At 46.2% G+C, this 283,684-nt stretch overlaps 11 protein-coding genes, 1 long non-coding RNA gene, 1 other non-coding gene and 1 pseudogene across 35 annotated transcripts in view; 6 read left to right on the top strand and 8 right to left on the bottom strand.

The window, feature by feature from the left end:
* Positions 1 to 32,996: 32,996 nt before the first annotated feature.
* On the bottom strand, positions 32,997 to 34,507 carry LOC118535811 (uncharacterized). Its single transcript, XM_078074147.1, has 3 exons — positions 34,494 to 34,507; positions 33,465 to 34,402; positions 32,997 to 33,351 (listed from the first exon to the last, which is right to left on the bottom strand). The coding sequence occupies exons 1-3, from the start codon at positions 34,505 to 34,507 to the stop codon at positions 33,287 to 33,289; spliced, it is 1,017 nt and encodes a 338-aa protein (XP_077930273.1). The 3' UTR covers positions 32,997 to 33,286.
* WASHC1 (WASH complex subunit 1) lies at positions 33,405 to 50,348 on the top strand. Of its 7 annotated transcripts, XM_078075467.1 has the most exons (13): positions 35,520 to 35,649; positions 36,152 to 36,326; positions 37,169 to 37,322; positions 37,891 to 37,979; positions 46,218 to 46,329; positions 46,525 to 46,671; positions 46,838 to 46,974; positions 47,227 to 47,362; positions 47,569 to 47,770; positions 47,861 to 48,028; positions 48,770 to 48,928; positions 49,771 to 49,839; positions 49,997 to 50,348. In XM_078075467.1, exons 2-13 carry the CDS (start codon positions 36,160 to 36,162, stop codon positions 50,134 to 50,136), a joined length of 1,680 nt encoding a protein of 559 aa, XP_077931593.1. In that variant the 5' UTR covers positions 35,520 to 35,649; positions 36,152 to 36,159; the 3' UTR covers positions 50,137 to 50,348. The 7 variants fall into 7 exon arrangements, with proteins under 7 accessions (XP_035948329.1, XP_035948328.1, XP_035948326.1 ...); XM_036092432.2 differs by lacking the exons at positions 35,520 to 35,649; positions 36,152 to 36,326 and adding an exon at positions 34,424 to 34,547; XM_078075468.1 differs by lacking the exon at positions 35,520 to 35,649 and having other exon boundaries at positions 36,130 to 36,326.
* A 5-nt stretch (positions 50,349 to 50,353) lies between these two features.
* On the bottom strand, positions 50,354 to 84,227 carry DDX11 (DEAD/H-box helicase 11). Of its 5 annotated transcripts, none has more exons than XM_036092423.2 (28): positions 84,100 to 84,227; positions 80,086 to 80,270; positions 79,694 to 79,841; positions 73,524 to 73,772; positions 72,963 to 73,049; positions 72,501 to 72,655; positions 66,339 to 66,384; positions 65,378 to 65,485; positions 65,070 to 65,157; positions 64,455 to 64,660; positions 62,699 to 62,851; positions 61,500 to 61,546; positions 61,094 to 61,173; positions 60,191 to 60,235; positions 60,013 to 60,080; positions 58,436 to 58,474; positions 58,067 to 58,178; positions 57,779 to 57,910; positions 57,213 to 57,325; positions 54,537 to 54,609; positions 54,078 to 54,181; positions 53,270 to 53,419; positions 52,911 to 52,979; positions 52,702 to 52,802; positions 52,190 to 52,274; positions 51,788 to 51,866; positions 51,470 to 51,624; positions 50,354 to 51,381 (listed from the first exon to the last, which is right to left on the bottom strand). In XM_036092423.2, the coding sequence occupies exons 3-28, from the start codon at positions 79,835 to 79,837 to the stop codon at positions 51,352 to 51,354; spliced, it is 2,718 nt and encodes a 905-aa protein (XP_035948316.1). In that variant the 5' UTR covers positions 79,838 to 79,841; positions 80,086 to 80,270; positions 84,100 to 84,227; the 3' UTR covers positions 50,354 to 51,351. The 5 variants fall into 5 exon arrangements, with proteins under 5 accessions (XP_035948316.1, XP_035948317.1, XP_035948315.1 ...); XM_036092424.2 differs by having other exon boundaries at positions 84,053 to 84,185; XM_036092422.2 differs by lacking the exon at positions 84,100 to 84,227 and adding an exon at positions 83,762 to 83,896.
* Positions 83,711 to 200,804, bottom strand: LOC118535837 (uncharacterized). Its single transcript, XM_078074148.1, has 25 exons — positions 200,669 to 200,804; positions 200,199 to 200,309; positions 166,109 to 166,224; positions 165,034 to 165,125; positions 163,518 to 163,676; positions 162,361 to 162,453; positions 161,761 to 161,915; positions 161,258 to 161,398; positions 153,869 to 153,967; positions 150,518 to 150,617; positions 150,244 to 150,288; positions 149,290 to 149,433; positions 147,817 to 147,860; positions 146,923 to 147,082; positions 146,355 to 146,407; positions 141,765 to 141,881; positions 136,792 to 136,871; positions 135,820 to 135,955; positions 134,675 to 134,764; positions 106,466 to 106,624; positions 105,964 to 106,086; positions 104,984 to 105,089; positions 103,060 to 103,126; positions 84,084 to 84,247; positions 83,711 to 83,730 (listed from the first exon to the last, which is right to left on the bottom strand). The coding sequence occupies exons 14-25, from the start codon at positions 146,957 to 146,959 to the stop codon at positions 83,711 to 83,713; spliced, it is 1,152 nt and encodes a 383-aa protein (XP_077930274.1). The 5' UTR covers positions 146,960 to 147,082; positions 147,817 to 147,860; positions 149,290 to 149,433; positions 150,244 to 150,288; positions 150,518 to 150,617; positions 153,869 to 153,967; positions 161,258 to 161,398; positions 161,761 to 161,915; positions 162,361 to 162,453; positions 163,518 to 163,676; positions 165,034 to 165,125; positions 166,109 to 166,224; positions 200,199 to 200,309; positions 200,669 to 200,804.
* Positions 169,765 to 187,981, top strand: LOC118535819 (large ribosomal subunit protein uL11 pseudogene; annotated as a pseudogene).
* LOC118535848 (small nucleolar RNA SNORA70) lies at positions 183,778 to 183,910 on the bottom strand. The gene has a single exon (XR_004917376.1). It is a non-coding gene; the product is annotated as a small nucleolar RNA SNORA70 (small nucleolar RNA).
* On the top strand, positions 200,727 to 209,233 carry FKBP4 (FKBP prolyl isomerase 4). Its single transcript, XM_036092453.2, has 10 exons — positions 200,727 to 200,974; positions 203,054 to 203,198; positions 203,646 to 203,788; positions 204,612 to 204,732; positions 204,987 to 205,143; positions 205,768 to 205,858; positions 205,955 to 206,038; positions 206,204 to 206,389; positions 206,833 to 207,072; positions 208,421 to 209,233. The coding sequence occupies exons 1-10, from the start codon at positions 200,870 to 200,872 to the stop codon at positions 208,526 to 208,528; spliced, it is 1,380 nt and encodes a 459-aa protein (XP_035948346.1). The 5' UTR covers positions 200,727 to 200,869; the 3' UTR covers positions 208,529 to 209,233.
* Positions 207,551 to 214,875, bottom strand: LOC118535840 (uncharacterized). Its single transcript, XR_013449056.1, has 2 exons — positions 214,739 to 214,875; positions 207,551 to 207,809 (listed from the first exon to the last, which is right to left on the bottom strand). It is a non-coding gene; the product is annotated as an uncharacterized LOC118535840 (long non-coding RNA).
* On the top strand, positions 214,856 to 226,145 carry ITFG2 (integrin alpha FG-GAP repeat containing 2). 6 transcript variants are annotated; one of them, XM_078075471.1, is made up of 12 exons: positions 214,856 to 214,988; positions 219,352 to 219,447; positions 219,997 to 220,038; positions 220,213 to 220,384; positions 221,122 to 221,261; positions 221,687 to 221,889; positions 222,265 to 222,368; positions 222,542 to 222,595; positions 222,688 to 222,779; positions 223,519 to 223,636; positions 224,904 to 225,077; positions 225,158 to 226,145. In XM_078075471.1, exons 1-12 carry the CDS (start codon positions 214,893 to 214,895, stop codon positions 225,259 to 225,261), a joined length of 1,395 nt encoding a protein of 464 aa, XP_077931597.1. In that variant the 5' UTR covers positions 214,856 to 214,892; the 3' UTR covers positions 225,262 to 226,145. The 6 variants fall into 6 exon arrangements, 5 of the variants coding, with proteins under 5 accessions (XP_077931597.1, XP_077931598.1, XP_077931599.1 ...); XM_078075472.1 differs by having other exon boundaries at positions 222,265 to 222,362; XM_078075473.1 differs by having other exon boundaries at positions 221,741 to 221,889.
* A 259-nt stretch (positions 226,146 to 226,404) lies between these two features.
* On the bottom strand, positions 226,405 to 234,562 carry NRIP2 (nuclear receptor interacting protein 2). Its single transcript, XM_036082066.2, has 6 exons — positions 233,850 to 234,562; positions 230,103 to 230,255; positions 228,952 to 229,034; positions 228,505 to 228,623; positions 228,269 to 228,321; positions 226,405 to 227,937 (listed from the first exon to the last, which is right to left on the bottom strand). The coding sequence occupies exons 1-6, from the start codon at positions 234,105 to 234,107 to the stop codon at positions 227,845 to 227,847; spliced, it is 759 nt and encodes a 252-aa protein (XP_035937959.1). The 5' UTR covers positions 234,108 to 234,562; the 3' UTR covers positions 226,405 to 227,844.
* Positions 234,563 to 252,227: 17,665 nt separating this feature from the next.
* Positions 252,228 to 253,920, bottom strand: TEX52 (testis expressed 52). Its single transcript, XM_036082071.2, has 2 exons — positions 253,849 to 253,920; positions 252,228 to 252,782 (listed from the first exon to the last, which is right to left on the bottom strand). Exons 1-2 carry the CDS (start codon positions 253,918 to 253,920, stop codon positions 252,228 to 252,230), a joined length of 627 nt encoding a protein of 208 aa, XP_035937964.2.
* Positions 253,921 to 254,604: 684 nt separating this feature from the next.
* On the bottom strand, positions 254,605 to 266,923 carry FOXM1 (forkhead box M1). Of its 3 annotated transcripts, none has more exons than XM_036082069.2 (9): positions 266,617 to 266,923; positions 264,104 to 264,652; positions 263,392 to 263,537; positions 261,836 to 262,027; positions 260,644 to 260,772; positions 259,928 to 259,972; positions 259,222 to 259,291; positions 258,861 to 259,036; positions 254,605 to 256,614 (listed from the first exon to the last, which is right to left on the bottom strand). In XM_036082069.2, exons 2-9 carry the CDS (start codon positions 264,603 to 264,605, stop codon positions 255,589 to 255,591), a joined length of 2,286 nt encoding a protein of 761 aa, XP_035937962.1. In that variant the 5' UTR covers positions 264,606 to 264,652; positions 266,617 to 266,923; the 3' UTR covers positions 254,605 to 255,588. The 3 variants fall into 3 exon arrangements, with proteins under 3 accessions (XP_035937962.1, XP_035937961.1, XP_035937963.1); XM_036082068.2 differs by having other exon boundaries at positions 259,222 to 259,294; XM_036082070.2 differs by lacking the exon at positions 259,928 to 259,972.
* RHNO1 (RAD9-HUS1-RAD1 interacting nuclear orphan 1) lies at positions 266,904 to 273,677 on the top strand. Of its 5 annotated transcripts, none has more exons than XM_036082084.2 (5): positions 266,904 to 266,982; positions 269,215 to 269,336; positions 270,037 to 270,155; positions 271,124 to 271,381; positions 272,463 to 273,677. In XM_036082084.2, exons 4-5 carry the CDS (start codon positions 271,214 to 271,216, stop codon positions 273,060 to 273,062), a joined length of 768 nt encoding a protein of 255 aa, XP_035937977.1. In that variant the 5' UTR covers positions 266,904 to 266,982; positions 269,215 to 269,336; positions 270,037 to 270,155; positions 271,124 to 271,213; the 3' UTR covers positions 273,063 to 273,677. The 5 variants fall into 5 exon arrangements, with proteins under 5 accessions (XP_035937977.1, XP_035937976.1, XP_035937980.1 ...); XM_078075477.1 differs by lacking the exon at positions 270,037 to 270,155 and adding an exon at positions 268,567 to 268,702 and having other exon boundaries at positions 266,913 to 266,982; XM_036082083.2 differs by lacking the exon at positions 270,037 to 270,155.
* Positions 273,678 to 274,971: 1,294 nt separating this feature from the next.
* TULP3 (TUB like protein 3) overlaps positions 274,972 to 283,684 on the top strand; it is a 60,957-nt gene continuing 52,244 nt past the window's right edge. The window contains exon 1 of one of the 2 annotated variants that reach the window (XM_036082081.2): positions 274,972 to 275,070. In XM_036082081.2, the coding sequence (XP_035937974.1) occupies positions 275,030 to 275,070 (41 nt within the window). In that variant the 5' untranslated portion in view covers positions 274,972 to 275,029. The other variant, XM_078075478.1, reaches the window with a different exon arrangement.

Here is a 283,684-nt window from a genome sequence, read left to right on the forward strand (position 1 = left end):
GGTGGCAAAGGAGAGAGAAATGTATTTAAAAGGAGGAAGTCATGGGACTCGGAAAGGTCACAAATTCTTTTTCCCACGTCCAGCCATCCCAGAGGTTATGGGTCATCTTAAAGTCCTTCTGAGGAGAGGCACACTTGCCTCCTTTGTACTCAACAATCTATTCTGCTAGGGAATTCCCTGGGATGCAAGGATCATAGAATTATAAGGGACTCTAGAGAACATCTAGTCCTTTATTCAGCCAAGAGGAAACTTAGGGTGGGCAGTCTGTTTATGTTGGGTTTTCTCTGGGAATGAGACCTCAGGACAGTTTTGGCCACTCTAATATGAACATTAACTAAATAAACCAGGTCCTGTGTGTCATGGTTCATGCTTCCAGAAACTTCTGAAGAGATCGTTCTGTTTGAAAAACATTTATGCAGTGCATTCTCCTACAAACACCGGGTTAGGTGGTGGTAAGATCAAGATGACTAGGATGGAATCTAGTACAACAGATATGGTGTGCACCTAAATAACTAAAATACAAATCAAAATTTCTGTTAGAGCTCTTCAAGTTTCATAGGAGTTCAGGGGAGGGAGAGGTTGTGTTTGACTATGGTAATCTGATCAGGAGGAGGTGTTATTCAAGCTAGGCTATGAAGGATGGGAAATTTCAACAGGTAGACAGAACAGGGGAGCAGAAGATGAAGAGATATGTCAGACAGCAGGAAAAGACTAAGGAATGGAAATAGAGCACTTTAGTTTAATCTAATTTGACAGAAAAATGACCCTTTCCTTTGGGCTGTGAGTGCTCTTAGCATATCTGTTATTCTCCTGTTCTATTCTCCACACAGGTTGTTGTTTCCCCAGGGAAGGCATAGCTGTGGATACCATGTGTCCAGTGAGCTCGGCCAGCCAAGCCCATCTGGTGCCAGACTTGAATGACCTTATGGGAAAGGGTATGTACTCTGCAAATATATTGGTTTCTCTGCACCTGCAGTGTGTTTTTATTTTGCTTTTCTCCCATTTATTTTCCTAGGAAACTTCCTTCTATAAAGAATGAGTGAAAGAACTTATCCATAGCTGAGCCAACAGTTAGGAGAACAGAGCACCGGGGAGGATCCTTTGGTAGTGATCAGTATTCCAACTAAAGAATGGAGGTTGGGGGATGGAACGAGGGCACACAAAAACTCAAACATTTTTCTTCTGAATTTTCTTTGCTCGCCTAGTCAGTTTGTTTTCCATGAGTTGGGTGCCCATAGAGACAATACTATTTCTACAAGTAAAACAGCCTGCAGCATAATTATCCTTAGGGCTTGTTTGAAATGCAGATTTCCGGGCCCCATGTTAGTCCTGCTGTGTTGGAATCACTAGGAATGAGGCCCAAGTGCATTCATTTTTTGACTTTTTTTTCCTTTTATTTAAAAAAAAATCAACTTTATCGAGTTACAACTTACATGTAATCATATGCATCCACTTTGAATGCATGGTTTAATGAGTTTTGACAAATACATACACCCATGTAATCAAAATTTCCATCACTGTAAAAAGTAACCTCATGCCCCTTTACAGTCAGTTGCTCTTATCCTCAGCCCCAGTCCACCATTGATCTGCTTTTTGTCAAGATAAATTAGTTTTGCCTGTTCTAGAATTTCTTATAAATGGCAATCATAAAATATACACTCTTTTGTGTATTTTGTTTTGCTCAGCATAATGCTTTTGAGGTTCATCTACTCTGTTATGATATCAATAGTGTGTTCCTTCTTATTTCTGAGTAGTCTTATGTGGTATGGATAAAAACCATAATTTATCTATTCACCTGAAAATGGACATTTTGGTTGTTTCCAGGTATTGGTTATTTTGAATAAAGCAGCTGTGGACAAGCTTAATGGACAAGTCTTTGTGTGGACATATATTTTCATATGTTTAATTGGGAAGAAAAATCTAGAATTGGAATTGTTGAGTCATATACTAAATATATATTTAACACAATAAGAAGCTCTCAAATTGTTTTCCAAAGTGGTTGTACTATTTTTTATTTTCGCCAGCAGTGTATGAGAGGTTCAGGTGTTTTACATCCTCACTAACACTTGGTATTTTTAACCTTTTTAAATTTTATCACTTTGAGTGAGTAGTAAGTATATTAATATGGCTTTAATATTTTTCTGTTAACTAACACTGTTGAGCATTTTCTCACGTGCTGTTGGCCATTTATCTGTTTTATCTGCCCACTTTTCTTTTCTTTTCATTCAATCTTTCTTTTCTTTTCTTTTTTTAATTAATTTTTCTTTTTTTTAAATTTTATTTTATTATGTTATATTAGTCACCATACATTACATCATTAGTTTTTGTGTTCCGTGATTCATTGTTTGCGTATAACACCCAGTGCTCCATGCATTACATGCCCTCCTTAATACCCATCACCGGGCTAACCCATCTCCCTACCCCCCACCCCTCTAGAACCCTCAGTTTGTTTCTCAGAGTCCATAGTCTCTCGTGGTTTGTCTCCCCCTCTGATTTCCCCCCCTTCATTTTTCCCTTCCTTCTATCTTCTTCTTTTTCTTTTTTTTTAACATATAATGTATTATTTGTTTCAGAGGTACGGGTCTGTGATTCATCAGTCTTACACAATTCATAGCGCTCACCATAGCACATACCCTCCCCTATGTCCATCACCCAGCCACCCCATCCCTCCCACCCCCCACCACTCCAGCAACCCTCAGTTTGTTTCCTGAGATTAAGAGTCTCTTATGGTTTGTCTCCCTCTCTGGTTTCATCTTGTTTCATTTTTTCCTACCTTCCCCTGTAATCCTCTGTTTTATTTCTCAAATTCCTCATATCAGTGAGATCATATGATACTTGTCTTTCTCTGATTGACTTATTTCACTTAGCATAATACCCTCTAGCTCCCTCCACATTGTTGTAAATGGCAAGATCTCGGGTTTTTTGATGGTTGTATAATATCCTATTGTGTGTGTGTGTGTCTGTATATACCACATCTTCTTTATCCATTCATCTGTTGATGGACATCTTGGCTCCTTCCATAGTTTGGCTATTGTGGACATTGCTGCTATAAACATTGGGGTGCATGTACCCCTTTGGATCACTACATTTGTACCTTTGGGGTAAAAACCCAGTAGTGCAATTGCTGGGTCGTAGGGTAGTTCTATTTTCAACTTTTTGAGGAACCTCCATACTGTTTTCCAGAGTGGCTGCACCAGCTTGCATTCCCACCAACAGTGTAGGAGGGTTCCCCTTTCTCTGCATCCTCGCCAACATCTGTTGTTTCCTTACTTGTTAATTTTTGCCATTCTGACTGATGTGAGGTGGTATCTCATTGAGGTTTTGACTTGTATTTCCCTGATGCCGAGTGATGCTGAGCACTTTTTCATGTGTCTGTTTTGTCTGCCCACTCTTTCTATTGAATTGTTTCTTTTATCTATTGAGTTGTAAGAGTTCTTTATATATTTTGGAAAGCAGTCTTGGTCAGATACATACATACATATATTTTTTGAAGATTTTATTTATTTATTTGACAGAGAGAGACACAGCAAGAGAGGGAACACAAGCAGAGGGAGTGGGAGAGGGAGAAGCAGGCTTCCCGCGGAGCAGGGAGCCCGATGCGGGGCTCGATCCCAGGACCCTGGGATCATGACCTGAGCCGAAGGCAGACGCTTAACGACTGAGCCACCCAGGTGCCACGGTCAGATACATATATTAACAAATATTTTCTCTAGTCAGTGGCTTGCCTTTCATTTTCTTAACATTGTCTTTTGAAGAGCAAAGGTTTTTATTTTGGTAAAGAAAAACCTCACTTTTTTTTTCTTTTTATAGCTCATGCTTTTTGTGTCCTATCTAAAAATTATTTGCCTAACTCAAAGCCAAAAACATGTTCTCCTGTGTTTTCTTCTAGAAGTTTTATCATTTTTGCTTTTATGTTTAGGTCTGTGATCTATTTTAGGTTAATTTTTGTATTTAGTATGAAGAGTCAAAGTTCATTTTTTCCTTAAACTTTTGACAGAATTCATCACTGAAGCCATTCCAACCTGGAGGTTTCTTTGCGAGATTTTTAACTACAAATTCAAGTTCTTTAATAGATACGGGGCTTTTTATCCATTCTATTTCTTTGTATATCCATTTTGGTAATTTGTGTGTCTGGTAGGCAGAATGACTACCAAAGATGTCTATGTCCTAGTCCCCAAAACCTGTGAATTTGTTTCCTTACGTGGCAAAAACAACTTTAAATATGTGATTAAGTTAAGGATCTTGAAATAGAAAGATTATCGTGGATTACCTGGATGGGTCCAATGTAATCACAAGAGTCTTTGTAATGGGGATGTGAGAGTGTCAGAAAGGAGACGTGACAACAGAAGGAGAGGTCAGAATGAGGCAATTGCTATCTGGGAAGCAAAATTCAGAAAATACAGGTGGCATATAGAAACTTGAAAGGGGGGGAAAACAGATTCTCCTCCAGAGCCTCCAGAAGGAATGCAGTCCCACCAATACCTTGATTTTAGCCAGGTGAAATGCATTTTGGCCTTCTGGCTTCTGGAACTGTAAGATAATTGTGCTGCTTTAAGTCACTATGTTTGTCGTAATCTAACAGCAGCAATAGGGAATGAATACAAGTGTCTTTCAAGAATGTATCAATTTCATCTAAGTTGTCAAACTTGTTGGCATGAAATTGTTTATATGTTCTTATTAGACTTTTAATGCCTGTAGGCTGTGTAGTGATGTCTCCTCTTTCATTCCTGTTATTGGTAATTTGGGTATTTTTAAAAGTCAGTCTGGCTAGATATTTATCCATTTTTATATTTCCATATAACTAGTTTTTGGTGTCATTGATTTTTCTCTATTATTTGTCCATTTGCTATTTCCTTGATTTGCTCTTTTATCTTTCTTTTTTCCTATCTACTTTTGTTTCCATTTGCTTTTTTAAAACTAGCTTCTTAACATAGAAGCTTAGACTATTGACTTTAAATCTTTCTCCTTTTTAAAAAAATTTTTTATTAACATATAATGTATTATTTGTTTCAGGGGTACAGGTCTGTGATTCATCAGTCTTACACAATTCCTTTCTCCTTTTTTAGTATAAGTACTTAAAGCTCTGAAGTTCCCACCAAGCACTGTTTTACCTGTATCCTAAATTTTTCATATTTATTCAGTGCAAAATATTTTTAAATTTCTCTTTGTATCTCCAAATCTTGCTATTATTCATTTCCAATTTAATTCCTTTGTGGTCAGAGAACATATCTATATGAGTTCAATCTTGTAAAATTTATTGAAATTTTGGAACTTTTTTATGATCTAATTTATGGCCTATTTTGATGAATGTTCTATATGTAATTGTCTGATAGTCACTCCAGCTTTCTCATTATTAATGTTTGCTTGTGTGGTAGGCAGAACAATGGCTCCCAAAAATGTCCATATACTGTCCCAGTAAACTGTGATGATATTACCCTACATGGCAAAAAATACTTTGCAGATGCCATTAAAATTAAGGACCCTGAGATTGGGGAGATTGTCCTGGATTTTGTCCTCAGCACACCTGTGCCCAGTCTAACCACATGATTCCTTAAAAGCAGAGAACTATATGTGGTTGTGGTCACAGGGAAGTGTGACTACAAAGGAATGGTCAGGGTAAGGTGATGTGAGAAGGACTCTGACCTGCTTTGCTTGCTTTGAAGATGGAGGAAGGGACCATGAGCCAAGGAATATGAGTGGTCTCTGGAAGATGGAAAAAGCAAGGTAACTGATTCCCCCCTAGAGCTTTCAGAAAGGAATACAGCCCTGCTGACACCTTGATTTCAGTCTAGTGAGACCCATGTTAAATTTCTAACTTACAGAACTGTAAGATAATAAATTTGAATGACTTAAGCCATTACATCCGTAATAATCTGTTACGACAGCTACAGAAAACCAATACAGCATGTTACATTTTCCCCCATTCTTTTCCTTTTAATCTATGTATGTCTTTAAATTTAAAGTATTTTTTTTCCCTATAGATAACATTTAGTTGGATCTGACTTCTTAAAAATCTAGCTTGAGGGGCACCTGGGTGGCTCAGTTGGTTAAGCATCCAACTCTTGATTTCGGCTCAGGTCATGATCTCAGGATTGTGAGGGCAGGGAACCTGCTTAAGATTCTCTCTCAACCCCTCCCTCTATCCCTCCCCCACCAAAAAAAAAAAAAAAAAAAAAAAAAGAAATCCAGCCTGACATTCTTTCTTTTAATTGGAGTGCTTAGATTATTTACATTTAATTTAATTTATTTATCAATATGTTTGGAATTAAATCTGTCATCTTGTTATTTTATTATTTGTTTCATTTGTTCTCTGTTCTTTTTCACCTTTTCCTGCCTTCTTTTAGCTTGAATATTTTCTGGTATTCCATTTCACCTCCACTGGTGGCTTATTGACACCACCTCTTCATTTATTTATTTAGTGATTGTTTTGGGTTTACAATATTTGTTGTTAAATTCTCATTGTCTATGTCCAAATATTGTATTTCACATATAATGTAAAAACATTACAACAGATTATTTCCATTCCTCCCATCCTCTGTGCTATTATTGTCATAGATTTACTTCTGTATTTATTATAAATTTCATAATACATCATTATAATTTTTGCCTTAAAAAGTCAATTATCTTTTTAATTTTTTAAATTTTAATATCTTTTTTATTTACTCATATATATATACATATATGTATATGTATATATATACATATACACGTATATGTGTGTGTATATATATACACATATACCATTTTGGCCACTTGCATTTCTATATAGATCCAGGTTTCCATTTGGTATCATTATCCTTTCACCTGAAGAATTTTCTTTAACATTTCTTATAGTCAGGTCTGTTGGTAACACATTCTGTCAGGTTTTTTCTTTTTGTCTGACAAAGTATTTATGTCTCCTTAATTGTTTTTTTTTTTTAAGATTTTATTTATTTATTCATTTGAGAGAGAGAGAGAACACAAGAGAGGGAGTGGCAGAGGGAGAAGGAAAAGTAGGCTTCCCACTGAGCAGGGAGCCTGATGCAGGGCTTGATCCCAAGACCCCAGAATCATGACCTGAGCCAAAGGCAGACGCTTAACTGACTGAGCCACCCAGGTGCCTCTGTATCTCCTCAATTGTTAAAAATTTCTTTTTCATGGATATAGAATTTTTTTACTTTGATTTTTTTTCAGCACTTAAAGATATTGTTCCAGTGTCTTCTGGCTTGCATTTTCTGGCAAGAACCCTGTGGTCAATCTTATCATTGTTGTAATTCAAAATGTGGAGAAAAATAATCAATGGAAACAAGATGTGAAATGAAAGAGAGGTGAAATTAGCAAAGATTTTAAAACAGCTGTCATAAATATGTGTAAGGATTTAAAGAAATACAAGAACACAATGAGGAGAGAAATGGGAAATATAAAAAAACTAAATAGAACTTCTAAGAGGTAAAAATATAAATCTGAAATGGAAGTTTTACTGGGTGGGAGTAACAGCATATATACACTGCAGAATTAAAAATCAGTAAACTTAAAGATATAGCAACAGAAATTTTTACCTAACCTGATTAATATTGATCCACAGGTCTCTGAGCTTCAGTTGTTTTTTTTTTTTTCCCAGTCTTTTTTCTCTCTGTGCTTCAGTTTAGATAGCTTCACTTCTAGAAGTTCCATTTAGCTCCTTTTTATATATTCCATTTCTCACCTCATTGTGTTTATGTTTTCTTCTAGTTTGGGGTCTTACTTTCTTGCTTCTTCACATGTCTAGTAATTTTTTCATTCTATGCTAGACAGTTTGAATGTGATTCTGTTGAGTGCTGAATTTTGTTTTCCCTTAAACAGTGTTGGACTGTGTTTTTGCAGGTAGTTAAGTTACTTGTGGATCCACTTGATCCTTTTAAGATTTGTTTTAAGCTTTTTATAGGGCAAGTCTAGAGTAATTACTACTCTTGTCTAATTTATCCTGACTACTATGGCGTGATCATTCTGTCATCTGATTGAATGTCATCAAGATCTTTGTAGTCTGACTGGTCAGAACTCTAATTTTTCCAGCCTGTGTGAGCCCTGAACTTATTAAACATCTTAAACCCCCACAGTCATTATTTACTCAGTCATGTAGGATTTCACTCTCTCTATATATGGCTTAGTGTTCAGCCGCAGACTCAAGGAGGGCTATCTGCAGATTCCTGGAGCTCTTTCTTTATATAACTCCCTCTTCTCTGGCCCTCTGCCCTGTAAATTCCAGCCACTTCAGCCTCCTCCAATCTCTATGTCCTCAACTCAGAGAGACCATCATGTTCTGCTCTGGCTCCCTCTCCCTGCCCTGCAATCTTGAAGGTTTCTCCAGGCAGTGAGCCAAGATGATTGTAAGGCTCACCTAGTTTGTTTTCCTTATCTCAAGAATCATAATGTTGTGCTGATAGTTTTCCGATTCTGGAAATTGGGTTTTTTTTTTTAATTTTTTTAAAGATTTTATTTATTTATTTGAGAGAGAAAGAGCACACAATTGGGGGGAGTGGCAGGCAGAGGAAGAGGGAGAAGCAGGCTCCCCACCAAGCAGGGAGCCTGATTCGGGGCTCAATCCCAGAACCCTGGGATCATGACCCAAGCTGAAGAAAGATGTTTAACCGATTGAGCCACCCAGGCAGCCCTGGAAACTGGTTTTTAAATGTATGTTTATATTGGAATATAACAGTTTTCTAGTTGTTGATATTGGAGGGCAAGTGCAGTACCAATTTTTGGCTTCTGGCCTTAAAAATTGGCCAGAAGACAAAAAAAAAACTACATTTTTAATAAGCACCCAGGTAATTCTGATGTATTCTAAATGTGGAGAACTCCTGGCTAGAGGGAAATAAAAGTAATGCCTTACTTTTGTGTGGTACTTTCCAGTTTGCAAGACCTCTTCATATGCAATATCATTTAATCCTCACATCCACTCTCTGAAGAAGGCAGGGATGGGATTATGATTCCCCTCTTAGGACACAAAATTTGAGGCCCAAGGATGTTGTGACTCCACAACATGGTTGGTAGATAGGACAGCTGGAGTTGGAACTCTAGTCCTCAGACCCTAATGCACAGACTCATCTCCCATACATTGTGAGAAGTGAGGAGCCCTGGAAGAGTGAGCTTGGGATTACCCTTCCCTGAACCATGCCACTTGTTTGCTCCCCAGTGCTCAAGCTGTTCTTTTTCTGTCACTGCATTGTAGCCTGTCTTCCAGCATTAGGTCCCATCACTTCTCCTAATAAATGTTAGGTTCCAGCCAAACTGGACTATTTACTCCTCCCCAAATCCGACAACACACTTCTGTCTTTCTTGTACTTTCTACTCTAGCTAAAGTGGCTTTCACACCCTGAATCCCTGCATGTCCAAATCCTGTCCCACCAGGGCTCAGTAAAAATGCCACTTATGCCATGAGTATCTTCCATTTGCTCTTCTTTCTTTAGATTCTCAAAGCACCTTATCTATGTGTCTTTCCCTGGCATTCACTACTCTCTTTGTTATATAGTTACCTGTAAGGTGTTTTCTCCTCCTAGACTGCAGTCTTCTGAAGGGCAAGAGTTAGTACCCCTCTGAAACTAACAATATACTATATGTTAATTAATTGAATTTAAATAAAATAAAATTTTTAAAAAGTTAGTGCCTTATAAATCTGGGCACCCACCCCACATCCCTATCTACACTAATTCCAGGGCCTGGGGCACAATGGATGTTCAAATAATGTGTTTAATAAAAGAAGAAATGTGGCGGTGGGGAGAGAGGATAATGAGCAATTATGCTTAGTTGTAGGGAAGAATTCAGCCATACAAAACGGCTCTTTACCCCTTTGGCCTCAGATGTCTCTCTTTTAAAATGACATTGTTGTTCGGATGCCTGGGTGGCTCAGTCAGTTAAGCATCTGCCTTCGGCTCAGGTCATGATCCCAGGGTTCTGGGATCGAGTCCTGCATCGGGCTCCTTGCTCAGTGGTAGCCTGCTTCTCCCTCTGCCTGCCGCTCTCCCTGCTTATGCGTGCTCTCTCTCTCTGACAAATAAAGTCTTTTAAAAAAATTAATAAATAAATAAAATGACATGGTGGGATCTTGGTTAAATTGTGTGTGTGTGTGTGTGTGTGTGTGTGTGTGTGTGTACTTTTCTACATGTATATATAATCAACAATAAAATGTTTAAAAACAGATTGTAGAACAAAGTCATTTCTACATTTCCTCTTAACTATGACATATACATTTTAAAGTCATAATTCTAGGGCAATTTTATGGAAGCAGAAGGGATATTAATGATGCCTTTGATGACCAATGACTAGCTGCAGGAATAGCAAGGCATTTGGTTTTTCTGGCCCAGGGTCTGAATTCAGTACCTCTCTTCTTCCCCACCTATTTGGTCAGAACAGAGGGTGCTGCCGCCACTGCCCACAAGCTGCATCCCCCCGGTGAGAAATCCTGTCCTGTCAGCACAGAAGGCCCACAGATTTCCCACCTCCCTCTGATTGGACAGTTCTCCAGACAGGCAGGTGGGGCTAAGGTATTGCTCCTGTCCAGATTTGATGGATTCTAAACAACTGGCCAGGGCGTTCAGGGTCATTTCATCCAGCTCTCTGCCTCCGGGTAGAACAGCAACTAAGCCCCACAGATGACAAGAAGTTCTCCTGGCTCACACATATTTCTTATGTATACCGTTGCCAGGACTGGAAATACATCAGGCTATCAGCCTATAGGGAAGTAAAGCAAATATGGCCTCTTTTTTGCCTTATTGTTCTATGGTAATAGTGATGATAATCCTAGCCAGCATTTGTATTTCACATTATGCTTTTAAATATCTCTGGGCCTTGGTTTCCTCAACTATAAATTGGAGATAATAACCGAATCCATATCATAGGTTATTTTAAGGATAAATAGTACATGGGATGTGCAATCACATGTATTCATTTTATTTGATCCTCAGTGAGTGGTAAGCAAGATTTTTCAGATGTGGCAAATGAGGCTTATAGAGGGTGGGTAGTTTTCTTGAAGTTACACAGCCAGTCAAGCCAGAATCTGGACTAGAACCCAAGTCTCCTAGTCTAAGCCCCTACCCCTTTTCCTTTTCACCACATATTAGGGCATACAACATGGAAGGAATACTTTGGGGGAGTGTTGACCAGTAATGACCTGTACTTGTGTGTGTGATTAAATGAGATAAAGCATGTGAAGCATTTAGAACAATGTCTGGCACAGAGCACTTTTTTTTTTTTTTTTTTGGATGCCTGATGTGAGATAATAGCTCATTGTTGTCTTGGTTTGCATTTCCCTTAGGACTAGTGACATTGAGCATCTTTTCCTGTACTTGTCCCCCTTCTGTAGATGTGTCTTCTTTGAGAAAATGTCCATTGAGGTCTTTTGCCCTTTTTATTTTATTTTATTTTTTTTTGCCCTTTTTAATTAGATTATTTTTTACTGTTAAGTTGTAGGAATTCTTTATATATCTGGGATATTAACCCCTTATCAAATAAATGGCTTGCAAATATTTTTCTCATTCCGTAGGTTGTCTTCTCATTTTGTTAACAGTTTTGCTGTGCAGAAGCTTTTTAGTTTGAGATAGTCCCACGTGTTTTTTACTTGTTGCTTGTGCTTTAGGTGTTATCCAAAAAATCGCTGCCAAGATCCATGTCAAGGAGCTCTTTTCCTAGGTCTCCTTCCAGAAGTTTCATCATTTCAGGTCTTACATTTAAGTCCTTAATCCATTTCCAGCTAGTTTTTGTGAGTGCTTTAAGATACAGGTCCTGTTTCATTCTTTTACATGTGAATATCCAATTTCCCTAGCACCATTTAAGAGACGGTCTCATGTCCATTGAGTATTCTTGGCTCTCTTGTCCTATTAGTTGAATGTATATCCTTGGGTTTATTTCTGTACTCTTGATTCTGTTCCATTGATTTGTTTATTTTTATGCCAGTACCATATACTGTTTTGAGGACGATAATTATGTAATGTAGCTTGAAGTCCGGAAGTATAATGCCTACTGCTTTGTTCTTTTTCAGGATTACTTAGGCTTTCGGGATTTTTTGTGGTTTCATTTAAGTGTTAGGATTTTTTCTACTTTTGTAACAAATGCCATTGAAATCTTCATAGGGATTGCATTAAATCTATAGATGGCTTTTGGTAGTATTGATATTTTATCGATATCAATATTTCCAATCCCTGAACACATGATACCTTTTCATTTATTGGTTAGACTTAATTCTTAATGGTTTACAGAAACTGACCTCATGCCATATGCATCAGGTTGTATACAAATGTCTATCAATGTCCTTTCATGTTAAGTATTTTCAGGATCATTTTTGCATGGTTTCTCTGTCCCAACTTTGACATTCATTTGAGATTACCAGGAAGATAAGGACAGTGCTACTCCTTGTAATTTTTAATTTTCAGAGGTCTGCTTCTTCCTGTATATTGTATTTCTTAGGTTTAACACATAATATCTTCACATTAGAATCACCAGGGAGCTTTGAACATGCTGATGATTAAAGCCCAATCCCAGAGATTTTAATTTAACTGATCTGATCCAGGTATTGGTAAAATTAAGAGTACAGATACATGATCTCATTTAGTCCTCACAAAATGCCCATGGAGTATTTTTATTAACCCCATTTTACAAGAAAGGGAACAGGGACATGAGGAAATAATGACCTGCAGGGCGCCTGGGTGGCTCGGTTGGTTGAGCGTTTGACTCTTGATTTCGGCTCAGGAATGCCACATCAGGCTCTGCGTTGAGCATGGATCCTGCTAATGATAATGATTCTCTCTCTCTTTCTGCCCCCCCCCAAAAAATAGTGACTTGCCCAAGGCTAGAAAATATCAGAGCCAGAAATCCCACTGACACCACACTGCTCTGGGGTTTTTTAGCCAGAACTTCCCTTAAATGCAGCCTGGGAGGGGACTTTTTCTTTTTTAAGATTTTATTTATTTATTTGCCGGGGGCGGGGAGCAGCAGGCTCCCTGCTTAGCAAGGAGCTGGATATGGGACTTGATCCCAGGACCCTGAAATCACGACCTGAGCCGAAGACAGACGCTTAACCGACTGAGCCACCCAGGCATCCCAGAGGTGACTTTGTCCACATCTCATATAGCAAAGGTCAATTGAGGGGATGCAGTTCATAGTATGGGCCTCAGAAGGAGTCTCTGAGGCCTTCTTGCAGTCGGCCTCTGGACTAGGGAAGGCCTATTCATCCCTAATTACCCACCTGTTGGATTATGCCAGTCCTGCCAGGTCTGAGACATTCTGAAGGTATCTCAGGCTTTCTGGCTTGAACAGACCCCCCCTCAAGCCCCTTCTCCCAAGATACTATTTTCTTGGGGCTTCTCTGAATTTAGGAATAATGGAACAGAGTCATGGACAAGAATATGAGTTCTGGAAAAGGCAGATGTGGGTTTGAACCCTCATTTTGCCCCTTCCCACCTTTGTGACCTTGGGGAAGTTAGCTAATGGGTCTGAATCTCTATGCAATGGGTATTGTGGGGTTGTTGTAGTAGCACAATATCTGGCATAGAGTAAATGCTTAATAGTTTTTAGCATTTAGTAGGAGTGGTAAAGACTTTCCTGGAGTCAGAAGACTGAGTTTACCCCTCTGGTCATGGTACATGGGTGAATCACTTACTCTCTCTGAGCTTCCCATCTTCATCTGTCAAATGGGTCCATGAATGTTCTATATGAACTGGAAAGTAGTAAACAAATTGTTTGGGCAGTAAACCCAGATCCAAACAGAACCTGTGAGCCCAGCTGAAGGTAGGAACACCCCTCTCTCATTGTTCCTCATCTCTAGCCCCAGTAAATGGCCTGTCTTGAATTTGGAGAAGGTCATAGCCTCCATGACAAGCACATTGAGACAATCCAGAAAGACCTGTAGTGAGAAGGGCATAGGAAGAATTTTCCTCCTTCTTTGACACTCTGTGGGGTGTCATTGAGAATACCTGAGAAAGTTTCGAGCTGGAGCCATGGTTCTAATCTGTTCTCTCTGTTCCTGAAAAGCTACCAAGCTGGGGCCAGAGGTCTCTCCTTCTCTGGACCTCAGGAGCCCCACAGTGGAGTGAGGGGGTGGAGGTGGAATCACCAGATCTAGGAGAAAGGACCCAGGAGCTCACCTACTCTAGGACCCCCTAACACCCAAATGCAAGCAACCCCACCACATCATTCTTGGTCACCAGGCTCTGCCCAAATTTTCCCACAACAAACAAGTCCCTAACCATCACAAGATGGTTATCTAATTTTAGGATGACCAAAAAGCTAGGAAGATATTTCTGATATTGAGCTGTGATCTGCCTTCCTTTCCCTTTCTCCCATTGGTCTGAGTTCAGCTTTCTGTAGTCTCATTATCCAAGTCAATCCCTAAACCCCCTCCAGCTCTGTTTTCCCTGGAGGAGAGCGGGAGATGAGAAAGAGGGAAGGAGGGGGGAGACCAGATCCAAACTGCCTGAGCTTTCTTACATAGCATCTGTCTACATACAAGCTGTGGGTGTCACGTTTGACAAATTGTTTTAAAATATTCTGTTTCTGATTGCTGCCAACTCTTCATCACCCCCAACCCACAGAAACTGCTCTAAGAATGACCCAGAAAGTGGGAAGCAGTCACAGCACTCCACCCCCTGGGGTTTCTCCAGTTTGAATGGTGATATTCAGTATTTTTCAAATTTTTATTATTTTTTAATAATTTTTTATTTTTTTATTTAACTTTTTATTATATAAACTCTTACACGGAACTCAGATGGCTGGATGGATGGATAGATGGTTGGATGAATGGATTGGTGGATGGTTTGGTGGATGGATAGGCAGGTAGTTAGATAAAATGGGAAGAGTGTGGTTAAGTAGGTGTATTCTAGAGCCAGGGTTCAAATCCCTGCTCTGTCATTTACTAGCTATGTGGCCCTGAGCAAGTCATTTAATTTAGCTCCTCAGTTTCCTTATCTGAAAATGGGTAAGATCAATCTTACAGGAATATTGTGATGACTAAATGAGTTAATGCACACAAAGCACTTAACACTTGGGGCGGTGAGTGCTCTGTAAGTGTCTGCCATTATTATTACTGTTGTCATTCTTATCATTATTATTACCACTGACTGAAGTTGGGGAGACTCTCTCTTCCTCTAACCAGTGAAATTTCTGAGACATTGGAGGTTCTGGGAACACTACTTGTAGACCACTTCTCTAGTTCATGTTCTCATTTGACAGAGGAGAAAATCCAGCCCAGGAAGGAAACATCACTTGCCTAAGGTCACATAATGGAGTGTGTAGAGTAAAGCCAGATCTTGAGCTGAGGTCATCTAACTCTTGGCCTTTGCAATTCTCAGAGATCTTTCTGCACATGCCAAACTGTGGACCGGAGGCCAAGGCCAGGGACAAGGAATTTGAGCATCCCCCCAGCAACCTGTGGGTCTGACCTTAGCTGAGCTGCTCTGCGCCCCATCCCCTGCAGGATGGGTCCCAGAGGTCCTCTGCTAATGAAGTAGAACCTTCAGCTCTCTCTTGGAGCCAGGGTGGAGGCTGAAAGGCGGGGAGGAGGTGGATGAAGGCAGTGAGCTGTGAAGCTTAATTCACACTTAGGCCATGTCGTAAGAGCGCAGGCTGCAAGATGTTACGTGCTGTCAGTGCAAAGTGCAGTGATTAATTGACAGGCGAGTCTCGTCAGGTTTTCTCTGCCCCCCACTCCCTTCTCTCTTACTCCACTTGAAATATTAGAGGAAGTGTCTCTCCCCGGGACAGGGAATTCCAGGTAGTAGTGCCCACCTGAAGTTTATATTGAATCTCCAAGGTGGGAGAAGAGGGAGGTTTTTATTTATTTTTTTTGTTGTTTATTTTTTTTGAAGATTTTTATTCATTTATTTGGCAGAGAGAGAATGAGAACACAAGCAGGGGGAGCGGGAGAGGGAGAAGCAGGCTCCCTGCTGAGCAAAGGGCCCGATGTTGGACTCGATCCCAGGACCGTGGGATCATAACCTGAGCCAAAGGCAGCCACTTAACCCACTGAGCCACCCAGATGTCCCGAAGAGGGAAGTTTTTAGTTTTCATCAAAACCAAATGAGCTGGGAGCCTGGGTGGCTCAGTCGTTAAGCGTCTGCCTTTAGCTCAGGTCATGATCCCAGGGTCCTGGGATTGAGTTCCTCATCAGGCTCCCTGATCTGCGGGAAGCCTGCTTCTCCCTCTCCCACTCCCCCTACTTGTGTTCCCTCTCTCGCTGTGTCTCTCTCTGTCAAATGAATAAATAAGGGGCGCCTGGGTGGCTCAGTCCTTAAGCGTCTGCCTTCGGCTCAGGTCATGGTCCCAGGGTCCTGGGATCGAGCCCCACATCGGGCTCCCCGCTCTGCGGGAAGCCTGCTTCTCCCTCTCCCACTCCCCCTGCTTGTGTTCCCTCTCTGGCTGTCTTTCTCTCTGTCAAATAAATAAAACCTTTAAAAAAAAAAAAAAGAATAAATAAAAAAAATCTTAAAAAAAAAAATGACCTGGGGCACCTGGGTGGCTCAGTCGTTAAGCGTCTGCCTTCAGCTCAGGTCATGATCCCAGGGTCCTGGGATCGAGTTCCACATCGGGCTCCCCGCTCAGCGGGAAGCCTGCTTCTCCCTCTCCCACTCCCCCTGCTTGTGTTCCCTCTCTGGCTGTCTTTCTCTCTGTCAAATAAATAAAACCTTTAAAAAAAAAAAAAAGAATAAATAAAAAAAATCTTAAAAAAAAAAATGACCTGGGGCACCTGGGTGGCTCAGTCGTTAAGCGTCTGCCTTCAGCTCAGGTCATGATCCCAGGGTCCTGGGATCGAGTTCCACATCGGGCTCCCTGCTCAGCGGGAAGCCTGCTTCTCCCTCTCCCACTCCCCCTGCTTGTGTTCCCTCTCTCGCTCTATCTCTCTGTGTCAAATAAATAAATAAAATCTTAAAAAAAAAAAACAAATGAACTGTCTCTTCTTAAATAAAATCTTAAAAAAAAAAAAAACAAATGAACTGTCTCAAGTGACAACCCTTCATTCACTCATGTAATGTGTATTTATTGAGCATTGTGAATGTTCACAAGGGCCACCTTCATGAGTGTGTGACCTGTGCAGCCCCACAGGGTCCTGGGCTTGAGAGAGCCTTGCACTTGGTTTAATGCTCTGATGTCACCATCTTGAAATCATTAATAATTTTAACTTGCAATTTGTGTTTTCTAACTGACGTCCAGTGGGACAAGGGTTCATGCACATAGACAGAGGAGATCTATGTCATATGAGTTCTGCCATTCCTAGACACCTGTTCCCATGCAGCCTTTTCAATGACCTGGGAGCACAGAATTCTTGTGGACCCACGCTATGGAGGGAGCACAAGGAAGGGGTGTTAGGTCTATGACTGGTGACAGGGACACCCAAAGACCTGAGAGGCCACACTTTCCATCCAAACCAGAACTTATACTATACACAGAAAGAAGGCAATGACCTTTGAGGACACACAAATGACCAAGAGAGCTTATCATATCCTTTCCAACTGTTGTTACATCCCTATATTAACCAATACTTAGGCTGAAAATGGTGACACAGAAGGACGGGGAGAGACAGAGTGACCTACAGCTCTTTTTCCTTTCAGTCCTGCCTTACTCATCAGTAACCCAAAGGCATAGCATGTGGGTAAAATATGTGTGTGTCAAGAAGTGAAATAAAAACATTTGAGTTTGTTTTGTGCAGCATTTCCATTGTACTATAAGAACAAAATACATACACATGTACAAGCTATGAAATGTGAATTGTGTAATTTTAGTGATTTCACATATGAGTTAAATGCTCATATTTCCATTTAAAATTTGCATCATATAATATAAATATAAATGGTGGGCGCCTGGGTGGCTCAGTCAGTTAGGTGTCTGCCTTCAGTTCAGGTCATGATCCCCGAGTCCTGGGATCGAGTCCTGTGTGAGTCTCCTTAGTCAGTGGGGAGTCTGCTTCGCCCTTTCCCTCTGCCCCTCCCCCATGCCTGTGTGCTCTCTCTCTCTCCCTCTCTCTCTATCTCAAATAAATAAATAAAATCTTAAATAAAATAAAATAAAATTTGCAGCCATGCAAAAGGCTAGAATAGGCACTTTACAAAACAGATTATCCAGATAGCCAATAAGAACATAAAACATGCTCAATATCATCAGTCATTAAAGAAATGCAAAATGAAGACCACACTGAGATACCATTTCACTAGAATGTCTAAAATTTTAAGAGACCAACAAAACAAAATGTTGGGTAGGATGTAGAATGACCAGAACTCTGGTATATTATTGGCAGACATGTAAAATTATACAACCATTTCGGAAAACAGCAAGGCTATTTCTTCAAAAGTTAAACATATACTTACCATACAACCCAGCAATTGTACTCCTCACTATTTACCCAAGAGAAATAAAACATTTGTCCTCACAAAGACTGGAAAAATAACATTCATGGCAGTTTTATTCATAACAACCCAAAATGGAAACAACTCAAATGTGCATCAATTGTTGAATGGATGAACAAGTGGCACTATATCCATACAATGGAATACTGCTTTTTATCAAAAAGACACAAACTACAAGTACACGTAACAATGTGGATGAACCTCAGAAACATTATATGTGCTGCCGAAGCAAGCACAACAATGTGGATGAACCTCAGAAATATTAAGCTTAGTGAAAGAAGTCAGATATAACAGAATGCATATATATAATTCAACCTATGTGACATTCTAGAACAGACAAAACTAATCTTCAATGATGGACATCAGATCAGTGGTGTAGAGTGTGTGGGGGGGGTGGATTGACTGCAAAGGGGTGGGAGGGCACAGATTTGGGGGTAGATGAAAGTGTTCTATGTCTTGATTGTGGTGGTGGTTACTTGACCACACGCATGTGTCAAAACTCAGAACTGTACACTAAAAAGTGGGAGAATTGTACTTATGTAAATTATACCTTAGTAAAAATGTTTTTAAATTGAAGCCATGAGTATCAGTAAGAATCACTAAGTGAAGAGGTTAGAGAGAAGAGAAGAGAACCATGGGCTGCTAATCTTACCAATGGCTAAGAGGTGTGGTTATCCCCCATCTTACATGTGAGAAAAACAGGGCTCAGAGAAATGAAATGACTTTCCCAAGATCACACAGCTACTAAGTAGTAAGACTGGGGCCAGAAGCCAGAACTATGTGGTATTAAGGTACATGTTCTATTCAGTCTGCCGCATCCAGGGGCCTGGGCCCGGGGCTGAGCGTAATGACAAGGCAGAGAGTAGGACCCCAACTCCTATTCTTTGAGGAAGACAGGCAGCTGCCTGAGGGCTGGGCCTGGGTCTGAAAACCATGTGCTGTTCTTTGTGGAGAAGAATGGAGAAGAGTGTATACTTAAAATGGAGGGTATGGGGATCACCGTGAGGATGGCCTCCTGCCATATTCTCTCCACCAGTCCTCACCATACCCAATGGAAGCCCTAGCAAGATGACCGGCCAGGGTTGGGGGTTCTGCCTGGGCCCACTGGACACCCAGGGGGCAACTGAGATCCACTCCAGGGGAGAAAGCATCCCCTGCCCTGATTCTCCAGGGATCTCAACATCGCCACGGACAGCATTTTACACTTCCCACGTGCAGAAGCATTTGCTAAGGACAACTACATTCAAAGCTCTTCCTGGGGCTCATTGATCAAGCCCAGCCCTGGTGATGGGTGAGCTCTCTCTGGACTGTGACCACGCAGCTACATGATGGCTCACACTCCCTCTCACCCCCCCACCCCTTCTGCCCACTCCCTCACTGCCACGAGAGGGGCTTACGGGACCAAGGAAGCTGTGTCACTACCTTCTTCAAAAGATCTTCAACAGTTTCCCATTGCCGAGGCAGTGCTTTGCAAAATGCAGGCAGTAGTAGATCATGAGATCAATGTAATGGGTCACTTAAAAATATGAAATCAGGGCGCCTGGGTGGCTCAGTTGGTTAAGCGACTGCCTTCGGCTCAGGTCATGATCCTGGAGTCCCTGGATCGAGTCCCGCATCGGGCTCCCTGCTCGGCAGGGAGCCTGCTTCACCCTCTGACCCTCCCCCCTCTCATGTGCTCTCTCTCTCTCTCTCATTCTCTCTGTCTTAAATAAATAAATAAAATCTTTAAAAAAAAAATATGAGATCAAATAGAAAAGGAAGTAGAGTGTATCACGTGTGCTAAGGGTAAATATTATCTCTTGAAGTGTCTGATTCAGTTAGGTCTATCTATACATATATGTGTGGATTTATGTACTGACCAGAGATATAACATGGATTTCTTGCTGTGGATCACAGTCAAAAAGGTTTAAAAGCCTATAAAATCTTGCTACGATGGGACAGCAATTACCTTTCTTGCTTCTCACTGTATGTATATGTCCCCACATCCTACGTCCCAGCCAAAGCAGGACGTTCCTCCAAACGCCCATCCCTCTTCATGCTTACAAAGCTTGACTCAAATCTCTTCCTCCATCTTTGTCTTTCCCTTGCCCCTTTGCCTGTTGCGATTCTGTTTGACGACACACCTCTGAAAAATCTCAACCTTCTCCCCAATCATAGCTCATCACATATTCCTTTTTGTTCCCATAGTACGCTTTCCTACACCTCTCTTTAGCATTTTTTATTCTGGTTGAATAAAGGTTAAGACAAATGTCAGTTTCTCCCAGTTGCCTTGAGTTTTGAGCACATATATAATCCATCTTTGTTTTCTTCTGCAACTAACACAGTGCCTGGCACGTTGGAATCACTAGGGAATTGCTTATTTGATTGAACTGAATCCTCAAAAAACCCAGCGAGGTGGGTATTATTATTTCCATTTTGCACATAAGGAAAGTGGGACTCAGAGAAGTTAGGTGACTTGCCCAAAGTCACACAGCTAGGTTAGGAGAGGAGCAGTGGAACAGAACAGGTCGATCGGTTTTCTCACACTGCACTCCCGACCTTTGGGTGTACCTGGTCATTGGAGTGTGGACCCCAGGGCAGACGCCTCAGTCACTGACCTGGCCAGAGAGAAGTCTGAACAAAGCACTCCCCATGTACAGGAATTACTTCAGTCCATGCACACACTCTACACAGAATTGGTGGAAACTCCCCGTAGACCACAACCAGCTCTGGGGTGTCGGGAGGGGAGTGCTGCCCCTCAGAGGCTGGGCTGGAGGAGGCTGAGAAAGTCAGGAAGAGGGGCTCCCGGAAGGAGCAGGATGGAGGCAGAGATGATCCAGAAGGCACTGAGAAACCAGACAGGTGAAGATAAAGAAAAGAGGAAACGAGAGAAGGAGGGACAGAGCAGAGGAGGAAGTTAGGCAGAAGGAGGAAGGAAGGGGAGAGAAGGAAGTGCACAGGAAGACTGACAGAGAAAGGCCTGTGGAGTCCCCTGTGGATTCCCCAGTTTCCTGTGTCTGGCCAGCTTCCAGAGGGCCCTGCTCCTCTGTGGGTCAGGACTTCTTGCCTTTCCATGTGTCCACCAGGGGCCTCCAGCATCCGGCAAGTGGCAGCTCCCTCATCTTCTCTGTCTGGTCAGAAAGCGACCTGCCTTCAGCTCAGAGGATGACATCAGCTTCTCCTCCAGGTAGACAAAGCTTGCCTGGGATATGTGGCACTTTGGTGGCAGAGCTGGATTTGAACCCACAGCTGCTGCCTCCCACTCCAGGGGGTGACTGCTCCTAGAGAAGCTTTCGTGGTAAGCCACTTCTCTGACTGTGGACTGTGAGACCTCCTTTCTGGTTCCTAGATCCGGAATGAAATAAATGAGTGACCTTGTTCAACTTGACTGACTTCTCTGGATCTGGATGTCCTCATGTGTCTAATGGATCGGATGAGAAGCAGATCCATCGCTACTGACCACTTACTAGGAGTTAATCCCTATTGCTATTTTATAGAACATAGGGATAGACCCACAGCTGACTCTGACTTGCAGGATTGGATTTTCTATAATAAGGAGTATGTCCAGGAAAAGTATCTTAGAAGTTAGACTCAACAGAAATCTACCAACCAGAAAATGTCCTCCAGCCTTACATGCTCTTCCTCTTCATTATCCTAGCCATCCCCAACATCCACAAATCCCCACGGTTCATTTATTTTCTCTGCTGGTACTTAATGAGCACATCCCATGATCTGGGAATGCAACAGTAAAAAATAAAACATGCAAGAATGATGACGATAAACACACTGGAGAAAAATAAAGAAGAAAGGGAGGTAGAGAGTGTCGGAGACAGGTGGAGGTGTGCTGCAATTTTCAAAAGGGTGACAAAGGAAGACCTCACCGCAATGGTGAAATTTAGGCAATAATTTGAAGGAGGCAAGGGAGTGAGTGGTGCATTTATGTGCAGGGAGAGCATGCCAAGAAGAGAGAACAGCAAGTGCCAAGACCAGGACATAGGTGCTTCCTTGGTGGTTTTGAAGACCAGCAAGGGGCCATGTGGCTACAGTGGAGAGAACCAGCAGCAGAGTGGCAAGAGGGGGGAGGCTCAGACTGAGGAAGGCCTGTGGGCTGTATGTGTTCTTTATCGCTGCGTCATGAATTACCACAGACTTAGCAGCTTCAGATGACACACTATCTCACAATTTGTGCAGGCTGGAAGTCTAGGCACAGCTTAACTGGACTCCCTGTAAGGCCGCGGTCAAAGTTGAGCCAGCGATGGGTTCCTGTCTAGGGTTCAACTGGGGGAGGATCTGCTTCCAAGCTCATGTGGCAGCATGCAGTTGTTTGCAGGCTACTGGATGGAAGGCCTCTTCAGCTGGATGTCAACTGGTAGCATCTCTTAGCTCCTTACTGCATGGTCCTCTTCATATGGCGGCTCACAACATGGCATCCTGCTTCTTCAAAGCCAGCAAGCGAGGCAGTGCCCTGGCAAGACGGGTGTCTTATGTAACCTAATCACGGATGCATAATCACATATAAACTGTCTCCTTTACTGAACTTTATTGATTAGAAGCAAGGTACGGGGCCTGCCCACACCCAGGGGAAGGGGATTATGCAATGGTGTGAATACAAAGAGGTGGAAAGTCATGAGGGTCACCTCAGAGTCTGTCCACTTTTGCCCTGTCCCCTCAGTGACTCATGTCCATTGTACTTGCAAAATAAAATCGCCACCAGCCCCCCAAGATCAAAGCCCAGAGAGTTATCTAAAACAGGTTTAGGTATAGATGAGGTTCCTGTAGGTGTTCCTCTTACTTGATTTGTAAAACTAAAGATACGAGTTATCTGCCTCCACAGACATAACATACAACAGTGGGATAACAGCTACTGATATTCCTGTTCAAAAAAGGGTAATATTGGGGACGCCTGGGTGGCTCAGTCGGTTAAGCATCTGCCTTTGGCTCAGGTCATGATCCCGGGGTCCTGGGATGGAGCCCCGCATCGGGATGAGCCTGCTTCTCTCTCTGTCTGCTGCTCCCCCTGCTTGTGCTCTCTCTCTCTCTCTTTCTGACAAATAAATAAATAAAATCTTAAAAAAAAAAAAAAGTAACATGGGAGGTACAGAGGAATCACTGGTCCACAGCAATTCTGAAATCCGGCCAGGCAAATGTTGGGTGTTCCCTGATTAGGTCTTAAGACCTGAGAATACTTCCATGTCTCTTGGCTCCACTTTCTGGGCTTCTGCCCTCTGGGTCATCCTTCCTTTTCCATGAAAGATAGCATGTGTTTGCATCTGTAGTTTTATCAGCTTTTGTCTTGCCAGTAGAATTTGGGGGATCCTACAACCCCCTCTCATTTTGCGCTCTGTCCCTTGCAGTTCAAGTTGGCAGTGCACTTGCTGAAATAGCTTTCTCAAAAACTTTGTGTGTCTTCTGTGGATTTCAATGGGGTTTCGTCCATTAGGCAAAAGCTACACCCCAGATCTTTGTGAGATAAGCCCTTCTCTACCCAGCTCCTGCTGAGATGGCCAGGGGATAACTCACTTATACCTCCTCAGGGCCCCATGATCAGATTAAGAGGTCTTGGGAGGCACATCCTTAATCTCTTGGAACAGTCCTTTGTGCGACTCAGTACTTACCCTGATCCTTTGATCTTCACGATGTTTTAACAAAAGATTATATCATCACACTCTCTGCTTTTTTTCTAAACCAGCGTTTATCTCTATTCCATGTGCATGGAGGCCATTTCTTAATCTTAGCATCTTTTGCTAGGTAGGGAGGATGGGAATTTTCAAAATCGTCAAGTCCTGGGGCACCTGGGTGGCTCAGTCAATTAAGTGTCTGCCTTTGGCTCAGGTCATGATCCCAGGGTCCTGGGATCAAGCCCCACGTCATGCTCCCTGCTCAGTGGGGAGCCTGCTCCTCCCTTTCCCTCTGCTCCCCCCTTGTGCTCTCTCTTTCAAATAAATAAATAAAATCTTTAAAAAATCTTCAAGTCCCCATGCCTATTTAACAGTTTTTAAACAATTTTCCCCCTCAACTTACCTCTCCCCTCTCACATTTGACTAGAAGCAGCAAGAAGCAACCTGGCGGCGCCTCAGTGCTTTGCTTGTTCATCTCAATTATAGGAGCCAGTTTATCACTTTCATGTTCTACTTTCCACGTAACTGCAGAAGACAATGTTGCTAAGCTTTCTGCCCTACCTAACAAGGACTACTTCCTCAGGTTGCTATCAATAAAATCCTCACTTCCTTTCAATCCTTGCTGGCAAGTCCGCATTGCTGCTAACAGTCCAATCCAGGCAATCCGGGTTTTCTCTACCACCTCCTTAATATTCCCCCCAGCTCTGCCCACCGCACCATTCCAAACCACTCCTGTATTCTCAGTATTCGTTACAGGAGTACCCCATTTCCAGCACCAAAATCCGTATTAGTTATTTATTGCTGTGCAATAACTTTACCACAAACTTAGAGGCTTAAAGCACCCACATTTATTTTCTCACAGTTTCTGGAGGGCAGGAGTCTGGGCATGAGGGAACTGGGTTCTCTGTAAGGCTTCGGTAAAGATGTCCCCAGAGATAGGAAGGAAACGAGTGGTTTCCAGTGGCTGGGGGAGGGGAGAATGGGTAATGACCTCTAATGGGTATGGAGTTGCTTTCTAGGGTGGCAAAAATATTCTGGAATTTGATCATGGGTGATGGTTGCCCAACTTCGTGAATATCCTAAAAACCACTGAATTTTATACTTTAAAAGGGCAATTTTTTTTAAAAAAAAAAGGGGGGGCAAATTTTATGATATGTGAATTATATCTGAATTAAAAACAATAAGTGTTGTCCAGGGCTGGGTTCTTACCTGGGGCCTGACTGGGGAAGGATCTGCTTCCAAGCTCACATGGCAGCATCCTGTTCCTTGCAGGCTGCTGAATGGAAGGCCTGCATTCTTGAGGCAGACTGAAGGCCTCCTCAGCTCCTTGCTGTCCGGCCCTCTCCGCATGGCAGCTTGCAACATGGCAGCCTGCCCCTTCAAAGGCAGCAAGGGCTTGCCCCTGGCAACATGTTATTACAATTTTGCGTTCTTTTTTTTAAGATTTTATTTATTTATTTGAGAGAGAGAGAGCGTGGGCATGAGTGGTGGGAAGGGGCAGAGAGGGAGAAGCAGGCTCCCCACTGAGCAGGGAGCCCGATGTGGGGCTCGATCCCAGGACCCTGAGATCATGACCTGAGCCGAAGGCAGACGCTTAACCGACTGAGGCACCCCGGCGCCCCAACCCACATAGACAATTTTAAGGGACTAGAGCTTTACTCTGAAATAAGGGTTTTGGGCTGAGGAGTCACATGACCTGGCATGTCTTTAAAGGACACCTCTGGCTGCCATGTTGAGACTAGATTGAGGTGTCTAGAGTGGAAGCAGGAGACCAGTTAGGAAGCTACTGCAAAATAACAATCCAGATGGAAGATGGGCTGGGCGGCTGTTATTGGATTGACACAAACACAGTCCCCTTCCACTTCCTAGGGGTCCCTGGAACTTCCCCAGGGATGAGGACAGCCCTCCTCTAGCCCCTCCCCCTCCCCTTCTCTCTGTCCTCCTCTTTCCTTAAGGTCTCTTAAGCCCCGCACACACTTGTTAGCCCGCTGAAGCGAACAGCAATCGGGCTGCCATTCCATCTGTCAGCAAAATACTTGCTAAGTGTCTTTTGTAACTCTGGCATGATGTTAATACTGTGAATACAAGGGGGAAGAAGACACGACCCATGTGCTGGAGAAGAAGGTTATGCCACCAGAGGTGAGATACACTCTGGCAGCACATGAGCAAAGATGGGGGCGCAGTTGCGGGGGGGCAGGAGGCCCCAGGGGGCACTGAGGGGTGCAGATCTAGGGGTTGCTAAGAGATACCTAAGCCTCAGGACAGAAACTAACAGACATGGACTGCCCCCCGAAACACATTTTTAACACTGCCAGGTCAAGTTGTCTCTATCCTCCCATCTCCCCTAAACACCCAGCAGAGCAATTGCTGGATCGTAGGGCAGCTCTATTTTCAACTTTTTGAGGAACCTCCATACTATTTTCCAGAGTGTCTAGTAGCCACATTTTTAAAAGTTTTTTAAAAGTGAAATTAATTTTGGGGCATCTGACTGGCTCATTCGATGCAACATGTGACTCTTGATCTTGGGGTTGTGAGTTTGAGCCCCACATTGGGCATAGAGATTACTTAAAAAAAAACTGGGGAAAAAAAGAGAAATTAATTTGAAATAATATATTTATTTAACCCATATGTCCAAAATGTTACCATTTCAACATGGAATCACATAAAAAATTATAAATGATACTTGAAAAAACTTTTTTCATTTTAAGTCCCAAAAGTTTATTGTGTATTTTACACTTACAGCACATTTCAGTTTGGATGCTAAATTTTTATTGGAAATATGTGGTCTGTATTTAGATTTCACAAAATTTATGTTGAAAAAGTAAATTCACATGCGAAGTTGTCTCACACATTACTTAAGTTTTCCAATAACCAAATCAATTTTAACATTTCTTTCTAAATGAGTTAAAAATTAAGTAACATTTCAGTTCCTCCGTGGCACACAGAAGTCACATTTCCAGTGGTCAGTGCCCACAAATGACTAGTGGCTCTCCTAGGCCTCTCCAGTCTGGGCCCCAGATCTACCACTCAGCTTCTGCTTTCTCCAATCACCGAGTTTTACCCAGACTCTACTGTCCAGGGCATGTCCACCCAGACATTCAAACAACAGCCTCCCTTCCCCCTTGTACCCCATCTCCAACCTGCAGGAGCCACCCATGACTCATACCCATCCCTGGCTCCCCTGGCCCATTTTTCACCTGGTCCTTCTATCGGGATTCTCATTTCTATGCATACATATTAGCATACCGGAAAACCAATTTGCATACTGATTAGGCAGATTCACACACTTTCAAGATCAGGAGGCCCAGACTGAATGGGGCCCCAGAAAAATCAGGTCTTGCTTTTTTTATCACCCACTGGAGGAGACAGGATTTACAGTATTTGCTTGGTTTATGAGTTAGGAAGGAGAACAGAGAAGCTACCTGAGCATGGATGGTAGTGTGTTGGGGTTGAAGGTGGGTACCTGTGGGTGTGTGTGGGTGGGAAGAGGACATTTCACATATGGTTCATTGTGTCAGAATGATCTGGTTGTTAAATAAGCACTTTAAGGGATTATTTCACATTTCATACTTTACAATTTTTATAATTTAAATTCTTTCCCCCAGGCTGGGTTTTTTTCAAGCTTCAGATCTCTGCCTGGAATTGGCTTGATTTGCACAATCCCACCTCTGAGATTTAGTCCCACCCCTCAGGACCCCCTCCTCGCCATGCCCTGTTTGGGACCTCTGCTGGATATTCACCTTCCCCAGTATTCCCACTTTGGGCAGCCACCCTGTTCTGGCCTCCTCCTCCCTGGGAATGAGCCCGACTGCGCTGCAGCTGAGAGGCTGGGATAATCCTCCCTGAGCTATTTCAAGGATTAGTCCTGCTGCCCTGTGCCCAGCTCCCACACAAGTGGGATTTCAGAGCTGTGGACACTGGGTCAGGAAGGGAGGGGTGCAACTCCTGTGATGCAGATCCATGCAGGGCAGAGGCACTGGGGGCCAGGTTCCATGTTTTTTAGAGCCTGTCATGATATGTGGAGTTCAGTGAGATGGACACTGGCAGCCTGCGACCCTAAGTATGACCCTAAGTCTAAGAGCTGGAGACATGAGAGCCCAAAGTCCTGGGGCCTCAATCTGTGCCTTGAAACACACACACACACACACACACACACACACACACACACACGCACTCTGAGCCCAAAATGACTCACTTGAGGACCTTATAGCTCTCCTATCACCCCCAATTCTGGCTTCTACAGTCTTGGTTGGTTTGGGCTCAGAGAAGGGCACTGAAGTTCCCTGTCCCCTCCCTCTGAAAATGGAGCCCTCCCTTACCCAGGAGAGCCAAGTGCTGCCCCAAGAAGAATGCATGCATGGTTTCATGAAGGTCTTCCTGTCCTGCTGCCACTGATTCCAGGTAACTCCGAGCAAATCTGAGGGAGCCCAATGTTGGCATCAGAAAGAGATGGCTTCTTCCAAACGTACTGGCTATGATCCCAAGGTTTCAACACATGCTGGCTCAAGTCCAGACTCCTTACTAGGACCCATGAGACCCTCTTTGAGAGGTAATACAATATAGTGGATGGGAGTGCTTATTAAGAGGTGGAACTGCCAGACCTTGGACAAGTTCTTAAACCTCTCAAAGGCTCATTTTTCTCCAACTCTTACATGGAGATGATGGGAATATTTTCCTCACCAGATTCCTGTAAATATTCAGTATTGTACATGTACCTTTATTTTGCATACAATAAAGCTCTATACACTTGCTGGGAAATAAGATTGTCATGCAAGGGGCACCTGGGCGGCTCAGTCGGTTGGGCATCTGCCTTCGGCTCAGGTCATGATCCTGGGGTCCTGGGATAGCGTTGGGCTCCCTACTCAGCAGGAGAGTCTGCTTCTCCCTTTCCCTCTGCCTCTCCCCCTGCTCGATCTCTCTCAAATAAATAAATAAAATCTTTTTCTAAAAAAGGAAATAAGGGGGCGGCTTAGTCGTTAAGCGTCTGCCTTCCACTCAGGTCATGATCTCAGGGTCCTGGGATGGAGCCCCGCATCGGGCTCCCTGCTCAGCGGGACGCCTGCTTCTCCCTCTGCCCCTCCCCCTGCTTGTGTTCCCTCTCTCGCTGTCTCTCTCTGTCAGATGAATAAACAAAATCTTAAAAAAAAAAAAAAAAAGAAATAGGATTGTTATGCAAGACAAATACACAAAGGCGATACCCCCACCTCTTCTCCACAACTCAGATACCCAACATAATTGTGATTATATATGTAAAGTACCAAGCACATTGCCCAGCACAGAGTAGGAGCTCCAAAAATGGTACCTAGTATTGTGGTGTGGTTCCCACCTACTTCTCAGTCTCATCCTGACCCCTTTCTGTCTTGAACTTTGGCAACATCGAACTGCTTATGGTCTTGTCTTCTATTTCCCATTCCACTCCCAAGTGTACCTTTTCTCACCTCCTGATCATTGTTGCATAAACCAGCTAGCTCTTCCTCCTGGGAGTATAGATAAACAATATTTCCCAGCCTCCCCCGCAGTTAGATGTGGCCACTTGAACAAGCTCTAGCCAATGAAATATGAACAAGAGCGATGTATGCCATTTCTGGGCCCGTTCCTTCAAACCTCCCACATGCTCTTCGTGCTCTTTCCTCTTCCAAGGAGAGCGGGAAACTTGAAAGCCCCATGTTGAAGATGGCAGAGCCACAGGTAGGAAGCACCAACGTCCCTAAGTTAAAACATGAAGGAGAATCATCCAACTGATTGGGATGTTCCACTAATTAGTGAGATGTCAACTTCCATCATGCTTAAGCCATTATATAATTTTGGTTTGATGCAGCAGCTAGGCTTACCTAAATTAGTACCTCCTGCTGTCTCATGTCCCTGGAATGCCTGTGACTGCACCCTGCTTCACGAACTCCTGCTTAGCCTTTAAACTTCATCTCTGGCATCACATGCTACGGAAAGCCTTCCCTGAGCAATCCCCCAACTCCTAGACTCGGGGTGAGATATCTCTAGGAGACATTGCACAGTTGACTACCCTTTGTTCATTCTCCCTTACTTCCTAGTAGAATCTCAATTTTATTCAGGGCAGTAACATACCCAGTTAAAAATACCCATTTGTCAAGACTCCCTCGGAGCCTGCAAGTCATGTGATCCAGTCCTGGCCAATAAAGTGTAAGAGGAAGTTGCTGGATAGAGATTCTTAGGGAAGCTTTTTTTTTTTTTTTTTTTTTAATGTAGGCTCCACACCCAGCATGGAGCCCAATGCAGGGCTTGAACTCACAACCCTGAGACTGAGATCAGAGCCAAGATCAAGAGTCAGACACTTAACCAACTGAGCCACCCAAGTGCCCCTTTAGGGGACCTTTTTTAAAAAGGAATAGATTGGGCTCATATCTGCCCTTTACCTTTTTCCTTTATGCTTCCTGCCTTCCCACCTAGAACTCAGATGCAATGCCCGGGAATGGAGCATACATTTTACAACCATAAAGAAGACAGCCATGCACTAAGGCAGAGTAGAAAGAAGATTCCAGGTTCCTCAAGGAACCATGAAGCCATCGTACCAGCCCTGTGCTGCCTCCATCTGGTTCTCCTATAATGTGGAAATAGAAACTCCTAACGCTTAAACCCTGGAGCGAGGTGTCTATTTGGCCCAACTGAAAGCAATCTTAACTGAAAGCTCCGAGCTCCTGAGCCCCCTACGCTCCCCTCACTGTTGGATGGAAACACGGTCACACTCTGGAATCATCTGCTTGAGAGTCGGTTTCCCTGACTTGTTGTTTGAAGGCATGGGGCAAGCACTGTGTGCTGAGGGGATGGGGACGAGGGACGCTGTTGTGTCTTCCTCCGCCTCGTTCTGACACACAGAAAAGGCCTGCAGCCTATGGCCTCCTTGCCCCCTCTCTCCTCCATCAGCCGAGCATCGGCTCTATGACCTCTGAGGTAATTTCAAGCTCTCGAATTCTCGGATTCCATCCCACATCCAATACACTCTCCACACCGAGGAGGCTACCAAAGCATAAGACGCAGGCTGGGCCCTCCGTCCGGCAAGTCCAGGAATGCATTAGGAGAATGACTACAGCTTACACAGCAATTCGTTTCTTTTTACGTGAGGCGAAAGTTATATAAAATGGGCCATTTTAAAGCAAAGAATTCAGTGGCATTTATACCTCCACAATGGTATGCAATCACCCCTTCTATGTAACTCCCAAACCTTCCCATCACCCCGAAATAAAACCTTGCACCCGTGAGCAGCCACTTCCCATCCTCCCCTCCCCCCAGCTCCTGCCAACCACCAATCTGCATGCTGTCCCTGTGGTTTCCCTATCCTGGGTATCTCATAAAATGGAGTCGCACAACAGGCCAGCAAGGGCAGGTAGGGCCTCAGCGTTCACACAGTAGGATGACATTTAGCTTTTCTTCGCTCTGACCGAGGTCTATTCCCACTGCAGCTCGAGTGGCTGAGGTTAAATGTCTTTGCCATCCAGCTCCTAGGAAATCTTTAAAAATAGGTGTGGGATGAGCCTCAGTAGATTAGGTAAAGAACTTCTATGAAGTGGAGGGTAAACTGAGGGTGAACTGGGTGGTCTGGGTGAACTGGGCTGCTGTCTAGCAGCACTTCTGTGAGAAAACACAGCTAGTTTTGGTATGTGGCGGGGGTGGGGTGCATGCGTGCGTGCGTGTGTGCGTGTGCGTGCGTGTGTGTATGTAAACAAACATCCTGGAGCACATACAAATTTCCTTTCGTGTACGAATAATCTTTACAGATCACAAAGCTCTTTGATATCCTTTCTCTGCAGCTCCCAAAAGGAGGCAGGACAAGCACTCTCCAGCCCGATTTATAAATGGGGCAACCCCCATTAGGTGACTTGCCCAGAGTCGCACAAAGAACAAGTGACAGAGCCCCAAGCCTGCATGCTTTCCTTTCGGAATGGCACACTTCCCCTTCTTTGATGTGTTTTGAAAACCTTAAAATACCTTTAAGAACCTGCTCAGTCATCGCTCAGGTGGAGTGAGGAGAAAATGTGTTTGCAGGATATATTCGTCAAAAACAAAATACCATAGGCTGAGTGGCTTAAACAGCATACATTTATTTCTCACTGTTCTGGAGGTTGGAAATCCAAAATCAAGGTGCCAGCAGATTTGGTTCCTGGTGAGAACTCTCTTCCTGGCTTGCATATGGCCATCTTCTTGCTGTGTCCTTACATGGTGGAGAGAGCTAGAGAGAGCTCGAGAGAGCCAGCTCTCAGGTGTCTTTTCTTGTAAGGGCTCTAATCTCACCATGAGGACCCCACCCTCCTAGCCTCCCTGAACCTTAATTACCTCTGAAAGATCTCATCTCCAAATACCATCAAACTGGAGGTTAGTGCTTCCACATATTAATTTGAGGGGATGGGGACAAAAACATTCAGTCTACAATACAGGTGGAAACCCATCTCTTCCTCATCGTCAGTAGGGACCGTATGCTGCAAGCCAGCAAGACATTGGAATGTGCTTGTCAAAAAAGACAATTTAACCTAACTCTAGGATGGGGGTGGGCAACAGGGAAAGAGGACAAAATTCAGAGAGTTTTAAGAAGAGAGTAAGTTTGCAAGATTTAGCAAACAAAAATATCAAACATCTACTTAATTTTGAATTTCAAGTAAACGGTAATTTTTAAGTGCAAGTGTGTCTCCTGCCTAGTTTGGGATATCTATTTCTATATCTGTATCTATATTCATTTTTTATCTCAAATTCAAATTAACTTGGTGTTCTGTATTTTTATCTGGCAACCCTAAAAGACAGGGGCCAAGAACTTTGAGACGAAGAAATGGATTTCAGGAGGGACTGCTGCAGGATCTCTGGACTGATGCTTCCTTTATATATTTAGTTTAGTCTTTTAAAAATACCACCTGGCTTTATTTCTTATTGTAACCCGTGCATAACATAAATGGACCATCTTAACTATTTTTAAGTGTATGGGTTCAGTGGCATTAAGTACATTCACATTGCCGTACAACCATCACCACTACCAATCTCCAGAACTTTCTCATCATCCCAAACTGACGTGTCAAAGGAAACCAGAGCTACACAGTAGCAGTAGAAAGAGATTTTATTCAGGACTTTGCAACAGAGGGAGAGACCTCGGTACAGAAGCAGGGTCACTTGCAAACACAGCATGGACGAGTGGGGATTTATAGCCAAGGAGCAGGCCGGGGCGGGGGTGGGGGCGGTGAATGGAAAGTCACTAGGAGGGTAGGTAATTCTTTGCTCAGCTGACCAACAGGATTCTTGCTGAGGGCAGCCGGGGCGAAGGGCTAGCAGCGGGGGGATCGTGGGGGATGAGGCACGTGGTCAGAAATGGAGGGTGATTTGACGTAGAGGCTAGGGGATTCCGCTACAGCGACTTCGCAGGGTTCTCGCTACAGCCTGGCGATGCAGGTCGAAGCCTGTTTGGGCAGAGGATTCAGAGGAGCCTGAGTCCAACGCGGTCAGAGAAACCGCAGAGAGAAACAGAAAGTCTGTACGCAGGAAACCATCACCCCTCCCGCCGCACGCCCACCAGAGGCCAAGCCGGGCAGCAGCGCGCGCGCGGGCGGAGGGAGGGCGGTTCCGGGACCCGGCCGGGGTCGGGCGCCGGGGCGGCGCTGAGGGGTGGACGGGCGGAGGGGGCGAGCAGCCCGGGGCCGGGCCCGAGCGGAAGGCGGCGAGGAGACGGGGCGCGGGGAAGGGCGAGGGCTCGCGGCGGCCCGGCGCCCCGCAATACGCGCGAGGGGTGCGGCGGGGAGCGGTTCCGCGCCGGGGCCCGCCACTGGCCACCCAGAGCTCCGCCGGCCGGCCGAGCGCCCGGAAAGGCGGAGCGGCGGCGCGGCGGCGGCGGCGGCGCCAGGACCCGGCGGAGCGGGCGCAGCGGAAGCGCGGCGGCCGGAGCGGCGGGCGGCGGGTTGCGGGCGGCGCGCAGGTGAGGAGCGGGCGGCGGGCGGGCCGGGGGAGGGCGCGGGGCCGGGCGCGGGGACGTGGAGGGGCGGGACGCGGAGAGGCGGGGAGGGAGGGGCTCCGGGAGGCCGGGCCTGGCGGTGGGAGCCGGACGGCGAGGCCCGGGAGCCGCGGCGCCCCTTCCTCCGCGGGAGGCCCGGCGCCGAGCCCAGCGTCCGCACAGGCCTGCGCCCGGGCTTCCATCCCACCCCGCCGCCCCGCGCGCCGCCCGCCCGGAAGCGGCGCCGGGCCTCTGCCCCCAGTCTGACGGGCCCCTCCCGGCTCGCCTGCGCCCCGGGAGCCGCTCTGCCCCGCGGCGTGAGGCCGAGGCCGGGGCCGGGGCGCCGGGAGGGCCCTGCCGGCCCGCGGGACTCGGGGCCCCGGGCTCCAGCCCTCCCTTCCTTTCGCGGCCCGCCGGGTCCCGTGACCCTCACGTGCCTTTGCCCCCTCTGGGCCCTGGGCCCTGCAAGCGGGCTCAACTGAATCCTCGGACCCCTTCCCTCCCCCGCCCCTCTTGGTTGACCTCTCGCTCACTGCTTTCTCCGCGCCTGCTTCCTGACTGCCCACGCCGTTGCTGGTAACCTGGGCTGACGACCCTGGGCGCTGCGTGGTTTGCCGGAAGGATTCCATGCACTTCCGAGATGATAAACAGCCCTGGCAGGCGCGTATGGTGTCTGTTCATTTTCTGGATAGGTCCATGGTTTTTACTAGATCTGTAAGGTCGTGGCATCAAATAGAAATATGATGTGAGCCCCACATTTACAAGTAAAAAGAAACAGGTGAAATCGATTTAGTAATAGATTTTCTTTAACCCTGTGTATCTAAAATATGGTCATTTCAGCCTGTAATCAATATAAACATTTTAACGGGATATTCTACATTTTTTTTCCTACTAAGTCTTTGAAATGCGGTGTCCGTTTTGTACTTACACTACACCTCCACTCGCGCAGGCCACATGCAGCCAGAGGCTACCATATCGGACAGATGGGGCCTAAGGGCTTCAGAGCAAACTTCTTACGGCGGTTCGCAGTGTTTATCACAATCTGGCTGCTTTATTTTTTCCTGCTAATGGCCCAAGGATAGTTATACCCTTAGCCCTCAAGACCACTTGCCGTTCCCTACACGCCTTTGTTCAAGTCCTTCTACCTGGAATGCTCTCCCCAATGCTCTCCCAATAGGGAGATGCGATTTCTGCTGAGAGGCTTTTGCTGACTCCCGTAACCTCTGGAGGGATCGATCACTCCTTCCTCGGTGCTTCTTCCCTAGCACTGTATTGTGGCTGAATTAGAGCACTTATCATGTCCTGTTGTTTTTGAGGTAGTCTCTATGTCGAGCATAGTATCCAATTCATCTTTGTTATGGTCCTGGCCGGCATCTAATAGTTGATCCATAGATGTTTGGAGACAGAAGGAGTAAACCAGGGGCGCCTGGGTGGCTCAGCCGTTAAGCGTCTGCCTTCGGCTCAGGTCATGATCCCGGGGTCCTGGGATCGAGCCCCGCATCGGGCTCCCTGCTCGGCAGGAAGCCTGCTTCTCCCTCTCCCACTACCCCTGCTTGTGTTCCCTCTCTCACTGTGTCTTCCTCTGTCAAATAAATAAAATCTTTAAAAAAAAATTTTTTTAAAAGGGAGAAGTAAACCACTAACCAGCTGTACTCAGTCTCTTAATTCTTGAATGGACCTGCTACTTCCTTGTTGAGATTTGTTCCTGTACGACCCCCTTCTGTGCACATACACACGCAGTTGGGGTAACTTACAAGGAATGCATCTCAAGGTGTGCACAGAGAGTATCTTATACCTTTTACCCTGTCCTGAGCTTACAGATGGGAAAACTGAGGTACAGAATTAAGTTAGAGAGGCCAGCAAGTTTGCATCAATATGAATATAAATGGGGGGGCTTCTTGAAAGGAGTGTGGTGGTCTCAGAGGGTTGGGTTCCTGGGTTAGGCGTCAGCTGGCCCCACTTTGGCCATTTGATAGGAGGGAAGAGAAGTGGGGAGGCGAGGAGTAACTCCCCGGCCCTGATGAGGATTCTAGGCAGCTTCAGGTCTGGGAAGCTGAGGATGTCACTGCCCGAGAAGAAGTGGAAGAGCAGACTGGTCATTTCAGATCTTGAGGAGTCCCAGTGTGGCCGGGTAGGAGAACGGGTAAGGAGGCCGGGGTAGAAGGAAGGGCTGGGGAAGCCAGCAGAGGGAGCAAAGGAGTAAGTTCCGGCTTGGAGAAGATGGTGTGCTGCGTTGGGAATAACCGCATCTTAGAGAGTGGTGTCATTCTCAGTCTGCAGAATGGGAAATGGGAAGAATCGGAGATTCAGAGAAGGCAGGCGACTTACCCAAAGTCACACCGTTCTCGAAGCCCACGTGAAGCCTCCTCAGCCCTCCCTGCCGCACTTACCCTGCCCCACCTCCACCTCTGTTGCACTCGGGCCCCACCGTGGTGCCGAAGAGAACAGGTCTGTAGCGCAGTGCCAGGTCTGACTAATGTCTTCCTCACCATCTTCTACTGAGGGGCTGTGATTAGGCCTATTTCTAGGGGCCCGGTGCCTTAATATTCTGCCCGGTACGTCTCTTGCCAATCCAATCAGTGCCGTCTGCGGCGTGACTGCTGCTTCAGTGGCACCAGGGAGCCGAGTGAACTAAGCCCAGTATAAATAGACTCTGCCCTCATCTTGCAATTGGAAGGAGTGTTTTCCCTTCTTGGCCCCCACCCCCGCATGCCCCTCCTTCCTCCTGGCCCCCCTTAGCCATAGCCTGGGAGAGCAGAGCCCAGACCCTGGCATATGCCGACTCACCAGCCACTGCCTAGCCTGTCTCAGGAATAGGTCCTGAGTTCCTTGGGGTCAAAGTGAGAAGAACCCAGGAGCCCGCATTTCCTGTGCTTCTCTAGACCTGGGTGTCATTTGGCAGTTGACACAGGCATCCCCCCCCCCCACCCCCCAAATCCATCCCTCTGCTTCCAGCCTCTTTTTAACTCTGCAGCCAGGTTTTCTTTCTTGTTCGGCCAGGCTTGGGAGGTTGAAATGAGATCATGTATGGAAAGGGTACCTAGCCGAGCAGCAAGCACCTTCTCTGACCACTTCTCTTCAGTCTCTGTTGTCGCTACCACTTTCCCTCCCTCATTTACTCCACGAGCATCAACAGAGTACCAGCTCCTGGGAGCTCCAGGCCTCCCACCCACTGCTCTGTCCTCCACTCCCCGCCTCCACCGGCTGGGCCTGTGGCAGACAGTTGGGGCGGGGGGCAGGGCTCTCTTCTCCCGGCACCTGGCCCCTCATGCTCTGGTTCCCCCCCACAGGCACCATGACTCCCACGAGGACCCAGCACTCGTTGGCGGGGCAGACCTATGCAGTGCCCCTCATCCAGCCAGACCTACGGCGGGAGGAGGCCATCCAGCAGGTGGCGGACGCCCTGCAGTACCTACAGAAGGTCTCTGGAGACATCTTCAGCAGGTGGGTGCTGCCACCCACCCGCACCTGATTAGGGGCTGGGCAGTCAGCGTGCACCCTGTGGCCCTTTTGCTGACCTTGGTGATTCGGCTGGCTTCCCTGTGCCCAGGGGGCCCAAGGTAGGAGGCCATCGTAGAAGCTCTTTCTCGTAAGTGCTCGTCGGAGCTCACTGCTTACTGTCCCACTTAGTCCCCCCGGTTCCCTGTGGATCCATGGGCCCCAGAGGTAGTGCTCCTCTCCCAACTCCTGCCCTTCTCCCACGGGGGTGCGGGGGGTGGGGTGCCTATGTCCTCACTCATTCCTGCATATCACTCGTATCCTGAATATTTATTCAACACTTGTGTGCAAGGCATCATGCTGCTGTCTTTAGTTATAGCAAGGAGTCAGGCCGTGTCCCTGTCCTAACTGGAGAGTATACAGCTTTCCCCCACAATCAGAAAGTTCACGTTCTGCCACTTTTCTTTGATGAAAGACCAGACATTCGTACCTGGGTTCACTAACTGGAAGAAATCCGAAGCAGATTCTCACTTTTATGAACTGATCATTGCTTCTTCACTTCACGTCATTTTAGCTTACCGGAGGTTTCTCGGGAACACTCTGCTGTGGAGAGTGGGGGAAGCCTGGACTCTGGCAGGAGACACAGACTCTGATTAACCACAGGCATGATTAGTTCTTTCATTACAATTGTGATTAAGACCTATTTATAATAGTTTTGTAAAAACTGATAGTCATGTAGCATGAACCGTGTGCTACCGTGGATCTGAGTGTGTTAACTCATTTAACCCTCAGAACAACTTGATGAGAAGGTGCTGTTTTCTCCATTCTGTAGATAAGGAAACTGAGGCACGGCGAAGCGATTTGCCCGAGTGGCAGAGCCGGGGCCCACGCCCAGGTACTGTGGCTCCGGACTCTGGCATTACTACTGTCTGTCTGTGAAGGGGAGATAAGGTGTTACAGGAGTTGGTCTGGGGGGGGCGGGGATCGGGGAAGGCGTATGTGAGGAAAACACGTCTGGGGAAATTGAAGGGTGAGTCGGAGTTATTGTGAGAAGAAGACTGTTCCAGGAAGAAAGAAGGGCATGAGCTAAAGCCCTGAGGTGGAAAGGACCTGAATGGAAACCGGTGTGGCCGGAGCAAGGAGTGAGGGGCTGAGGGGGTCACAAGGCCGGCGAGGTAGGCAGGGCCCGAGGGGTGATGACGGTTTTGAGTGGGAGAATTTCCAGTGCTCATCTGGCACAACCCTTGGGCCATAATGATTTTCACTCCGTGGTTATTTAACATGAGTTAATGGTGTTTGCTGTTTCCTTGCAAAGGTCCCAGGTTTTGTCCCGCATACAGATCTTTGTCTTTCTCTGGCTGTTAAGAAGCCTGAGATGGGGCTCAGATCTCCTTCCTGGGGCCCACCCCATGCCTTCTCACAGGGCCCTTTTATCCCACCCCGTGTGAAGTCGTTGTCTGATTGGGGTCCTCCCGTGGTCCAAGTCACCCCCTCACCCTCCCCAGACCAGGAAACCCCAGCTACTTCACCGCGCAACCTCCCCTTCACCACCGGGAAGCCGGCCTCCTCCCGGAAGCCTTCCCCAGTGGGAGCAGAAAATGGGTTCACTGTCTTCGGTTAGACTTGGTATAAACACCAGACCGTCTTACTCTTCAGCCTCTGACGTGCCCACTGACTCCCCTCCCTGCCCAAGCCTACCCAGACTATAAATGTAAGCAGGGGGCCATGCCCCCGAGTGGTGAAAGGGGTTGGCGTGGGAGCAGCCTGCGGGGCCTCCAGTCTGGCTTCCCCACTGGCTTGCCCTGTGAACTCGAGCAGGTTACTTAATCTCGCTAAGCCTCAGTGTTCCCATCTATCAGATGGTGTTAACGATGCTACCTTCCTCATAGGATTGTGCTGAAGATTAAGTAAATTGAAACTTGGGAAGGAATTAAAGCACCTGGCAGCTAGTAGGCATTCAGGAAACATTCCTGCTTTTCACCCACTACTGTCAGCCCCGATCCTCTGCTGCCCGTCGTGGCCCCCCATGAACTTGCTATCAGTAGTACGGAGAGTGTTATGTGCCCTTTCCGTGCTTGTATTTGTGCTAAATATGCCCAAGGAACACCTTAGCAAGAGGACCCAGGCCTTTAAGAGCCATCAGTCCCAGATGATAGACTCCCCATGCCCAGTGACTGAAATGGAGGCAAGAAACAATCCGTTTTCTCACCAGGACTGTGATCGTATGCTTGCCTTTGTCTAAGGGAGCACTGGAGTTTTAGCGTACTTTCCTTTCCGTTCCTGGTATTTGGCGCCTGTAGACAGTGTCATGTCCCTGTGCCCAGGGATGGAATGAAAAGAGGGCAGGAAATCTACCTCTTGGGAGAAAGCGGTGAGTGATGGGCCCTCCGAGCGGCTAGGCATGGGCCAGGGGGCTTAGGGTGCCTCTCAGGAGCCCAGTGCCTGGTCACTCCACTGACCTCCCACCATGTGCCAAGCCTGCTGGACCCTGAGGGGTCCCGACGATGTGTGCAACCTGGTTCCTGTCCTCAAGGATCTTATAGTCTAGAATGGGGGAAACACTAAGTCTAGATGGATTCTTCATTGTGTAGCATGAACTGTGTCGGCTTCTAGGAATCCAGAAAAGAGACAGTAAGTAGGAACTGGAACTCCCCAAACCAGTTTAGGCAAACAGTAACCAATCAGTAGAGCAGGATTTGGAGTTGCAGGGCTTAACTGGTGTCGTCAGGACGTGATTCTTCTTCCATTCCATCCAGCTCGCTGCTTCTCCGTCCGCCCCATTCCCAGAAAGGCCTTGCTCTCCAGCAGGGCCGGAGCTCCTGCACTCGCATTCAGGTCTTGTAGGAAAGAGGGCCACTCTCTGTGTCAGCATCTCCTCAGAAGGCCCATTGGCCCGGCTGGGTTCTCATGTCTATCCCAGAGCCCATTGCAGGGGCAGAGGGCATGACACACTGATGGGCTTAGACCCCCTAACGTGCATTACTCCTGAGCCCTGGCTTTAGCCCCACCTGAAGTGCAGGGACTGAGCCTGTGGGAGCAGCGGGTTCCCCAAAGGAAAGGGGGGCCCTTACTTGAGTAAGGAAGAAGTGGATGCTAGAGACGAAACCTGCCTGCCTACCACACATGGTCAAGGGAGGCCTCCTGAAGGAGAGGGGCATGGACCAGGCTGTAGGAGGGATAGGTCGTGGTCAGGCAGGGCTAGGAATGTGGGTGTGCAGGGCCTCTGGTGGGCTCTAGAAACGGGTGCCAAAGGCTCAGGGGCCTGAATGGGAGCCTGGTGTCTCCCAGGCTCCCCAGGGGAGGGTGGCCTGAACGGGCGACTCTCGTCCTGGGAGTGTAGACGCTGCTGCTTGCCCCATACATCCAGCTCCTGCACGGCACCACAGGGTGTGAAGAGTCACCTTTGTCTGTGTCCGCGGGCCTTGCTTCCCCCTCTGATCGTGCGCCCTTGGGAGCTGGCCCCTGCCTTCTCTCTGTGCTCCGCAGTGCTCCGGGAATGTGCCAGGGCAGAGGGAGGGGGACGGATGGTGGGGCGAGTGAGCAGTTAGGGTAAGTAACTTAGGGCCCGTGAGGGCTTCCCCTTAACAGGACAGGGCTTTGCGCTTGATTCGGGCCTTGTAGGGAGCCATGGGAGGCTCTGCGGCAGGGAAGGGTGCGGCAGGAGGGCTGAGGGAAGGCTGAGCCGGCAGCCATCACAGAGTGGCTAGGAGGGGAGGCAGGGGCTTCCCGGGACGCACTGAGAACTGTTGCTGCAGCCAAGGCATGGAAGGGGTGAGGCTGCAGTCCAGGGGGGCGGCAGGCAGGGAGGGCTGGATAAGAGACATTTCAGAGGGAATAATGACAGGACATGATGACAGATTGGGAACAGGATGAAGGAAAGGGAGGGCTCGGGGCTAGCGAGGGTGGTGCTGGCCTAGACCCAGCCTTATTCGCCTGCTGCTCCCACCACCCCCCCCATCCTGCAGCAACCCACACACCCGTGGGCTTTTCATTTTTCATGGGCTTTTGTGGGGGGAAGTGACCCCGGCTTGGAATCTTCCCCCTCAAACTTATTCCACCAGCTTGAAAACCTCTTGTAAAGAAGAGACAGGTGGGTATCTGTCCCCTCCCCACCGCTCCCCCATTTCAGGCCCAGGCCCCTCAGCCCAGGGGCGCCTGTGCCCAGTTCGGCAGGTAGGGGAGCTCATGGGAAATTAGCATTCGGAGCTGGCCTTCTTCCTCCTGCTCTGCCGCAGCGGGAGCCTCCGGGAGCCTGAAGAGAATGACAAGTGCCTCTCAGGCTCTCCTGGACCCGCGCCTCTCCCTGCCAGGCCATCCGCCCTTCCCTCACCTGGGAGAAGCCAGGCCCCAAAATAGCCGCCCAGAGACATCACCTGCTTCACATGACTTAGATGCCGAGGCAGAGGGGCCTGGAGGGGCGGAGGGAAGAGGAGCTGGACAGCTTCCGTGTGTGGAAGTTGGGGTGCCGTCACTTGCCTTTCCCGTCATCCCTCATGTGGCGGGGAAGCCGCCGCCTGGGGAAGGATTCCTTTTCTCTGCCAAGCTTTTCCCCTTCCTCTCCTTTGTCTTTCCAACCCCTCCTTCCTCCCTTCTTTTCCTCGTTTCCCTCCCCGCCCTTGCTATCCTCTCCCCGCTGCCTCCCCTCCCCCCCTTCTCCCTCCGCCGCCGATTGGCACCTGGTGACTCCCAAGGTTAGGAAGCACTTGGTCAGCTGCCTGCATGATTAGCACAGCATTCCTCAGCAGCGGGAGCGGAGGAGGGAAGGCCCGGGCAGGTTCAGGCTCCGCAAGGCCAAGGAGAGGCTGGTGCTCCCTCCTCCCCAGCAGCCTCTGTGGGCAGGTGGGAAGGCGTGCAGGGGTGCTGATTGCAGGGGGGCTGTGGCTGTGAGGGAGTGGGGGGGTCAGCATGGGAGGTGGGGCCCCCAGAGCCCAAGCAGTGGTCCCTGTGGGGCTTGGGGGAGGGCCTCCCCCGCAGGAGCCGCTTCCGGTAGCCCTGTCCTCTGCCTCCATGGTGTTCCCTGTGAAGTGCCTGCCTCCTCGGCCTGGACCGTCCTCCCCCATGTCTGCTCAGCCCCGCCTCTTCTTGCTTTCCTCTGAGCGCCTGGAGCCCTTCATCCCCCCCCCCCAACCTTGTGGGTAGTAATAGCACTGAGGACCCATCTGCTAGTACGGGAACACTGGGCACACAGTTGCTCATTCTAACCTTTACAGTAATTCCATGGTATAGAAGCCCCGTCCCTGTGTTGCAGCTGAAGAGGCCCGAGGCATAGGCCAGTTCAGTGACTTGCTCAAGGTCGCACTGCTGCTAAGTAGATGTTAGAGCCAGGTTTGTGGGGCACACTAGTCACTTATCTCCCTGGGGGATGTGTGCTCCCTGATTCATCTCCGTCCCAGGCTCTGAGCAGACTGAGCCAGTTCCATTCCTGACGCCCACAGAGGCGGCCCTGGGGTCTGGGCAAACGGGTTTTGGGGACTTGGCTTCAGTGATAAGCTTGGAAACTGACCTGCCTTGAAGCAGACCACCAAGCCAGGGGGCGTAGGTGAGGAACGACAGACAGATCGCCCTCTTGCCGCTGTTCCCCCACCCGCGTGGAGGACACTGCTGGTCGGTCGTGGCGCTCTGTCCCAGCCGCATGTGGCCTGCCGGTCCTTCCTGCTGCCGCCTCTGGCACTGCCACTGCCTGTCCTTTCACCCGTGCTCTGCGCTCTCAGCACCGCGGCTCCCCCCTGTGGGAGACTGGACTGGCTGGGGGCTTTGTCAACAAGCAGGCCGTTACTTGACTGGTGGGCTCCTGGAGAACCCTGGAAATCCTCTCTTCTTTCCCCTGCCGCCCACAGCAGCCTCCCTTGGAGCATTCCTGACAGGTGCTCATCCTGCTGGAATCTGATTTGCAAAGCTCTCCTAGAAAGAAAGTTTACTAGAAAGTTCTCCTTGTGCAGAGCCAAGATCTACTTCCTTGTAACTCCACGCACTGGTCCTCATGCAGCCTGCTGGGGCGACAGAATAAGTAGCAATCGCTTTTCCACCTGCCAGCACTGTGTTGGTTTTGACATATGGAGGGAATTACCATGTTGTCTAAGTCACCTCCCCTGTAGCCAGAACACCCTTCAGTCGTCTTTGTAGGACGTGAGTGGCTCCTTCCTCACCATCCTCATCACCCTCCTTTGGACGTTCTTGAACTCGTCATTTTACATTCAGCCGGTATTTGTTACATGTCAGGCACAGTCCCAGGTGCCAGAGACACAGCAGTGAAGACAGACCTTAGAGTTAGTCTAGAAGGAATTCAGAGTCCTCTTAAAATGTGGATCCAGTTTAAAGGGGATGCCGCTGTGGAGAGGTTGGTGCCCAGCACAGATTAGCTCATTAATCTGGGGTCTGTTTTCTCTCTAGTGCCCCCAAGAGAGTGGATGTCCCCTGTTTACTGAAAGAAGGGAGGAGGGACAAGGAGCTGTGTGCCCCAAAATCCCATTTCCTTCTCAAGCTGCTTAACACACTTTTAGCTCACACTGAGCTCTAGTTAACCAAAACCTCAGGCCTTGCTAGCCCTCCTTCTGTGTTTGTGCACTGGACTTTTCACACCTAAATGCTGGACTTCATCCCTTGTCAATTTCATCTTGTTGATTGCAGTCCATCCTTCAGGCCCTCAAGATTATTTGAGTCTTGATTCCCCATGCAGACCGTTTTGACCCTCCACCGTTCGATATCCCCAGTTTACTAACCCAGGGTTTCGTGGGCTGAATGGGGCTCTGCCAGAGACCTTTGTGCAAGGCTGAAATCAGTCCGTTCTTCAGCGGTGCCCTTTGGGTGCTGTTGCTCATCTGGCTCTGATTTTTCCTAAGTGTGCTCTCCTCCAACCCCCATAGCTCCATCTTGTCCACAGGATTTTGTGAGAAGCTGTCAGAATCCTTGCTGACTGAAGGTGCACTGTGTTTAAGGTTTTCCCCTGATACACCAGTCTAATGAGCCTGTCAAAAAAAGAAATGCTGTGATTTTAGAACAATGCTGGCCCCTGGGATCTACCTCTTTCTCTTCGAAGTGCTTACAGACCTTCGATTTAATAATCCATTCTGGAACTTCGCCAGAGTTTATGGTTAAGCTTTATGTTTGCAACTTAGAGAGATCAGTCCTTCTCTCCTTGATGGAAGAAGCGGAACAGAATAGCCTTTGTCCCTCTCTAGTTCTGCTGTCCCTCCCACTCTCCACGTTGACTTCAGGCCAAGTCGTCATATAACCACTGAGGTGGCTTCCGCACCCCGGGGGCAGAATGTAGTCGGGCTGGGAGCTGGAGGAGGTAGCTTGCGCGTGAGTACCCTTTCTCAGCACATGGAGACCTTTCTTCCTGCCAGAAGAGATGGAGCTCATGCAAGTCTGGTTCTACGTTCTCTCACTGGAAGGAAACTCGGCCCTCTGTTCTCTCTCTCCTTTGCCACCCACTCAGCGCAGTCTGCCAGGAAGACTAAGCTGCTTTGGGTACCTGCTTGTACCTCAGCCCCCCACCTCACTGAGCCCCCTGCACATAAGGAGCCAGGAGTAAGCAGGGAGACTGCAGGGAACCGAGACCCCTGGGCTGTGAAATTGGCTGATCTGGCGGGTTCTCTGGGGGACCAGAATCCTCTAGAGTTGGTGGGGTTTGATTTAGGAAGATTGGTCCAGAGCCTTGGCCGTTCAACCTTTAAGGAAGTCCTGGCGTTCCCTGGGTGCATCGTCTCTGACCCCAGAGACCGTGGGGCCCCTCTGCTATCCACTGCGGCTTCTGCCTTTTCCCCGTAAATTTGCAATCGCGGCTCTGCCTCTTTCTCAGTTGCGTGCTCCCTCCTGCCAGGTGAGTGCCGACGTGCGCCCTCTCTGAATGTGAAGCGTGGCGGCCACGGGCAGGGGCTGGTGTTCTTGCAGGCGGGGGAGCGATTGGGAGGAGGATGCCCTGACCCCTGTTTAGCCAGTCAACTCTGCAGGGAGAAGGCCCTTGCCGTTGCTCAGTAATGTGGGACAGCGTGAGGCTCCTGCGCATTTACGTTTAGGGCACGTGGGTGTTAGCCATTCAGGGAGCCTCTCCAGGTGCCAGCGCTGGGAAAACAGTGGGAACAAAGCCGAACCCTCACCCCCTCGGAGCACAGATAGGCAATAGATGCATGTCAAGTGGCTCTGTGTGGAAGGGGGTCGGAAAGTAACAGGTGCATGTTTAGAGTCGGTGGGCGGGAAGGCTTCAGTGAGGAGCGTGCCCGTGACGCAGCCAGCCCCGTGGGTGTCTGCAGGGACGGCACTCCATTTGAGGCAGAGGCCACACGGTAATACATTTGGCACATTCGGGGAAGAGCAGGACACCGGTGTCACTGGGGCCTGCTGCACCCCGAGCGAGCGCTCTGACCACAGCCACCAGAACCATGGTGAGGACTTTGGATTTGCACGTGAGCCATTTATTATGTGTCAGGGCAGTTCCCCGTGATTGGGTCTGGGACTTGATTTAGACCCAGCTTTGCCCGACCCTCCTCCTTGGGAGCTCCAGTCTCCTCATCTGGAAGTAGGCGAGTAGGTACAGGAGTCATGACGATTTTCTCTCTGCTTGCCCCTGCTTGAGGCTGTAAACTCCTGGAGGCAGGGGCCCTGTCCCCGACAGGTAGCACATCCGGGTACCACCTTGGGGCCAGGGTGATTGCCCATTCCTACCCAGAGCTCCAAGAACTTGGTAGAGCTCATTTCTAGACCCTTCAGGTTAGAGACCCTGCAGAGGTCACCTGGACAGTTCAAGGTCAGTCGTGACAAGCAGGTAACACTGTATTTTAAGGGCTCTTGCCGAAGCCCTTAGCTTTGCAAGTTTGCAGATAGAAGCAGGGTTGCAGGAGACTGCAGGGGCTTGGGGAGCAGCCCTCAGCCCCTGTGTTTTTGTTTTTTTTCCCATGGCAGGATCTCTCAGCGAGTAGAGCTCAGCCGGAAGCAGCTACAGGCCATTGGAGAGAGGGTCTCCTTGGCCCAGGCCAAGATTGAGAAGATCAAGGGCAGCAAGAAGGCAATCAAGGTAGACCGTGTGGCCCTGAGTCCCCGTGGCTGGCAGGCAGTCCCAGAAATCCCATCCCTGTTACCTCCTCATGCTCCTGACGTTGCCCAGGTCCCTGCCCGCCTTGCCCAGCCACACCTCAAGCCTTCCTTCTGCTCAAACCACCTCCCCCCACCCTAGACTCTCTGGAGCACCTCGGACTCCATGTGTCCATAGGTGTTCTCCAGTGCCAAGTACCCGGCGCCAGAGCGCCTACAGGAGTATGGCTCCATCTTCACGGGTGCCCAGGACCCTGGCCTGCAGAGACGCCCCCGCCACAGGATCCAGAGCAAGCACCGCCCCCTGGACGAGTGGGCCCTACAGGTCTCATGGGCTCACACACTTAATGGGGGGTGACCAGAGGTGGCCCTGGCTGTCGGGGAGGAACTGAGGGTTCTGTTCCCTAAGAGGATTTGGACTGGGATGGGTGGTCACTTTGGCCTGGCCCCGAAGCCCACCATGCATGTGTTACCACCCCGGCCCCTGCCAGGAGAAGCTGAAATACTTCCCCGTGTGTGTGAATACCAAGCCAGAGCCTGAGGACGAGGCCGAGGAGGGGCTCGGGGGCCTTCCCAGCAACATCAGCTCCGTCAGCTCTTTGCTGTTGTTCAACACCACTGAGAACCTGTACGGCACACGGCAGGGCCCTGGGAGGGCGGCTGGGTGGCCTGGCCTGGCTTCGTGGGGGCCCGGGGGGCATCAGACTCTGGTGCAGAAGTCTGCAGGCTGCGCAGCCCGGAGCCGAGCAGCTTGATTGACCTTGTGAGGCCTCGGAGTCCCCAGTACAGACTAACTGTGGCCCTGATGAAGTAGGAAAGCTGGGTCAGGACCATGGGCCTTGAGCAGATGGACTGCCCGACACCCACCCCACCTCTGTAGGTACAAAAAGTATGTCTTCCTGGACCCCCTGGCTGGTGCTGTAACAAAGACCCACGTGACGCTGGGGGTGGAGACGGAGGAGAAGCTGTTCGATGCACCTTTGTCCATCAGCAAGAGGGGGCAGCTGGAGCAACAGGTAGAGCCGGATGGTGCCTGTGGGGGGGGCTGGAGCGGACAAGCAGCGTGGCCCGCCAGCGTCCCCTAGGTGACGGGTCCGTTGAGCCCCTGCTCCCACCCTGCTGCACATGGGTATGCACGAGGTCCTGCTCACTGCCCCAAGGTCAACCTGCAGGGCCCAAGCCCCCTTCAGCCCCCACCCGTGCCCCCCACCTAATCCTGCAGGTTCCAGAGAACTACTTCTATGTGCCTGACCTGGGCCAAGTTCCTGAGATTGACGTGCCATCCTACCTGCCCGACCTGCCAGGCATCGCCGATGACCTCATGTACAGTGCTGACCTGGGCCCCGGCATTGCCCCCTCCGCCCCTGGCACCATTCCAGAGCTGCCCGCCTTCCACACAGAGGTGGCCGAGACTTTCCGGCCGGGTGAGCTGAGAGTAGGAGTTGGGCAAGAACTCTCTCACTTGGCCACTTGCTTTCCTAGGCGCCTCACACTTTCCCACACTTCTGTTTCAGACCCAGAAGATGGGGTGCTAACAGCACCCCCCCCGCCACCGCCGCCGCCTCCGCCTCCCCCAGCTCCGGCTGTGCTGGTCAGCGCTCCCCCACCCCCACCCCAGCCCGTGGCCTCCCCGGGCCAAGGTGCCAGGGAGGACGACAGCAGTGGTGGCGTGTCTCCTTTAGGTAAGAGCAGCACCAGGGTTCACGGAGGGGTCAGGGTGAGGGGGCGTGTGCTCTTTGAGGGTGCCTCTAATTTCTGGATCTCTGAAGGGTTTCCTGTAGGTTTATGTGACCATAAATTCTAGAAAAGTTCTAATTTCAAAATCTTGTTCCACTGGGTTCATGAAATAGTGGCTTTCAAACTGTAGCCCCCCAGAATTCTCATCTCTAGGGCACAGGGAGCCTGGACGTGGACAGGTGGAGCTGTGGTCCCCCATTCCCACTTACACCAGTGGGAAAAGGGCGGCTACTGAAAACAGTAGAAAGCTTCAGCAACAAAATATCCGTATCCTTAAATTGCAGGATTTCAGTTTTAGCAGGACATCTCCTGGTCTATCTCCAGCACCCAGAGGCGGCACAAAAACCCCATGTTGGCTCATGTGTCAAGTTCAGACACTGTCTGCACAGCAGCAGATTCCCACAACCCACCTCTGCGCTGGCCCAGGTGGCGTTGGAGAGGGACCTGGGGTGCCTAGACATAGGACTTGCTGAGCTCAGGCAGATGCAGGCAGCATCCGGGCTGTGGACGGTCTCCCAGGGCTCGGCTTCACCCACTGGCTTCCTTTTTCAAGAGGAAGAGCCCGTTCTCACAGCCAGACTTGAGGGGAAGCCTCTGGACCCCCAGAACCTCAGGCTGGGCAAGGCTGTCCCGCAGCGTGGCCTGCCTGAGCAGCCCTCTTCCTCACACCCTGCCCTCACATCCAGCTACAGTCCAGGGAGCTCCCAAGGAAGTGGTGGACCCCTCCAGTGGCCGGGCCACTCTGCTGGAGTCCATCCGCCAGGCTGGGGGCATCGGCAAGGCCAAGCTCCGCAGCGTCAAAGAGCGCAAGCTGGAGAAGAAGAAACAGAAGGAGCAGGAACAAGGTGAGGATCCTCAGCCCACTCCGGGAGGGGGGCTCTAAGGAAAGGGCCACCTTCTGTAGCCTCCACCAGACTCCCAACAGGGTGCTCTCTGCCCACCCCAAAGGTCAGAGGGGCAGCACCCAGCGCACCTGCCCCATGCTTTCCCCAGGCTGTCTGCAGGAAGCCCTGGGCGGCCATCCCTAACATTCCCACCCTTCCTGTTTGGGCTATGGGTTCCTTCCCGGTTTTGTAGCCTGCTTAGAACCTTCCTCTCTAAACTAATAGGAGACAGAGCCTCAACCCCGCTCAAACTATAACAGAGCATTTTCTTAGATTCTGCCAGGAGCTGTCCCAGGACATGGGTGGGGACCTGAGCTGCTGTAGAGACTGCGGACCTGAAGGGTTAGCTCAGTCCCGCTTCTCCAAGCCTCTCGAGGCTGCAGGTTAGGCGTGCTGGGCATCCTAAATGCAGCACGAACAGAACACCTGGGCCCAAAGCCACAGTGCCCTGGAGTCCCGAAGTTGAGTTCCAGCTAGGTTTCTGAGCTTTGCGCTCTGACCTCAGGCAAACTGCCCATCGTCTCTGGGCTGGTTTCCTCGTCCATACAACGGGGCCCCTCCTACCTCCCTGCTTTGTCTCACAGCCAGTTTAATAGTGCCCCAGTGCTGGCCCCACTGATGGCCGGCAGCTCCAAGAGTTGGCCGTGATGCAGTGGCAGCGGGGGGGTGGGGGTGGGGGCGCTGGCTGGCAGGTGTGGATAGTGAGCAAAAAGAGAAATACGACCAAACCCTGAGGAGGTCACTCCAGGGGCAGATTTTGTCCTTGGTCCCCTCATCTGACCCGTGACTTTTTCCTGCCACAGTGAGAGCCACAAGCCAAGGTGGGGACCTGATGTCGGATCTCTTTAACAAGCTAGTCATGAGGCGTAAAGGTAGGAAGCAGAGCCTGGCTGCCCTCCCTGGGCTGGGAGCCTCAGGGTATTTTGTATCCTGCACCTTCTGCCTCTTCCTTCCTGTTTTTAAGTGTCTAGCAGCTGGGTGAACTGGTATCCCAAACTAACCCCCCTCACCCTCCACCCCCCCTCCCAGGTATCTCTGGGAAAGGACCTGCGACAGGGGCCAGTGAGGGGCCGGGAGGAGCCTTCGCCCGAATGTCAGACTCCATCCCACCCCTGCCCCCGCCACAGCAGCCACCTGGAGAGGAGGAGGAGGACGACTGGGAATCCTAGGGGCTCAGCCCCTCCTTCCCCGCCGGGACGTGCACACGGCCGCGACAAGCTGCCCGTGGAGCAGCGGGGATCATGGAGGACTGTCCCAGGCCTGTGCCTGCACCTTCTTCAAGGAGCGAGGTGGCCAGCTTCTGAGGCCAAGGGGCTGGGAGGGGGGAGCCCTTGTGCTCTCCTCCAGCCACAGACTAAAATAAATACATGAATCAATACAACAGTATCATGCAAGAACCACTTTTAATTAAGGAACCCTAGCTGTGCGGAGGGCAAGCGTCTCCTCCAAGCCGGCACCTGTCCTCCCGCTCCCCCTGGGCTCCAGCGGTGGGGGCAGAGCACCGAGTAGACCACAACCCGTCTCTGGGTCAGGGAGAGCAGAGAGGTGCAGGCAGTAGGGGCGGCTGTTGCAGATGGAGGGACGGAGATTTTCACACAGGGAAAAATGCCTCCGTGACAGACACGGGGTCTCTAAAAATAGTCCTGCTGGGAGCCTAATGGCCCTTGGCATCATTGCTGAAGTCAGGGGAGGAGGTGTCGTGGAGTTTGCTCAAGTGGCTGAGTGGGAAGGAGGTGCCACTGCCTCGGAGGAGGACGTGGAGCCAGGCCCAGGGAGCCAGACATGCTATGGGACAGGTTAGGGGCCAGCACTGTGGTTGGGGGGGGGGAGAGACCAGCAGGTGGGGGAGCCAGCACATGGCGCTCTTCCCAGTTCTTAACACACAGACAGAAGGTAGGCTTGAGGTGGGCAGGGGCCCCTGGGCAGGAGCCCTATGGGCACCACGGAGCTGGAAAACAGGGAACGTTCTTAGTTTTGAAGAGAAGGTGAGGTCTAGTACAGCAAACTAGCCGGAAAGGCTGGAGGGCATGTTCCGCCTCACGCCTGAGTGCGCAGGCACTGAGGGAAGGACAGAGCTGCCGCGGGGGAAGGCTGGCCGGGAAGCTGGACTCTGGGCCGTGCTGAATATGGGCAAACATTCAATTCCGGGAGCAGAACTGCCTCGGGATGGGTCCCAGGATGGCCACGACCCACCATTTCTTCAGGATCAACCTGATGTTCTCCTACTGGTTTTTCCACCTGTGCCTGGTCCCGGCAGCCCTCTGATTCCAGAAAGGGGCTGGTCTGGTCTCCAGCTGGATCCTCGCAGAGCAGGCCCAAGACAAACCTTTCAAGTGGATAGCAGGAAGGAAGAGCCTGGCACCCAGGCAGTGGTGGGCCATCCATCAGGAAGGGACAGACTTCTCACGATGAAACTGAGGCGACAAGAAAGCAGTGAGGCACGAGACCTCGGGGGTGGGGTTCCCGGGGGGGGGGGTGAGGGGAGGGAAAGGCAGGACCGACCTTCCTCATAGCAGCAAAGGCAGGACCAAAGGTGGCTTTGACCTCCACACGGTCTCGGATCCAGGCTGGCAGCTTGCCCAGGACAGGTGGGCGGGCATACCGCTGATCCAGAAGCACTATGCTGGCAAAATCCTTCTGGTGCCTGATGGCCCTGCCTAGATGGGGACAGAGGTTGGGGCTCTTAGTTAAACCAGCCTCCCCCGCAGTACATTTCTGTCATGCCCCCTCCTTCCTCAGAAAGACAAGGAAAACCTCTCCTTCCTGTCACCCCATTCTCCCACCATGCATCCCAAGAGCCAGGAGCAGTCCCAGGCCTACCTATAGATTGGTTGACAGCCTTCATACACAGGTTCTCCACCAAAGCCTTCCCTGGTGGTGGCTGACCCGGGCCTCTGGGCTGGGGAGGGCAGAGCAGAGCACCTGTTAGCGTTTTCTTGCCCGCCCCCCCCGCTCAGTGTTCTGAGAAAATGGCACCGCTCGGCGTGGGAGCAAGGGCAGGCGTCGCGGGCACAAGGCCAGCAGCGGCTCTAAAAGAGACCGCAGAGCGGCTCCAGAGGTTAAGGGGGTGCGTCCCATCCCCTGGAGCGGACAAGAAACACTGGCACGCATCGGGGCAGTGGGCAGGTCACAGCGGTGCGGCCCTGTTATCGCAGCCCCCGAGGCGACAGCAGCTTCTCCCCGGCCGCCTCCTCCCACCCTCTGGACACTGGAGGTACTCACTAGGGTCTGATCCAGATAGGCCATCTTCTCTTGCAGCTCTGGAGACTTGATGTTGGGGTAGGGCATGCCTACCATAACCACACACCTAGGTGGAGGGAACATGAGCCCATGGCATGTGGGCGGTCAGGCCCCCAGCGCGTTTGCCAAGGGCCAGGATGAAGGACCCAGGCCTCACCCTCACGTCATCAACAGCTACATCCAGCGCTCCTTCAGCCCCCTCAAGTTGTGCTTGCAGCCTCCGCCTCCCCCTCCCCACCTGGAGTAGGTGTGCTAAATCAAGAGACCCAGTGTAGACCACATGAATGGAGTCCTGATGAGATTATGCTCTGCCTAATTTCCACCTGGAACCTTTGGCCAAAAGGCCAAAGCTACCTCCCCACACAGCTGAGTGACCCAAGCAGTCAGCCGGGGGTGCAGACTCCGACGGCATCAGCTTGTAGGCAGGGACCCAGCTGTTTTTTGGAGTGAGGGGTGATGAACAGCGGAGCCCAGATGAGAGGCCCACAACTTACCGGCCGAGGTTGTCAGAGAAGTTAATACCTTCACTCATCTTTCCTCCAACCACAGAGAGGAGCAGAGCACCTGTCACTGTGCCTCCCGCCTGGCCACAGCACTGTGGGAAATACCAGCCCAGGTTGTGGAGCCAAAGCTTGGATGCCACACAAGATACTGGCAGCTGCCCCCCGTTCTCTGGACCCAAGGCCTCGGAGTTACTTCTCACCTTAATGCACCTGGAATACTCCATCAGCACCTGCTCCACCTGGTTTGCTCTCTTGGGTTCCTGAAATATCTGAAGGAAAACAGACAATGTCTCCCAGAAAAGGGTTTCAAATGCGTGGGTCCCAGCTCTGCTCTTGGCCTTTATGTTTTCCAGGTTGGGAACAGGAGAAGCCCCCAGAGTAAGGGATCTAGGGAAATTCTCCAAAGGTGATCAGGGGTTACAAGTGGTGGGGGTAAGGAACTAACAGAGGCCCAGACATGAGGCCTAACCTTCTGGTCTGACATGCATGAGAAATCCTAGCAGGAACTCTGGGTGCCACTGTCCTCACAAGTGGGAGTTCCAGCTGAGAGGTCACTCACCTTTTTCCTGACAGCCAGGCGGGCCAGCAGACCACTCTTATCCCAGTGGGCATAGACCTGGCGTTGGTACTCGTAGGAGGGGAAGAAACAGACCACCCCTCCAGGGACCACAGTGCACAGGTTACACAGAATGCGACCGGTCTCATCCATCTAAGGAAGACAGAGAGCCCTCCCTGGAGCCATTCCTGAGGCCATATCCAAACAGTGCTTCCTGACTGGGACTCAAAACCAAGTATAGAGATCCAAGGGTGACTGCAGTCATGGGGGAGACCTGTGGCCCGGAGCACCCCCCTCCCTATCACACACATCACGATGCTAAGTGCACCAGAGCTAAAACTTATTGCTGGCGTGCCGCCAAGGCCTCCCTGCTCTGACGCCCAGTGCCTAGTGGGCCACTGGGGACTAAGCACCATCTACACATCGGCCACTGAAAATCCCAGGTGCGCCTCTCGCGACAGGCCCCCAAGCCCTGCATCCCTGCCCAGGGCAGGGACCGATATAACCAAATGGCAAGAGAACCAAAGGAAACAAGCAGCTTTCTCATCAGGTTCATCCTGAAAGGACGCCTCGAGGTTCTAAGGAAACATATTTAACAGTCTTAAGGGGTGAGAAGAGGGGGAAGCTCAGACCTCCCCTGAGGAGCATCCAGATGGACACTCTCCAGCCTCTGCCGGCTCCGCGGTGGAAGACCCCAGCACTCATCTCCCCAACACCCGAACACTAAGCACTAGCCAGGGTGCCCAGCACCCCCGAAACCACTCTCCTGCCCCGGCAAAGGCTGTGGTAAGGCGAGCAGGCTGGCACTAACCATCTGCGGCAGCTCTCTCTTCTGGTACGTGAACTCCAGCTGCTGGCTGGAGGGCCCACTGCAGATGACAAGGGGTAAGATATTGTCTGGAGGGATCACGTGACCTGCAGAAACCAGGGGAGGGGCTGAAAGCGAGGTGCTGACGATTCTGTAAGGCATGGTCCGGAAAGAGCATTCCCCAACCCTGTCTTCCATGCCAGGAGGAGCAGTTCCCACTCTCGCCCACCCGCCTGCTTCCACAGCACACGTGGGCGGTACTCAGACCTCTCCACGGAGGCCAAGGACATGGTGCGGGAGCACAGAGAGACGTGAGCTCACGCGAGAGCTGACAAAGCATGGAGCTCCCACTTCATGGTCTCCTCAGCCCCTTGGGCCTGATAAGAGCACAGGGTCAAACTGTGACAACAAGGGGCTGGAGTGTGACGCGTGGCCCATCCCACCCTGGACAAGGATTCTCACCACAGGAAAACTCCACCACTCGCTCAGCTTCCACCCCAGCACAGGCCAGCAGCTGCTCCCGAAAGTCAGACACCTGCAGACCACAAGGCAGGGCTCTGTGATCCCCCAGGGGGCTGGGGGCTGCAGGCCTGAGCAGGCAGGGGGGCCTTGGCAGGGAGGGAGGGAGAGCGAGCCACACGTCGGGGAAGACAAAAGTCTGGGCTGGGAGGTGGGTAAGTGCATAAGAATAGAGAAAAAGAGGTAAAAGGTAAGGCAGATAACAAATTGGCAAAAAGAAAAAAAAATTAATGATACCCAGATGTTGGACAGTCTCAGTGAGACTGTGGGAATAGTAAAGGAAATCTGGTAAACTGGGCAAAGTGCTTCTCACCCCTGGCTATGAAACAAGATCACCTGTGGGAATTCAAGACAAAACCTGCACACCGAGGCCCCAGCCTCAACTACTGGAGAAGAACCTCTGCGGGGGAAGACATACGCATTTGTGATTTTAAAGCGCTCCAGGGTTTTCACCTACTGAATTGGCAAAAATCCAAAAGTATGACCCCTCCGTGGAGAAAGAGGCGCTCACACACTGCTGGTGGGAGACAGAACTCCAGCTGGAGGGGAACTGGACAATAGTTAATAAGTTGCACGTATTTTTACTTTTCAGCCTGGCAGTTCCCCCTACCCAGGAGTGCCCCCTGAAGATACAGCTCCACGAGCCAACACATGCACAGGGACAATCCTGCGCAGTGATCTGTGAGCGCCAAGACCGCCCTTCAGGAGGGCCCGGTGAATGCGCTCGCCGCACCCTCCCAACCATGGCGCCGCGGCCTTTGATGTAAGGAACAAGGAAAGGAGAAAAGTACATATATTTGCTTAGTTTTACAGAAAAATGCAATGAAACCGTGCAAGGAAAGACCAGCAGTCATAAAAATGACTGCCTCTGGGCACGGGGAGCAGCTTGGAGACGGACAGAAGTGGGACTTTCTGAAGGCATCTTTCCAGATGGTTTCGACTTCTGAACCATATACATGTTTACATATTTTAAAAACAAAATTAAGTCAGAAATAAAAAAGCAAACTCTAAAACTGAAAACAGATGGCAACAAGAAAGCCTGTCTGTCACATTCACAAGAGAAGCACACAAAGAAAAGCCTGACTTCAAGTGACTTCATATCCTTAGTGACCATACATCCTTAGTAGGATATACTCTCAGGGCAAAAAATAAATGCAAAGAAATGAAATTTCAATCAGTAGTTTACTGTTAGAATAATATTGATAGTATATGAAAGTATTTGAAGTATGCTGTGGGATAGAGCAAATAAGTAATAAGATACAGCAAATGTAATAAGAAACGAAACGTTCAGCTCAAGAGAAAGGAGATACAGTGTAAGGTCAAATAAATTCACTGATTTTCATTTAGAAATATCAATATGGACTCATGATTTCTTAAAACCATTCTCCCCGGTCTGTCTACAGAAGGCCTAGAAGCAATTACAATCCAGGAGCAGGACAAACACCCAGAACCAAGATGTGGTTTCCACACACCAATCCCCAAAGAAGCCAGGTTATCTTGGAGAAATGAAGGATTTCAGCTCTGGGGCAAAGAGTATAAAGTGACCTGGGACATTCTGCATTCTGTCATTCCAAAAAGCAAGAAAGCATCCCAAGGCTAATGGGGCCTCGTCAAGGACCAAGGGCAGCATGTAGGGGCTCTAAGGGGGCTGAGTCTGAGACACCTGAGCATCAAAAGCAGCAATGACTAGAAATGATTTTAACAGGTGAACAAAAATCTACAAGTTTATACAAAAGAAAGAAAAATGGAAAATAAAGCGACAGGGGTGGTTCTAGCAGCTGAGGAGAGGGACCAGAGTGCGTGAGTGCCGAGGAGCTTTCCACGGGCTCAGTCCTGTGCCAGGGGTACCTTTAGGACAGGACCACTGTGCACAGACATGGTTCTATGTGCCCCTGTGTTGCTTAAAACAGAGAAAAACTGGAAATCACCTGAATACCTAACAGAAGAGTAGTTCTACAAAACAGAATATATTCACGTAGTACAGCCAGAGCATGGTGGAATAAATGCGTCCGTACTTCCTGAAAAATGTTTATGGTATTTTGTTGCTGAGTGAAAAAACCAAATCGTAGCAACAGCATGTAGAGATAGAGATTTTTGTTTTTAAAATATGTATGTAGATTTGTAAAAATTATGCACACAAAGACTATAATGACATACACTAAAATAAATCTTTGCTGGTGGAATTATGATGTTTTTTCCTTTTGTTGGTCTCTGCTTTTTACAATGAAAGCATAATACTTTCCTACGTACGTGTGTGTCTATGAATTTACAGGAGAGGGAAAGTGGCATCTATGGTGGGTCTAAGAAAGGAACGGCGCTAAGGCACCGAATGGGGGCCTGCAATTCCAGAACAGCTGTCTTTGGGAGAAGTGAGGTCCTGCGGCTCCAGAAGCGCCAAATCCGCAGCAGTGCCCTTGCCCCCCCCTCGCCCAGGGCTAAAGGCCCAGGCATGAGACAGTACAGCAATGCCACCTGGTGGACGCTGCTCAGCCTGCTCAAGCTGACCCCTTTCTGGTCTGGGGGCCCACTGGACGGGAAGAGGCCTGACGGTGCAGCTTTCCCCTGTTGCTGTCCTGTCCCAACACCTGGGGTACAGGAGGCTGGCTCTGGTCCCCTTACCGGTTGCATGGTGCCCCCCGCGATGACCACGGCCCGGCATTCCTTCACCACCTGGGCAAAGTGCACAGCTGGATTCAGGAGCAAGAATTTGAGGCTACTCTGACTAAGACTTCCTGAAAAAAAAGACAGAGGCAGCTCCATGGGGCAGGAGGCGGGCTGCAGGCCCAACAAAGACTTCCGTGAGTCTAAGGCAGAGGGGAGCTCAGCTGTGGCTATGTAGGAGCCACGAGAGATACCACTTTCCTTTTTGATTAGATCCCACTTAATCTCCAGGACAACCCTGAAGTAGACAGCACTATCCTCTCCCTTTGCACATTTATCTTCAGAGAGATAAAGAAACACAGCTTGGAGGTGATGGAATCAAGACTCAAACCAGAACCCACCTACCCATCTCTCGCAGCCTGGCCCAAGACGCCCCACCGTGCTACCGCCTCACACCCCTCCTCACCACACTTCCACGGCCACCACCCCACCAGGCCACAGGGACCAGTCAGCACCACCCGGTTTCCTGATCCAGTCTTTCCAGGCTCTGGCTTCGCAGCGCCACGCCCGCTCCTTGGGCTTACCTTGGCGGCTCAGGATGACCCTGCCATCCTGGTTGGCAGTGGTGAGGGCTGCTAGGAAGGATTCGATGTGCATCAGCGGGGAAGCCGGCCGTGGCATCCTGGCCTCGCCCTCTTCCACAGGGGTCACAGAGGCTGCACAGAGCAGAAGGAAGAGGCTCTGGGACCCCAGAGGCGGCAGGGCCCCCTGCAGCGAGGCTAAAGCCATTCTCCCAGGGAGTGGAGTCCAGGCGTGAGGCACGGACGTTCCCGTCCCCCGCCTGCAGCCCCTTCTCCAGCCTCCTGACTCACTCTGGGTCACTGTGGGCTGCAGGCTCTGCAGGAAGTGCTGGAACCCAGCCAGTGTGGGGTGCTCCCTGGAGGGTGCGAGGACTGTGCCGTACCTTTCTGTGAAGCCAAAGAGCTGGGACAGGGTAAGAGAGTGCAGGGAGGAATGAGGGTGCAGCAGTGGGAGCCCCAGCTGGAGGGAGGTTCTGCCGCACCCCAGACAGCCCACAACTCCCCGCCCGCCCCCGCCAAGCCTCTGGGAGCCCCACGCCCCCCAGCAAGCAGCACTACAGGAAGAAGAAGGGAGCAGAGGTGACCTGAGTGTCTGAAAGGCCGGGGGGCAGCACTGGGGCGCCGCAGAGCCCGGCCAGACCCAGGAAGGGGAGGGCGCACCTTTCTGCTGACCATGCTCCTCTCACAGTAGCGCCGCACCTGCAAAAGCAAACCCGCTGCAGGCGCCAGCAACAACTAGCTGGAAGACAGAAACCGCCACCTTCCCGAACCCCAGGGATCAGGACTCCCCGCCACCTCCGGAGGAGCCCACAGCCTCCTTGTGGCCAGGCGTGTCACCCTGCTGAGGTCACGCCTCTCCTGCTGCCCCCACACACAACGCAGTGCTCTCCCACGAGAGCAAGCCTCATGCGTGCGGTCCCCTCACAAACGTGTGTGCACGGCTCCGACCCTCTCTATAGGTACTGGTGACAGGTCCCCTCCGTTCTCCTTCAAAAGCTGAATCTTGAAAGATCAAGAGTCAAAAAAAACCTCTAGGAGCTAAGGCACGAGGAGGTACAGCCTGGGGCTTGTTGGGGGACGTCGGGTGTGTACACTATGCGCGGCCTGGGAGGGAGACAGGGAGTTGAAGCCTCTGAAGATTTCTAAAGAGAGCGCGATCTTTCAGTGGAGCTCCACTCGCCTATAGTGTAGGAAAGACATCAGAAGGCAGAGGGAGTGAAATCAGGGAGAGCAGGGAGAAGGCAAGAGGAGAAGAGCCTGTCCTGACGTAGCAGCCATGGGAATGGAAAGGCCACGGAAGTTCAAGAGCTATTTCCGGCTCTGGGGCCCGGCAACTGTTTGGATGTGGGACCCAAAGGGAGAAGAAAGGAATCAAAAGGCCTTAGATTGCCAGCCCGTCTGATGGGGTCATGGCAGTGACAGGACCAAAATGGGTAAGTTGGGGAGGTATGAAGACAAATGGGAAGGCAGGAGGGAGAGCGAGCAGGATCAGGAGTCCAGGCCGGGGGGCTCACACGCCAGGCACCATCTGCTCACTTGTGTGCGGCCTGTGCCTGTCCCTCCTGGGGTGACCTCTCCCAGCCTTGGGTCCCTCTGCTTTTGAACAGTGATGGTACCCCCTACCCTGGAGTCACAGAACCTGTTGCGTTGCCTTGAACGCAGTAAGTGCTCTGTATTATTAGTACTTTAGAATCCCTGAGTCGTGAGTCGAGCGAAGGCGACAGTAGCCTGCAGTGAGCCCGGAGCGAGCTACCACAGGAGGCTGCACTCAAGCCCAAGGCCGGAGTGGGAGGAGGCGAGGGAGTTCTCAGCCACCTCAGCCCAATAGCAGGATCACGCTCCTGAAGTTAACCTCCTGCTCGGACTAGAAGCCCAGGGCAAAGACTATGCCGGAAGAAAGATGGAACAAGGCAAAGGACCTGGGAATTTCTATTTGTGCTTATTTGGGACAATGAAAGGAACCTTTTCTCATCAATCCCTAGGACCCTTCAACCCTGGATTGAAGATTATTTTTTTCTTGCTGATGCAATGCTTTAAGGGTTAAGTAATTAGAGGCAGTGGTTTTAAGTAATTAGAGGCAGTGGATCTATTTATGCTATAGATCCTCAGACTTCTAGACTGCTTAAGGACAGAAGAAATTTACTTTCTATTCCTCTGTCTTCACAGTGTTCTGCTCACAGGTGGTAATACAGATAAGAAAATTGGATGTGCAGACACAAAAAGGTGAAAATCTCTACCTTGAACAGGTTGATGTTGTCGATCTGGCTCTCAAAGAGGAAGTCATTAATGGTCTTCAGCTCTGTCCCTAGGGGTAAACAAAGGGCCTTGGAATCCTTACTCTGAAGACCACGGTCCCTGAGGTGAGCTCAGAACCGGCTCAGAGCAGCTCTGGGCCTCTGAAGGCAGTCCTCTTACCTGTCTCCGAAAGGCTCTGTGTGTTGGGATTTTGCTTAATGTTCCCTAAAACAGAGTTCAAGCAGGTCAGGATGGTGCCTCTCTGACCCCCCGCTTCTCACACTGAACACTGTACTCCTCAAATAAGAGCATGCATATTTGAACGGATTTTTTGCCATTTATAAGCACCCAAAAAACCCACTGAGGACAGGAGGCTCTAGGGAGCCTCAAAATCTGACCGTTTACACATGGGGCCCAAAGCCTTGTGGATTTCATTCTTTTCACACCTCCTCCAAGGAGGCTGGGACCAAGTGACCACCCTACTTTATGCAGCCGCAAGGAGACGCCCAGGGCACGAAGGAGAGATGGAAGGGAAAAGCACCAGCATTTGACAAAATCCCTCCTGCAAGATGCTCCCCTGGCTTCCTGGAACTTCAGCATGTATGTAAGCCTTCAGGTGGACAGCCATGCAGCAAAGGAAAGGGTAGGTGACAGAGAATTATGGGACTCAGAGCCACTAGAGTCCCCCCTACTAGGTTCATGAAGCAGAAGCAGGTCACATCCCTGCTCTGAGCTCTAGTTTACTCATCTGTCAAAGAGGGTGAGCGTCCTGCTCTCCTCAGAGGCGCGCTCCAAAGTGACTCCACACAGTCCTGTTACACTACGCTGTTATTACTACCTGGGGAGTAGGGTATGGCAAAATAAAAAGGACTCAGAACAAGGAGAAATAAACCAGGAATCTAAAAAGGGATCTAAGGTCAGACAATTCAATGTCTGAAGGTATAAGAAATAAGAATCTTCTCCATCAGTGGCCAAGACAATTCTTGAGGACGCAGAAAACCCAGGTGTCCTGACTGGCATCCAGGGAATGGACCACAGCAAGCTTAGCAGGCCAGGGGTTAGGGTGGGCATGGTGCTCCTTACCACCCAACACAGTCACAAACTTCTCCAACAGATACAGGATCTGTTTGATGTACATCAAGTTCTTGGCCTTCAGACGCTTCCTGAGGAGACACCAATGGACATCAAGTGGTAGTACTCCACAAGCAACTTCCCTTCCAAGTGCTTCAAGCTGATGCCTTTCCATCTAGTGTCTTTCAAAGCAGGCCATGAGTGATAAATATGCCCCCAGAAAAGGCGGCTTGCCATGGCCCTAGCCAGCTATTGTGTCCCGAGCATCCTCCGCTCGTGTGGGGTACACACCACGATGAACAAGAGGGGAACAGCATGCTGGCCTCCCTGGCACTGGGCCTGGGCCAGAGATGGAGACCCCAGGGCTTTCAGAAACTGAGCAGGATTTTCCCTTTCCCCTCAGGAGACAGCGTCTTACCCATATCGTTCCATATACTGAAGCAACTGGGAATGGGCCTGGCAGAGCTGGAGAGAACAGAGAATGGGCGTGAGGGCAGCCCAGGCTCTGGGCAAGCAGCTGAGAGCTGTGCGAATGACATCTCAGATTATGCCTAGAAAATGCCAGCCAGGCCACATGGGAAGCAGGTAAAGAGAGTAGGCCTGGGTACAGACAAAAGGCCTTGAGGCTGCTGGGAGCTGAGAGGCGAAGGAAGGGGGATTCTGCTGCAGTATCCACTTTGGGTCAGGGAAAAAAGCAAGAGGCTGAATCTCTCAGGTAATGAATCTCCCTACTAATTTTTACTGGGTTGGGCAAAGATGTGTTTTAGACTAAGCAGAGAGGTGGTTCAAGGTAGCCATTACACCCTGGCCTAAGGTCAACACAGGCAGAAGTGATGGGGGCACCTGGGTGGCTCAGTCTGTTGAGCGTCTGCCTTCGGCTCAGGTCATGATCCCAGGGTCCTGGGACTGAGCCCCGCATCGGGCTCCCTGCTCAGCGGGGAGTCTCCTTCTCCCTCTCCCTCTGCCCCTCCCCCTTCTCATGTACACACAGGCACTCTCTAAAATAATAAAATCTTTAAAAAAAAAAAAGTTGTGGGATGCCATGTGGGCCTCAGGGTCAGAAACCAGTGGTCAAGTCCCAGCTCCACATTCATGAACTGTATGACTTTCAGCACATTGCTTAAATGCCCCCTGAATCTCAGAGTTCTCAGTGTTAACTAGGAACACCAGCCCACCTGGAGGCAGTGTGAAAAGTCACGATACCGCCCATGGTGCATGGCACAGAAGAGGTAATCAATCCATTGTGGCTCTCAGAAACCCGAGCATCCCTCAAAGCAAGGCTAACGACATCGAACTACGTGAGGACCCCTGCTTCCTTCACTTCTCTGACCTAGAGAGAACTAGGTATTAGCATCCTGTGCTGGAGGGACTCAGGATGACTGACCTATGACAGTGAGGAGCAAGGAAATGAGCCACCTCGCCTGAGTTGGGTCCCCCTAGTTCTACAACCTGCTGGAAAGCCAGTCAGCCCCCGGATGAGGCCACTGCCTTGACTCAGGGCACCCTCTCCCAAGCCATTGCCAGACCAATTCCAGGGCTTAGAGAAATGATCCACATCCCTCCACATCCCTCTGCCCCACGACAGGCCCTGGCCCAAGAAAGGACAGCCCAACCCACCTGGGAACCGCTGACCTCCGCACTGTGGATGCCCGTGATGGTGTCAATCAGGTTGTGCGCCTCGTCGATGAGCACCACCTGGCCCTGCAGCCGGATGCCCGCGGCCTGGCGGGTGGCCGCGTGCAGCAGCATCTGGTAGGGCAGCACCACGAGCTGGGGGGAGGGGCAGCCGCCTGAGCAGCTGGGAGGGGGGGCTCCCTGCTCCGGCAGGTGTGCCCCACCTACTCTAAGTGCCTGGTGTGAACAGTTTTTAGTTCCCAGCCAGGATGTGCGCAGGGACAGCTATAGCACGGTACTGTGCTTTTAGCAACAGACCCTTGCCTCAAGTTTTCTGTGGAACATCAAATACGAAACAGATAAAACCGGAGCCAGTCTCTGACCGAACCAAGAGTGGGGGTGGGGAGAAGGGAGCAGAGAGGAGTGTGGAACTCAGCCTCATCCGTACCCCCGAGGTCGCCCCCAAGGCACCCGAGGTTCCTCAAAACACAGTGAACACCCCTGGTATACTAGAAGGTAGCCCTGCGTTCTGGTCCTAGAGCTGCCGCTTCCCAGCTGTGTGACTCCGGGAAAGTCACTTAACCTTTCTGAGCCTCAGTTTTTTCGTGGGCAAAACTCTATCTGAGATGATTTTACTGGCTTTTTCTAGAGGCAACAAAAATAAATGCATTCTATAAATTTTTAGGTGCTACTTGTGAGGATGATTTTCCAGTTAAAAGAATACTGATAAAGTGAAACTCCAGAAAACTGGAAACTTAAGGCCCAGCTTTAATCCTGGCTCCATTATCCACCTGCTGTGAGAAAACAGATAAATTGTTTAGCCATTCTGGGCCTGTGTCCTCATGTGTATGTATGAATAATACCTGCCTTTGCTTTTTCAGTGGGATACTACAAAGCAAAAATGAGGCAACAAGTGTCTCAAAAAGTTAAGATCATGAAAACCTCAGGACATCTTACCATATCTACACACAGGTATCTATGGCACTGATCAGGCGACGTGGCAGACAGACCCCAGGAAGGGCATGCAACAACGGTGGGGGCTGGGAAGGTTCTGGAATTTCCCTCGAGCACCCATGCAACACAGTTCAGGGCAGTATACTAACAAGCATTTAACTGCTGTGTAAAATCATTACTAACATTGTTCCCTGAATCTCTGAAAACCTACCTCATCTTTTCCTGCTTATATGGAATTCTCCACAAATGAAACCCTATTTCCAAAAGTCACTGGAATTAAGCAATAGCAAGAAGACAGTAAAATCATACCAAATAACAATATTTTTGATCTGTCAAATGGGCAGTTTTTCTCTGTGTGTAAAGATGAGACTCAACATGGCAAGTCTAGAGAAGACAGTCTTCTCCCACACTGGCAGGTAGGTGCCTACATCAGGACGGTTCGTCTGAAAGGCCATTTGGAAACACATTTCTGTTCCTCAGCACCCTGACTGCATCCTCTCAGCTTCCCGCGGCCCCGCGCCCCCGGACTCTGGTTTCTCTAGGACTGCACACCCCTTCCCAGTTCTTATGTGCTGTCCCCAGTAAGGCCATCTGTTCCTACAACCCAGAGCCACAGGGGACCGGGGGCCGCCCCCACCCCCACACACTGGGACAGAGGGGGTGACAGGTCACCAGGGTGCTGTGCGCAAGTCAGTCCAACCACAGCCAGGGACATCCTCCCGAATTAAGAGGAATGAGGAAATCCCTCGTGGCTGAGGCCACAGTTAGAGCCAAGAGTTACTGCCCAACCCTCCAGGGTCTTTACCTGGGCTGCTGGAATGGCAGACCGGCTCCCATAATAGGGACAGGCCCGAGCCTCCTTCCCCAGGGCCACCAGCTGCTCAATGTCCTTCACCCCCACCAGGACCTGGTCTCGGAGGAGCTGCAGCTGCTCGTAGCCATAGAAGGGGCAGGTGGCCCGGCGCTCCTGCCTTCTCCTCTTGGGCTTCTCCTCCTCAGCTCTGCTCTTCTCTGAGGGGGCAAAGGCACAAGGAATGAGGCCTGTCCACGCGGTGGCAGTGGGTCCATAATGTCAAGACCCAATTCCATGGGGTGGGGTCTAATAAACCCTTCCCGGTACTGCTTAGGATGGTCTCACCATTCTGGCATTTAACTTTGTGTTCTCTAGAAAAAGCCAGGAAAATCATCTCAGAGCCAGGGTTCTGGACTAGACACTGACCCAAAAAGCAAAACGCCTTTTCCCAAGGAGACGATCTTAAGGAAGGACCCAGCTGCCTGCTCTGCCCTCACTGCCGCTTAAGACACTATCTCCCAGGTCCCTGGTCCGCTTCCGGCCTGCTTCCCACCCCTTCTCAGCACTGCCCAAGGCTACACGACCGTCCCAGAGGCTCTCTGCACAGCTCCAGGCGCTGGGGGCTACCGTGTTTGCTTCTCTGCATCTCCATGCAGCGGTCATTGATGAGCTGCGCAGAACCCAGGGTTTTCACATCTTCGTTTATACAAAGATTCTAGAAGACAGAAGACAAAGAGAGAGTCACAGCGATGGCTACACAATATACAGCAACCCTCCGGGGCCTGCCCAGCCCTGCCAAGAACCAGAAGAGGCCAGTCCTCCCATCGCATGGCCTGCCCTGGATCCACCATCCTTCCACGCCTGGAAGAGGAAGACAAAGGCCCAGAAGAGGGAGCAGGATGGCACCCAGGCCAAGACGCAATGCCTCTGCGTACCTGCCGAGAGCCGAGGGAGACAAGCCGGGTGTCCTTGCCAAAGGGGCTCCTCTGTACCTCGTGCACAAACTGAGCCAGCTGGGAGTGCGTCCGACTGCAGTAGTAAATCTGCTCCGAGGAGAAGCATGGGATTTCAAAGAGGAGACTACAATATCTCCATTCTCTGCACATCAAGGAACACATGGCCTAGTAGGCTGAGGGACTGGGGAGAGTGGCCACAAATACACACACCTAAAGCAACGGGACTCCGTCCCACAGCAGATCTCAGCTAATGCAGGGCCCAGGCAGTCCCCACCTCCCCCTCAGCTCCAGAAGTTTACAAGAACACCCACAACATGGAGCTCCTCCCATCAGTCCTGCTCAGCCGAGAATCCAGCCACTTCACAGGGCTTGGTCATCTTAGGACAGGCTGCCTCCCTGTGCTAAGGCTCCCAAATGGGAAAGATTAGATTTTGGGGAGCATGTCTGGGGTGGGCTGTCCACACACACCGCCCAAAGGACTTGGGGGGCCAGGCTCGCAGTAGGGCAGGGGGAGCTGAGCTGTGTTCTATGCTCCTGAGATTGAGAAGAGCAAGAAGAGGAAAAGAGACATAGGGGGAAAATATCTTTCAGCAGAGAATACAAGTGTCTTACACGAATAAACCAAATGTTTTTAAACATGACAGGTGTCAGAACCCTTCGTACCTCAAAGCGCTCCGTGCCAATGAAAACACAAACAAGAGAAGAGGGAGCCAAAGGGCAGGGTGCTCTTGCTCAGGCCTGCCCTCACCCCCCACCACCCCCAGAAACAGACACCACCAGTCCATGGGCCTGCCAAGTGAGCCCCTCAACACCGAGGTCTGGGGAAGAGTCATGAGGCTGGAGGTTCTTTGTCGATGACAGAGTGAGAAGCAGCCAGGGAGGGGACACAGAGCCCTGGACTCAGGACCAATCCCAGAATACCCAGGACACAATGTCTCACCTTAGTTACATGTTCTTCCTCTGGGTCATCCTCATCCTCGTCCACTCTGAGAGAGAAAATAACACGGAAACTCAGAGAACTCAGTCAACTAAAAACACACTTACTGAGCATCTACTGAGTGCCAGCAACTAGCCCTGGACCTAAACCAGCAAGATGCAGTTCCTGTCATCGGAGGCCAGCACAGCTGAGGCTGGAGCGCTGAGCCAGAGGGAGACAGACACATTCCAGCAACAAAGTTCCACCAAAACAAGGGCTTGTTTGCTTGCTCACTTGGTCAGAGAGACGTGCCGGGCTAACACCAACCCCATCCTCCCATTCCCATTCATGAAGGCAATGAGAAAGGGGTACGGTATTCCCAAAGCCGAGGTTCGGCGTCTGACTCTGTCCTTACTGTCCGCCCGCCAGCAAACTGGAGTTCTCTCAGCTCCCCACAGAACTTTGTTCTTACCACCTCAAAGCCTTGGACATGCTGTTCTCTTCGCCTGCAAGGCGCTCTCCCCTCACATCCCCTTCTACCTAGCCAACTCTGTCAACCTTGAGACACCCACGTAAACACTGCCGCCTCTGGGCAGCCTTCCTCAACCTCCCTAGAGGCTCAGCTGGCCCCTCAACACACTGCTGTGGCCCCCGCACCTGTTCTTTGCAATACCCATCTCGTTCAAAACCACTTATTCTTGGTCTGTCCACCTCTCCAGACTCACGTCCACAGGCAGGACTCAGGGGTGTCTTGCTTCTGTGAGGGCCAGGAGGTCCCACCCCAGGGCCTGGCACACAGCAGGAATTCCATGCACATTTCCTGAGGGAAGTCACGACTGACTGACTGACTAAAAGATGCTGTCACCCAGAACCAGACAAACTACTTCTCTCCTTGGCACCTTACCCTTCCCAGCAATGAATGAAGAGCCCCCGTGCACTGAGGAACTGGGAGGGAGGTCAAGCCTGCATTACAAGGCTGAATGGTTAGTCAACATTGTTAGTCTAGGCTCCCCAGGAAACAAAATCTTTTACAGATACACTCCCCCTACAGGGCCATCACTGGGATTCTTTCTGTTCATCTGGCAAATTAATTTTTCTTTTTTAAGGCAGAAATATTAATTCCCTTGGGCAATCAGAAGTAGAGTTATTTATAGGGTTGCCTTTCCGGTCAATAAATAAATAATTGTTCAGTCCGCTTTATCTCACAGGCCTTGATTTAAATCACATACAAGGTAAGCAAACTCAACAGGATCTAGATAAGAAGCTGGATGTGTGAAGAAATGAAGAGGAAAAATTTTATATTCAGAACTGGTTGGGGCGCCTGGGTGGCTCAGATGGTTAAGCGTCTGTCTTCGGCTCAGGTCATGATCTCAGGGTCCTGGGATTGAGCCCCACCTCGGGCTCCCTGCTCAGCGGGGAGTTTGCTTCTCCCTCTCCCTCTGCCACTCCCCCTGCTTGTGTTCACTCACTCTCGCTGTCAAATAAATACATAAAAGCTTTAAAAAAAAAAAAAGAAAAAAAAGGAATTGGTTGTGTTCTAAGAGAGGCTCCTGTCTCTCGAAATGCCAAGACATGGAAGCTGTAGAAGTTAATCTGCAGGATTAATGGCTCAGGCCCAGGCCCTGAGTAGCATTTTGTTTCTCTAATGGTCACAAACTCCACTCAAGTTCTTTCTCTTGTCCCCAGGGGGGCTCTCGAGAAGTACAAGAGCAGGCAAGTAACCCTGGAGGCAGCTGGCAAAGGGTTTACGGAACACTCACTGCTCCTACCTCCCCGAGGTGGGATGCATAAAGAGGTCTGGCCATCTCAGCCCTGGCAGGGTCAGAAGTTTTGGTTCTAATCCAGGTCCTGAAATCTGCGCCTAAGGGCAGGCCTCTAGCACCAACAAAGAAAAGCCCAGGGCCAGATGATTTCACTGGCGAATTCTACCAAATATTTAAAGAAATGATGCCAACCCTTCTCCAACTCTTCCAAAAAACTGAAGAGGAGAAACACTCCCAAACTCATTTTACGGGGCCAGCATCAGTCCAATACCAAAGCCAGATAACGACACTACAAAGAAAGGAAACTACAAGCTAATATATATGCCCAATAAATATAGATGCAAATGTTCTCAACAAAATATTAACAAACTGAATTCAACAGCACATTAAAAGGATCATGCCCCATGATCAAGTGGGATTCCTGCCTGAAATACAAGGATGGCTCAACATATGCAAATCAGTAAATGTGATACATCAATCACAGAATGATAGATAAAAGTCATATGATCATCTCAGTAACACAGAAACAACAAATGACAAAATCCAACACCTGTTCATGATAAAAACTCTTGACGTATGAAGTACAGAAAGAACGTACCTCAACAGAACAAAGGCCATCTGTGACAAGCCCACAGCTAACGTCATACTCAGCAGTGAAAGCTTTTCCACTAGGACTAAGACAAAGGTGCTCACTTTTACCTCTTCTCTGCAACACAGTGGAAGTCCTAGCCAGGCCAATCAGGCAAGAAAAAGGAAGAAAAAGCATCCAAACGGGAAAGAAAGGAGTAAAACTACCTGTTATCAAGTGATATGATTATACATAGGAAAAGCCTGAAGACAGCACCAAAAAACTGTTAGGACTAACAAATTCAGTGAAGTTGCAGGATACAAAATCAACACACAAAAGTCAATTTCGTTTCCGCATACTAACAATGAACTATCTGAGAAAGAAATAAAGAAAACAGTCTAATTTACAATGGCATCAAAAACAGTAAAATACTTAGGAGGTACAGACTTACACATTCAGAACTACAAGACTGATGAAAGAACCTGAGAAGACACAGACGACAGAATGTCCCATGTTTGCAGGTCAGAAGAATTCATGTTCCTAAAATGTCCACTCTACTGAAATCCATTTACAGATTCAGTGCAATCCTGTATCAAGAGTCCCACAATATTTTTAACAGGTATAGAAAAAAAAAAAAATCCCAAAAATCATATGGAGCCACAAAAGACCCCAAACAGCCAAAGCAATCTTGAGAAAGAACAACAAAGCTGGAGGCATCAACGTTCTGATTTTAAACAGTATGATAATCAAAAGAGTACAGTACTGGCATAAAAGCAGAGTAATCAAAGCAGGATGGTACTGGCATTAAAACAGACATATAAGACCAACGGAACAGAACAGAACCCAGAAATAAGCCCATGCGTATACAGTAAAGTAGTATTTGACAAGGGAGCCAAGAATACTCAATGAGGAAAAGACAGTCTCTCCAATATGGTGCTGGAGAAACTGAACAGTCACATGAAAAAGAATGAAACTCAATCCCCATCCTACACCACTCACAAAAACTAACTCAAAATGGATTAAAGACTTAAATGTAAGACCTAAAATCATAAAACTCCTAGAAGAAAACATAGGGAAAAAGCTTTATGACATTGGTCTTCACAGTGATTTTTTCAATATGACACCAAAAGTACAAGCAAAACAAAAATAAGCAAGTGGGACTATGACAAACTAAAAAGCTTTTGCACAGCAAAAGAAACAATCAACAAAATGGAACAGGAACCAAAAAATGGGAGAAAATATTTGCAAACCACCTATCTGATGATAAGGGGCTTACAACCAAAATATGCAAGGAACTCCTACAACTCAACAGCAAAAAAGCAAATAATCCAATTAAAAATGGGCAGAAGAACTGAATAGACATTTTTTCAAAGTCATACAAACGGTCAACAGGTACATGAAAAGATGCTCAACATCACTGATCCCCCAAGGAAATGCAAATCAAAACCGCAATGAGCCATCACCTCACACCTGTTAGAATGGCTACAATCAAAAAGATAAGTGTTGGCAAGGGGCGCCTAGGTGGCTCAGCTGGTTAAGTGGCTACCTTCCACTCAGGTCCTTCCGCTCAGGTCGTGATCTCAGTTTCCTGAGATGGAGCCCCATGTCGGGCTCCCTGCTCAGTGGGGAGCCTGCTTCTCCCTCCGCCACCCGCCCCATGCACACAGGCGCACAAACACACACTTGCGCACTCTCTTTCTCAAATAAATAAATCTTAAAAAAAATATATATATATATAAGTGTTGGCAAGACTGTGGAGAAAAGGGAACCCTGTGCCCTGTGGGCAGGAACGTAAATTGGTGCGGCCACTCTGGAAAAAAGCATGGATGTTCCTCAAAAATTAAAAGTATTAAGTAGCATATGATCCAGCAAGCCCACATCTGGGTATATACCCAAAGGAAACGCAATCCATATCTCAAGGAGATCCCTGCACCTTCCTGTTCACGGCAGCAACTAATGAAAACAACCAAAGTATCCACAGATAGATGAATGGATAAAGAACGAGTCACACACACACACACACAGCGTAAAATAGCCATAAAAAGGAAGGCAATTCTGCCATTTGTGACAATACAGATGAACCCTGAGGGCATTATGGTAAGTGATGTAAGTCAAAGGACAAATTTTGTGTCATCTCGTGTGGAATCTAAAAAAACCAAACTCCTAGAAACAGAGAGTAGATTGCTAGGGGCTGAGGAGTGGGGTGAAGGTAGTCAAATGGTACAGATCTTTTGAATATAAATAAGTGACTATCGTTAACACTACATTGTGTATTTGAGAGGTGCCAAGAGAGCACATTTTCAAAGAAATGTTACATACGTGAGGTGATGGTTCTGTTAAGTAACCTCATCATAGTGATCATTTTGCAATACTCGCATATCAGACCATCATGGCACGCATCTTAAACTCACACAATGTTATATCCCTATTATATCTAGAATAAAGCTGAGGGGAAAAGAAAGAAGTCAGGGCAGCCGGGACACTGAGCGTCTGCGGCGAGGTTAGTGCACGGCAGACAGACTGTGAAGGTTTTCTCCATCACCAGTCAATGGAAGGTTTGAGACCCTGGAGTTACTCTCTACACACATGGTCACCACAGTGTCAATGACAACATGGGACACATGGGACCTGGAGTCACCTTTAGAGGAGCAGGAAACACCCCTTCCAAGCTGAGAGCCCAAGAGGAATGACCTCTAGAGGCACTCATGCCTTGGGGAGAGCCATTGATGTCAAAATGACCTTAATGCCCTTCCTAATGCCCAAATCAGGTCACTCCCTTGCCTGTAACGGCCCACAGCCCCGCAACATGGAGAGAGATACCCAGACCCCTCAGTGGAACTCTGAGGTCCACACAAACTGACAGCTGCCTCTTCTTTGCCTCTCTTCCTCGTTCGCTCTTAGCCCCTAGGCCTTCTCTGTGTCCCTCAAACCCACCAAACCTGCTCCCCTTTCCAGACCAGGGCACCAGCAGGCCTCTGACTAGACCTCTCCTCCCAGGTCTTCCCATGGCTCTTTCTCACCCTTCACCACCTCCTCAGAGGCCTCTCCTGGCTTCACCTAGAGATGCAACCCCACACTCTACCCGCTGCACCCGGTTTTATTTTCCTCCTGAGCAAATGCGCTCATTTCACGCAGTTACCATCTGTGTGTTTGTCCACCACCCCCCGCCCCCAACCACATGCAAGCTCTCCATGGGCAGGGGGCATATCCAGCGTACTTGGCATCTGGAACCACGCCACACCTAGAGCAGACCCTCAAAGGTCATCTGTGCAACTAAAGCGTGCATGAAAAAGGAGGCTCCCACGAGGGGAAGCATGACCTCTGAAAAGCCTCGCTGTCATCTTCAGGGTCTTCTACTCCACCCAGCAGCTTACTGCTCACAAATCAGAAACCCAGACAGAAACCAGAGAGTGGAAAGAGCAACTCAGGCTAAGGATACGTTGATGGTTTAGGTCCTAAAGCTCCCACGGTGTAGTCCGGGGGCGAAGAGCACATGACTAGAGCCGGCCCGGCTGGGTGCAGTCCCTGCCCCTCTGCCTCCTAGCCCCGTGGCCTCGGCTAAGGCGCAGCCCCTTGCCGGCCGTGACGGGGAGACACAAACCTTGCGAGGCTCCCAGAGTTCATGCACACGAAGCCAGTGCTGGCACAGGGCAGGGCTGGCCACCACCGTCACCACCAGTGACACACGCTCAGGAGAAGCCTGGCTGAGAGCAGGGGCAGGTGGCTGGCATTCCATCCCTTCAGATGCCTTGTGAGGGACAAAGCAGCCTGCCTCTGGGCACAGGAGCTGCTCCCGTGGGAGCCCCCGTGTCGACGAAGGCAGGGGCGGCGGGTGAAGGAGAAGCGCCATCTTACCCACTAGCTGCTCCCTTCTCCTCGTCGCTCTCATACTCGGCGAGGACCAGGTCCTCCTCCCCAGCCGGCTGCTCCCACGGCTCGGCCCCTGCTCCTGCCGCTAGCGCCTCCCTGCTGAGGCGGAGGACACGCTCCATTTCTTCTTCCTCTTGTCTCTGTGTAGGAGCACCCCAAGTGGGAAAGAGAAAGAAATCTCAGTCCCGGCACTCCCGCCCCCCGCCCGAGTTTGCCTCCGAGTGGCTACCACGGAGGACAAGGCAACGCCATTACCACGGGCCTCGCTCTCCTACCGGTGTCCGTACCCCCGGTATCAGTACCTCAGCTCAAGCTGCAGCTACTGGGCGATGAGAACTTAGCCGGCGGGGGGCAGGGCCAGCAGACTGAGGTCCTGGCCACTCCCCCACAGGAGCGACACCGGAAGGCCCCGCGCACCACCCCTGCCCCCCAGCAGAGGACGCTCACCATGCGCTTGGCTGCATACTTGAGCTGTGCATTGTGCCGGATCTGCTGCAGCCGTTCCTCTCGCTTCTTCCTCCTGACCTGCTCCTCCTAGAGGGTGGACAAGCCAGAAAGGAAACTCCTGCCGAAGTCCCCAACCATGCCCTTCTTGAAGAGTCTGGGGCTCAGCCCAGGGCCTCCATACACGGGGCGGGGCAGTTCTTCCGGGGACTGCAGCATCCCTGACCCTCAGTGTGGGAGGTCTGCACACTCCCTCCCACAGCCACACACTCTCAATCCAATTCATTCCCTTAATGGAGTTTGCAGCCACTGAACCGCGTTGCCAATGGCAACGGTGAGGTTCCTTTCCCAGGTAGGTAACGAATGGAACCGTCCACCCCCGTCCACCCCGTCTAGAGAAGGCCTGTTGACGTCAGCTTTAAAAAGACAGCACGGGCGCAGTACCACAGGCTCAAGAAGGCACCGCAAAGGCAAAGGACGTGCTAACTCCCAGAATCAACCCCAAATTACCAGCCCAGCCCTGTTTCCTGGATGGCTCCCACCTTCTGTCACCCCACAGCTCACCTTCAGTCGGTCCACCAGGTCCCTTTCTTCTTTCTTCTGCACAAACTGAGTCACCCAGTCAGGCTCTCCCACAGGCCTCAGGGTGTCTGGGGTCTCTTTGCAGGAGGATGAGAGAGACAGGGGCTGCTCCTGCCCGTCACTTAAGGGGACAGTTCCAGTTTCAAGGAGACGTGCCTCTTCTTGATGTTTCTTCTGCTCAAAGTCACGGAGCCAGGAAAGGGCCCCACAAATAAGACTTAAAGATTTTCCCTACAGGAAGAAAAAGGTCTTCAAAAACGAGAACAAAAACCAAAGCTTTCCAAATGATGTTTCCCATTTTAATAAAGCCTTCAAGGAAGGTCTAACTTTAAATATTAGAAGGCACTCTAAGACCAACCTGGGAAAGGGCAGGAAGGGAATTAGCAAAAAGATAGCCAGGAAAAATAGGAAAAAAGGAAGAAAGAAAAATAAAGTTCTTGGTTTAATTATATAGCTCACTGTTCCTAAGATAATTTAATGTGGCTTATCAGGTTACATATAAGTACTGCAAGTTAACATAATTAGAAGCTGAGGAATTAGATAAAAATCCCCAAAAAAGAATTAAGGCCAAAAAATACATGGCTTGAAACCCTATATACTTGCTAAGGGGGAGCCACATTTGGCTCTATGCTTTAATACAGCCCATGTGCAGACAGAACATGATCAGTCCCATGAGTCCCAGTCTTCAAAAACTTTTTAAAGCAAACTAATTGCTCCGGAGAACATAATTCTTAATTCAAACACTAGAATTTTCCCTGTGGGTCCTTGCTGTGGGTTGAATTGTGTCCCCCCCTCAAATTCATATGTTAAGTCCTAACCCTGAGTGTCTCAGAATGTGAACTTATTTGGAAATACAGTCACTGCAGATGCATGTAGTTAAGAAAGAGGGGGGCCCTGATCCACTAAGACTGGTGTCCTTACCCAAAGGGGAAATTGGGCCACTGAGGCATGCCCAGAGGGAAGGCGATGCGATAAGACACAGGGGAGGATGGCCACCTACATGCTGAGGAGAGGGCCAGAACAGTCTCCTCTCACGGCCCTCCAAGAGAACCCTCCCTGCCTCAGAACCCGAGTCTGCACTTCTGGCCTCCAGAGCTGTGAAGAGTAAGCTTCTGTGGTTTAAGCCCCCAGCCTGTGGAACTCTGTTAGAGCAGTGGGAGCACTAACACAGTCCTTCTGGGGCAAGAAAAAAAATGAGGCATGTGTGTGTGTGTGTGTGTGTGTGTGTGAGAGACAGAGAGAGAGAGAGAACCTTCTTCAGAGCTGCTGCAAGCATTAAGTAAAAGCTAATACCTACTCCAGGATTAGAACAATACCTGGTACATAAGCAACAGGAGCTAATTTTTTTTGCTATTATTAAGTAATAATAGTAAGATTATTACATCCTGCAATAAAAACCTATTTCATGAAATTCTTAAAAGGCCCTATGACAGAATGGCACTTCTGAAGAATGAACAGATGACATATCTTTGGAAAAGCCCCATATAGACCATTTGTCTCAGCTTTTGATAAATAAATATACAATGGCAAAGACTTCCAAACAGCACTCCCCAGCAGCAGCTGGACAGCAGCCATTCTGTACGCCAGTAAAATGGGGAGCCACCGGCTTTAGTCATCACCAAGCTAGGGGCCGGGGAGCCATCCCCCTAAAACAGTGGCCCAGGGTCGGACACCCGGTCAGAGAGCCAGCACCCTCCACTGGAAAGTGAGCTGAGGAAGTTCCCAAAGGGAACGTCAAAGTTATCTTCCCACAATTGTGAACACACTCTATCACAGAGAGAAAGGAGAACTGAGGCCTGCAATTCTATATCCTCTAGTAAGACAACAAAAATTTAAACTGGAAAACGTTAAAAGGATGTATGACCCAATGCTTGCCTCAGTTAATAAAGTACCCACAACATAGCTAGCTTTGAACAATGTTATTTCGTGGAGTACCATCCAAGATATCACAGTTATACAAACACCCACACTGTAACAAGCACTGGACTTGATGTTGGGAAGCAGAATTCTCTAGAAAATGCCCACAGGCACAAACTTTACACACGAACCGCGGGGCATCACATTTCCCTGGGAAGCATGGGCTCCAGGTGGAGAGGTCAGCACAATGTGGCGGACTCATGAAAGGCTAAAATGGGGAGGGACAAGAGAAGCAGGTATCATCAGGAACTAAGTGGGGAGCTTGGCCACTGAGGTAGAGGTCTAGCAGGTGAGGCACCGCGTGTAATGGTATGGCACCCCTGTGTGCAGTGGGGCACCAACGACAGGAGGAAGAACTTACTAGAGGCAGGATTTAGACAATGTCAGAATGGGATGGTAACTGAAGTCACAAAGACAGGAGGCCCTGGAACCAAGAACATCGACAAGAAAGGGCTGAGCAGAGGAACAGGCAGAGGGCTGAGATGGGGACCTAAGCCTTCAGGTTAAACAGGGCAGAATGAACACATGCTCTTCTGTGTCCTTTTCTGAAACATGCTAAAATTACACCAAAGGAATAAAAGAGGCTTAATACCCACAGAAACAAAGAAAGTGGAAGAAGGGAAAGTAACAGGTTTTAGGAGAAATGGAAAGCAGAGAACTGGAACTGAGAGGAGTAAAGGATGCTAAGCCTAAGTGCCTGCAGAGATCCCCCCGATTCCTGCTCAGAAGCCCCAAAATTGCCAAGGATGTCCCCTCCCTGCAGAAGACAGGATGTGTACCCTCTGGAGGAGCTGAGCCAAGAGGGTTCTGGAGATGGCGGGTCAAGTGAAGGGTGGGGAAGAGGGCCAGACTCAAAGCAGGACGCTAAGCGAAAGCCCACGCACCTAAAGCAGCTTTCCCAGAACACCCTCAAGAATAATGGCCATCAGGCTGGGACCAGAAGGCAAGAGCTTAAAGGAACCTTCTCTGGAAAAACTGGATGGCTTGAGAGAAATCACACAGTGACTGATCACTAGAGGCCCCAACAGAGAGGCTAGCCCATCAGCCCACAGCCAGCCTGCCCCACAGCCTGTCAGTCAGCCCTGTGGTGGCTTTTTCTTGAACACCAACAGAAGATAGCCAAGGATGACCAGACATTTGAGGAAAGCCTCTCAACAAAACACAGAACCCAAACTGGGGGAGGGAGAAGGATGGACAATGAGACGATGCAGGGTAGAAAAAATTCAAAAATGCTACTTTAATTGATATCCTCAGAAAGATATTATTTCCATGAAACAAGAACAGGATGCTATTTTTAAGAAGCAGAGAATAACAATAAGTTCTTAAATATTAAAGATAGGATAACAGAAATACACTGAATAGAAAGACTGGACAACAAAGTCAAAGGAATTCTGAAGCAGAATTCAAAGCAAAACAAGAACAAACCAATATGCCCAAAGAGACAAGCAACTAGAAGAAAACATAATTGGGGCACCTGGGTGGCTTAGTCGGTTGGGCGTCTGCCTTTGGCTCAGGTCATGATCCCGGGGTCCTGGGATCAACTGCCGAATCAGGATCCCTGCTCGGCAGGGAGTGTGCTTTTCCCCCTCCTTCCTGCTCATGCTCTATCTCTGTCTCTCTCAAATAAATAAATAAAATATCTTAAAAAAAAAAAAAGAAGAAGACGACCAGGAGGTCCAAACTCAAAGAATGGGAGTACCAGGAAGATTATCAAATGTGCGAAAACATCTCAGAATGGAAAGATAGAAGCCTCCAGATGCAAAGTGCCCATCAAGAGGCCAACACAAAAAACTAAACACACTCATCCAACCCATCGACATGAGATTTCAGAATACAAAGGATAGAGGATATCCTGAAACTTTGGAAGGTGGGGTGGATCAGGTCACCAAGGACTGAGGTGCAGGTTGCACTTGATGTCCCAGTAGCAACAATGGAAACCAGAGGGTAGAGGAAGCAACTATTAGGGAAAAGCATTCTGCAGCTAGAATTATATACCCAACCCAACTATCACTATCAGTCAAGTGAAAAGGCACATCAATACATTCTCAGACCAGCAAAGTCTCAAAATCTTACCTCCCATACACCTTCAGGAACATTCTCTACCAAAATAAAGAAGTGAACCAAAAAGATACGGAATCCAGGAAACAGAGAATCCAACAAAGAACACACACAACAACGTGGATGATCCCCAAAATATTATGCTGCCTGAGCAAAAGAAGCTAGTCACAAAATAGTACTTCTATGTTTCCATTTTCATGAAATTTTAGAAAGACAGAATGCATATACAGAGATGGAAAGTGAACCCTGACTGGCCGGGGTAGGGTGGGGTGTGAGGGGGGAACAGCAGCCAAGGGTACAACAAACTTTCTGGGCTGGTGGAACTGTTTTGCATCTTCACTGCAGTAGTGGTTATATGGGGGTTTACATCTGTCAACACTCACTGACTTGTGGATTTAAAAGGGGTATATTTTATTATATGTCAATTACACTCCATAAAGTTGATTTTTTTAAAGGAGAGAAGGGAAATCCCTAGCATTACAGTTGTGAAGTAGATCTTAAGAGTAAACTGAGAACTTCAAGAAGGAAGTCTCCAGGGTACAATGGAGTTAGTAATTACTACAGACTGAATTATGTCCCCTCACAAATTCATATGTTGAAGCCCTAACCCTCATGTGACTATTGGAGAAAGGGCCTTCAAGGAAGGGATTACGGTTAAATGAGGTCCTAAAGGTAGAGCCCTGATCTGATAAAACTGGTGTCCTGATAAAAGGGGGAGAGACACCAAATCTCTCTCCACCATGTGAGGACACAGTGAGAAGGGGGCCCCCTACAAGCCAGGAAGAGTCCCTGCCAGAAGCCAGAGGCTGCCCAAACCTTGCACTTCCAGCCTCCCAAACTGAGAAATAAATTTCTGTCCTCTGAGCCACCCAGTCTGTGGTACTTTGTTATGGCAGCCTGAGCAGCCAGACTAAGCTGTAATTTTATGGATGGAATATCATACGGAGAGGCCCCTGGATGGTGTGAGAAAGTGGTGTAGGTATATTAAAAACTAGACAAACTTTAAAAGGCAATTATCAACTCTGGGAAAACAAAAATTATTCAAGAAGAAAACCCATAATCAGGGCATACTGATTTAGCAGAGGCTAAAATTTTCCTAACTACACCGGGAGGATGGGGCGAGGGAAGGAAAGGAGATAGTAAGAGAGCTACGTCTTAGCTATCACAAGAGGAAGGCACAATCACTATAATGAATAAATCAAGAAACAGCACCAAGCTTACAATTTCAGATATGCTTTTCAGAATATACAGGATTTCAGAATATACAAGTATATTTCTTAGGAACCAGTTAAAAGAATTAAAAATACCTTCCCAAAGAACCAAGTTTGATAAACTTTTTAACTTTTTAAATAACATGCATTATTTTTGATTAAATTTTTTATGACTTTAAACAAAGGAGAAGGATATGTTCAATGATACTAACTGCTGCAGAGAAATCAAATAAGGACTCGAAACACCCAAATCTACTAATCAGGAAGTCACTGCTGAGACTAAAAACCAGTCTGCGAGGACTGGTAGGGGAAGAAGGCCTGCTGCACCAGGTTAGAAGCCTCCTGTGAGCAGAACTCACCAAGCTCCGCGGGATGACAGGGACAGAGGAGGACCTCCAGGAGGTCGCGGCCTGGCTGGGGGACCTTCGAATCAACACACGCAGCTCACTACCACATAGTACTTTCTAAAGGAGAGGCAGGGACTGCTCACTACAGCCCTAATCCTCCTCCTGGCCACCCTCTAATAAATCCCTCCATCATTCCACTCCTGGAAGGAAAAACTCAGGGGCCTTTGGTTGGATCTCTCCAGCACTCAGTAACTTTGTTCCTGACAACGAAACCAGTATGTTTATAATCTGTGAAAAAGCCAAGGTAATTTGTTTCTCAACATCAAAGCAGCTGTGTGCCCAGAACAATGTGGAAAGCTTCGGTGCCATAGGTCTTGGTTTCTACAGGCATTCAAATTCTCCTTTGCCTTCAGCGTAACTGTTCTCAGACCCTGGGGCTGCATTTAACATTTAACAGAGGAAGTGACTGTTACTCAGAAAGATAAACCAAGGGAACAACTTCGCCCAACTTCAAACCAAGAAAATTTCTGCCTAGGTTAACAAGCATGCTAGGTGGCTTCTGCAGTGCCGTAATCGGGGTCTCTCAGGACCCTCTTGGCCCCTGACGAGTCATACTTACAGTGCCAGTCGGACTCTCAAATATTCCAATCTTGCCAGCCTCCAACACCCGATACAGCTCTGCCATGAAGTCTTTCTGGATGGAATACGGTGTGAAGGGAAAAGGGAAATGGATACCACCAACCTCCTGGGTTTTATTAGCCATGGTCCTAGGGGGAAAAAAAAAATAGGCCTGAAATCTAGAACAGTTCCTAAGACCAGTCTCAATACTAGTTACGGAATTTCTCCTCAGGTTGTACACTTTTTTGCAAGCAGAGACCATGTTCTCCCCAAGGTGCATGCCCTCATGAAGCCATACCCAGCTCATGCAACCCATCTAATGACATTTATCAGAAATGGCTATGCAGAACGCAGCCCAGCAGACCCGAAACAGAAACCGCCCTGCCATTTTACCTGGGATTCCTTGCTTCTTGGACACCCTTCTAATGCCTCCAGGGAAGGTGTAAAGACTTCCTCTCGAGGTGTGCCCCTGAGGTCAGGGGTGTTGCTCCTGACTAGCTGTGCAGCACAGTTCTGCCCATGTCCACAGCGCAGCCTTTGCCTGGCAAAGCCGCCTCACTTAATCCTGCTGCCAAGACCTGTAAAATCATGACACACAGGCAGAGAATCACCAGTACAGTTCTTTACGTGGCACAGGTGCACACATACATCCGTATTTCATAGGGATCTTTAGTTTGCTTCTTTGTTCGTCCTAGCCTCCATTTCCAGGATAAACCAGAGCCTCCTCCTAAAGCCTTCCCAGCATCAAGAAATAAGAGCTTTTTGTCTGGTTGCAGACTGGGAGAACTCTCCTGACAGGGACTAAGCCCTGGCTGGAATTCCAGAGCTCCCCAACACTGAGACCATAGCATTTCTCTTTCCTTGCCAGGCCAAGGTCTAAGAAGAACTTCTCAGCTCCGTGTTTTATCTTTTTTCCCCTCTTCTGAACCAAATTTCTCTAAGATAGCTTCTCCATACCCTTTCTTCCTTTAGATTTTTTTTTTAATCTTTAAGTAGGCTCCATTCAATGTGGGGCTTGAACTCATGACCCTGAGATCAAGAGTCACATGCTCAACGGACTGAGCCTGCTAGCCGCCCCAACCCTTTCTTCCTTTCATTACCATGTGGAGGACTGACCCTTCCATCCTGGTTCCCACACTCTCTTTGGAAGTCACTGCTCCAAACTATTTGGCAGGCCCATCTCTTCTAAGTACAAGTACTAATCAGTCTGAAATCCACTTACAATCCTGCTACACGACTGGCCTCAGTAAGACTAGTGACAGTGTCAATACATTTATGAAGGGAAAGGTAGTTGCCATGATATTCTTCCAGTTATAGTTCAGGAGCACCTACCAGGACGACAGAGGTGAAAAACTACAAGAAGGGTGACTATTAAAAACTAGGACCATTCAATACTGAGAGGGAGGCATATAAAAAAAAACAAAACAAAAACAAAAACAGGAAGAAAAGAGGAAGGTGTCTAACAAATTTTGATCACCTAGTATGTGTTAAACACTCCACAAGCCTTTTTACTATTATCCCAGTTAACCTGTACAACACTGTAAGGATACAGTTGTGGGGTAATCATGCTTCCAGACACTAAATAATTTTCAAGGGCAGAGTTAACAAGAGAAAAACCAGGGATCCACACCAAGGTCCACATGGCTCTCTTTTAGTCAGATTCATCTCGCAAGAGATAATCAGCAGAGCCAGAAGGGAGATCTAATGAAAATATACATATTGAGAAATTACGCAAAATCTGCGAAAACCTACAACAGAAGCCGCTGACAGAGTGGGATTTCTAGAACTACAAAGTAATCCAGATCCTAAGAGAGCTCCAAGAACTTCCCCACCAAGTAAACACCCACAGATTGCCCTTCTGCTGCTCAGTCACATGCCAGAGGGAGCCACTCACTGACCTCCTCCGCTTACTCATAGCTTCTGCTTACCCCAAACTTTGGGTGGCACAGGGCCTCTTCGGCGCCCTCTACCTGTGAACTTGCCTGGCAAATGATGGACATTTAGGACAGCCTTCTCAGAGAAGCCTCCCCCTCTATTTGGCCACCCTATTCGGGTCAAATACCACTCCCTATCCAAACACACATACACCACCCTGCTTGAAGTCACTCTTTTGTCTCATTACCCTGTATTTAATTTCTTCATAGCTCTTAGCACTAACTGAACTTATTTTATTTATAATCCTTTCATACCAGAATATACATGGCGTAAGAGGAGGAACCCTGTCTGTCTTGTTCTTCCCTGCCCCCAGCACCAGAATAGGTACTTTGGCACCTAGCAGGCATTCAAATAAATTTTGATGAAATGAATGAATAGCCAGCTTGATATGGTGGCTGTAGGCAGAGGTTTCTGTTCTTCAGAGGCGTGGGCAGAGGAGGTCCCACAACTAAAATATCTAGTCCAAGGGCCAGTTCTTTAATGGTTTCCAACTGCTTTCATGTAACCTCACAGCAACCCTGTGTGATATTTTTATTAGCTCTATTTTATAGATGAAAACACTGAGACTCAGAAAGGCTGAGACTTGACCAGTCACTCAGCAAGTGCTTGAACCCAAGACTTGAACCCCCATGTGCCAGACCTCCAAGCCCCTGGGTTTTATAGTTCATCCCTCTTCCTCCCACCAGGGCAAGCCTACTGAAAAGAAAGACTTGGTTACTAAACTTCAGAATGACAACATGAAACAATATAGAAGAAAGGTAATTATTATTTCACTTCCCTGTGGGTGGTAATTATGGATCTCATTATTCCAAAAGCAGCACAAGCTAAATCACAAGTTAAAGAAGCATTTGCATAAATGCTTGAATAATGGATTCACTAAGTGCTATTAAGGATATTTGGTGTAACTTTTTCTCACCTCTTCAGGTTGGTTGTGTGGTGGACAACCACGACTCCACAAACAAGTTCTCCCTAGAATTTCCCACCAGTGCTAAGGCACACACCATACGCTTATTAAATGAGATAAAATACATGAAAGTATCTCAGGTACTTGTTAGTTCTCAAAGTTCATTTTCTTCAGTTCTCAATCATCACTCATTATTTACTTGCGTATAAACTATAGCTACAGACTGAATTGTGTCCCCCCAGCAAAATTCAAGTGTTAAAGGTCTACTCCCCAATACAGACTGTATTTGAAGATAGGGCTTTTAGAAGGAAACTGAAGTTAAACAAAGTCATAAGAGTGGGGTCCTAATCCTTCTAAAGACGAGTGACCTTGTCATGATCCCGGAGTCCCGGGATCGAGTCCCACATCGGGCTCCCTGCTCAGCGGGGGGTCTGCTTCTCCCTCTGACCCTCTTCCCGCTCGTGCTCTCTGTCTCTCATTCTCTCTCTCTCAAATAAATAAATAAAATCTTTAAAAAAAAAAGACGAGTGACCTTGGAAGAAGGGGAAAGAGGGAACTCTCCACACCATGTGAGGATGAGGAAGAAGGGGGCCCTCTGCAAGTCAGGAATAGAGCTCTCACAAGGAACCAAATACACCAGCACCTTAGACTTCCCAGACTCTGCAACCGTGAGTAAACAAGTTTCCGTTAAGCCCCCCAGTCTAAGGTACTTTGTTATGGTAGCCTGAGACAACTGCCAGCCAACTATTGTGCTGTTAGGTTCCTAAAATACTTCAACTTCACACACCTGGGAGACAACACAGCCCTAAAAGAAGAAAAGCTTCCCTACACCGGCTGCTAATCGAGCCACAGCTTGGTGCACAGCTGCAATGCTCCAGATCTGGAGAGACAGCCCGGCCCACAACCCCCACATTCTCACCTTGCTGGAGCCTTCTATCTCCCTCCCAGCTCCATCCTCGGAGCGCTCACGCTATGTAAGAAGAACCTGCTACTTATTAGCATTTATTTCCACTTTTATGACACCTCCTCCAACAATCTGGTAAATTCCATTCATCCCAGTCCTCTAGACTGAACCCTACTCCACTTTGATTCCCTGACGGGCAGTAGAGCGGAGCCTTTAACAGTATGGGAACTGGGCTCCGGTGGCCAAGTCTGGGATCCCAGCTTATGTTAATATCCCTAGGCCTCAGTCTCCTCATCTGTAAAAGAGAAACAGGTAACAGCACTTACTCATAGCGTTGTAGTGATCACTGAATAAGGTAATTTATGAAAAGCGCCTTAGCACAGCCGGGCTAAATTGAAACCCCCTGACGCAGGGTAGCTGTTCTCACTCCGAAGCGCAGCTCCAAAGCCACTGCACGTCCCACCCTCATTGGTCTGCCCTTTCCCCTCGCATTGGTTTCTAGCCCGCCAATCACACGTTGGCCCCGCCCCTCCGACCTCAAAATCTTTTCCCGCTCCCGACTCGCCCTGCCCCTCTGCACAACAGCCCGCCGCGTTTGCGTTTCCACCGGCGTCTACCCTCTCTCCTGTAGCTTCGCCTCGTCCTCACGCGGTACCGCGCTCACCCTCTTCGCCGGCGGGACCGCTTCGCTGAAGCCGGGCGGATGAGGCGTTCGAGCAAAAAGTCGCGTAATTTCAAACCGCGGCGCACCTCCGTCGACGTCGGCCCCCAGGAGGAGCGTGCTGCGTTGCCACGCCCCCGCGCCACTGCGCCTGCGCAACCCGGAACTCGGAGGGGCGGGGTGGGGTGATTCGCCTTTTGTACCTCTGCGCTTGCGCAGCGGGTTCAGAGCTGGGATTATTTTTCTGGCGCTGGAAACCGTCGTCACGACAGAACCCTAAAGGCTGGGGTCAGGGTACTGGGCTTTCTCCCTTTGCCCTCTTGCCAGGTGCAGGATGTTTCAGTGATACTCCTCCGATTGGCGCCAAATGTACTGAGCTCAACAGTTCCTTGACTTGATCAAATTGACCAAACACGCAAACGACGAGATGCTGTAGCCAAAAATCAGGAAACCCGTATTCTGGTCCTGGCTCTTGTCAGGCTTTATGAGTGAACCTCAGTTATTTTACCTCTAAAATGGACGGCATCTGCCCTGCTCACCTCGACAGGGTTGGGTTGTGCAGGGTCTTGGATATCTTGAAATCGTGTAAATTAAAGCACTCTAGAAGAAGAGTTTAGATTATTGCTCCCACGAAGTGCCAGGTACTCCCCTGAGGGGGCAAGGAAGATAAAGCACCAGCCCTACCATCAGGGAGCACACCTTCTAGTTAGAACAAACATGTCACCTTCACCTCTCTGGACTTGGGTTCTCCTTTGTTCACTCTGGGAATTAAGACCTATATCTGATCCCTACCAACTTTCTGAAAAGTATGTCCAGTGTGTGTTTTTTCCAACACCACCAAACTGAACTAATTTCTGACACTATCTGGAGATAGCGTTAGATCCTACAGGTTAAGGGCTCAGTCCTACAAGACTGCTCCTGCCCCCACTTCAGGCACCAATTACAGGTCTAGGTTGTTACCGGTGCTTCTGACCCACCAGGCTATAGTTGATGGGAGGTTCCCATGACCCCACCCCCATCCCAGGCGGATTAATTTGCTGTAGACGCTCAGGGAAATATTTTGCTTACTAGGTCGCCAGGGGTTTTTTTTGTTTTTTTGTTTGTTTTTTTGTTTGTTTTAATAAAAGGCTAAAACTCAGGGACAGATGAAAAAGATGCATAGGGCAAGGTTACGTGGGAAGCTTCCATGCCTTCTCTAGCTATGCCACTCTCCCAGGACCTGCATGCATTCACTGACATAGAAGATCTCTGAACCCCCTACTTTTGGGGTTTTATGGAAGTTTCATTACTCAGGCATGATTGATTAAATCATTAGCCATTGGTGATTGAACTCTATCTCCTGGCCTTTTCCCTTCCCAGGAAGGCTGGGGGGTGTCCCACCTTCTAATCTCTTGGTTGGCTCCTCTGGCAACCAACCCCCCATCCTTAGGTTACCTAGGGGCCTTCCAAAAATCACTACATTAACATAACACACCTCCATCGATCTCAGGAAATTCCAAGGATTTTAGGAGTTCTGTGCTAGGAATGGGGACAAATACCAAATATATATTTATTGCCACAATATCACAGAATGATTCTAAGAAATGATAAAGGAGGGGCGCCTGGGTGGCTCAGTTGGTTAAGCGACTGCCTTCGGCTCAGGTCATGATCTCAGGGTCCTGGGATTGAGCCCCGCATTGGGCTCCCTGCTCAGCAGGAAGCCTGCTTCTCCCTTTCCCACTCCCCCTGCTTGTGTTCCCTCTCTCGCTGTCTCTCTCTCTGTCAAATAAATAAATAAATAAATAAATAGATAGATAGATAGATAGAAAGAAATGATAAAGGAGGCATTTTATACTAAGTGCTCCCCCTGGAATGACATAGGTAATTGGTGTGATTTCCCAGCAGGATCAAGGGATGTTAGGGACAGTTTGCTGGAATTTGAAGGAAAGGCTTTCAGGGAGAGGAACCAGTGTTAAAAACCTCATAAAAGCATAAAAGTTAGGGCGCCTGGGTGGCTCAGTTGGTTGAGCGACTGCCTTCGGCTCAGTTCATGATTCTGGAGTCCTGGGATCGAGTCCCACATCGGGCTCCCTGCTCAGCGGGGGGTCTGCTTCTCCCTCTGACCCTTCCCCTCTCATGCTCTCTGTCTCCCATTCTCTCTCTCAGATAAATAAATAAAATCAAAAAAAAAAAGCATAAAAGTTAAAAACTGCATAAAAGTGGGAGTTTACAAAAGGTGATTCTGATTTTGGAAGGAACATTAGAGTTCGAAGCCGATGGCCAAGAAAGAATTCTTGAGACGTCTTTGGTGCAAAAAGGTGGTTTTATTAAAGCACGGGGACAGGACCCATGGGCAGAGAGCTGCACCGGGGTCATGAAGAGTGGCCCATTATAGACTTTCAAATTGGGAGGGGGCTAGGGATAGTGTAAGTCTCTAAAGAATTTTGGAAGCAAGGTTTCCAGGACCTTGAGGGGACTGGCTATTGTTGGGAAAAGGCCATTTATTACCGTCTAATAAAACCTTAGTCATAAGACCCTTCAGATGGATATCGGTGGGCCATATTCTTGGGGGATGATTGCCAACACGTATCTTGGGGGGGTAGAGATAAAGAAAGTTTCAAAAAGAATTTTTATATGTTAAAGAAGGCTTACAGGATCCGGGGGCGGGGGGCAGCTAGGATTGTCTTTTGACCTTAGCAAAGTGTCAACATTGAGGCAGTTGAGTCCCTAGAGGAATGTCACTCTACCTGTTTCAAGGACTTGTCAGTGGGCTGTAGGTAGTAAGGAAATTTAATAATTTTCCTTCTTCGTTTCCCACATCAATTCCGAGGTCAGTTTTTTATGAGTACTTATGACTACCAGTGACGGGTAGTTTGAAGACGATAAGAAAGTAATAGGGTCTTGAAGTGTGGCCCACCAAAATCCCGAAAAGCTCTGTGATGCCTTGGTTTTAGCTTTAAAGTTGATGTAATGTTGCACTCTACTCTATAGCATGTTTTTTGTTGGGTTTTTTTTGTTTTTTTTTTAAGATTTATTTTTTGATACGGAGAGAGACAGCGAGAGAGGGAACACAAGCAGGGGGAGTGGGAGAGGGAGAAGCAGGCTTCCCACGGACAGGGAGCCTGACTCAGGACTCGATCCCAGGATCTTGGGATCATGACCCAAGCCAAAGGCAGACGGTTAACGACTGAGCCACCCAGGCGCCCCTATAGCATGTTTTAGACAAAACAAAAAAACAAACAAACAAACAAACAAAAAACTTTAGAGTAACTGTCATCTGGTAAACTTGACACTTAGAGATAATGTTCACTACGTTTTGGCCCTATTGCATCAAAGGTCCCTCTCCCTCCTTGCCACACACACACACACACACACACACACACACACACATACACACACACACACACACACACACACACACTCCTAGGGTATTGAAGCCTCTGATTTCAGAAGCACCATTTAAGGAATAGGAGAGGGGAAGACATGAAGGTAAGTCAGGGTCTGGTTGCAGAAGACTTTAAAAAGCAAGATAATACATTAGACTTCATACTTGTTAAAAACAAAACAAAATTCAACCAAGTAAATTTGAAGATCTAATTGGCTTTTTTAAACAATTCACGCATCCCATCTAGGAAGCAGAGAGGAGTTCCACTGAGTTAAACAAAAGAAAGGTTTTTAAAGACAAAGAAGGCATTAAAAAGGAAGAAAGGAATTTATTAGCGAGGAATGAATTGTTTTGGCAAGGTTGCCCCCCGGACTCCACCCCAAAGGGAGCAGAAGGGGTCTATCAGTAAATTTCCTGGTCATTGACCAGCAAATTCCCTGTTGACTGGTTAAAGGTTACATTCCTGGGGGTTCAAACTGCAGTTAGGTTAGGTGTTGATACTTGGTTTATTGATTTGGCCTACGTGACAGCATTTTAGGCCTGTGGTTTCCTTTTTAAGCAATTTGCAAGTCACTGAAATGTTTTTGAACAGAGGGGCGAAATTGAAAAAGCAATGTCTTGGAAATATTAAGCCAGAAGCAATGTGAAAGTGATGCCAACAGACCAGGTCCTGGGACTCAGAGGGGGGTCCCACTGGACCAGCCAGGAGGGCCCCTGGCTGCATGCAGGATAGAAATCAAATGTGAGCCAAGCAGAAGGTGAAAGCCGAGTTTATTGGAGGTATTGAAAGAGTGCAGATACAGAGTGTCTGGGAGACTCAGAAAGGAAAGAAGAGAGTCTTGTCTATGTTTAGGGTCTGGGGTTTTTATTGAGGAGGGTGGTCTGGGGTATGTATCCTCTCAGGCATCCAGGAACCAGTTAGAACAAAGATGAGGGCCCAGGTGTTATTCCTTGGAGCCAGGGGGTCTTAGTGTCAAGATGTCTAGTGCCCATGGTCTGGAACACACATGGGATGACTTCTTCCGGTCATGCGCACCTGGTCCTTCCTTAGATGTTAATTATTCGAAAGAAATCATTAACTCCGTTCCAAAGGAGGACCTACATTATTTGCACTATGAGGCATGGGTAAAGTGGGGGTGCAGGTCCTAGCAAAGATAGAAGCAGGAGAAGAAGCAGAAAGCAGATTTTTTATGAAGTCCCTCAGTTTCTCTGTCTCAAAGGATGTTTTGGAGCGGAGAGACCAGAAGCAAGCGAACAAGCCAGGTTGTGCAGTAAACCCGACCATGCAATAGGGACGCGGACTTCAAGAGTGGCAGCAATAGGAATGGAAAGGGTAGAGGCAGTTCCTATGAGCCTATAAACCTGCAGGTGACCCTCTATCCTCTTCTCATCCCTGTTCCAGGCATCATCCTATAAGATCCACACTCCTAACATTAGACCCTGGGCTTTGTCCCAAGGGTAAAATCAGGACTGTTAGACCTATGGGGAGCACCTCTGCATTTCTTATTAAACAGCCTCAGATGATGCCATTCATTGAATTAACTCAAAGACCTTCTGAACAAATTCCTTGCTAAACTCAAGGCCAGGGAGAAAAAACTTTCCACTCATGTACAAATATGCTTTCTGTAACTCAACAGTGAGAGCTGGTGTGATTGGATGTTGGGGTCCAGGAGCAAAGGGTCACGAGAGGATTCTTGAGACGGTTTCGGTGCAAAAAAGGTGGTTTTATTAAAGCACGGGGACAGGACCAGTGGGCAGAAAAGCTGCCCTGGAGTTCTGAGGAGCAATGGATTATATACTTTTAAATGGGGAGGGAGGTAGAGACAAAGGAAGTCTCCAAAAGGATTTTCATATGTTAAAGAAGATTTGCAGGATCCTGGAGGCCTAGCTATTGTCAAGCTAAGGTGGTTTTTCCCTCTAGCAAGGCATTAACATTAAGAAAGTTGGGAGTTGCTGGAGGAACGTCAAATTCTGCCTGTCTCAAGTATTTGTCAGTGGGCGGCAAGTTAGAAGGAAATTTAATTGTATCTATATTTCCTTTTGCCTTTGTTCTCCACATCAAGAGCTACTTAAGCCCATTATATATTCCTCTTTGCCTCTGCTGCTAATAATCTCAAAACTCAATGTGCATTGTTTTAGTTTTTCATTGGCCAGTGGTTTTTTTGTTTTTTATTTATTTATTTTAGAAAGAGAGAGAGCGAGCGGGCGCACTCGAGTGCCCACACACGCAAGTAGGGGGAGGGGCAGAGAGAGACAGAGAATCTCAAGCAGACTTCCTGCTGAGCGAAGAGCTTGATCTCACGACTCAGGAGATCATGACCTGAGCTGAAACCAAAAGTCAGACACACCAATTGAGCCACCCAGGCGCCCCCGATTGGCCAGTGTTTTTTGATACTTATTTTTCTGTTCTCATTACTTCTTGATAATTTTAAGTACACGCTCTAGTAGTCAGACCATCTGGATTCAGATCCACTGTTAACAGTCTCAGTGACCCTGGCAAGCTGTTTAAGGCCTCTGGGCCTCAGTTTTCTCAGCTATAAAATGGAGATAATAGCAGGACCAACCTTACAGGATTCTTCTGAGATAAACGAGATTCATCTTGGTAACATTGAGGGCTTAGCTCCTGGCATGCCATATTATAAAAGCTCAACAAAGGTAAGTACTAATATGAATTGGGTTTGGTTTTAGTAATCCTATGCTTTTATTATAGGTTTTCTTAGATCCCTTTTAGATACAGCTGCGATATATATATAAATCTAACAATAAATAAATAAAATCTAATAATAAGTAAAGTTGGGTCCTAACTGTGAATCAAATTTTGAGATTTAGGCCTTTGGCAATTGGAAAAGCAGAAATAAGGAGGTCAGGAGGGATAATGTATTTTGAAGAGGGGGATGGGAATATTCTATCTTTGAGATATTTGAAGTTATGCAGTTTGATGGGGTACACATTAGTTACATGCCATGTTACAAGCAGGACCAGGGCCTCTCAAAGGCATCTTTTTCCAGGGTATAGCCTGGCCATCATATTCATTCATTCAATAAATACCAACTGAGCATCAGTCCAGAAGCTGAATTATCTTAGTAAACTCAGAAAGTTTACATCATACAAATGCATGATCACTATATTTACACCCTTGTCAATGGATTCATTTATAAAGGAGCCATTTCCAGTAAGTAGAATAATTGATCTCTTCCTATTTGGGAAGCCAATGTGAATTGGACGATTGCTTGGTAAGCATACAATCAGAACAAGGAAAACATAGGAATTTGAGTGTGACATATCACCTAGGCACTGGGAAACTCCATGAAATGTGCCTGTCATATAAGAGAAAGCCTTCAGGGGCACCTGGGGGGCTCAGTCCATTAAGTCTCTGACTCTTGATCTCAGTTCAGGTCTTGATCTCAGGGTCATGAGTTCAAGCCCTGTGTTGGGCTCCACGTTGGGTGTGGAGGCTACTTAAAAAAAAGAGAGAGAGAGAGAAAACCTCCAGAGACCAGATTGCTCCCATCCCCAAGACTCCATGTGCCTCTCCCTGGAAGAGTGCAAGATGCACCATAGTAACATTTCTCTGAGCCCTAATGTCTTTGATTACTATGTCCAATGTATATCTAGGTATATAACTTTTCCTCATTAAGCCACACTCTAGTGGGCATGGGATACATTCTGTTTCCTCACATAATAGGTCAATCTTAGGGGAGCCTGGGTGGCTCAGTCAGTTGAGTGTCTGCCTTTGGCTCAGGTCATGATCTCGGGGTCCTGAGATCAAGCCCTGTGTGGGCTCCCTGCTGAGCGGGGAGTCTGCTTCTCCCTCTCCCTCTGCCCCTCCCCCAACACACAAGTGCGCACTCTCTCTGTCGCTCTCTCTTAAATAAATAAAATCTTAAAAAAAAAATAGGTCGATCTCATTTGTTGGACTGGATTTATAGGCTGCCCCCCCTCAATGTTTCCATGAAACATTGTTTGAAAATGGAGGACTAGAGTTCAGGAAAGAGGTAGAGGCTAGGTATATGGATTTGATCACCTCTGGGTAAAAGAACTAAAGCCACAGTGAGTTATAAAATTTCTGAAGGTGTGAACAGTTTAAAAAAGGGGGGGGAGGCATCGACATGCAAAAAATGAAGTTGGATCCTTACCTTATACCATATATAAAAATTAGCCCAGGGGTGCCTGGGTGGCTCAGTCAGTTGAGTCACCAACTCTTGATATCAGCTCAGGTCTTGATCTCAGGGTCCTGAGTTCAAGCTCCACACTGGGTTCCATGATGGGCATGGAGCCCACTTAAAAAAAATTAACCCAAAATGGATTTAAATGTAAAAGCTAAAAGTATAAAACTCTTTTTTTTTTTAAAGATTTTATTTATTTATTTGACAGAGAGAGACACAGCAAGAGAAGGAACACAAGTAGGGGGAGTGGGAGAGGAAGAAACAGGCTTCCCGCGGAGCAGGGAGCCCGATGCGGGGCTCGATCCCAGGACTCTGGGATCATGACCTGAGCTGAAGGCAGACGCTTAATGACTGAGCCACCCAGGCGCCCCTAAAAGTATAAAACTCTTAAAAGAAAACATAGGGGATTTGGATTTGGCAATGATTTCTCGGATAGGATTCCAAAAGCACAGGGAGCAAAAGTAAAAATGGATAAATCGGACAACAATAAACTTTAAAACTTCTGTGCCTCAAAAGACACAATCAACAGAGTGAAAAAGTTGCCTACAGAATGGGAGAAAACACCTGCAAATCCTATATCTGATAAAGGGCTAATATTTAGAATATGTAAATATCTCCTACTGTTGAGTTGTAGGCAACAACAGCAACAACAAAAACAGCCCAATTAAAAAATTGGCAAAGCATCTGAACAAAGCTATTCACATGACCCAAATGGCCAACAAGCACATGATAAGATGCTCAACATCCCTCACATCACTCATCACTAGGGAAATGCAAACCAAAACCACAATGAGATACCACCTTACACGCATTAGGATGGTAACTGTGAGAACACACAGAAAATAACGAGGGTTAGTAAGGATGTGGAGAAATTGGAACGTTTGCACACTGCTGGTGGGACTGTAAAATGGTGTAGCTACTACGGAAAACAGTAGGATGGTTCCCCAGACAATTAAAAATAAAATTACCATATGATCCAGCAATTCCACTTCTGGGTATCTACCCAAAAGCAGTGAATGCAGGGACTTGAATAGGTATTTGTACACACATGTTTATGGCCACATTATTCACAATAGCCAAAAGGTGGAAGGGACCCAAGTGTCCATCAACAGATGAATGAATAAACAAAATGTGACATTTATATACAATGGAATATCTTCGAGCCTTAAAATGAAAGGACATTCTGACATATGTTACAACATGGATAGTCAGGGTTATCCAGAGAAACAGGTTCAACAGGATGTGTATAGAGAGAGATTTATTTTAAGGAATTGGCTCACATAGTGGAGGTTTGGCAAGGCCAAAATCTGATGAGGTAAGCCAGCAGGCAGGCTGGAGACTCCAGTACAAAGGCTGTGGGCTGGCACAATCTCTTCTTGCTCTGAGGAATCTCCTCTTGTTCTGTTAAAGGCCTTCACCTGATTAAATGCAGCCAACCCACATTATGGAGAATAATCTGCTCTACTCAGAATCCACTCATTTCAATGTCCATCTCATCTAAAAACCACCTTCACAGGGCGCCTAGGTGGCTTAGTCAGTTAAACGTCCAACTCTTGGTTTCAGCTCAGGTCATGATCTCAGGGTCGTGAGATCAAGCCCCGAGTCAGGCTCTGTGCCGTCTGCTTAAGAGTCTTTCCCCCTCCCTCTTCCTCCCCCCTCTGCTCCTCCCCCACACACACACGCTCTCTCTCTCTAAAATAAATAAATAAATTAATTAATTAATTAAAATCTATTAAAAAACAACAACAACAAACCATCTTCACAGAAACATCCAGAATAATGTTTGACCAAATATTTGGACACCATGGCCCACTTCAAATTGACACAAAAAACCAACTATCACATTGTGATAAGTGAAATAAGCCAGTCACAAAAAGACAAATACTGTATGATTCCACTTACATGATGTACCCAGAGTAGCAAATTCATAGAGACAGAAAGTAGAATGGAAGTTATCAGGGCCTGAGTTGAATGGGAAATTGGGAATTGTTGTTTAATGGGTAGAGAGTTTCAGTGTTGTGAGAAGAAGGGAGTTCTGGACATCAGTTGCACAACAAAGTAAATGCACTTACCACTAAACTGTACACTTAAAAATAGTTAATCAGTTAATCTTATGTTATATATATTTTAACACAATTTTTTTAAAGATTTTATTTATTTATTTGACAGAGAGAGACACAGCAAGAGAAGGAACACAGCAGGGGGAGTGGGAGAGGGAGAAGCAGGCTTCCCACAGAGCAGGGAGCCCGATGCGGGGCTCGATCCCAGGACTCTGGGATCATGACCTGAGCCGAAGGCAGACGCTTAACGACTGAGCCACCTAGGTGCCCGAACACATTTTTTTTTAAAAGAGGATAAAATCAGGGAATAACCTTTAAGAAATGGCCCCATCCACCTGGGTGGCTCAGTCGTTAAGCGTCTGCCTTCGGCTCATGTCATGATCCCAGCGTCCTGGGATCGAGCCCCGCATCGGGCTCCCTGCTCTGCAGGATGCCTGCTTCTCCCTCTCCCACTCCCCCTGCTTGTGTTCCCTCTCTTGCTGTGTCTCTCTCTGTCAAATAAATAAATAAAATCTTTAAAAAAAAAAAAAAAAGAAATGGTCCCATGTGGGGGGAAGGAAGTGAGAAATTGATTGACTAGAGCAGTAGAGGGCAAATTAGGGTCATCACGAAGGCAAAAGAGAAAATGACCAAAAATATTGGGTACAGCAAGGTCAAGGAGAACAATAAGTAGAAAAAAATCCACTGGCAACTTGAGGAGGGAGAGTTAGTACAGTAGTTGGAACAAAATCACTTTGCGAGGGTTAAGAAAAGCCTAAATGATGAGAAGGTTGGAGGAGCAGAAGTACTGCACCCATTCAAGGAGTCTGGAGGGGAGGAGAGGAACAAGGGAGGGATGCGTGCTGGAAGGCAGGAGGGGGGCACTGTGCAAAGGAAGACAGGATGCTAACACTAGGACCAAGTGAGAGTGCAACCTCTCCCTCTGCCGTTGACCAGCTTCCTCTGCCGGGTAGCTGATTTGGTCAAGGTCCCCCCAAATACAAGACTAGGGGCCCTACGAACACCTGGATACAGATGGGGCAGCTGTCTTCATACAGAATGTGCAGCCAGGGAGTGGTGGCAAGAATTAGAGATCATGACAGGGTTGGGGGTATCCTGAGAAGTCCAAGTTCAAAGGAAATTGAAATAAAATTCAGAAAGTCAAAGAGCATAAAGCTAGGCTGAAGGCCAATGGGGCACATGCCAATATACAAAGCACTGGAAGTCTCAGTGCTTTGGTTCAGAAGCTAAATCTTTAAAGTTTAGCTTTCCCACCAACTCCCACCAACTCCACCTTTGTCATCCCCAAGTATTGACACTTTTCTATTGACTCAGAGGATGCTGCCTTATACCTGGTGTATTAGTCAGGATTCTCCAGAGAAACAGAACCAATAGGATGTGTGTGTGTGTGTGTGTGCGTGTGTGTGTGAAGAAAGAGCAAGGAAGAAAGAGATAGATTTAAGGAATTGCCAATTATGGAGGCCAGCAAGTCCAAAATCTGCAGAGTGGACCATCAGGCTGGAGACACAGGGAAGAGCTCATGTTGCAGTTCAAGTCCAAAGGTCATCTACTGGCAGAATTCCCTCTTGCTCTCGGGAGGTCAGTTTTTTATTCTATTCAGGTCTTCAACTGATTGGATGAGGCCCACCCACATTATAGAGGGCAATCTGATTTACTTACTTACAATTACAATGTCAATCTCATCCAAAGGCATCCTCATAGAAACATCCAGAATAAAGTTTAACCAAATATGCGGGCACTATGGCCCAACCCCACTGACACACAAAATTAACCATCATACTCAGGTAATAATGACAGCCATTGATTAAGCACTTATTTCTATACCTATACCAAGTACATGGCTATCTCATTCATTCCATAAAGCCTATAAAGTAAGTTTAAATATTCTCATTTTTAAATATGAGGAAAACAGTTTTAGAAGGACTTTATATAAAAGTTCATAAAATTTTTAAAAAGTTCATAAAATTTAGAAGCAATCAAAACCATTCTGATCATGGTTAACTTCAAAGAAGTCAAATTAATCAATTTGACCAAAGTGGGAACTAGTTCTTTGGTCTTTCCGCATCTTTATTTTTTTTTCCAACCTATTGTTTTTTGTTTATAAGTAGGCTCCACGCCCAGCATGGAACCCAACGTGGGGCCTGAACTCATGACCCTGAGATCAAGACCTGGGCTGAGATCAAGAGTCAGAGGCTTAACCAACTGAGCCGCCCAGGTGCCCCTCTTTCCACATCTTTCAAACTTCTCAGAACTGAGTTCCAATAGCCTAAATGTCAGGGCCTTTGAAAAAAAAAAAATTATTGTCCTCAGGGCTTCTGGGTGGCTCATTCAGTTGAGCATCTGACTCTTGATTTCAGCTTGGGTCATGATCTTGGGGTCATGGGATCGAGCCCTGCGTCAGGCTCCGTGCTCAGCAGGGAATCTGCTTCAGGATTCTCTCTTCCTCTCTTTCTGCCCCTCCCCCTGCTCCCTCTCTCTCTCTCTTAAATAAATAAATAAATCTTTAAAAAAACTTTTTTAAAGTTAGAATGGACTCCAAGTTATCCCAACAAGAATGTCACTCCATCACAATCCAAATGCTCTTTCTTAAGTGAGAGAGATCGGGCTGGAGTTATTGCCACCCCAAAGTTTACACCCACAGCCCACCTCTTTCTTCTCCAACCTGAAATCTGAATGTGCCCTGCAGTGTGTCAGGCCTAGGAATTTCATCCAACGTGTGTGGAGGTGAAAACAATTGATTGGACACTAGGTGCCACGCTGTTCTGCCACCCTACTCTTCCTCCCTCTTATCATTTGAAACTTTACCTGAAGGTTGAAGGAGATACTTCCAGAGCTGTCCCTCTCATTCGGGTTTCTCCCCAATCCCCCAAAACTAAGATGAAAGTCATCTTGTCTTAGGATGAGAAAATAAGTTTTATTGACAAATGCGTATGCTGATAGCCAACAATCCCCTAGGGAGAGAAAGGACCAGAAACATACTGTGTCTTCTAAGATCCAAAATGCCTCCTTGGGTGTAATCCAAAGTAGCCCATCCAGTTGGACTATGGTAGGAGAGCTACTGGGAAGCAAAGTACTGACATCTGGACAAACAAATGGAAAAGGCTTTAGTCCCAGAGCAATTAGGAGCAACTTATTTGGCGGCAGGCCCAGCTTCTACAGGTGGACTTTCAGATGTCGGGACCTGTGACCGTATTGACTGTTTCTCTGAATTGCCTACTACGAGTGGAGCATTTTTCACCCTCCTATTGGACTGGTTGCACAATGAATTTAGAGGGCTTTGAAGCCACTTCCAGATTTTCTCTTTCTGACTGTCATCATTATCATCTCTTTCCCATTTGACACTCTTAAACAGTCGCTTCTTTCTTTTGGGGGTTTTCATGCCAGTGACTTTGAAGATGTTATTGCTCAGCTGGCTCATCCTGGAAGTAGAGACAGACCCGGGGTTAACATAGTCATCAATTTTTTTCAGAGTAGTATTGACCAAAGCCTGGATAGACTCCACAGGATCGTTCCTCAGACTTCCAATAGTGAAATCAGAAAGGAGGTCAACTCAGACTCGATCTCCAAGGACTATCTACCCAAACCCCTTTATTTTCCACCCCACACACCAGGTTATTATTATATAACTTCATTTAGAATAATTTTTGTCACTGTAAAAGTAATACCTGTTTTACTCTAGAAAAATGTTTACATAGACATCATTTTTCTAAAAGGAAAGAAAGAAAAATCACTTATCCGCCCCCCTGAGACAATACTGTTAATATTTCCGTACCTATCCTTGCAGTATATATATATTTTTAAGTCATCTCTATGCCCCACGTGGGGCTTGAACTCATGACGCTGAGATCAAGAGTCTCATGCTCTACTGACTGAGCCAGCCAGGCGCCCCTGTGGTATTTTTTTAATACCAAATATGGACACTTCTTTTTACAAAAATAAGATTTACATTTTTTCATCCCATAAAATATTCCTCTATATAAGGTAATATCCAATCACATGATTCTATCATAATCTCTTTGATGAAGTCTCTACTAGTGAATAATTAGGTTGTCTGCAGTTTTTCACCATTAGAAACAATCAGCACTGATTCATTTGACAGCTATTACGGACCACTACGCTAGGTGCTGGGGATGCAGGGGTGAACAAGAAAGGTTCCCTACCCTCAAGAACTTAACGTTCTAGTGGAGGAAAGACAAAAACAAACAAGGAAACATAAATGAAGTACAAAGAATTTAACAGCGTAATGACAGTGAATAACCAGGAAAGACCTCTTTAGATAGGCGGGTCAGGGCCTCTCTGAGAAGGTGACACGTGAACTAAGAGGCAAGAAGCCACGTGAAGAGCAAGGGCAGAAGCATTCCCAAAGGTCAGGGAGGCGGCACCTACTCAGTGTAGAAAGTAACCAGTGTGGCTGTAGCTTCTAGTGAGAGGGGAGGTGCCACAGGCTCTGGGTGGAGAGAGTCAGAAGCTGGCCCAGTCAGGGCCTTGGGGCCAAGCGTAAGGGACCAGACTTCGACCCGAAGAGCAGTGGAAGGCCACTGAAGGATTTTAAGCCAGGGGTGACATGATTCAGTGTACATGTTTCAAAGAGAATCTGGCTGCTGTGTAGAGAAGTAGAGAGAAGCAGCAGATGTGGGGGTTGTTAGAGCGGTCCAGTTAGGGAAGGGCGGCCAGGGGCTTAGATTCGGGTGGGAACAGAGGGTGCTAAATTGCTTAGCACCCAAAGGATAAAGAGAACAGGAAGAATCTTGGCTCAAAAGGGCCTTCAAGCCCATCAAAGTCTACAGCTTCATGTTGATCTCATTTATACTTAGAACAGGAGAAAGAACTCGGCTTCAGCTACACAGCAGATATATAAATCCTGTGAAGAACCATTTCTTGACCACAAGGCTTGTTAGGCACTGGAATGGCTGTAGACTTAACTGGAATTACTCTCCTTGGGAAAAAGTCCCTCTTGTGTCGGTAATGTAGGCAGTCTTTCCTGGAGACTGGGTGGGATGAGGAAGGCAAGATGAATTCTCTGGTATACTGAGGAGTCTAGGGTTTTCATTCTAAAATACTTCCGCTGAAATTCTCCAGTTGCTGGGGATAGGGGCCCACTGCCCTGTAGAGACTTCAGTTGTAAAAAATGAGGAGAAGGCAGTACAGGTACAAAATGCCGGGGTCAGAAGCCAGGGTTAGAGCCCTGAGGGCACAGATGCTACTACCTAGTCACTGGAGGGCGGGAGAGAGCACGGCTACCGTCAACAGCGGCTAACAAACTCATTCCTCCTTGACCAGAGGTCCAAGTACACTCCTTACCTGCCACTGCCGGCACCTTGCCCCATCTTAGCCCAGAAGCCTGCGTCAACTCAACACAAAGGTTTTGTGGGACACCTCTGTGCTAAGCAGAGCGTCACGCTTTACACGCATTTGTCTCTGATACTTAAACAATGTTTAAAGGCAGCACTATTATGCTCATGATACAGATGAAGAAACTGAAGCACAGAGGCAGTAACGTGCCCAAGTTCACATGGCTCATTACGGAGAGAGCTAGTATTTCAGACCCGGCTGGCTGACACTGGAGTCCATGCTCTTCATTACACACTGACTTGGAAGAAAGGACCCTTAAAAGTCGTTGACTTCACCACTTTTTCTTCTCAAGATAAAGAGCTGTAATAAATCATACAGGAAACGAGAACATGTCTATCTGCAGATGTCTGCTGGGCATGTCCTCTGAAGTATGATGCCACTATGCCTTCAAAGGCAGCGTATCCAGAATATCAGCTTGAAGCAGGTGCCAGAATATGAAGTGGGCTCCAACCGGAGGGCAAGTTCCCGAGGACAAGCATATGCAGCACCAGAACAGCACGAGCAGCACAGCTGGGGCACAGACATACACGCCCATTCTTTTATACAAAAGCACTGGCACCCAGGGGCAGGGCTATAAAAGCCAACATTCCCTCTATCTTATCTCTCGATCAAAGGAAGCAAACTGTGGCAGGGAAGATCGTGAAGAACAAATAATTCAAACATCATTTCTATCGGGCGCTTGAGTGAATCGCCTACCCACCACCTATCACAGACACCCTAAACCCTTCCCACCCCCTTAGAGGAGTTATGAACTGTGTTTCCCCAAGTACCCTTACCACCCACAGCAAAATCCTCAATCTTCACCGCGGCCGAAAAGCACAGTATGATTCTGGCCACACTGCGCTCCTCCCTGCTCATCTCCTGCTCTTCCTTTTGCTCACTCCACGCCAATCACAATGACTTCTTGTTCTTCCTTAACATGCCAAGTGCTCTTCCGTCAGGTATCAGGCGGTTCACGCCCTCACTGCCCCTGGGTCTCTGCTCCAGCACCCGTTCTCAGAGGGGCACCCCTGCCCTGCCCTCTGACCCTCTGGCCCCTGGCCTTGCCTTACTTTCTCTATAGTGCCTGTTCACATATATGTACTTGGTTACGGCCCCTCCCCTCCTCCGCTGGGGGGGGGGGGTGCGAACAGACAACATCAGTTTCGTTTGCTGCAGTATCCCAGTGCTTAGAAGAGTACCTGGTACCCAGTAGGTTTTCAATAATTAAGAAACTCATTTAATTGCGAGCAAGGGCAGAAGTACCTGCGATAGCAAACACAGGTGTGGCTGTTCGGCTATTTTAGGGACCAAAGGGTTTTGAAGGTGAGGTAAAATTTCTCTTCTGATATGCTTTGGGAATATCGGCTCTTCTTCTGCCACACCCCAGATTCCCATTCTCTCTTTCTCGGACTTTGGTCAAATTAAAGGACAACGGAGTGAGCATGAGTTAGTGCAAAGATCCCTGAAGTGGAAAGTTGAGCTCTTGGCTCGCCCAGTAATTCGCTTCTGTGATCTTGGACAAATGACTCGGCCTCCGAAATTAGTTCAGGATGAGGAAATGCTTCTCTGAAGTACACCTAACTTCAGAGGCAGAAGAGAATAAGTTGGTAACCTCCGGGGTCTGGATGAGTTACCTCAAGTCCCATATAGTCTACAAATGCTTAGAATCTCTTTTATCTTAAAAATTCATGCATAATTTGCATTGTACTCCAAAATATGTCTATTATTAAAACATTATTAATGTTTTAATTTAATTTAATTTTTTTAAGTTCATTTTTTTTTTAAGTAATCTCCCCACCTAATATGGGGCTCAAACTCACAATCCCAGATCAAGAGTTGCATGCTCTACTGACTGAGCCAGCCAGGCACCCCTAAATGTTTTAATATTAAAAAGAGTATCATTTAGAAATATATACTAAAATATTTATAGATGAATAATATGAAGTCTGAGGTTTGGTTCAGAATAATCTGCAGGGAGGGGTGCAGGTAGAGAAATAGAGAAAACAAGATAACCATGAGTTGATACTTTTTGAAGCTGGGGGGTGGGGGGGTATTATACTATTTTCTGGACTTTTAAAGAATGCTAAAAACTAAAAGAAAAATCTTAAAACAGCCAGAGAAAAGGGCTAGATTACCTGCAATGGAACAAAAATTAGAATGACAGCAGGCTTCTTTTAGCAACAAAGAAAACCAGAAGACAATAGTATGGTATCTTCGAAGTGCTGGGAAAGAAACTGTTGGTCTAGAATTGTGTCACTAGTAGGGGCCCCTGGCTGGCTCAGTCAGGGGAACGTGCGACTCTTGATCTCAGGGTTGCGGGTTCGAGTCCTACGTTGGGTGTACTGATTACTCTTAAAAAAAAAAAAAAAGGATTGTGTCACTAGTAAAGCTACCTTGCAAGAATGGAGGTAAGAAACAGTCACTACAAACAAACAAAAAGCAAGAGAGCATAACATGAAGATACTGGCACTAAAGAAACTTCTAAAAAGTGTACTTCAGGATGAAAAAAATGAAGGATGGTCAGGGATACAACAAGGAATGGGGAGCATATAACACTGCACATAAATCTACACTGTTTGTATAAAGTAACAACAATAATCATAGTATCTAAATTCTAGGTTAAAAAAAACTAAAATAATCACTAACAAAAGCCTATAAAGTGGGAGGGGTGGTGATTAGAATTCGTGTCAACACTGGAGGGAAGGGTTAAAATGTCGTTTCACTTTAAACCCTGTTAAGCTCAATAGGTATGAAAAAAGTCTACTTTCTGGACAAATACCATATGATTTCACTCATATGTGGAATTTAAGAGACAAAACATATGAACATAGAGGAAGGGAAGGAAAAATAAAATAAGACGAAAACAGAGAGGGAGACAAACCATAAGAAACTCTTAACTCTAGGAAACAAACTGAGGGTTGCTGGAGGGGAGGTGGGTGGAGGGATGGGGTAACTGGGTGATGGACATTAAGGAGGGCACATGATGTAATGAGCACTGGGTGTTATATGCAATTGATGAATCACTAAATTCTACCTCTGAAACTAATAAGACACTATACATTAATTGAATTGTATTTAAATAAAAAATTTTTTAAAAGTCTACTTTCTTGTAACTAGCCTGAAGAAATACTTACACCTATATACAAAGAGATGAATATAAAAATGTTCATGGTAGCATTGTTTGAATAGCAAAAAACTGGAAATGATTTAAATAACAATCTACCAAGGGTTATAAGATTGTAGCAGATCTGTATGTACCAACATACTGAGTGGGGAAAAAAGCAAGTTGCGTATATCTATGCATCTATCTATATGGTATATATCATAAATTATATAGTATATAACATATATATTCTATGTGTACAGCAAAAGAATGCAGGACTACAGCAAACAGACAGGGGAAAGGGGAGAGGAGCCAGACTTGGGGGTGAATGGAACTTTACCCTAAAAACAAAAACAAAAACTTCATCTTTATCAATAATGTTTCTATTTTTTTGTAAACAGACTATACTCATGTATTTCTTCTGTAAATATAAATTAATTTTAAAATATTTTACTGCAATAAAAAAGAACATAAAACTACAAGTTCTTCAGGGACAGGGTGTTTCTCCCTTGAATACTGCTGTAGCTAGCAGCTGACGGCACATGATAAATGTTGAGTGACTAGAACATTTTTGTTAGCTGTGTTTTTCCCTAACTAGCATGACAATGGATAACTCGTTTTCTTCCTCCTACTTAGCTCAATTTTCTACTTTTATTTATTTAGTCTTTCAAGATTTTATTTTTTTAAGTGATCTCTACACCCAACATGGGGCTCAAACTCACGACCCCAAGATCAAGAGTCACATGTTCCTCCGACTGAGCAAGGCAGGTGCCCCATTTTCTACTTTTATATATAACATTTACAATAGTAAAAATATACTTTATTTGAAATAACAAAATATGGCCTTAAGGAGACGCCCACCCCCCCCCCCCCGGCTTTCTGTCTTGCCCCATTGTCTTGTGTCACCCAGAGCTCAGGGACAAGGCTCGGACTCACGATTCTGTAACAGCTCCAACATCATCCTCATGTATTTGACTCATGTTTAGCTTCTTAGCTATTAATTCTAAAGACAGGACAGATGCAGTCATTCCAGAATTCCTGGACCTTTGGGCCACCCTTACCCCCTCTGTAGCAAACAAGGAAGCTTGAAAACCAGTTCTAGCAAGAAATGTTTCTATGAGATGCCTTGTAGCCTACGTGTTGGCGTTCTAGTGGAAGAACAACGCTCAGAGCAGCGGTGACCCAGAAAAATGTTGTTGGCAGGTGACAGGTAGGACAGGAACCCAGGGTGTCAAACTCCATGGGGTTCCCACACCAGTAGAAAAATAGACAAAGGGTATGAGGCAATTAATTTGCAAAAATAAAATATGCATTGCCAATAAACAGGAAAAGAATATTTCACCTCACTTCTGATAAAAAGAATGTTCCTCAGAACAACAGCAACTCTTTTTGCCTATCATATTGGTAATGATTTTTAAAATATTACCCAGAGTTGGCAAATATTTGCAAAATGGATACTTGCCTGCAGTACTGGTAACAATGGAAAACGATTCAAACTTTTTTTTTTTAAGATTTATTTTATTTATTTCAGAGAGAGAGAGAGGCACTCAGGGGAGAGGGACAGAGGGAGAGGGAGAGAGAAACACAAGCAGATTCCATGCTGAGCATGGAGCCTGGCGTGGGGCTCGATCTCACGACCCTGAGATCAGATCTGAGCTGAAACCAAGAGTTGGATGCTCAACCGACTCTGCCATCCAGGCACCCCACGATTCAAACTTTTTAGAGGGCAGTTAAAGCACCAAAATCCTTAAAATTTTGCATACCCTTTGGGCCTAGCAATTCTACTTACTAAGAAATTGATCTTAAAATAATCATGATGGCATGTAGAGATTTAATCACGGTGTCCCGGCTTATAAAAACAAAAGATGAGGTGGCCTACTTAAAAAACAAAAAACAAAAAATGACACAGTCTCAATATTCAAAAATACGGACGGGTTAAATAGTTCCATAAACCGACCCATAAATGGAATTAATATTACGCAGCAGTTTTTTGTTTTCAAAAATATCCTTCATCTGTAACAGTTGAAATAAAACCTGCCCAACCTCTTTCACATAATTGTAAGGCTCCAATGGGATAATGGATATAGAAGTGCTTTGTAAACTGTAAAGTGCTCTCCCTATGGAAGATAATAAACATCAAAATCCAATGGTATGTATTTGTGACACAGCAAGGGAAAACAACGGTACACCAAACTTCATGTTTTGAAAATGGCTTCATGTTTTGAAATGAAAATGGCCACACATAGCCATTTCATTGGCCGAGATCTTCACCTGGTCCCTCTCCTGCCATACAGAGCAAAATGGAGCTAAGGCGGCTGTGGTTTCACTCTCGCCCTGGCTGGCCTGGTTTCCATACCATACATGAAGTGTGAGTGTATTCTTAGGGGAAAATTCTAGAATGTTAACAGTGGTTAACTCCAAATGCTAGAATTTCTGGCATTATGTATTTTCTTCTTTTTTGCCAATCTGATTTTTTTAGATTTTCTAACATTAACACATACGGTACTACGATTCTAGTTTAAAACAAAAATATTTTTGAAAATCCACAGGGTTCCCGTGGAAGGAAGAGTTTTTCCCCTTTCAAACGAATATGGTTCTCTTCTGCACTCTGCAGAGTGTAGACAGTGTGGGTGGACCCTCACAGCGCGGGGCAAAGGCACATGGCCTTTTCTTCCTCCTCCAGCCTTTCTAACAGGGACTTTGAGCCTGGTCACAGGACAGCCTCTCTAATCAGATCAGGCTAGGGAAGGAGGTGACCCGCTTCACGGGACCATCGTTCTGGCTTAGCCCTTGCCGAAGGTCAAGGAGGACTCCCCTGCTGAAGAGAAGAGGGAGGGGTCGCCAGGAGGAAGCACCTTACCTATGAAGTTGATGGCAGCTGCCCGTAGGAAGGACTGAGGGCTCTTCAGGAAGCCAAAGCTCTGGGACAGTAAGTCCCCCACCAGCTGTATTTTGCTTGTGTTCACCTGTGAAGCCAAAGAGGGGTGGTGCTGACCAGGAGCTGGGGCTGGGGGGCCCTGGGAACGCTCCTAACCCTCTCACCCTGTCCACAAGCAGCACTGTTCTGTCTTCAGCCAGCTGAAGGTGCTCGAACTTATAGCTGCAGACACCCCCATCCCAGCAACAGGGCAGACTTAGCAGGAAGTTCATAGAGAGAATTTTGCTCCTTCATACCAACATAAGGGAAGAAACAACTGATGTGGAGCCAGGAGACCCAGGATTGAATGCTGGCCCTGACACTGGCCTCACTTTTTTCATCTGTAACAGTTGAAATAAAACCTGCCCAACCTCTTTCACATAATTGTAAGGCTCCAATGGGATAATGGATATAGAAGTGCTTTGTAAACTGTAAAGTGCTCTCCCTATGGAAGATAATAAACATCAAAATCCATTGTATTAAAATTACTAATGTTGGTTCCTAACCTACTTGCTTAGCCCTTAAATATTTACTTTTCCACAAGGATTCCTGATCTGCCCTGTTCTCAACTTCATAGGAAGTAGGACCTTAACACCATGACCAAAAGCCCAGTGACTCCTGCCTACATCTTTTTCTACCAGCTGTAACCAGAAAACCTCTGTCCCATTGCCATCTACTACCCTCACATGACCTTCCTCGCCTCTGAAAGCAGAAACTGGGATACAGCTAAGAGAATCAGATATGAAGAATGAGGGACTGGCACCCCGAAAGTGCATTCTCAGAGTTTGCTGATGATGGAGAATGAGAATTAAGGAGTAGAAAGAATGTACCTTCTGTCAGCCCTCCCCTATTTAGCCTCTCAGCCTACCTTTGAGTCCCTAACATGAGTATTGTGGCCTGGCTTCTCAGGGACTCTCACTCACCAGGTACTTGCACGTTTCTTCCAATACCTGGATGTGATTGCTGAGGGTGGTATGCCGGAATATCTGTGTGAGTGATGACCAGCCAATCACATTGGTCCACTCAGTCAGGGCACCTCCATAGGCCTACAGGATGGAGAGAAGGGAATTCCCAAAGCCTCACTCCTACAGCTCTACAGAGCCAGGCCAGGAGGCTAAGTGGAAGATCACGAAGCTAGCCCCCAAGGGGCTTGGTTGAGGGTACGTAGCTGGGACCAGGTGAAATATGGGACCTTATTCATGACATGGGACATAAATAGCTTTAGGGAGCAGAACCATATCAGGATAAGATCAATGGCACCCAAAAGAGGGTATAAGTGCTCAGAGCCAGCCTGGAGGATGACACAAAGAGGTGGATATAAAATGTACAGCCAAGGCTGGGCTCATGAAAAAGAGCCAAAGGCTATGCTCTAGCAGAAAGAGGGATGAATCAGGCTGAGCTTGGCAGGACAGAGGTCACCAGTACCTTGACTACCTTGGTGTTGTTATCCAGAATGCTAAGCAGCAGTGGGACTAGAAAAGTGTAGATCTCTCTTCGGGTGGAGAGTCCAGGCTTGTATTTGTCAACTTGATGCAACATGTAGCCCAGGGCAGAGGTGGCTGAGATCTTCACCTGGTCCCTCTCCTGCCATACAGAGCAAAATGGAGCTAAGGCGGCTGTGGTTTCACTCTCGCCCTGGCTGGCCTGGTTTCCATACTCCCACATCTCACTTCCATATCCAAAGTACACTGATGGCATTATGTTACATAATGCAAAGGCATCATGGTTTATGTATCTGAGTAATTCTCTTTAGAGCTGCAGAGCTAATAAGTCCCTTTGTAAAGGCAGAGAGCTAGGGAAACCAAGACCATAGTTTCAGATCTGCCCTGGACCATATCTACAGCTTGTAACTTAATTCTCTCCTATGGATTTAGCTTTAAAATATATGTATGTATTTTAAAAAATACATATAGTTATCCTAGTTATGCTGTGAATAAAATTACTTAATCTATATTGGTTTATATTAATTAACAATGATCATAAACAGCTAAATTATACGCTTCAAGAGTATATTATATATTAATTTAACAAATGTTTACTGAGTAGCTATCATGAGCTGGCATAGTGCCAAATAACAGAGACAGGGTGGGACAAACAGATAGTCCCTACACTTGTAGGATTTGGGAAGCAGACATTTTAACAAATTGGATGTACACATTATTATTTTTTGCCCAGTGAACATAATAGCCAAACAGAGAGATAATTCAATGTTAGTATGTTAATTCAAAAGTATCACAGGCAGATCAGCTCAAGATCAATGATTGAGTATTACTTCAGTTATCCCTTCCTGCCCCAAATCCCTGAAAGAAATAGTAGAGATATAGTTTTTTTTAAATCCATTATGAATCTGAAATAATTGATGGGATCCCCCCATAGAGAACTAGAGTATCCCTGAAAAACAAACAGCAGACAGGATTGGAATTGACGTTGAAACCACAGCCTAAAGAGTGGGCAAGAACAGACTGCTGGAGGAGGTGGGTGTGTTCTGGGAACATTCCAAGCTTAACAGCTATGAATACAGGGAGCAGAAGGGGATGCTGGGCAACAGACATGGTAGTCATTTGGAAGGCTATCGTTCAGGCATACAATCTCCTTCCACCTTCTCCTTGCACCCTGCCCTCCCAATATCCTCCTTACTAAATAGCAAGCAGCAAGGGAACATACCACCCAACAGAGCAGGGAGTGTGCTTTATAGACCAGAGAGATGAGATGGTGCCCTGGGTGTCTGGGAATACCCAGGAAGAGCAGGGAGCCTTATAGTCAAAAGACTGGCTATTGGCACATCCAACGGACCACGTATCTCTGGCCACTGCCCCACAATTACTGAAGTCTGACTGCAGTAATAGGTATTACTTTCACAGAGGGCCGTCCAAGAGTCAGTAGTGCAAAATTTCCAGAACTCACTGCCAAGACTCACCAAACGTTTAGGAAAATCAGCACCACAAGAGAAACAAACAAACAAAAAACCCTGCAATATCCAAGGCCACAATTAATAATATAATCAAAACAAAACTTTGGAGAAACTATAATTGAATCCTCAGGAAGATTATGTAAAACAAGTTATTGAGGACATTTTTAAAGCACTTGGAAATCCAAACTTTGAAATTCTAAATAAATAAGCAAACAAATAAATACAGGCAAAGGTAAGGCAGTGTCCCTATAGAATAATGTAATAGCTATTCAGATATCACACCATCAACCAGAAGAAAAAAATAAAGAGGACCTGCTTCATAAAAAAACCAAAAATAAATAAATAAAAATTCAATAGATGGGTTGAATAGCAGAATAACCACAGCTAAAGTAAGAGGAGAATCAGTCCAGAAATTCTTCCAAGGTAGACAAAGAGGTGGGAAATAAAAAACAAAAATTAAGAAACACAGAGAATGAATCTAAAGAAATTCCAAAGAATAGAACAGAGAGAAGAGAGAAAAGAGGATACACCAACAAAATAATAGAATAATATTTTACAAATGATAAAACTACTGAGCTTTGCCTAAGTAAGTTCCTATGAGTAGGTGAGTGGTAAAGCAGCACTGGGAACCCAGATCCTATGGCCTTTGGGTCAGTGTTCTTTTCATTCTGCCAGGTTGTCATTGTGTAGATGATGACAATTTACTATTTCTTGATTAGACCATAAATCAACTTTTCATTCTAGCAATATGGAAGAAAAGATAACCTGACAACTTTCCCACTATAAATACCTTTAAATGCTAGATAAAATATACAAAATACTTTTCTTTAATGCATAGCTGAGCTTTAAGAAAGTAAGATCTCCAGAGGCCAAAGATGAAGAAGTTGCTGACCCTCCAGCTACTGTGCGGGCAGGCAGATGCCACTGGTCTCAATAACCTAGGGTCACATCTGTTCATACCTGCTGGTCTCCCTAGCCTGCTTCACAAGGCAACCAGAGGCTGAGAAGCAAGCATCATGGACAGACAGACAGCTCTAAGAGAAGCCTTCTGCTTGATGCTCAAAGAGCCAGAAAGGGGAATCAAAATGCTCAAAGAGAGTGGGGAAATCCCTCATTTCTTTTTTCTTCCTTCTATTCTCTCATATCACAGTTCCAAAACAAGCCCCATGGGAGTCTATAGGAGCTAAAACTCTAAGGGAGGGGAACCTCACTCTTCATTTGAAGGAGCTGAGGGCCCAAGAGAATGGACAAACTCCCATTGCTTTATTTCCTCTGCCCTCATGTCACTTGGCCCAGTTGTGGGCACAGTCACAAAAGTGCCTGACATTGCAGAGTAACTAAAGCACCAGCTTTTTTGCAAGACAACTGGAAAAAGGGAACCCCAAAGAACTGTAAAACCAGGGAAGTCACAGAGAGGGAGGAGCTAGGGAACGTGACCCTATAAAGTTGTTTATGAACTCCTGTGCTCACTCCATGCATAGATCTGACCCTAAACCACATACTGTAGACTTTGAAAACTGAACTACAGGAAAGACAATGGTTCAGATCCCAGGCTGGTATGGGTGGGTGGCATAAACTCAGAATAGCAAAGGCTATGAATTCAAAACTGACATTGAAATCACAGCCCCCACACACAGAAGGCTAGTCAGAACTTGCAGCCTGAAGTTAAACAGGTCAATTTCTGCTAACACAATAATATCAACATTCTCCATAGGATTTAAGTGGCAGCCAGAGTCATATAACTTAATATTCGTAACGTCCATGATACAATACAAAATTACTCAGCATGCAAAGACCCAAAGCAGTTATTACACAAAATGCTCAAAAAAACAACAATGAACACTCTTGAAATAAATACAGGAATAAAAATTTTCAGCAAAGAACAATATATCAAAAAGAAACTTGAGAACTGAGAAATACAAGACTGGGTACATTTATTGACAAAACAGATGTCAGAGGAAAGAATCAGTGAACTTGAAGACAGAGCAATAAAAAGTATCCAGTCTGAACAAAAAAAGAAAAAGTGATTGAAAATGAACAAAATCTTGGGACCTATGGGACAATAACAAAAAGCCTAAACATTTGTGCCATCAGATTCTTAAAAGGAGAGGAGAAAGTATAGTGCTGAAAAAACTTGGAAGAAATAATGGCTGAAAACTTTCCAAGTTTGGCGCAAGACATAAACAGAAATTTCAAGAAACTCAGAGAATCCCAACCAGGCGAAGCCCAAAGTAATCCATGCCAACGCCTTCTAAACTACTTAAAGCTAAAGACACATGTGAGGCAAAATAAAGACATTTCCAGACAAAGACTGAGAGTGTTTCCTATTAACAGACCCTTGAGGAAGAAAACACAAAGGAAGAAGAAAAAATATATATCCAAAAGGGAAGAGAGACCTGTGAGAAGAAAAGGAAGGCAAGGATGTTTGTCCACATTTATAAATAGAAGGAAGTATTGACCATACAAAACAATAACAACAATGATGCTGGTAATGATGACATAAAGACCAAATCCAGGGATTTTAAAAGACTGTGGAACTAAAATCTTAGACAATGTTAATCTATAATATGGGAGGATATCATCATAGTTAAATCATTCTTTTTTTTTTTTAAAGAGTTTATTTATTTATTTGACAGAGAGAGACACAGCAAGAGAGGGAACACAAGCAGGGGGAGTGGGAGAGGGAGAAGCAGGCTTCCCACCAGGCAGGGAGCCCGATGTGGGGCTCGATCCCAGGACCCTGGGATCATGACCTGAGCCAAAGACAGACGCTTAACGACTGAGCCACCCAGGCGCCCCAAATCATTCTTTTTTAAAAAGATTTATTTATCTTAAAGAGAGAGAGAGCATGAGGGTGGTGGGGGGAAGAACAGGGGGAGAGGGAGAGAGAGAGAATCTCACGCAGAATCCCCACTGAGCATGGAGCCAGACACAGGACGTGATCCCATGATGCTGAGATCATGACCAGACTGAAATCAAGAGTTGGACACTCAATGGATTAAGCCACCCAGGCACCCCAGAATTAAAGCATTCTGTGGTCCTTATATTGTTTGGGTGGAGGATAAAGATATTATCTTTAAGCTTTGTTAAGTATACATGGTGAATTTTAAAACATGTAAAAATGGATGAATCAGGGGGTGCCTGGGCAGCTCAGTTTGTTAAGCATCTGATTCTTGGTTTCGGCTTAGGTCATGATCTCAGGGTCATGAGATCAAGCCTCACATCTGGCTCCACGCTCAGAGGGGAGTCTGCCTGAGATTCTCTCTTTCCCTCTGCCCCTCCTGCACCTCAAATAAATAAATAAAATCTTAAAAAAAAAAAAGATGAATCAGACATTGACCCTGCCATCATGGAGCGTCCAGGCTCACAGAAGAGATGAGACCAATACAAAACTAATTCAAATCCAAAGTTCAAAAATTAAAGAGTTATAGATGCCAGAATAGGGAGGGGCATTGAAAGCATGCATGTCTGCTGTCAAGTCTCTTTTGGCTCTAAAATTCTATGATCTGTAGGGAGGCTAAGACATGGGGTGGATTAGTATTGCTCTGGGCAGTTCAGATTCCTGAGCCTTTGGGTCCTTTCGACAAGATTGCTAGCATTCTGGGGTCCCTGTGTTGTCTGGGAAGAGGGTAGAGTTGTGAGTGGTCTCCCCACTCTTCACTCCAGAACCAATTTCATAGCAGCGTGTCACTTTTTTTCCTTCAGTGGCTCCTGGTGAGAGAATAGGTAGATGAGTGTGTGCTAGGTCTGTCTGCAATAGGGAATGCACTGGGGACAATCCTATGCATGGCTTCAAGTAGCCAAGTCTCCTCTTGGCTGCCCCTCTATGACTTCAGCCTTCCACCATAATCCCATAGCCCTGCCCCAGTACCCTCAGCTCAGTTTCCAGGATTCCTCATCAGCCCCAGCCCATGCTGTTCCCAACTAATCCTAGGGATCCAGGCCCATACATCATTGATGAGTGGACGCAGTTGCTTGGAAATGCTGCAAAACACCACCTTGGTCTCCCTTCCCATGACAGATGATGTTCCGTAGGCTCTTTACTGCTTGCACTGTCACTCGCGCTTCATTCTTCAGGAAGTCTCGCAAGAATGGAACCTGGCCCTTCAGAGATTCTGACTGTTTGGAAGAAGGCAGAGATCACTCACCACCTGGGGATCATGCAACACTCTGGGAACAGGGTTTTGGGAAAACAGATGGTGTCTAAGAGAAACAGACATGGGCAATCCAGGAGCTGGATGTGCCCAGGAAGTAGAAGGCTGGTGCTCACGGGGTTTGGGAGGCCTGATGACCAGTCTATGTAAGTCTACAAACCAGATGTTGTGCTGCCCTAGGATGAGATGTTGGGGAACGTGCTAAACCCAAGATAACTAAGAGACCCAAGGGAGGTAAATTAAATGTTTCAAGGACTCACATTTGATTCCCATTTGGTCCTCCCCACTCTTACTTGTCCTGGGTGCAGTGCCAAGGTTACTGATGCCACGAAGCCCAACTTCCTTCATAATGAGGTTGGGCTCTTTGACCCACTTGATCAGATTGCTCAAAAAGTCTTGCCCCAGAGTCTAAGCCACTGATCGTTGCCAGAGGAGCTGTGGGTATGAGGAGACTACAGCTATGGATGGAGAAAATGTTATGAGTACCCAGTACCCACCTCAGTCCTCCCTCAGGTCCCAAACTCAGGTAAGGAGTATGTCCAGTTGAGAGCAGTGGCAGATCTATACACATGGGGTGGAGACTAAGGGGGTTATCCTGATAGGAGGATAGAGGATAATGCTGATAAGGTTTCAATTTTGAGTCAGATGCTAGGATCCATGGATCATTCTGGAGGTTGAGCTACTGGCCCCCTCCTCAGGTTTTCCTGCCTCCTTTAACCAGGCACCTGAAGTGCCAGAGAAGGGAACCCCACTTTAAATGGCTCAGTCTTATTCTTTCCTCTTTTTGGGACTAGTTATTTAACATTTTTGTTAAATGTTCCTCAGCCCAGGAAATGAATGGGTCAGACTGTGGACCTTTCCCCAGGCTTCACCTGTGCATAGAAGGTCCTGGCCAGGATCTTCCGATGAGAGTTGGAACTATAGAGGAAGTTCCTGACGAGGTTGAGGATGTGGTGCAGGATGGCAGGTTCAGAGTTCTTCACAATGCCACTGGGGTGGGACACAAGAAGCCAACAGTTGCTGCAGGGAAGGTGGCAAGGGACCAGTGTGCATGGAACAGGGAAGACGTGAGGGCTGAGGAATCAGGAGACCAGAGGGCTGGGAGGTCGGGAAGGGACAGTTGAAGGCTGGGACTTGGGAAATTGGGGTCTGGGGACTAGAGTGGTGCCAGGGTTATTGGGGAAATAGCCTCACCTTGTCAGGTCCATGATCCCTATGTAGTAAAACTTGGGGCAGGACAGAAGGTCCCAGCAGTGATGCTGATTTGCATAGACCACCACTCCGTCATATGCAGCAGCCAAGAACACCAACTTCACTACCTCCAGGGCACAACTGAAGGTCACCACCATTGGGTTTGTGAACAGAAAGGGACAAAAGGATGGACAAGGCATTATGCCCTCATTTGTATCCTGTGCTGGGAAGCCAGGAGACAGTTTCCTGCTCTGGTAGCTGTGTTCTGCTTTCCTGCTGACAAAAATCTGTGGCTCTGTGAAACCCATCTCAGATTGCCCATCCACTCCTTCAAACCCTGGCCCTCATTCAACCACAGGGTCCTATAAAGGAGACTCTAGAGAGATCTCAGTGCTGTGGTTTTCCAGTTTTGCTCTCCGGGGCACAGAATGGGGTTAGGATATCTTTTCACCTCCACACCCATCTAATCAGAATGTCTCTGCTTATTGGTTTGATTTCTTTTCATTTTACATAAGATTTCATTTGAGTAGAATGTCCTGAGGTTTAAGAAAAAAGTATGACAACCACATATTTAGGAGTCCAACCCCCATTTTCAAGATGAGAAAACGGAATCCCAGTTGTGACTTGTGCAAGATGGCAGAGCTAGCGACAAAGCCAAGCCGGAGGTCAATGAGATTCGAACGGCCACAACTGCATGGAGCGAATGACATAGGTGTGGGCTTGCCCTGTCACCTACCATCTAGTTGAATCTCTTTGTGTACAGTTATGAACATGGACATGAAGTGTTGAATGAATCAGCCGAAGCGTGCGTACAAGAAGAGAAACGAGAAGCTTGAAAATACGTGAGAATATTCTAGCATATGGGTCGTCCAGGGCCCTCTGGAATGGACTAGTCCCAGCCATCCATCATGAGAGGGTTAAGCTTACCTAGTGGGGTCAAAGGGCTTGCTCTTGCTGCCTGGGCCCCCCTCCTTGCTAAAGACCACCATCTTCTGGGGGACATTTTGCTCAATCACCCAGCAGAGATGACATAGTATAGCCAGTAAGAGCCGGGGATAGAACTCCTGGATGGCCTCCTGGCACAGGGACCCTGACAGCATCTCACACAGAGCACATGTCACCTGGGAGACAGTGGAGGAAGACATAAGATGGTCCCATGGCCCCATACACTGAGTCCCACCCTGCCCTCCCCATCATTGCCCAAAGGGCACAGCTCACTCTGACTCAGGCTTGTAAGAAGCACCCAGACTGAAAGCCCACCACTCTTCCTTAGGGAAATGAGACTGCACACATGCAATCTGCTTTCTCTTCACTCCCCTGACATTAAAAACAGAATGGGAAGCAACTCTAACTTTTTAGCAGAAAATTATTTGGGGACTACTTTGTCTACCCCTGGCAACCAAACCTCTTCCGCCTCCAACCCTCATGCCACCCCCCCAAGCCCTGGAGCGCCAGCCCCAGAATCAGGAGACAGAGAAAGCGGCTTAGCTCTAAACATCAGTTTCCTTGTCCATAAAATGGGATCAATCCCTGTTCTCTCTACATCACTCAGTTCTTAGATATATAGGTGGAAAAAGGAGGTTAAATCGAAAGTATAGTATTTTTTTTAAGATTTATCTATTTATTTTAGAGAAAGAGAAAGCATGAGCTGGAGGAGGGGCAGAGGGAGAGAAAGAGAGAGAATCTCAAGCAGACTCCCCACAGAGCATGCAGCCCAACAGGGGGCTGGATCCCACAACCCTGAGACCAGGACCTGAGCTGAAATCAAAAGTCGGACGCTCAACCAACTGAGCCACCCAGGTGCCCCTCGAATGTACGGTATTAGTGATTGCTCCTCTCTAAGACCTACTCCTACCCTGTGGCCCTTGACCTTCAGCTCTGCCCCTAAGTCCAAGAACAGTAAGTCCTAGGCTCCCCCTGCCCCCATGCTGACTGCCACAGGCTGGAAGGCCATCTCCTTAGTTTCCTCCGTGGAGTGGAGTTGTTCCAGGATGCCTATGAGCAGCTGCAGGACGCTGATTGTGGTCTCTCGCTGGGTGCCAAAGGCCTTCCACAGGGCCAGATTGGTTCTGCAGGACCCAGGGACAGCTGTGTCATGGGCCCGGGTGACCAAGTTCCTAGGAATAGTCTGGTCTCGGGCCCATGAAGGGCCAGTTCTCAGGGCCTAGACTTGGCCAGAGAACACAGAGATGAAGTTTGAATCGTGTCAAAGGGAAAGCATCCATGTGCGGTGATTTTTGGGCTAGGCTCGGGCTCAGGGAGGGGAGGGTTTATTGGGCTGGAGAATGGGTTCCCGGGCCATGGGAGAGGTACCTATCCCAAGGCAGGGCCTTGTTGAGAAGCAAGGGCATGACGTTGTGGGTGTTGTTGCCAGCCAGCAAGCACATGGCCCGCAGGGTCTCCTCCTTCGCGTTGGGCTCCAGCTGTGAGTTGAGCCGTTCCAGAATCCCCTCCACAATTTCTTCAATCTAAAGGGAAGAGCTACAAGAGTCTCAGTGATTGTTTCCCTGCTTCCTTCCCTCCTCCTCCCTATCTACCAACTCCCAGACTCAAGGGGCTACTTGCACTCCTGCCAGTGACTCTTCTCAAGGCAGAGTTCTAGCATGCCAGAGGCCAGACCAGCAGGGATCACAAAAAGAACTCCAGCAGCTCACTGAGGCCCACTATAACAAAGGCCTGCCCACAGCCCAAAGTTCAGAGAGTTGCTCCAAGCTTACTCGGGAGACACATGAGACTCCAGGAAGGAAGGCAAAAACCCTGGAGATACTTCAGGGCTTCCTCTCCCCACTGAAATCAACTTTTGACCCATGAAACTGCAGGGACAGTGGGCATTGGATGTGGGGGTACCATAGGACTCTCATTTGGCCCTCAGATTCCTGATATACGGGTCTCTGGGAAGTCCATTTTATTCTAATACCTCTAGAACACACCTCCATTTCTGGAACTTAGACCAGGCAAGTCACATAAATGAATGAAGGCACGGGTGTCAGGGGATTCAGAGAGAGGAAGGTCTGGAGAGCCCATGCCACATATAAAAGGCACAGTGGCCACCCAAAGAGTTGCCCTATGTGGCCTCATTTAAAATTTTTTTTCAGTGATAAATGTGGATTTTTATATGTTATCCCGAAAGAAAATTTACTCAAAGGTCAGTCATTCCATGAGTTTGCTGGTTTACAATCCATAGCCTTACCCTTCACAGAAATCTAAGCCCCCTAACACCCCTGGCAATCAAGGTGAACCCCTCCTACAATGCTTCCTTGTGCTCTAGCTACTAGGCCCTGCAGCTGCTTATCCTCCTGCATGTGGCTGTTGTTAACTGAGGAACCAGCCCCTCAGATAGAAGGCACTGCAGTTCTGAGCTCAGGATTACAGATCTCAGAGCTCAGTGGGACCACAGAGAAAATCTTGCCCAAACCTGCACTTTAGAAGTGAGTGAATTAAGGCCTCTAGAGGAGGGGGACTTCCCAAGACTCTTCAGCTGGTTAGGAAGAGAGCCAGGAGAGAGCCCAGGCTCCTGGTGTACAGGGCAGAGCTCCCACCACAGCACCACACTACCTTTATCATGTCTCGGCCCCGCTCTTTCATGACAGCACTCATCAGCTGGGTTGCTGCCAGAGACACCTTGGCCCTGCTGTCGGTTAGGCCCTCCATGGCCGTCAGCACCAGGGTGGTGAGCTGCATCTGGGTGAAGTACTCTGCAAATGCCTGCAATAGGGTGGCATCAGGCTGCCTGCACCTGGGGCCTCCTGCTTGAGATAGCCTGTACCATCCTTCCTAGTTAGGGTAGGTGGAGAGAGCCTCTCTCAGGAATATGATGTGCTTTTGTCCTAGGCCTGTACTGTCTGCCTAGCTCCTAGAAGACCCTTTCACTGGGAACAGAGTCTTTGGGGATGGGAGGGAGAAAACACTGACCTCAGATGCACTGAGGGGCTCATAGGTCAGAGGCTGCAGAGGCAGAGTGCTGGGAGAGAAGGCCTGAGACCAAGATCCTTAGTGACATATCTTTGAGACACGGGCTGAATCTACACATTGCTCACAAGGCATCATTAGCATGAAGAAAATGCTTCTGAGCGGACAGGTAAGAAAGCAGAATTAGGACCCATGATGCTTAAGGGGAAGCATGTGATAGCATGTGGAAAAAGTTCCCCAAGGAAAAAGTTCACATGCAGCAATGGAATGGAAAAGAAGATGGGATAAAGGAGTCCCACCCCAGGAGTCTATGATATGATGTAGGTGAGAGTCCTAGGCTCTTCCCACTTTGTCTCTGGCCCTGCCCTCTCACCTTGGCAATCTCAGAGATGTTGTTATAGAACACGTTGGTGCTATAGACTTCAGTCTTGCCCTCTTCTTCCCATAAGCCCTGTTTTTTCCTTCCCATCTCTGAAACAAAGACACCCGACCCCACCCCTCAGACACTCAGAAGGTGTCTTAGGTTGCCCTCTTTCCCATCTGCCCAACCCAAACCATCCACTGAACTAAGTCAGCTTGAGGTAATGTATATCCCATGGGGAAGGGAGTAGAGAAATGGGCAGTAAGATAAGGAATGGTGAGAGCTAACGTCAAAGGAACCCCCCATGTTGCCTGCCTTAGAGCAGAGACAGAGTGGGGTCAGAGTATAGGACTCAGCCGGAGGAGGAGAAACTAATTCAAAAGAACTGTTTTCTGAGTAGCTATTTTGTCCCAGGAGGGTATATGTAGTAGAGGTCTAGGAGCAGGTTCCTCATCGGAAGTAAAATGCTCAGATAACTTCTTAGCTGTCACTCTTCCAGGACAGTGTGTGGGGGAATGACCAAACCTAGGTGGGAGGCCGGAGCAGAAGTGAAAAGAGGAGATTCTCCCTACGCTTTTGCAGCAGGAGGATACAGTAGAGGTTGTAGACAGCCTGTGCAGACAGGAAGCAGATATTGTCCATTGGGTCCTGGCAGCGTATGGCCAGCAGGCTTACCAAACGCCCCAACCAAGTAAACTCGATGTCCATCTGTGGAGGAGAGCTGGAAGTCACAAGTTACCCCAGCCAATATCTTAGCCTGAGTCAAGGCAAGAAGAGAGGAGGAGGAGATGCATGACAGATATGAGAGGTGAGGCTAGATGAGGTTAATGGGAATGGAATTAGACAGGTGAGTTGTAGCTATTAAAAACTGGTGGGATCATAGTTTTGGAATGACTTTACACTGTCCCTCTTCTTTGCCTCTTGACACTGCACTCATTCTTCAAGCCCAGCTCAAATGTCCCCTCCTCTATGACGCTTTCCCTTCACTTGTACTTCATTTGGTTTTGATCTTTTATTCCTACTATATTTGGTTTTTACGTTCATTATCACCTCCTATTTAAGTTTGTTCTATGCATGCCTCTCTCCCCAGTGGACTATAAAGATCCATGAAGACAGGAAACTGTCTTGGTCATCTATGTAACCACTGAAACACCTAGCATGGTGCTTGGCACAAGGTGAGTATTCAGTAACTGCTTGTTGAGATGAGTGGAATCAAACTGAACCAAGTGAAACAGAATTGAATTGGTGGGTAGGGAAAAAGACTAAGGGAGAAAAGAGAGATGGTGGGATGCACAAGAGAAAATAGAGGATGGGGCCAAGGAAATAGAAGATAGGATGAATAATTGAGGCTAGGTAATATGTGATGAAGTTTGGGGTAAGGGTAGGGATGAGGGCCCAGGCTCCAGGACAGGCTTCCACTCACTCCGAAGTTGTTCATTTTTGCAGTGAAGCCAAGAATACGGGCAGCACACCACATGGCCCGTTCCCTCTCATTGTCCTTCTGGGAATTCAGCCAGGTGTCCAGAAGCTAAAGGAAGAAGAGAATGAGGTGAGGGGTGAGGGTCTGTTCAGCTGCATTCCAGAGGGTAGAAATGTAACCCGAACCTGACTTCTGCAAAGGATCAGGACAAGACTTCTGAGAATAGGACTTCTTTTGCCTACAGGCTGGTTATATATGAGTTTGACAGCAGAAGCCTTCATTCCTCCAACTTTTTTCACAGAAATGGAACAATAATCCTAAAATTTGTGTGGAACCAGAAAAGACCTCGAATAGCCAGAGGAATGTTGAAAAAGAAAACCAAAGCTGGCGGCATCACAATTCCGGACTTCAGGCTCTATTACAAAGATGTCATCATCAAGACAGTATGGTACTGGCACAAAAACAGACACATAGATCAATGGAACAGAATAGAGAACTAAGAAATGGAACCTCAACTCTATGGTCAACTAATCTTTAACAAAGCAGGAAAGAATGTCCAATGGAAAAAAGACAGTCTCTTCAACAAATGGTGTTGGGAAAATTGGACAGCCACATGCAGAAGAATGAAACTGGACCATTTCCTTACACCATACACAAAAATAGACTCAAAATGGATGAAAGATCTAAAGGTGAGACACTAATCCATCAAAATCCTTGAAGAGAACACAGGCAGCAACCTCTTCGACCTCAGCTGCAGCAACTTCTTCCTAGAAACATCGCCAAAGACATAGGAAACAAGGGCAAAAATGAACTATTTGGACTTCATCAAGATAAAAACGTTTTGCACAGCAAAGGAAACAGTTAACAAAACCAAAAGACAACCAACAGACTGGGAGAAGATATTTTCAAATGACATATCAGATAAAGGGCTAGTATCCAAAATCCATCAAGAACTTATCAAACTCAACACCCAAAGAACAAATGATCCAATCAAGAAATGGGCAGAAGACATGAATAGACATTTCTTCTGCAAAGAAGACACCCAAATGGCCAACAGACACAAGAAAAAGTGCTCAACATCACTCGGCATCAGGGAAATACAAATCAAGACCACAATGAGATACCACTTCACACCAGTCAGAATGGCTAAAATTAACAAGTCAGGAAACAACAGATGTTGGCGGGGATGCGGAGAAAGGGGAACCCTCCTACACTGTTGGTGGGAATGCAGGCTGGTGCAGCCACTCTGGAAAACAGTATGGCAGTTCCTCAAAAAGTTGAAAATAAGCTACCCTACAACCTAGCAATTGCACTACTGGGTATTTACCCCAAAGATACAAATGTAGTAATCTGAAGGGGCACGTGCACCCCAATGTTTATAGCAGCAATGTCCACAATAGCCAAACTATGGAAAGAGCCCAGATGTCCATCAACAGATGAATGGATAAAGAAGATGTGGTATATATACACAATGGAATATTATGTAGCCATCAGAAATTGAAATCTTGCCATTTGCAACGATGTGGATGGAACTAGAGGGTATTATGCTAAGGGAAATAAGTCAATCTGAGAAAGACAATTATCATATAATCTCACTGATACGTAGGCTTTGAGAAACAAGGCAGAGGATCATAGGGGAAGAGAGGAAAAATTGAAACAAGATGAAACCAGAGATGGAGACAAACCATAAGAGACTCTTAATCTCAGGAAACAAACTGAGGGTTGCTGGAATGGAGGGGGGTGGGAGGGATGGGGTGGCTGGGTGATGGACGTTGGGGAGGGTATGTGTTATGGTAAGTGCTGTGTATTGTGTAAGACTGATGAATCACAGACCTGTACCCCTGAAACAAATAATACATTATATGTTAATTTAAAAAAAGTTCTGAACACCACAAGAGGACAACTAGACATCATGTGCTTCTTGGTGGAAGAAGATAAGACTACTTCTGAAGTAATCTTGCCAAAAATTGATCAGATTCATGATCTAGATCTAATAATTAAAATTAGGATCTAACATAGTCTAGATCTAGCAATTTATAGGAAAGATTTGTACAGAGGAATTTGTTACGTGGCCCCTAAAGGTTGTAATCAGCACAATCCAGAATGTGGAAAATGTAGAGAACAAATGTCTAGGTTTCTTCAACAAATAAATTTCAAGGAAAAAATGATGGAAGGGCAATCTATAGATTAAGAGAATTAAGAGACAAACCAATCAATTGGAATGTCTGATTGTTTAATGACATCAAGAAATGAAATTACTTTCTTTCATCAGTGTTTTATAGTTTTCAGAGTACAAGTCTTTCACTTCATTGGTTGATTCCTAGGTATTTTATTATTTTTGGTGCAATTGTAAATGAAATTGTTTTCTTAATTTCTCTTCCCGCTACTTCATTATTAGTGTATAAAAATGCAATAGATTTCTGAATATTAATTTTGCATCCTATAACTTTACTGAATTCATTTATCTCTTCTAGTAGGGTTTTCTTTAATGGAATCTTTAGGGTTTTTTAGGGTTTTCTATATATAGTATCATGTCATCTGCAAATAGTGAAAGCTTTACTTCTTTTTTTTTTTGAAAGCTTTACTTCTTCCTTACCAATTTGGATGCCTTTTACTTATTTTTTCTGTCTGATTGCTGTGGCTAGGACTTCCAATACTATGTTGAATAAATGTGGTAAGAGTAGATATCCTTGTCTTGTTCCTGATCTTAAAGGAAAAGCTCACAGTTTTCCACCATTGAGTATGATGTTAGCTGTGGGTTTTCATATATGGCTTTTATTATGTTGAGGTATGTTCTCTCTAAACCTACTTTGTTGAGGGTTTTTATCATGAATGGATGTTGTGCTTTGTCATGTGCTTTTTATGCATCTATTGAGATGATCAGATGGTTTTCATCTTTTCTCTTATAAATGAAATCTTACTATTTGCAATGACATGAATGGAGCTAGAGAGTATTATGCTAAGTGAAATAAGTCAGTCAGAGAAAGACAAATACCATATGATTTCACTTATATGTGGAGTTCTTTTAATTTTAATTTTTTTATATGCGAAATTTAAAAACAAAACAAATGAACAAAGGAGTGGGGGGAGAGAGGGAGACAAACAAGAAACACACTGATGGTTACCAGAGGGGAAAGGGTGGGTGGATGGGTGACATAGTTGATGGGGATTAAGGAGGGCACTTGCTGTGATGAGCACCAGGTGATGTATGGAATTGTTGAATCACTATATTGTACACCTGAAACTAATATTACACTGTATGTTAAATAACTGAAATTTAAATAAAAACTTTAACAAAAATTGAAATCAGCCTCACAGAAATACTATGTTCCAATCAGAAAAGCACCATTTGGAAATTTCAAAGGAGAGAGACCCTGTGGGATATAATAAAAAGGATACTTTGCCTTTCAAACTTATCAAGCAAATTGATATTTATTAATCTCTTTGAGTTGCTAAGTACTATAAAATTAGTCTATAGCTACGCTGCATGATTGTGAACAAAAACTCTATTGGTGGAATGGAGAGGGGAATTTACACTAAAATGAAGTAGACTCATTCTGATTTATATGTAATGTACTAACAATACCAAAATGGAAGAAGCTAAGTGAATGCCAGGTATCCTTAAGCAATTTTATGGCTACTAACAAATGTTTCCATAATACACTTCTCCAAAGTTCCAACAGGGCGCATTCTAAGGAATACATCTTGCATGAATGACCTTATTATAGAAATGTGTAATTAGCAAAGTTTAGCAACACCTATGACTGAACCCTGGGGCATGATCTGTACTTTGCAATATGTGAACTCAAATTACTGTTTCTTGTGATATTAATTAGGTAATAAATAAGCAAAATGTTGCTGGGGGGGAAGTTTTCTGTCTAAAAAAACATTGAAATAATTAGGTATATTTTATTGCAATAAAAAAATAGTATAAAGGAAAAAGTGGCAGAGGGAATCTTTTGAGAGTAATGGGATTGTTCTGTATCTTCAGTGCGATTGTGGTTTTGCCAGGATATAAAACTGTTGAAACTCATCCAATTAAATAGATTCATTTAATTGTATAAAATTATTGCTCAATAAAGTTGATAAGGGGGAAAAAAGACACCAAAAAATTTTAAAAAATAAAAAAACATTGAAACAAAACAAAACAAAACAAAAAAACATTGAAACAATAAAAAGTATGTTCTTGGACCATAAAGGAATTAGATCAGAAATCAATAACTATAAGAGAATAGAAAATTCTCCAAACATTTGGAAATTAAACAGCACACTTCTAAATAATCCATTGGCCAAAGAGGAAGTCACAAGAGAAATTAAAAAATATTTTGAACTGAATGATACTGAAAGAACAACATCTTTTTTTTATTTTATTTTATTTTTTTTTTATTTTTTAGATTTTATTTATTTGAGAGAGAGAGCATGAGAGGGAGGAGGGTCAGAGGGAGAAGCAGACTCCCTACTGAGCAGGGAGCCCGATGCGGGACTCGATCCCGGGACTCCAGGATCATGACCTGAGCCGAAGGCAGTCGCTTAACCAACTGAGCCACTCAGGCGCCCACAACATCTTTTTTTTAAATTTTATTATTATTATTTTTTAAGGATTTTATTTATTTATTTGACAGAGAGAGAGAAAGCGAGAGAGGGAACACAAGCAGGGGGAGTGGGAGAGGGAGAAGCAGGCTTCCCGCAGAGCAGGGAGCCCGATGCGGGGCTCAATCCCAGGACCCCGAGATCATGACCTGAGCCGAAGGCAGTCGCTTAACGACTGAGCCACCCAGGCACCCCAAGAACAACATCTTAAAATGTATAGGATGCAGCTCAAGTAGTACTTAGAGGAAAATTTATAAAACTAAATGTTTATATTAAAAAAGAGAAAGGGGTGGATGAAGCGGCTGGTACACAGGACTGCTGCACTGTCTCCACTGTGGGAGGAGGTGTAGGTGACCTGACCCCTATACTCCAAGCATCTCCTCACTTCCCAATGGCCGTGGTCCTCATTTCCCTTCTTCCCAGAGATGTATTTTAGAGGATTCCTGGGAAGATGGCTCACCTCATCCCATGAATACAATTGGATAACCCTCGCATCAGTGTAAACAACCCAGAAAATGACCCAAAGCCTGTCAGAACAAACTCCACAACTAAATGCAGAGAAGAGGCCACATCAAAGAGAGTAGGAAAGGGAGAGATATGGTGGGGAGCTAAACAAACCTGGGGGACTGTCCACTGGAAGGAGGGATTCATGGACAGAGAGGGGAGAGAAACAGACTATCACACCAGAAAGCCCTCACAAGGAAGACAAATCCCCATAACGTTTGGCTTTGAAAACCAGAGGGGTCAAATTTCCTCAGTTCTTACAACCAGGAGACTTGAGACCTAGAATTTTAAACATCAGCGGGGCTTGGCTTTGGGAGAGCTGGAAGGGTGCTCTTAAAGGGACAGCACAACAAACAGTCCAGCAGTTTGAAAAATGCCTGGGGCATTTGGGAGGGAGAGTTTACTAATCTCAGAGTATGTCCTAGAAGGACAGAGATTGTTGGGAAGCTCCTCCAGGAACAAAGAAGTGGACAGGTGCCATTTCTCACCCCTGACCCCCAGCATAAACACACAGCCTTCTGCGGGAACCAGTGCGGCACCCCTCCCTATCTAACTTGCTAATGCCACACATCCTGCCCCCTCCCCATCCAAGTCTGCAGATCCATTCTCTCCAGCCAGGCATGCCCCAGTCCCTGTGCTGTGGGTCCCCTCCCCCAGCGGACCAGCTCATAAACCTTGCTAACCCTGCACTTCCTGCCCCTGAGCACATTGAAGATCCACCTCCTCCAATATACTCTTGGCCTGAGCCCATGCAAAGTGGTGCTCAATATAGCTTCAAATCGGGCAATGTGATGCCCCCAGCTTTGTTTTTCTTTTTCAACATTTCCTTGGTGATTCGGGGTCCTTTCTGATTCCATACAAATTTTAGGACTGTTTGTTCCAGCACTTTGAAAAATGTCATTGGAATTTTGATCGGGATGGCATTGAAGGTATAGATTGCTCTGGGTAGCATAGACATTTTAACAATATTTATTCTTCCGATCCATGAGCATGGAATGTTTTTCCATCTTTTTGTGTCTTCTTCAATTTCTTTCATGAGTGTTCTGTAGTTCCTAGAGTATAGATCCTTTACCTCTTTGGTTAGGTTTATTCTGAGGTATCTTATGGTTTTTGATGCTATTGTAAATGGAATGGTTTCTCTAATTTCTCTTTCTACAGTTGCATTATTAATGTATAAGAAAGCAACTGATTTCTGTGCATTGATTTTGTATCCTGCCACATTACTGAATTGCTGTATGAGTTCTAGTAATTTGGGGGTCGAGTCTTTTGGGTTTTCCACATAATGTATCATGTTGTCTGTGAAAAGAGAGAGTTTGACTTCTTCTTTGCCAATTTGAATACTTTTTATTTTTCTTGTCAGACTGCTGTTGCTAGGACTTCTAGTACTATGTTGAACCATAGTGGCAAGAGTGGGCATCCTTGACGTGTTCCTGATCTTAAGGGAAAGTCTCTCAGCTTTTCCCCATTGAGGATGATATTCGCTGTGGGTTTTTCATAGATGGATTTTATGAACTTGAGGAATGTTCCCTCTATCCCTATACTCTGAAGAGTTTTAATCAGGAAGACAGCATGGTACTCGCACAAAAACAGACATATAGACCAATGGAACAGAATAGAGAACCCAGATATGGACCCTCAACTCCATGGTCAAATAATCTTTGACAAAGCAGGAAAAAACATGCAATGGAAAAAAAAAAAGTCTCTTCAATAAATGGTGCTGGGAAAATTGGACAGCCACATGCAGAAGAATGAAACTCGACCATTCTCTAACACCATTCACAAAGATAAACTCAAAATGGATGAAAGACCTCAGTGTGAGACAGGAATCCATCAAAATCCTAGAGGAGAATATAGGCAGTAACCTCTTTGACATCGGCCACAGCAACTTCTTTCAAGATACATCTCCAAAAGCTAGTGAAACAAAAGCAAAAATGAACTTTTGGGACTTCATCAAGATAAAAAGCTTCTGCACAGCCAAGGAAACAGTCAACAAAACAAAGAGGCAACCCACAGAATGGGAGAAGATATTTGCAAATGACACTACAGATAAAGGGCTGGTATCCAAGATCTATAAAGAACTTCTCAAACTCAACACCCAAAAAACAAATAATCAAGTCAAAAAATGGGCAGAAGACATGAAAAGACACTTCTCTGAAGAAGACATACAAATGGCTAATAGACATATGAAAAAATGTTCATCATCATTAGCCATCAGGGAAATTCAAATCAAAACCACATTAAGATACCACCTTACACAAGTTAGAATGGCAAAAATGGACAAGGACAGAAACAACAAATGTTGGAAAGGTTGTGGAGAAAGGGGAACCCTCCTACACTGTTGGTTGGAATGCAAGTTGGTACAGCCACTTTGGAAAACAGTATGGAGGTGCCTCAAAAATTTTAAAATAGAGCTACCCTATGACCCAGCAATTACACTCCTGGGTATTTACCCCAAAGACATAGATATAGTGAAAAGAAGGGCCATATGCACCCCAATGTTCATAGCAGCAATGTCCGCAATAGCCAAACTGTGGAAAGAGCCGAGATGCCCTTCAACAGATGAATGGATAAAGAAGATGTGGTCCATACATACAATGGTATATTACTCAGCCATCAGAAAGGATGAATACCCAACTTTTGCATCAACATGGATGGGACTGGAGGAGATTATGCTAAGTGAAATAAGTCAAGCAGAGAAAGTCAATTATCATATGGTCTCACTTATTTGTGGAACATAAGGAATAACATGGAGGACATTAGGAGAGGGAAGGGAAAAATGAAGGGGGGGGGAATCGGAGGGAGAGATGAACCATGAGAGACTATGGACTCTGAGAAACAAACAGGGTTTTAGGTGGGGGAGGGGGGGTTGGTTAGCCCAGTGATGGGTATTAAGGAGGGCACGTACTTCATGGAGCACTGGGTGTTATACAAAAACAATGGATCATGGATCACCACATCAAAAATTAATGATGTATTGTATGGTGACTAACATAACATAATAAAATTTAAAAAATTAAAAACAACAACAACAACAAAAACAAAGTGGTGCTCAAGCCTGGCAGTGTACAAGCAGCTAAGTCAGGGGCCAGCACCACTCCAAAGTGACTTCTGCCCTGGGAAGAGGGAAAGATAACCACACACACCAGTTAAACTGCTGTCCCAGGAGTGGGTTGGGGCAGGCAGCTGGTCTGACTACAGGCCCTGCTCGTCAACAAAAACTTCTTAGGGGCAACACAGGGAAAGTACCTTGAAATTTGGTGCTATTGCATGTCTGACAAATGCCTGGTCTGATTCAACTCAAACCCAAGGTGGCCCCAGACTGATTTACTAACCTCACAGGGACGAAACCCTACCCACAACAGGCAAATACGCATCTGCCATTGCAGATGACTGGATTGAATGCAAAAGAAACTCAGCCACAACAGCAGGGTGCACACATCACACACAGGAGATGCCTCTGAAGCACCAGATTCTGGTGAACAGGGGAGACTACAGGGCACTACAGCACACTACAGGACCTCTTCTTCATAAGGCCACTACTTTCAAGAGCAGGGGACATAGCTGACTTTCCTAACACAGAGAAACAGACATAGCAAGTTACACAAAATGAAGAGACAGAGAAATATGTCCCAAATAAAAGAACAGGAAATAATCACAGCAAGAGACCAAAGTGAAATGGAGATAAGTAATATGCCTGATAGAGAATTTAAAGTAATGCTCATAAAGATAGACTTGAGAAAAGAGTGGAAGACATCAGTGAGACCCTTAACAAAGAAATAAAAAAGAATGAATTAGAGATGAAGAACACAATAGATGAAATTAAAAATACACTAGATGGAATAAATAGCAGACTAGAGGAAGCAGAAGAACAAATCAGTGACTTGGAGGACAGACTAATGAAAAGTAATCAAGACAACCAGGTGAGAGAAAAGTAAATGATACAAAATGAAAATAGACAAAGGGATCTCGGTGACAACATCAAGGGTAATAAGATTTGCATTATAGTGATCTCAGAAGGAGAGAGAAAAGAGGGCAGAAAATTTATTTGAATAAATAATAACTGAAAACTTACCAAATCTGAGGAAGGAAACAGAAATCCAGATCTAGGAGGCACAAATCAAAATCAATCCAAGGAGGTCCACACCAAGATACACAGTAATTAAAATGGCAAAAGTAGTGATAAAGAGAGAATTTTAAAAACAGCAATAGAAAAGAAAAGTTATGTAAAAGGGAAATCCCATAAGGCTAATGGTGGATTTTTTAGCTGAAACTTTGCAGGCCAGAAGAGAGTGGCATGATAGACTCAAAAATGCTGAAAGGAAAAAATCTGCAGCCAAGAATACTCTATCTAGCAAGGTTAACATTCAGAATAGAAGGAGAGATAGTTTCCCAGACAAATAAATGTTAAAAGAATTCATGACCCCTAAACCAGCCCTACAAGAAATGTTAAAGGAGACTCTTTGAGTAGAAAGGAAAGACCATAAGTAAGAGCAAAAAAAGTAGGAAACACAGAAGCAGTAAAAATAAGAATATATGAAAAAGAAAAGGTATATCTGTAAAAATCAGTCTAGGGACTCACAAAATAAAAGGATGTTAAGTATGACACCATATACCTAAAACATGGTAGGGAAGTTCAAACTTAAGCGACCATCAACTTAATATAGACTGCTATATGCAGAAGATGTTATATACAAACCTAATGGTAAACACAAATCAAAACCAGTAGTAGATATGCAAAAATAAGGATAAAGGAATATAAGTATATCATGAAAGAAAACCAACTTATTGTGAGAGAAGTAAGCAAAAGCAGAAAGGAACAGAGAAGAACTACAAAATCAACCATAAAATAAGTAATAAAATGACAATAAGTACATAATGATCAATAATTACTTTGTAAATGGACTAAATGCTCCAATCAAAGACATAGGCTGATGGAATGGTTAAAAAATAAGACCCACCTATTTGCTGCCTACAAGAGACTCATTTCAGACCTAAAGACACATGCAGATTGAAAGTGAAGGGATGGAGAAACATTTATCATGCAAGTGGATGTGAGAAGAAAGCCAGAGTAGCAATACTTATATTGCACAAAATAGACTTTAAAACAAAGACTGTATAACAAGAGGCAAAGAAGGACACTTTATAATCATAAAGAGGACAATCCAACAAGAGGATATAACAATTGTAAATATTTATGCACCCAACATGGGAGCACCCAAATACATAAAACAGTTAATAACAAACATAAAGGAAATAATCACTAGAAATACAATAATAGTAGGGAATTTTAACACCCCACTTACATCAATGAACAGATCATCAAAACCCAAAATCAACAAGGAAACAGTGGCTTTGAATGACACATTGGATCAGATGGATTTAATAGATATATTCAGAACATTCTATCCTAAAACAGCAGAATATGCACTCTTTTCAAGTGCACATGACATTCCCTAGAACAGGTAACATTGGGCCACAAAACAAGAATCAACAAATTAGGGGCACCTAGGTGGCTCAGTCGTTAAGTGTCTGCCTTCAGCTCGGGTCATGATCCCGGGGTTCTGGGATCAAGCCCTGTTTCGGGCTCCCTGCTCGGTGGGAGGCCTGCTTCTCCCTCTCCCACACCCCCTGTTTGTGTTCCATCTCTCACTGTCTCTCTCTCTGTCAAATAAATAAATAAATAAATTAATTAATTAATTAATAAATAAAAGAAAAAGAAAATAAAGAAAAAATAAAGAATCAACAAATTAAAAAAGATTGAAGTCATACCATGCATCTTTTTTTAAAAAGATTTTATTTATTTATCTGAAAGAGAGAGAGAGAGAGAGAGCACAAGCAGTGGGAAGGGCAGAGGGAGAGGGAAAAACAGGCTCTCCACTGAGCAGGGAGCCTGACACAGGGCTCAGTCCCAGGACCCTGGGATAAGGCAGATGCACAACCAACTGAGCCACCCAGATGCACAACCGACTGAGCTCCCATGTATCTTTTCTGACCACAATGCTATGAAACTAGAAATCAACCTCAAGTAAAAAATCTAGAAAGAGCACAAATACATGGAGGTTAAATAACATGCTACTAGGGGTGCCTAGGTGGCTCAGTTGGTTAAGCATCTGCCTTCTGCTCAGGTCATGATCCCAGGGTCCTGGGATTGAGCCCCACCTCGGGCTCCCTGCTCAGTGGGGAACCTATTTCTTCCTCTCCCCCTTGCTTGTGCTCTCTCTCTCAAATAAATAAATAAAATATTTTTTAAAAAATAACATGCTACTAAACAATGAGTGGATCAACCAAGAAATCAAAGAAGAAATCAGAAAACACAGTGAAACAAATGGAAATGAAAACACAATGGTTCAAAATCTTTGGGATGCAGCAAAAGCTATTTTAAGAGGGAAATTTACAGCAATACAGACCCACCTCAAGAAGCAAGAAAAATCTAAAATAAACAACCTAAACTTACACCTAAAGAAGCTAGAAAAAGAAGAACAAACAAAACCCAAAACCAGTAGAGGGAAGGAAATAATAAAGATTAGAGCAGAAATCAATGAAATAGAAACAAAAGACAGCAGAACAGATTAATGAAACCAGGAGCTAGTTTTGACAAGATTAACAAAATTGATAAACCTTTAAACAGACTCATAAAAAAAATTTTTTTTAAAGAGAGAGGACTCAAATAAACAAAATCAGAAATGAAAGAGGAGAAATAACAACCAACACCACAGAAATACAAAGGATTGTAAAAGAATATTATGAAAAATTATATGCCAACAAATTGGGACAACCTAGAAGAAATGGGTAAATTCCTAGAAACATAACCTCCTAAAACTGAATTGGGAAGAAATAGAAAATTTGGACAGACCAAATACCAGCAATGATATTGTACCAGTAAAAACAAAATTAATAAAGAACTTATACAACATGACACACACAAAAACAAAACAAACAAACAAACAAAAACTCCCAATAGATGAAAGTCCAGGACCAGATGGCTTCACAGGTGAATTCTACCAAACATTTAAAGAAACTATTTCAAAAAGTAGAAGAGGAAGGAAAACTTCCAAATTGATTCCATGAGGCCAGCATTACCCTAATACCAAAACCAGGTAAGGACACTACAAAAAAAGAGAACTACAGGCCCAAATCTCTGAACATAGATGTAAAGATCCTCAACAAATATTAGCAAACTGAATCCAACAATACATTTAAAAAACCATTCACCACAATCAAGTGGGATTTATTTTTGGATGCAAGAGTGGTTCAAAATTTGCAAATTGATCAACATGATACATCATATCAACAAGGAGAGGATAAAAACCGTATGATCATCTCAACAGAGGCAGACAAAGCATTTGACAAAGTACAATATCCACTCATGATAAAAGCCCTCCACAAAGCAGGTTTAGAGAGAATATGTGTCAATATAATAAAGACCATATATGAAAAACCCATAGCTAATATCATACTCAATGGTGAAAAACAGAGCTTTTCCCCTAAGGTCAGGAATAAGACAAGCATGTTCGCCCTCACCACTTTTATTCAACATACCACTGGAAGTCATAATCACACCAATCAGACAAGAAAAAAGAATAAAAGTCATCCAAAGTGGTAAAGAAGAAGTAAAACTTTCACTATTTGCAGATGACATGATACTATATATAGAAAACCCAAAAGACTCTACAAAAAACAAAACAAAACAAAAACTACTAGAACTGATAAATGCATTCAGTAAGATTGCAGGATACAAAATCAATGTACAGAAATCTGTTGCATTTCTATACACCTATAATGAAGCATCGGAAAGAGAAATTAAGAAAACAATTCAATTTATAATTGTACCAAAAAATAATAAAATACCTAGAAATAAACTTAACCAAGGAGGTGAAAGATCTGTACTCTGAAAACTATAAAACATTGATGAAAGAAATTGAAATAACACAAACAAGTGGAAAGATATTCATGCTCATGGATTGGTAAAACCAATATTGTTAAAATGTCCATACTACCCAAAGCAATCTCCAGATTTAATGTAATCCCTATCAAAATGCCACCAGCATTTTTCACAGAACTAAAACAAAGGAACCTAAAATTTGTATGGAACCACAAGAGACCCTGAATAGCCAAAGCAAACTTAAAAAAGAAAAAGGTTGAAGTATTATAATTCTAGATTTCAAGTTATACTGCAAAGCTGTAGTTATCAAAACAGTATGGTACTGGCCCAAAAATAGACAAATAGATCAAGAGAACAAAATAGAAAGCCCAGAAATAAACCAATGATTATACAGTCAATTAATCTTTGACAAAGGAAGCAAGAATATTCAATGGGGCAAAGATAGTCTCTTCAACAAATGGTGTTGGGAAAACTGGACAGGTACATGCAAAAGAATGAAACTGGACCACTTTCTTACACCACATACAAAAATAAACTCAAAATGGATTAAGGACCTAAATGTGAGACCTGAAACCATAAAAATCCTAGAAGAGAGCACAAGCAGTAATGTTTCTGACAACAGCCATAACAATATTTTTCTAGATATGTCTCCTGAGGCAAGGGACACAAAAGCAGAATTAAACTATTGGAACTACATCAACAAAACAAAACAAAACAAACAAAAACAAAAACAAAAAACAAACTTCTGCACAGCAAAGGAAACAATCAACAAAACTAAAAGGCAACCTGTGAATGGGAGAAGATACATGCAAATGACATATCCCATAAAGGGTTAATATCCAAAATTTATAAAGAACTTACACAACATGACACACACAAAAACAAATAATCCAATTAAAAATGGGCAAAAGACATGAACAGACATTTCGCCAAAGAAAACATTCATATGGCTAACAGAAACACAAAAAGATGCTAAAATCACTCATCATCAGGGAAATGCAAATTAAAAGTACAATGAGATATCACCTCACACCTGTCAGAATAACGAAAATCAAAAAGATAAAATTAATAAGTCAGGAAACGACAGATGTTGGCAGGGATGCGGAGAAAGGGGAACCCTCCTACACTGTTGGTGGGAATGCAAGCTGGTGCAGCCACTCTGGAAAACAGTATGGACTTTCAAAAAGTTGAAAATAGAGCTACCCTACAACCTAGCGATTGCACTACTGGGTATTTACCCCAAAGACACAAATGTAGTGATCTGAAGGGGTACATGCACCCCGATGTTTATATCAGCAATGTCCACAATAGCCAAACTATGGAAAGAGCCAAGATGTCCATCAACAGATGAATGGATAAAGAAGATGTGGTATATATATACAACAGGATATTATGCATCCATCAAAAGGAATGAAATCTTGCCATTTGCAACGACGTGGATGGAACTGGAGGGTATTATGCTGGGCGAAATAAGTCAATCAGAGAAAGACATGTATCATATGACCTCGCTGATAGGAGAATTCTTAATCTCAGGAAACAAACTGAGGGTTGCTGGAGTGGTGGGGGGTGGGAGAGATGGGGTGGCTGGGTGATAGACATTGGGGAGGGTATGTGCTATGGTGAACGCTGTGAATTGTGTAAGACTGTTGAATCACAGACCTGTAGCTCTGAAACAAATAATACATTATATGTTAAAAAAAAAAAAAAAAAGAAGAAGAAGAAGATAGAAGGAAGGGAAAAATGAAGGGGGGGATATCGGAGGGGGAGATGAACCATGAGAGACTATGGACTCTGAGAAACAAACTGAGGGTTCTAGAGGGGAGGGGGGTGGGGGGATGGGTTAGCCTGGTGATGGGTATTAAAGAGGGCACATACTGCATGGAGCACTGGCTGTTATACGCAAACAATGAATCATGGAACACTACATCAAAAACTAATGATGTAATGTATGGTGATTAACATAACATAATAAAAAAAAAAAGATAAGACACAACAAAGTGTTGGTGAGGATGTAGAACAAAAGGAACCCTTGAGTACAGTTGGTGGGAATGCAAACTGTGCAGCCACTGTAGAAAACAGCATGAAGGTTCCTCAAAAAAATTAAAAATAGAACTCCCCTATGATCCAGTAATCACACTACTGGGTATTTACCCCAAAAATATAAAAACACTAATTTGAAAGGTTATATGCACCCTATATTTATTGCAGCATTATTTACAATAGCCAAATTATGGAAGCAGCCCAAGTGTCCACTGATAGATGAATGGATAAAGAAAATATGAGATAAACACACATACACACAGACACACACACACACACACAAAGTGAAATATTATTCAGCTGTAAAAAAAGAATGAAATCTTGCTATTTGTAACACCATGGATGGATCTAGAGCATATAATACTAAGCAAAATAATTCAGCCAAAGACAAATACCACATGATTTCACTCATATGTGAAATGGTATGTCTATAAACCAAGGGACACCATGGGCTGCCAGGAATCACCAGAGGCTAGGAGAGATGCATGGAACAGATTCTCCTTCAGAGCTTCCAGTAGGAACCAACCCTGCTGATACCTTGATTTTGGACTTCCAGCATTCACAACTGTGAGAGAATATATTTCTGTTGTTTGAAGCCACTCAGTTGTGACACTTTGTTACAGCAGCCCTAGGAAACCAATATACCAATTTCAGGGGCTCCTTCCCACTGACCTCCAAGCAGTGCTGGATCCGAGAGGGCATCTCAACAGTAAGTGTCTCCATTAGCCTTAGAAGGGATTGCAGGGTCTCCCTGAACAAATCCTGAGGGGAGAAGAGAGAACTCAAAGAGTTGCTGAGATGTCGGCCCCATCCCTCCTTCTAAACTTAGCTCCGTGCTCTAGCTCTCCCAGGAAGCTTTCCTTGAGAAATTCTGCTCCACAAGTTTCCACCTAACATTTCAAGTGCCATTTGCCTGCTATTAACTTAAACAAATTCCTCTGTTGTTTTCAGCAGAGCACAAATGTCTGCCTGATGTGCAGTTTGTCCTAGTGGACTGGGAGTTCCCAGTTTGCCCCAAACATGGGCAAATCCTGTCAAAATACCTTCCCTCCCTAACCAGACCTACATTGAGGAAGGCCTCATGGGGATACAACCAGAGGAAACCCACCTCAGCCTTCTCTGTATGTACCAGTCCTTCCTTCATAACATAAATAAATATGAACTGACAAAGAAGGACCATCAGACAGCTGATGAAAAGGCCCAAATAAACAAACAGACCAACTGACCCTAAAAAAAAAACTAATTCAGTAAATAGAAACTTTTATTTTTTTAAATTCTTATTAATATCCTCAAAAAATCAGGAGATTGTGGCATCAATAAAACAAGAACAACCAATCAAGATAAAGGAGTAATCAGAGAACATGAAAGAATTCCTAAGAATTATACATACAAATGCAAATTAGAAAAGTGAATCATTCTTCCTTCCCTCAAGGAAACACTATAGGCCCTGTGGGAAATGGATTCAGCTCCCTTGCCCCTGGGACTCTCTAAACTTATTTACCCATGGGACTTTAGTAAAATCATGTTGAACCTTTCAGTCTGGTTTCAGTTGTACAAGAGTTAAAAATTAAAGAACCGCGTGTTCACCTCTGGGTCAGAATATTAAAGTGTGACAGCAGTAATCAATGCATGCTCTCAAGAAGGAAGTACATCTCATGAGTTGCATTCAGACTATATGACCTAGTAACCTCTTCAAATGATTGTATTTTTATCAACGAAGGTGGAAGAGCCTTACCTGTAACTGCCAAACCTATACTTCTCATCCTCTCCAAAGTAAAAACTGAATACAAAGAGACAAACATCAAAGAGTTAATTACCACAGTGGTGTGGGCCTCCTGGGAACTGGATGCCTCCTTCTGCAAAATTTCTGTAGGTGGCAGGCAGAGCACACTCTTACAGCACATTCGGAGTAGCTCTGTTCTTTCTTCTACTTCTATGAGGGGACGGAGCTTCCTAAGATCCAGGAGGAAGTAGCAAATATGTAACAAGACAGTAATGGCCAGGAATAACAGCTGAGGAAGGTACAGAGAGAGATGGTGGAGACAGAGGGACAGGTGGTAATAAGAAGTTACCAGAAGAAAAAGTAACAAAAGAAGAAAAGGAGGAAACTAGCAAAGTTTTAAAATGCCAGGAAAGGGCGCCTGGGTGGCTCAGTCGTTAAGCGTCTGCCTTCGGCTCAGGTCATGATCCCAGGGTCCTGGGATCGAGTCCCACATCGGGCTCCCTGTTCGGCGGGGAGCCTGCTTCTCCCTCTCCCACTCGCCCTGCTTGTGTTCCTGCTCTTGCTATCTCTCTGTCTGTCAAATAAACAAATAAAATCTTAAAAAAAAATAAAATAAAATAAAATAAAATAAAATAAAATGCCAGGAAAATGGAAAGAAAGGAACAAAGGGAAAGAGGAACTATTACAGGAAAGGGTACTGATATTTTGAGATGATACATTACTTTTTGGCTGCCCAGATATTTTGAGGGAATGGGGGAAATGGTCAGTGATAGATATGTAGGTATTTAGTCAGGGACAGCCCTGAAAGCAGAAGAAAGCCTGGACCAGAAGCAACAGCAAGTGCCTGTGAAAATGGGAGAGGTGGTCTCTGCCAGGTGCTCCAAAAATCCCATCTAAAAAATCTTGGTTAAAGGAGGTGGCAGACATTGTCCAGTAGATGTCTACTACTGCCTGGGGCCCCCTATTCCTAGAAGCAGAGGCAGAAAGTGAGGTGGGGACAGAGTAGGATATAAAGAACTGAAATCCAGTCAGAGCAAGGAAGACAGAGTAGCTGGAACATCATTACCTGAAGTCACTGATGATGTTCATTGCCCTCAGCCTAATGGAGCTGGAGATGGAACTCAATGGCTCCTCCCTGATTAACTCCTGTAATACACCCACCCCACCCCCCACCCCAGAGACAAAGAGGATGTGAACATTTTTTTTTTTTGTCTTCCTCCCCCTCCTCCTACCCCAGACTGTATTCATAAGAAACCGGAACCTAGAATTTCCAAAAACTCTCAAGGACAGCACTTCTGTCCTACTCCCAACCATACCTTCCCCACAGTACTCACACCCACCTTGAGGATGGAAAAAGGAAAAGGTAGGAAAAGGACACTGGAAAATCTGGACTTTTATCCTCCAGGCCAAGGCCAGGAGCACTGCCAATGGCTTCCATGAAGACCCATCCTCCCTCCTCTGTGCATTTCCACCTCCAACCTCCTGAGTTGTACTTAGCACCATGAAGGTTACAATTTCTAGTTTCTGAGGGAACTTGAATTGAAAGGACATGGGGTGGCTGCTCAGGATGTTTGTTAGCTTGGTCAGGGCGTCCAGGTACTCCAGCTTCAGGTTCTTATCCTGAACCAACCAGTATGCTCAGAGATTTCCAACGTAGGAATGATCCTGGGGCAAGGGAAAACTACCTACACAAAATCTGGGAGATGAAAAGCTAAGGCTTCTATAGCTTTCTCTAGGCTGAGATCTTGCAACTTCCCTCTGAGGACAGCTTAGGGAAGCAAAGCCTGTGGCATCTTTATGGGGGAAGGGGCAACCCCTCTTACCAACCTGGTTCTGGAGTTCCCACCTCATATTTACTCTTAAATTAGGATAGATCTAGCTAGTTTCCTTATCTCTCAAGTTGTCTTTTTTACCAAATAAGTTCTCCCAAAGGACGTCTAGTTGGATGGTAAATGAACAGGATTTGGGAAAGTCTTCTTCTCCTACCCTAGGGGCACATGCTCTGGACAAATGACAAAGGTAGGAAAATTATTTAGGGACCCCCCCCACCTTACCTCCCCTGAAGCAACTGTAATAGCCCTACCCCCTTGTTCCATTCAAGGCCAGGCATCATTTTCATGGAGAGGAAGGGTAAAGAAGGCAGGGATGGGACACTGGAGAAGGAGAGTAAGCAGGAAGTACCTTTTCTACAATGCAGTTGCGGTAGTGTTGCAGGCCCACGGCCAGGATGTCATCTAAGTGCGTGAAGATGTCTCCCTTGCTCGCTAAAATAATCTTGCTATAGCTTAAGTAGATGATGTTACAGACCAGCCCCCATTCCCTTTGCTGATGTTCCTGTAAGAGGAAGGGGGAAACTTGCCTTCTCTTCATCTTATCCTCCTTGCCTGATGGGGGAATGGAGGTTCAGGGAGGAATGGATTGGCTAGATGGCCTGGAAGGGAAGATGGGGTTGTGGAATGGTGGACAGCTGGGAGGAAGGGGATGCCACTGATGATACCAGGGCCTGAAGCATGGGCATAAGGGAACATGGGAAAGGGAGAAGAGGATGAAACTTCCCCACAGTTGGTCAGAGGGAAATAGAAGCTTTATAGGTGAGTCACAAGGCCTCAGAGAAGTGGGGAGTCTGAGTGATGGGGATGCCTCAGAAGGTTTTGTGTGGGAGGGTGGCAGAGTTCCCAGGAATGCCATCACCTTCATTAGCTTGAGGATGAATGATGAGCCCTTGTCAGTGAGGATAGCACTATACACTTGCAGTTGGTCCAGGACTATCTTCAGATGTTTCATGGACACAATACTGAGTGCCACAGCAATGCCCTGTAATGGGGATAGCCTCAACCTCACGCCACAGCTAAGAGTTATCCAGGCACCTTTATGCTCTCCCAAACCCCGGGATTTAGAGAGAAGAAGGGAGAGAAAAGGGAAAGAAAAGAAATGGAAGGAAAATTTGGTTCCTCTGACTTGAACAACTTAAAATCCAGATGGAGAACCAAACATCCTTGCAAGAAGTAATTCAAGGAGCAAATTACAAGAAACAGACTCTTAACTATAGAGAACAAACTCATGACTACCAGAGGGGAAGTGGGTGGGGGGATGGGGGAAATAGGGGATGGGGATTAACGAGCACACTTACAATGAAAAAAAAACTCTAAAAGACAGATAGATAGATTAGATGATAGATGATAGATGATAGATAGATAAATAGATAGATAGATAAAGAGGCACAGGGCTTGTCAAAATTAAAGAGTCTGATTTTTGTATTTTTCATACTAATTGACAACATCCAGAAAAGCCTTTCCTGAGTATCATGGACCAGAGGAGAACCACGCCCTGCACAATGCTTGTGAACTGTGGGGACATTGCATATGTATATGAATTCATCTATGAATTCAGTAGAGATTTGTTTGGTGCTTAATGCATGGGGGGAAAAAAGAAGCAAATTATCCCAGATTGTGAAAAATTAGAGTCACAGATTTGCAAAATCTTAGGAGTATCAAATCTAACACTGCAGAATAGAGAATACTTATATGCACTAGAAGTTCAGAGAAGGGTTGTGAGGAGGGAACAGGAGGGAAGAACAAAACCAAGGCACATTATCAACAGGATTGGATGGATAATCAGAGGAAACGGAAAAGAGAGAAGACATACAGAGAATGCCAATATTCTTAACCCAGGAGAACAGGAAACAGTGGTAAACTGACCAAAATGGGCAGGTGCAAAGGGGACCTGTCTAGAGTTGGGGAGAGAGAAAGGAGGGAGTCCCTGCATGTGTCTTGTGGGACATAGTGGCAGGACAACTAAGTGAAAAATGCTGTCGGTGGGAAGAGATGACTGAGTGGGGACTAAGAGCAAGGGAAACTTGGGGATTCTATAGTTCTTGCCAGGAACAGTCTTTAACTTAAATCCCTCTGCCTCATAGCAGGCCGCTTTGACTTAAATGTCAGCCAAGCCTCTTCCTAGAGCTTACTCAACCCGGATATCGGCACAGAGCAAAAAGAACATATAACACAGACAGGCAGGTGCCAGCTGTCTGTCAACTGGCTTGTTTGTGCAGGATAGGCTGCCATTAAGACTTTGCAGCAGAGGAGGCAGAGTGCTGGGGACCTAGGGACAGTTACAGTTGTTCCAGGGAACAGATCCTCTACAAAGGATGAAGTATTAATGGGACTTGTAGGCTTTTGGCCTCCAAGTAGATGAAGGGAAAATTTTGCCTAGTTAGAAAGCAGGGACTCGGGGCGCCTGGGTGGCTCAGCCCGCTAAGCATCTGCCTTCGGCTCCGGTCATGGCCCCAGGGTCCTGATATCGAGTCCCGCATCGGGTTCCTGCTCAGCGGGGAGTCTGCTTCTCCCTCTCCCTCTGCCTGCTGCTTCCCCTGCTTGTGCTCTCTCTCTGACAAATCAATCAACCAATCTTTAAAAAAAAAAAAGAAAGAAAGCAGGGACTAGTTGAATATCAGAAGAGGGTTCTAGTCTGTCCCTCTTCCCATGCCATCCCTTAGCCTTGGCTTCCACTCATCCTGATCATCATCATCATCATCTTCATCACTGACATCATCAGAATATTTAATGCTTAGTTTGTACCAGCCTTACACATGCTATCTCACTGATCCTCATGCTAAAGCTTTAAGGTAAATATTATCAACCCCCTTTTACAGACAGGGAAAATATAATTGTTCCCAAATGCAGCCATGCAGCCCAGATCTGAGTTCCAGATCTACATGGATACTGAGCCTCTCCACCTGGCTCCCTACCAGGAGCACCCTAAACTCTCCCCATCAAAACTGAATGCATCATCTTCTTCCCCATTATGTCCTGCATTCCTGATCTCAGTGAAGGATACCACCTCCCAGCATGCCAGAAACCCAGGAACTATCCTGAACATCCTCTGCCCTCTTAATCTTTATCTCTGTATCCAATCTGTCCCCAGGTGTTGGCAGACAGGTCACTTTCACCTCCCTGTCAAAGAACCCTGTATTCCAGTCCCACTATGCCACTGACTGTTCTGTAGACATGGTCCCAAAAATTCTTATCTTGGAATATTATGTCAAGAGGGAATACCCACTTCCCTCCTAATCTAGACCCAACTAGCCCAAGTCCTCACCCCCAACCCCAACAGCCACTATATGTCTCTGTGACCATTCATGTTGCCTTTAGTAAGGCTATTCTGTGGAGCCAGCTGTTTTCTTCCTATATATGTTTGTCTCCTCAATGATACTGTTTGCATCTTGGGCTTGGTAAATAACTGATGATAGTCATGATGGTGATGGATGCTCTGAGAATCTGGCCGGGAAGGGGCATTGGAGAGGGGATGCCTGAGAGCACGGCCACCAATTCTACCAGTAAGCAACACTTAGAGAGTGCTTGTGTGCCAGGCATTGTTCTAGGAGCTTTTATATTTTTAATCCTGAAAACCATCCTATGACACACAGGTTCCATAGTATTCCCACCAAAAATACATAATCTAAACGTAATCATGAAGAAATATGAGACAAACAAAAAATGAGCTACATTCTACAAAATCAATGGTCCATACATTTTTAAATGTCAAGATCATGAAAAATAGAAACTGAGGAACTGTTCCAGATTAAAAATATTAAAGCTAAATGATAACTAAACATACTATTTGATTCTAAATTAGATCCCAGACCGGAGAAAAAAAATGTTTTTCTTTTGCTCTAAAAAAAAACATTGGTAGGACAATTGGCCATTTTCAGATCAGGTCTATAAATTAGGTAATAGTACTGTAGCAATGTTAACTTCCTAATTTTGATCACTGTGCTTTGATTATGTAAGGGAATATCATTATTTTTAGGTAGTACACCCTGAAGTATTTAGGGATAAATGTGCATCATGATTGCAACTTCCTGAAATGAGTCAGAAAATAAAATAATAATAGTAAATAACTTGCCCAAGGGCACACAGAAAGTGGCAGACCTAGGATTCCAACAGGTTGTCTAGCTTGCCAGGTCTTAGCTTTTAACTACTTCATCACCCTGCCTCTTAAAGGAAAAATGTTTCCCCTTTGCCAGTTCCTCCACCTCACCTCCCTCTCCTGCAGATCTTTGTGGATAGCTTGTAGGATGGAGGAGAGCATCATCTTCACCAGTTTCATATTCCTTGAGGTCCGCAGGGTAAATCCGAAGAATTTATATAGAAAAGCCTAGGAGAGGTGAAAGGGCAGGGTCATGCATAACTTGGAATGAAGTTAGGGTAGCTTGGGGAATAGCCATTACCCAAACTGGTTTTGAAACTGTCAGCCAGCACCCTTCCCCACTGCCCCAACCTCCACTCTGGCCCTCCTGTTCTCTGGGGGGCATCTGGATAAGGCAGTAATCCTATAGAGCAGGGGCTGAAGCTAGAGGTAAGAGAAAGCTGTATTTCTAATTTCTTGGCATCTTAGGGTATGGATCATCCCTTTAGGAACTTTCCCTGATCCACATACTTCCCATTTCCAGCTAGAAAATAAAAAGTTCCTTACATCAATGTTTTACAGTTTTCAGAGCACAGATCTTTCACCTTCTTGGTTAAGTTTATCCCTAGGTATTTTATGATTTTTGGTGCAATTGTAAATGAGATTATTTTCTTAATTTCTCTTTCTGATGCTTCATTAAGTGTAAAGAAATGCAACAGATTTCTGTATATTATTGTTGTATCCTTTACTGAATTCATTTATCAGTTTGGTGGAGTTTTAGGATATTCTGTATATAATATCATGTCATCTGCAAATAGTGAAAGTTTTACTTCTTCCTTGCCAACTTGGATGGGTTTTATTTCTTTTTCTTGTCTGATCGCTGTGGCTAGGATTTCCAGTACTATGTTGAATAAAAGTGGTGAGAGTGGACATCCTTATCTTGTTTTTGATCTTAGGGGAAAAGCTCTCAGTTTTCCACCATTGAGTATGATGTTAGCTGTGGGTTTTTCATATATAGCTTTTCTTATGTTGAGGTATGTTCTCTCTAAACTTACTTTGTTGAGAGTTTTTATCATGAATGGATATTGTACTTTGTCAAATGCTTTGTCTTCATCTATTGAAATGATCATATGGTTTTTATCCTTTCTCTTATTGATGTGATGTATCATGTTGATGAATTTGTGAATATTGAACCACCCTCACATCCCTGGAATAAATCCCACTTGATCATGGTGAATGATTTTAGATTCTGGTTGCTAATATTTTGCTGAGCATTTTTGCATCTATGTTCATCAGAGATATTGGCCTGTGGTTTTCTTTTTTTATAATGCCTTTATCTGACTTTGATATCGGGATAATGACACAAACAAATGGAAAGATATTCCATGCTCATGGATTGGAACAACCAATATTGTTAAAATGTCCATACTACTCAAAGCAATCTACAAACTTAATGGAACCCCCATCAAAACACCAACAGCATTTTTCACAGAACTAGAATAATCTTAAAATTTGTGGAATCACAAGAAACAAACAAACCAAAAAAGCAAACAAACAAAAAACCTGAATCGCCAAAGCAATCATGAAAAAGAAGAACAAAGCAATCCCAGATTTCAAACTTCACTACAAAGCTGTAGTAATCAAAACAGTATGGTACTGGCACAAAAACAGACACATAAATCAATGGAACAGAATCGAGAGTCCAGAAACAAACCCACGATTTTATGGTCAATTAATCTAAGACAAAGGCGGCAAGAATATACAATGGGAAAAAGACAGTCTTTTCAACAAATGATGTTGGGAAAACTGGATAGCCACATGTAAAAGAAGGAAACTAAACCATTTTTTTACCACCATACACAAAACTAAACTCAAAGTGGATTGAAGACATAAATGTATTCATTTGGAACCATAAAATTCCTAAAAGAAAACATAGGCCGTAATTTCTTTGACATCAGCCATAGAAACATTTTTTTAGCTATGTCTCCTCAGACAAGGGAAACAAAAGCAAAATTAAACTATTGGGACTGCACCAAAATAAAAAGCTTCTGCACAATGAAGGAAAGCATCAACAAAACAAAAATGCAACCTATTGAATGGGAGAAGATATTTGCAAATAATATATATTTGACAAGGAGCTAATATCTAAAATATATAAAAAATGTATACAACTCAACACCAAAAAAGCAAATAATCCAATTAAAAAATGGTCAAAGGACCTGAATAGACATCTTTCCAAAGAAGACATATAGATGGCCAGTAGACACATGAAAAGATGCTCAACATCACTAATTGTCAGGAAAATGCAAATCAAAACCACAATGAGATATCATTTTACACCTGTCAAAATGGCTAAAAAATAAAAAAAAAAAAAACAAGAAATAACAAGAGTTTGTGGGAATGGAGAGAAAAAGGAACCCTTGTGTCCTGTTGGTGGGAATGCAAACAGGGGCAGCCACTGTGGAAAACAGTACAGACGTTCCTCAAAAAATTAAAGATAGACTAACCACATCGTCCAGCCATTTCACTACTGGGTATTTACACAAAGAAAATGAAAACACTAATTCAAAAAGATATATGCACCCTGATGCTTATTGCAGAATTATTTACAATAGCCAAGAAATGGAAGCAACCCAGTCCATTGATAGATGAATGGATAAAGATGTGGAATGCAATATTATTCAGCCATGAAAAGAATGAAATCTTGCCATCTGCAACTGCATGGATGGATATAGAGGGTATAACGCTAAGTGAAATATAGAAAGACAAATACGATATGATTTCACTCATATGTGGAATTTCAGAAATGAAACAAACGAACAGAGAAAAAAGAGACCAACAAAAAAACAGACTCTTAAATACAGAGAATAAACTGGTGGTTGCCAGAGGGAAGATGGGTAGGGGGACTTAAGAGTACACTTATTTTGATGAGCACTGAGAAATGTAAAAAATTGTTGAGTCACCATATTGTACATCTGAAACTAATATAATGCTGTATGTTGGTTATACTTGAATAAACAATAAGTTAAAAAAAAACAAACACAAAAATAAATTTTAATAACAAAGCTTCACTTGAAAAAAAATAAAAACAGGGCGCCTGGGTGGCTCAGTTGGTTAAGCGACGGCCTTCGGCTCAGGTCATGATCCTGGAGTCCCTGGATCGAGTCCCGCATCGGGCTCCCTGCTCGGCAGGGAGTCTGCTTCTCCCTCTGACCCTAACCCCTCTCATGTGCTCTCTCTCATTCTCTCTCTCTCAAATAAATAAATAAAATCTTTAAAAAAATAATAAAAAAACCCCAGTTCCTTAAATTTGCATAATTTAAAAATTAAAATAGCATAATCAAAAAAGTAATCTATATCTCTCCCTCTTCTGAATTTCTGTAGCCTTTATCCTTGCTTGCTATTCATTACCCTGTCTACCTTGTAATATCTGTATTTATGTACTCAACACTTTCCTACCTCAGGGTTTCTATATTTCCCATTTCCCCTGTCTGGAATCTTCTCTGCGCTCTTCAAAATGCTGTCTCACTCTCATCTTTCTGATCATGTCTCAGTGAGCCTTCCCTGACCTCCTAAATTCCTCTCTAGCTCACCATCCTGCTTCTTTGATTCAAAGCTTCCTCACAATCACTAGTCATCTTGTTTATGTGTTTATTTGGTTAGTTCTTAACTCTCCCCAACCTCTCCTCTCCAATGAGAATAAAGCTCAGGAGCTTTATGTCTTGTTCATTGTATGTCTTGGTCATTGTGTGTATGTCTTGTTCATTGATCTACTCCAATGCTTACAGAGTGCCTGACACAGTAGACAAACAGGGTATACCAGATGTTCAATGAATGTGTCACCTTTCCCCCAGAGCCCCCTCTAGATGGGCACCTTTTCTTCCTCTAGCAGATGCTCTTCAAGCCTTGTCCAGAGCCGAAGTTTCCTTCCCTTCCCTGGTTGCAGGCACCATTGTGAGCAGTTCCCACCTGTAAGCCTTTTTGGGTCTCTTTGCCTGTAGGTGCCTGAGAGTTACATTCTTCTCTCTCCCATCCCTGCCCCATACCAACCATAGAAGCCTGGCACCAGTGACAGAGAGGTGGAGGGGTGGGGAGATACAAAAGCCCCCCTCACTTGTCTCTTAGCAGGATAGACTCTGCGGTGTAGTTTCCATCCAGGTCTCCCCACATCCTTGCTTAGCCTCTCCTCTTTCTACCCTGTTCCTTTTACTTGATCACAGCTTCTCCTGAGAGCACTTTCTTGCCAAATCACTTGACAAGGACCCCCACCTTAGGCTCTGCTTCTATGAAACCTGACCTAAGGCACCGGCTTCTCTGCTTAGCTGGCAAATTACTGCTTAGCTGGCAGATTACTCATCTTTCCAGACTTAATCATTCGTCTGTAGAGTGACTGATCTTCCCAGTTTGCCCAGGACTGAGGCATTTCCTAGTATGCTGGACTTTTAGAGCTAAAACCAGGACAGTCCTAAGTGAACTGAGATGGTGGACCACCTTTGAGAAAGCTTTTCTGACCAACCCCAACCAGCCAAGTAAATAGCTCTCCCCTCTGCTCCCAAGCATATAGTGCACATTCCAATCCTGGAGTCAAAGAGGTTCTCTTGAGTAGGGAGGTCCCTCAATCATGTCTCAGTCTCAGGGGGTGTGGGGCCTCTTCTCCCTCAGGATCCTGAAGAGGGGAAGGAAGGCAAGTGTGGAGAAAGGTATGTCTCTTAGAGTGCGTACCTGAAGCAGCCTGTCCTCCCACTCCTCCTCATCCAGGTTCTCCTCAGTGTGATCTAGGAAAGAAGAGAGTATAGGGGCCTGCCTGACCAGAAGGCCCTGGCCAGGGAAAAAGAACCAACATTTGAACGCTATTCTAAGGGCTTTGTGCCCATCCTCTCATTTAATTTTCATCATGATCCTACAAGATAATTGTTCCCCCTTCTTTTCAGAGGCTCCAGGAAATGTATGACTTTTCAAAGGTCAAACATACCCAGCTGGCAAGTGTTAGAGCAAGGATACAAACCTGGGTCTCTGGTTCCAAAGCCCACACTCTTTCCTGAACCTCTGCCCACAAGAAGGAGAGTTCTGGGAACTCTGGAGTCACAGAACTCTGGGCTGCATATCTGCTCAGTGCAGAACATGGTCCAAATAAGCAGGCCTATCCAAACCGCATCTCAGAAAGACAGAGACTGGTCCCGGTTCTCCTCACCCCAAGGAAGATCCATCCTGCACCTCGGGACTTCATCTCTTCTGGAGTCTGCCCCAATGCCCCAGCTCCATTCTTCCCACCTCACAGCCAAACCCTCACCATCCAGTATCTGCAACATCTGGGGGATCTCCTTCATCCACAGCTGGCCCACATTCGAGTTGATAACAGGGTCCAAGGAGGTGATAGGATGCAGGGCATGTAGTAGCCCTAGAGAGCTTACACCAAACTCCTTTTCTCTATAGGGCTTCAGGGAAAATATCTGAGAAACACGAGAAGCAAGCAGGAGGCAGAGAAAGGATTTAAGGGAAGAGAAGGAAGAAAATCAGAACAAACCCATAGAATGGTAGAGCTGAAGCTTAGCCCTTTCCCATTCTTTTCCACCTGTGAACTCCTACATGTTCTACAAGATGCTCTCAAAACGTTGCCCCCTCTGATTCCTGGAGACCAAGTCAGCCCCTTGTTCTTCTAAGATCCCATTGCAACTTGTGTATTCCTCTACTAACATTTATCACACTACATTATGGGTGGTTATTCCCAGGCTCGTCCTTCCCACTAAGACTATGAACACTTCAAGGGCAGTTCCATACCTTGTCTTTCCAAGTGTTCATAATGTCTAGAACATAATGTCTGGGTACATAGAGAAACTCAAAACATTCTTGCTGAAAAAATTAGATCCAAAAAGGCATGTGGACTTGTCCAAGATCAACAGAGAACAGCTCACTATAAGGCCACATAGGAGACAGGCCAGGCCTTCCCCAACCCTTACCCCTTCCCCATCTTCAGCTCCCAGAACTATGCTCCCAGTTCCCTCCTCCAAGCTGTTTGATCACCTCTCCCCAAAGCACCTGTGATCTTTGGCCCTACCCCTTATTCCATGCCCAGCACAATGCCTGGAATAGAGTAGTACTCAACTATTTGTGGAATGTGGGGATGGATGGATGGATGGATGGATGGATGGATGGATAGTATTCATCCTGTACATTTATCACTTACCACAAGATGGGTCAGGAGTTTCTGTGGGGAGATGAACTGGGTAGCTAAGTTAAAGAGAGGATAAAAGAGGACAGAGTCAGTGCCAGCTCCAGGATGCCCAACCTTCAGGCCCCTCTCCCACCAGCAGCCCACTATCCATTCTTCAAGGGAGGAGAAAAAGCAAAGTGGAGAGCAATTATTGGTGCCATTGCCATGGGGATTGCGACATTTTGTGTTGTTGTTTTTTTTTTAAAGATTATTTATTTATTTATGGCAGAGAGAGAGACAGCGAGAGAGGGAACACAAGCAGGGGGAGTGGGAGAGGGAGAAACAGGCTTCCTGCTGAGCAGGGAGCCCAATGAGGGGCTCGATCCCAGGATCCTGAGAATCATGAACTGGGCCAAAGGCAGACACTTAACTGACTGAGCCACCCAGGTGCCCCCACCTGAAATTAATATAACATTGTATGTCACCTATACCACAATAAAAAAAAAATTAAATAGACAGACTAGGGAAGAAAGGCATTGTCCAGCCAAAACATGGTAAATGATCACTACTCATGAGCGCATTCTATTAGTTTATTTTTTATTTATTTATTTATTTTTTTAAAGATTTTATTTATTTTTTTGACAGAGAGAGACATAGCGAGAGCAGGAACACAAGCAGGGGGAGTGGGAGAGGGAGAAACAGGCTTCCTGCGGAGCAGGGAGCCCGATGTGGGACTCTATCCCAGAACCCTGGGATCATGACCTGAGCTGAAGGCAGACGCTTAACGACTGAGCCACCCAGGCGCCCGTATTAGTTTATACCTTGAAAGCATCTCCCACTATTCTGAGAAGTTGTACACATTTTATTAAATGTAGCTTTTCATATTTGAAAACCCTAAGTCCATCTTTTAAATGTCTATTGTTCACACTGGGAAAGCAGTCTCAACACTGGGAAAGTCATTTGCTAACTTTCCTCCTTTTAAACCGTAACAAAGAATGCTTATTTTCCAAACACACAAACACACACCCCCCCCAAGTAATGTGCCGAACAGATATCCTCACCTCAATTCTGACTCCCTCTGGAACTAGCGGTCAGGGGTGGGGTGAGTACAGAGTGAGGCTCAGAGTCAGGGCAAAGGAAGAACTAAGGGTCAGGAATGTCTGTGTACACATTACTTTGTAATTAACAACAAAGTTCTCACATCTCTACTCCAGTGTTTTAAGACGAGGAATAAAGGCAAGAAGGATCTGTGTGGGGGGTTGCCTCTCTTCCAGAAGAATCCCCTTTTCATTCATATGAAGAGCCAAATGGCATCAAGCTGCTGTCCTAACCCTTTGTCTTCCTCTTACGTCCTGGCCCAGGCTCACAGCCGCACCTCTCCCCACACCCATGACCCCTTTGGAGTCTCAGTCCCTGTCCCACCCTACCCTCCTGCCTGGGGCAGCCTGTGCTTTCACAGCTGCCCCCTCTCCACAATCTGCCCCCCGCCCCGTCCCGTGTACTTACAGCTGAGGTGAAAGCTGCTAAGGTAGGGGACCTGCCCAGGGACCGGGCCTTCAGAGCCATGTTTGTGGCTGTCTTACTCAGCAGCACGAAGGCCAAGGTGTTGCTGGGCTGGCACGCCAAGGTGATCAGTTTGGGCAAGGACACCTGGCAGAAGATGTGGCAAGGGATTCGATGTCAAGCTCCAAATCAGCCCCAATCATAAGTTCTTCAACCCTATGGCTTTGTCTTCCTTTCTTGGAGGGGCATTTGAGACCTGTATACACAGACCCCCATCCCATTCATAGTCCCCCTTCCCTTTCGCCCTCTCCCCCTTTCCACTGCATGTTGGTAAACCATAACCAAGGTCCTGCAGCAAGGACTTGATTAAATAGAGGGGCTTCTTGAAATTTGGAATTGTGTGACTTGTAATCGCCTTCACTGGGGAACATTCCAGGGGCAGAAGACATGTTAGCAGTCAGGAGACAGCTTACTGGGAGGGAGAAGGGGTCTCTGGGAAGAAGAGTAAATCACAGCTGTCCTTTTCTTCCCATGGCCCCTGACTCAACTCTGACCCACATAACAACTCGTAGGAGTCTCCAGGAATCCTTGGAGGTTGCTAAGAGCAGGGAGGGTGGATAACCACCCACTTTTTTACAGGAGAAACTGTAGCCTGGAGAGTAATTTACTCTAGATTTTCTAGCCAAAAACTGGCTGAGCAGGACCCAGTCTCAGGCCTCCAGGTTTACAATCCAGTGATCCTCTGCTCCACTGAGCCATTTCTCAGAGGAGCCTCAGGCACTCAAGTGGGAACAGATAGAGGTGGGGATGGTGGAAGGGACAGTACAAGGGGTTAGGTTAGATGGAGTGGGGGGTAGGGAGTAGGCAGAGAGAATGCAATCTGGGGGTCAGGGTAGTGATCTGGGCAGCCAGGGGAGGAGGAGATGAAGAAGTCTCTTTGACCCTAGCTGCTTGTACCATCTGTAGGATTTTGGAACACATTAGCTGGATGTCCTCTTCATTCTGGAATAAGAAAGGAAAAGATTTAAATCTGAAACCAATGCTAACTGAGTCTTCTGGTTCAAGGCCTCCCCTGGCTCACTGCTCAGAATTTTAGACACCAAAGCCCCTTCCCACTGTGCCAACCATGCCCTCTTCTTCTTTCCCTTCTACTCCCAAACCTGCCCTTCTTTTGCTCCCACCCTTGGTCCCCTCCCTGCCTGGCCCCTGCTCACTGAGCAGGCAGACTCACTGAGCTTGATGACATAGTTGATGATGACGTTCCCCTGGGGCATGGCCAAGTAGTCATGCTGGCCCAGCATCTCAATGAAGTTCAGGAGGGCCTTCCGCACCTGTGGGGGGGGCGGGTCACAGACCATCACATGACAAGATAGGAAGACACATCAGTATGACACTTCATGTTCCAGGTGAGAACACAGAGGACCAGAGCAGGTGAGGGGTGTCTTCAAGGGACTCAGATCTCCCAACGTCAAGCCCAGTGTGACTCTTCCCTGGTCTCCAGGTGATGACAGACAACCAGCCACTGAACCTGACCACCCTACTCCACCCTGAAGTTCTAGCCCATTTAAGTTCCTACCATTCTCCTGAAGAACTGTAAGCACTTAGCTTGCCCACACCTTATATAAGATAAGAAATTGACAGAAGTGTTGGGTAGGGAGAAATCAGAGCCCAGGAAAAGTCCCATGTTCTGGCCTTCATAGGGAAAGACAGGAATGAATCACATAAGTCCTGAGGGTCCAGCCCTCAAGATCCCAGTCTCTCCATCAACCTTCTGAAGATTTAGGACTTTGTTTTTAGGGATGGTGCCATTGTTGTCCACCTGGCACCCTAAACTGCTGCTCTTCTGCTCCCTGTCCTGCATGATTCAGAGCTGGGAGCAGTCTCTGCTGCCTCCAATTCTGGCAGAGCTTGTTAAAAATATGGCTTCTCAGACCCTATGCTAGATATGATGTTTGAGGTCTTCTCTCCCCAAATAAACTGAATTTTTAGGGGGCAGAATTAGCATTCTTTAGAGCTCTGTGTCCCCACTGACAAGGCTAAGAAAATAGGTAGGAACCACCTGTTCACTTCTCAAATCCTTCTCAGGCTCTGAAGAGCCCAAATGTAACCCATGGGCAGAGTCTGAGACCAGGAGGGTCTTGGTAAGGGGATGCCTTACCTCTCTCCTCATCCATGAACAGCCTCCCCTCTCCATTTTACACAACTTCAAGGTCTCAAGAAAGCAATTGCCCTCCCAGCCCAAACATTCAGCCTTTCTGCTCACTGGTTTGAGATCCTCCTGAATCATGATTATGACTGAATGCATCACTTCATTCTTTAGTTGCTGTGTCTGGGGTGCTGGAGAAAAGACAGACATGCAGCTGGGGATCAGTTTCCTTCCTCCTCCTCTGTTGTATTGGGAGGCACAAGAAGACAGACAGGTGGGAGGAATTCCAGGTACTGTGCTGGTCTTCAAGGGCCAGATAGAGCTCCCAAAGATTATCTCCACCATCCCTCTGCTTCAAACCAGACTGAAGAGTGACGGAAAACTTTTCCTCAAGCTGGCATTGGAGTCCCAGCTCTTTCCAGTCTCCTATGATTGCCCACCTCCCCGGTCAAAACAGTACCCCCCGCCCCATACATCTCAACCTTTAAAACTATGACAACTGCTCTTCTTTATGTGAATTCCCTCTCCTAACTCACCATTACAATCTCCTTCCCTGCTCTCAGTACATCTCCTACACAGAGCCCAACCCATCTCCCGAATGACCCCTTCTCCGTATTCCTATTGCACATAACCATGCTCACATTTAAACAACTTTTCACATATTATCTTGCATTGTTTCACTGTCTGGACAGCCTTATAATCCCAACTCAATAGTGAACTCTTTGAGAGCGGGGACTATGTCTTATTTAAGAGTCTATTTGCAGTGCCTTGCACTGTGCTAGACATACAGCGAAGGTTTGGCAAACACTTGATTGGAGTTGAAGCTTATTCCCCAAGATAATAATCACAGACTAAACGACTATAAAACTGACTGCATATTGGGAAATGGTCTAAGCACCTCACATATATTTTCTCATCTAATCTTCACTAAAAAAACCCTAAAGGTAGGTACTAATATTACCACCACTTTAAGGTGAGGAAACAGAGGCACAGACTAAAAGCAATCTGCCCAGATTTAAACCTATTGAGTTTACTTTCAGTTTACATTAAGTTTAAAACTGTGCCTTTAACTTACACGTGGGACTGTCTTCCAGAGAAAAGAGCTCTCATAGGAAAGAATATCCCCAACACCAGGCCAATTCCCACTCACCTTCCTGGAACACATCCATGAAAACTTGAAGGGCTGATACTATCTTGTCTGGATCACTGGCTTGCATGTTCTTTTGTATTAAGAATACCACCTGATCATTGTATAACTTGGCTATCAGAAGGGTGCAAATACAAGGGAATCACGGTATGTTTAACTAGCGAGTGGTAAGTAGAAATAAATCATGCTTATAGCAAACCATGATGCCATGAACCAGATAAATTAGGGTCCTTTAGGTTGGAGAAAAGAAGGAGGAAAAGCATCTAGCCCCATGTGCCAAGCATGTGGCTAGATGCTTTCCCTGAGCTGGGCCCTTTCCCTCCACTGCCCCACCATGTGCCCTCCCATAGGTTAGCACACCTCGCATGATCATCAGTGTTGTAATGACAAGATCACCTTTCTAAGCTGGGATTCATTGAAGGAGAAAGGGAAGCCAACTTCAGGTGAAGGGAGTGGAGCTATGTCTTTGCCCCTCAAGATTCCTCGAATTTCAAGCAAAGCTCACATGGATTACTTTGCATCTTGTCTAGAAGGATGGAAGACCCTTATGGGAACCTAGGTCCCTGCTCCGGTCCAGGGAGACACAAAAGTTATTCTGACTGCCCACCCACACAAATACCTGGGGTTAGGGAACTGTGTTAACTTACTCTGGATGTAGAAAGCCTTCAGGGCAAGGCTGTGGTTCCATGCAGAGTGAGGATCTGAGTCCTTGACTGTTTCATTCAGCTGTGGGGAGACCAAGGCCATCAGGCCTGGGAGGACTGAAACTAGGGGCCATGGGTGTGGATGGAGGAACCAAGGCACGCATCCATGGAAAGTGTGGTGTTTAGTAATAAAGGAGAATAGGAAAATAAAACCCAGGAATCCACATTCCCAGCCCCCAGTGGCAAGCAAATTAAACATACAGAAGTTAACACCTTTTTGCAAAATGTTCAATTATCTTCTTCCTACTTTAGGCTGCAACACAGAGGGCCTGACACTTCCCACAGACATGATGGAGTGTTTTGAACCTCCTGCCCTTTAACCAGAAATTAGGGGGAGCAACAAAGGTCTGTGACCTTCAAGAAACACACAGAATGTACCCAATTTACCTCATGGAGAATATCCGAGTCTATGCCCAGAATCTGGGCATTTACCTGTTCCAGGGAAACCTGAGATCTGTATGGCTAAGGTCACCATGTGAAAGACACCTGCATTTATGGAGGTTGTGACCTGGGCTGCAACAGCCATCACCTCCAAAGAAGAGAGAAAAAGCAAGCCCAGGATGCTTCTAGTCCCACAGCACTCACCTGATTGAACAGTATACTTATAATATTTTCCAGCTGGGATTCCAAGTTTATACCTCCACAGCCACTAAGAGCCAGAGCATTCATAAGTTGGCAGATACACTGTGTGCATAAGGACAAAGTAAGCATAAGTTAGCCCAGAATTTCCACAGCCTCAGGAGAAATCTTCTGTCCTCACATCTTCTCTTCAAGGATGGGCCAAGTCATCATAGTTTCACACTGCCCTCCTCACTTTTCCAAAAAAGGCTCAGGGTCTAGTTCTTTCATAGCTAAATACAGCCATGACCTGCCCTTCCACCTTGCCCAGTAAGCTACACTTACTTTCAAATAATCTCATTATTCCACAGAAATCTTCAGGGCAATTCAACATTTCAAGTATTGGCTGACTTCAAAGGAGCAGGGTAAATTAATCATAGCCAAAGCAAGAACTGGTTCTATGGTTCTATGACTTTCAAAATTCTGAAAACTAAGTCTAAAAGCCTATATTTCTACTCTCTACCTGGTGGATTCTATTATTTTGTGGGTTCTTCTTATCACTGGTATATGAGAGTTCTACAAATAACCTTAGTTTTCACATGTGTAAACATTCCATTTGATTTTCTTAAAACGGGTTTATTGATATCTAATTGACATACAAAAAACTGTATATATTTAAAGTGTACAATTTAACAAGTTTTGATAAATGTATACACTCATGAAACCACCACAATTAACATACTGAACATACCCAGTACACCTCAAGTTTCCTCTTGTGTCTTTGTAATTCCTCCTTCCCAGCACCTTTCCTTTCCCCAGGCAAACACTTATCTGCTTTCTGTCATTATAGACCTGTCACTTCCTTTTTAAGAAACCGCCAAACTGTTTTCCAAAGTAGTTTGCCAGTTCACATTCTAACAGATGTGTAGTGGCATCTCATGGTGATTTTAAATTCCCTCACGTCTATGCAATGTTGAGCAACTTTGCCTGTGCTGACTTGCCATCCTCATATCTGCTTTGGTGAAGCAGCTATTCAATTTTTTTGGTCCACTTTTTAAATTGTTTTTATTGGGTTTTGAGAGTTCTTTATATATTCTGGATGTGTATGTGATTTGCAATTATTTTCTTCCAGTCTGAGGCCTGTCTTTTCATTCTAACAGTACCTTTCAAAGAACAGAAGTTACTCACTTTGATGAAGTCCACTTTATTCCTTTGTTCTTTTATAGATCATGTTTCTGGTGTTGTAGCTAAGACATCTTTGCCTAACTCAAGTTCACATAAATTTTTCCTGTTTTCATCTAGAACTTTGATAGTTTTAGGGTTTACATTTAAGTATGAGCCATTTTGAGTTAATTTTTGTACATGGTATGAGGTATAGATTTAAGTTTATCTTTTTGTGTATAGATACCCAAATGTTCCAGCACCATTTGTTGAAGAGACTATCCTTTCTCCAAGGAATTGCCTTTTCACCTTTGCCAAAAAATCAATTGACAGTAAAAATGTCGGTCTATTTCTGGACTCTCTATTCAGTTCCATTTATCCGTTCATCTGTCTTAATACCAGTACTACAGTCTCCATTGTTGTAGTTTTATAAGTCGTCATTCTTTCTCTAAACTGTTTTGGTGTATTGGGTCTTTTGCATTTCCATGTGAGTTTTAGAATCAGCTTGTCAATTCCTATTAAATAAAACCTGCTAGGTTCTTTTCTTTTTTTTTTTAAAGTAGGCTCCACACCCAGCGTGGAGCAAAATGTGGGGGTGATTAACTGACTGACCCACCCAGGTTCCACAAGACTGCTAGGATTTTGATTAGGATTGCAATGAATCTGGGGCACCTGGCTGGATCAGTCAGTGGAACATGGGAGACTCTTGATCCCGGGGTTGTGAGTACAAGCCTCATATTGAGTGTAGAGATTACTTAAAAATGAGACTTAAAAAAAAAGGATTGCAATGAATCTAGATCAGCTTGGGAAGAATTGGTATCTTATCAATATTGAATCTTCTGGTCCATCTGCATATGTTTCCATTTACTTAAGTCTTCTTTAATTTCCCTTAGCAATGATTAGTAGTGTCCAGTGTACAAGTATTACCTACTTTTTTCAGATTTATTCTTAAGTATTTCATATTTTTATACAGATGATCATGTTGCTTGTGAATAAAGACAATTGTACTTCCTTTCCAATCTGTGTGCCAATTGGGTCAAGTTGTTTGATAGTGCTCAGATCTTATATACACTTTCTGATCATCTACTTGTTTTATCAATTGTTGAAAGAGGGATGTTGAAATCTCTGAGTGTAATTCTGGATTTTTCTATTTCTCTGTGCAGTTCTGTTAGTTTTTGCTTTATATATTGTTGAAGCTCTGTTATAGTAACAGACACATAACAAGAGGTACATAAACATTTAGAATGCCATCATTATGAAATGACATTTTTTATACTTGATATTCTTTGCTCTGCAATCTACTTTATCTGATATGAATACGGCAAACACCGCTTTTTTTTCCATAAATGTTAACATGGTACATGCATACCTTGTTTTATTGCTCCCCTTTATTCTGCCCCACTGATGGTATTTTTTTTTTTTATAAATTTAAGGTTTGTGGCAACCCTATATCAAGCAAGTTTGTCTGCACCATTTTCCCAACAGCATTTGTTCACTTTGTTTCTGTGTCGCATTTTGTAGTTCTTGTAATATTTGAAATTTTTTCACTATTATTGTATTTGCAATGGTGCTGTGATCAGTGATTATAACTCACTAAAGGCTCCAATGATGGTTAGTATTTTTTTAGCAATAAAGTATTTTTAAAGTACTTACAGATAAATATTATTGCACACTATACTACAGTATAGTATAAATATAACTTTTATTTGCACTGGGAAACCAAAAAATTCCTTTTACTTGCTTTATTGCAATATTCATTTTATTGCAGTAGTCTAGAACCAAACGCGCAATATCTCCAAGGTATGCCTGCGTATTTTTATTTATCCTTTTATTTTTAACCTATTTGTATCTTTATCTTTAAGTGCATTTCCTATAGGTAGTATATAGGTGGGTCTTGCTTTTTTAATCCATCTGACAATCTCTGCCTTTAATTGGGGTATTTAGACCATTTACATCTAATATGATTATTTGTTTGTTTGTTTGTTTGTTTATTATAGTTAGGCTTAAATTACCATCTTGCTACTTGTTTCCTACTAGTCCCAATTCTTTGTTCTCTTGTCCCTCTATCTCTGTCTTCTTTTAAATTAGTTGAATATTTTTTATAATTCCATTTTATATCCTTTGTTGGCCTGTTAGCTGTAACTCTTTGTTATTTTAGTGGTTGCTACAGGGTTTATAACATACTTTTTTTTAAAGATTTTATTTATTTGTCAGAGAGAGAGAGAGCACACAAGCAGAGGTAACAGCAGGCAGAGGGAGAAGCAGGCTCCCCACTGAGCAAGGAGCCTAAGGCGGGACTCAATCTCAGGACTCTGAGATCATGACCTGAGCTGAAGGTAGACACTTAACCGATTGAGCCACCTAGGCGTCCCTATAGCATACATTTTTAACTTATCCCAGTCAATCTTCAAGTGATATTGTACTACTTTATGTACACTAAGTATAGGTATACTTATACTTTGTGCTATTGTTGTCATATATTTTACTTCTACATGTAACAAACTCCACACTACATTGTTATATTTGTTTAAATAGTTACCTTTTAAAGAGATTTTTTAAATAAGAAAAAATATATTTACTCACACAGTTACTGTTTCTGATTTTCTTCATTCTTTTGTATAAATCCATATTTCCATCTGGTATCATTTTCCTTCTGCCTGAAGGACTTCCTTTAACATTTCTTATAATATGGGTCTACTGGTGATGAATTCTTTCAGTTTTTTTATGTGTGAAAATATTTTTTTCACTCATTCCAAAAGATATTACCACTAAGCACAGAATTCTAGGATATAGGGTTTTTCTTTTTTTTTTTAAAGATTTTATTTATTTATTTGACAGAGAGAGACACAGCGAGAGAGGGAATACAAGCAGGGGGAGTGGGAGAGGGAGAAGCAGGCTTCCCGCCGAGCAGGGAGCCTGATGCAGGGCTCGATCCCAGGACCTGGAATCATGACCTGAGCCGAAGGCAGACGCTTAACGACTGAACCACCCAGGCGCCCCAGATATAGTGTTTTTCTTTCAGTACCTTGAATTCTACTATGTTATCACTTGCATTGTTTCCAATGAGAAATATGCTATTATCCTTATCTTTATTCCTCCGTATGAAATATGTTGTTCTTATTGTGTGGTTTGGTTTGTTTTTTGTTTTTACTTTCTGCATTTAAGATTTTCTTTTTCACTGGTTTTGAGAAATTTGATTATGGTATGGTTTGGTATGGTTTTCTTAATATTTCTTGTGTTTGGGGTTCACTTAGTGCCTTGGAACTGTGACTTTATTACTTTCTTCAGATTTGGAAAATTTTCAAACACTATTTCTTCAAATTTTCTGTCTTTCCCCTTTTTGGTGGGACTCCAACTGCACATAAATTAGGCTGCTTGAAGTTGTCCATACCTCACTGAAGCTTCCTCCTCCTCCTCCTCTCTGTCCTTCTCCTCCTTCTACTTTATCTTTTTAACTCAGTGTTTCATTTTGTATAGTTTTTATTGCTATGTCTTCAAGTTAATCAATCTTTTCTTTTCCAATCTAGCTTTCAAACCTAGAGAATACAGTCATAATACCTGTTTTAGTGTCCTTGTCTGCTATTTCTAACATCTGTGTGAGTTCTGGGTCAGTTTTGATTGATTTTTCTCCCTATTATACATCATAGTTTCTTGCATCTTTGCATGCCTGGTGATTTTTTATTTAATGCCACTCATTGTGAATTTACCTTATTGAGTGCTGGATATTTCTGTATTCTTATATTCTTGAATTTCTTCTGGGATGCAGTTACTTGAAAATAGTTTGATTTTGGGGTGTCTTGCTTTTAAGATTTGTTAGACCAGAACAGCATTCAGCCTGTTCTTAATTTTGCCCCACCTTCTCCATACTCTACCCAATGCCTGTGAATTACAAAGTTTTCAGGCTGGTTGGTGGAACAGGCACTATTCCTGGCCCTGTGTGAGTTCTGGCTACAGTTCTCTCAATTCTTTGTTCTTTTCCTTACCTGAGACAGTTTCCTCATATGCATGCACTGTTTAATATTCTGCTCTGTAAACTCTAGCTGCCTTGGTCTCCCTGGATTCTCACTGCCATCTTGTCCACTCAGAAAGTCCACTAGATTCTTCCTGGGTTTTCTTTCCCTATGCCATGACCTGGACCTAATTTTCTCAAGAAAATTAGCTGGGGCAATAATAGGCCTCACCTCATTTCTTTCCTGCCTCTCAGGAATCACTGTTCTTTGTTGCCTGATGTCCAGTGTTTTAAAAACCATTATTTCATATATTTTGTCCAGCTTTTTAGTTGTTTCAGGCAAGATGGTAAATCTGACCTCAGTTACTCCATCTTTACCAGAAGCAGAAATCCCTCCACTGGATTTTGGATATTCAACATTTCCTCTCCTTTGGTCTACTTGATGGATTCCCATTAGGGCCAGTTTGCTTAAATAGAGCTGGTTAGTGCTGGTTGATGTCCAAACAAAATTATACTACAGACTGATAAATATCTTGATTCTCAATCACCATGTCCTGGAGTGAGAGAGGAGGAGGAAGGAGAAGGGGAAAGGGAGTAGTCAAAACATTTCCACTGTCAGCCAAGATGTGGGGTGGAATATCCACCTGAACAATCTTCGGACTAGTAGTTGGGAAACAAATTTCATCCTCCAACTGGCTAATTGACTACGCAGAGCAAACCTTTGTTCCAAATTCATAGACCCTACCCTAGGCAACATTCAGACATGTGCCAGGAGCGAGATTAAACAAGAGATTGTGTGGGTGGTCCACTAATGGGCAAAACTCAGAGTACATATGTGAGAAAGGTCATCTCTTTATATAACAAGGAAAATGCATTTGAGGTGGTAGTGTAATGGTAGACTGCAAACTGTAGTCCCTGGAAACTCGATGCTAGTAATTGTTGCACTCAAAAAAAAAAAAAAAAAAAAATCCTCATCTTGGAAATTCACAAAGGCACATTAGCATATTTACCAACCCTGAAAAATATGCCTCTCAGATGCCTATTTTTTTTTTTAAAGATTTTATTTATTTGACAAAGAGAAACACAGTGAGAGAGGGAACACAAACAGGGGGAGTGGGAGAGGGAGAAGCGGGCTTCCTGCCAAGCAGGGAGCCTGATGTGGGGCTCAATCCCAGGACCCTGGGATTCATGACCTGAGCCGAAGGCAGACACTTAACGACTGAGCCACCCAGGTGCCCCCTCAGATGCCTATTCTGAGGTGCATAATTAACCAGCATCTCCAGCTGTCATGCTCTAAAATCCATCACTGTGTTGAAACTGAAGCCAGATTCCCACAGGTTTCTCCCAGCCAATGAATGAATATGGCAAGTCCACTAAGGCAGGCACATTTTCTGATGGGTGACTTTGGTTCAGTGCCTCCCTGTTCGCCATACTGAAACTTTATTAGAACTACACTGTAATCTAAGACCTTCCTCACTTTTTCCTTCCTTCCCTTCCTTCCCTCTTTCCTCTTCTCCTTATCAAGGGTCAGACATACAACACAGTCTGATGGCTCCCAGCCTCCTCTGGCTCCCTCCCTGTTTTCCCTCACAGATGTTCCTCCAATAAATCTCCTGCACCTCGAATACCATGTTGGTATTTGCTTCTTGGAGGACAAGACTAGCCTACATATTGAAGGCTCCTGAGAAGTCCTACATTTAAGATATTAATTTTAACTCAGTATTTCCCACCCATTTTGCTAAATAACACATTTTTGTGAAATACCCATCAAAAATTGGAGGGAACTTGGTTTGAGGAAGGCCATTGAAATGGAAGAAGGACTGAAACAACAATCAGAAATTTGGGGTTCCAGTTCTGGGTCCTCTGTTCCTAAAAATACCTAACATTGGTATAACAATTCTAAGTTAGGCAGAATTCTGTGATGGCCTCCCAAATTCCAGGCCCCTTTTCCCAGTTATTCAATCAAGCAGTAATCTAGGTGTTGATAGGAAGGGATTTTGCAGACGTAACTAAGGTCCTACACTAGTTGACCTTAAAACAGATTATCCAGGTGGGCTTGATCTACTCTCATGAGCCATTTAAATCTGGGTCTAGAGGTCAGAGACAGGAAAGTCAGAGAGATTCAAAGTGTTAGATGAATTCAACAAATGTGCATGGTGCAATTCCAACAAAACCTTATTTTACCAAAACAAGCTTCGGGCTGGATTTGGCCTGTGGGCCATGCTTTGCTAACCGTAGCATTAACTACTCAACAAATGTGGAAAGAATAAACTAGTTAAATTATCTTCTCACCCCATTCCAATCACCTGGGAAATGTAGAAAGGTGTCACTTTTACAGCTATCAAAGTCATTAACCATCGGGTTAACTGCTTCACTTGGTTCTTGAGTTCGGATGGTGGCATGAGGAAGAAGAGGTGGCCAATTATCACCAGAGCTTGCTCTGTCACCTGTGCCCAAGGAGACAAAACAAACTTGCCTCAGCCAAGGATGAAGACAAGACAATCCCTTCGGGGCTTTTCCTTATTCATCTTTGTATCCCCAGGGCCTAGCACAGTGCCTGGCTAATGCTAGTAATCAGTAAATTTAAGTTGCTTAACTGCATATTTAACAAATATGTGGCTGGACAGTGGAGTTTTCTGATAGTACCCTTTTCCGGAGAATGGGAAGAGGAGCCTAAGGAAAGTCACTCTGCTCTTTTGGAAGAGCCATTTAAGTTATCCTTCCACCAGTAAGTAGACAGACATGCCATCTTTGGCTCAAGACTTACTCATTCAGCCATCCATCCAACCCCACTATCTCCAACTCTCACCTTGTTGTTGCTCTTCCGGGACCAATGATTGGAGAGAAGCCTGAGGGTGAGATAAGCCTTGGAGGACACTTCCTCTTGTGTAATGTATATTATTTCATCATCTGTAATGCCCAGATCCAGATGTTTCCGGGCACTGATGACCAATCCTTTGAGCACTGTGAGGGATGCAGGGAGTTTGAGCTACCCATCACCTTTCCCTTCCCACAAAGGGAAACATATACACATATGGACACAGTCCTCTCATCCCCAACCCTAAATGTTTCCAGGGTCCTGTGCTGGGAAACACCAACCTATTTACCACCACCCCAACTATCTTTTCTTTGTGAGCACACCTGGTCCACCCAGCAGAGGAAGGGAAAGTGGTTGAGGCTATCAACACCCACAACATCCCTATCAAGCTTGGTCCTTGCTCCAGTCCAGGCCAAGAAGTCAGAGGGAGAAGAGTAGCTGCTCACACCTGGCCTGCTCTCAACCATTTCCTATCCCTCCCCAGCCTTCTGGGATCCCTAGTCAGAGGGACCCATCCAGTGTCTTTATTTGCCCTTCTTTCCTCCCTCCGTGATTCCAACAGAGTCTTCCCCAGACCCTCTTGACCCTTACCATGACATATTGCCAACATGTCATCCTCCGTTTGGGCCATCCTCAGAAGGCATGGGATATATTCCCATGTAACACCAATGTAGGAAGCTGCACCTAAGAGGGAGAGTACAAGAAAGACATCCCTATCCCAGGGAAGGGAGCATCCTAGCCTTAGGGTAGGAAACTTTATAGACTGGAGTCCAGGAGGCCTGGGTTCTGATCCTAGTTCTGCCTCCAGAGTCTGGGCAACCCGGAACAAGTTACTAAATTTATCTGAGTTTCAGTTTCTTCAACTGTTAAATGAGAGTACAGTTCCTGATGTGACCACTGCACCGGGATGCTGAGAAGATTAAGCTCAGTAATGGATGTTAGCACAGCATACAAATGCAGGGTATTAGTACAAGGTACACATGAACACTCTCTTCCAAGGACCCTTAGGAAATAAAGAGCTATGCTGTCTGAGGTGGATGTGAAAAGATTTGCCCTGATTAGATCAAGAGACATGTTTCCAACTTCTGTTGCTGTGTCCCCTGAGCTTGCTGTGTCATGCCTTGTCATTTTGAACCTAATGCCCAGAAGGCAAACTTACTCCCCCCAGACTCTTTGCCCCCAGCTCCAAGTAGTAAAGAAAAGGCAGGTCACTGTCACTAGCCCAGTGACTTGATTGTTTTTTCACACTTTGTGATAGGGGGAGGGGAGCAGAGTGGGTAAGAGAGCCACCACCATCACCAGCAGCCACTAGGGCAGAGATTGTATGGTGATTTTCTGCCTCATCCTGCTACTCTATTACCTTCCAAGCCTCTAATCAAATTCAACACTGCAGGTTCCCTTAAGTAAAGCACTCCTTGCTTCCTCCTTGCCCCTCCCCACCACTGTTGAATGGAGGCTTTCTACTCTGCCTTCTCTCTCCACCTTGAGTCTTCTTTCTAGCTCTGTGGGTCTCCCATGCCCTAGTATGTCCTACTATGCCATTCTAGGTCTCCAGGAACTCCCTCCTGAGTTCCCAGCAACCCAATAGGGATCTTAGTTTGTCCCCCTCCCACCTACACATACACACCCATGACTGAACTAAGTGGAGATGTCCAATGAGAGAAATCAGGAGTATAAAGCTAATCTAGAGCACATACAATGTCTCCACCTCTGCTGCCCCTGTCCTCTTAGACTAACTCAGACTATACCCTGGCAGTGGATGAGTCTCCCCACTCAGCCAGGAGGCAATTTGGCGGTAGATTGTTGTGCCATCTGTCACACAGCTTGAAGATGGCTATTCCTGGAGACTGGAACCCCAGAGCCATTAGGACCGCAGTACACAACTCCTCCAGTTCTCCCTCTGGCTTCTGGAAAGAGAAAGATTAACTGTTTTAAGGCTAATCCCCAAGATGAATCCCATAGCTCCTGAGAATCAGCTTTGGTCCATAAGTGATTCTCCTCTATCTAGAAGGCAAGAACTCACCTACCACCCCATTCAATATATACCTTCCCAGTGATGGAGGGCGAGAGCTTCCTAGAGTATACAAAGAACAGGTAGACAAGAAATCTGCCAAGTCTCTGTGTTAGGGCGGGAGTGGGGATTGAAGATTTCAGAGCACAGAAATTCCCCTACAGCAGAAAGTGAATCATCAGGAAGGTGGGTAGATTATGGAAGCAACTTTGGAAGTCTCTGGCAGGTCAGGAGTCTTGATCAGAAGACAGGCATGTCAAGGAAGGCAGGTAAACCAGAAGAAAGATAATTCATAGGCAGGTAGTTAACCAAGAAAATAAGAAACCAGATTAACCCAGTGTCAGGAAAGTAAGTGTAAGATAGATGGATAGGTAGACATCATGAACATTCAGTCTAAAGATGGGCTAGCACACGGGTAGGTGGATTTAAATAGCTTACTAAATAGAGTGAGATGAATTGCAGTAACAAAGGTGACTGCCTATAGTATACCAGGACACAATCTGAAAACCAGGTCAGATTTTGAGCCCAATAGCCCAAGTCCTTCCCCCCTCTTTCCATCTCACTTCTCCTGCCTCACCACTTCACTTCACTACTGTAGCTTCCAATTCTGTCTAGGTCACAGTTCTTGAGATATGCTCAGAGTACTAGATACGGATTCTAGCAAACTGTTTAGAAATGAGATACTCATATCCCAGATCCCAATTAGTTTCCAAGTATCATCATCCAACAGAAAGAACTCCTGGGCTCAGACCTGGGTTGCTTTCTTTCCCCAGAGCCCCCAGCCCAGAGGCACAGGCTCCTCACCATTGTCCTCAGGTAGTCAACGATGATATCTGTCACCTTCTGGCATAGTGGAGTTGCCATCTTGTTATTTAGGATTTTAACTTCCAGCAACTTGAGAGTTTGTAAGACATTATCTGTTGACAACTATAGGAGAGAGGGGACTCAGGAAGAAAGGAAGGTTGAAGAGTAAAGATAATAAAGAGAATAAGGATCCCTGGTAGAGAACGGAAGAGGAGTGAATCCAGGAAGAGGATTAAAGCTGGATCAGGGGTATATGCAGAAGGTATATAGGTCAGACTAGGGACATGGGAATCAGACCTGGAGCTATGAATGAACTGGACCAAGTAGTGCTCTGCTGATTGGAAATTTTTCTTCCTCTCCTGGCACAACAGGTATGTACCCAACCAGCTACCTTGATGGAGATGGTCCTATGCTGATTGGAGCCAGTAAAATGTCTGAGATGTCCTCACCTGATCAGCAATTTGGAGTGCCTCCATAATGTCCTCAATGTTCTTTCTTGAGATATCCCATTCCCGGTTCCCGTCAGTGATCTCTGAGGAACCTATCATAATTATATACATCTCCATAAGAAATAAGGAGGGTAAAGTGGGGGAACTGTTTTTCTCTTGCTATAGGTGGGTATTTCATCAGAGGTGAGTATCATGGTAAAACAAAACATGCAAAGAATATTAAGAATCAGAAGACACAAGTTTGGGTCCTGACTCAGAGTCTGCCTCCCACTAACAATATATCCTTAGGCAATTTACTCAACTCCTGGAGACTCTATTTCTTCATATGTAAAATAAGTATATTAAAAGTTAACATGAGAGGGGCGCCTGGATGGCTCAGGTCATGATCTCAAGGTCCTGGGATTGAGCCCGGGTGGGGAGTCTGCTTCAGGATTCTCTCCCTCCCTCTGGCCCTTCCCCCCACTTGCTCTCATTCTCTGTCCCTAAAATAAAGAAATAAATCTTTTTAAAAAATTTACATGAGAGTCAAAAAAAACAAGATATCTGCTATTAGGTGTCAATTTTCAAGACTTCAGCCTGCCCTTTGGATCACATCTTTCCCCTTGAGATCATAAACTGCCTTCTATGGGTGAAAGTTGGATAGAGATTTGGAGTAGGGGAGTGCTTGTCCATAAGACTATGAAAAATTGATTACTAATAAACTACAAAACTTATACTCCAGTGACATATACCCATAGTCTTGGTTAATAGTGATAGAAAAAAACCCTGAAAACTGATTTAGTCTGAGTTCAGTCTATCTACTACCAGCAGATAGTAGATTGATTGACTGATTGGTTTAAATGTTCTGGTTTGTCTTTACTAAAGACATTATTTAACATGCTTTACTTACTTTACTCATTTGTAAAATGATCATCATTGTGTGATAGTAGCAGTAGTAGTTGTAGTACTATCTAACTCATAGACTTGTTAGGAACATTATATGAAATAATGTACGTAGAATAGTGCCTGGCATATAGTAATAACTCAGCCAATATTGATTATTATTATTCTCAATTAGAAACTGTTGGCACTCTACCTGAATCCACAGGATCCCATATCTCTGTAGCAGAAGTGCTCTTTGTTGTCATTTTAAGACCAGGTCCTGGACATTAGTTCAGGTTAGGGGTAGGAAATGAGACAACCAAAAAGCAACTAGAAAGGAAGTGTATTAAACAGAAGGGGAGAAAGAGGGGTAGGAAGAGAAATAGATATTACTTAAAATGAACAAGCCCAAATTCCCAAAGACGTGTAGAAATCTAATGCTATGAAAGATAACCCAACAAAATCAACAACTGGAACAGGAAATTACTTCAGAGGAGATTAATTTTGTAAAACAGCCTCTTAAAGACTTAAACAAAGTAATAGTAATGATAATCATTGTTGCCATCTTCTTTCTTCTCCTCATCATCAAATGAATAATATTTTCTATAGGTTTGGTATTTTTTTCAAAATAAAATGTTAGGAGAGAAATTAAGATTCACCAGTTATCAAAAGACACCGTTAGGTGAGTAAAAATGGCAAAGCTCAGAGTGCAAAAAAAATACATATCACACATAAAATCAACAAAGTATCTGTATCCAAAATATATAATAATCCCCTGCAAATCAAAGAAAAACACGAAGAAAAATGGGTAAGAGACTTAAAAGGAATTTATAAAAGAGTATATCCAAATGGCCCATAAACACATTTAAAGGTTTGGCTCAATCTAACTAGGAATTAGGGAAGTAAAAATTAAAACCACAGAAGTATATTGCAACACACCCACCAGAATGGCTTAAACTTAAAAGGTTTACAACAACTAGTGTGGAACAATAGAGATTTTCATATACTACTCGTGGGATATAAAATAATACAGCCACTTTGGAAAACAATTTGGTATTATCTACTAGAAGCTTAAGATATGTATACTCTATAATCACAGACCTGTACCTCTGAAACAAATAATACATTATATGTTAAAAAAAAAAAGAAGAAGAAAAAGAAGATAGTAGGAAGGGAAAGATGAAGGGGGGTGGGAATCGGAGGGGGAGACGAACCATGAGAGACTATGGACTCTGAGAAACAAACTGAGGGTTGTAGAGGGGAGGGGGGTGGGGGCATGGGTTAGCCTAGTGGTGGGTATTAAAGAGGGCACATATTGAATGGAGCACTGGGTGTTATAGGCAAACAATGAATCATGGAACACTACATCAAGAACTAATGATGTAACGTATGGTGATTAACATAACATAATAAAATTTTTTTAAAAATCTCTCTCCAGATGTTGAGTTGCAAAACCTTATTTCGATATTTTAGACTTCTTCATTTCTTGTACTACTTAAAACTCAATACATCCAACATCGAACATATTATCTTCTCTCCATCCCTAAATTAATCCCTATCTCTGGGCAGTTCTTGAGTCTTGGTCATCTTTAACTTCTCTCCCACACCACCCACAGCCCTGCCAGGACAGAGGATTTTACTTATTAAATGCCCCTTGAATCCAACCCTTTGCTACTCTTACACAGCCACTGTCCTACTTCATTTCTCATGTTCAGACACACCTCCTCTCTGGGTCTGACCCTGCTCCAGTCCCTGTTTCTATCCTTCTCACCGATACCAGACAACAGCACTATGAGGAAGCAGTTAAGATGACACAGAGGAAGTGTCTCCTGGGAATATGATCCAATTGTTGAGAAATAATCACATCTTAGCAACCAAACCTAGAATGCTTACCCTGGAACTAACCCACCAGCTCCTATTCTAAAGAACCTAAGGTGGAATAGAGCTTCCCCTCCCCCAAATATGACTCCTGGAGAGAAATGGCTTTATTATAATTTCTTCTTTAAAATACCTGCTGCATAGTAGCTATTCAATAAATGTGCTGAGAAAATAAATGAGTGAATGAATTATATTTTTTAAACTTGTTATGTTGAATCAAAGGTGTGCACAGGGTTTATATATAAGCATATTTACCATGGCATTATTTATCTATAAATAAAAATTCAAAATTCTCTTGACACTCAACAAGACACAGATACATTACAGTTCATATATATGTGCAGTCATTAAAATTAATTTTGTAAAATAATATTTAATGACATGACAAAATATTCATATACATTAAGTTAAAAAAACAAGTTACAAAAAGTGTGTATAATATTGTTTTATATATATCCAACTATATATTATATATATACATATAACCAGAATATACATATGTTTCTATATACACACACACATACAAATGCACAGAAAAAACTGGAAGAATATACATCAAAGTGGTAACATATCCCGATGGTAGATTTATAAGGAATTTTTATTTTCTCCTAAGGACTTCTCTATAAGTTCCATGCAGTTTAAAATAAACATATGTTACTTTTGTCATCCAAAAAATGTTATAATAAGTATGTTCTTTTAAAAGTGTAAACTGATGATTTAGAAAATGGTTTATTAAAAGCAAGGAGGTTTATAGAAAAAAGCCTAATTCAAGTGACATCAGCAAATTTTTTTTAGCATTGTCTATATGATGGGTGTTGTGAGGGTATTCGAGATAAATCTAACATGATTGCTGACCTCAAAGAACTTAGAGTGAGGGGTGCCTGGGTGGGTCAGTCGTTAAGCATCTGCCTTAGGCTCAGGTCATGATCCCAGGGTCCTGGGATCCAGCCCCGCATCGGGCTCCCTGCTCCACGGAAAGCCTGCTTCTCCCTCTCCCACTTCCCCTGCTTGTGTTTCCTCTCTCGCTGTGTCTCTCTCTGTCAGATAAATAAATAAAATCTTAAAAAAAAAAAAAAAAAGAACTTTGAGAGTAAAGAACATATGACAGTTATAATATAGGGCAATATATACAATATTATAGGCATGAACAATGTTCTAAAAAAATAGAGATGAGAGCATTTAATTAACTCTGTAAGAGTTAGAGAAGGTTTCAGAGAGAATGGGCTGGTGAGTGTGGTTTTTCAGGATGAAAAGGGGTAGAGGGGATGATGTGGAGGGAGAAGGAACCTCTCAAACAAAGAAACAGGGTATACAAAAAGCACTTAGGCATGAGACAGGGCATGAGATATGTCAAGGGACGTACACATAGAACCAGTCAAATGTCTTCAAATGATGGAAGTGTCACGTAGCTATTAAAATTGATATCTTTAAGTGCATTTGTGAGTTCAATATTTGGTGGAAGCGTACAAAATGCAACTGAGGAAGAAAGGCCTTGTTGCCATGCTGTGGCAACAGGGAGTGTTTGAAAGGCTTACATATCAGAGGATCTGTGATTTAGAGAAATCACTCTGTGATGTGGAAGGTGGACTTGAGGAGGACAAGACTGCAGGCAGGAGTGAGAAATAACAGTCACCTGACCTGAGGTAGTAGCACTGGAGATGTAGAGACAAGGACAGATTACAAAGATACTTTGGAGGTTAAAATAGGCAGAACTTGGCAACTGATTAGAAGAGGTGAGAGAAGAGGCCAAGGAAAAGCAGGCATGTGGGATCACTCCCAGGTTCAGACTTGAATAAGGTAAATGAAAGAAGCATTTGATGTTGAAAATATAGAAAGAGGAACCCATGTGAGAGGACAGGGGATAATGGGAAATTTTAGGAACATGAGGGGTTTGAGATTTCTTTAGATATCCAAGTGGATAAGACTTGGAAGCATTAGGATATACTAGAGTTTAAGGAGAACTGAAGATATAGATTTTGTAGCTTAGAGGTAATGGTCAAAGCCATTCTTTTGCCTCAGGAGAGAATAAACAAGTGCAAAGGGCCAAGAATCCTGAAGAAGATCAACATTAACAAAGTGAGCAGAAGGTAAGAATACAGAGGAGGAGGCTGAGTGAAAATAATTAAGTGGAAGAGTATGCTATAGAGATAGCCCAGTGATTAAGAGTTTGGTCTTTGGACAATTATCATACGATCTCACAGATACGCAGAATTTAAGAAACAAGGCAGAGGATCATAGAAGAAGAGAGGAAAAAAAATGAAACAAGACAAAACCAGAGAGGGAGACAAACCATAAGAGACCTTTTTAAAAATTTTTTATTGTTATGTTAATCACCATACCTTACATTATTAGTTTTTGATGTAGTGTTCCATGATTCATTGTTTGTGCATAACACCCAGTGCTCCATGCAGAATGTGCCCTCTTTAATACCCATCACCAGGCTAACCCATCCTCCCACCCCCCTCCCCTCTAGAACCCTCAGTTTGTTTTTCAGACTCCATCGTCTCTCATGGTTCGTCTCCCCCTCCGATTTCTCCCCCTTCATTCTTCCCCTCCTGCTATCTTCTTCTTCTTCTTTTTTTTCTTAACCTATATTGCATTATTTGTTTCAGAGGTACAGGTCTGTGATTCAACAGTCTTGTACAATTCACACCGCTCACCATAGCACATACCCTCCCCAATGTCTATCACCCAGCCACCCCATCTGTTCCACCCCCCACCACTCCAGCAACCCTCAGTTTGTTTCCTGAGATTAAAAATTCCTCATAACAGTGAGGTCATATGATACATGTCTTTCTCTGATTGACTTATTTAGCTCAGCATAACACCCTCCAGTTCCATCCACGTCATTGCAAATGGCAAGATCTCATTCCTTTTGATGGCTGCATAATATTCCATTGTATATATATACCACACCTTCTTCATCCATTCATCTGTCGATGGACATCTTGGCTCTTTCCACAGTTTGGCTATTGTGGACATTGCTGCTATAAACATTGGGGTGCATGTACCCCTTCGGATCCCTACATTTGTATCTTTGGGGTAAATACCCAGTAGTGCAATTGCTGGATCATATGGTACCTCTATTTTCAACTTTTTGAGGAACCTCCATACTGTTTTCCAGAGTGGTTGCACCAGCTTGCATTCCCACCAACAGTGTAGGAGGGTTCCCCTTTCTCCGCATCCCCATCAACATCTATCGTTTCCTGACTTGTTAATTTTAGCCATTCTGACTGGTGTGAGGTGGTATCTCATTGAGGTTTTGATTTGGATTTCCCTGATGCCGAGTGATGTTGAGCACTTTTTCATGTGTCTGTTGGCCATTTGGATGTCTTCTTTGGAAAAATGTCTGTTCATGTCTTCTGCCCATTTCTTGATTGGATTATTTGTTCTTTGGGGGTTGAGTTTGATAAGTTCTTGATAGATTTTGGATACTAGCCCTTTATCTGGTATGTCATTTGCAAATATCTTCTCCCATTCTGTCGGTTGTCTTCTGGTTTTGTTGGCTGTTTCTTTTGCTGTGCAAAAGCTTTTTATCTTGATGAAGTCTCAAGAGTTCATTTTTGCTTGCTTCCCTTGCCTTTGGTGATGTTTCTAGGAAGAAGCTGCTGCGGCTGAGGTCGAAGAGGTTGCTGCCTGTGTTGTCCTTTAGGATTTTGATGGACTCCTGTCTCACATTTAGGTCTTTCAACCATTTGGAGTCTATTTTTGTGTGTGGTGTAAGGAAATGGTTTAGTTTCATTCTTCTGCACGTGGCTGTCCAATTTTCCCAACACCATTTGTTGAAGAGACTGTCTTTTTTCCATTGGACATTCTTTCCTGCTTTGTCGAAGATTAGCTGACCATAGAGTTGAGGGTCCATTTCTGGGCTCTCTATTCTGTGCCACTGATCAATGTGTCTGTTTTTATGCCAGTACCATACTGTCTTGATGATGACAGCTTTGTAATAGAGCTTGAAGTCCGGAACTGTGATGCCACCAGCTTTGCTTTTCTTTTTCAACATTCCCCTGGCTATTCGGGGTCTTTTCTGGTTCCATACAAATTTTACGATTATTTGTTCCATTTCTTTGAAAAAAGTGGATGGTATTTTGATGGGGATTGCATTGAATGTGTAGATTGCTCTAGGTAGCATTGACATCTTCACAATATTTGTTCTTCCAATCCATGAGCAAGGAACGTTTTTCCATTTCTTTGTGTCTACCTCAATTTCTTTCATGAGTATTTTATAGTTTTCTGAGTACAGATCCTTTGCCTCTTTGGTTAGATTTATTCCTAGTTATCTTATGGTTTTGGGTGCAATTGTAAATGGGATCGACTCCTTAATTTCTCTTTCTTCTGTCTTGTTGTTGGTGTATAGGAATGCCACTGATTTCTGTGCATTGATTTTATATCCTGCCACTTTACTGAATTCCTGTATGAGTTCTAGCAGTTTTGGGGTGGAGTCTTTTGGGTTTTCCACATAAAGTATCATATCATCTGCAAAGAGTGAGAGTTTGACTTCTTCTTTGCCAATTTGGATGCCTTTGATTTCTTTTTGTTGTCTGATTGCTGTGGCTAGGACTTCTAATACTATGTTGAATAGCAGTGGTGATAGTGGACATCCCTGCCGCGTTCCTGACCTTAGGGGGAAAGCTCTCAGTTTTTCTCCGTTGAGAATGATATTCGCTGTAGGTTTTTCATAGATGGCTTTTATGATATTGAGGTATGTACCCTCTATCCCTATACTCTGAAGAGTTTTGATCAAGAAAGGATGCTGTACTTTGTCAAATGCTTTTTCTGCATCTATTGAGAGAATGATATGGTTCTTGTTCTTTCTTTTGTTAATGTATTGTATCACATTGATTGATTTGCGGGTGTTGAACCAACCTTGCAGCCCAGGGATAAATCCCACTTGGTCGTGGTGAATTATCCTTTTAATGTACTGTTGGATACTATTGGCTAGTATTTTGGTGAGAATTTTTGCATCCATGTTCATCAAGGATATTGGTCTGTAATTCTCCTTTTTGATGGGGTCTTTGTCTGGTTTGGGGATCAAGGTAATGGCCTCATAAAACGAGTTTGGAAGTTTTCCTTCCATTTCTATTTTTTGGAACAGTTTCAGAAGAATAGGTATTAATTCTTCTTTAAATGTTTGGTAGAATTCCCCTGGGAAGCCATCTGGCCCTGGGCTTTTGTTTCTTGGGAGATTTTTGATGACTGCTTCAATTTCCTTAGTGGTTATAGGTCTGTTCAGGTGTTCTGTTTCTTCCTGGTTCAGTTTTGGTAGTTGATACATCTCTAGGAATGCATCCATTTCTTCCAGGTTATCTAATTTGCTGGCATATAGTTGCTCATAATATGTTCTTATAATTCTTTGTATTTCTTTGGTGTTGGTTGTGATCTCTCCTCTTTCATTCATGATTTTATTGATTTGGGTCCTTTCTCTTTTCTTTTTGATAAGTCTGGCCAGTGGTTTATCAATCTTGTTAATTCTTTCAAAGAACCAGCTCCTAGTTTCATTGATCTGTTCTACTGTTCTTTTGGTTTCTATTTCATTGATTTCTGCTCTGATGTTTATTATTTTCTTCTCCTGCTGGGTTTAGGCTTTATTTGCTGTTCTTTCTCCAGCTCCTTTAGGTGTAGGGTTAGGTTGTGTATTTGAGACCTTTCTTGTTTCTTGAGAAAGGCTTGTATTGCTATATACTTTCCTCTTAGGACTGCCTTTGCTGCATCCCAAAGATTTTGAACAGTTGTGTTTTCATTTTCATTGGTTCCCATGAATTTTTTTAATTCTTCTTTAATTTCCTGGTTGACCCATTCATTCTTTAGTAGGATGCTCTTTAGCCTCCATGTATTTGAGTTCTTTGCGACTTTCCTCTTGTGATTGAGTTCTAGTTTCAAAGCATTGTGGTCTGAAAACATGCAGGGAATAATCCCAGTCTTTTGGTACTGGTTGAGACCTGATTTGTGACCTAGGATGTGATCTATTCTGGAGAATGTTCCATGGGCACCAGAGAAGAATGTGTATTCCGTTGCTTTGGGATGGAATGTTCTGAATATGTCTGTGAAGTCCATTTGGTCCAGTGTGTCATTTAAAGTCTTTATTTCCTTGTTGATCTTTTGCTTAGATGATCTGTCCATTTCAGTGAGGGGAGTGTTAAAGTCCCCCACTATTATTGTATTGTTGTCAATGTGTTTCTTTGCTTTTGTTATTAATTGGCTTATATAATTGGCTGCTCCCATGTTAGGGGCATAGATATTTACAATTGTTAGATCTTCTTGTTGGATAGACCCTTTAAGTAGGATATAGCGTCCTTCCTCATCTCTTATTACAGTCTTTGGTTTAAAATCTAATTTGTCTGATATAAGGATTGCCATCCCAGCTTTCTTTTGGTGTCCATTAGCATGGTAAATGGTTTTTCCATTCCCTCACTTTCAATCTGGAGGTGTCTTTGGGTCTAAAACGAGTCTCTTGCAGACAGCATATCGATGGGTCTTGTTTTTTTATCCAATCGGATACCCTGTGTCTTTTGATTGGGGCATTTAGCCCATTTACATTCAGGGTAACTATTGAAAGATATGAATTTAGTGCCATTGTACTGCCTGTAAGATGACTGTTACTGTGTATTGTCTTTGTTCCTTTCCAGTGTATGTTACTTTTAGGCTCTCTCTTTGCTTAGAGGACCCCTTTCAATATTTCTTGTAGGGCTGGTTTCGTGTTTGCAAATTCCTTTAAGTTTTTGTTTGTCCTGGAAGCTTTTTATCTCTCCTTCTATTTTCAATGACAGCCTAGCTGGATATAGTATTCTTGGCTGCATATTTTTCTCATTTAGTGCTCTGAATATATCATGCCAGTCCTTTCTGGCCTGCCAGGTCTCTGTGGATAGGTCTGTTGCCAATCTAATGTTTCTACCATTGTAGGTTACATATCTCTTCTCCCGAGCTGCTTTCAGTATTTTCTCTTTGTCTCTGAGACTTGTAAGTTTTACTATTAGATGTCAGGGTGTTGACCTATTTTTATTGATTTTGAGAGGGGTTCTCTGTGCCTCCTGGATTTTGATGGCTGTTTCCTTCCCCAAATTAGGGAAGTTCTCTGCTATAATTTGCTCCAATATACCTTCTGCCCCCCCCTTTCTTCTTCTTCTGGGATCCCAATTATTCTAATGTTGTTTCGTCTTATGGTATCGCTTATCTCTCGAATTCTGCCCTCGTGATCCAGTAGTTGTTTACCTCTCTTTTTCTCAGCTTCTTTATTTTCCATCATTTGGTCTTCTATATCACTGATTCTCTCTTCTGCCTCATTTATCCTAGCAGTTAGCACCCCCATTTTTGACTGCACCTCATTAATAGCCTTTTTGATTTTGACTTGATTAGATTTTAGTTCTTTTATTTCTCCAGAAAGGGTTTCTCTAATAACTTCCATGCTTTTTTCAAGCCCAGCTAGTATCTTTAAAATCATGATTCTGAACTCTAGGTCTGACATCATACTAATGTCCGTATTGAGTAGGTCCCTGGCAGTTGGTACTACCTCTTGTTCTTTTTGTTGAGGTGATTTTTTCCATCTTGTCATTTTGTCCAGAGGAGAAGAGATGAATGAGAGAACAAAATGCTAACAGGGTAACAACATCCCCAGAAAATATACTCTAAACAAATCAGAAAAGACCTGAAGCCAGGGGAAAAGAAAGGGAAAGAAAGAGAAAAGAAAAAGAAAAAAAAAGAAAAAGATAAAAACAAACAAAAACAGAACAAAACACAAAAAAACAGAATATGATCAAATATGATCAGGCTGGTGCATAGATCAGTGCCACACACTAGATTTTGGGTGTACTTTGGTCTGTTAGAAGAAAGTGCCTCCCAAAATTTTAAGGAAAGAAAAACTTATATATGTACAAAAATAAGGGTTGATATGATGAAGGGATGGAATATGACTGTAAAGATGAAAATTATAAAAAATTTTATAAAAGGAATTGATAATATAAGAAGTTGTTTGAAAAAAGAAAGAAGAGGATTTAAAAAAAAAGGGGGGGAGAGAATGTGATCAGGCAGGAGACTAGAACAAAGCCATACACTAGAGATTTAGGGTATATTTTGATCTGTTAAAAGAAACTTTATCTCAAAATTTTAAAGAGAGAACAACTTATATATATATGCCAATAATAAGGGTAACTACTATGAAGGGATAGAATGAGTCTAAAAATGAAAAATAAATTTTTTTTTAAAAAAGGGATTGATAAGATGTTGGTTGAAAAAGGGAAAAAGAAAAATTAAAAAAAAAAGACAATTAAAAAAAATTAACTTTGAAAGAGTAAAGAATCATGGTAAAAAAAGCCATGGATTCTATGTGCATTATTCCCCTAGCGCTGGAGTTCTGCCATTCTCATTGATCGGTAAACTTGGTCTTGGCTGGCTGTTCTTGCTGATCTTCTGGGGGAAGGGCCTATTGCCGTGGTTACCAAATGTCTTTGCCGGAGGCGGAATTGCCCAGCCCTTGCGGGTCCGGGCTAAGTAATCTGCTCGGGTTTGCTCTCGGGAGCTTTTGTTCCCTGCAAGCTTTCCGTACAGCTTTGGAGGCCAAAAGTGAAAATGGCGGCTTCCCAAGCTCCGCCCTGGAGGAGCCGAAAACTCGGGGCCCCACTCCTCAGTGCGCCCCCAGAGAAAAGCAGTCAATCACTCCCGTCTCCCTGGTCTCTGGCCGCACTCCGTGCTCAGCTGGCCTGTGACCGAGCGTTTTTGTCTCTGGCACCTGACCCCATGTGGAGTCTCCAAACCCAGCAGATCCCTGCAGTGCGCTCCCGTGCTGCTCCTCCCAGGGGAGGAAGGGGAGTCTCCCCAGATCTGCCGCTTGTTGGGTCCCTGCTGGAGGAGCAGTGGCCCGACTGTGCTGCGGAACACGGTTTATGGCAACCCCGAGCTGAGAGCCCGCACCTGGGCTCTGTCTCTGCAGCCGGCTTCCCTGCTCCGATACCTGGGAGCTCTGCCACACTCAGGCACCCCTGGTCTTTCTGTGACCCCGAGGGTACTGAGACCACACTGTCCCACGAGGGTTCCACCCCCCGCTTAGCCACTGGAGCGACGTCCCTCAGCGGAGCAGACTTCTAAAAGTTCCGATTTTGTGCTCCACGGCTCTATCACTTGCCAGAAGCGGCCGACGGAGGCCCCCTCCCCCGCCATCTATCCTCCCGAATATCGCCTCGGATTCACTTCTCCGCACGTCCTACCTTCCAGAAAGTGGTCGCTTTTCTGTTCAGAGAGTTGTTGCTATTCTTTTCTTCGATCTCCTGTTGAGCTTGCAGGTGTTCAGAATGGTTTGATCCCCATCCAGCTGAATTCCTGGGACCAGACGAAATCCAGATCTCCTACTCCTCCGCCATCTTGCTCCGCCCACCATAAGAGACTCTTAATCTTAGGAAACAAATTGAGGGTTGCTGGAGAGGAGGGGGTGGGGGGTTGGGATGGCTGGGTGATGGACATTGGGGAGGGTACATAGTGAGCGCTGGGTGTTGTGTAAGACTGATGAATCACAGACCTATACCCCTGAAACAAATAATACCTTACATGTTAATTAAAGAAAAGAAAGTATGTACCAGGAATATAAAAATATTAGCACTCTACCTCTGGAATAAATACTGATGATATATATATATAAAAAAAAAGAGTTTGGTCTTTGGGCACCTGGCTGGTTCAGTTGGTAGAGCTTATGACTCTTGATCTCAGGGTTGTGAGTTTGAGTCCTATGTTGGGCGTAGAGATTACTTTAAAAAAAAAAAAAAGAACTTGGTTTTTGGAGTCACATCATCTATAAATAGAGTGCTAGTTTCCTTATTTGTAAAACTGGATAAAGATAATATGTACCCATTCATGAAAAAAAATCCTCAACAAACTAGGAATAGGAAGTTACTTCCTCAATATGATAAAAAGTATCTGTGAAAGCCTACAGCTAGCATATTTAATAGTGAAAGACCAAGAGCTTTCCCCCTAAGATTGGGAACAAGACAAGGATGTACATGATCAGCAATTCTATTCAACAATGTACTGAATATTCTAGCCAGAGTATCAGGCAACAAAGGTATAAGAGGCATCCAGATTGGAAAGGAAGAAATAAAACTATCTTATCCACAAATTACATGATCTTGTATACAGAAAATCTGAAGAAATCCACTAAAAAAAAAAGCTAGAATTAATAAAGGAGTTCAGCAAATTCACAAAATCAATATATAAAAATCAGCTGTACTTCTATACACTAGCAATGAACAACATAAAAATGAAATTAAGAAAATTATCCCATTCACAATAAGATCAAAAAGAATAAAATACTTAGGAATAAACTGAACAAAAGGGGTTTAAGACTTGTACAATGAAAACTATAAAACATTGCTGAAAGAAACTAAAGAAGACTTAAACAAATAGAAAGACAACCCACATTCATGGATCAGAAGACTAAACATAATTAAGATGGAGAGGCTCCCCTAATTGGTCTACAGATTCAACACAATCCCTACAAAAATCCCTTCTGCCTTTTTTGTGGAAATTGGTAAGCTAATTGTAAAATTCATATGGAAATGCAAAGAATCCCAAAACAATTCTAAAAAAGAAAGGTTGGAGGACTTACACTTCCTGATTTCAAACTACTACAAAGATAATCAAGACAGTGTAGTACTGTCATTAAGACAGACATACAGGTTGATGGAATATAATTGAAAGTCCAGAAATAAACCCTTACTTTTATAGTCAATTGATTTTTTTCAAAGGTACCAAGAAGGGGCGCCTGGGTCACTAGTCTTTTTTTTTTTTTTTAATTTTTTTTTTTTAAAGACTTTTTATTTATTTATTTGACAGAGAGACACAGCAAGAGAGGGAACACAAGCAGGGGGAGTGGGAGAGGGAGAAGCAGGCCTTCCGCAGAGCGGGGAGCCCAACGCGGGGCTCGATCCCAGGACCCTGGGATCACGACCCGAGCTGAAGGCAGACGCTTAACAACTGAGCCACCCAGGCGCCCCAATAAATAAAATCTTTAAAAAAAAAAAAAAGGTACCAAGAAAATTCAATGGGAAAGAAATCGTCTTTTCAACAAATGATGCTGGGGCAATTGGATAACCTGAAGGGAAAAAAAAATTAATTTGGGCCCCTACCTCACACTATACACAAAAATTAGCTCAAATGGATTACAGGCCTACATGTTAGAACAAAAACTTAGGGGAAAACATAAGAGTAAATTTTTGTAGTCTAATGTTGGGCAAAAAGCAAAAGCACAAGGAAAAAATAAAATGACAAATTAAAAACTTTGGCACTTCGAAAGACACAGTCAAGAAAGTGAAAAGACAACCCACAGAACTGGAGAACATATTTACAAGTCATATAGATATATGCGACTTATATCCTGAAGAACTCTTAAAATTCAGTAATAAGCACCAATAACTCAATTTAAAAATGGGCAAAGTATCCGAACACACATTTCTCCAAAGAAGACATATTAATGACCAATAAGCACATTAATAACTACTCAACATCATTAGGCACTAGAAAATGCAAATCAAAACCACAATGAGATACTACTTCATACTCACTAGAATAACTATAGTCAATAAGACAAATAACAAGTGTTGGTGAGAATGTGGAGAAATAGAAGTCCTCATACATTGCTGGTGGAAATGTAAAATGGCACAACCACTTTTTTGGAAAATAATATGACAGTTTCTTAAAATGTTAAATATAGAATTATCATAAACCAAGAAATTTTACTTTGAGTATCTCCCCAGGGAAAATGAAAACATATGTCTTCACAAAGACTTGTGCATAAATGTTCATAGAAGCACTATCCACAAGAGCCAAGAGGTGAAAATAATTCAAATGCCCATCAACTGATGAATTGATAAACAAAGTGTGGTATTTCTATGCAATGGAATAATATTCAACAATAAAAAGGAAGTACTGAGACATGCTGTCTTATGCTCCATGAAAGAAGTAAAACATAAAGGAATACACACTGCATGATTCCATTTATAACATATGTCCAGGATAGGCAGATACATAGAGACAGAAAGTAGATTGGTGGTTGTCTAGGGCTGGGAGTAAGAATGAGGAGGGACTCTAGTAAGCATGAAGTTCTTTTGGGGTGATAGAAATGTTCTAAAATTAGATTTTGGTGATGGTTGCAAAATTCTGTAAATATGCTAAAAATCATTGAATCGTACACTTAAAATTGGTGAATTTTATGGTATTTAAATTATACTTTGGTAAAGCTGTTAATTTTTTTAAGTATTCTTTTTAGATTTTATTTATTTGAGAGAGAGAGAGAGAGAAAGAGAGAGAGAGAGAGAGCATGAGTGGGGGGAGGGGCAGAGGGAGAAGGAGAAGCAAACTCCTCGCTGAGCAGACCAATGTGGAGCTCCATCCTAGGACCCCGGGATCATGACCTGAGCTGACGTCAGATGCTTAACTGACTGAGCCACCCAGGCGCCTCAATTTTTAAAAATAGTTTAAAAAGAAATATGTCTATCACTAGCACCAAGACTGTGGTCTCCAAATACCATTTCCCACTAAAAGAAACTAGGACTTCTTGGAGAAATTGTTGATTCCAGGTCTGGGAACAAAAGTGTGTAAGATGAGCCTGGAACATACTGCCACCCTGAAGAGCAAGGAATCTATCAAAGATTATTAGGATAATGTCAACAAGTCTCAAGAGCCAATTTAAAGAACCCCTTCTGGCCAAAGATGAGACATTTTAAACACTAATGAAGATAATAATTACAATATATTGAAATATATCAAATATATTGAAATATATCAAAAGGTAATAATTATAATATATTGAAATCTATCGAACATATCAAATATATTAATTTACATGCCTGAGTTCATAATGATTCTTAAAGGGGAAAAAAGTGGTCACCTTTGAAGGGTATTAAAAAAAAACACATTATTTTGAAAAATGGTAAATAAATAGAACAAATCAAGCAATTATTCAGGCTTTTCTATATAAATTGTACCACTGGGTAACAAAAACAGTTTATAAGTGGCAGTATCTCTTTATAGAAGTATGCCAGCTAATAAAAGAAGCAGCAATGATATAATAATACCACCATTTTTCAATTCATAATTAATTAATGGGTGCTAACATCACTAAAAAAAAAAAAGAGAACCAGAAATGACATAGCTCCTCCTGATGGAAGAACCTAGCATAATCTCTGTTGCCCACCCCCATCTCTAATCTGAATCTGATCAAGCCTCCAGAACAAACTACTACTTTACAGTATATACAAAGAACAGAGGAACATGTTAAACAATTCATGAGGCTATAGTTAGCAAAATACAAAATATGGGAAAACAGACTTGTTCCTTCAATAAGTAAATCTCAAGGGAGAAAAAAAGAGATGAAAGGGGATATCAAAGTTCAAAAAAGCTAAGAAACAAATCAAACAATCATAAAGTAGGACTTTATTTGGATCCTGGTCCAAACAAACACACTGTAAAAAAAATATGAAATAATTGTAAATTTGGAGATAGCAGAATATTTGATGATATTAAAGAATAATTGTGTGGGTGGTTGGTGTGATAATGGTATTGTGTTTATGTTTTTTTAAAGAGATCTTTTCTTTTACAGATATATATTGAATATTTATGAATGAAATTATATGTCTGGGATTTGCTTCAAAATAATAAGGGAGAGGGAGAAATGGGTGGAAGTATATGTGAAACAAGATTGGCTATGAGTTAATAAATAGTGCATTTGGTGATGGGTATAGGAAGGCTCATTACACTATTTTCTTGACTTCTGCATATGATTAAAATTTTCCACCATAGAAAGTTTTTCTAAAAATCTACTTCATGACTTCGTAGAGAGTAATAAATAATTATATAGAGTGCTTGTAACCATGGTTGACAGATAACCTTCAAACATTGTTTTTAACTTTTATATTCCATTTCAATTAATCACACCTAAAAGCATGTTATTTAGACCAAGAGCCATGGCCCACATGACTTTGTCTACCTGGTAGTAACTCATTAGTGCATTTGGTGATGGGTACAGGAAAGTTCATTACGCTATTTTCTTGACTTCTACATATGATTAAAATTTTCCACAATAGAAACTAAGCTCCCCCAGGCACTCTCTATTACATCCCATTTCCCATTCTTCATAGCACTTCCTACTATCTGAAATTATCTTATTTATTGTATCTTTCCTCCCACAAAAAGGTAAGTTCCATGAGATTGGGAAACTTGCTCATCTTGCTCATTACTGTATTTCTGACCTGGATTAGGTCCCCAGGACCTGCTTATTAAATAAAATGAACAAATGAATGAGTTGCCGTATTTGCTCTGTGCTTCCTCCCCCAAACTATCCCTCTGCCTCTTCCCCTTCCAACTTCTCCCCAAGGCCTTCGGAAAAGTCTCTGCACTACAAAAACTTCCCTCTATCCTCTTCATTGAATGTCCTTTTCATCTCATTTCCTTGGTGGAAACCCAACAACATGATTTCTCCTGTCTACTCTCCAGTGGAGCCTGCTTGTTTTCTCCTGTGCTGCACAGGAGAAACTCAGGGTCAGACACTGCACTGCCTTGTTTAAACATTCTCTCCCCATCCCCAGCCCCATTGCCACCCACTCCTGCATTGGGCAAGCCTCTACTCATCCAGTTGAGCCTCAGTGTCATTGCTCCAGGAAATCTCCCTTGGTCCTCTGGCCCATACTGCTGCTGTCCAGGTTATACATCCCACCCACCGAATGTTCTCACCTATGAAAGCATTTTTCACACTGTATTGCAACTATCAGCTTATCTGTCTCATCCTTCATCCCCATTCCCGCTAGGCCATAAGCTCTGTGGGGGAAGGAACTTATCCCGGTGCCTGCACATAATGGGCTGTCCATAAACATGTATTAAGTGAAAGAAGTCAGAAGCTCTTCCAACAGTGAGAGAGACTAAACACGGTGAGACCCAACAGGAAGTCTCTGTCACAGAACCAGTGAGAAGTGGTAAGAGTCTAGACTGGGGGAGTATGGCAGGAACAAAATGCAGAGCTGGACATGATGCCCCGTATTTGGCAACGACACATACTCTTTCTTGCCAGATCGCTCTTCCTCCCTTCTGTTCACCTATCAGCTGCCACCAGCACTCACCCCTACCACTGAAGCCAGAAACCTGGGAGACCTCTGCCCTCATCCCACTCCATCTAATCAGAGACCAAACCTCATGCCCAGCCCTCCTTCCCACCCCCACTGCTTCCATCTTTGTTCAGACCACCATCACCTCACACCCTACCTGTTTTAAGTAAATCTTAAGGTCTGCCCTTTCTACATCCCTATGGTATCTCTCCACACAGCTAGAACGAACTTCTTTAAAGTGCAGATCTGAGTGTGTTATTCGCCTAATTAAACCCCTATGATGGCTTCTCATTTCCTCATGGCTCTAGTCTTCAGCATGGCAGCCAAGGATCGCACTCCATGATGCATCAACTTCCCGAGGCTCTTGGCCTGCCCCCTCCCTAGCAACTTTTGCCCATAGTGAGTGTCATGCTCACCCTGGTTTCCCTGCCTGGGATGTCTTTCCTGTCTGTGTACACTGCAAAAAAAACCCATCATCTTTTTTTTTTTTTTTGTCTTGTTTTGTTTTGACAGGAAATAGGATTTATTGGTGGGCATGAATAGGGAGGGCACAGTGCCGAGGTTCTCACGAGTGCAGAGCCTGCCATTTGTCCAAGGGACCACAATTAGGGATGTATTTGACCCACAGCCATCTGGGATGAGCCGCTATTCAGCTACCATGTCTTCAAATTCCTCTGCATTAAACTTAGTAAAGCCCTACTTCTTGGAAATGTGGATCTTCTGGTGGCCAGGGAACTTGACCTTGGCCCTTCATAGGGCCTCAATCACAATGCTCCTTGTTCTGCAGCTTGGTATGGATGGACACGATGACTTGGCCAATATGGACCCTGACTACTGTGCCCTGGGGTTTTCCAAAGGCACCCTGCATACCTGTCTGGAGCCTAGATTAGAGATAACATGAGGTCAGACATCAATGTCCACTGGAAAGGGCTGTCTCCAAGGTCCCTTAGGGCAATCTTTAGGGCAACAGGCTGCATACACTACCAAGGAGGTTCCTGTTTGCAGCCATTGCACACTGGGCCCCCATGGGGAAAGAGCAGAGTCAGTTTAATTGGCTGCAGACCCATCATCTTTCAAGACCCAGTTCAAGCATCTCCTCAGAATTCTGAGGTGCTTTTTCTTTTTCTTTTTTTTAAGATTTTATTTATTTATTTGACAGAGAGAGAGATAGTGAGAGCAGGAACAAAAGCAGGGGGAGTGGGAGAGGGCGAAGCAGACTCTCTGCTGAGCAGGGAGGCGGATGCGGGGCTCTATCCCAGGACCCTGGGATCATGACCTGAGCCGAACACAGATGCCTAACAACTGAGCCACCCAGGCGCCCCTCTGAGGTGCTTTTTAATGCCCCTATTGTCCCCACCCCTCCTTGAGACACAGCAGTCCCCCAAGGAGCCTTCTGCCTTAGCACCTCACCCCGTTTGGCACTGTATGCATTTCCATGGCTGTCTCACTCATTTAAACCATGGGCTCCTCCAGAGCACGGACCATATCTTAGTCAGCTTTGCATCCCCAGTGCCCAGCACAGAGCCTGGCATGTAGTGGGCACTCAGTAACCACTGGCTGGAATCCTAGGAAGCGCCGAGGTTACACCTGGGTGGTGCGGGTGGGGGTGGGGGGGGATGATCTGCTGCCCTCTCCTGGCAATGTGAGGCATTGTCCTAACCACAGACACCACCCCACCTTGCCAAAAAAAAAAAATTTTTTTTTGGAGGAAGGGGAAGCTGCAAAAGGGGAGGATGGAGACTGGATTGGATTGAGGGCTTGGTGAAACACCTTTATCAGCTCCCACACAGTTCCCATGTCCATGCAAGCTAGGATGCAGAAGCCAAGTCAGTGCTACCAAAGGAGGGCATATCCTTAGAGTGGGTCTGTCCCCCCACACTAAGTATAAACTCTCCAAATTATACCGTATTTGTTTCCCACTCTGTCCTGTTGTCCTTGTTGTTGTTACTACTCCTGCTGCTTTCATTCATTTTAGTAGGTGATCATTAATTTTTTCCTCTGATGTTATAAAATGTGCTTTTTTCTTGTGCATGGGAAGACTGAATTTAACCACTAGTTTCTCTTGATTTTAACTCAGCTTCCCACTGGTAGGAGGTGGTCTCTAGTGTTCTGGGTGTCTCAGCTTTCTGCCAAAATCCAACCACGAATTAGGATCCCCCACCCCTCACTCCTTCCACAGCTTCAACAAGCCATGTGACATCATGGCAGGGGAGGGTGGCTCTCGGCAAGGAGAATCATTACCTCTCTCCTCTTGGGGCTGCAGTCTTATTGTCTGTATTTTGACATGTGGGAAATTGCCTAACACCTAACATGAGAAATGGACTTGGGGAAGGAGCTTGGGGCTGGAGATGGAGGTTTGTGAGTGACATGCACCAGACAGGTAAAGACTCAGAGCAGCTAAGATCGCCCACCTGCAGAGAAACATCACCTATTACTCATCTTGGAGTCCTTAATGTTTATCATACAAGATACTCACTAAACTTCTACTGTCTGTAAAATATTGAAAGGAGAGTACACACACACATACACACACACACACAAGGAAAAAAGGGACTAGGGACCAGAAGCCCAATTTTTGACAGTGTAAAATACTAGTGCTGGCTGATAGGTTTGCCCTAAATTTAGGAATTGATACCACTAGAAAGGAAATGCCTTTTTCAATAAACAAATGTTCTCTTCTGGGCTCCCAAAGAAGTCCTCCTCACCTCTTATTTAGTTCCAATCCAGTCATCCTACCCCTGAAGAGTTTACTGAACAACTTTTGGAATGGCATCATAAACACTGTCTTCGTGTAGACCAGCACCTGTCCCCAAGTGGTTTACAATATATTTGGTGAGATGTGGCACAAATGAAGAAAGGTTGCTCCCTGTCCTCAAGAAGCATGCCATCTCGGGGCGCCTGGGTGGCTCAGTTGTTAAGCGTCTGCCTTCGGCTCAGGTCATGGTCTCAGGGTCCTGGGATCGAGCCCCACATCGGGCTCCCCACTCAGCGGGAAGCCTGCTTCTCTCTCTCCCACTCCCCCTGATTGTGTTCCCTCTCTCGCTGTGTCTCTATCAAATAAATAAATAAAATCTAAAAAAAAAAAAAAAAAAAAAAAAGAAGCATGCCATCTCACTGGAAGACAAGGCGTCCATCCGCACTTGCCTTTTCAGAATGATTAGAGGACCACATAATATAAATGAAATAGTACATAGACAATCACTGGGCACTGAAAATGTGCAGGGTAGAAAATAAGTATTATTTAGGTGGAGCTATCAGGGAAGGCTTCCTGGAGGAGGTTGCATTTGAACTGCCCTAGGCTAGGTAGAAGTAGAAAAGAGAATGGAAAATTCCTTGGCCAGGGGTCTGGAGGTATGCTGGGTTCCAGGGATGGAAGTCTTGGTCCCCAGGGCTGGGTAGATGCGGTGTGACGGCCACGCCACCAGAGCCAGAGAAGTAGAGAAGACAAAGGTGCATAGCTTTTGAGATCACAGCCAGTATGTTTTGGCTCCTTTGCAGAAGGCCGCCCTCCAAGAAACCCCATGGCCCTGCTGGTATATTGAAATGCTGCTGGGCTACAGTGAAGGGTGGGCCAGGCAGACAGCATTGCTTCTGAACGTCCTCAGTAAGGCCCGCGCCATTTCGGAAGAAGATTGACGCGGGGGGGGGGGGGGGGGGGAGGCGGGGAGGGGCATGCTGGGCAATCTGGAGAGCCAGAGGGTCCCAGACAGATGAGATGGCTGTGACCTCCCAGAGCCCCCATCCCTCATGAACAGGATCCGTTTGGTTCGCAGAACTCTGCAATGCTGTTTTAAAATAATAGTCACAAGCATGCCTGGTTCACCTTCCCCCCAGACGGAGTGAGAGAGACTGGGAAAGTCTTTTCTCCCCATTGCCTGTTTCATCCCAGTCCCGCTGCCCCTGCCCCATACTTCCAGCGAACCACTCAAACGCCCCAAGCTGAGTGGGTTCTCAAGGCCAAATTCCTCTGCTTGCACCACATAACCTCATGTCCCGCTCTCCAACACACTCTACTCCATCTGAGACCCGTCCGCTCTGCGCAGCAGATGCTCATGTCCACTTTGGGTCGGCTTTCTTGTACTGTTCTCACCTCCTGAACACCCTGCTTCCTCCACTCAGAACAATACGGTAGAACCAAAAACAAGACTGACTTACAAGCAGAGAAAAAAGGCTTAGAATCATTCCATAAACCCTGAGTGCTGGCACACCTCTATTCTAACAAATTACTGCAAACTTGGTGACTTAAAACAATACAGATCAATTTTTTTTTTTTTTAGAATCTTTTAAGATTTTATTTACTTATTTGAGAGAGAGCACGAGCAGGGGGAGGAGGGGCAGAAGCAGACTTCCTGCTGAGCAGGGAGCCCGGTGTGGGACTCGATCCCAGGACCCCGGGATCATGATCTGAGCCAAAGGCCGATGCTTAACCGACTGAGCCACCCAGGTGCCCTACAAATTGATTATCTTACAGTTAGAGGTTAACAGCCTAAAATCACTTTTGGCTTTTGGCTCGGGGAGGAAAAGGTGCAACTTTTTTCGGTCGTCCTGAATCCGGGTTCATCCGACACCAGCCACCTCCGCCACGCCGCCTAAGTTCAACCCTGACGAGGTCAAAGTCGTGGACCTGAGGTGCACCGGTGGCGAAGTCGGTGCCACGTCTGCCCTGGCCCTCAAGATCGGCCCCCTGGGTCTGTCTCCAAAAGAGTCTGGTGATGACTTCATCAAGGCAACCAGTGATTGGAAGGGTCTGAGGATGACGGTGAAACTGACCATTCAGAACAGACAGGCCCAGATTGAAGTGGTACCTTCTGCCTCTGCCCTGATGATCAAAGCCCTCAAGGAAACCGCCAAGGGACAGAAAGAAGCAGAAAAACATTAAGCACAGTGGAAATATCACTTTTGATGAGATTTTCAATATTGCCCGACAGATGCGACACCAATCTTTAGCCAGAGAACTCTCTGGAACCATTAAAGAAATCCTGGGGCCTGCCCAGTCTGTGGGCTGCAATGTTGATGGCCGCCACCCTCATGACGTCATAGATGACGTCAACGGTGGTGCGGTGGAATGCCCCGCTAGTTAACTACAAAGGAAAACGTTTCAATAAAGGATCATTTGACAACCAACAAAAAAAACAAAAACAAAACAAAAAAAACACAGCCTAAAATCAGTCTCACTGGGCTAAAATCAAGGTGTCAGCTGGGCTGCTTTCCTCCTGGAGGCTCCAGGGAGAATCTGTTTCCTCGTCTTTTCCAGTTTTTCGAGGCTGCTTGTATTCCTTGGCTTGCAGCCCCACAGCACGTCAACTTCTGCTTCCATCTCTACCTGTGATGCTGACACTCCTACTTCCATCTTATAAAGACCCTTGTGATTACATTGGACCCACCAGGATAATTTCCCCATCTCAAGATCCAAGGTAACATATTCATAGATTCTGGAGATTAGGACATAAACATCTTTAGAGGGCCATTATTCATCCAGCTTCCCACAGCGTGATACACACACACACACACTCCCACTCACAAATCAATAAGACAATCTGATTTTTTAAGATAGATAAAAGATCTGAACAGACACTTTACCAAAGAAGGTATACAAAATGACAAATAAGTACACAAAAGATGCTTAACATCATTATTCATCAAAAGAATGCAAATTAGGGCACCTGGGTGGCTCAGTTGGTTAAGCGACTGCCTTCGGCTCAGGTCATGATCCTGGAGTCCCTGGATCGAGTCCCGCATCGGGCTCCCTGCTCGGCAGGGAGCCTGCTCCTCCCTCTGACCCTCCCCCATCTCATGTGCTCTCTCTCTCTCTCATTCTCTCTGTCTCAAATAAATAAATAAAAAATCTTAAAAAAAAAAAAAAAAGAATGCAAATTAAAACCACAATGGTATTTTACTGCCTACCCACTAGAATGGCTAGAAGATTAGTCAGTGTGGCAGGGATGCAGAGCGAATGTAACTCTCCTACATTGCTGGTGGAAATACAAATTGGCATAGCCCCATTTAGAAAACAGGTGAGCAGTTCTTTATAGTCAAACATATATTTACCATCTAGCCTAGCAATCCTGCTCCTAGGTATATATACAAGAGGAATGAAAAAATATTTCCAAACAAAGAGTTGTACAAGAATGTCCTAGCAACTTCATTCCTAGTAGCCACAAACTGGAAACAACCTAAATGTCCCTCAACTGGTGAACAGATCAACTGTGGTATATCCATACAGTGGATACTATTCAGTAATTTTTTAAAGAAAGAACAAATTACTGATACACACAACATAGGTAAATATGAAAAGCATTATGCTAAGTGACAGAAGCCAGACATAAAAGATACCTACTGTATAATTCCTTTTTGTGAAATTCTTAAAAAGGCAAAACTATAGTCAGAGAAAACAGATTAGTGGATGCCAAGGGCCTAGGAGGAGGGCTGCTTGGGGTTACCTGTAGAGGGGCATAACTTTGGGGGATGATGGAAATATTCTATATCTTAATTGTCAGCCCAGCTGACACCTTCACTGTTGCATGGCGATATACATTTATCAAACTTATTAAACTATGTACTTAAAATTGGTGAATTCAAGCACATGTGAATTATACCTCAATAGAACCCAGGGGCGCCTGGGTGGCTCAGTCAGTTAAGCGTCTGCCTTTGGCTCAGGCCATGATCCCGGGGTCCTGGGATGGAGTCCCGCATGGGGCTCCCTGCTCAGCAGGGAGCCTGCTTCTCCCTCTCCCTCCGCCTCTCTCCCCTACTCGTGCTTTCTCTCTCTCTCTCTCCCCCCAATAAATAAATAAAATATTTTTAAAAATAGAACTGATTTTAAAAATCAATTGCATGGAAAAAAATTGTTGCATGAGAGAAGGAAAGACTGGAGAATAGGAATGGAGAAAACATCAGTGTTTTCAAGCGGCAGCTGAATGAACCAGGGAAAGGCACGCCATCAAGAAGGACATTATGTTGGGGTTAGAAGAACCCACTGACAAGGAAGAGTGGGTTTGTTACCTCAACTTTCAGAGAGGGAGAGTGACAGACATTAGAAACGCACTTCTTTGTTTCATGAATAAGAAACGGAAAAGAAATAGAAAGCTAAGAACTGAGCAGAGAAGCAAAGAAAAGAATGCAAGTGTCTTACAGACTGACAGAGTCCAGTAGCAGGTAAGACATCTATCTACAGGAACTCTTAAAGCATTACCCACAAGGAGAGATGAAGCTCCAGCCATTCTTTTAAACCTGTCAAACCCCTGCAATCTGAGAAGGGAATAGATGGACAGAAAGCAGATTAGCGGTTGCCAGGGGCTGGGGGCTGGGGAGCACTGAGAAATGATAGCTAACGGGTACGGGGTGCTTCATTGGGGGGATGAAAATGTTCTAAAATTGGTTGTGCTGATGGCTGCACATCTCTGTGAATATACTAAAAGCCACTGAATTTGCCCACTTTAAACGGTGAATAGTATGGTGTTTGAATTCTATCTCAATAGAGCTGTTCTATCTCAATAGAGCTGTTACCAAGAGAAATCAATTGCATGTTTGCAATGTGAATGTATTTAACACCCCTTACACCGTGCACCTAAAAATGGTTAAAATGGTAAATTTTGTTATGTATATTTTACAATAATTAAAATAAATAAAAACAAAAAATGATTGCATTCCATATACTGAAAACAAATGATTAGAAAGTAAACTTTTAAAAACAGCATTTGCAATAGAACCAAAACCAAAAAAAAAAAAGAATGCCTAGGAATAAATCTAATAAAAGAAGTACAAGACCTCTACACTGAAAATGTGAAACATAAAACACTGCTGAAAAAATTAAAGAATACCCCCCAAAATGGAGGAATATATCATGTTCATGGATGGACAACTCAGTATTTGAAGATGTCAGATCTCCCTAATTTCATTTATAAAGTCAGTGGAATCTCAATTAAAATCACAGCATTTTTTAAAGATATTGACAAGGTGATTATAAAATGTATATGAAAAAAATCAAAGAATAGAAAAACCCAGGCAATCTTGAAATAGAATAATAAAACCGGATGACTTACACTACCAGATATCAAAACTTATTTTAGAGCCAGAGCAACTAAGATAGGAAGGTATTGGCACAAGAATAGATTAGCAGACCAATGGAACAAAAATAGAGTCCACAAACAGACATGAACATATGGTCATATGGGACAGGTGACAAAGGAGCTCTAAAGCTACAGCAGTGATCAGGACCGTGTGATACGGACTAAGGAATAGACAAATAGGTCAATGGAACGCAATAGAGAGCCCAGAAACAGATCCACATAAATACAGTCAATTGATCTTTCACAGAGGAGCGAAGGTGATACAATAGAGCAAAGACCATCTTTTCAACCAGTGGTGCTGGAACAACTGGACATCCACATGCAGAAGCATGAAGTCCAGACACAGACCTTAAACCCTTCACCAAACTAACTCAAACTGGATCACAGACCTAAATGTAAAAGGCAGAACTCCAAAACTCCTAGAAGGTAACACAGGAGAAAACCTAGAAGACCTTGGGTACGGCGATGAGTTTTTATACAACACCAAAGGCACAATCCATGAAAGAAACAATGGATAAACTGGACTTCATTACAATTAGAAACTTCCGCTCTGCAAAAATCAATGTCAAGAGAATGGAAAGACAAGCCACAGGCTGGGAGAAAAATAATTGCAAAACACATCTGATATTGGTCTATTGTCCAAAATATACAAAGAACTCTTAAGACTCAACAATAAGGGGTGTCTATGTGGCTTAGTCGGTTAAGCGTCTGCTTTTGGCTCACGCACGTCATGATCCCAGGGTCCTGGGATTCAGCCCTGCATCGGGCTCCCTGCTCAGAGGGGAGCCTGCTTCTCCCTCTCCCTCTGCCACTCCCCCTGCTTGTCCTTTCTCTCTCTCGCTCACTCTCTCTCAAATAAATAAATAAAATCTTTTTTTAAAAAAGACTCAACAATAAGAAAACAACAAATCTGATTTTAAAATGAGCCAAAAACCTTGACAGACACCTCACTGAAGATATACAGATGGCAAATTAGCATATGAAAAGATGCTTCACATCATAAGTCACAGGGAAAAGAAAATTAAAACAAGATAGCACTACATACCTACTAGAATGGCCAAAATCCAGAACACTGACAAAACCAAATGCTGGTTAGGATGTGGAGCACTAGGAAAGAGAGTTCCTATTTGTCACTGGGGGAATGCAAAACACCCACTTTGCAATCTAGTTTGGCAGTTTACAGAACTAAACATACTCTTATCATACAGTGATTTACCCAAAGGAGTTTAAAACTGATGTCCATACAAAAACCTGTACATGGATGTTTATGACAGCTTTATTCAGTTATACAATAAACTGAATACTATTATTCAATAACAGTATCATTGCCAAAACTTGGAAGCAGCCAAGACGTCCTTCAGTAGTGAACAGATAAAACAAGCTGTGGTACATCCCTACAATGTAAAATTATTCAATACTAAAAAGAAATGAGCTATCAGCCATGAAAAGACATGGAAGAAATTAAATGTGTATTATTGAGTGAAAGAAGCCAATCTGAAAAGGCTACATACTGTGTGATCCCAACTATAAGACATTCTGGAAAAGGCAAAACTATAGAGACAGTAAAAAGAGCAGTGGTTGCCAGGGATTATCAGGGGAGAGGGGGATGGACAGGCAGAACACAGAGGATTTTTAGGACAGTAAGACTACTCTGTAGGTTACTATAATGGTAAATACAAGTCATTACAAATTCGTCCAAATCTGTAGAATGTGCAAGCCCAAGAGTGAACCCTAGTGTAAACTATGAACTTTGATGGATAGTGACGTGTTGATGTAGGTTCATTGATTATAACAAACGTATTCCTCTGGTGAGGAGTGTTGATAACAGAGAGAGGCTACAATAATGGGTGTGAGGGTACAGGGTCTACGCGAAATCTCTGCGCCTCCTGCTCAGTTTTGCTTTGAACCTAAAACCGCTCTAAAAAGTAAAGTCTATTAAAGAAAATCACTAACCATAAAAAATACATTAGTAAATTAAACTTCATTAAAATTAACATATTCACCAAAACATACTATTACGTGAGTGAAAAGGCATGCCACAGACCAAAAGATTATTGCGATATCTGTCAAAGCAAATCTTACCTAAAATTAGAAAGAAACGCCAAAACTAGTAACAAAAAGATAGACAATGTAATCTTTTTAAATGGGCCAAAGATAAGAACAGGTACTTCACAAAGATTTGAATGAGCTATCCAGATGGCCAATAAGTATATGAAAAGGTATTTGACTTCATTAATTATCAAGGGAATACAAGTTACATAGCACTACATCCCCCAGATAAGCTAAATTTGAAAGGACTGACGATACCACGTTTTGGCAGGAATATGCAGGAACTGGAATTCTCAGACACTCTTGGTGGGAGTGTAACTTGATACCACGATTTCAGAAAATTGGCAGCATTACCAAAGCTAAGTATAAGAAAAACCCATGATCCAGCAATTCCATTTCTTAGGTACATACCCAACTGAAATGAGCACTTGTGTCTCTAAAAATCATGTATAAGAATGTTCATAGAATAGGGTGCCTGGGTGGCTCAGTCGTTAAGCATCTGCCTTCAGCTTAAGTCATGATCCCAGGGTCCTGGGAGATCGAGTCCCACACTGGGCTCTCTGCTGACACCTTCTCTCTCTCCCTCTGCCTGCCACTCCCCCTGCTTGTGCTCTCTCTCAAATAAATAAATTTTTAAAAAATCTTTAAAAAAAAAAAGAACGTTCATAGAAGCTTCATAATAATAGCTCAAACCTGGAAACAACCCCTATATCATCAACAATGGAATGGATGAGAAAATTGTGATATAGTTATACAATCAAATATTATGTAACAATGAAAGTTAATGAACTCCACCTACATAGAATAAAATGGATGAATTTTACAGACATAATGTGGAATGAAGGAAGCCAGTCCAAAAAAAGTACATACTGTATGATTCGTTTTGAATGATGTTCAAACACAGAGGGAAATAATCTATTGTGGGCGCACCTGGGTGGCTCAGTCGTTAAGTGTCTGCCTTCGGCTCGGGTCATGATCCCAGGGTCCTGGGATCGATCCCCGCATCGGGCTCCCTGCTTGGTGGGAAGCCTGCTTCCCCCTCTCACACTCCCCCTACTTGTGTTCTTACCTAAAATATCACTGTGTTTGTCTCTGTCAAATAAATAAATAAAATCTTAAAAAAAAAAAAAAGAAAGACTCTATTGTGATAGAAGTCAGAAGAGTGGTTCCTCCTGGAGATTATTATTGCCCCAGCAGGACACAAGGGAGGCTATTGGGATGCTGAAATGTTCTACCTTGATGTGGGTGGTAGTTAGGTATATACATGTACATGCAAGAGTTTATTAAGCTATACATTCACATCTTTTTAAAAAGTAAATACATATTGTTATCCATCTTTCAGAATACCTGGGTGGCTCAGTCAGTTAAGCGTCTGCCTTCTGCTCAAGTCATGATCCCAGGGTCCTGGGATGGAGGCCCGCATTGGGCTCCCTGCTCTGCGGGAAGCCTGCTTCTCCCTCTCCCGCTCCCCCACTTGTGCTCTCCCTCCCTCTCTCTCTCTCTCTCTTTCTCTGACAAATAAATAAAATCTTTTAAAAACAAAATATATTATTATCCACCTTTCAAGATCTTTCTCAAGTTCTAGCTCTTTCTGAGGCCTGCCCAGAATACTTTTCCCCTTACCAGATCTGGGCATTTTGCATTCTGAAACAGTGCCACACCGGTCGGCCCTTAGTGTTGCTCTAACTTCTCTGTGTAAGCACCTCAAGGGTAGGATAATTCTGTCGTAGACTCTAGGCACCCCACAACCCCTACTGCTGACGCTGGAACCCAATACGTGCTCAGTAAATATCTTCACACCCACTGGCCATTTATAGGAAGCTTTGGTGGCAAGCATTAGTGGGCACCAGTCTTGAGGATGGGCTGAGGGATGTTCTCCACACCCTATCTTTCCTTCCCATGGGAAAGATAGGCTAGTTGGGATCAAGTAATTGACCAACGAAGGAGCAAACCAAGAACTCCTTTATAAAAGGATACCCTTCTCTCCAGAGGTGTATGAGGCTCTGTCTGGTCTGTCCCAAAATCTGTGTGAGTATTCCCACCTCTGGCTAGGGCTTCATGAGGAAATTAAACCTGAGGAAGTAAGCCCAAGGAAATACCAGATAGTTCCCCTGCAGGTGGCTAGTTGTGGAGAGGTTAAAGGTCACCATGTGAAAGGTTAAAGACAGAGACTCTCTGAATACACATTTTGGATAAATGCAGAAGGAATAAATACTAAAGTCAATATTTGACTAAACTAAAGCTATTACCAATATTGAATGAACTTCTGGAATACAAGAATAAATCTAAACTCTCATATAATGTTTTTATTATTACAACTTAAACATTTAAAAATGTTAGCAGACCCATTATAGGAGTTTGACCCTGTACTGAAGGAAAAATAATTTAATTTCTCAGTAATGACAGCTGCTGGGTTGCTCCTGTGGTTATTACAGTGCACATTTACAATATTAAATATACATTTACTTTCAACCAAGGACAATGGAGGGCAAGATTTTATTTTTCTCAAACGACAATCCTCATTCCAGTTATGTTAATTAGACAGGATGACAACCTCCACAAACACCTGATCTTTAATCACACTCAAGTTTGGGAAACTAGAAATAATGCCAAAGTAAGTATCTGCCTATATGATCCCCTGAAAAACAAGGCCAAAACCAAATTTCAGTGCCTCCATAGATATAGAAGGATGAAGATTGGCTGCTATTTGTCACCCTAGGAGCAAAACAAAAAATATATATATTTATCTGTGGTAGAAAATTAGATTTTATGTTTAAAAAGAAGAACAACTCTTTCACTTAGCAGGACAACCACTAAATATTCTGTCCTATCCCCAGAGAGATCAGATAATGGTAGAGCCCAAGGAAACATGAAGACCAAATCCTTATCTTCACAGGGCTCCCAGTCTTTTTGGAACGACAAAATGTCAGCACTCAAAGATACCGTGAGTTATATTAGATAGTCAGATTCCTAATTGTTAAAGAGCAAAAGGTACAGATACGATTTAACATCAGGAGAGAAGCGCTCCCCTGGAAATGACAGAGCAAACCTTTGTCCAGACCAGCGGCTCTCCAACAGGGGGCCAAAAACGGAGTCCGGCAATCAACGGGCTGAATAAATAAGATGTGGCACCCAGAGTGATTACCACTTACCTACTTACTATGTAAGCTTTAAGTACTTCACACCTAATCATTTAATCCTCAAAGAAAACCCCTCTGAGTTGGAACTAGCATGATTCCCATTTTAGAGCTCAGGAAAACTTGCCCAAGGACCCACAGTGTTTTCAATGATGAAACTGAGAAATGTGAACCCAAGCCAGAGCTCAAGAACTTAACCTTTACACTATGCAGATCTCTTATGTGCAAATCTCACACAAAGGTCTACGATTTTTCAAGTGTATGAAAATGGACGGGGTGGGGGGGCGCCTGGGTGGCCCAATGGGTTAAGCGTCCGACTCTGGATCTCAGCTCAGGTCTTGATCTCAGGGTTGTGAGTTCAAGCACCACGTTGGGCTCCATGCTAGGTGTGGAGCCTACCTAGAATAAAAGTAATAATGAAAAGAAAGAACCAGTGACCACTGAAATAAGTAAGTAAATAAATGTATGTTTCATGAACTATGGAGTAGCTGTTTTAGTCAGTAGTATAGGTTGCATTTTCTCAATCAAAAGACACCAAAAGTAGAAAGAAATTATGTAAGTGTCCTTAACATTTTTGGTATTACATTTTTAAAAATTCCAGTATAGTTATCATAGTAATGTTATATTAGTTTCAAGTGTACAATATAATGATTCGACAACTCTACATTACTCAGTGCTCATTAAGTGTGCTCTTAATCCCCTCCACCTAGTTCACCCATTCCCCACCCATCTCCCCTCTGGTAACCATCAGTTTGTTCTCTAGAGTTAAGAGTCTCTTATTTTCTTTGTTCGTTTTGTTTCTGAAATTCCACATATGAAATCATATGGTATTTGTCTTTCTCTGACTTATCTCGCTTAGCATTACACTCTCTAGATCCATCCATGTTGTTGAAAATGGCAAGATGCCTTTTTTATGGCTAAGTAATATTCCATTGTATGAATATACCACATCTTTATCCTTCATCTATCAATGGACACTTGGGCTACTTCCATAATTTAGCTTTTGAAAATACTGCTGCAATAAACATAGGGGTGCATATATCTTTTCGAATTAGTGTTTTCATATTCTTTGGATAAATACCCAGTAGTTTGCTATTACATTTTTGACACAAATCATACTGGTAATGTTGTAATCCTTAGGCTAGGTGGCATATTCCCAAGGTTCATCATGTTGGTATGTTACATACGGTGTGTATGTGTACATGTACAAACACCCACAAATACTCATTTCACATACTTCTGAATGATTGAAATACATATGTATATGTATTTGAATGATTCAAATACATATATATATATATATATATATATATATATTAAATGTTTAAGAGCATTGGCAGTCAAAGAAGGTCAAAAAGGCAACTTTAAAATTCAGGAGGGTCTTCATGTCTGAAGGACGGGCCTAGCATTAGGGAGGTGAATTAGATGAGCTCAGGAAAGCTGATTTTGGCAATAACAAAGCTTTTTACCACAGCATGTGTCATCTACAGAGTAAGGTGGGTGATTTAAAAAAAAAAAGTATGTTCTCTAGCAAAAAGGAAAAATTTTAGAAGGATTTTGAATGAGTGATTAATACCACTGGAAATAATTACATTGTTAAACATCTTTAATGTGAATACTAATTTAAATAGGCTAGGAACAGGATCAGTCAGGGGAGGGAAAGAACAGAATATCTGCGTACTTTTTACATTGAGTATGTGTAAGCTTTACAATCAGAAGAACATAAAGTGAAGAATCGGGGGAAAAAAACTGGAAACCATAAGGTTCTAGTCTGGGAACTCAAGACCCCAGTCCTACTGCCCCTCCCCTCTCCCTTCCACTTCTCAGCCCCTCCTGTACTCATCCACAGAACGGGTCAGAACTTTTTCACTGGAAACCTTTCCCTCTTATCCTTCATCTTTCCCTTCCACCCTATCATTCCCCTCTCTAGTAGACTTGCATGTGCTTAGCACTCTGCCCCCATCTCCACCATTACACTTAACCACATTAGAGTAATGACCATCATTCAGGAACCACCCACTTCAAGGTGGGCACTGTGCTAGATACCTGCCCGATGTTCCCTCTTTCCCAACCATCACAATTCCTCCCATTGACAAATGTTACTATCCCCAGAACATGCTCCAGATCAAATAGTATGAGGGTGACCCAACTCTCAGTGGCAAGTGCATCTTAAGCACTCAATATGTGCTAACAGAAACTAAAAGATGTAGACTTACACTACTTGCTTCCAATAAAGAAAAAGATATAGGGGCGCCTCGGTGGCTCAGTTGTTAAGCGTCTGCCTTCGGCTCAGGTCATGATCCCAGGGTCCTGGGATCGAGCCCCCGCATCGGGCTCCCTGCTCCGTGGGAAGCCTGCTTCTCCCTCTCCCACTCCCCCTGCTTGTGTTCCCTCTCTCACTGTGTCTCTCTCTGTCAAATAAATAAATAAAATCTTTTAAAAAAGGAAAAAGAAAAAGACCTAGAAAAGCAGTCCTCTAAAGGTGAACTTTTCTTTTCCATCCCAACTCATTCCTCCAGATAATACCCAATGGTCTTAGCATCAAAAGAAACTAGCACAGGGGCGTCTGGGTGGCTCAGTCGGTTCCAAGTGTCTGACTCTTCAGTTTTGGCTCAGGTCATGATCTCCGGGTCCTGCGGTTGAACCCAGGGATGGGCTCTGCGCTCAGCCTTGAGTCCACTTGAGATTCTTCCCCTTCCCTCTCCCTATTCTTGCCCCCCACTTCTAAAATAAATCAATAAATAAAATCCTACCAAGAAAAGAAAGAAAGAAGAAAGAAGGAAGGAAGGAAGGAAGAAAGGGAAAGAAAGAAACTAGCACACGTTGGGATAGCCAAGTGCATAAACCAACAGCAAGGTAACTGCCAACCCATCCAGCCAGCACCTTACCCACCACCCGTCTCCTGGAGTTTTGGAGAACCTCCACACTGTTACTTTTTACTCTACCAAGGGACCCATAGAAAAGAAATAGATTCAGGCGCCTGGGTGGCTCAATTGGTTAAATGAATGCCTTCGGCTCACGTCATGATCCCAGGGTGCTGGGATCGAGTCCCACATAGGGCTCTCTCCCCTGCTCAGCGGGGAGCCTGCTTCTCCCTCTGCCTGCCACTCCCCCTTCTTGTGCTCTCTGTCAAATAAATAAAATCTTTAAATAAGATAAAATAAAACGAAATCTCTCTTAAAAAAAAAAAAAAAGAAATAGATTTATCCCCTCATACCCTCTAAGGGCATCCCCAGTCATCCAATGAGACGTGTTAGTTGTGGCTAAACTCATTTGCTGTAAATTGCTGGAGGAAACGGTTTTATTTCTTCCGCATCCCCTTCCCGTTAGGCTCCATCAGAAAGAACTATAATCAACGATCAAATTACGTTAGGGTATTGCAATTTCACCTATAATAGGGTAAATTATGTACCAAAATGGGACAGCTTGCATACAACAGCACAGTGCCAGGCACATAGCGGGGACTCCAAAAAAAAGATTACTGGAATACAAATTTATGCAGCCAATAACTTTGATACCACTCACCAGGCACTATGTTAAACTGGGGTTGAGTGCTGAGCAAAATCAACACTCTCTAGATGGTTCTTTTTTGTTTAGGTTAACTAGGGGCTGCAGAACTGACTTGCTGCACAGATCCTCTCCACAGGCAGTCGATAAACACTTGAGAACCAAATATTCTTTCCCGTGGGTCTTTGGTAAAATGGAATGACTTTTTTCGTGACTTCAAATCATTTTTATTCTTGAATATTAATCTAAACGGTCGTTTTACTATTGCCGGGGAAGGTCCCTTTAATATGCGCCCCATTTAAAGAGTCCTTAGCTCAGCGGGTCCTTTCTTGCAAATCGGCTGCCCCTAGCATTTTAAAGAGCTACAGGCGGCACGTGTTCCCGGCTCGGGGGAAATCAAGGTAGCTTTCCCCGATTCTGTGCACTGGGGTTACTCCCCACCTGACTCCCCTTTCCTTCTCGCTCCCCAATTCGTTAAGTATATATACGTTAAGTAAACATGGGGAGGCCATGCCGTCTGCGATTACGACCGGCTTTTATAAAAATGCGCGTCTCGGGTGCGGGAAGCGCAACGCGCTGCCACTCACCTCCGGCTACACGGCTCTAAGCAAACCACGCTGCAGGCTGCAATGTATAGGGCGGATCTGGTGCGGCTGGCCAACTCGGTACTGGAGTGATGCAGGGGGATGGAGAAGGATCTGGAAGAATCCGGTTAGACCGGGAAACGGGCGGGGGACGGCTCGGGAAGGGCGCTGGGGCTTGGGGAGGGGGTGAGCGGGGGAAATCCCCAGAGTCCGAGGGTCCCAGGAGTGGGAGGAGGGAGGCCAGGCAGCCAGAAGGAGAAATGAACCCCCCCCCGCCCAAACAAAACAAAACACATACACACGTTCATATAAGCACCCTTAGCACTCAAGCCCTAACTGGCTTACCGGCCGCCGTCTCTAGAAAGTTCTCCGCCCCCTCCCCCTCCGTCCCTCGCTCCCGCTCCAGCTCCTCCCAGCCCCTCCCTCCGCTGCGGGGTGGGACCAATCGCTCCCCGCGGCCGCTCATTACCCACCTACTCCCGCTCCCGCGCCCAATCCGCCGCGGGCTGCGAGCGCGCTGGGAGTCAGAGGTGCTCGAGCCTTCGACCGGTTCGCAGCTGGGGCGCTGCCGCCAGTTCCCTCCCGCCCGCACACCCGTGCAGAGAGGCCCGGCCGAGAGGGCTTGGCTCGCGCCCAGTGCCTGGCTCCCGGAGTAAACAGCGCACCGAGCGGCGATGACCGCCGAGGAGATGAAGGCGGCCGAGAGCGGGGCGCAGTCGGCGCCGCTGCCCCTCGAGGGGGTGGACATCAGCCCCAAACAAGACGAAGGCGTGCTGAAGGTAAGGGGCGGCGGCACAGGCGCCTATCGCAGCCGGCCTCCCGCCGAGCTGGGGAGCCCCGGGCCGTCTCTGCAGCGTCCGGGCGGGTCGTTGAGCCGGGCGTGCGGCCGGCGGCCGGTTGCATCGCCTTCCTGGACCCGGCTGCGTTGTTCGGCGGTGGGAGGGCCGCCGCACGCTCGCAGGGGGTGGCCTAGGTGCGTCGGCCTCCCCATGGCCGTTCTCTGGCCCCCTGGGGAACCCGCGGTCCGGGTGAGGCTCCGGGCCCCCCAGCCCTTGCGGCGCCCGGGCCCGGGACTGCAGCGCCAACTCCGGCGTGCGCGGTGCAGCGCGGAGGGAGGGGCGGGGCCGCACCGCTGCACGCGAGCTGCAGCTAGGGGGCTCCGGGCGGCGTGCACCCGGGCCGGAGCCGGCCCGCTCCCGCTCCGGCCCCGACGCCGCCTCTCCCTCACTTCACCTCTCCCGGACCCCGCGACCCCGGCCAGGCCGCCAGCGCCCTCCCCGCCGGCCGCAGCCGGGAAGTCCCTGGCCGCCTTAGCCGGCGGTGCTGCGAGATCTCGGCTCCCCCGTGCAGTTAACATTAGCTAGGACCCGAAACGGGTCACCAGAGTGATTTCCTGGCCCAGAGGCCTTTGTACGACTTGGCGCCCGGGGCCTGGCCGCGGGAGAGGTTCTGGCGCCCTCCGTCCCCTTGGTTACCCCCTTCCTAAAGGCTGGGTGGACCCAGTTAGGTCACCCGCTCAGCCATGCTGGCCCCCTTCCCCCTCCCCCCCCCCCCCGGCCCCGGGAAAACCAGGGAGCGGTGCATGCCGGGACCTGTAGTTCCCCTCCCACCTCGCCCTCCCCCTCGTGAGTTGGGGCAAGGGGTGTGGGGCCGGGAGGAGGTGCTTTGCTGGGAGCCTCTGAGGAGCCTAGGGGAAGGGTCCAGCACTCAGGAGGCAGGGCATCTTGATCTGGGTCGGGACGACTGATGGTGCTTCAGAGCAGGTTCTGCCGAGTACAGGATGGCGAAATCCTAGCCTGGATTTCATGTCTCCTCCTCATCTAGTGTTTCTCTTCACCCTGGCTTTCCACTTTTCCGTTCCACACGTGTGTGTGAGGCCTGGGCAAAGCTAGAGACCTCGGGGAGCCCTTATCTGGTCCAGAAACGCTCCTGGTTTTGCCCCAGATCTTGGCATCTTAAGCTGTTCTTCCAGTGGGCATGTGGCTTCCCCTAATCTCTCCAGCACCCTGGTGGTTTCTACAAGGTTATTATTCCCAGAAGGGTCTCTTCTCCTTTTATCTTCCACTCCTTCCCCTTTGCCTTTCTACTCCTCGAGTCGTCTGTGCATTCTGTTATGCAGGCTTTCCCTTAGAAGGTAACCTCATACCTACCAGGTGACCCATGGAGTCTCCTTGTCACCTTTTATAAATGTTAAGAAGAGAAGCAGAGCTTGTTTAAGTTCCTGAGAAATGCTCCAGCCCTCAAATAAAAGACTTCACTAGCCTATCAGTCAGGAATGTTCGGGTCCCAAGTCAGAGTTTAGGGCCTGAGTGAGCGCCCCTGTGCTCATCAGTGACCTGATATTTTCTTCACCTGTTTTGGACTGCTGATACTCTGTTATTCATATTTATTTTTCTGTTACCCACAAACCAGACCCGGATCTGATGACCACTGGCATTTAGGAAGAATGAGGAAACCTAGCATAAGTGCTTCCCCCTTTGCTGCTGATAATAATCATCTTCAACTTCCTACCAATTTAATTCTTCAACCGTGATAGGGATGATTATCACTAGTTTATAAATAAGGTCTAGAAGAGTTTGACTTGCATAAGATCATACAGCAAAAACTTGAACTCGGGTCTTTTGTCTCTAGTTTTCAAACCAAGTCCTGTTGCACCTCAAGAAAGATGGAGGGGGGTGGTCAGTGGGGGTGTCCATTGGCGTCTAGCCAAACCTCATGTGGGAATCATTTGAGGCTTGGTGCCTTTGCTTCCAAGGAGAAAGAGAGTCCCTCTATGTTTCCATCAGAGGTGTGTAGGCAGCTTTGGTGCCTCTTCTGCCCCCACACCTGGGTCCTCACCTTCTCTGCCTTCCTCCCAGGTCATCAAGCGAGAGGGCACGGGCACGGAGATGCCCATGATTGGGGACCGCGTCTTTGTCCACTACACTGGCTGGCTGTTAGATGGCACCAAGTTTGACTCCAGTCTGGACCGCAAGGACAAATTCTCTTTTGACCTGGGCAAAGGTAGGCGCATGGTTAGTGGGTTGGTAGCATCGGTTCTGAGGAGGGTATAAGCTGTCACAAGCAGAAGCCATACTCTCAGAAGTGTAAGGAGGAATGGTCTAGTTAACTCTTTTTTTCTTCTCTTCTGGAACTGTATTGATCTCTATCTCACCTTCCCCGATCACCTCTGAACACCTCAGTTCCTCTTCGGGGGGTGGATTGCCGTGTTTCTTGAACTCCTTTGTTCCAGAGTTGAGTGATTTTTTTTTTTTTTTTTTTTTTTTTTTTTTAAGAGGTCTGAGACCTGGCCGTGCTTACTGCAACCAGGTTCTCTACCTCCCTGGTCTCATTTCTGAAGAGTGTATAGCTTCCCGATGGGCATGGTATAATAAAGGTCTCTGGAGCCACTGTTTAAGCCCAGGGTCAGATCCCTGCCAAGGAGGACCTGTTTGCTTTCTGTACCTACAGGGGAGGTCATTAAGGCTTGGGACATTGCTGTAGCAACCATGAAGGTGGGAGAAGTGTGCCACATCACCTGCAAACCAGAGTATGCCTACGGTTCGGCAGGCAGCCCTCCAAAAATCCCCCCCAATGCCACGCTTGTGTTTGAGGTGAGTGTCCAGGCACAGAGAGCAAGGCAAAGAGCCAGCCTGATCTCAGCCCAGGGCCTGGCTGCCCTCCATCGCTTCCTGCCGCTTGGAGACAATGTAGCCAAGGCTAAGGGCCTGGCCAAAGGGGAGGAAGGGGCCTGTAGAGGGCAGCTGGCTCTGCTACTGCCAGAAAGTGGCCGCTGGTGGAGATTTCGGGGGGGAAAGAGGTGGCCACAAACCCCTCCTCAGACTTGAAGCGGGGTAAGGGTTGAGGCATGTTTTATTTCAAGAGCCATGCCCGGATATTGGTTATAATTTTGACTGAGAGGAGTCAGGAGGTCAGAATCTGTAGTTATAAACAACAGTATAGAATGTCGGTGCTTTAGGGATCAAAGGAGAGGAGAGATGCCCCCCATGGGTCGAGGAGCTGAGGAAAGCCTTCACTGAGCGGTGGAACTTGACACCATTCGGTGTCAGAATGGCTGAGCCCTCCTTAGTGGATACTTGGAGAATATTTGCGAGACTGTTGAAAGATGTTGGGTCCTTTCCACTGCCTACCAGATTGGCCTTCTGAGACGGCTGGATAAGGATTGGCTGGAGCGTGTCCTTCCTGGGTGGAGCAGGTAGTAAATAGATTGATCCCCTGAGGTCAACAAATTGTGTGCGACCTGCCCACCACTACCAAAGTTGAGACTAGAGCTCCCAGAACTTACCAAAGTGCTACTTTGTCCACTCTTGGTTTGGCTGTCCAGGTGCTCAGGCCAGGTCTGGCAGAGACCCGGGACTCTTCTGTGGACGGGCTAATGCTGAAAGGGGTCGTGTCGCCTTGCGTCTCGTCCCACAGGTGGAGTTGTTCGAGTTCAGGGGAGAGGACCTGACAGAAGAAGAAGATGGTGGGATCATCCGGAGAATACGGACTCGGGGTGAAGGCTATGCCAGGCCCAACGAGGGCGCCATCGTGGAGGGTGAGACCTCTCAGTTGGGGTTTCAATTCCGATTCTGGTACTTAGGCCCTCGGTGGCTCCTTTTCAGATCCGAGTATCTCATCTGAGAAATGAGGGATGGGACCGTACCTTCCTAACATCCCTCCAGCTCTGAGAATACAACGAGGGCACCTTGGGGGCAGGCAGTGATGAGGTGATGGAGGGAGGCCGGTGGCCTCCCTCCTCAGCCCCCTGCCTGCTCACATCCCAGGCACGCTGCCTCTTTCTCCTGCTAGTTGGACTGGAAGGGTACTACAAGGACCAGATGTTTGACCGGCGGGAGCTCCGCTTTGAGGTTGGCGAGGGGGAGAGCCTGGACCTGCCTTGTGGGCTGGAGAAAGCCATTCAGCGCATGGAAAAAGGAGAACATTCTGTTGTGTACCTCAAGCCCAGGTGAGGAGTGGGCACTTTGTGGGATGGGTGCAGGCGGGTGACCCTGAGAGCTGCATGTCCACAATGAGTTGTGTATCTAGCCGTTTGTATCTGTTCCTCTGTGTGTGCTCACCACCCCCGCAGCCTCATTAGTGGTCCGCGTGACTCTGGCACAGCAAACACGATCTCTTCGTATTTAGGAGCATGGTCACAACTGTCCACATCTGGAATCAAAGCCTGATCTTTTCAGTCATGGCTGCTCCAGATTTCCTCCTCTATCAATGTCAGAATTGATGTCTGCTAGTAAATATACTCAGTCATTAATGGCATTTATTGAAACGCACCTATTACGTGCCAGACACCGTGCTAAAAATTCCTAGGCGTTCATCATTCCCGCCTTGTAGGGACTTGTTCAGTGAGATTTAGTAATTAGTTAGTAATCATTCCAGTGTTGGTATGAGTTAGAAGGATATGGAAGATGCTAAGAGACCAACTAATTGTGTGAAGAGGTCAGGGAAGATTTTGCCAAACAGGAAACAAGTCTCAAGGGATGGGGAGGTGCTTCGCAGGAAACAGACCGGGAACCTTTTCAGTTTGGAGCAGGTTAAGTGTGGCTGCGGTGACCTAGTTTTTTTGACCCTACAGCTATGCTTTTGGCAACGTGGGGAAGGAAAAGTTCCAGATCCCACCAAATGCCGACCTGAAATATGAAATACACCTCAAGAGTTTTGAGAAGGTGAGTTTGCTCAAGGTCCTCTCTGTCCTGAAGTCAGGTCCTGGAACGTGGCTCTGGGGTAGCTGACGACTTTGTTTCTCCCTTGGGGCACGGCAGGCCAAGGACTCTTGGGAGATGAACTCTGAGGAGAAGCTAGAACAGAGCACCATAGTGAAAGAGCGGGGCACCGTGTACTTCAAGGTGAGCCAGCATCTGGGGCCCTGAGGACACTTCCAGGGAGGGAACGGGGAGCACCTGCAGTCTTCACCTGGTGTATCGGAGCTGGCTGGTCCTGCCCGGGGATCATGTGTCACTGATAACTACAGAGGATGACAGCCCCGTGCCTGAGCCTCCCTCCCTCTCTAGGAAGGCAAGTACAAGCAAGCTCTACTGCAGTACAAGAAGATTGTATCCTGGCTGGAATATGAGTCAAGTTTCTCTAACGAGGACGCGCAGAAGGCACAGGGCCTTCGGCTGGCCTCCCACCTCAACCTGGCCATGTGTCATCTGAAACTACAGGCCTTCTCAGCTGCCATTGAAAGCTGTAACAAGGTGAGGCCCGTCTAAAGAGGGCACGAGAGCAACATTCGCAGGCTCGGTTGGGTGAGCTGCCAGGGGGTCCGAAACTTGGCCTCAGTGATTTAGGGTAGGGATAGGGTAGCAGGTGAACCAGTGGGAGCCCGGAGACAAAGAGCCCAGAGGCAAGGGCTTCAAGAAGCAAGCACCCTGGCCTGTCCCTCATGACTATCTGCTTTATTCTGGAGAGAATGGAAATGTTGTGGCGGGTCTTTCTCTTTCATCGAAAGCCCAGGACTAACTGGGGTTCCTCCCTAGACCTTGGTCTTTTCCATTTCATGCTCGAAGACGACTTCCTGAGGTGGAGCTGGTGGTGTGTGTTCTGCCTGGTCCTCTGAGGACTCCCTTTGGAACCCTGTCTCGGCCAGATAGGCCGCAGGGGCTGAGGTCTCCCCATTGCTTCCTCTCTGCGTCCTTAGGCCCTGGAACTGGACAGCAACAATGAGAAGGGCCTTTTCCGCCGCGGAGAGGCCCACCTGGCGGTGAATGACTTTGACTTGGCACGGGCCGACTTCCAGAAGGTCCTGCAGCTCTACCCCAGCAACAAAGCCGCCAAGGCCCAGCTGGCTGTCTGCCAGCAGCGGATCCGCAAGCAGCTCGCGCGGGAGAAGAAGCTCTATGCCAACATGTTTGAGAGGCTGGCCGAGGAGGAGAGCAAGGTAAGGCTCGGGACAGGGAATGGTGGAGACAGACCGAGAAAAAGGTGCTGCCTTGTCCCTGCGCCTGACCCAGCTGTTGTCGCTTTTCGCCTCTGGTTGTGCATGCCACTCCTGGACACCAGACGCTGCCCTTGTCCCTGGAGCAATAACACGTACGTCCCCTTGGCAAAAACCCCTGTGAGGGCCACGGGTCCTCTGTGATCAGGGCTAAAAACCCACTCGCAAACCCTAGATGTCAGGAGTTGGGTTGTGCCTCCCAAACTCCGTTCTCCATTCCTTTTTAAAACCTTAAAAGCCTGTGTTTAAATAGGCGATATAGTCAAAAACCAATGATGTATGGTGGCTAACATAACATAATAAAATTAAAATAATAAATAAATAAATAAATAAATAAATAAGCAATATAATTATATCGTTCCAGTGAAGCCGCACAAAAGAGTATGTAGTAAAAAGCCTCTCTCCCACCACGCAGAAGCAATTGGATATGACCAGTGTTTAGATGGTTCCAGTAAATTACATACATGCACAAGTAGACCATTTTCTTCCTCTTCCCTAATAAAAGGCACCATGTTCTACCGGTTTTTTGTACATCATGCTTTCTTCGTATATCATCCCTGCAAGTACAACGTAAAAAAACAGCTTTCACATTCTTCACCATGCTGACGGTGTTCCATCGTAGGCGGATATCCTGCCTCTTTTCCCAGTCCCTGGTAGTCTTCCAGTGTTCGAAACCAGCACTGTTGAATAGAAACCGAATGCAAATTGTACAGTGATTTTCAGTTTTCTAAGTAGCCATGCTAAGAAAAGTGAACAGAAACAGGTGAGATTAATTTCAATATTTAGTTGACCCAAGGTGTCTAAATACTGCAACATGCAATGTTTTTAAGTTGCATTTATTTTTCAGACTAAGTCAGTCTTCAGAAATCCACCGTATTATTTTGTACTTAAAATCTCATCAGCTTGACCTAGTTGTAAAGTGGCCAGGAGGCACACGTGGTAGTCACTACCGCGTTAGACGAGTGCAGTTCTAAGTAGTACTGCACCAAGTGATCTCGTAAACGTATACTTGTGTGTGTGTGTATTTCGGGCACACCCAGAGAGGGAGCTGGCTGTGCTGGTGTAATTCTGTTAGAAGCTGGCGTGTATCTCTTTTGTACTTGGGGGGATGAGCGTTTGTGGTACAGACCTGACGTGCTATCAGTGTGGTCGGGGGATGTAGCTAGTCCCCGCCCCAGCTCAGTGCAGGCAAGTGGGCATGGGGACATGGAGTGAAAGTCGCCTGGCTCATCAGAGGCCTGGGCCACATAAGCACTGGAACTCACCCCCTTCCTCTCCTCCTCTCTCCCAGGCCAAGGCAGCAATGGCTGCGGGAGACCATCCTGCGGACACAGAGATGAAAGATGAGCAGAAGAATGATGTGGCAGGGAGCCAGCCTCAGGTGGAGACAGAAGCGTAGAGTCTGCCGAGCCCTACTCCTGTGGCTGCCTGCCTCCCCTGCTCCCTCCCCTCCTCCGCCCTGTTAGTTTTGTAAAAACCGAAGAATTTTGAGTGAATTAGACCTTTATTTTTCTACCTGGTTACACGGTGGCTTTGGGGGAAGGGGGAAAGGAGTAGGCTGGGGATCGTTCTAGGTGGTGTCACCCCCTCTCCCCTTCCCCCTTCCCCCGTTACATGTGAATGAACGTCCATCCACACGCACACTCATCGGAACGTTAATTTATTTTGCTTCTTCTGTTCGCTATGTCCATTTTTCAAATGGTAGAAGGGAGTGAGTGGTAGGGATGCTACGTGGGGTCTGATGTGAAACCAGGGTGGAGAGGGGGACTCCTGGGCAGCCATTTTCCTCGTCCTTCCCTCCTCCCGGTCCATTCCCCAACATGTGGCCTCCATGTGGGTGCTAGGGGCGTGGGACAAACCACTGCTGTGCCCGTTCCTGCTCTTTGTTCCCATCCTCACCCCAGATGGTATGGCTGAGATGTCTTCTGGTGTCCTGATGACCGCCTCCTGCCCCCCAACCCCCCACCAGTATTTCCCTTTGGTTCAGTTTCCCTTCTCAGCCAGGTCATGTCCCCAACCCCCTCAGCCTCTTCTCTGCACGTTGCTGAAGGTCCGGGCTTACCTCAAGTTCTGTGCTTGAGCAATAAAGTGGAAATAAAACCTGGGTGTCGGGCAACCCTTTTCTGTTTGGCCTCAAAGGGTGGGCCTGGTGGCTACACTTGGGGGGCAAAGCTGAGGGAGCGTCCTCCCCTCCCCCCCAGTCCTGCTTGGGGTGTGGCAGCTGATGAAGCCTTCCGTGAGCACGGTGCCAGCACGCAGGGCCTCCCCTTGGGTGCCACACAGACCACAGCTGGGCAATGCCTTCAGCCTCCCATAGGTGCCCAGCACCCCTGGCCCACAGCCGGGTGGGTTTTCATATTTCTGCTTTCCTTCCCTAACACTGAGGAGGTGGCAAATACAAACACGTAAAATACTGGCACTGCTTTTGTGTCTTTGGGTTAGGTTGGTCTGCTGCCTAACCGATCCAGGAGAGGCGAGTAATCTAGCCAAATCTAGCTTTCTTGGTTTCTTCTCGGTAAAAATCCCTGTTAGCAACCCTGCAGTCAGACACCTTTTACACAGTGAAGGTACGGAAGAACCGCCGGCAAGCCAGGGTACTCGGGCGCTCAGGCAGGCCTGCTTTCCAGCTTGCCTTAGTAGGAAAGAGCTTGTACTTTTTTCTATTTGTTGACCTTTGGCTCCTATAGCATTTCAGGGCCCTGGGAGAAGCCAAGGGGTGCAAGTCTCCTTTGTCTTGTCCAGATGGTCATGGCTGCAGGCTAGAGCCTCTCTCTGTGCCCTCAGCCCTCCTCCTGTGTGAGCTGTCCTTTCTGCGAGGTGGTAGAGGTAGTCTGCCTACCCACATGCCTGTAACAGCTCCAGAAGAAATGTCTCCATGCTTTTACTGAGGAAGACTAATTTGTGTGAAAATTTCATCAAGTCCTATAGCATGGCTGGTGCCATGAGCCAGAACTAAAATTTGGTTCAGTCTTCCAGTGCCCACTTAACGCTCTTGTGGAGTTCACATGGTCCTGTGTATCTGGGTCTTTTTGGTATTTCAAGTTCCATCTTGCCCCTGTAGCCAACGACAGTAGCTAACCCTCATGAAGCACCTAGGACATAAGCCTAGCACTAAACCAAGAGCCTTGTGTGAATTAAACTTAATCCTTGCAATCATCCTACAAAGGAGTTTAACACCCCATTTTGCCCATGAAAACACGGCTCAAAGAGAGGGGTCTGTCTGGAATATGAGCAATCTAGAACAAATCCAAACTTGCTAGGAGACTCATGTGACCTTGGGCAAGTTGAGCCTATTTCCTTAACTGCAAAAATAGGGGAGTAGACAAAACACTCCTAAGGTTCCTTCCAGCTCTGAGTGATTCCAGGAATTTAAAATAAATGCACTTCCATAGAATTCTAGAGCTGGATAAGCCTTGGTTGATGTAACATTAAAACTGTACTGTGAAGATGTTTTATTTAAGTGGCCAGAAGTCTTGAGGATTAAAAACAGACGTGTCACTCTGCTCTGGACCATGCTCAAGTTCATAGCCTCATCAGTTGCACATTTCCTCACCAACACTCAAAATCCTCCCGGGTGGAGAGAATGTGCTTAGAAAACCAGTAGCAACCAATACTGCTAGCTGTTACTGCAGATTTTGAAATTTTAAGATCAGGTTCATCTTGTCCTAGTGCTGATCCTCACATCAAGTTCTATAAATTTGATCTCCCAAGTCTTTCCCATCTCCGTTCCTCCCCAACATCACCATACACCACCCGCCGGGTCTCCTGTCCAACTGCTTAAAACCCTGTCAGTGACTTCCTATCCCACTTAGAAGATTAGGACCTATATTGAGGTCCACAGAACCCTGCGGGGCCTGGCCCTGCCTGCCTTACACCAGCAGCAGAGCACTTGACTCCTTCACTCAAACCAGCCACACCACCATAAAACGGGGGAACTGTGCATGTCATTTCACTTAAAAGAGTGAAATCTCCCATCTTCCTGTCTACTGTGTTTCTTCCATTCCCTTTCCAAATGCAGAACATCTCAGACCCTTATAACCAGAAGGCAAAATGAAAAGGGGTTAAGGGCAGTGCTGAGTAAAGCCAAAGTAAAGAGATCCTACGTAAGAGAATTTGTCCTCTTTCTGGAAATCATTATTGCTACTTTCTGGCTGTAGTTCCCCAGCTGCTTGCCAACCTCCGATAACTTGAATGCACCACCCATTGTCCTCAATTATAAAATCTAAGGATCGTAAGAAAACCTCGTTTAGCATGTAATGAATAACACTAAATATACCAATTTGGGAGGCAAAAGTAAGAATGAAAGATTCACAAAGTGGTTCGGAGGAGGGACGATCAAGGAAAAAACGCCTTCATGAACTTCCAGACTTCTCTGGCTAGGAGAGAGGACTGGTCCTATCCTGTGCCCCTCCCCCAAGGCTATAGGTTCCAACTGTCAGCAGTGCTTCACACATAAAATTGTTGTTTTGTATTTTTCTTTTTTATTGAGGTGGAATTCCCACAACAGAAAACTAACCATTTTAATGTGGACAATGCAGTGGCATTTAGTCCAATTAACGTTGATGTACGACCACCACCTCTATCTAGTTCTGAAACATTTTCATCATCCTTTGTTTCCTCATGTTTGGACTCCAGAGGCAGTGAAGGACTACTCTTCATCCGTCAGTTAATAGCCAGTAGAGTATGACAGACAACAATCCTGGGGCGCCTGACTGGCTCAGTTGGTAGAGCATCCAACTTTTGATCTCAGGGTTGTGAGTTCAGCCCCATGTTGGGTGTAGAGATTACTTAAAATCTTTTAAAACAAAACAAAACCAGATAACAACCTTGACAGGCTCTGGGATCAAAGCTTCCCAGAGTGGGTGATCCTTTGTGACATAGCCAAACGTGTGAGGAAGCGGGTGGGACTCAGAAGGAGAGCTCTGAATAACAGCATTTCACTCAGGGCAGGGCTGCCCACACTGTTGTTCTGTCTAATTTCTGGGTCAAGTAAGTCTGAGAAAGAGGTTTCTGTACTTGAGGACTTCTTAGGACCTTCAGTATGCTAAGGTACACTGTAGATTAGAGAGAGAAAGGGAATGAGGAAGTCTCAAACTGACCCCATTAGGAAGCCCTAGGCCCTGCCCCCAAGATGGTGAGTGGCTCTGGGCCTCAGGTGTAGAAAGAGTTTTAAAGGTCCTGATTCTTACCTGGCCATCCTAGGCAGACAGAACTTGGACCCCTCTGTCTACTCTTGGAGGAAATGGACAAAGAATCTCCCTGGAAATTCTTCCCACTTAACGCCCCCCCCCCCCTCCCCATAGCAGGTTTCAAATGAAGCTGTCGTTTGGCTGGTTGGTAAAGAATATACCACCCACACAACTGTATCCGTGTCATCTAACCAGGAAGACAGCCTGGTGAGGCAGTTCTGGGGAGTAAGCCCACACCCATGCTCAAAGAGTGCTTGGCTTAAAAAAGACAAGCTCTAGAGATGGTGTCAGTGGAGACCCACCATCTACCCCATTAGAAAGGGCCAAGAACAGGGGCGTTCCTTGTGGAGCCAGGGATCTGTCCACATGGCTCTGCCACTTACTAAGAATGTAACACACAATGCAGTTAAAGTAATTGATGCAAGGTGGGGAGAGTAGAAAGATTTGATTCATGTCATATTTCTTGAAGACCTATCTTACCTCCCTTTCTAAATTTATTTGATTCTCTTGACAAAAGCCAAAAGGCATGGTATCCATAATGTCATCATAATGACAGGACCTACAGGACAAACATTAACAGGCAACCCCTGGCATAGAAGGGTCAAGAACAAGAAACACAACCGTTGAAGAAGATAAAACTAAGGCACTGTGAAATGCTGGGCCAGGGTATGATTTCAGAGAACTGGGTTAGACCAGGGCACTTGGTGGCAGAAGCCTGGTGATCCTCATCTATTTTGTCCTGGGTTATTTATGAATTTACTTATTTATTTATTTTACAGTTTCATTCAAAAGGTTGGAAAAAGAGAAAACAATGGAGAAATAACAGTGAAAAGAAACATAATTCAAAACTATTTAACTTTACATTTAGAGGTAAACATTTTAAATTGGCTTTTGCTTTTCCGTCCCGTAAAACCTACGATGAAGCTTAAGGTGTGAGCTAGAATGAGAGAACAAAGATGTGGTAGAGCAGGATGAGGTTGCATGCAACCCCTCCATAATGAGATCATGTATTTAAAGCACCAGGTACACCTGTATGACACTAGAGCCTTTGAATGGACCTGGCCAAGCCCACAGTATACCACCAAAAACAAAAACTTGAGTATCTGCAGTCCCCAGTATTTGTCTGGACTGCCTCCTGTTTACTGTTCTGTTTGCTGTTCCTTGTTCTCATCTTATCTGGCTGTCAGATCCATTGTGACCTCTGGGACAAAATGTGCCATCCCCCTCCCACACCCCCAGGCAAAAAGGTCCTGCCCTCAGTGCCTTCTCCCACTTTGTTCAGATATAGAAAGCGGGACCATCTCCTATCCAACCTCCCCAGGTGAGATGGATATCCTTATTTTCACAATGTCGACTCCTGAAAGATCAGTGCATAAACTGGTGTGGACCTGCAGACCTAAACTTTAAAATATTGAACACCTGCAGAATTTTACAAATATTAGACTTCTGACGCCCTGATTGATGAGGCACCCTGAAGAAAGACTGGACTGATTTAACATGAAAAGTTTCCCTAAGAGGCCAACCATGATGGTGACGTCCCATTTACACTACAGAGTAAGGCCACTAAGGCAAGGAGGCAAGAGCTTTTTATGGAGGGGAGGGCACAGGGCAGAGCAGATCCAAAATTTCCACAACCCTGATTTCTAGCCTGAGGACTTTTCCTAGGAACTATGGCATAAATGGTAGAAAGGAGCTGGGGCTTTTGGATCAAACGCTCTCGGTTTGTGTCCCATCTCTACAACTTTGTTTTGTTACTTAATCTTGCTGAACCTGTTTTTCTCATCCAAAAACCGGGATAATACAAGCTCTCAGGGTTGTTGTGCTGATTACATGAAACTATATATATGAAACGTGCTTCGCTGCAAGTGGTTTTCAAACTACTGACCACAAAAGCATACACGCACCATTTAAAAATTATTTTTCACATAAGTCAGTATATAAAATATACATATTTAAATATACACAATTGAAACAAAGGTTTCACAGAAAGAATATTTACTACTCGAGAGTCACTTGGTATTTTCTATTTATTCTATTTTGTTTTTCTAAATGCCGGTTCAATTCACTACATTGTTTTCAGGACTCCTAACGGGTAACTATATAATTTAAAAAAAAAAAAAAAAAACACTGTTGGAAACCATACAGTTGTCCGTAATTACGATTATTACATTCTCTGGTTTAGCCTGATGGCTGGGAATCTTCGTCGCTAGGGCAACAAAGGGAAGAGGTCAAGGTTATAAGGTCAAGCCCTGGAGAGCTCGTTGCCTGGGGAACAGATCGCCCCCCGCCCGCCCCGGGTCAGGGTTGGTCTACCCCCTGCTCCCTGGAGCTCTGGAGGAAAGGAGTGGCCCAGGCCCCTGTCACTCACGTCAGTAGCTGGGTAAGCCCGCCCCCACGCCCAGAGAGCTCGGAAGACCCACCTCCTCTTTAAGATTAAGCGACGAAGGCCGCGATTGGAGGCTCAGGCGGTGACGTAACTTTCCGCTTTGGCTGGCCTTCCGCTCGGGAGGCTCTCGGGGGGGGCTCGGGGAACATTTAGCGGCGCTCCCCGGTCCCTCGGCCCTTGCAAGTGCGATGAGGTCGGTTAGCTACGTGCAGCGCGTGGCCCTGGAATTTAGTGGGAGCCTCTTCCCGCACGCGATCTGCCTCGGGGACGTTGACAACGACACGGTCAGTGCATGCGCACTGCGAGAGACGCGGCCCGGCTCTGCGGCTCTGGTCAGGGTGGGGCGGGGCCAGGGAAGTGGAGAAGCCGCCCGCGGCGTGCGGCGTGCGCGTCGCGCCTGCGCGGTGGGGCTGGTGCGGTGGCCTACGGGAGAACTTGAGGGTAGCTTCTGTTCCCGGACGTCGGGACCGAATTCTGGTGTTCTTTTAGGGGCATAGATAACTGACCCTTTGCCTAAGTCAGTAACTTGTTCACAGTGGGTGCCTGGTAAACTGGTGGCCAGATCTCCGGTTCATTGCTTCTGTCGTGATGCCTTCTCCAGGGGTAGCACCTCTCAAATCATATCACCTTTCGAAGTCTCAAAATAAGCTTACAGCGCGCCTTTGCTGCTATGACACGTGCCCCTTAAGCGGGAATACACTGCTGTACTTTTCTGCCTCTCCAGGCCTCCACCCCAGTCTTGCAGGGTTTCTATAGTGCCTGCCCCATAGGGTCTGGCAACTTGAAAGCGCTACACCTTGGTTGAATTACAAAAACAGTTTACATCTACCGTTTCATCTCTCCCCAGTCGTTCTTTTCCTCGTTGTTTAAATGAGTTAATACAGGTAAAGCAGGCAGAACTATGCCCGGCAACACAGCTAACGCTGAGTGTTAGTGTTGTTAGTATTTGCGTCTATTTTTCCGCAAATATTTATTCAACTGCCCATCGTGCGCCAAGGACTGTGCCAATTCTGGGAATTCCAAAATGAACAAGACAGCCCCAGCGCTCAGGTAGTTCATAGTCAGGTGGGGTGATAGTCACAAGAATAACAAAATATGCATTGATTAAAATATGTAAAGAGTTTTGGGGTGGAGCCTCAAAGTGGATGGGGGCTGTTGCTGGTGTGAGACACTCTTTTAACAGACTGCATGTTTTCATTCATTATTTCATATTTTTAATGCAAAGCACCTTATTGCCATCCTCTCCTACCCTCTCCCCCGTCTCCCCCATCTCCATATTCTGCCTCCTTACTTAGTCTCACCTCCCTAACCGTTCTGTGCTCTCTTCTCTGGAAAAAAACAAGGGCTAAAACATGCCCCCTCTCCCCCACGCCCGCCCCCTCCCCCAGCCTCCTTTGTGCTGTGATAGAGAAGATATTTTATGAGGCCTCTTTTGGCTGTCCTCCCTGAAGGGAGGAAGGAGTTATTCTCATAAATTTGTATTGTTTTCTGGGCTTTCACATTTCTTCATATGCCAAGCATTACAATTTTATGAGAAAATCAAGAGAGGCATTTTCAAATAGTAAATTAACAGTGACTTTAGGTGTGCATTCTTTTCTGTGTTATCTGATTGTCTTCTTTGTTTAAAAGGGAAAAATACATGCCTTTTTTCATAGCTTCACAGCATCAGCTTTTTTGGAAATTGAACTTTTCTAAGTGGATTGCAGTAATACACTCAGTTCTGCAATATTAGATATATTGTACTACCTTTTTTTTTTTTTTTTAATCTGAGTTGTAAGCTTCATAAGGATAGGAAATTTTTCTCTGTTTTTTCACTGCTGTATTACCAACACTTAGTGCCTGGCACATAGTAGGCACTAATCAAATGTTTGTTGAGTAAATGAAGACAGTTATGGAAAGCAAATGTGATTATGTCTCTGAAAGCAGTTTGAAGGGCTTTGCCTGTTATTGATAAATATAACTGAAAGAAGGGCAAGTAGTTGAGATAGTTGCCTAGTGATTGTGTGTGGTACATTAAGCCTGCATGAGAGTGGATAGAAATTCTGTTACTGGTTCCCCAGGCAAGCATTTGGAGATTTGGGGCAGGAAAAAGACTTATTTCATCCTAATAAATCAGTAGCCTAAAGTTCTTTGAAGCTAATTTACTTCCTGGTAAGTTGGGGGGAGGAGAAGGCAGAAATAGAATGCACACCCTCTTGGACTGCCCACAAAAAGCCTGGCTACACCAGGGGGAAGTCTCTAGAAGGCTGTAGCAGATCAAAGACCTCACCTCCTCTCTCCTTGAGTATTTCTGGTGATGGTACTCTCCAGCTGGGGTGCTTTAGTGTCGGTGAGTGACCTCCAGAGGCCAGAGCCAGGATCAGCCACAGAGAAGCAGGACTGTTGGGAAGTTATAGCTGCGGGAAAGCGGATGGGCCACTTTGGTAATGTCCCCTTCCAGGAGACCAGCCATTACCTCGTTGACATTGCCTGTCTTGCCTGTCGTTGCCTGGCTGGGTCAGATCTACTTGCACACCGTTTTATGATTTTATTCCTGTGTCTGTGCCCTTGTTAAACAGTGAGGCTCAGCAGGGAGTCTGCGACATTTATCTTTGTACCCTCAACTCATTGTCTAGCTTTACCTGAAAAGTCAAGGGCTGACTGAGCATTCTTTTTCATTCTGATTTTTCTTTGTTTCTTAAAAAAATCTTTTTTGGGGGCGCCTGGGTGGCTCAGTCGTTAAGCGTCTGCCTTCGGCTCAGGTTATGATCCCCGGGTCCGGGGAAGCCTCCTTCTCCCTCTCTCGCTCCCACTCCCCCTGCTTGTGTTCCCTCTCTCGCTGTGTCTCTCTCTGTCAAATAAATAAAGATTTTATTTATTTATTTTTAAAGATTTTATTTATTTATTTGAGAGAGAGAGAATGAGCATAAGCTGGGGGGGGGTGGGCAGAGGGAGAGGCAGACTCCCTGCCGAGCAGGGAGCCAGATGTGGGGCTCGATCCCAGGACCCGCCCCCCGCATCACGACCTGAGCCGAAGGCAGACGCTTAACAGACTGAGCCACCCAGGCACCCCCAAAAAATCTTTTTTGTTATTAGCCTATTAAGTAAACCTTTATTGAGGGCCTGCTATGGACTATGGCATTTACTGAATGAATGTATTAAAAAGAATGGATTGTATGAAAGATTCTAGGGTCCCTAGCATTGGAGGCCTTTAACTAGAGGCTGAAAACCACCTGGTGTTCGTGCTCGCGCTATGCCAGTCACTGTTTTAAAGGCCTTGTGCTGTTAGCTCAATTTCACGACAACCTTATGTGGCAGATACCCTTATGATCTTTGTTTTATAGATGAGAAAATTTAAGCATAGGGAGCTGGATTCAAATCCAGATAGTTGCACTGAGCCTCTGGGCCATGCAGCTGCTCTCCTGTGTCTGTCCAAATCCTCTGGGGCAGACGTAATGGAGACATCAGGTGGAGAGATGTTAACGTAAAAAACACTTACTTTATCCTTCTGTCATCTAATATTCCCACCAGAAGCTCCCATAACTATTTAAAAAAATAAATTGAAGATTCAAATCAAGTAAATCATTATTAATAAATCCCAGTTCATTTTTAACTTTTCCTTACTGTTGATCTGTTATGTCTTTGTTGCCTTTAGAATTAAAGCTCTTGAGAATGTAATATTCACTCTGTTTTGAGGATAGGAAGGAGGTGTTGGCTGGCTCCGCCCCCCAAGGGGAAATCCAGAAGCTATTTGTGGAAAAGGGGTTTGGTGCTACCTTGTTACCACTGCTAGCCCCTGGAAAGGTAGCCAGCCTTTGGGGAACCACTGGGCCAGATACAAATACGAAGAGATTTCGCGCAGGGCGCCCCCTGAAAGCTCGGCCACCACTTGAGGGCGCCAGAGGCCCAGAGCTTGGAGGCTGATGCCTGCAACCCCCTCATGCTGTCCCCTGCAGCACCTCCATCCCCTGTGTGTTCACTCATACACACCGTGATCAAAAGGTCTTGCTAGAGAGAGGAGGACCCCCAGAGCTGACCTTGTCTTTTCATTTGGCCCTTGATTAAATACACAATCTGAAGTTTATAATTTTCCAAAAGTTAAATATTTTGGGTTGTTTTCAAAACATGTCCCATTGACAATGGACAGATTGGGAAGAGCTGAAGTCAGGCATGCAGGCCATGGAGCTGTTCCCTTGTCAGACTTTTCTGGGAAGGGTCATAGATTTCCTTCTCTCTTTTTTCTTTTTAAGACTTTTTTAAAATTTATTTGAGAGAGAGAGAGAGTACAAGATGGGGAGAGAGGCAGAGGGAGAAGCAGACTCCCTGCCAAGCAAGGAGCCCGATGCGGGACTCAATCCCAGGACCTGGGATCATGACCTGAGCCAAAGGCAGACGCTTAACCGACTGAGGAACCCAGGTGCCCCGGGTTGTAGATTTCTGTATTGCCCCATTCTGCTACCCACCCCCGCACACCCCTACAGGAAATAAAGAAACTCTGGGAAACTATGGCATTGTTAGTTGCAAAAGATTTTTTTTTTTTTACTAAAGTTGATGAAGATACAAGTTGAGGTCTTGTGATGTCCCCAGGAGGGACCCCATAGAGAAAAGCTTGAGGTGGTTCCATAAGATCCCATCCTGACTAACCCTGTCTTCTCTCCCCATTCGAAGTTAAATGAACTGGTGGTGGGGGACACCAGCGGGAAGCTGTTCGTATATAAGAATGATGACAGCCGGCCGTGGCTCACCTGTTCCTGCCAGGGCATGGTCAGTGTTCAACTCCCTGGGGCTCGAGGGGCGGAGGGATCCTTCCTGTGCAGGGACTGTCAAGGCTCAGCTGCACAGGAGCCCTCCGGTATGTCTCAGTTCACCAGCTCCTCAGACCAGCTGCTGTTTCAGGGTTCATTTGATTCAGGGAGGGGAGCCGCCAGGCAGCGTGCTCCCAGCTGGTGGGCTGTTTTTTATTTTCTGTTGTGGAGTGGCTCCCTTAATACTTTAAAAGCTGCCGAGGTCATCTGATCTTATAAAGTATAGTAGAAAATGGGGGTAATACTTTGAAGAAGTCTAGAAATAGATAAACTGGCTATACTAGATATGAAACTTTTGTTCAGCCCAGACCGTCTTAACTACTTTAGGTCTTCCTGTTGGTGTCTGGGTAAACCAAACCCATAGCGCAAGAACTCCATTAGCGTGAACTATCAGTGTAGGTCACGTGGCACGTTTTCAGCGAACGATGGTTAGTTAGCGAACCCTCTCCTTGCTTCATGGAGTTTAAGGAGTACTGGTCTCCCTCAGTGTCTCCCCTTTTCTTTGCAGCTGACTTGCGTTGGAGTTGGAGATGTATGTAATAAAGGAAAGGTAAGAACCCTCGGGGATGTTGGGACTTTGGTAGAGCTCCAAGGCTTTACCTAGATTGATCCCCATCCCCTGGTGGAAACTTCTTCAGCCCTCTCACTTCTGTGCTTTAATAACGAAGCTCGTGCCCAAACGTCCCTCCCCAGTCCATCCCTCCCATGCCTCTGCCTCTCCCAGAACCTGGTGGTGGCGGTGAGTGCTGAAGGATGGTTTCACCTGTGTGACCTGACACCTGCCAAGGCCCTGGATGCTTCTGGGCACCACGAGAGCCTAACGGGAGAGGAGCAGCATCCAGTGTTCAAGCAGCACATCCCTGCCAACACCAAGGTCATGCTGATCAGCGACATCGGTGGGCATGGCTGTCTCTGCAAGCAGCCGGGGGGAATAGGAGTCAATGTGTAGTAGAGCCGCTCTCAAGGGATTCAGGGAGGTAGTTAGCGTTCACGTGTGCAATTATTATGCATTTTATGTTGAGTTACTGAGCCCCTGTTATAAACTAGGTATCATTCTAGGCAGTGGGATTGCAGCAGTGAATAAAACAGACAAAAGTCACTGCCTTCTTGGACCTTTACTGGGAAGGGATGGAAAATAAACAGTGTAAAATGTTGTAAGATAATGAAGTCGTATATTAGAAGGTAGGACGTGCCATGGAGAAAAGAAACCACAGAAAGGGGCTAGTGAGTGTCAGGGCGGAGAAGTAGAGGTACCAATTCTAAATGGAGTGGTCAGGGAAGTCCTTGCTGGGAAGGTGACATTTGGTCGAACACTGAAGGCGGTAAGGGAGTGAGCCCCGCAGACAGGGCTTGATGTTTTGGCCCGAAGCTGTCTTGAAGGTGGTGGTAGGTACGTGGCATGAGTCAGGACACTCGAGTTGTGTATCTGAGAGGAGCAGCAGGAGGGAAGAGGTGACGGGACCTGCAGAGCAGACCCAAAGTGCATGAGGGTTCACTTCGGGTGTGAAGTTGTGGAGGGTAAAAGCGCCAGTAACAGTGATATTAGTGGAGGGGCAGGGAGGACATATGTGAGGGATTCGAGCTCGTGACTACACATTTGGCTCCGGACGCGTCTGACTTTCTGGATCCACAGATGGAGATGGGTGTTGCGAGCTGGTGGTAGGTTACACAGACCGTGTGGTCCGGGCTTTCCGCTGGGAAGATCTGGGCGAGGGCACTGAGCATCCGACGGGGCAGCTGGTGTCACTCAAGAAATGGACACTGGAGGGTCAGGTGAGAGGCTGAGTGTGGGGCTCGGGGGCCTCAGGGGGCAGGGAGGAGGCCCTCCTGGAGGGGGCTCCAGGGAGAACAGTCGTGGGCCAGGGTTTAGGGTGGGAGGAAGGGAACATCTCCGTGTTGAGAGAAATCCAAAGAAGAGAGTTTCAAATCAGGGTCTTAGGGGCAAATGACTAACCATAGGCAGAGAGGAGGGAGCACCGGGTAAGAGTTAGGAGGGTGCAGGTGGTGTGATGTGCCCTGTGGCGGGTGTGGACCCCATAGGACAGGCGCACAGTGGAGAGCAGGTGGGCTGTACGGAGAGAATGGCACCGGGCAGGAGCCCCGTGAACTCACTCACATTCTTCCTCCTGCTGCTGCCCTTGAACCCCGGGGCACGGTTCCCAGGGCCCCTGCCCCATGCTCTCCCCTGTTCTCTGCAGGGTCCCATTTCCTTCTGTCCCCAGCCCTCTGTCAGCCCCTGTTCCCTGGTGCAGGTGGACAGTCTCTCAGTGACTCCGGGGCCCCTGGGTGTGCCGGAACTGATGGTATCTCAGCCGGGCTGTGCGTACGCCATTCTGCTGTGTACCTGGAACAAGGACACCGGGCCGCCCCCTACCTCAGAGGGAGCCCCGGAGGGCAGTAGGTAAGGGTGCAGGCCTGTGGACGGCGTGGGGTGCATGGAATCCAGATGGGTGCATGGAACTCCAGAAGTGTCTGTAGTTGACAGAGCTGCTTCAGCCGGGTCCCGGCACAGTACCTTTGCCCCACTATGGAAGATTATTTGGGGACCCAGGGAATCCTGGGCTTTAACCTTATAACACCTGGAGGAGATTCCAAGATTCTAACTTGGCAGCTCTGTCGCTCTCCTTTCTACTTGCCACATGGGCCACACAGGCTCAGCAATCGGTTTCCAGGCTGATTCACATCCTGGGAGCTCATACAGAGATTGGGGCCACAAAAGTCCTGGAGAACTAAGCTCACTTGATCCCCACTTAGTACCCCCCAATGCCCCACACAGGGAGGCCCTAGCTGCCCGAGATGTCATGTTGCACCAGACTTCCGGCCGCATCCACAACAAGAACGTCTCCACCCACCTCATTGGCAACATCAAACGAGGTGAAGGTGGGCTGGGGGTGCAAGAGGGAGCCGGGGAGGGGGCGCGCATCAGTTCTGGGAGAGCGGAGGTTGCAGGGCCTTCCCTTCCTCCCCGCCTTGGACCGCCCCTCACCCTGTACGCTCTGACCTTGCCCTGCCCTTCACGTTTTCTTCTTCCGGTCCTTCTGTCGCACCTGTAGGCCACAACGCTGAGAGGGGTGGCTCTGGCCTCTTTGCCCTCTGCACCCTGGATGGTGAGCTCCTACGGGGGTCGGGGGCTGTGTGCCTGTGGGGTCCGCTCACGGGTCCTGTCCCGCCCACCCTGGCCTGCCTGTCCCCCCCACAGGGACACTGAAGCTTATGGAGGAAGCAGACAAGCTGTTGTGGTCAGTGCAGGTGGATCACCAGCTCTTCGCCCTGGAGAAGTTGGATGTCACGGTGAGAGGAACATTCTTACCTTCTTGACGTGGGGAGCTGAGATTTAAGTGAGACATTCTCCTTTCACGATTCCCTCTCCACCTTTATCTCCGTCTCTTCAGACGGACTCTAACTGCATCTCAGGTGTGTCTGTTTCTCCGTGCTCCTCCGTGCTCAGCACTGTCCCCTTCTCGGCAGCACGTGGCCAGCACCCTGTGGCAGCAGTAATGGCTCCAACGAGAAATGAGTTGTTAGGGTCCAGAAGTGAGTTCCTCGCCCCAACTCCAGATGTACGTCCTGTCACTGTGTTCTCGTCTTTCTACGAGCCTCTCTATACTAAGGCCGCGGCCCCCGCGTCTACAGATGGGGCCAGGCTTTGCCGCACCGTTGTGCACGCGGGATGGTTTAGGAGAAGAGGCCCGAGGCTTTAAAGCCAGGAGAACAGGCCTGGGTTTGAGCCTGACTCTGCGCCGCCTCCCTGCCCTGCTGAGTGACCGCGCGTGAGCGACTTCGCTTCCGTAAGCTGGAGTGTCCTCCCTGGGAGGCTGGGAATACCGTTGCCCACTTCATGGGCTGTGTTGCCACGGACGTGCGGAGGGAGTTCAGTAAGAAACTTAGGCTCGTTTTCTTTCCCAGCTGGCTGTTTGTCACACGGGGCCAGATGCGCTGCTCCTTCAGCTTTCATCCAGCCCCCATCTCGAGGGCTCTTTGTGCACTAGCTGCTGGCCACCCCTGCAGCCTGGTCTCTGGCCTTTTTCAGGGCAACGGGCGTGAGGAGGTGGTGGCCTGTGCCTGGGATGGACAGACATATATCATTGATCACAACCGCACCGTCGTCCGCTTCCAAGTGGACGAGAACATCCGAGCCTTCTGTGCAGGTGGGACCCCGGCCCGTGGCCCCTCTCTAACCACCGCTTGTCTGCCTCTCATGTCCACTCTCCGCGTCCCCTAACATGAGGCTTCATAAACAAACGAGCTCTTCAGCACTTGTGTTAGAGGGTGATGGGGGGTTCTAAGTTGCCATCTGTACAGTTTTTTTGTTTTTTCGGTTTTTTTTAAGACTTTATTTATTTGAGGGTGATGGGAGAAAGCACAAGCAAGGGGAGGGGCAGACAGAGAAGCAGGCTTCCCGCCGAGAAGGGAGCCCGATGCGGGGCTCGATCCCAGGACCCTGGGATCATGACTGAAGCTGAAGGCAGATGCTTAACCGACTGAGCCACCCAGGCGCCCCTTACAGTTTTAAATAAGGAATAAAAGAGAGTGACAGGCCCATCTCTGGATATCTTCAAGAATGGGCTGAGTTTGGAGTGCCTGGGTGGCTTAGTCGGTTAAGTGTCTGCCTTCGGCTCAGGTCATGATCCCAGGGTTCTGGGGTCGAGCCCCATGTCAGGCTCCCTGCTCAGTGGGGAGCCTGCTTCTCCTTCTGCCTGCCACTCCCCCACTCATTCCCTCTCTCTCTCTTTCTATCTCTATCTCTCTCTGTCAAATACATAAATAAAATCTTAAAAAAAAAAAGACTAATTCAAAAAATAATAGGCTGAGTTCTTATCATCTCTCCGTCTGGGATGTGTGAAGACACTGGAAAGTTCTTTCCCATCCGAGCATGTCAGAACTCTGTGAGGAACATTCTCCCAGAGCATTCGCATTAGTTCCAAATCAGGAACTTGGAAAGCAGCACTGGCCCTTTCAGGAGACATGGGGATATCTTTGGTTGCTGAGATGCTAAGAATTGCACAGGGCTCTGGGGTACATTCTCCAGTGTCCTGAAAGGTTAAAATGACTTTGAAGAAAGGATTGCCACCAAAGAGAAGCCCGAGTCTCTGATTGCGTTTTGCTAACCTACTGCTTGGACTACGAAGACTACCCTTCATTCCTGCAGGGCTATCACTAAGATGGGAAAATCAACAGCTCTCACTTTTAGGGTGCTCTTCTGCCTGGTGTTTTTCCATATGTGAAATGGGCCACGTATTTTACCTATTTTTCTGAGTTCCCACCACAGACGGAATAGAAAGAGGGCCTTTGGTTTTCTGCTTGACATCTGTGGGAAGGTGGAGACTGCTGACTGTAAGCCCGCATCATGTACTCTGGCCTTCCCCGCTGGGACTGGAACTCTCTGACCTCTGTCTCACCCCCCACACCCCCCAGGCCTCTATGCCTGCAAGGAGGGCCGCAACAGCCCCTGCCTCGTGTACGTCACGTTCAACCAGAAGATCTACGTATACTGGGAGGTGCAGCTTGAGCGGATGGAGTCGACCAATCTGCTGAAGCTGCTGGAGGCTGAGCCAGAGTTCCAGAGCCTCCTGCAGGAGCTGGGCATGGGTGAGTCCCAGGAGAACTTGCAGCTGGAGCAGCCCCGTGCCAGGCGCCCAACCTCTGACCCACCACTTTCTTGCCCTCAGATCCTGACGATGTCCCAGCCGTCCGTGACCTGCTTCACCAGACCCTCTACCATCCGGACCAATCACCACAGAGCGCTCCTGCGAGCCTCCACATTCCCACCTAGCCGGACTTGCCTCTTAGCTGAAGAAGGAGCCTCCTGAACCAACCCCCGCCCCAGGTATCCATGGTGCTGGCAGAATAGGGAGCAAACATCACAGAGGAGCATGGAAGGATGGCGGCCACCGCAGGGGGGCTGTAAACTGTAGCCTTCATGGTCTTCTTGGTGAAAGAAGAGGCGCGTTGACCCTCTGTCCATTTCCTTGTGTACCTTACCCATCACATCGGCAGGATCATAGGGACCCCAACCTCATTCCACATCATCTGGGACCACCCCCTCCCCAGAGCTCCCCACTTTCCTTGTGTGACACACAGACTTGTTTGTGAGCAGGGGCACAAATCTTATAAGGTGCTTGCTTGTAAAGAAAGCAGGCTTTGGGGCCAGTGGAGCAATGAGTTAAGGGCGCCCCCTCCCCCATTCCGAGCTCCAGCTCCCTTGGCACAGCTCCAAGTCATTGGAATTAGTGATTATTGCAGAAATGGCCCACCGTTTTGCTTTTGAGGAGAGTCTTTCAGGACATTTTACACTCTGGGCTTAACTGTTCCCAGCAACCCTGAGATGATTTTCTTCAATTTAGCAAAGAAACAAACCAGGGCCTAGCACTTTCTCATTTTGCCATGTTTAAGTATTGTGCAGCTTTGTAGGCCTTGCTCCCATTTCCCCCCAGAACACTCCATCTGTGAGACAATGGACATTTAAAATCTGATGCAGGTTTAGAATCCAGACCACAATCAGAATTATATCTTGGGCCAATTTTATCCCTTCTGCTCTCGATTCTGCACGCTCTAAGTCAGTGTTTTTTCACATTACAGGTTGCAATCCTTTGGTGGGTTGTGGTCAGCATTTTTTGGCTAAATGAAATAGGACAGAATAAAATAGAATGAAAAATATCAGAGCATATTGCTCACAGTATGGGGAAGTATTGTTTGTTGTGCGTGTGCGTGTGTGTACTGAGTACAAGGTAAAATGCATTTCCTGCCATGAGTTGTGTTCAGGGGAGTTTGAAACCATTGTTCTCAATTATCTCGACCCAGCCGGATGGATCAACCTGGGGGAAGGTCCACATTCACACGGCCTTTCTGTAAGGAAGCCAGGGCAGAGTTACCAGTTCAGACTCTGATCAACATGGAGGAAGACCAGAGAAGGAGATTAGCATAGAGAAACAGGTGTTTATTCAAATGGAGAAGCAGCTGAGCTGAAGGCCTGCCCCTGGGTCCGGGGTCTGCAATTACAGAAGCAGCAAGAGGAGGAAGGGAAAAGGCAGGGCCAGGAAGGCAGAGGTGATGGGGCGAGGCAGGAGGGACGAGGGGATCCTTATCACACATGTGCTAGTGAGCCCCCTCCTCTTCTTCTGAGGGCAAGGAACGCAGCAGGGAGAGGCAAGACCAGAGGTCAGAGGGCAGCTGGGTGGTATCCTGCTTCTTCTCTGATCTACCCCAGACTCACGATTTCGTTTCCACTCCAAGGGCCCTAGTTTCCTAGCTGAGGTTAGTTAGACCACTCTCTTCCTCTACCCCTAATCCATGACCCGAGGGACTGAAACCAGCCAGAAAGACACTCAGGGGTCTGGCTTCTTAAGGTCTGGGTTCCTGTCTTCACAGTGAAGGCGAAAAGCCTCCTTGTCTTTTCGCTTTGGCTCAGAGCCTGGCGGGGGCTAGAAAGCCACTGATTCCAAAATAAGACAAGCTCAAGCTCAGGAGGCCAGAGATGCGGGGAAGGGAGAAGGTGAGGTGAGGTGAGGAGTTCTAGAAATAAGAAAGAATACTGGTTAGGTGCAGTCTGAGTACCGAGCACCCTGCCATCCTGTCCACCTTGTGGGGCCAGTTCCTGACAGCACTCCTCCAACACACCCCACCCCTCCCTGAAATTCAGGGTCCCACTGTGTAAAAAAACAGGTGGAGGAGAAGAGCTGCCTGCAGAAATAGTAGAGGTCCATCCAAGGTCTTGCACAGGGTGATCACTGGCTTCAGATGTTGGCAACCCCAGAAAAGGTAACTAAGGAAGCTCCCAGCCTTGTGAGCCTGGCGTTCCTCTACCAACTCACCTTCCCATTGCATTGGAGTGTTCGGTTGCCTGTTTCTTCCCCCACTCAACTGTGAGCAGTCGTGTGCAGAATCAAAAAGGTGGGCGTCAGCAGGGACAGGGCCCCGGGTGGGTGAGGTGCGGCAGTCTAGTTGGCAAAGGTAACGAGCCCCAGAAGGCGAGGGGAGGGGCGTGGGAGTGAAGGCCACTGAGGGTGGGTGGGGTGGATGGCGGGGGACAGGTGAAGGACGGTAAAGGCTGCAGCCTTTGACTCAGGCCAGTTCCTACGACGCCACGCTTAACGTCCTTTTCCGCCATCCTGACTTGGAGGGGAACGGGAAGAGAGAAGCCAGGCCCCTGAGATCACAGGCCCTCTGTCTGGAAGACTCCTGGAGGATTGGGCAGTGGCTGAGAAGCAGAGCGGAATGTGGCTGACTGAGGGACGGCAGGGTCAGGGTGGCAACAGGAAGGACAGACACAGTCGTCCCCAGCTACCTGCCCCATTCCCCCCCATACGGCTCTTCCCCAAGGCAAGGTCCTTCCCCTGGGGACCGACTGGCTCAGCAGTCACTGGCCAGGCTCTTGGTACAGAGGCAGGAAGGGCAGCTCTGGGAAGGGGGCTCTCAGGCGCAGTACTCCACGCTCCAGGTCAATACAGCACTGTGGGGGAGGGGAGGGGACAGGGCACCTGTCTCAGCAGGGAGCCCCTCTCAGACCCCTCCCACTTCCCACAGTCTCCCCCTACTCCTTGCTTTTGCCCCTGTTTCCATTCACCTGGAGCCCTGGGCTGGGGGGACAGTGGGACCTGGTTCTTATTTTTCACTTGTGGGCAAATAAGGAACCTCTAAGGAAGCGAAGGTGAAATCACGACATCTCCAGGTCTTTCTCATCAGAAGCTGAGCCACACTTCCACGCCTGTGCCTTTTACCTCCTTTTCCCAGCCCTTTGGGTCAGGCTCCAAGTGTGGGTCAAGCGCTAGCATCCTCCTTACCTTGAGAGAAAGCAGTGTCTGTAGCCCAAGGCAGAACTCGGGACTCTCAACATCTGCAGGAATCATTTGAAAACAGATGAGGCTGGAGGGGCCCCCAGTGGTCACGGTGCCCTCCTGTCAACGCTCGCTCCTTGTCTGCCCACCCCCTCCCCCGGGTCTGAGGATCTGGGCCCAGAGACTGGGGACACCCCAGCCAGGAGAGGAAGAAGAGGGCTGGGAATGAAGGGAGGACTCACCCACCACCTGAGCCGAGCAGGCCACCGTCTCCTGGCCCAGCTGAAGCTCCAGCTGCTCCACCTGGGTGGGGGGCCCAGGTGCTAGGCCCCCCCCTGGGGCTTTGAGGACCTTCCCTAACCTGTGTTTGGGAAGCAAGGGTTATGGCCACCCCAGCCCCAGCCCCTTAGGCAGCTGACACCCCTGCCCACACACTTGGGTTCTCATCCAATCCCTTGGCCCCACGTGGGGTCTAAATCCTTGTCTTTGCTATCAGAGCCCCCCCATCAAGTCTTTTTTTTTAAACTACAGCTTTCTCGATATATACTTGATAGACCACAAAAGTCACCCTTTTATAAATGCAGTGGGTTTTAGTAGATTCGTAGAGTTATGCAACTACTACCACTATCTCATTTCAGAATATTTTCTGAATATTTTCCGCCATCCATTCTTTCGGGCCGCGCTCTTACCCCAGGCGGCTGAGGCATCCAGTGGAGATCTGGTTGTGGTGGGTGCCTGTGTCCACGGCCACCCGAAGCTCCTGGTCTCGGCACTGAGAAAGAGGGTCGTGGGGGACTCCGTGAGCCCCCAGGGGGAAGGGATCGGGCTTGGATCCTTCACCTTTCCCAGCCCTTGGATGTTTCCCTCTCTGAAAAGAGTGAAGGGAAAGAACCGAGTCTTTCAAAGTGATTTTTATGGCACTCATCCAACTGAGGCCAAACCGGCTCTTAGATGAAGGAATCAAAAAAGGAAGTAGAGCTCCCCGTGGTGAGTCCATACACTTGGGAACGGTTTGACCAGAAATGGAGATCTGTTCGTGGAGAGGAATTCTTGGGAGGCTGAGGGCCTAGTTTAGAGAGGTCTGGGTGAGGGACAGAGGAGGGAGTGAGAAGACCAGGCTGCCGGGAACTTCACATGTGGGTAAGCGACAGCCTCACCATAGAAACGAAGACCGGTTCGCTTTCTTCTGGATATATACACACATTATGGGTGATGCTCAGATATCCCAAATGCATGCAATTTTCTCATTCCAGACATTTATTGAGCACCTACTATGTGTGAGATTTGTGGCTGGAAGGCACAGGGGTGAATGCTGTGCTTGGGTGTATGGCACGTAACCCGCATGCTAGAAAGTGTTAAGGTCTACGAAAGGATTGGCAGTGACGTGCCCTAGACGAGAGGGAGGAGAGGCTGTTTCCTCCTGGGAAAGTCAGGAAAGGCTCCAAGGAGGAGGTACCATTTGAGGCCTTAGGCTGTCACCATGGAACACACGAGCTTTTTCTGTGTGTGGGGGGGGGGCGGTTGCAGGATGCCTACATGCAGGCACCGTTCACGGACGGAGAAGGCAGTGAAGAGTACTCACACGTTCGCATTCGAAGATTGTATATGATAAAGGGAAGGAGGAATGACGATGACAGGTGGAACAGCACGGAGGGAAGACGGGTTGAGGCAGAGAGTAAAGCATGTACAGGATCCCAGTTTTGGGTCCAGGCTGGGGGGAGAGGTGCCTGTTCTCCCTCGCTCCTTCCCTCACCACCCAGGGGAGAAAGGAGGGTGGCTGAAGTGAGCCAGTCACAGGCAGGATTGTTCATGAAAGCCGGTGCCCTGGGGAGCCTCTCACCTTGCAGTTGACCAGAAGAGCCGGAATCTCTGTCTTGCTGGTCTTCCTCCTGCTCTCCTGGCCATGAATCAGGGCCCGCACCAGGGGAGACTCCCCCTGAAGTTGACTCTGGTTTCCCTCCACCAGGCGTCTTTGGATCACGCTGTGCGGCTGCTGGCTCCGTCACAAAGTAAAGAAGGCAGACAGGTCTAAACCCGAGTCTCCAGGCCACTCAGTTCTCCCACCTTAGTCATCCCACGATGATCCCCAACCCCACCCCAGTCCTGCATCTCACGGGAGTAAGAAAGGGGCAGGAGCTTACCCAAGGATCCCAGCAGTCAGAGCATTATAGCAGAGTGAACCCCAGTATCACATCATGCCAGTTTGCTGGGATCCCAGGAGATTGCTCAGCAATGAAGAAATGGGAAGAGGAGAACAGTCCATTCTAGGTCAGACTGACCTATAGGCCGACACGACCTCTCAGGGACTAGTATGCGTGGGGAGCTTTTATCTCTGGTCTAGAGCACATTATTTTTACTTTTTTTTTCTCTGTTTCCCCCTTTGACCTCACCCTTCCATGGACTGCAGATGCCAGGGTTGATGATGTGATGAAAAAAAAATCAGTAACAACAACAGAAGACAAAAGAAGTCACGTCTTCAAAACTAGGAAGCCTGAACTCCCCCTCACCTGCAACCAGCTTCCCTCTGTCCGGTCACTTCACTTCCTAACTTCTGCCGGCTTTGCCTTCTGTATTTATTGAGTCCATCCCTGCTTTGTATCGCTGGTTTTGTTCAAGCCTCAGCCCAGCTGGCCTGGGTCACCGGGCCGCCTCCCTCAGTTCCTAAGAACCTGCCTCCAGTACCCTTGCCTCTCAGATACACCTGCCTGAAGCCAGTGATGATCTAAAGCGACTCAAAGTGGGGCCCTCAGATCGGTGGCTTTAATGTCACTTGGAAGCCTGTTAAAAATGCAGAATCGAGACCTGCTGAATCAGAAGCTTCATTTTAACAAGATGCCCTGATGGTTCGTGTGCATGTCAAGGTCTGAGAAGCACCAAAGTAAAACAAAACTCTGTTACTCCTGTTTAAAATCGATCCAAGCACACCCGCCTCCCACCGCCTACGTGCTAAAGCCCGAACTTTTTAAGGGATGCACAGCCCAGGTGACCTGGCCACTGCCTGGTCTTCAGCCTTGTCCCCCGCTCGGCACATCTGCCCCTGTGACCCCACTTGTACTGCTTACCCCAGGCTGCTGTTCGCCTCCACACCTTGGCTCCTGCTCAGCCCCCTTCCTCAGACTCCTCTTTCTCATTCTCTAGGCCAGACTGGATGACTGGTTCCACATACTTTGTTCAGGAACTACTCTTTAGGGGCGCCTGGGTGGCTCAGTTGGTTAGCATCTGAAAGCTCTGCCTTGCGCTCAGGTCATGATCCTGGTGTCCTGGGATCAAGCCCCGCATCGGGCTCTCTGCTCAGCGGGGAGTCTGCTTCTCCTTCTGTCCTTCACCCCACTCAGGCTCTCTCTCTCTCTCTCTCTCAAATGAATAGATAAAATCTTTTTTAAAAAATGAACTACTCTTTATTTGGGAGAGAGGTTTTTATCTAAGTCTGAAATTCCATACATATCCTCTAATTAATGTGCAGTTTACCTCTTCTGGGAATCCCTCTCTGACTTCTTTGTACTCTTCATTCCACACACCAGGCTGGGGCCAGCACCCTTTCTCTTAGCTCCCTTTGTCATGCTTCTCACAGATGTGATTTGTGGATTTTAACTCCCCCATTAGCCTGGAGAGCCTGTGAGGTCAGGTCTTTATATCCCAAGGCTTAGCTTAGCATACGGTAGGCACTCAATAAATGTTTGTTGAAGAATGACTGTATCTGTCCAGGCTGCCCACATGCTTCTCCACCTGCCCTCTCTTCTTGGGAACCTGGGATTGTTTTTCTACCCTCGGTTTAATGAGGCCCTTGAGGCCGACTCCTGCCAACAAGGCTGCCAGCAGGAGACCCAGCTCCGGGAAAAGGGCAGTGAACTCCGGAACTGGCCGGAAAGAGCGGCCCTGCGGTTCCCAGCTCTCCTCCCGCCTTTCCCACGATGGAGGCAGGTTTCAGGCCCCCAGTGCTGTGCAGTTTGCTCCAGAGTCATCCTAGGGAGGGAGACAGTGGGGTCCTCCCAGATGTCTTCACTCCCAACGCCACACAACAGACCTGCTTGAGATCATTCTCTGGGAGGTCCTGAGGCAGAGGGGTGAGGTGAAAAGCTCGGGACTTCTCATCAGAAGGCTGCATCTGTCCTTCTGAGATGGCAGTGTTAATAGAGCCTCTTCTCCAGGGCCAGAAAGATGTAGGATGGTCTCTAAACCCTAGAGCCTTTGAGGACCAGCTCCCCCGTTGCCCTGTTTCTCCCTATTTCTCAGCTATGCTCGCTGTGTATGCAAGGAGGGAGCAGCCCTGAAGTTCCCTGAACTGAGATCTCAGTCTGGTCACTTTTCGTCTCTGGGCGCTGCTGGGAATTAGCTGGGAATCGGCTGGCCTCTCGGCTGGGTTCCTGGAGGCGGACCATTCGTCTAGGAGGAATACGGCAGGGCTAGGTCAGGAAAGGGAGAGAGCGGCTGCATTAGCCTCCTGGCTAACGCCAGGCTGAGGCCCCTGGAGTTGACTTTGCGCCTCTCAGGTTGCAGGACTGCCCTCCCCTCAGACCCTCTGACGAGGAATTGCTTGAGGGTACAGAGTGCTTCCAAGCCCTTCTACCAAAGCCTCGCTTTCTTCTAGGAGCCAGAGGCCAGATAGGATTCCATATTCTCTAGACCCTACAGAGTTTATTTTCTCTCTCGGGCCAAATGGAGTAGTAGCTGGAGGAACAATCCTAATTAGACCTTAGTGCTTTCTGTTTTCCAGGCACTCTTCGAAGCCCCTTATAGGTATTAGTTCTGCCACTCCCACGGCAACCCGATGAGGGAGAGACTACTAATTTTGTCCTCGTTTAGCAGATGAAGAAACAAGCTCAGAGACAAAGCAACTTGCCCAAGGTAGCAAGTGCCAGAGCCAGGATCTGAACCCAAGCAGCCTGGCTCCAAAGCCCATGCTCTTCATCACTCTCTCAGAGGGAGATGAGTGTATGCGGCTGTCCCCTGACCCATTCACCTCCTCGTTGTTACGCGCCCCCCCCCCCATTCCCTCTGGAGGCCACAGCCGCTGCAGGAGATGGAAGGAAAGGAGCCTGGAAGGGCCAGTGCCCCTACAAGGGAGTAAGGGGGCACTCTGGAGGGCCGGTGGCTCAGGTAAGAGCCATGCAAAACCCTGGGCTCTGGAAAGGACGGAGGCCCTTACTGCTTCCATTGTGCAGGGGAAAGACGACTGAATGGCCAGAGCTGGTAGGAGGGAATCTGTTGTTTCGGGATAGGACAGAAATCACAACCCTAAGCTGGCCAGGCCTCCAGGCCCTTCCAGCAGCTAATGACTGCTCCAGAAGGTTCCTGTGTCCTTGTAAGCCTCTTCTGCTAAAGAGCACCTCTCCTCATCACCCCAAGACAAATGAACTATTTGGGAGAAGCTGAGCAATGCTCCCAGAGCCACCAAACCATGGGAACACCCCCAGTGAAGAGTCTGAGAGCGGTCAGAGTGGAGCCCCTCAAACTGGGACTAGCTCTGCCCCATTCTCAGCAAGGGAGAGGGGATCTGAAGGCTTAGGGACTGTCCTTTCCAGCCCTCCACCCCCCTCCCCAGGATACAGGGAGATGGAGAGGAAGGGTGGGGAGAGGGCTGCCTCACCAAGTCCTTGGAGGTGCCGAGCCTCTTGAGGCTGTCCAGGGGGAGCAGGTCGGCAGAGTCCTTATGCAGGAACTGGGTGGCCTGTCTGAGCCGGCGCTGCTGGCTCAGGGGGGCTCGGTCCCCAAGCGCTGCCTCCTGTCCCCTCCTCCTGGAGTCTCCCTCCTCTCTCCTGGCCTCCAGCCTGGTGCTCACAGCCCCTGCGGGGCTTGACGAGCTTGATGAGCAGGGTGGGAGCTGCTGAACCGTCCTTCCCTCCATCCCCTCTGCCTCCTGCTTCCCGCCTGTGCCCGCTCCTGGGACGGCAGCTCTCCTGATGGGAGGGTCTCCACGGGGGCAGAGGAAATCAATAAATAATGTGCAGGAGCAGCCGCGTCAGACACCAGTTTCCAGAGATCGCAGTAGAGGGAGTGAGGCTCCGGCTGGAAAAACCCAGCGCTCCAGGAGAGGGGGGTTGGCAGGGCCTGCAGGTGGCAGGCTCTGCAGCGCATCCAACTCTGGGGTCCTGGTCGGAGTGGTTGGTGGAAGGTGTGTGTGTGTGTGTGTGTGTGTGTGTGTGTGTGTGTGTGTGTGCGCGCCTGCAAGCTCGAGGGGGTGTAAGAGTGTTGTAAACTGTCAGGATGTCCGTGCCAGCTTGTTTGAAAGGCGGTGCGCGTGGGTGTGCGGGGGAGTCAGCCTGCGTGCTTGCTGCGTGCGTGGGAGGCAGGCACGTGCATCCATGTGCATGCGCCCTCCCTTCTCCTGGGGCTGCCCCGCTCCTCTCTCCACTGGGCTCCTCTGCAGGTCGGGGGTGGAGTGCAGGCCAGTAGCTAGCCTCAGAATGTCCTTCCCTCCTCTCCTCCCCATCAACAGGAGAGGTTTCACCTTTCTGGGTCTCGACCTTTCCGCGTGGCAGGTGTCAAGAGTCTTTAGCTAATGTACTCAGGGTTCTGGGTCCCAGGGGGCGGGGGGCGGCAAGAGCAGCTCTGAATCTCCCCACAAGCGGGGCCCCAGCTTCTCCCTCTTCTTTATGTAAGGCTGATTGAGTCCTGGCTCTTTAAAAAGTGTTATAATTCAAACACTCAGAAAGTTATCAAGAGGGGCGCCTGGGTGGCTCAGGCCCTTAAGCGTCTGCCTTCAGCTCAGGTCATGATCTCAAGGTCCTGGGATTGAGCCCCACATCAGGCTCCCTGTTCAGCAGGGAATCTGCTTCTCCCCCTCCCTCTGCCCTTCTCCCTGCTCATGCTCAGATAAATAAATAAAATCTTAAAAAAAAAAAGTTATCAAGAATAACCAATATCTTTTACTGGCCACCTCAGTTAAAAAAAATAACCGAACTATTATAAATATAGTTGAAGCGCCCGCCTGCACCTCTCCTCCCCAGACAAAATCCCTTCTTCAATCTGTGTTTCACCATTCCCATACTTGTCCTTTTATTCTTTATGCATATGCATATACATGTATCCTAAGCAACATATCATTTAGTTTTGCCTGACCCATCACATACATCCTTCTGCAATTTGTCCTTTTTGTGCTCAATATTTTGTTAGTGAGATTCATCCATGAGATATGCATTGCTCTATTAATTCTCTTTAACTGCTGTATGTTATTCCTCTGTGAATGCATCACGTTTAGGAAATTTAGGTTATTTTTCATTAGATTTTGCTTCTGCTTTTATTTTTGTAAGTAGGCTCCATGCCCAACATGGGGCTCGAACTCAATGACCCTGAGATCAAGAGTCACATGCTCTACTGACTGAGCCAGCCAGGCGCCCCTTAGGTCATTTTTCATTTACAAACAATGGTACTATGAATATTTTTACACATACTTCCTGGGCACACATGTAAACATTTCTCTAGAGTACATACCTGGGTGTGGAATGGCTGGGGCATCAGATACACTGCTTCTCCTCCGTTAGATAATGCCAACTTGCCCTCCAGAGTATTTATACCAATGTGCACTCCAGTTATCCGTATTCAGGGGTTCCTCGCCCTCCACTTCCTGACCAGCACTTGGAGTCAAACCTTTTACAGCCCTGGCTCATCTGTCATCAGATTTTTCTCTCCAGCCTTTTATCTTCACCATCATCAAAATGCATTGGGTCAAGCACTTGCTCACATGTGTTGGACACATACAGGATGGGAGCCCCAATCAAGTCCTACTCCCTAGGGCACAGTCTAATCCAGATATCACCAAGGTGCACACACACATTCAGAGGGACAAGATTTCCAACGGCCTCCTGCAGACTCAGCCTGTTTGAAGCATTTTCACAGCCATGACAAGTATATGAGGAAGAATTGCATTGTGATCCCTGTTTATAGACGAGAGAAATAGCTAAGTGTTATGGGTTACATTGTGCCCCCCACAAATTTGTACATTGAAGTCCCAACTCCCAGCACTTCAGAATGTAACCTTATTAGGATATAGGGTCTTTAGAGAGATAATCAAGTTAACATGAGGTCACTAGGGTCGACCCTAATCCAACATGACTATGTCCTTACTAAAAGGGGAAATTTGGACACAAATTCCTGCACACAGGAAGAATGCCCCATAAACGTGAAGCCTGAGAGTGGGTGATGCATCTATAAGCCAAAGGGTGCCAAAGGTTGCCAGTATCCACCAGAAGCTGGGAGAAGGAGGGCCTGGGCCAGATCCTTTCTCAGCACCCTCAGAAAGAACCAACCTTGCTGGCACCTTGATCTTGGACTTCCAGCCTCCAGAACTGTGAGACAATACATTTCTGTGGTTTAAGCCATCCGGTTAGTGGTACTTGTTATGGCAGTCCCAGGAAACTAATACACTGAGACTTAGAAATCTCACCTAACATTCAGTTACTGTATGGCAGAGCCAGGAATCAGACCCTTGTGTTCTGTCTCCCAAGTCCTGCACAATGTCCACCATGCAAAAAGAGAAGACTGATGAAGACAATAAGCATGGAATGAACACCAAACTGTAGTGTGATTCCATTGATCAGGTTCTGGCCCACCCACACCCTGATTTCATTTACACTCAGTTTCAGTGGAATATTCCAGCTCTCTCCCATGCCTTGACATCCATTACTGCCACACATTTGCCTGGGATAGAGCTCAAAGAGGATCCACTGACACATTGCACTCGTTCCTGTGCTTGCTTCACTAGGGCCAACTGTATGCACTGATAGATCAGTGAGTGGCCTACATACACAATGCTGGATGGGCACAATGCTGGATGGGCCCAATGCTGAAATGTAGCTCCTCCAACTTTGTTTTTGGCAATTCACTCCTTAGGTTTGAAAATTCTTCAACATCTTCAAGAGGTCTTGATTAATTCGTTTTTTTGGGAAGAGTAATGCTATTAATGAAGAAGAACGAGATGATTCCAGCGCATTTAGCAAAGTTGCCTCAGGCCAGGCTGACAACATGGATGGGATGTCTCCGAACTCTTAGGTGCACTTTGGTCTGCAGACTGAACTCCAGGGAAGAGTGAACATACCTTTAGTATAGAATGGAGACTTCGGAGCTTGCAGTTTAGATGGGGTGAGGTTGGGGACAGCATCACCTCATTTCCAGTTGCTCTGACAAGGCCTTTGTTGCCTGGTGCTGGGAAGCACTGGTGCTCAGGAAATGCCATTTTCTGGAATGTAGCTGTGCAAAAGAGTCAAGATGGTCCCTGTGTTCTGTGACCCAAACTAATGCTCTCTAATGCTTCACTATCTATCTCACCATCTGGGACTGGGACTCAGGGGTAAGGAAACTCTCTTTTGCCTTTTTGTGATCCTTACTTACTTCCTTTGTAAATTTGTTTTTGTTTTTTTTTCCCCACAAATTGCAGGGAGAATGGGAATGTTCTGGCAATGCAAAACTCTGAGTTCTTCTTTCTCAGGAGCTAAAGCACTCCCTTTGAAAAGATGATGAACCCAATGCTATCTACTCATCCAATGCAATCCATATCAAAATACCAGTAGTATTTTTCACAGAACTAGAATGAACAATCCTGAAATTTGTATGGAACCACAGAAGGCGCTGGATAGCCAAAGTAAGCTTGAAAAAGAAAAGCAAAGCTGAAGGCATCACAATTCTAGATTTCAAGTTATATACAAAGCTGTAGTAACCAAAACAGTATGGTACTGGCACAAAAACAGACACACAAATCAATGGAACAGAATAGAGAGAGCCCAGAAATAAACCCATGCTTAGACGGTCAGTTAATCTACGACAAAAGAAACAAGAACAATGGGGAAAACACAGTCTCTTCAACAAATGGGGTTGGGAAAACTGGACAGCAACATGCAAAAGAATGAAACTGGACCACTATCTTACACCACACACAAACATAAACTCAAAATGGATTAAAGACATAAATGTAAGACTTGAAACCATAAAAATCCTAGAAGAAAACATAGGCAGTAAACTCATGGACATCAACCTTAGCAACACTTTTGTGGATCTGACTCCAAAGGCAATGGCAACAAAAGCAAAAATAAACAATTGTGGGGCACCTGGGCGGCTCAGTTGTTAAGCGTCTGCCTTCGGCTCAGGTCATGGTCCCAGGGTCCTGGGATCGAGCCCCGCATCGGGCTCCCTGCTCCATGGGAAGCCTGCTTCTCCCTCTCCCTCTGCCCCTGCTTGTGTTCCCTCTCTCGCTGTGTCTCTATCTATCAAGTGAAGAAATAAAATCTTTAAAAAAATAAATAAATAAACAGTTGTGACTACACCAAAATAAAAAGCTTCTGCACAGAGAAGGAAACCATCAATAAAACAAAAAGGCAGCCTACTGAATGAGAGAAGATATTTTCAAGTGATGTATCTGGTAAGGGGCTAATATTCAGAATATACAAAGAACTCATACATCTCAATAACAAAAACCCCCCAAATAATCCTATTTGGGCAAAGAACCTGAATAGACATTTTTCCAAATAAGACATACAAGGCATACATGATCAATAGACACATGATAAAATGCTCGACATCACTCATCATCAGGGAAATACAAATCAAAATCACAATGAGATATCACCTCAGACCAGTCAGAATAGTGTGCTGGCGAGGATGTGGAGAAAGGAGATCCCTCTCGCACTGTTGATGGGAATGCAACCTGGTGCAGCCACTCTGGAAAACAGTATGCAGTTTCCTCAAAAAACTAAAAATAGAGCTATCTTATGATCCAGTAATTCTACTTTTAGGTATTTACCCAAAGAAAATAAAAACACTAATTCAAAAAGATACATGCACCTCTATGTTTATTGCAGTGTTATTTATAATAGTCAAGATATGGAAGCAACCTAAATGTCCATCAATAGATATATGGATAAATAAGATGTGGTATAAAATCGCACTACTGGGTATTTACCCACCGAAAATGAAAACACTAATTCAAAAAGATATATACACCCTTATGTATATTGCAGCACTACTTACAATAGCCAAATAATGGAAATGACCCAAGTGCCCATCCATAAATGAATAAAGAAGATGTAATATGTACACACACACACACACAGTGGAATACTACTCATCCATAAAAAGGATGAGATCTTGCCATTTGCAGCAACATGGATGGACCTAGAGGGTTTTATGCTAAGTTAAATAAATCAGACAGAGAAAGGCAAATGTCACATGATTTCACTTATACGTGGAATCTAAAAAAACAAAACAAGTGAATAAACAAACAAAAAGCAGAAACAGATCCATAAGTACAGAGAACAAACTGATGGTTGCAGGAAGGGAGAGGGTTGGGGGATAGGCAAAACAGGTAGAGGGCATTAAGAGGTACAAACTTCTAGCTATAAAATAAATAAGTCATGAGGGTGAAAATTACAGCCTAGGGAATATAATCATTAATATTGTAATAACTCTGTAGGGTGACTAATGGTGACTACACGTAATCATGACTGAGCACTGCATAAGGTATATAATCGTCAAATCACTATATAGTACACCTGGAACTAATATTATATGTCAACTGTACTTTGACTTTAAAAAATCTAGGCTTGTCTAACTAAAAAAAAAAAAAGAGAGAGAGAGAGAGAAATGGAAAAATGCCAGGGAATGTTTTGAGGCCAGTTTGTATACTCAGCTGGGTGGTCTGTATCTTTGCCAACAACTTCCCTCACTTCCCTCTCCTGGTCATTTTTTTTTAAAGTTTATTTATTTTTAGTAATCTCTATAGCCAATGTGGGGCCCGAAACCCCGATCAAGAGTTGCATGCTCTTCTAATAAGCCAGCCAGGCACCCATCCCCTGGTCATTTTTTAACCTGAAGGTTATAGAACTCAACAAACCAATTCATTAACAAGGAATAACTACATTGAATTCTGAAGATGAGACACAGGAGGAGAAAACTTCCAGGAGCACTACTGAGGAAGATTAAACCAGTCCTCTATTGTCAGGAGTAGAAGTGGAGCTTTTCCTCTCATTTTTTCCATCTTGTGGTTCACGTAGATGTTGAAGTGAATGGATCCAAATTCAGAAATTTTGCGAGAAAAAAAATGGAAGCATGAGATTTGGCTCCCTCACTGCATTGGTTCTCCTCTGAATTACAGCAAATTTTCCTTTCATTCAGTCAAAAAGGATTTATTGAGCACCTACTATGTGTCAGACACTGAGGTAGGCTCTGGGCGTACAATGGTGAACCAGATGAAAGGCCCGTCCTCATGGAGTTCACATCGCAGGGAGGAAGGCAGATGGTGAACAACTACGTTTACAACATCAGGTAGTGATGACAGAGCCATGGGGGTCAGGCGGTGGGTAGATGACACCGTGCAGAGATGAGAACAAGGTGAGGGAGAGGGCTGTGCACATAGCTGGAGGAAGGGGGTCGCACACGGTGAACTCGGAACACTGCAGGTAAGATAGGCTAGGCTGGGACAGTGCTTGTCCCCATACACACCCGGACGGGGTAGAGCTGCACCTCTGCATCCCTTCTGTCTGGCCCGGCTCCTTGGTGACCAGTCACTCGCACCAGGAAGACTAGCTGGGGTAGAGAGCATTGTCTCCTGCTATTGAGAGAATGGAGTTACCTCGTCTACTCCAGGATGGAACCCTCTTCCTGGCTCTCCTTGGCACAGTGCTCTTCCCACCGGGGTTAACAACCCACCAAACCCTGAGTCCGACAGACCTGAGAGGGTTGGGATTCCCTCTACTGAAAGAGTACACAGAACGCTGCTGTGTGGGTTCCAGAACAGCAGTATTTCTAGCGATGTATTTCTAGTGATGAGGAAGGCAGAGAGGGGCTTCAAACATAAGGTTTTCTTGGTCTTCACCCTCACAGGCCCCGGGGTTTTCTAGAGAACTTTCTGCCTTTACATAAAACCAGACCACACCTTATACTTGCCATTGGTATCAGACAATCATTAGCGAGTCTAGATTTGTGTTGGCCAAGACAGCAGTCACCGGCTACAGATGGTTATCGAGCACTTGAGGTGCAGCTAGTCTAAAGAGAGCTTTGTTGTACATGTAAACCATACACCAGATTTTGAAAACAATGCAAGAAACAATGTGAAATACTTCAATTATTTTTACATAGTTTACATTATTTTATATTGATAATATTTTGGATCTATTGTATTAAATAAAATATGTTATAAAAATGAACTTCGGGACGCCTAGGTGGCTCAGTCGGTTAAGTGTCTGCCTTCAGCTCAGGTCACGATCTCAGGGTCCCGGGATCGAGCCCCACATCGAGCTCCTTGCTCAGCGGGGAGCCTGCTTCTCCCTCTGCCTGTCGCTCCCCCTGCTTGTGCTCTCTCTCTCTCTCTGACAAATAAATAAAATCTTTAAAAAAATGAACTTCACCATTTTTACTTTTTAATTTTTTATTTATTTTTAAAAATTTTTATTTATTTATTTGAGAGAGAAAGAGAGCACGAGAGTGCAGGGTGGTGGGGAGAGGCAGAGGGAAGGAGAAAGAGTTTCAAGCAGACCCTGAGCAGAGCTTGGAGCCCTGAGCAGGGCTCAATCACATGACCCCGAGATCACAACCTGAGCCAAAACCAAGAGTCAGAAGCTCAACCGAGTCACCCAGGCGCCCCAACGTTTTACTTTTTTTAATATGACAACTAACAAATTTAAAGTCACATATACAGGTCTATTATATTTCTACTGGATGGCACTGGTCTAAGTAGATTCACAGCTCATTTCCTTGAACCTGATATAATCTATGTGAGCAACTCTCTGCTGTTTCGGCAAGTTCTTCTTTATATCTAATCTAAATTCCTGTAGCTATTATTCAAAATCCCTGCCTTCTTGTCCAAGCCTCAGTGTTGATGGAGATGAACTGGTTCCCACCTTCCTTGGGATAAGCTTTCATGCTTCTAAATATCTTTATACCTCTTCTTTTTAGCCTTTTTTCTTCAAGGCTTGAGTAGTGCTGATTCTTATCTCTGACAGTAGGGATGGGGAGGAGAGCTCATTTGGCACGGTGAAATCACCCAGACATTGCTCTGCCACATAAGGAAATTCCCAGAATATTCTTCATAGAATGGGTTATTCAGAGCTAGACAAACAGCTCCCTTGAGCCCGCAGAAGGTTAAGGGCAGTCAGTTCTATTTCGGGCTTTCTCCTCTGGCCCTGTCAGATCTGCTGAGGACAGGAATGAAGCTGTTTTCCAGAATTCTCCTGTCCAGCAAGGGTCCCAGGAGGTCTGTGCCAATTTTGAAATTTATCACCCTACCTCCACCCCAAAAACTACCAGACTATGACAATGTTTTATATTTGACACTTGGTTGATCTTCCCCTACTTTAGGGATGGCAAAACCAAGGCACAGAAAATTCCAGTGTTCATCTCCATTGACGAAACCAGACTGAACATGGTATTTTGAACTCAGATAAAGCTTGGTCAAGTATTCCAACTCAGTTATTAACTGAGTGAAGTGCCTAAGCTTTTGGAATCTACTTCCTGTCCTGTAAAATTGAAATGACATGTAATTTGTAGAATTTCTGTGAAGTTTAAATGAGAGGCAGGATAGCAGATTGGTTAAGAGTGCTCTATGCCTCAGTTTACTCCTCTCTAAAATGGAGATTATGATGGGACCTATCTCATAGTGTGAGGATTAAATGGGGTGATTCTTGGAAAGTTCTCAAAACATTGCCTAACACATAATGAGTGCTGGGTAAATGTTTGCTGTTACTGGGGAGCTGTACATGTAAATACACACACGTGTGCTAGCACACACACATGCACACTCTCAGATACCTCTCCCCTTTGCTCCCAGAGTACATCTGGATTGGTTATCTCTGACATTATTTCTCACACTATTTTTAATTACTTGTCCACCTTCCCACCAGATCCTAGGGTTTCTAAGGGTGGGTCTTTCTTTTCCCCTGTCTTTTCTCTCTCTTCTTACCCAAAATTAGTTGAACGAATGGGTCAGCAGGACTCCCGTGGACACAGGAGGAAATGTGCCATTATTAACCCATCTACTCAGGCGATGAGACACTAGAACGGCCCGTTGAGTTCCCCACCTAAACTTGGCAGCAGAATCCAACTAATGCCCTGGGCGCTCCCTCGAGACCCTGGTCTATTCATTCCCCTTTCTTTTGCACCCACAGGACATACTTGCCAATTCCTCTCACGTGCTGGGCTCTGTGCCAAAATCTGGATCCTGCAAATGCCCTCAGAGGATCTGACAAAGCTGCCCAGCGCCTCCACCCATGCTGGACCTTGTTGCTTCAGAGACTCCTGCTTTGCCTTTCCTCTGGCTTCAGCACTTCTCCTCTTCCCTCCTGTGTTTATCTGCTTTCTTTCCTGCTTCCATTTTCCTCCATTTCCCCCTCTCTCCTCGCTGAAGCTTTGGGCTGGCCCTTGGCACCTCTGGCCATGACCTCCATTTCCTAGTGATACTAATGCCAAAGAAGTCACTATTTGCTAGGAACCATGTATGATACCTAGTGTCAGTGTTGAGTGAACATCCGGGGAGAATGGTGGTAGGCTAAGGGGAGCCATCTGGCAAAACCTTGACCTTCGGCTTGGAACAATGGCAAGATGCAACAACATGGAGGCGTTTGTAAGGTTCTGTCCTGGGACCTGCAGAGAATGTGTCAACTTGAGATTACCCTGAGATGGGCAACTATATGAATGGCCACCGAAACCACTAGTTATGATGATAAATAGGAAAAAGCGACTATTTGTATAGTAAATAAGTGAAGGTCTGTGGTTCAGTGGACAGCACATCTAGGAGAGGGCTTGGAGGCTGATAGAGAAACAAGAAGATGAAGGGCTTGGAGCAAGCGAGTCAGCGATGAGTAGACACAAAAAGGCCAGAGGGTCCTAAGGAAGGTGGGAAGTGAGTCTGGGGGAGAAAGGATGTCTGATTTGTCACCTCAGGGAGCAGCAATGGGGCTTTTAGAGGGCTGGCAATTAGACGGGACAAGACTGGCAGACAGCCAGATGAAGACTGAAGACTGAAGATCATGGTTGACAGCGTGGCTGGCCCTGCACCCTCCCCCCAGGGGTTCCCAGCCCCATAGCTTCCGACACACACTGACCCCCAACCGTCCCCCGGCCCTGGTCACTCAGGCTCATGAGACTAATACCTGTCTGAGGCAGAGGGAGGTTGCGGAAGGGGAGGTGTTGACCCAGAAACGGCTCTGAGGCCTCTGTGCTGGGACTAATTAGTGTCCATGAAGCCCGTGCCATTCAGCAGAGCACGGGGTGTTCTGGGATTGGTGTGCTGGGTATGTTGGGGGAGGAATGTTCACTCTGCTTCCCCTCGAAAGTTGTGGTGAAAGAGTAGATCTTTAAAGCAGGCCAGGGAGAGCAATCCCCTGCTCCACCCCAACAAAGGCTTTCAAGAACTCCATATTTATTAGTGTATGTGGGGCGGGGTGAGGGGGATGGTGTTCACGGCTGCCAGCAGGCTGAGCTGGGGATCGCCTTGGAAGAGTCCCCAGGCCCAGGAGGGGGTCTGGATACTATTGCTGTCCCTCAGATCTCCACAGCCCAATGCAGCTCAGGAATTTCAGGAGTCTTGCTTCTGCATCTCAGGCTGGCCCGTGGACGAGAAGGCCTCTGATGATCCTGTAGTCCCCCTTGCCAACAGGAAGGAGATTGCTATCCAGAGAGCTGAGCAGAAAGGTGGTGGGTCGGGTGGAAATCCTGACGGGAGGCTAGCAGCCTCTGGACTGGTCTGGGTCTGCCAAGGCAGGAGTCTGTGTAAGTGCCCCTTACCTTTCGGCCTTCCCGTAGCTTCCAGGCCAGCGGGGGAGGAGGCTTTCTCTGAAGAATCCCAGTGGCCTCCTTCCTCCCACTCTCCAACTCTCCATATTAACCCTCCCGGGGCCTCTCATTGTGGAGGTGACAAAACCTAGGCATCAGCAGGCTAGTTGCTGAGATAGAATAATAGAATAGTAGTGGGACAACAACACAAGCCCTTGAGTCCCAGCCCCCAGCACAGTGTCTCATTTCTACTTCCGGGAGGGCGGGGATGCCTGGCCGTGTAGCCCCGAGCAAGCCACTTCTCCATGGGTCTTGGTTTGCCATCTAAACCCTGCAGTTGCCCCTGCTTGTGCTCTCTCTCTGACAAATAAAATCTTTTTTATAAATAAATAAATAAATAAATAAATAAACAAACAAACAAACAAACCCTAACAGGGTTCAACTTGTGTCCTCATAGCCCGCCCAGTTCTGACCTGTTAGGACCCTAGGTAAAGGGACCTCCTGCTTTCCACCAACGTTCTTAACCCAGAGTGGGAAGGAGGGGCACATTCCCAGAGCTGTCACTCCCCTGGAGTACTCAGGGGATTCTCCTTCACCCCTGGGCTCTGGTCCCCGCCCATCCCCCACGCATATCCTGGGGAGAAGTGTTAGGGAGAAGGATTGCTGAAGGGAACCACAGATTTGGAACCAGAAGGAAATCTGGAAACTCTCTATCACACCCTATTTACTGTAATTGTTTTTAATTGAGACTAAATCCGCATAACAAAACAATTGCCATTTTTAAAGTATACAGTTCAGTGGCATTTTCTTCATTCATGATGTTATGCAACCACTTCTATCTAGTTCAAAAATATTTTCCCCACCCTAAAAGAAAACCCTGTACCCACTGAGCAGTCAGTCCCCACTTGCCCCTCCCCCAGCACCTGGCAACCACCAATTCACCTTCTGTCTCTATGGACTCGCCTTTTCTAGATATTTCATAGAAATAGAATCATATCATACGTGGCCTTTTGTGTCTGGCTCCTTTCGCCCAGTGTCATTTAAAAAAGAAAGATTTTATTTATTTGAGAAAGTGAGAGAGAGTGAGCAAGTGAGAGAGAGCACGAGTGTGGGGTGGGGAGGGGTGGGGAGGGTCAGAGGCAGAGGGAGAAGCAGGCTCCCCACTGAGCAGGGAGCCTGACACGGGGCTCCATCCCAGGACCCTGAGATCATGACCTGAGCCTAAGGCAGATGCTTAACCGACTGAGCCACCCAGGCACCCCTCAGCGTCATATTTTCAAGGTTCATCCACATCGTAGCATGTGTCAGTACTTCATGCCTCTTTATGGCTGAACAACATCCCATCCATTGTTTTTATTCTATGAGTAATGACTGGTTGATAGCTTCATTTATGAGGGTCTACACTGGGCCAGACACTTTGCAGGTACTTCACTTCTATTATTTTCTTTATTCCACTGATTTGTACCCTAGTGGATTCCACCGTGCAGATGAGGAAACTGAAAGCCTGAGGGTAATAATGCCCTTCCCAAAGGTCATATAGCTGGTTAGTGGTCAAACCAGGGCTAGAACCCTGGTGGGGTTTCAATTCCCAGGTACCTAGGGGGCAGTGGCCAGAAGGCCAGAAACTGAGGAAGATCACCAACCTGGGGTAGGACAGGGGCACGCGGAGGTGAGGCGGGCCCGCACCATACAACTTCTCCCCTTCCAGCCACCTCCCTGCTGCCCCCTCTCCTGGGCCTCCCACACCCAATCTCCACCCCAGCTGGGGGCAACACCTTTCTGACCAACAGGATTTGCCTGCCTCCACCTCAGGCCCCTTGTCTCTGGCCCCCACAACAAAAGCTGGGGCATCCGGGGTTACCTGCAGCACAGGCCCAAGGCCCTAACATAATGCTCTGAGGTGACCACCGTTTTACCTTGAATCTCTACTTTGCTCTACTCCTGTCCCTCCACAGAGTCCTGGCCAGCCTTCTTCAGCCCTGACTTTTCCATTCTCTAGCACCAGTCTTGGCCTGACCTCTGCTCCCAAACCCTGCAGGGGAACGGCAACCCAGCAGAGCTGCTTCTGGTCTTTGTCCAGACATCACATGGTCTAGGCAGGTAGGGAATCGAGGTTATTTTGCCTCAGAAGCTTCCTGTACCCTGACCAATCCCAGTTTTGTTCCAAATGGGTTATGGGAGTCAAGGTAACTTCATAGCCACATTGCTTACAGTGCCTCATCCCCCACCCCAATACATACACACACACACACACACACACACCCCTTCTTCCTCCCCACTCCTCATTCTGTCCCTAAAAACTGGATCCCCCTCTGCTGTCCTTGCTCTACCCTACTCAATCTTCCCACCTGCTATGAGAGAGTCCTCCAAGGAAGACAGATAATAATTAAGAGTTTCAGTAGAGTCTCCAGGAGCCTGGGGGACAGAGGTGGCTTGCAGCTGGAGGGATGGTGGCGAGGCTCTGTTGTGCAGAAGCCAGTCCTTCAGCCACCCCAAAGGCTTCTTGCTGACAGTGTACTGGTTGAGAACACTGTAGCCCACCACAGTCCTCGCCCAGATGGAGGCTCTTTAGATCTGTCTAGGTCTTCTCTTTCTTCCTTGCTAAGGTTTTACCAGGTGGTGCTGTGGAGAGATGACAGAGGGGCAAGGCAAGCCGGTTCTCCATCAGGGCTTGGTAATTCCTCACAAGGTCCTGGCTCAGGGGTGCGCTGGGCAGCAAGGCCAGTTTTAGCACCTTCTCCCGGTAATGAGGCAGAGGGTTCGGGCAGAGCCAGCCCCTGGCAAAACCACTGGGAAGTGGGCTGGGCATGAGTTGGAGGCCTCGGGGCTCAAACCTTCCACCAGCTGAGATGTGCTGGTACCTGTTGGGGGAAAGGGGTGTGCAGAGAACAGAGAGGTCAAAGGAGATGTGTGGGCATGGCGGGAGGAGTAAGAAGGGAAAGCATGATGCTTTTCTCATAGCTTAATAAGAGTTTATTTTGGGGCGCCTGGGTGGCTCAGTCGGTTAAGTGGCTGCCTTCAGCTCGGGTCATGATCCCAAGGTCCTGGGATCGAGCCCCGCATCGGGGTCCCTGCTCAGCGGGGAGCCTGCTTCTCCGTCTCCCTCTGCCTGCCCCTCCCTCTGCTTGTGCTCTCTCTCTCTGTCAAAGAAATAAATAAAATCTTTTAAAAATAAATAAATAAATAAATAAAAGTTTATTTTTCACAATGCTACAAAGGTAAGCCCCCCAATTTATAATTCTTCATGTTCCTCTCAAAAGAAAAATTTTTTTAAAGATTTTTTATTTATTTATTTGAGAGAGAGACCACAAGCAGGGGGAGCGGCAGAGGCAGAGGGAGAAGCAGGCTCCCCGCTGAGCAAGCAGCCTGATGCGGGGCTCGATCCCAGGACCCTGAGATCATGACCCGAGCCGAAGGCAGATGCTTAATTGACTGAGCCACCCAGCCACCCCTCAAAAAATTTTTTTTGGAAACCCTTAGTATTAAACATCAAACCATGCTTAAAAATACTATAGACTTGGGGTGCCTGGCTAGCTCAGTCAGAACGTCCAACTCTTGATCTCGGGGTTGTGAGTTCAAGCCTCACATTTGGTGTAGCGATTACTTTAAAAAAATTCTGTAGGCTTTTTAAAAAATCAGAATCATTTCAAATAAAGATAATGATAAAATGCCAAGGTCCCAAACTAATATTGTTCAAAATAAGAAAGGATCATCATTGGGATCCTGGTGTTCGCTTTGTTTTGTTTTTTAGAGAGAGTGAGTGCAAGTGAGGGGAGGGGCAGAGGGAGAGGGAGAGAATCCCAAGCAGACTCCGCGCTCAGTGTGAAGCCCAATTCGGGGCTGGATCTCACAACCCCGAGATCATGACCTGAGTGAACACCGAGAGTCGGACCTTCACTGACTGAGCCACCCAGGCGCCCCAAGTACGGGGATCCTGTTATATTCTGACAGTGGTAAGGGCTGACCGACTGTTGTCATTAACATCAGTGCCATAAGAAAGTAAAGCTTTTATGCCCTGCAAGCATATTTGTTGTGCACATCTTGAGATTGAGGTATAAAGCCATGTTTGACTAACTTTTTTTATTACTCTAACACAAGCTAGCGATGGGATCGGGCTGGAGGGAATCCCTTCTGTCTCTCTTCCTTATTGGATATTGGTCTATGCCAGAGAGCGTGCACCCTGTGTGTGTGTTTGGCGTTAAGATGGTGAAATTATGTTGTTTAGATGGTCAGTCTCCCATTCTTTTTACATATTGTCAGTATATCATTAACCAGATGCTAACTGTCCTTCAGTCCCACGTCCTCTGCTAATGCGCTGCCAGCAGGAATTAGAGAAAATGCAGCTCAAGTGCCCCTTTCTCATCACTGGTGAGCATGAGGACGTCCAAGAACCCTTCCTGCTCTGACCTGCTGCCATATGACACCTGGTCTGATGGCTCCCTCTTCTACAATAGAGAGAAACTGACTTTTTAAAAAACAACAGTTAAGCATCTGCCTTCAGCTCAGGTCATGATCTCAAGGTCCTGGGATCGAGTCCCACATCGGGCTCCCTGCTCAGCGGGGAATCTGCTTCTCCCTCTCCCTCGGCCACTCGCCCAGCTCCCGCTTGTGCTCTCTCTCTCTGTCTGTCTCTCTCTCTCAAATAAATAAAATCTTTAAAAATAAAATAAAAAAAAAATAATAATAAAAAACAACAGTTGAATAGTGGCAAATTTCCTGTGCTTCAACATGCTTTGCAGCTCATCCAGCAGATATCCCCGTTTGCTGTCTTTGGTTTACATGAGACATACTCAGGCCTGGCTGCACATTAGAATCACTCCTAGGGAGCTTTTTAAAAAATCCCTGTGCTCAGGCTGCCCACCCCCAGGCCAACTAAATCAGAATCTCATGAATGGGGCTCAGACCTCACCATTTTTTAAAGAGGCCCAGGTGATTGTAATGTGCTACCAGAATTGAGAACAGCTGAGTGTATGTATAAATATTCTATTTCTCAGCAATATCGTGGGCATCTTGAAGCTTAGACCTGTCTGGAGTCTTTTCTGGATCTCTCACGCTCAAAATGTGCCCTCTCACTGATCTAGAGACTTTTTTTTTAAAGATTTATTTATTTGAGAGAGAGAGAGTGAGCAAGCATGAGCAGGGGGAGGGGCAGAGGAGAGGGAGAGAGAGAATCCACAAGCAGATGCCATGCTGAGTGCAGAGCCTGACAGGGGGCTGGACAAGTGGCTCGGCCCCAGGACCCTGAGATCACGACCTGAGCTGAAACCGAGAGTTGGCCGCTTAACTGACTGAGCCACGCAGGTGCCTCCGATCTAGTGACATTTTTAAAGGTATTTTAACCCCGTACAGAACCTCTCCAAAGGAAGAACAGGACGGGATGGGCCCTTCCTCTCACCATTCTGTCTTGTTCCCGCCTGGTGAACTTGTACACATTCTTCAAGGTTCAGCTCATGTACCACGTCCTCTGTGAACCGCAAAACCTTGTCTGGGACTCCTTCATTCCTGGCTCCAGTGACTGGGCCTCCAGCAGCAAACAGAGGCAAACAAGGATCCTCCTCTCATGGGGATGCCGTACTAATGACACGATTTACTGAGCGCCCTCTCTATGCAGACACCACGCCTTTTCATCTTCTAATAACCCTGCAAGGTACCAGGTACATCTCCAATACATACTTGGGTAAAGTGAGGCTCAGAGAAAGTCAAGGTGGTACAGCAAGTTTGTGATCGAGCTGGGTAGATTGCTACCTAGATCTGGGTGGCTCCAGAGCCCCTGCAGCTTCTGCCCTCACACACATTCTCTGTACGCCCGGCACTGCACTGAGCTCCTTTTGTGGATAATTGTGGTTTTCTTATGCTGTCTTTATAGAACATTATATCACATCAGAAGTAGCGGTGAACATGTCTGATTCCCCAGTCAGGCAAGAGGGAAAGTGGTTAGGCATGCAGTTCCGGAACTGAGCTGTCTGGGTTCGAATCCCAGCTCTGCCCCTTTACTGGCCATATGAACTTGGACGAGTTAAGCGACTTCCCTGTTTCAGATGCCCCATCTGTAAAATGGTCTTGCTAGTAATAGTTTCTAATCGGAGTAGTGGGAGGTGATAAATAATATATCTCAAGTGATTACAACATCTGGCACTATCATTTCACTGAAGTTAATTTTTATTGTTATTTTGGGTGGGGGAGCGATCTAAGTCTTATCACCTTTGTATGCCTAGTGTTAGCACATACTAGCAATCAACAATCTGTCCTGCAAGGGCTGCAGACAGAAGCCGAAGTCCTGAGTAATCTCTCAAAATCACCAACAGTTGGCATTTTTTGAAAAGATTAAAAATCTCCACGACCTCCCCTCCAACCCCTCACTGCTTCTGTTAATGCCCTCGGGGTGGAATTTGAGATATTCTATCCTTATTCCCTGCCCCCTTTCCTGTCTTATCCCCTCGGAAACGGGACTCAGTACGGGAGACAACCGTGCTGTGCGTTCCCACGGTGGACAGCGAGTGAGAGCTGCAGGGTGCTCCATTAACCCCTTTCACATTCCTGTCTCTGCTCAGACCGGTCAACCCTCCATCCCCTTCTTTCTACCTTTCTGAGGGCCTCCTGCCCTTCCAGCCTTCACCTGGTTTCCGCACAAAGCCTTCCTGGGGGGACGCTTCAGCCCACAGCGACCCCTCCCGCCTCTGCATTTCTGTAATAACATCTGTTTTTTGTATAGTGCTTTCATATCTCCAGTAACCCATTTTATCTTCTCCCATTGAGGGAGACGTGGTGTTTACCATCCCCATTTTATCAGTGATGGAATTGGGTCTGGAAGAACTAAACAGTTTGCCAAGTCTGGACTTTAATCCAAAACTCTGACTATAGCTCTCAGCTCTTTCCATTAGTAACTGATATTCTTACAACACTCACTGTCTGTGTCACACTTTGGACACATAGGGTGTGTGGGCTTGTGCTGTTAGCTGCCCCTCCAAGCCTATAGGTAGGTATCTGCCTTTCTCAAGCTCCCTGGAGGAAGGGAATGGATGACATTTGTCTGTACCCCCACGGCCTAGCAGGTGTTAAGCACCTAGGTGTGTCCCGTGCATGCTAGTGATACGGTGAGGCAACCTCCCCTGGCTGTCCTTCCCTTGCCTGCACACCTTCCTTCTGGCTACATTCAGCTAGAGCACCAAGGGAGACATCAGAAACAGGGCCGAGACAGAGGGAGGTCACCTGAACATGAGTAGGTTGTGTGAGCGCCCCCCACTCCAAGCCCCCGAGGAAGGAGCTCCTCTTACTTCTTGAAGTTCTTTGGGCACAGGATGTTGCCCTTGGTGTCGAGTGGAGGTGCCCTCACTTCGCTCCTCAGCTTGAGTTTCTCCAGCTCTCTCAATTCCTGTATCGTCCTGACAATCACCTGGTTCTTCCTGTTCTCGTCCACGAAGATAGGAGTACAGCAGATGAAGCTCAGGAAGCTGTTCTGACCCATCCAGGAGGGAGGGAGGATGGGGGGCTCTGCTGGGGGGCAGCCGTGGGCCCTGGGGTCCGTCAGCCAGCGCCACACGTTGCTATCGTAGGGCCTGTCGGGCCTGGTGGGAAAGGTGGCGGGCAAACGGCCCACATCAAGCCACGTGTGAAAGCCCCAGGTGTGCTGTGCTGCGTCCTTCGAAGGGTAGATTAGTCGGCGACGCACCTCAGACTTGATTTCCGTGCAGGGCGGCGGCTTCAGGGCCAGCCGGTGGTGGGCCTGCCGGGTGAAGCCGGGCCACTCCCAGGACTCACTGGGAAGGAGGAACTCACGCTGAGCCCACGTTTGGTGGGTCAGGAGGGGCTCGCTGGCGTGGGCCATCTAGGGAGAGACAAAAGGGAGCCTGGGGGACCACTCAGCCTCTGTCTCCCAGGAGCTGCCGCAGAGACAAGAGGCCGGCCTCCTCAGACCCGGGACTCTCATCAGGACCCTGGTGGCCTGGCCGAAAACCGTGTCTCCATTCCTGCCCTGCCGTCAGAAGTTCTGTCTGTTCTGTAGGGGTCCCCTGGGTTTCTCACCTGCTCTCTCTCTCCCACCCCCTCTCCTCAGCCATCTCCCTGCCCTTCACTCTTACATTACCTGTCCTCTCCACTCTGGCTGCCATCCCCACCCCCTGCCAGGAACTGGTGCTCCTAACACGGTACGTCAGGCCTGAGGAAACTGTGAGGGGAAATGCCCCTTACTAAGCAACACGGAGAAGGAAAATCTTTTTCCAGAGAATGCAGCCCAGGGGCTCTTCTCTCCCGGACTTGTCCTGTTACCCGTTTCTCTGTCATCAGTGCATTTCCCTCACTTCTCATCCAAACACAAGCAAGTATGGAAAACACCTAGAAAGCTGGTTCCTTCCCTTTCCTGTGTCCCACCTCCCGTGAGATCAACAGTAGCAGCTATGTATTGACACTGTGCTAAACACACCCACAGCCCAATTAAGCCTCATAATCCTTTGAGCAAAGTGTTGTTAACTGTCCCATCTCAAGGATGCAAAAGGCAAGACAAAATGAGGGTGAATGAGTCACCCAAGGTTGCCAGGTCAGTGAGTGGCAGAGCTGGGACTTGAGCCATCTCCTGCGCCACTCAAAATGCCTCCCCCTCCTTTCCACCCTAGGACTTTGATTCCAAAAACTCACCTGTCTCTTGGGCCCACTCCACTGTCATTTCTCCATGACCGCCCCAGTAGGTGGGGCTGGGAGATGTAATAACCAGGCATCTCCTTTTCTCTGTTCTGAGCTCTGTGTTCACAATACCATAGGATTAAGAGAGGAAGACGGTAGGAGAGCTCTGGGCCAGACCTACTGACCGGAAGAAAGTACGGCCCACCCCAGGGGGACAGCCCTTAGCCCAGCAGGTGTAAACAGATAGGCTGTGGAGATGGGGCCCCACCTCCTACCTGCAAGAAAGGTTTTTGGACATGGGATGGATCATTCCGCCCTCTGGGTTGTCTCTGTGGGCTACTGGCCATTCTCCTTGTGGGCCTGATTGCCAGGAGGAGCCGCTTTGTAGAGACTTTCCTGGCAGCATTGTTTGCTGTTGGGGTTGCTATGGTGATGCTTCCTGGATGGTGACGCAGGAGGCAGCCCTTACCTCCCCCTGGGAGGGCTCATCAGTCCCTTGGGCCCTGGCTGCCTTTCAGGTGAGACAGGCAGGGGATAGGGCTCATATGTTTTTGGCAAAAGATGGTAACCAGAGGGGCTTCCGGGGACAGACTTACCTAGGAGGGCAGGAAGAGAAAAGGCCTGGCTTCCAGGCCCCGGGTTGGGGTAGAGGTGGTCCTGAGGCACCTATAACTGAGCCCATCCTTCCCTACTGCTCCGGGAGGTGAGGGCCCTGCCCCTCTGTAGGCCTTTCCCTTACAGGGAGCGCTAAAGGGCCAAGTTAACCATCAGGTTGAGAGGTGCTTAAGAGGCTGGCCATGCAGGACCAGCCTGGGAGATCTGCCAGTTTCTGTGCTAGAAAGGATGTGTGCCTGTGCAGGATGTGGGAGGCAGCCCAGGCCCAAGCCCTCAGCACTCTCTATCACGTGCTGCTTCATGCTGGCTTCAGGCCTTACCTCTTCCCGGTCACCACCATCACATCGTCTCCCATGGCCTTCTCCACCCCCTCCGTATGCCTCAGGGACCAGACACCGACACGCCAGAGACCACACTTCCACCCTGGATTTTATTGACAGTTATGGTAGTGTTCGTGAGCTGGCTCACAGGCCTGCGGTCAGCTGGGGCCTAGGGTGGCTCTTGGCAAAGAAGTGTGAGCTAAGGAAGCTAGGCAGGGCAGGGCGCCTTCAGTCTTCTCAAGCCTTGGGCCAAGTTCTTGGCAATGGCTAGTCTCTCTGGCATGATTAGGGACATTATCAGAGAAACGTCTCATGGGAGCACATCTAGGGACCCACATTCTTTGCTTCAGATGCATCCATTCCCCCATCCCCAATTCAACTCTTGACCCATTACAAGAGACCTTTTTATCGGGATTTCTTCTTGCAGGAAAGCAGACTTGGAAACATGGGGAGGTGGGAGGGAGGGGCAATAAGAGGGACCCTAGGAAGCCGACCTGCTTGTCTGGGTGCCTACAGTAAAGAGCCCTTGAGGCAGGTGTCCTGGGCCTGGAAGAAACCGTGCACTGCAGGTCCTCCCTTCTCTAGGAATTAAAAGCAAGGAACAGAAGCAAACTGAAACCCCTTGTCATCCTACCCACCTTCTGGCAGTCTCTAGATAATGATCTAAGGAAATAAGCTTACATTTATAATTAGAGGATAATTTGGAGAATATACACTATTTACAAGGGCCATCCTGCAAGAAGCAGGGAAGGTGGGAAACTGCTGGGCACAGGTGTAAACAGTCTGGGGAGTTCCTAATCTCTTTTTACCCTTGTTTTTGCTGTTCCCACCCTTCAGCTCCTAGCAGGGAGAGTGAGGAACTGGACTCTCTTGGGGAGCACTGGTGGCACAGTGACCGGTCACCAGGACCTCGCTGCTTGCAGAGGGCTCAGTAGTGGCCATGGCGTGACCAGGCGAAGTGGAGCTAGAGGAGTGGACGGTCCTGCCTGCTGTCCTCACTCCAGATGAGGCTTGGATGGCCCAGCCACACGAGCTCCTGGAAGTGTGGATGGCATGGGCAGCAAGGGTAAGGTCAGGCCTCTACCGCAGCTCAGGAATGAACTGAGCCCAGCTGATGCTCTCAGGGCCCAGAGGGTCCTCCTCCAGGCCGGGAAAGCTGATGTCCAGCAGGATCTTGCTGAGGCTGTCATTCATTGTGTCCAGAACCAGGCCTTCTGTCAGAGAACGGTTGGCAGAAAGGCTGGCCACCTCTGGCCCGGGGGAGTGTGGCTTGGGGACTTCCATATCTGAGGGGGAGGAGGTGCTGAAGGGGTCAGAGGTGAGGTCAAAGGGCTCTGAATTGAGGAGCTCTCGGGGTGAGTCAAAGAGGGGGATACTTTTCAGCGGGGTGGTGCTAAAATCTGTCAGCCCCAGGGAATCAGGCAGGGGGCCAAAGGCAGCCTGGGGGGGTTGTACTGGGCTGAAATCTAGCCCCCCTACTTTGGCTGGGGGTGTGAGCCTCCAGGATTCAGGGGTCACGGGGAGGACAGATTTGCTCGGGGTGGAGGAGATGGGCAGCGTCTCCTTAATGGGGGTCTTAAAAGGTCCTCCCTCCTCCTGGGAGTAGCCAAGCTGGGAGGCAGGCTCAGAGGACTCTGCGGGCAAAGGGAGCTCTGTGGCTCGCTGGGAAGCCCCAGGGCCCTCGGAGAAGAGGAGCTCAGGCTCGTCCAGACAAGGAGGCAGGAGGTGCTGTTTCCTTCGAGACCGGCTCATCTCCCTCCCCTCCCTTCGTTTAATCACGAGCATTTCTGAGACACACCGGGCTGGGGACTTGAGCCCACTGTAGGACTTCTTGGGCCTTGGAGTGGGAGAGTGGGACGAACCCTCCCAGGAGTGAGATGATTCCTCTTTGACAGACAGGCATGGTGAGGGCCACTCCTCCAAGGGTGGGCTCTCCACTTTGATGGGTCTCCCCAAGGGTGGCATTTCCTCTCCAGGCTGGGGTTCTTCCTCCTTGATGGACTGAACTGGAAGCAGAGGAGACAGTCCTTCTCCAAGCAGGAGTTTGTCCTCTTGCGCAGGCCCTGTGGTGGGCAGAGGGGCCACCCCCTCCTCGGCTAGCAGCACCTGAAAGGAAAGCAGGGGTGCGGTGAGAGGGAGCTCTCCAGGCCTTGATGCTCACCCCAGTCACCAGGCGGGACACAAGGTCATGACTAAAATAAGCCACATGCTGGTACTGGTCCTCTTTTTTGTCTTTTTAAAGTCTTATAAACTATGAAATATGAGAATATATGATGAAGGTGGTAGTTCAATTCTGGGGGTAAAAGGTAGAATGTTGTTTTAATATGGCGCTGGTATAATTAGTACCCAGCTGAGACCATAAAATTGGATGCCTGTTTCATACCATATACAAAGACTTCAACAGAAAAATTAAAACCATACGAATCCTGAAAGAGAATCTAGGAGGCTACATGTACAATCTGAGGGTGGGGGGCGACCTTCTTAAGCAAGACTGGAAACCCAGAAGCTGTAAAAGAGAAGAGAGACATCGTTGGCTATATAAAAACTTAAAATCTTCCTATGGCAAGAGATTCCATAAACAAAGAGACAAACAATAGAAGTAAAAAAAATATATATCTTCAGCACCAAAGACAGAGGTTAATATTTTAATAACAAAGAACTTTCACATATTGTTATCAAAACCTCATAGAAAGATGGGCCATGCCCCTACATAACTATCTCGGTGAACCATTCCAAGTGACCTAACATGATGAGAAGGTACTCACACTTATCAATAAGCAAAGAAAGATAAAATGAGACAAGGAGATTTCATTTACACATAGCAGATGGGCAAATAGTTCAAAGACTATTAATACCAATTGCTGGCAAAGATATTGGTCTTGTCACATATTGCTGGCAGAAAGGTAAATTATTGTATATTTTTTTGGAAACCAGTATCTAGCAAGATTTAATAAAATGGAAAACACCTTTCCACTGGGCAATCTCATGTCTGGTTTTCTAGCCCACAGAAATAAAAGCACTTGTAAGAAAGGTACCTGCAAAGATATTTATTGCTGTGTTGTTCGTAGGGCAAAAAACCCAGAAACAAAATGTACCCATAAAAGTGGAATGCTGGAAAATTTATGGCTTAGCCACACAGTGGAATATTGTGTGGCCATTAAGAAACAATGAATTCGAGCCAATGCCAAGTGACTTGGAAGAATTTCCCTGTGGCAGGAAAGTGTAGTGTGATTCCATTTTGAATGTTCTGGGTGTTATATGTCCATATATAAAATGGTTATGGCTGTATGTGTACATATAGTACGTGAAGAGCAGGGATAAATGATGAAGGCAAGCATACTACGTTGTCAGCACGGGGTATCATGGGCAGCAGGGGGATGTGAGTGAAGGTGGGGGAGGGCAGGCAGAAAGATAAGAGGGGGAAAAAAAGATTGCAAATAAAACAAAAACAGTATATGTGCTCTAGTCACATGGATACATTTAGGTAAAATTACGTATGATGGTATGTATTATTTTATGTATATTTAAAAAATATTTTTTCAATTAAAAAGAATAAAGCAAACCCAAGTCTCTCTAAACTCCAGAGCCTAGGCAAGGGAACCCTTTTCTCTGCTTTGTTATCAGTCGGCTCTCGCTCACAAATCCTCTATAGAGTTAAGTCCAGACTTGGTAGCTCATCACGAAATGGTCTTAACTTCACCCTCCTCACCTTCTCCTCAAGCTAGGCCACTGATGCTCAACCAGGGGCGCTATCCCCACCCTCCTGCCCCCTAAGGGACATCTGGCAATGTCTGGACACATTTTAATTGTCACACTGGGGCATGCTCCTGGCACCTAGTGGGGAGAGACAAGGGATGCTGCTAAAGATCCCTCAGCGCGTAGGACCGTACCTGTCCACCGCCAACAAAGAGTTATCCAGCCCCGAATGTCAACAGTATGGAGGCTGAGAACCCCTGAGCTAGACTGATCCAATCACTCTACCGTTACTGGGTATAAACCGGCATCTCCCGCCTCCATGGCACCGCCCATTAGAATGCTGTTGCCACACCTGTTTGCTTACCCAAATGTGATTCTTATAAACTCATTAGGTATCCATGGGCTTCTGACATTACTTACACCGTAATCCAAGTTCCTTTTTAGCTCTTCTGACATTACTTACACCGTAATCCAAGTTCCTTTTTAGCTCTTACAATGCTCTTGAATTCTCCTTTGTCATACAAAGGAAATGCCTTGTCTACCCAACTAGATTTATAAGCTCCTCCAGGAACATTTAGCAGAGAGCTTGCAAACCATAGATCCAACGCTTTTAATTGACTGGAGCGTCTCGTCAGAGGAAAACGGAAGCCACTCACCTTGGGCGCAATACGGACTCGCTTGCTGTGGCGGGCAAGCTCTGAGCTCATGAGTGAAGCTGCCAGGGGCAATGGCACCTTTACCGAGGGCTGCAACACCAGTGACTGGTTCACTGGGAACTGGATGGGTACCAGGTACGAGCTGACCCGTGGTAGCAGCGGCTTCATCTTCCGCCCTAGGAGGACACGGGAGAGATCAGGAGCAGGGGTCCAGGGATCCACCCCTTCCCAATCCCAGGAGCTCTGCTCTCCTTCTCTGGGCTCAACGCCCTTCAAGCTGGGCCCAGACTCCTGCAGTCGGGTTGTCTAAAACACGCCCCCCAAGCAAGGACTAGCCTGATGCCCACTGTCCCATACTAACGTGCGCCCAGTGGGAGTTCAGTTTTGATGGTCACGTTCCGGCGGAGCTCAGGATTGGGTCGTTTCTGCTGCTGCTTGTGGCAGAGAGGGAGAGAAAGAAACCTGGGTTAGCGAGGCAGGGGGAGAAGGCAGGAGAACCCTCCAGTGGCTCCGGGACCGTGCACTGAGCCAACCGACAGCCCAGAAAGAAAAGGCCGGTCTGGGGCGGATGCAGGTGAGCACTGTCTCCAAAGCCTGGTTAGTGGGAACAGGTGATGGCACGCAGACATACGATGGCAGGACAGTCCTACCACCTCATCCACGTGTCCTCACCACCCCCGGGGGATGCTAAAGCGCGGAGCTCTACGAGCGGCCGAGAAAAGCCAGGCAGGAAAGGGAGAGGGAAAACTGCCTCCTGCCAGGCCTAAGCCATGCACTCGAGGTTGCCGTCTGGCATGAAGCCCGTGGCACGTCCTCCTGCCACAGCATGCTCTGCTCCGTGCACTGTTGTCGTGCCCGTCGAGGGGGAGGAGAAGTGGGCAGGAGCGGGGGGGCGGGGATGAGGTGGCGGCCGTCAATTTCCTTACTCCCGGGGGCTAGGGGTGCTCTGCGTTTAGGGCCGGCAGTCACACAGCCGCACAGGCTCCCTTCCCCTGTCCACTAAAGCCATGCTGCACAGTGAAAGGGAAACAAGGCCAAGCCCCGAGCCGGGAGGAAAAGAATCTTACTGATTCCAAGTGCTCAGGCGATTGTGGAGACCCTGGGTCCAGTGGCTGGTGGCGGTCAGGCATTGTGGGAGAGAAATGAGATGAAGTTACCACCAGCGTGGTCAGTATGCCCGGGTCGGGAAAAACAGCTAGTGCTGTGGGATGCTGAGGGCCACGGGGGACGACTTTCCCGCCCAGGGGAACAGTTAGAGCTAGCAGCCGCCTTATGGGCACTTTGAAATCCCCAAACTTCTGAAAAGATGTTCTGGTGGCTCAGTTTCTGGTCTCCAGGCTGAAGAAGGGCTCTTGCAAAGCAAGGGTTTCTAGACTTTCTCTGTAAGAATCACCTCAGAGGCTTGTTAAAAATGTATATTCTTAGGCCCATCCCAGACCCACTGAGTCAGAAGCTCCCAAGAGCGGCGTCTGGGAAGCTATATTTTAACAAGCATCCTGGGCAATTCTTACCCACAAGGCACTTAGGCAAACACTGTCCAGGGAAGTTGTCTATTTGGATCAGGGCAGCCCTCCCCAGGGCCTGGTCTAGCCCAGAAGTGTGTCATTCGGTGTGTGTCAACCATACTTAATTCAGCTAGTTTTACGCAGGTGGTCTCTGGGCTGGCTGGCTTCTAACTCTGCCCTGGCCAGGTAAGATCATCACAAGGAGGACTTGTTTCCTTTTGAGATGGATATTATGATGACCAATTCTGGCCCTATTTAGATGGAACCAGGATACTCACCTTGAACACCTGGTCCAACGTCAAGTAGCGATTGGCACTGGGGTGGATAGTCCAGAAGGAGACCTTGCCGTTGGCAGATGTCTCCCGAACAAACATGTCGTGGAGGGAAAGGTTGTGGCGGATGGAATTCTGCAAGGAGAGAAAGACAACTACTTATCAGCTACTTTAGCTTCAGAGTCATCCCCTTTGATGTTTCCCCAGGGGACATCAGCCTCAGGCCTCCCCCACTGTAGCCAGCAGTGTCCTCATGGTCTAGGAGCTGGCAAGCTGGGCCATAAAGCCATCAATCCAATGGCTGGTGGTAAAGAAAAGACCCGGATGGCTGTCGGCGGCTAGGAAAGAGGACTGAGGCCATGAAGCATTCGGTAGCAAGACAGGTGAGTGAAGAAACTAAGAAACTAGGAAATTTCGTTGAGGTAAGCGTGTGAAGAGTTCTATTGTGGGGACGCCTGGGTGGCTCAGTCCGCTAAGCGTCTGCCTTCTGCTCAGGTCATGATCCCAGGGTCCTGGGATCGAGCCCCGCATCGGGCTCCCTGCTCAGTGGGGAGCCTGCTTCTCCCTCTGCCTGCAGCTCCCCTCTCTCTCTCATAAATAAATAAAAATCTTAAAAAAAAAAAAAAAAAGAGTTCTACTGTGGAGGAAACAAAACAAAAATACCCTTGCTTGGAGCTGCGCCTCTGTCAGAAGACCAACACTGTGGCTCTGTCAGGGTAGCGTGAGTGACAGCGACTCCAAGGGACCTCAGTGTCCCCACGAGTACAATGAAGAGAACGTCCCTGCCTTCTGGAGAGGACATGTGACATTAGAGGAGGTGAATCTTGGATCACGAGGCTCACGGACAGCATTTTTTTGTTCATTAAGATCTTTTCATAAAGCTACTTAGTCACGGCAGCTGCGGTTCAACGGAGCACAAGAGGAGGCTCAGTGCTACCCTGGACAGTCTCTCCAAGACCTCTACCCTTAGGGACCTCAGGGAGGGACCAATGAAGTGGCTGCAGAGCTCCTGCTGACCATCTTGCCTGGAATCGGCAGGATCAAGTCACGTCCGAGAAAGATACAATTGTTTATGGTTCCAGCTTTCTTTGCATTTAACTGTTCCTCAGAGCACCACACACAAAGGGCCGCACATCTGCGCGGACACACTGCTGGGCCAGAGTGACCTCGGCGTTCGTCGCTACGGGTTGCTATGTACCTTCCAGCCTGGCTTGGCAATGTGCTTGAAATAGGGGAAGTGGTCCTCGATCCAAGTATAGATGTCTTTCAAGGTCATGCGCTTCCTCTCGGTGCTATTGATGGCAAACTGTATCATGGCCATGTAAGAGTATGGCGGCCGCTCAGACACAGAGTCCTGCCAGGATGCTGATGCTCCCGGGGGCTCCTCGACCTGAGGGTTACGAGAAGCCAAAGGCAAGGAGAAAAAGAAATGACATGGAAGAGTTCACAATGCCTGCCCTGGGCCCCCAGCAAAGAACATCCCCCAGAGAAACCTCTTAACTGGCAAAATTGTGCTAGAAACCTACTCATCTGAGACGACTAGTCCATAGAATAAAATTTTAGGATTAGGAAGCATAGTGATGATCTAGTCCAGTCCCTAGACAATGTGGAGCCACTTCTCTGTCATTGTTCATTTTGTTGAATATGTTGTCCCATCATAAGTGGAGGTCCAGTCTGCTGGTAGAAACCTCTCGGGAAAGTTTGGGTGTACATTAGGATTCTTAAAGCATTGATTTTATCCTAAAACCATACTCATTTTTCAGAGTCAAGAGACCAATGTCTTCGTCTGCTTTCTACTACTGATGTGATGTGAATAAACCGACCTCTTTTCAGGGTTTGTATGAGACAGATACTCTCAAGAGTATAGGACAGACAAATGTCTGCAAAACATACATGTGGCTAAGTCTCAGGCAAAGAGCTGATCAGTCACATTTGAAAAAACTGAGCTCAGTCAGCTGAGCCTCTGACTCTTGGTTTCAGCTCAGGTCATGATCTCAGGGTCGTGGGATCCAGCTCTGGGTTGGGCTCTGTACTCAGCTTGGAGTCGGCTTGAGATTCTCTCTCTTTCTCTGCCCCCCCGCCCCTCTGCTCGCTCACTCTCTCTCTCTCTGGAATAAATAAATCCTTTAAAAAATACATAAAAAATTTAAAAAACTGAGCTCTAACTTTAGAAAGGCACAAGTTTTAAGTTTTACTTATACACACATCCATGTAAATTTTCACTTTTTAAAGGCTGTTCAATGACTGATTTCAGGGTATATGCAACAATATGGCAATACTGAAAACAACCCCAGGCCACATAGTCGGGTCAAATCGAGTTTGATTACCAGGGAAGTATTTAACATTCACACCTAACTCACTTTATTTGCTATTAATGTATCTTCTAATAGAACTATCTTGTACTCTATCTTATGCTCTAACCTTTCATACTGTTGGGCTGCCTCTTTAAGGCTCAAGTGGCTTTCCCAACTAAGATCTCTTCATCATTTTCTGAGTACCTGCCAAGGGCAGAGTACTAAACTTAGTGCTCATGGAATACTGAGTGAGCCAGCAGCATCTGCCCTCGAGGAAATTTCACAGATGGGGCAAAAAAGATTCCAGGCAGAAAGGTAGCTCAAACGTTATGCAGAATCGCACTAAGTGAAGTGCTAATACCAGAACTTGGAAATTCTGCTCCAAGGTCACTTGATCCATTTCCCTTCTTAGAAATTCCCTGCACTGGCCCTGACTCCCCTAGTGAGAAGTCACCTTTACCTGACTCTGTTCCAGGTGACGATTTTCCTTTTCCTCCATCTCTTGCTTGACGCTGCTGGAGCCCAGTCCATCAGAACTCATCTTTCCGAGCCACTGGATGTTGGTCAAGCTGCTGTCGAGAGTGCAGCCTGCTGCCTCGCCTCCAGCTAGAGGGGAAACAATCCAAGATGCCACTTAGCTGCCTGATCCAGCGTGTGGCAGGCCCATCAAAATTGGAGGTTGGGGAGCATCTCTCCGAGACCTCTACCCGTAGGGACAGGGATCACATGCTGAATCTATTGTGGCCCTCAGGTACTCTGCCCCATTAAGGATTTCAGGAGAAATTCAGGAGAGATCAGTTAAGGCAACCTTAACAAAGAGTTAGTATTTGCACAAACAAAGTCACTTTTCCTCCTCATGCTTCAGTTTTCTCCTTTATTAAAATGGAGAAAGATTTCTATTTCCTTATACGGTCAATGGGGAAGATAACTCGCAAAAATAAACAAATCCTTTCCTAATTTAAAGAAAGTAAGAGAAATGCTAAATTATAATTTGGGCACTTTCAACAGCGCCCAAAGGATCTGGGTCAAGGATTCAGGATGAAGAAAGACAAGACTTTCCCCTGGTTCAGGCTAGGTGCCTGTCTGTTAAGTATCAACGTGACGGACTGCAGTCCTTGCCACCAGAGAGGAAAGGCTGGGCTCCTCATCCCTTTGCCTTGCAGACCACATACCACAGCTCTCCCATCTCTGCCCAGGAAGGGCTCCAGGTGGTCTAGGAAGATTCACATCCCTAGCTGCCGGCTTTGGTCCCAGGGTCTCGGTGACCACTTCTGTCCTCTTGGGATCATTGCTGGTTTGGGCTTGAGGCTGGGGTCCTGGAGGGCGAGTGGGGGCTCCCCCACAGCTGATGAGGATGAATTTGTTGGGCCCACTGCTGCCACTCTCTTTTCCTTTGGCGGTCAATGCTGTGATGATGCTCTGGATATTGGCATTGTTAGGGACGGCCACCACTTGGGTGTTGGGCATGGTGGGGTGGTTAATGATCTTGATCCCAGCTGGAAACTTGCAAGAGTTGGACTCTGCCGCCTCCTTGGAAGCCTGTGCTTGACCAGGCTCTTGTTGGGCAGGGGGCCTCTTAGGTTCCTCTCCTGATGTTTCACCTGGGGCATGTTGAACAGGAAGGGGCAGCCTCCGTCTTTTGAGAATCAGTGGCCGACGGGGGCTGGTTTTCATTATGAATCTGTGCTTTCACTCTCCATTGAGAATCACAAGCATGGGCCCTGGAAAGTGCAAGGAACAGCAGGATGTCAGAGATTTGTTAGGCTGAGAAGGAGGTACTGCTAGAGAGAGGCGTTCCTCTTTCCATGACCAAAAGCATGAGCCCACAGGCCCAGGTTAATGATCCCTGGGCCTCTGTAAAGACCTCAGACAATAAGGGGATGAGTTCTATGACAAAAGAAAGCTAAAACTGAAGCATTTCAAAAGGGGAAAGCGGGACTGGGTTGAAGGTAGGTCAACACGGCCAAAGGTCTTCCGGAAGCTTAAGAATGTTTGGCTACAGAAATGAGTGGGACAGTTAAAAAAATGTGGAAATTTCTATTATTGTTTATTATACTACAGATCACTTGCAGTGACTCTAGGGACAGGAATGCTGGAATTGAGGACATTTAGCAATCTGAGGAGTCCGGACAAAACTCTGATCCCGTAATCTATTTTATGATTGATAAAGCCTGTATATTTTTACACCATCTTAGTCTATAAATAAAAGGATCAGTGCCCATGGGATCAGAGGAGAAAGGCAGATTGCACTATCGCTCCCTTGCCATCATCTCCTACTTCACAAGACCTCAGAGAAAACGGAAACTGCTCTAGTCAAGGCCCCTGGGGCTATTCATCTCACAGGCTATTATCCTTGCACTGGTAAAAGAAAGAGTACACTTTTCTTTCACAATTTGCAAAATATTTCTATAGCGACATTTTAGTCCTTGCGTGTGTTTATTCCTACTTTAACTTTCTAAACATGTTACTCGAGTCCTTGATTTCTCTTCCAGAACCAAGACTCCTGACCAGTAGAATGTGCTGTCATCAATATGCTAAGGTGGTTCTGTCATGTTAAGGAAAATAGTTTTATCTTTAAAAAAATAAAATGTGTTTGTTGGGTGCCTGGGTGGCTCAGTTGGTTAAGCGTCTGCCTCCGGCTCAGGTCATGATCCTGGGGTCCGGGGTTGAGCCCCACATTGAGCTCCCTGCTCAGCGGGGAGTCTGCTTCTCCCTCTGCCCCTCACCCCGCTCTCGTGCTCTCTCTCAAATAAATAAAATCTTTAAAAAAAATTTCGTGTTTGTTGATTTTAATAGATACACGGGATACTCTGCCATCATGTAAAATTGTGTAATCCTATTTAAAGGTACTTTGACAGAAGAATGGGCTGTCTGTGTTAGGACATCCACTATCTCCCTAAAAATGACTGTCACAGTCTGATGACATTTGCCATCTGCTTAGAGTTCATAGGCTCTCTCCACTCTGCCTCCTCCCTTTCCTTTATAACTAGGTTTCCTCTACTTTCAAATCTCAGTTTTATTTCTACCTCTTATCTCTTCAAGCCTCCCCCCGCCCCACCAATGAGTAAATACTATTATTCCTTCCCCAACCCCAAAAGGTATCTTCCTGGTCTAAGGCTTAATTTTGCTTTCAACTCTGATCAGTCTCTTCCTATCATGGCCAACACTTTAAGCTAGGGGACTTCCAGAGTGACCCCTCTGACACCACTGCCCATCCTGACCACGGAAACTTTGCAGGTTCTCGGAAAAAAGGATAAGGGCCCTGGAAAAGGGTGGAGTGGAGGCAGTGCTGCTCAGTGGTGAGAGCGCTTGGGAGCAGGGGAGGGTGTGGGCAGGTTTGTCTTTGACTTAATGCAGAATAAGCTCAATCTTCATGCCAGCCACGGTCTGCCTAGAAAAGTAGGCCACCCCAGCAGCCCTCCCGAGGTTGTGGGCAGGGCGCAGAGGTCAAACTTCCAGGGAAGGCCAAGAGGTGGTTTGAGAAAGAAGTGAGGACAAGGCCAGGAGGTTGGCCGGATGCAGAAAAAGTTTGCACCCTCTCTCAGCCCTAGTTCCCGTGTGGCCCCAAACCTCCACTCCGGTCCCGCGCCCTGCTGCTAGACCCCCTGATCTCGGCGCCCGAGCCCGGGCTCCCTGCCTCTGCCGGGGCCGGGGCTTGGACTCCATTCCTCCGCCCCCCGCTCACCTCCCGACTGCAGCCGCCGCCGCTGCTGGGCTGTGGCTCCAAGGGCGGGCTCCGGGCTCCTCCAACCTGGGGGCCGAGCCAGGGGCCCGGACAGAGACTCGCGCCAGGCCGGCCGGGTCCCCGGCGGTGCGGGAGGGGTGGGGAATCCCGGGGGATCCCGGGAGGGGAGGGGTCCCGGGCCGGGGGGTCGGGGGTGGGGTCGGGCACCGGAGCTTTCAGTTTGTTCCGCTGTTTGAAATTGGCGCCGGCGGAGCGTTGCGGTCACGTGACGGAGCGTCGCCAATCGGCGGCCGCCCTTGTCTCCGCGTTCCGTGCTCGAACTCTGCGGCGGCCCAGGGGAGCGGCGGCCGGGACGCCGCCGGGCGGGTAAGGCGGGCCCGCGGCCGGCTCGTGGGGAGGGGGCGGCAGTGGGCGGCCCGGAGGGCGCAGGAGGGGCCCCCGCGGCGGGCGGCGGGCGGGGGCGGCCGGGGCGGCGGGGAGACGGCGCTGCCCGGGCCCGGCGCCCTCGGCAGGCGCTCCCTCGCGCGTTCCGGGTCGCTTGCCTGAGCCCGCCCTCGGCGCCGCTCCTCCCGCCTCCCTCGCCAGCCTCTGGCCTTTCTAAAGCCTCCCCGGCTTGGCTTCCCTACTTGGGGGAAACTACTCCATTCCCCTCCAACTAACGATCGTCTGGCCGCTTCGACTAGTCGACCGGCGTATCTTCTTGTTTAAGCTTCCTCTTAAAAAAAAATTCCACGCCATGATAATACTTTATTAACTTGGTCGGCACATTTTGTTGAGCACCTACTATGTGCCAGGCCCTGCTAGGATAACAGTGGTAGGGGAGGTTCTTTCCTTGCTCTGTATACAGTCTAACGGGAAGAGAGGAGACAACAGACATTTTTGAAGAATCGAATAAGCAAAAGGAGAATTATAGCTGCGAAGGGATAAATTAGAGGTCATTGATAACTGAGTATCTACAATAAGATCTTGCCTTCGGTAGGTCAGGAAAGGCTTTTCTGGACGGAAGCTTGTTCTGAGGTCTGATGCCTTTGTGTAAAGAAGGGAGTGAACCCCGCGAAGCAAAAGGAAGAAGATTGGGCTGTACAAAGGCTGAAGAATATCTGGGAGTCAGAGCTGAGAGGACCTGAATAGAGTGTGGTGTGAGATGAAGCTGGAGCCAGAGGAAATAGGACCTTAGCCATAACTGAGGGAGTTTGGTCCTTATCCAGAAATCAACAATTTTAAGCAGAAGTGAGTCAAGATCAGATTTGCATTTTTAAAAGGCTCCTCTGCAGGGGGTGCTGGAGTGGATTAGGGTAGACCCGTTTAGGCTATTGCAATACCCCAGACCAGAACTGTTGGAACTTGAAGAGTGGTGGGGAGAGAAAGACAGCAAGAGAGAGGGGCCAAAGGGGCATTATTGAAGACATACTTAAGAGGTAAGATTGTCAGGGCTTGGTGGTGTTGGATGGGGACGGAGGTGGGACATGTCAGGGTTTCTGGCTGCATAACTAGATGAAGGATAATACCCCGAGCAAGGGCCTTGCAAGATAATCACCTGTGGAGCGGGTGCAGGGGAGATGATCATGAATTCAGTTTTAAATATGTTGAGTTTGAGGGTGCCTGGGTGGCTCAGTCAGTTAAGCGTCTGCCTTTGGCTCAGGTAATGATCCTGGGGTCCTGGGATGGAGCCCCGCATCGGGCTCCCTGCTCAGCGGAGAGCCTGCTTCTCCCTCTCCCTCTGCAGCTCCCCCTGCTTGTGTGCGCTCTCTGTCAAATAAATAAATAAATAAAGCCTTAAAAAGGAAAAAAAAAGATATTTGGAGTCAACTGGAAAATTTAAAATAAGTAAGTTGAGTTTAAGGTGCATTTGAGACATCTAGTTGCTGTCAAGTAGGCAGTGGCTATGTGGGTACTGAGTGTAGAGAATTCTAAGCTGAGTGTATAAATACTTAAGTCATCCACTTGTAGGTGTGAGCCGATCATTGCCTAAGGAAGGTGTATAAAGTAAGGAAAGCTCCAAAACAGCCAGAGGGAAAGGTTTTACAGAGCAAACGGGACTGACCTGCGATTATAGCATAAAGAGAATGGATGCAGATATATATAGGTTTGTATGTTTGGTATCTGGAAAGTGAGTTTATTTTCTTTAATGTCTCCTATGTTCTCTGTGAAGTAGGAAATAAGGTCATTTGTTAAGAGGGAAGGGGAGTTCTAAGGTTTTAAGAAAGTGGAAACATCTTAAGATAATCTGCGGATATTGAGTTGATGAAGGGAACATAGTAGGATTGCTGCTGAGCAATGTCATGTCTATTGGAGGCTGGCTAATGTCAACACTGACTGGAGGCATTGTTACTGCTGTCATCTCTCCACTGGATTCATGCAGCAGCCCTTTAACTGGGTGCCCTGCTTCCTTTCTCCATGCCTGCTGTCCCCAACCCACTTGTTCTCACAGAGCGCCTAAAGTTCTCATTGTAAAGTAGAAATGTCGCTTCCCTGTCCAGAGCCTTGCCGTGGCTTCCTGTCACACTAAGAATAGTTAAGTCCAGAGTCCTTAACCTTGCCTGTGAAGCCCTGTGTCATATGAACTGGTTCTCATCTGCTCTCCTTTCTTCATTTCAGGTCTTTGCTCAAATATCACTTTTTCAGTCGCCTTCCCTGACAGCCCTCTCTAAAAGAGCACTGAGTTGGCTCAGCCCCTTATCCTGTTTGGATTTTCTCCATAGTCACTTCCCAACTAGGATGTAAGTACCACGAGGGCAGGGATTTCATTTTGTTCTCTGGTATATATTTCCAGCACCAAGAACAGGGCCTAGCACTGCGGGCACTCAGTATTTGTTGAATGGCTGAATGAACGAACAAACAGCTGTGTGTACTACTTGTGTTCTCCCTAAAAATGATTTGTCCTTTCTTTCTTCTTTACCTGTATCTCCACTGCCTGGTGACAGAAGTCAGAGTATGTTACTTTTTATGGTTGACTGACTGAATGAATCATGAATGTGTGGTGGAACCAGTGTGCCCTGTTGTGGGACTTCGCTGGATGCCCCCTGTACCTCCCCCGCACCTCTCCGTTGCACGCAAACTTCTACCCACCCTTCCGCTTGATGAAGCTCTTATTAAAGTCAATCTGGTTACTAGAGTCAATGGACATTTTTTTCACTTTTTTCAGCCTGTTTATTACTCCGGGTCCCGTTGATCCTGCTTCTGTGTCTTGCCTCCCATTTCCGCCAACACAGCCCAGATTCAGGCCTGATCATTTCTCACTTCAGTAACAGAGTAACCTCCTAAAACTGGTCCCCCTATTTCCAGAGTACTCCCTCTCCTTCCACACTGTTGCCAGGATGATCTGTCTAAAAGACAAAAACAACCAATTAAGACATTTATGGAACAATTGAAAATTTGAACATGTCTGGATATTTGATAATATATTTTTTTTATTTGTAGGAGAGAGAGAGCACAAGCAGGGGGAGCGACAGGCAGAGGGAAAAGCAGGCTCCCCATTGAGCAAGGAGCCTGATTCGGGACTCGATCCCAGGACCCTGGGGTCATGACCTGAGCCGAAGGCAAGACCCTTAACCCTCTGAGCTACCCAGGCATCCCTGGATATTTGATAATATTAAGGAATATATATATATGTTGTATTAATGGGGTTGGCATAATGGCTGGGAATATTCATCTTTTCTTCATAATAATATAGGGGTAGGGGAAGTGGATAAAGGGTGTGGATGGATCCTGATTGGCTATGGGCTGATGTTGGAACTGGGTGATGGGTACATGGGGGCTCATATTATTCATTCTCCTTTTGTGTATGTTCAAAATTATATGGAGGGAAAGTTAAAAAAAACTAAGTGTTATCATATCGTTCTGCTTGAAAGTCTTCAGTGACTACTTAGGCTAGAGTCCAAACACCTATGGTACACCTGCTTTTTTTGACCTGACCCTGACACCGGGTCCAGCCTCTGAGGTCTTGCATTTGTCTTTGCATACGCTGTGTCCAGCCTCATGGAGCCTGTCATACCTTGAGTTCACAGTCTTGTCTCCGTGCCTCTGTATGTGCTGTTCCTCAGCCTGGAGTGCCTTGCTCTCTCTGCTCTCTGGCTTTCCTTATCCCTTCCGTACTAGGTCAGGTATCACCCTCTCTAGAAAGCCTCCCCTGGGGTGAGTGGAAGCATTCTTCCCATTGTCGGAATTGTCTGTCTCCTTCTGCTAGCCTCTCAGCTCGTTGAAGACAGGGACAGTCTCTCTTATGTGTCCCTGCAAGCGCTTGGCACTTGATAAATGATTGTAGAATCTTTAAATTCCCAACACCCAGCACAGCACTCAACATGTGCTCGATCAGTGTGCATTGGATGAATGCTGTTGACCGGGAACTACTGTGTATTTACTTGGTGGTGCAGGGATAGAAGCTGTACTCCCCAAGGTGTGGAGGTAGCGGTGGTAGTTGATAGTAGAACTGGTTGGCAGAGGATGAGCAAGAGCTGGGGACGGAATCATCAGAATTGTCTCCCAGCTTTTGTTTTTTTCTCTGCAGGCATGGGTTGGAATCGGAGCCTGAACCCCGACCTGACAACAACCAGCATCATGTGGTTACTAATTTTAACTGCTCTTCATTCACCTATTGATGCCTCCCAGAAAAAAACGTCGCCAGCCTTCCCAGAAAGCCCAGCTGCTATTCCAAGAACCACCACTGGAGGGCCCCAAACACCATTATGGCTCTCCCCAGCTTACCATCACCCACACTAGACAGGTGCCCAGCAAGCCCATTGACCATAACACCGTCACTTCCTGGGTAGGCCATGGGATTCTTACTTTGACTTTTGCTCTGTTAGCCTTCGCAGAATGCTGCCTCTTCTGCCCCTTAAACCAGGGCCTCCAAAGATTCATGGGAGCAGGGACAAGAGGCAATGTGTTCTTTCTGTCATCAGCCATCTTCTCGGGGATATCTTTTCTAAGTTCAAGCTGAGGCAAGGGCTGGTTGGAGTTGGAGTCTTTCCCCCCACATTCTTCTTAAAAAGTTCAGTATAAAAGTTTCATTATTACTCGGTAGCTCAGTGAAGAAGCCAGATAAATGGCCGAATGAATAAAAAATGAGATTGTTCCCCAAGCGTCACTTGAGAGGTAAACTATTTAGCTAGGTACTATATTTATAGTTTAAGAGAGTGAACCTGGAAAAAACCCCACAGAAATGGCATGTCGTATTTTGACAGTTTCAAGGCCCTAGGAAGAGAATATAGTTACTGTCAGGAAAGTGGTATAGCCAGAGGGCCAGACAAAAGCATAAACTTCACTTAAGAGTGCTTAATGAATATAGCTTGTTCAGGATTGCTTGGAAGAACCATAATACTTGCTTTGGGATTGTAGAAGAAACTGAAATGTTAGAATCCCATGGATGAGAAGAGGAATGAACACTTACTGAGGACTCGCCATGTGTCAGGTCTTATGCTAGTTGCTTTCCATACATGATCTCACTCCCTATTCTTGCACTCAGCATTCACTCTACTGGGGGCCTTCTTCGTGCCAGGCACTCTGCTAGGTGCTGGGCATCAAAGGTGAGGAAGACTGCTGGTCTCTGCCCTCAAAGTTTAAAGATAAACAAGTTGCAGCTGTATGGTGTGATAAAGCGAAGGAGGCATTGTCCCCTTTCTTACACACAAGGAAACGGAAAGCCAGAGAGATCGAACTACTTGCCCAAAGCTCATATCCCTTTCTTTTAATATCCCATTAGACAAATACTTTGTTTTGTGTCCATTACTATAGTGGGCCCCCATTTAGAATTCTGGTCCTTGGATATAGTTTCCTCCCTCAGGTTCGTTCGTACTTGGTAGCTGGCTCTCCTCACTTCTTTTTGGTTTTTGTTTTTGATCCTTAAGGTATCACCTCAGTTTGATATGACAGCAGAAAGCTGGTTCCCGGTGAACCAGAAATGTCATCATCGAAACCAGGCAAGACATGCAAGTCGAAAATCTACCGCCTCCAAGTTCCCCCATCTAACATTTGACAGTCCACTGTTTTCCTCTTGTTCAGCCACGCTTGGGATCCCCTTAAGCAGGGAATGCCCCGGTCAATCAGAAAAGCGAACTTCCGGAAGGCCCTTAGTTCCAATGCTCAGTCCTCAAAGCTGTGGGGAAGTGTCAGCACATGCGCTTCAAAACTTACCTTATGTATTAATTGCCCCTGATATCCAGACCCCAGAGTCATCGTTTGTGAAGGAGGGGCCCATTCCCCCAGGTCAGAGGGAAAGTAGCCTTCCGAGCTGCTCCTTCCACGCTAGTACTCCCAAGAGCCCAGAGCCTGGGCCTGTTCTAGTTGAAGACACTCCTGAGGAGAAGTATGGGATCAAGGTCACATGGAGGAAACGACGCCACTTGTTTACTTACCTCAGGGAGAGAGGGAAGCTGAACAAAAACCAGTTCCTTGTGAAAAACTCACTGGATTTCTCTGACACCAACAGTCTCAAGAAATTTTCATAAAGTTGCTAAAGTACTTTTCTGGTTCACAGGAGAGTACATCAGGAGAATAAAATGGAAATAGTACCAAGAACCTCAATAGAAAAAAAGATGTTTAGAACCTTGGAGTCGTAAGGGAATTCAGTTCCCAGATTTGCTTTTTAAGATGTCTTTTCCTAAAAAGTTTTTAGTGTCATAAACAGTTCATATTTTTCTTAACATTAACTGTCTAAAATTTTAAAGTATCTTGTAGTAACTATTTAAAATGTATGTAAATAAATGGTTGCAGAAAGGTTTTAGAGAACCCTGCTTCTGATTACCGATCATGCAGCAATACTGCCTTCTCCACAAAGTCTTTCTTCGTTGTTTTTTTAAAACTACTAATTAATCCTCTAATCACTTCGTCCAAACTAATTCATTCCACACTTTTGAGTACCAACTCTGTGTCAGGCTCAGCAGCAGCTTCCTTTATGACATGATGGACAGGAAAAATAAAAGCAAACTCTGTGACTTCGTAGCTGAGCTGCCACCTCTACAACCTTGTTCATCTGCTAAAAGGCCAAGGTGAGGAAAGGCAGCAAGCCCTGTTTCACTGAATACAGTGGGGTTAGGGGCAATAAAGGGGACATAGAGAAGTTACTTAGGTTTGCTGTGTTTTGGTTTTCTATTTCCATTCAAAGAAGTCTGTAAATGCCAAATAGGGTGGGAAAATGATTTCTTGAAATGTATGTAATTAAATATGGGAACTTTTCAGAGAAGACTACTTGCTGTAACTAGAGCAGGACTGCCCAGGCAAAAACTGTCTCCTTTGCCCTTTCACCAATACAGATAGCATCTCTTTCAACTGTATCCGTTCAGTTTTAAGAACCTACTCTGTGTCTGGTCTAGCCAGAGCTAAACAAGCAGGGATTATTCTGTTTATTTCATAGATGGGAATCTGAAGCCCAGATAAAGGACTGTGTTTAGGGTCACACAGGGAGTGGAGGCTGACACATTGAGACGATGCTCTGCTCTCCTAGTTTGTGCCAACTTCTGTGCCTCTTAGAAAGGCAAACCCAACGTGGAAACAGCTGACCTCCGAATGCTATAAACACAACATGCGATAACTTTTGCCAGGATGTTTTGTAGGGGTTACAATGATATGTGTAAATTGGTGGTGAGAAAGGAAGTGGAGACAAGATTTATTGGAAACGAGAGTATATATTTAGATGGCAAATCTCATGGGATATGGATGTTTGAAGATCTACCATAGGCCCGTAGAGAGAGGTAAATGGGAAAGGTTCTTAAAGTCTGTAGAATTGGTCTAGCAATGCTCTAAAAAGCTTGGGCTGGAGTAGGGGAGGCTGAAGGAGTTTTGTGCAGTTGGAATGCGAGACTAGATAACTATGAAAGATGCATTTAACGGCGAATGACTGCTGGAGAGGGTACAGGGTGCTTCCCGGAAGGCTCTGGTGTCGGGAGGGGCCGGATTGTGAGGGAGCCGGCAGAGGTCTGTGAGTGGGTCCTAACATTACAGACCTCTGGAAAGCACTCTGGGTGGTCTCTGGGTACAAACGTTGGGGACGCGGGGGAGGCCGCTCCGTGGGTGGCGGTCAGGGGGATGGGCCATTCCTCCGACGAACTGACTTCCCCGCCGCTGGGAGCCAACGCAGCTGTAGCGAACACATCCCTCCGTCCTCCGGCCCCCCCCCAGCGGCTCCATCCCATCCCCGAGACGCGCTCCAGGGACCCAGCCCTACCTAGCGCGTCACCGGAGTTCGGGCGCAGGCGCCTTTAACTCCTGGCGCCTCCGCCCCCTAGAAACCCTCCCGCATCGCCGGGCAGCAGCAATAGCCAATGAGAGACGAGCGACGGGCACGAGGGCCAATAGGCGGTGGCAACAGTGCAGGGTGCGGTTGCTAGGGGGTGGGGCCCGGCCGCCTGCCAGACTTGCCACCCTAGCAGCAGCGCCGGGGGTTCTAAACTTGGTTGCCACTTCCTGAGCCGCGGGGATGGAGGCGTCGCGCTGCCGGCTGGGACCCCGCAGGGACAGGTCCGAGAGGGGTGGTGGCTGGTCTCGTCTCGAGCGGGGCGGAAGGACGGAGAGAGACCGTGGCGGTCCTCTGGGAGCTTTGAAGAGAGGGCGGTGGGCTCGGTCGGGTCGGGAGGGACGGATTTGGCGGCAGGAGGCGAGTCTTCTGTCCCCCACTCCGCGGTGGAGGATCCCCTTTTTACCGGTGAGCGGAAGGAGGCAGCGGCTCTGCAGCCTTCACCGAGAGCAAGGACTTTGTGTTCAGGTCCTTGCTTGGGAAACTCTTGGGGTTTTCGTTACGAGCTCGTCTTGCTCTCTGTGGGCCTCGCTTACTCAAAATGCGTTAGCCCTGCTCCTCACGCACCGCCCAACAGTGTCATAACTGAGGTGGATGAAGTCTTTCCCGGGGGTGTCGAAGCGTAAGTTTCGGGGTGATATTTAATCATTTGCTCTAATGCCATTGCTTTTGGCAGGCGGTGCTGAATTTTGGAACGGAGTCCGAGGGCCAAAGTGCAAAACTAATCTTTTACTTCTATCTGCTTTATAGTAATTCTCTCTATTTAGGATTGTTCGTCTTATTTGCAATGTACCATACCCCTTGTTTGCGCTCCTCTTTCCTGCCTCCGCCAGAGGGAGAGCCTGGGAAATAAAACAATCCGAAATCTCAGTCTGTCAATTTCTTGTTAGCTAGGTTAATGAAAAGTTAAGGGGGAGCGGCATGAAATCATTGGCTTCAAACTTTGGCACACTGTCTGAGGATTGAAATCATACACGCCAGCAGTATTCCCCGCTTTTTATTCCATTACCATGGCAAATAAAGATGTAGCCTGTAAGGATTTAGTCTATTTAGATGAGTAGATATTTAAACAATTCTTTTTTTTTTTTTAATTTATTTATTTGACAGAGAGAGAGAGAGCGAGAGAGGGAACACAAGCAGGGGGAGTGGGAGAGGGAGAAGCAGGCTTCCCGCTGAGCAGGGAGCCCGATGCGGGCCTCGATCCCAGGACCCTGGGATCATGACCCCAGCCGAAGGCAGACGCTTAACGACTGAGCCACCCAGGCGCCCTAAACAATTCTAAACCATTTAAAAACGTCACAAGGAGGTGTTGGGCATGGATAACACCTATTTTCCCCTTTCGTCAGATTTTATTTACGTGATAGCTGCGATCTGAGAGATTTGTTCATTGCACTTTCTTTTTTTCGAGTTGAGAGAAAAATAACCCACGTTTACCAGTATAACTATGGAAGTGCTAGGAGGACGTAAAGTTAAAATTCCGCGTCTTTGTTGAATTCAGATGGTATATGTTCATTGTGGGCATTCAATAAATTAATTTACAGCAATAAATTTCTTGGGTACCAGATGTTGGATATATGACTCATGGTTTTGGGGGAAGGGGGATTGACTTTGAAACTGAGACCAGGAGGCAAAGTGGTTTTTAATTTATTGGACCTAAAGTTTAAAGGGATAATTTTAAAGTTTTCCCCTCTTTTTCTTCCCAAAGAAAACTGCCCTTTAATTTAAAAACTGACATCAAAGGTGTGAGTCACCAAATGTTTCTCCTGCCCTAGGTAATATTAAGTGCAGTTTCTATCACTGTTTAACTCAGTTGTTGCTGAGAAGGAGTGGAATGTCTCCTATTTTGGCTTCAGGTTGTATGCTTAATGTTTTTGATGAAATACATTGATAGAGTTTTTGGTATTAATACCTTTCGATGTGAAGTATAACATCTGACTTTTAAGTTTCCTGTGATTTTTTTTTTCCTTTGAATTTTACCATGTTTCCTTTGACTGTTTACCATGAGGCAGATTTCTTTTCAATGAAGTGGAAAAATTACTAACAAACTTCAAATATTTTTCCTATTTCTGAAATATCTAGTGAAAATTGGAATTTGAAACATCACTCTCAGGACCTTTGTGGAAGCTAGGTATTTTATATTATAGCTTCCCGACCTTGAGCTTTCTCTGGCCTTTTGTCCCTGATGGAGTCGAAGGTATGGTGAGAGATTTCTCGGTGTGATGTGACCGTGTGACCCAGTTGACTAAGGAAGTCCTAGTCTGTGGTTTATGTATGTTTTCTCTTTAGAAATATGAGCAGTTTTAGTAGCTGGAGGTTATGTATTGTCCAGACTTGTTATCGTCTCTGACGTTCTCTCTTTTTTGAAGATTTATTTATTTTAGAGTGTGTGTGTGCATGTGAGCGCGACAGAGCAGGGGGAGGGGCAGAGGGAGAGAATCCTGAAGCAGACTCCCTGCTGACCTGGATCCCCAGGACCCTGACAACATGATCTGAGCCAAAACCAAGGGTCAGCCACTTAACCTTCTGCACCATCCAGGTGTCCCTTTTTCTTTTTTGAATGTTTCATCAGATCAACTAATTGTGGGCAAATAGAGACTTACCTGGTGCTTAAATATACTCAGAGTAACTAATCCATGACTGCACTATGTTTGGCAGATATTGAAAGCTCCTAATAACATCAAACATGCAGGTATTTTTCCAAATGTGAAAGCTACATGCAGACCTGGAAAGGAGAGGATAATCCTCTGCAGTAAACTTTCTTCTTTCTGACAGACTCAGACATTTTTTGGAATAGTTTTTATTTCTGACTTTGCTTGTTCTTTCCTATGGAAACTCTGCCGTTTTCCCTGCATCTGTGCCCATTGAAAGAAAATGCTAACATTTGTTCTTACTAAGGGGAAAAGTATGCTTGAATTACTCAGAGGCAGAGTTGAAGTTGCTTTGCTTCTCCGTTTTTGAGGATTTTAGGACTAGAAGGGGCCTTGATAATTCCCTTCATTCTCCTGTTTGAGAATAGTAGAAATGGCTTCTTTCAAACTAGAATTTCCTATGCTCTGCTTGTGCTTTATTTGCTTTACTTCCTCCGAATCAGTTCACTAGAAATAAACTCTTTGTTCTACTAAATTTATTCTGCCTCATCAGACGTCCTTACTGTCAGTAATAATGAAGCCTGCAAAATTTTCCTGGCCCAGTTAAGGCTTAGATCTACGTATGCCTGAGAGACTACGCCCTGTCCACATGCTGATCGATGTGCTGCCTTTATTTACCCACTTTAATACCTGCCATGAGGGCTTGATAATGAGGGTTGCCATCTCTGTCTCTCTGCCTTAGAACTTCTGGGAAAACATGAATGATGAGTACTGTGTCACATGAGTCACAGAACCCCTGGAAGACCACGGTTCTGAAGAGGATTATAGTAATACTTTTATTGTTTATAAGATGGCATTTGCTGTTTGACCACATGGCATTGTGGGAGGTGCTGGAAACTTCCACTGGGTTCCTGAGTTCTAGTTCCAGCTTTTTCACTCCCTGGCAGTGTGATCTTGAGCAGCTCATCTACTTTTCTGGCTTCAGTTTTCTCCTCTGGAAAATGAGGGCTTCTTTGGATTCCCTCAGTGATTTATAACGAATTAATAAAATGACATATATATTTTTTAATAGCATATGGCTCAAATTTCAAAAGATACAAAATGATATTCAGTGAAAAGTATGTCTTACTGTCTCCATGTCACCTTGTTCATTCATTGGTGGACATCTTAGGGGACCTTCCAGAGATATTGTGTTAAATCTATAAATATTCCTTTCCCACTCCTAAAATTTGATGATTTTGAGTTTTAGGGTAAAATATAATACTCTAAACCCTACTATCTACTTTCATCATTGACAAGAGGTGTTTTTAGAATATGAACTATAGTCCTGCAAGTTTTTTTTTTCCTGTGGTAATTAAAGTTTAGAAAATAGGACCATAAGTAGTATTTTTCAGACAGGCTTCTAGAAGAATAAATCTTGCTATTCAGCTTTTCAGGAAAAAACTTCAGCATATAGTTTGCCTTTGATTTTAGGTTTTAGAATGCAATCAATTTAATAGAGGATTGACTTGTTTCCCTATTGAAACATAGTGTAATTTTGTTATGGCAATGCCATATGAGCTAGAGATAAAGTAGGAGTTTTTTTTTGGCTGAGTAAAGGTCTTAAGCTGTGTTATTTTAAAAGGGAAGATCTGTCAAAATAAAATAATCAGTAATAAGGCTTACATTTGGGTATCCTTTGCTGCCTTCATAGTGTGTCACTCATTTGATCTCTTTTGAGCTTCATAGCTCTGAAGAAAACAGGGCTGGTGTTGTGGTCTTCATCTTATAGGTGGGGAAGTTAAAAATGAGAAAGGATGTGATATACCTAAGGTCACATGACAAGTAAATGATGCAGTCAAAAGTAAAATTCAGAAGTAAAATCCAGGCTTTTGACTTCTAGTCCCTCTTCCACATACCCCCCCCCCCACCATGTATTATCAAAATATCTATTCCAAGTATTCTGGATGCCATTTTTACAAATAAATGATAACAATGGATACTGATTACATTCTAACTATTTTTAGGATGAGCAGTTGAAGAAATCAGACATTTTAGCGAAGTATTAATTTCATCCAATGGAAAGGGAGTAGAAAATGTCTTTGGTATCGTTAGACAAACAAATGCACTTTCATCTTTATCCAAGAAATAGAAGGGGAATAAGAAACATTCCTGAGTAACATCCCTTTTTAAATCTAGAAAGAAGAAATTAATTCTTTGACTTCTGAATCAAATTATACATTTAAAATAACCTTTCTGTTTGGTTCATTCAAAAGAATGTTTTTACTTTTACTCTGTGGAACATGCAAAATGAAGAGGGGTTCACTCTAAAGTAATTTTTCTTGCTGCATCATTTGGGGCCAAATGAATGATTAAATCAGTTACCAGCTTTTCCTTCTCATTGCCTCTCTCCCCCCAAACAATTCTCCCTTCTTTCTGAAGAAAAGAAATGGGCCCACTAAATGGGCCTCTTAGGAAATGGATTTTCATTCCCTAGCTTCAATTACGTTCGTTCCAGATTGTGGCAGTCATTCAAGTAGGAGACGGCTGAGCCTAGAATACTAACATTTGTCCTCAGATGAGGAAGGATAGGTTTCAAAGGAGTCTTTTCTGGCAGTTCTAATTTGATCTTCATGTGCCTTTTCCCAGAAGCAGTGTTTTGTTCTAGCCAGAGGTGTTCTTGGTGGCTCAGTATATGTAAAAACACAGCCTTCCTGTAATGACATTTGGGATTGGGACAAGGTGAATCTATTTGTCAATTGACTTAGAGAAAATTACTTTATTAATAGCTATTGCCCCACCTACCTGACACCAGAATCGGTTCAGACAGTGAAATCAGACTATATACAACTAATCAACTCCTCCCATGGGTTTCTTCAGAATCCACTCACTGGCTTAGAAATTCTGCTACCTAAAAATACCAAATGAACTGGGATTCTGACTGAAAAGATACTCAGCAGACTTATTGAAATAGCATAGTGTGAAATTCCAGAGTGTGCTGACCATTGGAGTACATGTGGTTAATGGTGCAGTTTAGCATGCTGAGTTGTTCCACTTTTTGGCTATTTTGAATAATGCTGCTATGAACATTAGTGTCCAAGTCTTTGTGTGCACATATATTTTCATTTCTTTTGCATATATACCTAAGTGGAGTTGTTGGGTCATATGGTAACTCTATGTTTTACAACTTGAGGAAATAGCAGACTTGTTTTCCAAAACGGCTGCAACATTTTACATTCCCCGCAGCAGAGGTGTTGGGGTTCGTTTCTCTACATCCTCGCCATCACTTGTTATTGTCTATCTTCTTGATTATAGTCCTCCTCATGGATGTGAAATAGCATCTCATTGTGCTTTTGATTTGCATTCCTTTAATGATGATTAATTGAGCTTTTTTACGTGCTTATCGATCATTCCTATATTTTTAGAGAAATATCTGTTCATTTACTCTGCCTGTTTTTAAATTGGGTTGTCTTTTTATTACTTAGTTGTAAGAGTTCTTTATAGGTATTCTGGATACAATTTCCTATCAGATAAATGATTTATAGATATTATCTCTGTCAGTGGATTGCCTTTTCACTTTCTTGATGGTGTCTTTTGAAGTGCAAATGTATTTTATTTTGATATAGTCCAATTTATTAATTTTTCTTTTTATCTCTTTTGTTTTTGGTGTTGTACCTAAGCAATCACTGCCTAGTCCAAGTTCACAAAATTTAGTCGGATGTGTTCTTCTAAGGTTTTTAAAGTTTTAGCTCTTATATTTAGGCCTTTGATTCATTTGGTGTATGCTGTGAGGTAGGGGTCCAAATTCATCCTTTTTGCATGTGGATATCCAGAACCATTTGTTGATAAAACTATTTTGAACCTGTTTTTAAAACTGAAGTGTCATAGACTACTTTCCAACTTAGTACCTCTAGATCTACCTTATTCTTTTTAATGACCACAAAGTATTATTTTCATAAATGTATCTTATTAATTGCTCACCTGTTGACAGACATTAATATTATCTTGGGGGGGTTCTATTGAAAACAATGAAAAAAAGCATCCTCGTTACATGTATCTTTATATATTTGGCCTAATATTTTGTAAACTTTGTATGTTTGGGGATGTGGTGTTTAATTTTAGTAGAGGCTGCTAAATTTCCCTCCAAAAAGGTTATAAACTTTTTCTTCAGCAGACTGTGAATGCCCATTTTTAAAGTGGAGCAATTAGCATTCATTCTTGTTGCTCAATCCATTATATGTACAGATTGAGTACATAGTAGGCACTTAGTAAATATTTACAGGTGATAAAGATGAGGGCAAAATTGAGGGGCTCCCTGCAATTTGGATTAGAGTCACTTTAAGCTGGTCATTGAGACAAAGAATATAAAGCCAACTAATGCAAAATTCAGCAGCTAAAAGAAAATTGACATATGAAAGTAGGAACAAAGGTAGCCAAGGTTATGTAGGTGATATTCTTATGTTCTTTACAGATTAAATAAAGCATATTGTTTGTGGAGTCCAAGATGTTTACTGGCAATTATGATAAAGGATTGCCACAAAAACTGTTCCAGAAGTATATAACAAAAGAAATTTTGATTGACAGGTATAAGAGTTGTAGTTAGCAAAATATAATTGAATGTATGATGGGAAGATTACCACCTTGGAAGTGCTAAGATTAATCACTGTTGTCTCTCAAATGTGGTTTGATAAGAGAATTATCAGTACAGTAAGTTCAAATTTAAGAATGTATTTGAAAATCACTGCTTCCAGCTTTTCTGATATGGAGTAATGATCTGAAACTGACTAATCTTGGCCAACAGAACTGAAGGTCAGCTGTGTGACAGAAATGACACTATAGTATAATGTGAAACATTGTCCCGCTTAAGCTCATAGCTGACAGAGGAAATAAAGCAGAAAAGCAAAGAACAGCAGAAGTCTCTATCATCTCTGGTAATGCATATGCCAATAGGGTAGGTACTATTTTATTAACTGTGAAAGGTACATCCACAGTTTTAAATTAAAAATAAAGTTGTTTTTTCTTTAAAAAATGATTTTCGGTTTACAGTAACTTTTGTTCAAATTATTTCTCATGGTTAGGCAGTGATCTTTTATCAGTTTCTTTATTATTTTCCATAGCCATACAACTATAAAATGGGAACAGTAATATCTAATTTTTACCTACTTTGGAAAGTCCAAAAGTAAGAGATGATGAATTAAAATATTTCTTTAAGGCATAAGTCAAAGGACTTTTTTTCCATCTAACTTTAAAATTCATTTGTTTATCAAACATTTGTTTCACATCTTCCATGTTGTAGGCATCACGTGCCATGAGCAATGCTGAGTAATGTTAGAAAGTACTGATGTTCGTTAAGTTTCTTTTGTAATTTTGCTTTTCTTTTGAGTGTTAGAGGTTTGTCTCAAGAGTCATAAAAGAAATGACTATCATGTCGCTTAGCTTAGCAGAGGCACTGTTTTGGAAACTGCTCTGTGGTGCTGAAAGCAAGAGAAGCCCCAGAGAAGCTTAGACGCATAGAGTGCATCTCCCGACACCACAGCTCCAGCAGAAGCGCCCCATACGAGACACTGACGCGGATACATTTTGCTTCATTACCCACAGGCTTGCACTTGAATCAAAAGTACGCACATACTCCTTCATAGATCCCTCCTAAAAGTGTCAACTGTCTTCCTAAAACTGAGCAAATTGCTCCTGTGGGTGTTCTGGGGGTTCATGTTGCTAACCGGGATAATGGCATCAGTTTTGATTTCTAGTTGAAAAATAACCAACAGAAATTCTCAGGGTTGTGAATTCAAGACCCACATTAGGCATAGAGCTTACTTAAAGAAAAAAAAAAAATTTAGGGCTGCCTGGCTGGCCCAGTTGGTAGAGCATGTGACTCTTGGTCTTGGCCTTACCCACATTGGGTAAGAGATTACTTAAAAAATGAAAATAAAAGGGGCGCCTGGGTGCCTCAGTCAGTTGGGTGTCTGTCTTTGGCTCAGATCATGATCTCAGGGTCCTGGGATCAAGCCCTGCATCTGGCTCCCTGCTTGGTGGGGACTCTGCTTCTTCCTCTGCCCCTCCCCCTTGCTTGTGCTTGCCCACTCTCTCTCTCTTTCTTTCTCAAATAAATAAAATCTTTTTAAGAATTCTAAAAAATAAAATAAATAAACAACAAAATCGACAGTCTTTTTTTTCTCATTTTAAAATGCAGCCATTTAAGAGCTTTCAAGTGCTTGCGTCGGCAGCACATGTACTAAGCCTTCGAGCATATTTTGAGCGGGAACATGTA

This window comes from Halichoerus grypus, chromosome 6, assembly GCF_964656455.1.
Source record: "Halichoerus grypus chromosome 6, mHalGry1.hap1.1, whole genome shotgun sequence".
In the NCBI taxonomy this organism is placed as follows: domain Eukaryota; kingdom Metazoa; phylum Chordata; class Mammalia; order Carnivora; family Phocidae; genus Halichoerus; species Halichoerus grypus.

Bases quoted from the DNA above. Each gene is read 5' to 3' on its own strand.
- LOC118535811 (XM_078074147.1), bottom strand. The intron at 33,352-33,464 runs GTGGGCGTGCGG...CTGCCCAAACAG, and splicing joins GCTGCCCGGCTTGGCCTCTG to GCTTCGACCTGCATCGCCAG.
- WASHC1 (XM_078075467.1), top strand. From the start codon at position 36,160: ATGGGAAATGGGAAGAATCGGAGATTCAGAGAAGGCAGGCGACTTACC. The intron at 47,363-47,568 runs GTAGAGCCGGAT...CTAATCCTGCAG, and splicing joins GGGGGCAGCTGGAGCAACAG to GTTCCAGAGAACTACTTCTA. The intron at 47,771-47,860 runs GTGAGCTGAGAG...CTTCTGTTTCAG, and splicing joins GGCCGAGACTTTCCGGCCGG to ACCCAGAAGATGGGGTGCTA.
- DDX11 (XM_036092423.2), bottom strand. From the start codon at position 79,837: ATGGCTAATAAAACCCAGGAGGTTGGTGGTATCCATTTCCCTTTTCCC. The intron at 51,625-51,787 runs GTAGGCCTGGGA...GTCCCCATCTAG, and splicing joins GGCTGTCAACCAATCTATAG to GCAGGGCCATCAGGCACCAG. The intron at 51,382-51,469 runs GTCGGTCCTGCC...TTGTCGCCTCAG, and splicing joins CCTTTGCTGCTATGAGGAAG to TTTCATCGTGAGAAGTCTGT.
- LOC118535837 (XM_078074148.1), bottom strand. From the start codon at position 146,959: ATGAAGGAGATCCCCCAGATGTTGCAGATACTGGATG. The intron at 106,625-134,674 runs GTCAGTGGGAAG...TCTGTATGGCAG, and splicing joins GGATCCAGCACTGCTTGGAG to GAGAGGGACCAGGTGAAGAT. The intron at 83,731-84,083 runs GTGAGGACGAGG...TCTCTTTTACAG, and splicing joins GAGGGTGAGCGCGGTACCGC to ATGAGGAGACTGAGGCCTAG.
- FKBP4 (XM_036092453.2), top strand. From the start codon at position 200,870: ATGACCGCCGAGGAGATGAAGGCGGCCGAGAGCGGGGCGCAGTCGGCG. The intron at 204,733-204,986 runs GTGAGACCTCTC...TTCTCCTGCTAG, and splicing joins CGAGGGCGCCATCGTGGAGG to TTGGACTGGAAGGGTACTAC. The intron at 205,859-205,954 runs GTGAGTTTGCTC...GGGGCACGGCAG, and splicing joins ACCTCAAGAGTTTTGAGAAG to GCCAAGGACTCTTGGGAGAT.
- ITFG2 (XM_078075471.1), top strand. From the start codon at position 214,893: ATGAGGTCGGTTAGCTACGTGCAGCGCGTGGCCCTGGAATTTAGTGGG. The intron at 221,890-222,264 runs GTAAGGGTGCAG...TGCCCCACACAG, and splicing joins GGAGCCCCGGAGGGCAGTAG to GGAGGCCCTAGCTGCCCGAG. The intron at 222,780-223,518 runs GTGAGAGGAACA...GGCCTTTTTCAG, and splicing joins TGGAGAAGTTGGATGTCACG to GGCAACGGGCGTGAGGAGGT.
- NRIP2 (XM_036082066.2), bottom strand. From the start codon at position 234,107: ATGGAGGGAAGGACGGTTCAGCAGCTCCCACCCTGCTCATCAAGCTCG. The intron at 229,035-230,102 runs GTGAGAGGCTCC...CCTCTTTCTCAG, and splicing joins CTCTTCTGGTCAACTGCAAG to TGCCGAGACCAGGAGCTTCG. The intron at 228,322-228,504 runs GTGAGTCCTCCC...TGATTCCTGCAG, and splicing joins CTGCTCGGCTCAGGTGGTGG to ATGTTGAGAGTCCCGAGTTC.
- TEX52 (XM_036082071.2), bottom strand. From the start codon at position 253,920: ATGGCCAGTAGCCCACAGAGACAACCCAGAGGGCGGAATGATCCATCC. The intron at 252,783-253,848 runs GTAGGAGGTGGG...GTCTCTCCCTAG, and splicing joins TCCAAAAACCTTTCTTGCAG to ATGGCCCACGCCAGCGAGCC.
- FOXM1 (XM_036082068.2), bottom strand. From the start codon at position 264,605: ATGAAAACCAGCCCCCGTCGGCCACTGATTCTCAAAAGACGGAGGCTG. The intron at 259,973-260,643 runs GTGAGTATCCTG...GACCGCCACCAG, and splicing joins CGTTGGACCAGGTGTTCAAG to CCACTGGACCCAGGGTCTCC. The intron at 256,615-258,860 runs GTGAGTGGCTTC...CTTTCCTTTCAG, and splicing joins GAGTCCGTATTGCGCCCAAG to GTGCTGCTAGCCGAGGAGGG.
- RHNO1 (XM_036082084.2), top strand. From the start codon at position 271,214: ATGCCTCCCAGAAAAAAACGTCGCCAGCCTTCCCAGAAAGCCCAGCTG. The intron at 271,382-272,462 runs GTAGGCCATGGG...TTGATCCTTAAG, and splicing joins ATAACACCGTCACTTCCTGG to GTATCACCTCAGTTTGATAT.